This window comes from Argiope bruennichi, chromosome 1 (assembly GCF_947563725.1).
Source record: "Argiope bruennichi chromosome 1, qqArgBrue1.1, whole genome shotgun sequence".
Lineage (NCBI taxonomy): Eukaryota > Metazoa > Arthropoda > Arachnida > Araneae > Araneidae > Argiope > Argiope bruennichi.
In genome coordinates this window covers 12,116,428-12,366,578 of record NC_079151.1, presented here as the reverse complement: position 1 = coordinate 12,366,578, position 250,151 = coordinate 12,116,428, and the positions used below count along the sequence as shown (strand labels likewise).

General features: G+C 29.9%; 2 protein-coding genes across 7 annotated transcripts; both read left to right on the top strand.

The window, feature by feature from the left end:
• The first annotated feature begins 37,769 nt into the window (after positions 1 to 37,769).
• Positions 37,770 to 81,239, top strand: LOC129975916 (fatty-acid amide hydrolase 2-B-like). Its single transcript, XM_056089205.1, has 7 exons — positions 37,770 to 38,130; positions 46,054 to 46,273; positions 50,107 to 50,316; positions 57,406 to 57,525; positions 68,708 to 68,886; positions 73,225 to 73,320; positions 80,612 to 81,239. Exons 1-7 carry the CDS (start codon positions 37,960 to 37,962, stop codon positions 81,203 to 81,205), a joined length of 1,590 nt encoding a protein of 529 aa, XP_055945180.1. The 5' UTR covers positions 37,770 to 37,959; the 3' UTR covers positions 81,206 to 81,239.
• A 9,595-nt stretch (positions 81,240 to 90,834) lies between these two features.
• Positions 90,835 to 240,752, top strand: LOC129979916 (uncharacterized). 6 transcript variants are annotated; one of them, XM_056090758.1, is made up of 5 exons: positions 90,835 to 91,000; positions 147,180 to 147,316; positions 201,831 to 201,922; positions 215,986 to 216,084; positions 238,647 to 240,752. In XM_056090758.1, exons 4-5 carry the CDS (start codon positions 215,995 to 215,997, stop codon positions 240,687 to 240,689), a joined length of 2,133 nt encoding a protein of 710 aa, XP_055946733.1. In that variant the 5' UTR covers positions 90,835 to 91,000; positions 147,180 to 147,316; positions 201,831 to 201,922; positions 215,986 to 215,994; the 3' UTR covers positions 240,690 to 240,752. The 6 variants fall into 6 exon arrangements, with proteins under 6 accessions (XP_055946733.1, XP_055946731.1, XP_055946732.1 ...); XM_056090756.1 differs by having other exon boundaries at positions 201,831 to 201,928; positions 215,990 to 216,084; XM_056090757.1 differs by lacking the exon at positions 90,835 to 91,000 and adding an exon at positions 120,390 to 120,434 and having other exon boundaries at positions 201,831 to 201,928; positions 215,990 to 216,084.
• Positions 240,753 to 250,151: the final 9,399 nt, after the last annotated feature.

The following is a 250,151-nucleotide window of genomic DNA, read 5'->3' as shown; positions in this document are numbered from 1 at the left end:
CTTGAACAACTGAACCGAATTGCTCTGAAAATGGACTTTCATCATCTAAAGTTCTGATCCCTTTACGGTCGAACTTCACTTTCTCTTTTTCATTTTCTTTCTCTTGAGTTAATTTGATTTTTCTACCGTCTCATTTTAATGCAAGACTAAAACTATTTTGAGCTGGACCACGTCATTTTGAACTGCGGCCAGATGATGAGAACGACACCTGAGCCACTTTCCGAATTTCCGCACTACACCAGAGTAAAGGCATTTGTACTAGGGATTTTAATGAGCATCAGATTCGCTTACAAAGAGGTTCTCCATTACAATCGGATCCCGAAACCAGATCTCTCCATTTTGAAGCTTAAACATTACCACCAGGCCATACGGCCTCTTTTTTCTTCATATACTTTGCATTTGGTTCGCAAAGGGCCTTCATATACTTTGCATTAGGGCCAAAGGACTAATGCAGCCTCTCAATTCTTACCCTCCCGTCGTATGTAGATAATTAATTTGTAAGAACAATTTGTTTTAAAACATTTTTTAACTTATCACTTATATTTAGTGTTTTCAAATTTTTACTTTAATCATACTTTTCCAAATGATTTCATGTTAGTAGAAATAATCAAATATTCGAAAGTGAAATTTAGGCATACATAGGGATCACAGTATGCATACAAAAGTTTAATTCATTTCCGCTATCGTAAATATTATCATCAATATAAATCTTCATTTGTAAAAGTCTATATACGCTGATAAAAAAGCACTCATTAGATGAAGCGCTTTTAGCAAACTAATTACACTTATTACGAAGCATTTCATTTCCTAAAATGATATTTTTTTGTCAAAGGGCTGGACTACCGAATTCAAATCTCAGAGAGTTTATTCGAACAGAGGGCGAATGCGAAGATCATTTTGAATGTAGTCAGCGTCAGGGCTTTTCCGTTGCGACATAAAAATATGTTTATAGATGCAATAAGTGGGAGTATTCACCACTCAAATTTCTTATATACTTAGAAAATCAAGTGTCTTTTTACTTTCTAGTACGAAGTATAGAAAAAATTATTATGATCGTTAAAAATATTCGAAGTCGAGATTTTGACGAATCTTCATATTTTAGACATCTCTGTGCTCGAAAAAGACAGTTTTGGAAGATGTCTGTCTGCCCGTTCGCCTGTCTGTGACAGAGAGAATTCAAAGACGCTTTGAGCTAGAAGGATGAACTTTTGTATATGGTCTTTACATTAAACTTGCAGATTCTATCAAATCTGGATCAAGATCCATCCAGAGGAAGTCCGGCTGTCCGAATGTATGTTTATTAGGTGTAGAGCTGGTTGTGTGTATTTAAGCCAAGGAAAAATGCTTTCTTGTCTCCTTTCTTATTTATTTTGCACACACACACATATAACAACACATGGACGATGACTTCACATATATAAGGTAACACATAATACTATATACAATTAAAGTAGAAATTGCCGCTAACAAAGAGCGAACGAATACTTCTTTTTGCCGCTAACAAAAGAGCGAGCGGTGCCTACTTGCACCAGTTACACACCAACTCTCAGGGTCAAGTGTTTACAAAAACAGCTTAAGTGCGCCTCCCCCACATTCCAAACATACATATGGGTTAGCGCATACTGCGCCATCTATGTTCAGTATTAATCTTTACTGTATGAATAAATATACAAGAAACAAAAATACAAATAAAGTAATTAAATAAAAACAAAATATTATAAATAATAAAATCACATAAACATACTCCCACCCATCAAGAAGTCATTCTTGATGCACAGGTAAGAAATACAGTTTAACTATAGGCCTTTTAAAAAGCCCTTTCAAAATTTTTAATGGAACTACTCTTATGGCCCCATCCTTGCCAGGATGTATAGCTACAACCTTACCAAGAGGCCATGTTGCTGGGGTAATATTGTCTTCTTTAATAATTGCAATATCACCGATTTTAATGTTTGGATAACAATTTTTTCCATTTTCTCCTGTTTTGTTTTGACATATTACTTCAAAATCTACAACATACAACACAATTTAATACACATTTTTTAACTATTCTTTTAACATTTAATTTCTAAAATGTTTGGCGTAAAATACCCATTAACAAATTACCACATGCATGCAAATTTAAAATATGAAAATATTGTACAATCAGAATACTTAATTTATGCTGGTTAGGTAATATGATAGGATGTTTTGCATTATATTGCAAAGATGCATTTTGAAGACGCCCTCCCACTCTGAGCAACCCGTCCTTATCAATGAATGGACAAAGTGCTGATAGTGTGCTTTTCTTTGGCATTGGTTGGTTTAACCTTATACAATTGATTTCAGCATCAAAAAATACAGTTTGAACATATTTTACAATAATATTACGAGCAAAAATTCTTTCCTTTGAAGTTATAGGTCCAATTATACCTGTAGAATTATTAACTTTACCAGTTTTACAATTATTTATAAATCTAATACAAAAACATAATACATTAATTAACTTAGTATATGACGAGTATTTTTCAATTAATGAATCTATTAAGTCATTTTTCAAAATTGCAGCAAATACACATGCAGTTTTTTTCTTTTCCTTAAGGACAGAGTCATTGTTTTTTAATACTGGTTGCTTTGGCCAGTCAGCCTCTGATGATGTTAGGAAAGTAGGGCCCTCCCACCATAGACGACAGTCTGGCAGATCCTTAGGAGACAAACCTCTGGATCCTATATCTGCTGGATTTTCCTTTGACGGCACATACCTCCATCTATTTTGAGGGATGAGGTCCAAGATCTCTGAAGTCCTGTTGGCAACAAAGGGCTTCCAATTTCGAGGAGGTGAAGACAACCAGGAAAGAACAACTTGAGAATCTGTCCAAGCATATATATTAATAACATGATCATTAAAAGTTTTAATTAGAACAGATAATAATCGGGCTAACAGGAGAGCTCCATTTAACTCTAGTCGTGGAATGGATACAGGCTTTAGCGGAGCTACCTTGCTTTTAGCTGCTAAAATAGTGACTTTAGTAACACCATTATCAGCTCTTTGAACCGCATAAATTACACAGGCATATGCTGATTCCGATGCATCCGAAAATCCATGAAGAGTAATTTCCTTTTCTGTAGTTAGAAGCCATCTCGGAATAGAAATGTGACATATTTGCTGAAATTCCTTTTTGAATTTACGCCACTTAACTGCAAACTGTTCCGGTAAGGCACTGTCCCAATCAAGTTTCAGCAACCATAACTGCTGATAAAAGATTTTTATTAATATTGTGCAGGGTGAAAGAAAACCCAAAGGATCAAATAGCCTTGCTGATTGTGACAGAAAAGATCTTTTGGTGATTTCATTCTCAAAATTAAAGTCAATTTTAAAAACAAAGCAATCAGTAGAAGAGTTCCAAATAAGTCCCAGAGTTTTAGAACAGTTTTCGGGATGAATTTCCACATTAGATTCATTAGCACTCAGGCATTCAGCTAAATTATTTAAGACATGTGGAGAATTAGAACGCCACTTTCTTAAGTGAAATCCTCGGACATCTAGAATTTCCGACAATTTTTGAATTAACGCGATTGCTTCTTCATTAGATTTTGCTCCAGCCATCAAGTCATCCATATTAAAGGAATTTTGAATTATTTTAGATATTTCAGGATTTATAATTTGAGAATCCAAGCCTATTTGATGTAAACATCTAGTAGCTAAAAATGGAGTGGATGAAGTTCCATAAGTTACAGTAGAAAGTTTGTATTCCTTAATAGTGGAATCAGGTGAATTTCTCCACATTATTTTTTGCAAATTTTGATCTTCTGAATCAATTAAAATTTGTCTATACATTTGCTTTATATCTGAAGTGAAAGCAATTTTATTTAGTCTGAATCTGACAAGAATAGCAAATATATCTGGTTGCAATATTTTTCCTACCCCCAAAACTGAATTCAACGAATTAAAGTTAGGCGGTTTGCAGGATCCATCAAACACAACTCGAAGCTTGGTTGTAATACTGTCTTTCTTTTGCACAGCATGATGAGGAAGAAAGTAATCCGGTTTAGAAGAATCAAAATCTTTATTAGGTGACATATGCCCCAATTCTTCATATTCTCTCATAAAACTCTTGTATTCCATTTCAAATTCTGAGTTAAACTTAAATTTCCTTTCCATAGCTAGAAGCCTAGAAATAGCCATTCCCTTTGTATCTCCTAACTGATTAATGTCCTTATAAACAGGTAATCTTACAACAAATCGACCCTGATCATTTATCCTGCAAGTCGATTTAAAATGATTTTCACAAAATTCTTCTTCATCTGACATAAGAAACTTTTTATCCGGCAACTCTTCCATTTGCCAAAACTTTTGCAAAACAGAATCAATGTTACAATCACTTTCAACGGAAATCAGATGCGATTGTGTGTACGATGATGAAATAGAATCTCTTCGAATCTGACCTACGACAACCCATCCAAATATTGTGCTTTGCGCAATTGGTTGTCCTTCAGACCCACTAATTTTTCCATTACGAAGGATTGAGAAAAAGCAATCAGAACCTAAAATTATATCACATACGGATGGCTTTGAAAAATCTTCATCTGACAGAGGGATGCCCTTCAAATAATCTAATTCTTTAATGTTAATATTCTCAACTGGGATTTGAGAAGTAACCTTATTTAAAATAAAAGCATTAACTGTCACACATTCTTCACTAAATCTTGACCCAATTTTTAAATTAACTGAGCCACGTGTGGTTCCTGCTTGAACCCCACTTATCCCACTTAGAGACACTCTAGCATTCTTTCTTTTTAGTCCTAAAATATTTATTACATTTTCACTGACAAAACTGGACTCCGAACCACTATCTAGTAAAGCTCTGAATAAGAAAGAATCACCCCCACTATTATACAGTAAAACCTTTGCCGTGAGGAGGAAGGTTATAAATTTGGAGTTGTTTAGACATGTGCTAGAACTAACAGGCCTTTGAGGTTCCACTGATTTATTGCGTTGCGTTTCTCCCCCTGGGCGGATGTCGTCTTCGGAGGGGTGTTTTGGGGTTTGATCGTTAGGTTCGGGTTCGGATTCTGAAACACGTGCACTATTTACTACCCTTTTAACATCTTCATGCAAGAGTGAATTATGGTTTCCTTTACATATGGTACACTTTAAATGGCTATTAGTGCAATCCTTAATTTTATGAGAATTCAAACATAAAAAGCAAAGATAGTTTCGCTTTACAAAATTCTTCCGAGCATTCAAATCCATATTTCTAAATTTAATACATTTAAACAATTTATGCATTCCCGAACATTTCAAACAATTTTTATCACTTTTATTTCTTTGAATATTTTCACATGCAACAAAATTAGACTTAGTAGGAATTTTAGCATCAGATTCATTATAAACCATTAATTCAAGAGATGAACATCTGGTATTTAAAAATTTCAAGAATTCTTCCCACGTAGGAAATTCTATTTCTGACGTTTTCACGGACCAAAGTCTTCTTGTTTCAGGATCTAATTTTTGCAATAACAAATGAATTAGCCATGGATCTCTGCTAGATGCCTCTTCTCCTAAAGATTTTAACCCTCTCAAAACCTCATCACTCGTGTCAACTATATTTCGCAAATTCGTTGAATTGGCTTGAGAGATGCCTCTTTGTTCCAAAAATGTTTTGATTAATGCATTAATAATTTTCTTCTTCTTATCATACCTGTCCATTAATTTTCCCCATGCTTCTTCATAGGAATCATTGGATAACGGTATGTGCTTAATTAAAGAAGCGGGTTCATCAGACAACAAACCCTTTAAATACTGAAATTTTTGGCTATTGCTTAGTGAAAGCTGCGAATGAACTGTGGATACAAATAAATCCTTAAAGTTCATCCAATCTTCAAATTTACCAGAAAACACTGGAATAGTAAGTTTTGGTAAACGAAAATTCGAAATAGATTGCACTGAAGAATTTTGTGTTTGAGCAGAAGTAAATTGAGATCTATTAAAGACATCAATTTTATTTTGAAACTTTAATTTCAAGGAAAAATATCTATTTTCGAATTCCTCTATTTCAGAATCCTCAATAGTTAATTCTGAATCTAATTTTTCGAATTCTTTCAAAAGTTCTTCTAACCTCTGCAAACGAATCACTACCTCATTTCTTGATTCCAATTCATCTGCAGAATGTTCTAATCTAGTTAAGGAGGCCTTAACCTTGCCTCTTGCTACTTTAATTTGCGTTATGTGTTCCTTATATCTTTTCGGATCGTCCATGTTGAAAAGAAATTATATAACAAATCGTTTGCGAAACGGAACCGAAACTAAAGCAAATTATGTTCGCTCGCAATTCGAGAACTTCTTATTAACTCTTCAGATGTTCTTCTCTTTAAAAACATCAAATTAATAATCAATAATAATAAGAAACAAATGAAAGAAACTTATCTGTTTCTCATGCTGACATCTCGTCGTTGCCTCCAATTTTATATGTAGAGCTGGTTGTGTGTATTTAAGCCAAGGAAAAATGCTTTCTTGTCTCCTTTCTTATTTATTTTGCACACACACACATATAACAACACATGGACGATGACTTCACATATATAAGGTAACACATAATACTATATACAATTAAAGTAGAAATTGCCGCTAACAAAGAGCGAACGAATACTTCTTTTTGCCGCTAACAAAAGAGCGAGCGGTGCCTACTTGCACCAGTTACACACCAACTCTCAGGGTCAAGTGTTTACAAAAACAGCTTAAGTGCGCCTCCCCCACTTTCCAAACATACATATGGGTTAGCGCATACTGCGCCATCTATGTTCAGTATTAATCTTTACTGTATGAATAAATATACAAGAAACAAAAATACAAATAAAGTAATTAAATAAAAACAAAATATTATAAATAATAAAATCACATAAACATTAGGCAACTATAGAACGAAGTTTATCTATCTATTACCTATCAAATTTTGGGTCAAATACAACAAAGATTTGATTGCCTGACGGTTTATACTTTCTGAAACATATAAATGCGTTCACTCAAAAACGTTAAGACTTAAGTATATCAAAATGGGTGTGAAATTTTGTGACTACAAGTATAGTTTTGTGGCAAATTTTTGTTTCGATTCATTGGGAAGAACTCGTCTAAAACCCAAAATGATTTTTCGGATACTACGAATTGATTGCGACTAATTAATTAACAAAAAAGATTCAGTAAAATTGCTAAATTCACGTCAAAGGTTAATATTTCGTAACTATTTTACGCCAATGCCATGCTAAACATTCTCTGGGCTAACAGTTTTATTAGAAAGCATGAGAAAGATTTGGGAAGACCCCTCCGGCTATTTACTGAATCCACAGTGTGATCCTTTGCTAGTTGTTGGTGATCAATCTCTAGCATGTGGTTAATAGTATCTGAAAATCGAATTTGTAACACAGTGCCAAAAAAGTACAAAAGTACATCTAAATAAAATAAGAATAAACAATACAATAAATCAATTCTAAATTGATTTAATAATAACACATTTGAATATTTTTTAATTTATAGAAATGACCATCCATTTCCATGCTTATTTAATTTTCTTTTATATCCGTTGTCTAAACATCTTGTTTAATAATTAAAATAGCTCTTTTTAAATTACTTAATTAGGATTTTACCATACATCTGCTTAATAATTTAGACAGTTCTTATTGCTTTGACTATAAGTTTAATTGTTGCGATCTAAAAATTCTTTTTATGGTTGAAGAGATTCGATATCTAAGTCATATTTTTATTTCAGAAATTATTGAAGAAGTTTTGACACGAGTATATTAAGGTTACGAATTCAGGTTCAGATCACGAGTAATACAGGTTTTTACAATAAAAATCAACATAGAAAACATTTTTTTATTTGCCTTTTATTAAAAAATTAATTAAAAAAGAATTTTTTATCTTTTCAGATATGAAAAGTTTTGCTTCATATCTTATTCCTTATTATATTATTACAATCATTTTATATTTCACTGAAATATAATTCAATAAATTGATTACATACTTCACGACATACCCAATATTAACTTAAATACAGGTTTTTACTATATTGTAGAATGAAAAATGAAAAATAAGGCAATACCTGTTTTAACTAATATATTGTTTATATTTTATATCTTATCTTATAAAATTAAACGACTGAATATTTATTGTATGAGCAATTTTATCCTATATAATGATAAACATGTAAAAAATTTATTTTAGTTTTGAATAAAGAAAATTCTTTACCCTATATAAAACATGTAAATAAAAAGAATTAAATAAAAGAATTAAACTACAATGTTTATGAAAAATTGTAACTAAATTTGTCATTCTAATTTATTTATGTATTTCATTTTTCATTATAAGTAATAATTTAAATAATTTCTGCATTATTTAGGGCAAAGTCGTAAGAGCATTGAAATACACGAATTATTTAAGAATAAATAAAAAAGAAATCTATTGCTATTTTTGTATAGTGCGTACTTTTAAGCAATTATCTATTTTAGAAAAACATGTTTGAATTTTTTTTGTTAAACAACTTCAAAACTTTTAAAGCTACTAATAAGTATTTTTTATATTTCCAAATCTCTCTCTATATTTTCTAAATTCTAATAAACCCTTGATAAATTGCTTGAAATAGCATAACGAATATTTGCCTGTTTATTATTTCTAGAAGCCTGAATTATTAAATTATTATTCTACATGAAGAGATCACAGAGGCAAGGTCCCCGCTTCGGGGCTGGTTTCCAGGTTCGAAGTTTGCCGTGTAACCAAGTTTGATATAAACAGAACAGGCCGTGGACGAATTTCCTTCCTCTGACAGAGCTTCGGACAGATGGGTGAAGATGTCGCTTTTGTCATTTGGCCAAGTTTTAAATCGGTACCAAATTAGTTCAAATGCTGTTTTAAAATTGGACGTTAATATAACTAAATAACTCACTAATAGCAACTTCTCACTTTCATATATATATATATATATATATGTGTGTGTGTGTGTGTGTGTGTGTGTGTGTGTGTGTGTGTGTGTGTGTGTGTGTGTGTGTGTGTGTTAATCGTTAAATTCAATTTCTTAAAAATGCCGCAATGAATCTACAGACCAAATGTTCCTCCTACATCTAATTATATACAGCCAAATTCTAGAGTAGGAATTTTCTCACACACACACACACACACACACACACACACACACACACACACACACACACACACACACACACACACACACACACACACACACACACACACACACACACACACATATATGTGTGTGTATGTGTGTGAATTGAATGTGAATTTTAACGATTAACAATGTCCGAAAAAGGCTTCAAGGCTTTTTGGCCTCAGATACTTAATGCACCTACTGGATAAGGTCTCTGTTTTGAAAAAAGAAAAAAGGATTGTCTTCACCCAATACCTAAAAATAAAAATTAGTATATGTTAAAAAATTTTAGTGATTAAAGAAGAATTTGAAGATGGTGTTCACTAAAAACAGTTCTTTGAGGAGAAGGGGGAATTGGAAGACTCTATTGATTTCTGATTAAAATCAAATTTATTCTGGAATTATGTTCAGAACTAGTTTGAATGCTAGATAGTTGGACTAGTTAGAAGAGAACTAGAATGTTTTCTGATTCAAGTTTCTTCTATGAGTAAAATATTTAAGAGTGTTAGAGAATATGGCCATGAAGATAAAGCTGGAATAAAAGAAATGAATTCGATAAGCGAAATGTTATAATAACAAGACACTTTAAAATAATTCTAGCAATTAAAAAAAACTTAGATAACCTGCAAGTAAATAATTTTCACGAAATACGGACACCATGGTAGCACTGGAACTGGTATCGTGTATTTTGAAAATATTTTGCCTGTTTATATAGGGTGGAAATAATTTGTTTTTTTTATGCATAATTTATTATCTGCATTCATCTAAGAACCTTCATATTGACATAATTAAGTGCAATTTTTTTTTAATGTATGAGTGAAAATAGGCTAAACGGTTAAAGAAATTGCAACATTTTTATAAGATGATGTTTAAAGGCGAATTTCAGTAACAAATCACGCAACAATGTCAACTAAATAAAACTACATAATAAAAGCAAAAATAAAAATGTCAGAAGGAAAGAACTTCAACATTAACAAAAGCGTGCGAGGCATAGATATAATTAAACAGTAAGATTGACTTAATATTTCAATAGAAAAAACATGTTGTTATAAAATGTATTTAAATTAATATGGAAAAATAGATTAAGATTAGACAGCCTAAAAATTTATATTACTGAAATGCATTTTTTTTCTTACATTTTAAGACGGTGAAAAAATAATTTTTTGTGAGGTGAATTGTTCATAAATTATGGTGGCAAGAGCTTAAATCCTTTCAACTTTTATTTCACACCCTTTATAAAATTATAGAAACTTTTTAATAATGCAATGAAATTTTTTACTTGTATACGTACCGAATTTCGTTCATATCCACCAGAGAGTGAGGAATTATATAAAATTTAAATATGCAAACAAATAGATATTCAATTTTGTATAATACGTTACAGTAAGTTACTGAAAGTGTAATTAAGAACTTTATATTTTTTATATTTTCGATTGAATATTATTATTGTTGAATATATTTCACTGCTAAAAGTATTATTTTACGTATATTTTGAACAATGAATCATGATCAAATTTCAATCTTTGTCTCAAATCCTAAATAATTGGTATCATTTATATGAATTGGAATTTCAGTTCAAACTACTCTATTAGCAAGTAATTCATTGAGAATGCTATTTTACTATTAACAGAAACACATAACTGTGCAAAATTCAAATTTGCAATGCATTAGAATCTGAGTGAAAATCGATTATAAAATTCCAGCTTTACATCTATGATTCAAGTCAAATTATATACATAAAATTAAAAAGTTTTCATTTTATGTCCATAACACTAGGCGTAAACCAATTATGCGTCATTAAACTATGATTTCGTCAAGGTTCCGATGTATTGTCACTTGTACCACCACTTCGGCCTACTACTTTTACATACATGGTTTTGCGTTTTTAATCAAATGTAGGGCGCAGCTTAGCCAGATATAGCTCTTGTATCACTAAAATTCAAATTCAAATTCGGCCTACTACTTCTATTATTACTGATAGTACACACTTTTTTTTTCTTAGAGTTAGAAAACAATGAAATATCAGTAAATGGAAATTTCCAAATCCGAAATTATATCAAAATTTCAATATTTGAGAAACTCAAAATACAAAATTTAAATGAGAAAAACATTTAATGTACTGTGAATTTTAATGCAGAAATATTTCTCACAAACCTTCAAGTATCCAAGCAACTATTTTAAACAGAAAAAAAATTATTTCCTTATTTAAATTTAGATATAAATAGTAGGGTGATATCCATTTCTACTAATGATAAAATTATTCATCTTATTAAATCGCAGTGAAGTTAATTATGTGCCTATTTGGACAATTCACAACTTTAATTATCAGATCTTGAAACTAAAGTCGGCAAATCTATGCAAACTACAATATTTGAGCATTGTAAAGGAATTATTCAATGAATTATGCGCAGAAACTTCTACTAAAGCGGATACCTCCATTCAGTGACAAACATGATCACAGTCACCGTCTCCCTCTCCCCCCCCTCGACTTTTAAGGAATGAAATATAAGACGGGCCAACACTTCCGCACAACTGCATTTATTAAATCCCCAAATTAAGCTCCATCCTCTCTCGAATGGCCGGCCTCCTAATTCATTTTTCGCGCGCTAAGTAATGAACTGATAAATGAAATTGTTGCTAATCTTCCTGCAGCGGGGCGGATTAGACCGTCAGGAGATTATAATTATTCTTGGCGACGTAAGCTCGCCAAATGAGGAGGAAGACCGCTTGTCCGGTAAAGTTAATCCGCAGTCATCGATAGTATTCGCCAAGATCGATTGTTGGTGCTAAAGTGGAGTACGGCTTGATGCAGTTAGAGTCAGGTTAAGGTGATCAAATGAAATTACTGGGGGGCGGTATAGGGCGAGAAAACTATTGGGGCAAAGGTTGCGTCCGTTTCAGAATCTATCTTTTGGAGAAATTTTCAGTTCATTAGTATAAACACAAGACATGCAATGACAAAAATCACATTTTCTAACGCAGACAACTTAATATTTTCGAATTTTAACTCATTTTTAATGATTGTGTATCTGCAATGCGCACATTTAATTATTGCATGTGTAGCAATACATCGTTTTTCTTATAAATGTCTGTTTGAATGTTGTTTTAGAAATTGCATACCCATAAGAAAAGGGGGGGGGGGTCGATGCTCTAGGATACAATCTTGATGGGAAAAGCAAAAAACGAATTATTTTTACTATTATTTCATAAAGGAGGCGAACAAAAGCTACATTGATTATCCGGCTTGATGAATTTTGAAATCTAAGTAGTCGCAATAAACAATAAAGTAAGTATAATTTTCGTTTTGAAGATTTCTCTGTCTTTCAACACTGCATAAGCCATATGAATTACTTAAAAATTGCGAATTCAGCCGCATCTCAATTATTTTTTTAATTCTTGTAAGGAGATATCTTAAATAATCATGCAATTTATTTTGAAATTCAATTTGATGTACTTCTGAAAAATATTATAAATATCTTATTTTCAAACTTCTCTATAAATATCAGATGCAAAAAGCACAATGCACACTAATACAGCTTTTTTTCTTTTAATCTTTGCTTTTATAGGGAAAAGGATTATTGAGTGAATATTTGTATTTTACATTCCAAACTACTGAACATTTTGTATTTCATATTTATTCTATCTTGAAGTGGATTTTATCGTAAGTCCTTCCGGATTTTAAACAAACATATTCATTTTTATGCATCATTTCTCCTTTTTCAGTATTTATTTTCCATTCACTTCTTTGGATATGGAATGCATACGAAGAAAGCGCTATATTCGCTGAAAAATTTAACCTCGGGATATACAAGAATTTCGATTTTTCACACCTCGTGTAGCTTGAAAACTACATTTTGGAATTATACCTGTCTATTCTTGGACGTTTGAATTTATTCCATTATGAAACTGTTACACGAAAGCTACACTGGGACAGACTTCGTAATTTGTTTACGAGATAATCATAATCAAAAGACGAAGGCGGCACAAGACCCAGCATCCCTCTCGAAGCCTGCGTGATATCAACAGAAGAGGATTTGATCTTGTTGGATTTAGTATGCACTGATTCGGTGCATACTAAATAAAATGATTCGGTGCATACTACATTCTTCGGTGAAATCGACCTACGAACCTGGGACTCTCTAGCTTCAAAGCTGAGCTACGTCCGCTACTACCACTCACTGTATTGATCATCATGAAAAAGGATGTGTACAAAATAGCTTTAAAAACCTTACATGAGGACTAAAATCTGATACCATTCTCGATTTGCCTAAAATTCTAGATAGAATCAGCCAAAGAAATAAAGTATTTTTCAAAAATACATATTCGATTTTCTTCGATTTTCTGCGCCATTCTTACGTGAGCGTTCGCACACAAGGAAAAAAAAACATCTCTAGATAGCAAAATTAATTTTAGCATGCATGTAGCAGTTTCGACTAAATGAAAATATTTCAAGCTTTTTTCGCCCCTGCATTTATTTACCTGTCCTTTGCCTTTATATTTAAAGGACACGAAGATTTTCAGTTATTATGTTTTTGTTAATTTTTAATTTTTATTATTAATTTAGAATATATAGTAAAAATAAAAATCTAAATAGAATTTTTAAAAATAAGAACTTATTTTTTCCTTCGTAAAACTTTTTTGATATATAACTAGATGCAATCTCTTGAATTCTGTCGATGCTTTCGTGTAAGCAAGCTTTTCCTGGTTATAATCTAAACTTATTTAGAAACTTGTGGCAATTCCTTTCAGAGGCTTGAGTGTCACAATTTGCCTTACAATTTGTTCATGAGCCTAACATATAAACAAGTAGCGCTTTTTTCAATCGAAATTCGTTGATAATTTAAAAAAAAAATTTTTCATTTTATAATTATATGATTTTAAGATCTATAATTTTTCTATTTTTTTAATTCTATAAAGAATGAGTATAATTATTAGATAATAATCTCAAGTTCAACAAGAAAAAAAAAAGAGAAAGAAGAAAGGAAAATATATGAACTGCTACTCATGAAATAGGACGACAATGGATGTATTAAATAGGTAACTAACCTCGAGGTGCAAGTCATGAGGATCTGGTAGTAAGGTATCCTTATCGGGGGCGAATGTTTTAAGGTTCGAAATCTGACTTCACAAAGAAGCAACATATGAGGGCCTTAAGCAGATTGTATTCCTCACCGTCGTATGTCTAGCTGTTTTGGAGGAGGTAGAGCCAACTTGCAGGCGTTCTCCTCATTATTTAATCCAGTAAAACGTTGAGTGATTCTAAGAGAAACTTTACTGTCGATATATAACAAATGATTTCTTATCAGAAGGAAATGCATATATTTTACAAATTCATTATGTATCCTTTCCTAATCCAAAATATGTATCCATTTTTTCAGGAAGACCCAAAAAATACCATCTGAATTTTTAATTTACCTCTTAATTTTTTCCCTTTAATTTTAATCAGCGATTTTGGTTAAACGACACGATTTGTGGAGGAAGAAGGAGATATAAAAGAATTGGTGAAGTACTTTTTTAAGGGAGGGAGCACAAAGTTTCCTTTTCCTGTAACTTAGGTACTTTTGATTCTAAGCATAGGGAGTATCAAATTTTAAAAAGACGCCACATACACTTAGAACGAAATATTAATTTCCTTATTCTCTTAAAAATTCAGAAAAAATATCTTTTAGCATTAAACGTAATTATCGAAACCGCAAACTATATCTAAGCGTGTTGCACCTCATAAAGTGTTTATGAGAATCTGTAGATTGATAAACGTCAGTTTTGTTATTACAATACATGTTTTTCTATATATTTTTGCTCAGCACTATTTGTATCTTTTGTTTGTATCTAATTCAAGGAATCTTACATTAATAGTTTGACAAATTTTTATTTCCCTATTACAAAGCATTTTCACCCTTGGATAAAATTTTTTATTAATGTTTATTATTATTAATCTATTATTTATTTCTTATTTTTGCCATTATTTCATTTGTGTCCATTTTTTCTGTTTGTCTCTTGAACTACCAGACAAGTGAATGAAGCGTTAATTCGCAGGTTTCGTAAGGAAGAGAGAATGTTCAAAGGGTAGATTACATTCCATTACAAAGTAAGAATAATACATTTAATGGAAAGCATACATGATTTAAATTATGCTAGAATTCTTGACTCCAATAATACAGAGGGACAGTATTTTTTGCTATTTTGTAGTACACGGAACCATATATATAGAGAGAAAGAGAAATGCCCTAAAAACGTACGTTGATTTTAGTTCGAATCAGTGATAATTTCAAGGCCGTCTTCTAAAATATATTCTTCTATCAATAAGACGACAATAAATTTATATCACTAAAGCTATATACGTAGCTATATTTCTGAAATCATTTTTTTAATTCTATCTTTTTTAGAATATTTGAATATTAATTCTCAAAATCTAAAGATATCACATTAATATTGACTCACTATGCTCGGAATAAATAAATGAATACTAATAATTTAATAAAAGAAACATAATTATCAATTGAATTTTATATGTTAAAATAAATTAAAATATTTTGAAGAAATATTAATTGAATTAGAACATTGATGCAGTTCCAAACGCTTCCTTGATTCTATTTTTCCATTATTATTTAATTGATTCCATTTATTATTTAATTGATTTCACCCTACAATCTTGTATTCGCCAATATCGCATGTATGCATTCATTCGCTTTTGTTGATTAATTTTCGTTCTTTTTATCTTTGTCTTCAGGAACAATATATTCCCGTGCTTTTGGTCTCTCAATGCAGGCTTTTTCATGGATAGGCAGCCTACTGGGTGTAAAAGTTCTTTCGCAGTGTACGCACGGTAGAAGTGACTTTCGGTGCTTTCCATAAGCCATTTCAGCATGTTCACTCAATTCTGGTAGGTTCTCCAGAATGTCGGTGGTCTGACCAATTTCTTCAGCATTAATAGGTGGTATTTTAATGTCTGGAAAGAAAACCCATCTTTGAAAATTATATAAATGAATATCAAAATAAATGCATATTTAATATCAAAAATTACTGAATTAATGTAAGATTTAAGTACAGTACATTTCAAATTTAGCGAAACCTCAGTAAATCAAGAATCCATAGACAAACTTAAGTTATTTTTATTCATACATAGGAGAACATTTTTCTAATATGCGGTTGCAAATGAAACGTATGATTCTTAAAACGGTAGTTGTGACAGTACTGTTGTAATAAAAAATGGTACCAAATACCACAAAACACTTTGATGTCCGTGGCGAAGCAATACTGTTTTCGGATGGACGAGGGAGATCTAAATTCCTTATCGCTATCAATATAATAAGGCCGCAAATGCCCGCTTTATGAAGTTACTAGGCCCGCTCAACTCGGCCTGGTTATTACTGCCAAGATTCTTAACCCTTTCATCAAAGGGCCGTGGTGGCTTGCTGGTAAGTATCGTCTTCGGAACCGGATGATTTCAGGTTCGAGACCCGATTTCACCGCCGAACCAAAATGTAAGAAGGTCTGGTGCACATTAAATCCGTCGGAAGCAAACGTCCTCCAGCTGGTATAGTGTAACGTGGAAGTTTGAAGGGGGTGATAGATGCCAGTTCAGGCGTCATCCTCGTTATCTGACTGTTGTTCAAAATTACGAGATCCATCCCCAAATAGCCCTAGGGTTGCTTTATAACGGGACGTTGAAATAATTAAACTAAATTAACCCCCCTTTCGTTAAGGGTGATTGATTGACCACACTTGGAAAAGGCTTTATTCGTTAAAAACGGGTGGATTAGGGTGACAGGGATGTTTTCCTGCACTCAAAGGATATCCGAGCATGCATTTGCTCAATAGTCATCAGCTAAGCTGAAAAGTCCATTGTATATTAATCCCTTAGGAAGTGCATTTCCATCAAATAGGGGGGGGGGAGAAGTCTTATCCATAAAAGAGAAATTTGGACTTTCCAATATTCTGAGGTACCTAAACTAAAATGCTATTAGAATAGATCACAAAAATAGTATCTTTGCTTAAATTGTAGGTTTAAGTGAGACGAGGAAGGAATAATCATAGTCTGACTACTCCGACTGTCACGAAGATACACGGAAAAACTGGAATGACTGGACAGCTGGACAATAACACTGGTGGGAACTATGGTTGAGTCCTAAGAACCACCACCGGCCACAATACAGTCCTCCCCTTAGGAAGTGCATTCCGTTATAGATAGGAGGTAGCATTTAGAACCCACCCTTTTGTATATCCTCAAGGGTATATAACCCTCAACCACCATACCAGAAGCTTCTAATCCTTAATTACGAGGTGCTTCCCTCCTAAGGACTGAGGAAAGAATAAAAAATATTACTTTCCATGTGCCACTTTCGGCTGTGAACCCAACATTTGTGCATCCAAAAGGACAATACAAACTTCGATGTTGAAATGTTTGTAAGCAATGTTGTCTAGTTGTCTGTAATATTCAGGCTTCCTCTAATGATTATTATGACTCGTAAAAATGTTACTGCATATTAAAATAAACTTAGACCGGGAAATCAATTTCTGCTTAAGACTATTTGCTTCATTTTAGCATCGAATCATCTAGCAATTTTGAGATGAATTTGTTACGACAATTTCTTAGATAAAAATGACCCTTTTGTGCATACTTGATCAACTCTTAAATCTTGAGTAAGAAATTTTGATTTAATATGCATAACGTCATGTAAATGTCAATCACAATATTAATAAGTTTGAAATCTGAAAGCAAATTTAGAAACAATTTTCAGAGAAAATCTGCAAAGGTTTTTGCCAGAAGTGATTTTATCATTTAATTTCTTAATGATTTCATAATTTTCCAGAAAACTGTAAAAAAAAGGTGCTTATTTTTTATTTAAGGAAATTATATGAAAAATAAGTCTATGGACAATATATGTATTCATTTTTATTTTTTAAAACTTTTTTTTAGTTTCCAAATTTAGAAGGAAAATTTAATTTTTCAAAAAAATCCCCAATGAGGGGTATTGGGCCTAAATGCTAGTTTTCCAGTAAAAAGGGAGAAAAAAATTTTTTAAGCGTCAAAACCATTAAACTTATGGACAGTAAAAATAAATATCACTAATTTTATTCGTTCAATTTTAGTCCATATTCGTCCAGAAGATAGGAGGTGTCCATCATCAAAATTTTCAGATTCACTATACGAACTTTCATAAAAATCAGTTATTTCAAAATTGCCTTCAAATTAATTTATACTAAAATTGCAATTCTAGTCAATTTCTAACGCTGTCTTCGTAATATACCCAATATTAAAAAATATATTTTATCACAAAACACAAACCATTGGCATTCAAAAGAATAGCTCAGCTTAGATAAAAAATATTACAAAATAAAAAAGAAATTACAAATGTATTTAAGCGTATATATTTGTGTCGTGCTGACATCTTGTTTTAAATAAACCAACTATATATTTAAAATATCCAACGACCAACATTGTACATGGACGTGCTGCCATCTGGTATGTAAAATAAGAAATGGAAATTTTTCTGCTTGTAAGGATCGGAATGTTTTTAATTTTTGGTTGTATTACTTTTGAACACTCCAACCTGTATATATATCAAGCACGCCACAAAAAGAAGGCCAAGCCTCAGTACACAAGCTTGACAGAAGAGAAAAGGTAGAGCTTCAACGTATAGACAATTTATAATCTTCCAGATTTTGGCATTTTGTTTTATGATCAAAATTATGCTGACATTTTTTTTAAATCGCTTATTTCGACAAATTTCTTCTAATCCTAATTTTCCTAAAATCCTAAATTTTTCACTATATTTAGAGTTTTTAATTAAATTATGCGAAGTTTATAAAATATATAGCTATCTATTAAGGGAACATTATATTAAAATTTGAAGTAAAGGTCTTGGGTATTCGAATAGAAATAATAATTTGTAACAAATTCTTTTAAACTTTGCTGGTTCATATACGAAATGTAACGTGTTTCTTCATTTATTATTACGAATTCAGGTATATAAGGTAAATGACATAAGAGTTTTAGTTAAATGCCTTTATGATTCCGAAAGATATCGGCGTTGGAGTGAGATGCTTTTCCGTTGATCTATAAGAGAGATAAATGGATGATGGATATACCACGAATTGATATTTTTTAATATTTTAATCTCTACATAATTGATTTTCATAAAGTTTCAAAACATGTTCATTACTCCTGCATGTTTACAAAGAACATAATTTACATTTCATTAAATTAAACATCATATATATAGCAGAAAAATGAATGTTCGATAATGTTTGATGTTTAATATTTGTTGGATGTTTCGATGTTTGTTTTTATTGTTAAAATAAACATCGAAATTATAATCTGCAGTTACACCATACACTCTGAATAATTAAAAGCGTCCAGTCATTTTCATGCCTATCCCGAAGATGTATTAATTAGCAATATTAAATGGTTGCACTTTTTGCTACATTGACGGTCACCATTCAATGGAGAAAGTAATTCATCAGCTTTTAGAAGGCAAAATTTAAACGTCAATCTTATAAAAGAAAATACTTGAACTCTGCCAACGATATGGGGAGATGTAGGCTATGTCTAATTCATTCTATAAGTGTTGAGGAATCCGACTGGCTGCTTAGAGTTTAGAATTTAAACCCATGGAACATGTATGGAATGAACTGAAATATCGATATCTTTCTGCAATACCGATATCTTTTAACGGTATTCAACTGAACTTTTTATGCAAGTTTCTTTATAGATTCTGCCGAGCTCCATTAATGGGCAGTTAAATATTTTTTTCTACAAGTACTCATATCTTCTATAATATCCAAATTCTTTACTTTAAATATAATTAGCCGTCTTTGGTTGCCAGGTGATATCCTAATCTGACCACCTTTGATCCATAGATATAATGCTAATTATAATTTTTAATTACCTAAATAAAACATTATATGCATTTATGCATATTATTATGTTTGTTTAAATCTTGATTTGATTTTTCTTCGTTATTTGTGATAAGCTTGATTCATGCTGTATTTATTTAAACTGTAAAATGTAATAGATGAAAATTTATCAAAAAAAAAAAAAATGTGGAATGCGGAGTGAGATTCTGTTAGTAAAATAGTTTTTGATGTCTTCACAATTTCTTGGTCAGTTTATTTCATCGATAGCAAAATCCCTTGGGAAAAAAAGCAGTTTAAGAAAGGGATGGAGTCTGACGATTACATTTAAAATTAATTGTGAATAAATTTTGCAATTATGTACTCGCAGTTATTACTTTGGAATATTTATCATTGATTATTTTTTATATTTTGAAAATTTGTTAGCATTTAAAATCTTTTATTATGATTTTCTATTGGTCAATTTTATATAATGAGCTACTATTTATATTTTCCCGTGGCATCTTGAGAAGAAAAAGTGCCCAAATGATTCTTCATTAAGCAAAATTCATAAAATGCGCAAAAACAGAATCATCTCTTAAATACATGGCATCTAATATTAGAAATCAATTGATAAAGAATTTCTTTAAATTTAGTTTGAGATATTATTGAGAAATGGAAACTAATAATTACTTTTTATGGAGTTCTTGTCATAAGGTTTTAACATGCTTTATTTCTTTGCATATGATTAATTAATAATTACTTTCTGAACTGTTTTACTACTTTTATTTTATATGAAGTATACTGTTGGGAAATATATTAAAACTATTTTTTTTTAAAAATTGATTAAAAATATAAAAAAAAATTAGACGACGAAATAATAGTTAATATTAAAAAAACATTCTTTTAAAAAAATTATTATTTTTAAGCCATAATATTTTTAAAAATTACCACAAAAAAACGCTAAAAATGCGCTAAATTAATTAAATTAATTTTCTATTATTTGAAATTTTAAAAAAATACCCAGTAAAATTTTTATGTAGGCGCACATCTTCACTCAACAAATTAAATATGAGCCAAATCTGACAGCTCTAGATCAAACAGTATAACTTGAAAGCGCACGTTCACATATATTTCACCTAACATACACACACGTTCACATATATTATAGACTAGATGCCATGGGCGACCAACTGGTTGGCCAGGAGTAATGATCTCTACAATTCTCGATTAAATTTTTTTTATTTATTTTATTAAATTTTAATATTTTTCAGCTTCAAATTTCGATAGATATATAAGTCATCTATACATAGTATAAAATGAAGTCTCCTGAAAGCGCCCGTATGTTTGAACCACAGAGATTCAAGAAATAGTTAACGGATATTGGAGATATTTATACCATTTTGTGGAGCATTTATGGGGGAAGAGTTTAGAACAATAAAGTTATATCAAAATAAAAAAAGGTGTTTTATAATTGCGATTTTAATTACTCTGCGCATGCACGAAAATCTCAAACTGCGCATGTTCAAATAGCAAGAGCTGTGGTATGCATACGGAATACATTACTTTGTTTACGTCTGTTTTTAAACAACGATTTAAATCTCATTATGCCCAAAAGAAGGAGAACCAATCTTGGCCGGAACACATTAAATGCCAAAAAGCTTCGTTTGTTCACAATAAGGAAAATGAAAAGGAAAGAAACGTTCGGTTAGCAAAGATCAGATAAATAGTAAACAAAGGGAAGGGGCACTTCTGTTGAGCGAAGTAACCGCCTCTCTTTAAAATCTCCCGAGGAGTGCAAATTATCATTATATCAAATTATACGAAGTTGATAAGCAAGTGTAGAACAATGGTTACAATGTCTTATTTGCATATTTTAAATTTTAAAACAGCTTTTCTATTGTATATTTTTAGTGGATTGCTTTGTCTACCGACATATTTTTATCTTTTTAACAGTCTAAATATTTCTGAATGTGTGCTATAAAAATTGTTTTGTAGCTGATTTTTGATAATTTCTAAATATATTTTTTTGTTTGTTTGATGTCATAGCGGGTGGAGGCTAGACTTAAATTAAAAACTAACTTTTCTTCTTGCATGCTATGCCACGGGCAATGCCGTGCGGATACTGCTAGTATTATTATGAAAGTCTTATCGTGTTTTGTTCATTTTACTGTTTATCAGTCTAATTTGTTGTCAGCTGCCTTAAAATTCAAATTTGAATTTGAAATGAAAGTGATAAAACTTCATTTTTTTTTTTTTTTTGCTAAAACCAAAAATAATTTTTTTTTTAAAAATGACAATATAAACTCGAATCTCTCATAATTTTATGTGTGCACAGAATGTTTTGTTCTTATAATTTATGAAATATTTCTAAGAATTATTCATTAAAATTCTTTCTGATTGATCATAAAATTCGGCTTCGCCTTCAAAAAGATTTAAATGCGGTGAATAATATTTTATTTTATTTCAATCAATAAATGCACTTCTGAAAAGAATTATGAAGTCTAAATTTGATACTACCTATAAATATCTATCTTATAAATCATATTCAGTAAAATTATCTTGACAGCCTAACGTTTCAATCTTCTGAGATCAGAATCAACAATTACATTATATTAGACAATCAGCCTAGGAAAAAGTCCAAGCCTTGCATGGCGTATCGTATTTTCTTCTTCAAAACGATAAATGGAGAGGTATAAAATGGAGCGGCTCTATAGAATAGACATTCAAATTTTCATAACTCAAAGAAATTTATCTTTCCTTTAAAATAGTAACGTTTCACAAATATTCACGTAATTTCGTAAGTCATCAGAACATTCATTGATTCAAACAACATAAAATATAATTATTTATTTCATTCAGACCCTTTTTTTTAAATATATGTGATATTTATTGAAACTTTAAAAATTAACAGTTGGGCCTTTATTAGAGTGGATATATATATGTATATATTAAACTGCGTATGCTTTAAGTAAAACTGAATTAATAATACAGTTATTTTACATCGTCACAGAAAACGTTTTCACGAATTCTCTCTCTCTCTCTTTATCTCTTTTCTTTTTCTAAAAAGAAATATCATATTTCATATTTATTTATTTCCTACAAACACGTGCTGAGCATTGCACTTTCCTAGGTTTAGCTTGTAGTAAGAATTAACTTAATCTTTTAATTTGAGATTTTGTCAATGTGAATGCCATGCGCTGAAATAAAGCACAAATAACACTTCACAATACGCATTCATGAGAAAAATGACCCTTTATTAATATATTGCCTTCAAGTTGATAGAAATTCAAATTAAGTTCAATAATTACAAATTAAAACTGGAAAGCTATAATTTTCACCACGTTTGTATGAAAGAAAAAATCTAACAAATGATGTTGTGTAAAGAAACCAGCGGGATTGATCTCTTCGCACTCTTTAATAAAGGTGTTATCGCAGAGAATACCTTGCATGGCACTTGCGTAAAATAGTTACGAAATAGTAACATTTGGCTTAAATATAGTATTTTTACAAAATTTATCGTGTCAAACCTGGCGAGTTATTGGCGATTAATCCCTTATATGCGGTTAATAATTATTGGAAAATCAAATTTGTGTTTTAAAGACGTTTTTCCCAACTGAATTGAAACAAAAATAGGTACGACCGGAGTTTAACCCCCTGCTTGGCGAAATTTTCAAAAATCGCCAACAACGGTCTTGCGCCGTGTTTTGCGAAATGTTCAAAAGCGAGGGAGCAGATGTCCAACCATAGCGCATAATATAGGCGAAAGATAATAGGTTTGCCAGTCTGGAGGTTGCCAGCTTTGACGCGTTATTGCAACTTGGTGAAGAAGGGGGTTAAATACCGGTTCACCCCAAAAATAATTTGGCTCAGAACTACAATTGCAGTCAAAGAAATCCCATATCAAATTTGACATACTTAAGTCATTGTGCCTTTTAGTTGCGTTTACATGATTCTGAAACGATGATTCATGATCAGACCGACAGACGGTCAATCTCTAGCTGTATTTGGTTCAAAATTTGAAAGGTGAATAGACTCACACAATTGGATAAGCCACAAATGAACTTTAAATGGATAAATTCTCAGCCAATTTAAAAGAAAGCGCCAATTTACCTTCTTCACTAGGATATGGGGTCCTCGCCATTGCTTTTTTCTGTTCCTCGTCCGATTTTTGTGGAGACATTTTTTCTTTTTTACTATCGTCTTCGTTTATTTTCGCACGATGTTTTTCATTCGAATGAGACTTTTGATGATATACAGACTTTCCGACACTATTTGGAGACCTTTCCTTACTTTGGGAGGAATTCCTAGATGTTTCATCGATCTTCTCAGTATTAGAATAATTCGCAGTCTTGGTTTGATTACTTTCTTGACTCCTTGAATCACGGTTATCTGTTCTATTCTCGGTCGTCTTGTCATAGGTGGATTTAATTTCAGTTTCATTGCGATCTTCTGTTGGAGAATCACTTGATTCAGGTGTGGTAGTCTTCTCCCGGTGGGTGATTCTTGTTTCAGATGTTTTCTGACTCTCGGTTGGTTTGTCCTGAAATTTTCGCTCTTTCGAGCCTCCCCTATTTGTCAGATTTAAAGGGAAATCATCGGATTCTTCGTTGGACGTTAAATCTTTTGAGGGTTTCTCCGAGGACTTTGTTTCTCGCATGTAATATTCCTCTTTGTTTCGAAGTCCGTTGACTTTGCTCTCTTGAGAGGAGATAGGTGTCGATTCTTCAATTGTGCTTTTTGAAGAACTTCTCGAATTTGGATTCTGATAGCAACATTGCCTCTCATGCTCAACCACTTTATCACTTCTGTACCGAATCCCGCATAAGCGACAATGTAAATATGGGGATTCAGAGGTCATAATTACCCTTGATTTAGAAATGAATAATCTTGTACTGGTTTGTGCTTGAGTGGAATAAGATTTCTTCAAAGATATTTATAAGCATATAAACCGAAATTCCTCGCGTCATGAAATATCAATATCATCAAAACACGAAACCATGAAAAATATTTCACATATTGCCCCACTCTCACGCTCCATCAGTTTCTCTGGATAAAAATGATTCACTTACATATGAATAACGAAGAAAGATGTAATTAATTCTTTTTGCTCAAGCAATTCGCCCCTGAACGTGAAAAAATAAAGAGAAAAACTTTAACATTTAATTTTCTTGTAATAAAGAGTAAAGCCATTTGGCCATTACATTCAAATTTTGAGCTTGCGTTTTCTTTAGCAAATCGAGTCGGCCTTTTTCAAGCGAGAATAAACATACTTCATTTTCCACGTTGGTGTATCAAATAAATGTATTTTTCAATTAATTTGTTGTTGTTGTTGCTAATCTCCATGGCCTGACTTAATCAGACCAAATCCAAAAATCCGTTGACAAGAAGAAAGTCAAAAAAGGAGGAAGGGAGAAGAATAAATTTCTCCCCAAAGAAGTCCTAAACAGTCTAGAATATGTTCCACAGAGGCCCGATGTTGGCAGCCTTTCGGGCAAAGAGGGTAAGATTTTTCACCCTCTTTGCCGAAAGACATTTAAGAAAAACATTTAACATAACATAGCATAAACATAAACAAAGAAAAGACATTTAAGGTGGCCACTGGCAAGGCGCGACAGGCAAGTGTTGGTTTTTCTATCACAGGAATTAAGGATTGGTTCGGCTTATTGGCCCTATACCAGTCATGAATAGGGGGTACCATCCAATTCTTCTTTTTAGGAATTTCGGCTGAGAGAAGAGTTCTAAGTATGTGAGCTCAGCAGAAGATGAAGTCGCTAGGCTGCTTCTTTTCCTTGCAAGCATGAATCAATTAATTTAACCACAGTCAATGAACAGACGAATGTTTCCGCTAACATGTCAAATGTTATCAACAACTTTTGTCAATAATTTTAGCAATGAATGCCACAGTTAATGGAATTTCACGCACATTTAAGCTTGAGGATATGATACCTGCCAACTGTCAAGTGTCCAAATAATCTATATGCATAAAACTCTAAGGTACGTGGTGTGGTGCAACGAAGAAGTAAAATAAACTCACGCGCATCTTGTTTTGTGTGTGTTGGGATTTATGGCACTTTACAAGCCCGCTGACATTTATCTGTCAGCAATTTTAGCCTAGTGAGCGTCTCTTGTTTTTCCACCAGTTCCAACTAGGGCCAAGAGTACGACTTACCTACTCACACGTCATAACCCTTTTTACGAGGTGGACTTCATTCATGTATTTCATTCACTCATCCACAGATCGTGATTTAGACTAGAATAGATGCGCATCTTAAAACATTTTATTATTGAACTTAGAAGTTGTGTGACAACTCAACTCTGTTTTGTTAATTTACTTTTGTTCGAGAGATTTGATATACACATTATCCTTACTTCTATTAATCTTCGATCGTTATATTTAATGCCATGTAAATATTAAATGTTTATGTCGTCTTACTTTGGATTTAATCATTTTAATAAGAACGCGCCTAATGTATGACGGCACGAATACTTCAGTTTCACATCAGTCATTACATACTGGTGAACTTAGACGTGATCTTTTCTTCATTTTGAAATATTTTATTTCGATCAACGAAGGTAAGTGCATATCAATTTAAATGCTATTGATTGATTTATATCTTTTATCAAACATGGTTTATAACATAAGCGATAATATAAGTTTAACTATGCAAAATAATAGTAATCCAGAAGTAAACACAGTGGCTGTAAAACCACCAGTTTCTTAGTGACATAAACCGAAATTATGGTTTTTATAACTTGAGGCACAGTTTTCGAACAGTAATATCACTCAAGATTTAACCAAATATTGTATCGTCATTGCTGCATTAGACAAAAATGTGTTAGATTTAGTCGTAGATATTTTATCAAATCCACCAACGGAGGGTAAATACAACACTTTAAAAATGCATTGTTTAATAGATTAAGTCAACGGGGGAATCCAGGCTGAAAAAAGAACTGACTGATCTTAATCTTGGTGATAAAAGTCCATCCGTTTTATTACGACAAACGGAAAGTTAAGCCGAAAATTCCATCTCTGACGAAGTTTTAAAATCTCTTTGGCTACAGAATTTGCCACAGCAAATTCAAGCCATATTAGCTATAAGCACTGATTTATTAAATAAAATTTCAGAAATGGCTAATAGGATTATCAATATTTATAGTTCGACAGAAATATGTTCTTTTTATAGAGATTCAGAGCCAAATAACACTAAGGATGAAAAAATTAATTTTTGTGAAACTAGCATCGTAGTATTAACACGCAAACAATTCATAGCGACTAGCGAAAACTTGACAATTTCATAGCGAGAGGTAGGCCTCAAAAAAAATCTCGTAATTTTCGAAATCTTACCTGTTCAAGGTCGAATTCTTTTCGTTACAAGCAAATTGATAAACATATAAAATACATTTAAAAAATCAAACTATAGCATAGAGAGAAACAATTTCATTTTTTAAAACTTTTTATCATGAACTTTTACTGAAAATAAAACGTTTGGATATAATTTTCTATCTTACTTAATAAAACTTTGAAATGGGAAGTATATACTTAATTGCAGTATTTGAGAAATGAATAAACTCTTCCAGTTATCAGAGGTATCCTTTATATATATATATATATATATATATATATGGGTCATTTTCAAAAAATGTTACAATTTGCTGTCCCACACGAAAAAAGAAGAAATTGAAAGACAAAATGTAACAAAAAGTTAAATCTGAGTATTGCACTACATTAAAAAACACTGCTATACATTTTCAGCATTAAAAATCAGAAAAATTATAAAAATTGTTGAAATATAACACTTCTTTAAAAGGGAGTGCAGGCAAAAATACCTGCCCCTTTCAAGTTTTGTTATATTCAACTCTTTATTTTGTTAACTTTGGTTGATAATTAAAATGAAAAAAAATCTTTTTATTACACTCTAAGCAATTGATGTAACATTTTATTATATAAAATTAATAAATTTATTTATTTTCTTTAGAAGCTTAACAGATATATTTTGTCCCTAAGACTCTGTCAAGTCCGTTACCAAATAATTATTTCTTAGTTATTTGTTTAAAAATTTGCCAAAAGATGGCAGCAATAATCTAGAAACATAGCAAAACTATTCAAGTTATTTTTTTAGCCATTTTGTTTCCTTCAGTTAAAGATTATAGCAGTTGTGGCAAGAATCAGATAATATCAGGGTGAGTATTTTTATTCATTGTCAAGTCTGTTACCATCATTTTAAATATAAAACAAAAAAAAATTTATAACTTTATTTTTAAATATTGCTTATTAGATAGTTTAAGAAAGTAGTTGTATTGTTATTTAAGTAACAAAATTATAGAGAATATCTCTTTTTTTCAAGTTTTGATGTGATTGTCAAATCCGTTACCATCAAGTCTGTTACCATGTGATTGGTAACGGATTTGACTGAAAGTAACAGACTTGACAAAATTTGAAGGCAGTTGTTAAATTAAGTTACTATGCTTCCAGAATGGCACTAACACCTGCGTCAAGGCTGCAATTATGTTGAAGTAACTAAACAATATTTGAGACCCAGAAGCAATAATAAAAGCTTGGCTTTAAAACAAAAAATAATTTCAAATTTTTTTTCTCGAGACGATATTAGCCGTACAACAGCTGGTAAAAAAGAAACTATCACAAAGAAAAAAGATAAGTGCCAAATACGTTATTTGTCTGATACCATGAAAAATTTATATAAGCAATTTTGTACAGAGAATTCTAAATTTTTAGTATCATATACGACATTTACCAGATTTCGACCTTTTCATATTCTCTCACCTAATGTAGAAAATAGGAACACTTGTGCATGCATTGTTCCTTCAAACTTTAAATTAAAAGTACAAAAGTTAAATAATTTGAAAGCTTTACAAACAAATGATCTTAAGTCACTTTATTCATCAAGAGTTTGTGATGTAAATTCAATACAATGCATGTATAATGAGTGCATAAAGTGTGCAGAGAAAAAAATAGAAATAAACGTTCCTAATAAAAATGACTCCACTTTCTGGTATTCCTGGGAAAAAAGAAAAGAGATAAGAGAAAAAATTATTGGAGATCTGAAGAAAGAAGTATCTGTTCAAAAAATATCTAAAGAGAAAGTAGATGGTTCTATTGCATCGCTAATTGAAAAGTTTAACGAGGACCTTATTAGTTTTAAAAAGCATGTTTTCAATATCAATCAACAATTCAAAGCTTATAATATGTGTAAAAACAATTTAAAACCCAATGAAGCTCTTTTACATATTGACTTTTCGGAGAATTATGCCTGTAAATTTAATGAAGAAGTTCAAGCTTTCCATTTAGGTGCCTCTAGGGCTCAAGCTACTTTACATACAATTGTTTTATATATAGCTAACGAAAAGCCCATATCTTTTTGTACAATCTCGCCAAGTTACGACCATGGCCCAGCAACCATATGGGCCCATCTAAGACCAATATTAAAATTCATAAAGAGTACAGCACCTAATGTTTCAGTTCTTCATTTTTTTCTGATGGACCTTGTACACAGTATCGTCAGAAGAAAATTTTTTATTTGTTTACACATTTGCTTTACGATTATGGGTTTGAAAGTGGCACCTGGTCCTATTTTGAAGCTGTCCATGGAAAAGGGCCGGTAGATGGAGTTGGTGCTGTAATGAAACGTACAGCAGATGATTTAGGTCATTTGGCGAAGACTTATTTCATGCTAGTGAACTATTTTAAAAAATTCAAGGCAAAACAACAATTAAAGTCTTCTTTATCGACGACAGTGATATCAAACAGATTCAAGAACTTCTACCATCAATAACTCCTCCTCTTAAAGGTACATTAAATGTACACCAAATCATCACTAACAGCAGAGGAGTTTTTTTTTTATAGAAATGTAAGCTGCTACTGCGAGCAAAATAGCCTCTGTAATTGTTTTCCTAAAGAGAAATTCTCTTTCTCTGCTGTAACCCAAGCCCTCAAAAAGAATTATCCTTTGGAAAAAATTTATTCCTCAGATAGTGGTTCTGATTCCATCAATGAACCTGACACAGGAGAAAGTGAAGAAATATTCTCGGAGGATGTATCAGCTAATAAAATGTATGAAGGAGTATATGTTCTTGTTGAATTTACTGGAGAAACCAGAAGGAAGTTCAAATACATCTATGCTGCCATTATTCAAAACAAAATGGACGAGGACGGAGAGATTCAAATAATGTGCTTGAAGGCTAAATATTCGAAAAGAAAAATCTTTCAAGTTGACGAAAAAGATGTTTCATATGTCAACTTCGAACAAGTTTTAGCCATTCTACCACAACCAAGGTTAATAATGAAAGGAAACCTAATTTTTTATGAGTTTCCTGCTGCCATCAATACATTTGAAAAGTGAAATGTAATATTGGCATTCAAAAACCCATTTCCTGTGATAAATAAAAGCCATTATTTTATACATCAAAATCTCAGTAACTCTTGTTTTAATCTTGATGATCTATGTAGTGGAATTACTTGACTTGCATTTGTTTATGTTCTAATCTACTGTATTATTCATTTTAAAAACCCAATATTAAATTTATTACTTCATTTATGTTTTTCCTGAAAAATAACAACAATCTATAGATACTTATGTGTAAGTAAACTTAAATATAAGAGTAAGTTCTTCCTATAATAGACATGTTGTTTGATATTGCATTAACGTCAAATCCGTTACCGAATGTCAAGTCTGTTACCGGACAGTTTTTGCTCAATATTATAATATAAATATAATTTTTTCCCCTTGCATTTATAATTTTATTTAAGCTTAAGAATAGGGGTAATAATTTTAGTGAAATTCAAAAATTTTAATGAATGCATACTTAGATTACTAGAAAAAATTCTTGTATAAATTTCTATTTAAGGCAAATTTGTAGACATTAAAGTTCCTTTCTTAAATTTAAATTGAATATTAATGATAAATATGATGTTTTGTACTCAAGCAATCTAAGTAATTTCAAATTAAGTTAGTTTTAGAAACTTTAATAAAATTTATAATAAAGATTTCTCTTAATTTTGTATGGTAACGGACATGACAATTTTCTAACATTTTGATAGTTTAATAGTATTTACTAATTGAAAAATAAACTAAAGTGCATGACCAATTACTTTTCCAAGTACCTTAAACATATTCAAAAGCACCTGTTTTCATTTCAAAAGGTAATTGAAAAAAAAATTTTGAAAAAAAATTTCTGAAATTGTAACAAATTTTGAAAATGACCCATATATATATATATATATATATATATATATATATATATATATATATATATATATATATATATATATATATATATATATATATATATATATATATATATGCATAAAGAACCATTGTCGAAGATAATATTCATTTAGGGAAAAAGACGGAAAACATGTATTCAGTGAGCATAATACGCAAGTAGAAATCACCAGACCAATAAAGTGATTAAAATCAGAAATATTTCCTTGCTTATGCAATCATCGGCATCTGTCAATCTTAGAAACAATGAAAGAATTATGCAAAATGACTAGTATAATAATATTTCTTTCCTCGTTTACGAAATAGAGAACAAGAATATTGTAACAATGAAAAAAATCCGAAATTTAGATTTTGATAAATTTACAATGATTTGAAGAATTTTGATGATCCTTTCTATTTTCGAAAATTACTTTTGTGAATTATCTTGTCTATCAATCTCTGTGAATATGGTAACTGGAAAAAATAATAAATAGATAAAATAAATTTCGGGTGAACCGTAGTTTAACCTCCTTCTTCGCCAAGTTGCGATAACGCTCCAAAGTTTCCCGTTTTATAAACCTATTATCTTTCGCCTTTATTATGCGCTATGATTGGACATCATAGTGCTCCGAAAAACACGGCACAAGACCGTTGTTGGCAAGTTGGCGATTTTTGAAAATTGCGCCAAGCAGGGAGTTAAACTCTGGTCGTACCAAAATTTCAAATGCAACACTAAAGTAGGAAATTCATTTCAAATTTTGGAAGCGCAAATATGTCTGTTCTTTCGCCTAGAGATATGCAAATTCGATATTGAAAAATGCTGTGACCTCGAGAGATGAAATTCACACCAAAAATTATAAATATTTGTCAGAATTTGAATTAAAAATATTGGCATATAGACTATCAATCGATCTTTCAATACCTGTTAAGTGTCTGTTTTTCAATAAGTGTTAAGCATAATAACTAGCTAAGTAAATGAAATTTTCGATGTAATTTTTACATCAAAATTGTCTCAGATTTCAGATTAAATGTGTGCGCGGTAAAATTGTTTGTTTACCTACCAACCAGCTGTCTATCTTCGTGAACGCTAAGGTAACTAACTATAGATACTACTTCTGTCTCAGATTTCACTTTCCTTTAAATAACCCTACTAAATTACAAGGCTAAACTTTAATATACAATCATTTGGCACCTTTCGAGGTTGGCAATTTTTCGATGGCGCTTTTGCTACCGTTACGTTATTGCTGCCATTCGCGTGACATTCAGCCATTTCACTAAAATTTGGCGATAAACTATTTTTTTTTTTTTTTGGCGAAAAGGACTGTGTATCAAAGCTGTTCCGATTACAATAATCTAATAAATAATAAATGCATATGTTACGTTAAATGTGATTCATCTGCCGATTACATATGTTACGTATATGTATATATGTTATTAAATAAATAATAAATGTAACTTGGTAAATACGATAATTTACTGAATATTTATCAAATTTACGGTTAGTTTATAGAATCCCTAACTCGTTATTGGGTTGTAATAAATTCGGATTATTTCGTGGATAACAAAATCTTAATTCAAAAAAAAAAAAAAGAATATTTTTTAATAACACTAAAAGTTTCGTTGATAAGAATTAGAAAAACATCCTAATGGCTATTAAAATTTGCAATAATATTTCAAATTAAAAAATTAAATTCAAGTGGCGCTTTTGTAATTTTCTTTCGTTAGATACCTCTTGGCGCAGCATCGTCATGTTTGGCATTTATGCCATTAATATCCAATTCTAACTAACTTGTTTAGATACCTCAGAACAGATATATTAGATAATCGGATAAGTTATATTATATATGATTGGATTTTGCCGATTATCTTGATTTTTTTCGAGTTAGACTTTAATTGTTTTACAGAATATTTGAGATGAAAGATCAGTAGCGTTAAATGCTTCTGGAACGTGGTACAGAAGGTGAGAGAAGTTAAAGAACCAACTTCTCGTACATATTTTGAACAACAATCGACCTTTTTCTTTTCTCTCCGAATCCAATTCAATGATATAGTAGAGTCTTTCAACAATACAATTTTTTTTTTCGTGTATGTTCTTCAATTTTGTGAAATTGTAAAGAATAAATGCCTTAAAGAGTGGACTAGAAATTCAAAAAGTGATGTAAACTTTCATAACTGCATGAATAGGATTTTAGTTATAATTATTTTGTATACTTTAGTTATAATGATATTGGAAAGACAATCGGGGGAATCTAACTAAAGGATATCTTCCGAAATTCTTGAAAAAGTATGAAGAAAGTCACTAGAAAATCACTATAAAGGAAATGGCTCACTACTCCAAGCAATGATAAAATAATAAAAAAAACTGTGTGAGATGAAAGAAAATCCTCTAGGAGTATACAAAGTGAAACGGCATGATGCATTGTGAAATTCAGTGCGAGGACTAACTATTCGATGCAGACTGCAGGATCTTGTCTAAATGCAAGAATTCTTCCAAAAAAACCCCATTTTTAAATACGAAACAAAGGTTGAAAAGATTAAACCTAACAAATGTTAACATGTTAATTGGGCAGCAGAACAATAGATCAGTGCACTTTGGAACGAAGAGATCAAAATCTCTCAATTTCGTACCGAAGGTATAGTATATGGAAGGAGAAGAATAAGAGATTTCTTTCTGATTTGAATTTCGCCTGCTGTTAAATACTAGTTAGAGCTATTATCTGGGGTTGTTTCAATAACAGAATTTGTTTGGTTCATTCAAATATAATGCCTCGTAATACATTTATTTTTTTTTATTACAAATGCCCAGAAGATTGGCTGTGATGCCATAAGATCTCTAGCCTTCCAATATTTCTGAACTTTACAGATTAAAAACACAAGTGCAGAGCATGAATTAAGATGAGTAGCATCAAAAATTTGATGTCCGCAAAGAGGACATAAGGCAGAGACAGAAAGTCCGAGGTAATACAAGTATGAGGACAAACAGTCATGGCCTGTAGTAAGGCGGAAAAGGTACTTGTTGGAAAGTCTGGGATAAATTGTATATCCTCATTCAGTGAGGTCCATGGCTTACCGACAGAGTCACACAGTGATCTCTTCTTTATCTTGGAGGCATATCTTCTTTTTTATCAGGAGTAAGGCGGAATGGAATGAGAGGCTTTTCAAAGGTCTCTGGAGAAATCTTGCACCCCTTTTGGCCAAAAAGTCGACAGCCTCGTTCCCAGGAATCCCGCAGTGAGTTAGGATCCACTGGATATATAAATACTGGTAGTACATAAATATACTCGATATCAAATGGATCATTTAAACATGTGACCTTTCCCCAAACAGCAAAATATTTATATTTCCTCCGCATTCATTTCCTTTTTATATTGCCTCTGAAAGTAAAACTGATTTCAAGACAGTTTCACTACTCGAATGACCTGGGAATAACCAAGACTTTAAATCAATGGAATATCCAGCAGCTAAAGAAACTCGTTACCATCAATAAAATACAATTAACTGAAGGTTTCCCTATTAACACACGATATTGTACGATATTTCCACAATGTTGTACGATATTCTGAATACCAGTCAATATCGTTAACATATCTAAATAATTTTCTTGAGTATTTGATGCTAATAGGTACAATTCAATCATGGTTTTATGCGATAACCTTTGAGAAAATAAAATTATTTTTGAATTCTATGGGAGGGCGTAACTCATGCTATAGGCCACCCATTTAGTAATAAGTAGATTGAAAAAATTTAATATATTACTAGCTGACTCGGCAAACGTTGTTCTGCATTATAAATTATTTCTATTGAATATTTTGGTTGTTAGCGAATGTATTGTAAGTGTTTGGGGATGGGATATATGACAGAAAGAGAAATGTAGCACTGTAGACGATGATCGCCGATAAAAATAAAAAAATAAAATCATTTTCTCAAAACAATGTATTTCATTAATATAACGAATATATACATTGTTTGATCTCTTAAAAGTTAAACGTAAAGAGAAAAAAGTAATATATTTTTTGTCCTAAAGTATAAAAATGAAATAAAGAAAATCAATATTCATTTCGAAGAGCAATTCAGTGTACAATGTTTTTTCTCAGTCCGTCTTTAGCCAACACAAACAAGCTCGATAGTTTGCCCACGCAAGAACATGCCCCGTGAGAAAAACATGGTGTGCCCAAATCTAAGCCGCAAACAGACATCGTTTGGCTTTGCGACTTATTGATTGTCACTGCGAATGCGAATGTAATAGGAAATTGAACGCGTTTGAATTGATTGACACGCCTGTGAGAATCATTGGAATTCGTGGGAGCAAAACATTTTCGGCTCGGAATTTACGATTCAAAATGGTGGCTTCGATAACGTTTTTCATCAATTTTTTAATGACCAATCGTGTGTCATTTTACAGCCATGGTGGTTTCAAATTCCGAAGTAAAATAACTGGAGATCCAACTTTCAGTCGTAGAAGGTGTGATGACATCCCTGGCAAATCCAGTGAGTTCAAAAACTCTATTGGATCATTTACAGCTTCGTTAGCATCGCAAACTGTATCGATCAATTTATATGATGCCAAGTCGCCTGGCAACAACTGCTGTATGTTGAAGTTTAAATCATCGACGTCCACATTTTTTGCTGCCAAAATGGCTAGTTCTGCCACATTCTTATGTATTATGCGCGTACATCGAGGAATATGCGGTGAATGAGAGCATTTTGCGAATCAACAATAGTGCAGAAATTAGTGAACAATTTTATGCATCCAGTATTTTATTAGACAGCAACTTTTCCATCGCTGATATCTAAAATTGGTCCGAGAATGTGTCAGCAAATGGATCTTGCTGCATTTGGACGTGCGTGTTTATTTTTAGTTGGACTTTTTCAACATTACGTCACCGTGGCGATGATTTCAAGCAGACGTTAATCTCATCAGCGTACGGTGAACGTGGATAGGAACTCCCTAATTACCTAGCGTTATGAAATATACTTTACGACCTATTCTCATACCTACTAAATGCGCATAAAATTTTTTATAAAAATCGGTCGAGCCGTTTCGGAGGAGTACGAACACAAACACCTTGACATGAGATTATATATTAGATTATTATGCCTTATTTTTCTGTTTCCTATTTCTTCTCTATAACTGTTGTTCCATCACAAATATATTATAAAAATTACTTTTTTAACTTCTTGATTACATTATCTTGAAAATGGTTTAAAATTTTATGATTATTTATCTCAATGAAATGGCTACTAGGAGTAGTCAAATCTCAAATATATACTTTTTCCTAAAGGTTTCCAAAATGTTGGCTACTGTTGTATGTCGTGTCATTTTTTAAACACGTTTATATAGCTTGCTCATGTTTGTAAAGAAGGAATTTCGGAATCCATTTTGCATTCATCTTTTGATGTGCCAGAGTTTTGAAATGTGTCACACTTGTTTGTTCTGATAGCAATGTGTCATTTTAATCTTTTAAAAAAGCAGCAGTCATTCTATCAACGCATTCAGTTTGCACTTTTATTTATTTCATGCAATATTCATTATTTGGCGGTGATTTTTAGAAAAAAAAAATTATTTTAGGATTTCTTAACATTTACAATAATGAATTACAAATAAAAGCCTAAAAAGTAAAAAAATAGTTAAAATAGAAATAGTTTCTATTAATAAAACAGATATTGTATTTTAAGAAATATATTTTTCTTTTTTTAATCCTCCTTATGTCCACCTTCATCTATTCCAAACCGCATACGAACCACAGGAATTCTGGGCATGGGAGTGAGGAAAAGAATAACTGGTGAGCTTGGGGAAAACAATGAAGCCAAACCATTTTATTTAGAAGATGGGTGTTCGTTAAATCTGTCACGTGCGAAATAATTTCCAGTTGATAAATAAGAACGGTTTGAGAACTGGATGCTATCTCGGATATCGTCCTCATCATCTGATCATTATTCCAAATTATAAAATCATTCACTAAAAGCCTTCGCATAATTTTTAAAAGGTAACCTTCATATTTAAGTAAAATTACCTACGTAAAATTAAAAAAAAAGACATTCATTCGCCTAAGTCAAATCAAAATGGATCTTTACCATGGGAATGTTATTGAAAACTCTAATATTCCAGAAAAGAAAAATCCTGATTAATAATCAGTTATCACACAAATCTAAATTTTTACTATTATGTCCAGATGTCAGCTATCTTATTCTTAGTTTCTTGTATTTATCTAAAGGAAGTTCTTTACTTTATAACTATTTCCCTCATCTTTCGAGAAAAAGTACTTAAATTTTCCTCTAATTATATATATAACTTCGGAAAAAAATGCTCAAATGTTTTTACCTAATTATATATAACTATTTTCTCTCATTCACAATGCTTAAAAATACGATATTTTCCCCTTTTGCTTCTTCTCTTTCACTAAAAAGAAAAGTTAAAATTTTTAACATTGTCTTTCCCAGCAATTAAGTTGAATTTTCTAAGAGGATTTCTTAATTTTAAAATGAAATAATGATAAAAATAAAAAAGAGAATAAACAACATATATTTTAAGTCGATTACATGTGTGAATCTTCTAATATTTTTGGAATAAGTTCTGTATGCAAATACTCTTTCATAATTTTTCAAAAGTCATTTGCGTTATCAGATGTTGCAACGTTGTCAGTTGTTGCGTTATTAGTTCAAAAGTCGATGCGTTTCTTCGATATGCAGATTTCATACAGACTTGATCAAATTTTTTGGATTGTCGTTCGTTCTATAATTCGTTGGTACCTGGCTTTTTTTATGATATGGAGATTTCGTACAGGTTGGATCAAATTTTTTGGACTGTCGTTCGTTTTATAATTCATTGGTATCTGGCTCTTTTTTATGGGCGCAAAGGAAAAGTCGTCCCCCCAATAAAAAGTCAACTTCTCCAGAAATCCGCGACTCAGTTAGCTAAGGAGATACGTGAAGGCAAAGTAAGTGTTATATTATGAATTCAATTAGAAATAATTATAAAACAAATAGTTTTCAGACCACTTTGTAAACGATTCATATTTCAATGAATATATGGAATCTATTGGTTTGAAATATATATATATATATATATATATATATATATATATATATATATATATATATATATATATATATATATATATATATATATATATATATATATATATATATATATATGAGAAATGCATATCTATAAACACATTTCGGGTAGAAAATCCATTAATATAGGACGTTTTACACACAGATAATAGAAATTTACAATATGATTATGTTTACAATCAATTAGATGAAAGACATTATTTAAATGTATGATGCAATACTTCGATAATTTGACTTTAAGTTCATTAAATTTGTAATTTAATTAAAAAATTTTAATTTTATGAAAATTTTAGAAAAGCAAATAAAATTTTTTTATTTTATTTATTTATTTATTTTCTAATAATTATTATATTGATAGATAGAAATGTTCTTTCTGATTTACGCTGTTGTAGTCATATCTGTGAAAAGCAATTTTTAAAACAAAATCTATTGAAATGTATTGAATTTAATTTCTCCTCTCCATTTAGAACAAGTATTTTCAATATTTCCGGTATCAGATAAACACATCTCAGTTTTATAAATAGAACTAAAATTTAAAAAATGATTTAAAGCTCTAATTTGAATTATCGTGGGGATGATCATTCAAATCATGGGTTTATTGTTTTCGGTTTGATTTGTCTACCTTGAGTTCGCACGACTTGATGACATCAGTCGTTATATTCTGCTCCGAACAATTTTAATGTCACTCAGTTTATAGAAAAGAAGTTTTCCATTATCATATTAAAAAGATATTATTGATGTCCATATTTGTCTGTTTGCCCATATTATTGATTTTTTTTTGGTTTGTAAATCATGAATATAAAATGCTTTTTTTTAAAATTTAATTGATACAACATGCAACTAATTATTGTGGGTGCACATTTTCAAAAAAAAAAAAAAAAAAAGAATCCATATACCACAAAATAGCGAAAGGAAAAATTCTACTTCAGAATTAATATCCTCAAAAGAAATCAATTAATCTTAAGATGTTAAATCTTAATTTCAACATCGGCAAAAGCATGCGATTGAATGTTGCGATAAATTTGAATTTTATCATAACATTAAAAACAATTACATATGGTGGTCACCATTTGTAATTTTGTTCAATTTTTGTTTAAAGGATCACGAGCAAAAGCCTTATTTGCAAAAAGCATGAACTAGTAAATTTTAACCTCAACTGGCCAATTTATCATGTTTAAACATTGATTATAACATTCAAAAATTTTATTAAAAGTAAAAAAAAATGTACGGACGGAACATTGATATTATTAAGAGGATAATTGAGCTTTAAGATGAAGGAAAAGACATTTTTGAGAAATAATAATTTTGGAAGATATGGTCATCACTTTCAATCAGTAATGCATGGCATCCATATGATGACGTTTAAGCATATTTTAGCGCTGAATAAAACTTTTTGTTTGACAACTATTTCTTGATTTCCTTTCCATATCTTTTCCTTTGACTCAATAGAGTTTCTAGTCGCACAGTGAATTCTCTTCAAGACATTTCTAATAATATTTTGCAGCTCCATGAATTAGTGAAGCATTGAATCAGTTCAGCTGTACAGATGTAACTGTTTACATTTCACTATTGCCGGCGATGATAAGTAATTTTTGTGTAACGTGCGTTAGCATTTTATATATACGTATGATATAAGGGTGGAAGCTGTTGGTGGTAAGTTGGGGCAAGAAAGGTTGAAAAAAATTTAAAGCAGAAATCTAACTTCTTGTCCGAAACGTCGCAGATGGTATATTTGTTTGTCTCTAAAATATTTCTAAAGTATTTTTTTAAAATGTATCATCAATTATAGGAATGACAATGTACAGAAAAATATGCATCTTCGTAAGGCTTTCTTATGTTTACATAACAAATAAAGCAATGAAAAGTAATAGAATGGCAACATAATAAAAATATTTTTAAAGGATTTTTTAAAATAGAAAGACAATTTCATGTATGAACATGAAACTGAGATAAATAAAAACATTTTTTTTAACTTTATCCTCAATTTTTCATGAAAAGGTTAACACTTTAATTTATTTATTTATGTGTAATTAAAATTAATTCATTAATAAGTTCTAATTTGAATTTCAAAAGCCTCTTTTGATTTGTACACTGACTACACAAGAAGTAGCTACTTACCATATTTGGGGTCTGTATTTCGTATAGTCTGCTCTATGTCCCCGCCATGTTTGAAATTTACAAAGTAATTTAAATTCTTTTCGCAGGTTGCAAGAATGCTTAAGAGGCGCTAGTATATTGAAAAAGAATCCACATTTTTAGATGAAGTTTTCTGTACTCTTTCATTAATTTTTTACAATAAATGTCGTGGTATCTTGAACCTTGAGGCAAATTACCAAGTAGATCTAATAGATTTGAATTGTGTAACGAATTATTTATACATGAATCATTTAAACAAGTCATTAAAGAATGAATTTGAAGGAACTAAAAGAATCCAAGATTCTCTTGGTATTCAACATAATCAATTTTTCACTGGAACTCAAAAAAAGGATTCTCTGACTCGTTCGAATGCTCATTAAAGAAAAATTTTATAAAAAATAAATCCATTAGCGGATTATCTCTCATGTTTAAGGATGGAATTTCATCAATATTTTGGTACATTAATGATAGTTGGTGTATTACAAGCATTATCTACAGATAGGTGCAATATTAATGGATATTCTGAAATCCGTCCTGATCCGTTCTGTGTCTTTGTTACGACAGAAGAATTTTTTGGCAAGTATCCTACTTTCGCTTAGTTGGAAGAATTATTTAAATCCCAATTAAATATAAAGAGGGACTAATATAAATTATGTGAAACCAGTTTTCATATGCACACATTATACAAAATCCAACGCCATGTGAGCATAGCATATCATCTAAGCAACGCTCAGAAATCCCTTTCAAAGTTTCTGTCCCTTTTATCACTTAATCGACAACATCTTTAAAATTACTGAAGAAAATCTTCAGTCCGGATTATTTTTTTATTTTTTACCTTTGATTCTATTTTTATTCCTTTATATATATATATTAGAGGATCGGAATGTGTACTTCGGAATGATTTTTTTTTCTGAAATTTTAAGTAGAATTTTAATTTATTAAAAACCTTTGGCGACCAGCCAGTTCGCCATCCTTAATGCTCGTTAAAATTTTCAATTCAATATTTTATGTAACTTGTTCGTTAAAATACTTAAACTTCAAATTTTGATAGTCATATAATTCGCTCATACTATTATAAAGATCTTAAGCTATACTGTACTATTTATCTCTCTAATTTGCTATCAGCTCCGTAGAATTTCAACTTAAAATTAAAGTGAAAATGATCTATAATAAGCATACTTAAAAAAATTATGGTCAAAATTTTATACAGTCTTTTGGTCCTAAGGAATCATATTCTGTGAAATATTTTTGACACTTCAACTTTTAGATAAGTAAATGGACGTTTCTATCTTCTGCTGTAAAATCTTATCGATTTATGAAATTTTGAATAGAATAGTTTAGAACAATCAACATTTTCATAATCTTAAGTTAATCAGTCTTGAGAAAGACCGAGCGCTGATTGGGGTATCATCTTTGAGACGGTCGATGAAGTGAGATAAAATCGCCCGTTTCTTTTTTTTAATAGCGATATTAATATTTTCATAAACCAATCAGTTTTAGTGATTGAATTAGTTAATTGGAATGCAACTCTTTTTATTTAAAATAGTACTGTCTAAAAATATTTTGTTAAATATGATTCACGGGACATGTAAAAAATCTATGTAAAATCTTAAAATTCATAATTCATTGGAAGAATTATTGTCTCAAGTTATATTGCCTAAATAATATAAATATTATATTTATATAAACATTTAAATTATTTAGGCAATTATTTTAGCAGACGTATGTCTATGGTTTACAAATTAGCTTTGGGCTCTAATTAGAGTGGCTATTCTGCATATATTAAATCATCTTTCCTTAAATAAAACTGATTTATTGAATTATAGAGATATTATAAGAGATGATAGGAAACTTACTTCTACTTTTTAGAAAATATATTGCATATCATACAGATAGGTGCTGAAAATTACACTTTTATATATTTAAAATGCTTTATCCTCAATAACAGTTAACTTAATTTTTAATTTGAGTTTTAATGTGATGGCAACATAGGGATAAAAGTCAATTTTTTTCCCATGCACGCGTAACGCGATTTTGGAGGTAAAATTGTTGAATATATGGCTAAAAGTTTTCAAAAAAATTCATTAAAAATAGAAACTTAATCATAGTTTAAAACACTGGTATCATTAAAAAGATAACTTTAACTTTTGGAATTTAACATGATGTAAAAATACTTTTTGTGTGTTTATATTTTTAGAAATTATCGCGGAGAAACGTCGAAATTTCGTCTAATTTTTAATTAATTTAGATTATTATTAAAAATTCAAAAAAATTGCTCCGAGTTGCACATTATCGACCTCCAAGGTATACGTGTGCCGAATTTGATACCTGTAGGTCGAACGGTCTGACCTGTAGAGCGCCAACATACACACACACTCACATACATCCAGCTTTATTATAAGCTCAATTTCGGCGTTTATCAGCGATAACATCCGAAAATATTTTCACACGAAAACAATATTAGTACCGTGTCAAAATTTAAACAGTTATCTTTCTAATGACATCAATTTAATAGTACTGAGTCCTTTTGCTGAATTTTGGCAATTTAAAAAAAATTATTATTTCCAACAATAGATTACATTGGTGTTCCTAAATTAAAACCATTTCCATTGTTTTATTAAATATTTAATCACGTGATTTTCTTCCATTATTGAAAGCCAAGGAAAATGAATTCTGGTTAATATCTGCGTAGTTTACAAAACAAATAAAAAATGGCAATATAATATCTGGAAATTTAGAAAATATTTCAAGCAAATATTAATGTCTTTAATATTACTATGATATCATGAGATTGAGCCCATTAGAAAGGTTTGCACTTTGAATTAAAAATGAGCAAACCTTTCAGGTGGCAACAATTGGAATATCAGCTATGATGTTTAAGTGCAGCCCATTTGATTTTTAAATTAACATTTACTCAAAATACAACTCCAATCTGTCGTTTGAAACCAAATACTTTAGAAGCAAAGATGTAGCTGGAGGGACTGTTTCGTATAAAGCATTAACAGCACTGTGACTGTCTTTTCAAAGACTAAAGATTTTTTAGACTTTACAATTGTTCTGAACTATTGGGTGGAAAAATAATCTTATTGGGTGAATCATTCACAATCACTAAACTGTTTCATGTTGCCTAATGAAGCGCATATTTCTGTTTGAATTATATCCTATAAGTTTTACTAAAGTTATTCTAACTCTTGATACAGAGAAAGAATTTGTAAGGGAATGCCGAAGTGAAGGAACAAGTGTTTCTCTCATTTTGCAATCCCACAAAGACATTTGCAACATACATAACACAAACTTGATATATACAACATGCATTTGATTATAACGCATTTAAAGAGACTGATACTTCAAAATTTCCAGAATGAATATGTAATCCACTAGATTTAAATATATGTCAAGTCCCCCCCCCCCTCGAATCTAAATAGTTTTGCAGGAAAAAAAAAAGAAATTAAGGAGTTTTTTAAAAAAAGCAAGCGCAGCAGAGAAAAGGTTAAATCAGAGACTTTAATTGCCAACTCTTTGGCTTTAATAAATGTTAGCACTTCTATAACTGAGTTCACTTTTATAATAATAATAATAATAATTAAATGATAAAATCATATAGCTGACAATAATTCTTTCTCAATTGAATAATAAATACCATTAAAAAATATTTGATCCAAAATAATAAAATGTCCGCAATTTTTTTCGTAATATATATTTTAATGAAAGCAATTGAATTAAGCGTATTTTTTAATTGCGTAATTTTTGCTATGTATCCAATAAATGTCTTTTTTTTGTTAATTATTGTTTTCAAAAAATTTTAACTGGATAATTCAAATAGTTACAAATTCCTTATTTACTATGGAATTTTTTCAAATGAGAATTCATAAATGTTTTCTTTTATTTAAAAATATTAAATTAATAAGAAAATGGCAAGCCACAAAATTAAATTAAAATTTTATTTTTTATTATCAAATACATTCAATTTTGGAAAAAAATTAACACACATAGAAAACTATAGAATGAATACTCTTTAAATCATTAAAAAATGGCCCTGAATAAATTTTTATGATAGCTGAGAAAAACTATATTTTTAATTCTAAAAAAAACGGCGTTTGTTTGTCTGGAGACTTGAAAAATGTGTATAGAAGTTGGCATCTTTAAAACTTCAGCAAAAAGAAAACCTCACAAGAATAAAATACTTTTATGGAAATGTAGACGATAGGAAACAAAAATGCTCAGAAATCTCTACAAAACAATGTCATCTCCTCAGTCTAAGGTCAAGAGTGGGGTCAATGTTACATCCTTTCGTAGGTGCAGGGAATGATGGCATTGACATTTCTTGTAAAAGGGGACTCTTCTTCCCCCTGTATCTTATGTCACTGAGAACTGTTGACTTGCTAGTTGGTTAGCCAACGAAAGGAAAAATGGATCTCACAGATTTGCAAACAAAATTGAAATAAATCCTGAGAGAAATATTCTGAAATTTGACAGAAAGTTCATTTTAATTATAACGCATTTGAGTACCCTATCCTTGTAAATCAAATAAATAAAACGCAGTTGCTCATTTGTTCCCGAAAAAAAAAGAAAGCATTTAGATCGTGCCTCGTCCCGGTATGCCATATATCCCTCAGTTAAAAAGGATATTAAATAATATGATTTTGCCAATCGTATTGCAATTTATTTAGAACAATTGGTTTTAATATTTCAATGTGTTTCCCCCTCCCCCCCAAGATTTTATAATTTTTTATATCTCAGAAATGTCTTGAATGTCACTTCTTTTGATATTATTTATTTTTAGTTTTCCCATTCATAGTTATTCCCCCCTATATTTGGTTTACTCTTTTCCTTTTCATTTTCTTTCTTTCTTTTTTTTCTCTGTGGAAAATTGAAAAAAATTCTCAGCAAATCTGCAATGGAAAAAAATTGCTTCCGATTCAGCACTACGGTATAGGTTTTGAGGCCCCCAGGTTTCAAGTCACGAGGCGATCGCCTCCAACACCCGTGCGGAAATCCGCCACTGGGCATACCACTGAACATTTTCCTTGTTTTGATAGCACGTATATGATAAAACAGAGAGCCTACGTTCTCTGAATCCAGATGTAGTTTCAAACGATTACATGAAACAACACCGTAATAATAATACAATAATTTATCTTTTGACTTGCATCTTTATTTTGAAGAATTGTGCAACCATACAAGTGCAGCCTTATATAATTTGAAATATATTCATGTGCTTTAACCCCTTGCACTCGGAAAAGTAATTCGATGCAAAATTATTCACTTAATACAGAGATTTGTTTATTGCTCTGAAAAATAAATATACATAATTGTTTTAAGTCGCATTTCTTTGAAAAATTAACCTACGTATTTTTATCATTCTTTAGGCGTTTTTAATCATAAAAATTTAAAAAATAAATAAATAAAACGTCAAAATGATGCACCGCCTTGAATGGGGAGTCAGAGGCACCATCCGAGTGCAAAGAATTAACTTTCTACGCGTATACGAAACTTCCTTTTATCAACAAGTTCTAGGGACATTTATCATAGTTCTATTGGTTTCTATTTTGAAAGTGAGATGGGTTGAAAAAAGATTATAAAGGTACATGAATAATTTTTTCGTTTTATTTCATTCTTTTTTCACAAATGCTTCTTACTTCTTGCAGCTCAAGAGCACAGATGTTGTGGAGGCCTACATTGAAAGAATTCAAGAGGTGGATCCTTATATCAACGCAACAGTGGACCGTCGTTTCCAAGATGCCTTGAAGGAGGCACACGAAGCAGATCTGCTGATTGCTTCAAGAAAGTATACCGAAGAACAGCTGATGAATGAAAAGCCTTTATTGGGAGTTCCTTTGACTGTCAAGATGGTACTTTTTGTTAAAGGCAAGATGATAACAAATTGTTACAATATGAAATATATTCGTAGTCACGAAAAGAATACATTCATTTACAATTGAAATGTTGGAGATAAAAAACAATCAACCATATTATATAATAATCAAACCATATTCTAATATAATATTGTATAATTCTAATTCTATAATAATATTATATAATAATTTATTTTATTTATCAAAGCAAATAGAACTACAGAAAAAGTGACACAACATAATATAAAAATGAAACCAAACAGCAAAAAATAAAGTACTTAATCATAATAACGATATGATTATTAAGGGAACTAGGAGTTAGTAACTTCGGATGGCTCCGCTCGCCAATTCCCAGGAACCACGTTGTGACTCTTTTATGATCAATACTTTTTTCCAGCTGGCTTCAACCACTCGCCTTACAGTTAAGCTTTTATTTTGTGATATTTAATTATAAGTATATTAATAATCAAAACATTTTAACCTTTAAATGCATATGGTTACCAATTGTCTACATCCAATTGAATTTAATTTTATTCAAAATCCGTTGATAACCATAGACAATAAATCATATTTGAAAGAAAAGAGTTGACAGTGCTTTTGGTGGGTAAGGTATTTTTTTTTTGAACATTTGAATGTGGTGGATGATGAGGTTAAGTGCATTACGTGACGAGATAGTTTCTATTGTTCAGTTTCCTGTAAAGGAATGATTTATCTAATCTAATTGTTAAAAATCCTCATCTGTTGTCAGGTAAACTATCAATGTTTGATGATGTATTTGAAAATTATATTAGAAACAAGCTAGATTTTTGGGAGATACTGTATGTTGCCACATGTCTGCATACAATGTTTTTCAAAATAAGTATACCATATTATTACCTGGATTTATTTATTTATTTTTACATAACCTATGAAGATTTTCGTGTAATAAACGATTAATTTTAATTCAAAATAATATTCATGACGTAAGGGTTTAATTATTTTAACTTAATATTAAGTTTTCTTCATTTGCTAAAAGCTAAATAATAAAATTTTTAAAAGTAAATTACGTAAACATCGTTTTTGTCATAGGCAAATGAGTCATGAATGTTTGAAAATAACTTCTAATTAATAAAAGCAAAGACAATTATATCTTCATACTATAAGCGAATCATGCGAGTAGTATTTGTTAAATTGTACAGCGCGAAATTTGACAATATCAAAAAGTTCGAAAGATCATATTTATGCTTATCAATCAGTAAAACGAGCCGATTAATATTTTGAAATGCCTATAATAGTAATACTAATCAGCTGAATGAGAAATAATCTTTAATGAATTGCATTATTAATAAAAGTGTCGTATATAGAAATTGTAAGAAAAAATATTTGTGTGATTTTTGTGCAATGGAAATGGTATAGATAAAGAAAAGAGCTATTTCTTGAATATTTTTATTACTTTTTGGGCCAGAATGAATTGATTTCTCTTCACATTTGTATCAGAACAACCAGGAAAGAAATCTTAAAACCTCTCCCATTCATAAAATTAGTATTGCGCTTGAAAGTAATTTTTGAGATGTATTGTTTTTAAAGAAAATGCTTCACATATTCATTTCCATTGAGTTACATTTCAGAAAATAACTCATTATTCGATGGCACAATCATTGAAAATGTAAAAAAATTAATACAAAATACTGATTAAGCTTTTCATTTTTATAGGTTATTACCTGAACTTAAAACTAACAATGAAAAAATCTAGTGATATTAGTTTAAATTTATAAGGATATTAATTTATATTTATATATTTTTTAATCAAGTATTTTCATTTTAAATCATAGAGATAATGATATATTATGTTGCATTTAAAAATAAAACTGAGAATCTGACACTTAGCAATAGGAAACTAGGCACTTAGCTAGGAAGTATTTTGAATTATGAATTCCATTTATCTTCTAGAATTAAATGAGATGAAGAAATTGTACATGGGTTTGGTTAGTTGTTTTATGTGAAATATTATACATTCGTAATTAAAAATATCGCTAAATTTAAAAAGTTATGAAAATATTAAAAATGATTTATGTGCATTTAATGAGCTTGATTAATGCACATTTAATGATTTATGTACTTGTAATGAAAAATCGAATCCTGAAATAAAAATTACCTTATGCTTAAGACAAGAGAGAATCTATTATTCTTAAAATATGAAAATAATACCTACCTTTTCATTACATAAAGCAAATTAAAATTCTTAGCGAAAAAAGTTTACTAGCTGGCGTTACTAGCCATTAAAGTATCCTGTCTTAGGAGTAGAGTGTCTTCCTGTGATCTCATCGTCTCGGATTCGCGTCCTTGTTCGGGCATGGATGTTCTTTACCCTGTGTTCCATCGGTGAAGTGCGTGAAAGCCTCCCCCCTCCGCCTATAAAAAGGGGTTTTGCAAGCGAGTATGTAAGGGTCATCTTCATATATGAGCTAGAAATCAGACTTCTGCCGTTGGGTGCTCAGGCGGCTTTACCCTCAGAAGCCACTGTACACACTCGGCTTAGGATCGTTTGTCCATCGCAAGTGCCATAAATAACAGCATCAGAAGTCAGCTGAGATAGAGAACCTGCTTACAATAGAAGAAACAAAGCTCTTTAAAATTTCCGTGAGGAGAAGAAATAAGTCCGACATAAATTTCATAAAATAAAGCTTCCGTTTTAAATCATGCTTAAAAATTTATATATTTTTTTTCTAAATTGAAGTGAAATTAGACAATATATTATTGAAAAAATTAATTTCTGAATCAGCTTAACATTTTAGAATTTTAAGGTGATTTACTTGGTATCTCTCTTTTTGTGAGATAATATTTTCATAAGTTATCACTATCTCTCGAAACTTCGCTTCCTTTTTGATTCGTGAAAGTCAATTCAAACATTTTAGATGCACGTCCTCATCCTCCAAAGTATGTTTCTTTCTAATTTTGTTACTTTATTTTTGCTTTTATTATTAATAGATATAATTGTATAACGAATGTAAAAAACAAATAGCTCTTTCATTAAAAGTGAAATAAATTTTATTATAATAATAATATAATAATCTAATATAATAATTAATATAATATAATAATAGGGTAATATAAGGTTTGAAGTCAGGATGGTTCGCTGTTTTGATATTTGCCTTGGGCGCTATTTTATGTACGTACGCCTCACTTTTGTAGTGACAAAAATCTACAAAATTTTATCTAACATATTGTTCTAGTTATTAGAGACAAAATTTTATGCATTGACTATTCCCGTATATAAATTACTGGTGCATTTATTTCCCTTAAATATTCTTTAAATATTGTTAAGCAACCAATAAATTTGGTCTTAAAGAGTAAAAAAAAAAAAAAAAAAAAAAAAATAAAGGACAATTAAAAAATAATTTGCTTTTTTAATTGCCCTTTGCTTTTTTTATTTTTTAATTCCATTAAATTCTTAGCACTTTTTCTTACATAAATACCATTTGATTTTCTTCATATTCTTCATAATTTGTTCTTCAGTTCAAGCACAGTAAACGAAGCTATTTTTATTTCATTTGATAAATTTTGAATAGTATAAATATTATATTTACAAGAGTCTTATTTATTTTCTGGTTTGAAAATCAAGGATGTCAGTATCCATTAGCAACCAAATCAACAATTTACTTCACTATTTAATAAGCAATGCACAGGATGCATATCATTTCATAAAGTTAAAAAGGATATTAATAAAAAAAAATTTAAAATTAAGCGTGTGGCTACATCAATTAAGTATTGATATTATAGAACTTTGGAATGTGAAAAAACGATGACACTTAGTTTGCTATCAAAAGTGAATCACTTGATGTTTAGCATTTTTTCTCTTAATTTCAGGTCTTCGGTGCACAGGCGGATCCAAGCTCTTCGAGGATCTCGTACCCACTGAAGACGCACCTACTGTTGCTTTAATGAAAAAAGCCGGAGCCATAATCATAGCCACCACCAATACTCCCGAATTCGGGATGAATATAGAATCCGCAAACTTCGTGCACGGTAGAACTCGCAATCCGTATAATACGAACAGGACTCCTGGTGGAAGCAGCGGTTGGTGATGCCATATTGTGTTCTAGAAATTATATATATTTTCTTTAGATATTATAATTCCTTTCAAAATTATTTGATCTATTATCTTATATGCATTTAAGAAAAAAAAATATTCAAGAATTTATCATTAAGGTATCTGTCTACCTATGGTGACTAATTTTTGAAAAATTCCTTTAAAGAATTATTTTAGTTCCTTTTCTGGATTGAAAATAATGAAGAACATTGATCAGGAAATTCTGTACCAAATGAGATTTTGTAAAATGTGTCAATTTGGGTAAAAAACAGTGAAAATTGCAACAAAAAGGAAAACATTCTACAAACAATTCCATTGCACATATTCCAATTATTTTTGTACACAGCATACTTACAGCTATTATGAAGGGAATGAACTAGAATCTAAGAAATATGTGCATTTTCAAAAGATTATAGCTCATCGAATATTTATATATTGAAAATTTTACAAAATTCGTTGTTGAAAATATCATTAGGCAATTCTAAACAAAAACTACTCAGTTCAAAATTATATCTCTAGTCCATTGCCTTTCGAACACTTAAGGTAACATATATATTCAAAATTTCGCGTTAATATATTAATAAGTTTTTACGATATCATGTTTTACATATGAAAATTTTTATAAAACCCCAGTTTTTCAAAAAAATTCCTTTAAAGTCTTCATTTGCTTGTATTAAAAATGCTCTGTAAACATAAACAATGTTGGAAAGAAGATGTAATTGCCAAACCTTACGGTTTAAAAACAACTCAAAACGTATTCTAATACACGTGGTTTGCTGATAGAACATATTATGAAATAAATTATGATTCAGAGAGGCGTATATTTGATTCAACTTACGTTGGTTCTTACAGTTTCGTTTTCAGCTACAGTGGTTGATAAAAAATCACATATTTCAATTTCTATTCATCATATAATTGAAACAAACAAAGATTTGGAAACCCAAATAAATGTGTTTTAAAATTAAACAATAAAAATTTGTGAATTTTGACCAAAAACTGCCTTTTAAACGTAATGTTCCCTTTAAATTCACATTAGCCGTTAGATGATTAAGGAGTTTAATCTCAAAGAAACCCCTGAAACGGACCCAAGAGGGAGAAATATATACAAATTTCCCCTTACTCCTCTTTTTCACCCCTACTTAACAACGAACCTGACCATGACTCCTGGAATAGCAAAGTAGATCAGGGGAATAAGTTATTTCAAGGATGATTAAGAGACAAACAGATTAGGGGACGTTGAGAATTGTTAATGGTTTAATGATGCAACATTTGTTTCAGCACGTGCAAAGAGAAAGAAAAAAATTCTTTTATGTCTAACCAAAAGGAAAAGGTAAAATTCTCCCTGTTTCATCAATTTTGCATTATCTTTAACTCAATTTAAATTCAATGCATGTTCATTTAAATAGCCACTTTCAAATAAATAGTTACATTGAATTAAGTGGAATTATTTCAACTGACTTCAAACCACGTCCAAGAGATCGGGGAAAGAGGGGTGCAGTAGCTTCTGAGGGCAAAGGAGCCTGAGCATCCGAGGGCAGAAATCTGACTTCTAGCTCATATGAAGATGGCACTTACACAATCGCTTACATAACCCCTTTTTACAGTGGGGCTCTTTCACATGCCTCACAAATAGAACACAGGGGGAAGCACAACTGAACCGGAACACCCAGATCACGGGGAAGACGCGCTATCTCTAAGCCGGACGCCAGCCTAAAAATCTTAATAATTATAATAGAAAGAAAGTTTAAAGAATTTAGTAAAAAAAAAATTTATTAAATAAAGTACTTCAAACACCCCTTACGTTCCAGAGAAAATTGAATATATTTTATATTTCTTATATTTTAGACTTAAAAATTTGCTTATTCCTTGAAAGCAAAATAAAATTTAGAATGTATTTTTTCCTTACTCAAAATTCTTTTGCAGTTCTACAGACAGATTTATTTTTTTTTGGAAAATAAGAAAATTTTATTTGCAAACTTAAGTTCATACTTTCTTAACTTTTCTTGTCTAAGTAAGAATTCATTTTTTTCCGTATTTTGACAGTTGTGACAAATAGATTATACAGCTGTATAATATATATATATATATATATATATATATATATATATATATATATATATATATATATATATATATATATATATATATATATATATATATATATATATATATATATATATATATATATATATATATATATATATATATGCCATCAAAAACATAACTTGTAAAAAAAACCAAGTCTCGCAACTCAGTTCTTCTATCGTAAAAAGTTGTGAGATCCATGTAATACCAAGTCGGTCCCTTTATTCAGTCCCTACTTAAGGGTCCATCTCTCTTACGTTATTACGTAATTAGCTAACCTAAACAACATCTTATAGTGACCATATCAATATTAAAAATCTTTTATGGTTTAAATAAATAGATTGACTTGGCAATCGCACTAAACAATCTAATTTAATATAACATGTTAATGTAATCTAATTTAATGTAAAATTACATTGTGTTTTAATGCAATGGCCAAATCAATCTATTTATTTAAACCATAAAAGATTTTCTATATTGATATGGCCACTATAAGATGTTGTTAGATTAGCTAATTACGTAATAACTTAAGACAGAAGGACCCTTGACCGATAAATTGACCGACTTGGTATTACATGGATCTCACAACGTTTTACGATAGAAGAACTGAGTAGCGAGACTTGGTTTTTTTTACAAGTTATGTTTTTGATGGCATCTCATTTCTTTTTGTAGATAGTCCTTTTCTTATTTTTGTATGTAGTCTTCCTCTTTTCTTTTTCGATACTACTTCTTGAGCTTCAGCTACAGTTTTTCTCAAAGCCCACTCCCTGTCTCTATGGGTTTTCTCGTAAGCTTTGATGTTACAATTTTTGACACGTTTGGACGATAAATGCTTCTTAGTCTGTTGTATTCACAAATTGAGGATTCCTGCGCTTTAATGCTTCCAAAGTCGTCATTAATTCGATGTAAGCCATCCAGACTTATAAGTCTCGAAAGTGCCACATAAGCTTGACCGGATGTGAATACTGCAGAACCGATATCCATCAGTGCATTATTTAGACTGACTTCTGACTTTTGTGTATAGTTATAGCATAGACGATACATATGGGAAACTGTTCGGGATGAACATAAGCTCTATTAATAATTTCAAATTTAGCTTTGACCGGACTAAGCTCATAAACATGTTCTTTACTAAATGTAATGTATATTTTCTTAGTTATTTTTGTATTTTCCGGATCAACCTTTACTCTTTGCATTATACCGATAGAATCATTAACTAAACCAAGACTCACGTCAATAGTTCGCCTTAACATGACTTTTGCTCCTATTTTTATAATTGTGTTCTCTTCCAGGCCTGCAGTCATAGAAGCATCGTCTTCATATTTTTTTATGCATTCACGAGCTCTTTTTTTAGGTATCTGGGGCAATCTATGCTATCTACAGCTGTAAGTTTTATTTCGGGATGTGGAAGAGATTTAAGCATTGCAGTATTTAATTGTTGACACATGTTTTTTGTAGGTAATAAGCAAATGGTATCACCAGGAAGCTTCGAGAATTGTTCAATGATTTCAATTAATCTGTTTTCAATTGAATTGGATTTGAGAGTAATTAATCTAATCGGAAGAAAGTCGCTGTCTTTTTGTGTAGTCACACTTTATCTTATTCTATTTAGCATTTCAACAAAGTCAGAATCATTGAACTGTCGCATGTTAATTGTAAGTTCATCGTATATGAACAGTTCAATCCTCAGATTCGGTATTCTGAGAGAAGCTAGCAACTTGTTAGTTTCAGCAGTTGATAGTTTTTCAAAAGGTGACTTTTCTCTTACCGACGGAAGTTGTAAGAGATCTCCGAAAACTACAAGATGTTTTTTTTTTCAAATCATCCATTCTGATCGTCACTTGTGTCAAATATTTCAGATAAGCGTAAATGAATGTATGTTAAAGTAACATTGGATATCATCGATACTTCGTCTATGATAAACAACACTACTTCTTTCAAATCTGATCTCAGAACTTGGAGCCCTTCATCAGAAAGTGGCTTGTACTTCGGTGTTTGATTGCGTTCTACGGGCAGCTGCAATAGTCTATGTATAGTCAATCCATTCACAGTGAATGCAGCTATTCCTGTTGGAGCACTAACTGCCACTTTTTTGTTTAAATACGTCTTAACCCAAACTTTCAGAGTTTTTATTAAAAAGCTCTTTTCAGTGTCACCAGTTCCACTCACAAAACAGCGTAAAACGTCAGCGTTATTATCAGTTGTGTCCATTTTATTTTTGATCATATCGAAGACTCTTTTTTGATCCGCATTAAGTTTTGCGATCACACTTTGAAGATCAGTTTGCTCTTCTTCTACCAGATTGATTCTCTGAAAGTCACCCATTACATTTTGAGCTTCCACAGCTTCAAATTGAATTATTTCAAATTAGATATTGTTACAAACCTGTAATTTTGCTTCGCAGCGCGAATAGTGTCATCATAAGAAAGACCGTTTAACAGTAATATGTATTGGATGCTGTCGGATGCCGAGCCAGTGATCCCAGAGCTTGGTGACAAGCTTGGCGATGAATTTGCCGACAAAATGGATAATACTCGAAACTTTGAGAAATTTATCGATCCGTCCATTATTACACGCATATTTTAGTTTTTCCTTGATTTATACTCTAAACACTAATTGTATTCTAAATTTGAAGTTTCTATGTCAGCTAGAAGTGCCTTAGAGTTTTGATGATCGGTCAGTCAGTCAGTGACAAAATTCACTGACTTTGACTAGTTATAAGTCTTAAACTACTGGTTCAAATTTAATGAAATTTGAAATATGCCGTGTTTATATAATGTCTGCTTGGTTACTGAAAATTCAGGCTTCTAGTTTTGTCCACAACGAAGTTATAGGGAGTCGAAAATGGCCTGAACTGCTTGAAGAAAAGGATGATATGGCCGTGCCGCTTGTTTTTGCTCGACTTGGCGGGGGCACTGCCGTGCACCCATATGTATATATATAAACCTGGTTTACTCTTCGAAACGAAATGATCCAAATATATATTGCCTATTATTAATTCACTATTCAAAAGAAAACTGTTTAAAGATAATTTTATTTCAATTAAATTTTTTCCTGTAATTGTATGCAATTGCATTTAATTTGTTTATAAATTTCACAAAAGCATTTTTTTAATAGATGCATTCAATAATATTCTAAAAATAAAAAGGTGGTGCTAATCAGATGAAATTATAATTAATCGATTTCTAAAGTCAAAAAAAAGAGAAGCACATAAGCGATAACAAATTAAACATGAAAATATTAAAATAATACACTGTCATTAAAGCATTATTTACATTTGTTCAAAATTTCAAACATTCTAGCGAGTGAGGAAGTATGAGATAAAAAAATGATTACAAAACTGCAATTTCACAAACATGAAATAAATGAACTTAAAAACCAAGAGTCTAAAAAGTAATTTATTCTTCTGGCGACAGAGCAGCCAAACCAGGAGCCTTTTCGCCATCAGCAAATAATCATTATTCAATGACAGAAGAGACATTTATTTTCAATTGTAGAATAACGCTAAAGATATTATAGAATTTGTTTTAGACCAAATGAGATAAATGTATTAACCATTAGTAGGGGATTGCAGGTGGTTATTAAACTAATGGAAACATTTGTGAATATAAATGACATTTTTAAATGCGCTTCGTAAGCACTAAAATATAATAATAACTCCCAGATTTTTTTAAAAATAGCAATGTATATATTCTGGTAGTATGTGGTAGCTTTATTGTAGTTCTGTAACTCTTGACTTTTTCCAAAAGCGTAAAATGTCGGATCTTTCAGATTTTCAAAGAGGCCAAATTGTAGGAGCCCGTCTAGCTGCAGCAAGTGTGACCGAAACATTCAAAATTTTAAGTGTTTTAGAGGTACGGTGTTTAAAGTCATGACAGCATACAGACGGCGCGGCAAGACAAGCTCGGCAAAGCAAAATAGTGGCCGGAAAGAGAAGCTCAGTAAAAGAAACTGACAGGTATTGAAGCGAATTATAATGTCTAAAAAGAGAACAACTTCAGCAAAAGTGACTGCAGAGATCAATACCCATCTGGATTCTCCAGTGTCAGTGATTACAGTTAGAAGACACCTTCATATACAGAATATTTATGGCAGAGCAACAATTCCAAAGCCACTTGTCACACATGTTAATGGTAAACGACGTCTACAGTGGTGTCACATTCACAAAACCTGATCGATTGATAAGTGGAAGAAAGGAATATGGTCTGACGAATCGTGATTCAGAATTTTCCCTACAACAAGACGGGTGCATGTTTGGAAGACACCTGCACAAGCGTGCGATTGTGATTGTTTCCTCCCAGCTGCCAAGCATGGAGGTGGATATGTCATGATATGGGCAGATATGGGCAGCCATGTCGTGGTCTTCTGCTGAACCAATCGTAACCCTGAAGGGAAGGATCACTGGGGAGAAGTATAGAGAAATTTTAGCTGACCAGGTCCATGCTATGATGCAAACTTTGTTTCCTGCAAGAGATAAAATTTTACAGGCTGATAATCCATTCAGCGAGACTTGTCCAATCATGGTTTGATAAACATGAGAATGAAATTAAACATCTGCCTTGGCCCGCACAGTCACCTGACCTCAATATAATTGAACCGTTATGGTCCATTTTAGAGCATTCAATACGGAATCGATATATTCCATCGGCATCTCTCCCAGAACTTTCAAAATATCTCAAGGAAGAATGGTACGATACTTTTCTAAATACTATTCAACACTTGTATGAATCTATTCCTGGGCGAATCCAATCTGTATTACATGCCAAAGGTGGTCCTACACCATACTAATAAAAGATTCTTTATAAATCTAAGGTGCTTCCGTTATTTTGATAACCACCTGTAAATGAAATTGCAATATTTGAACAGCTGTACAACCTTGGTTGTTGTTCTAAAAAATTGTTATATAGATTTATACAACAACCAAAAATTTAAATGTTCGATACAAATAATATAAATACAAAGATCAGAAATTAGCTTCCTTTTCTTCTTAGGAGGTGAGAGTGCTTTAATCGCTTCTGGTGGATCTGTGCTTGGATTAGGAAATGATCTTTTGGGAAGTCTAAGAATTCCGGCTCATTTTTCGGGTATTTTTGCCCACAAACCAACAGCAGGTACGACAATGGTATTTGAAATTATTTTGTTTATTTATATATTTTTCTAATTAGCGCAAGATTTAATCAGTCAAAGTCATTCAATCGTCGAAATTTTGAATATGAGTTTTGTTTTACGATTTTATTTAAAGTTGTGGACCATTTATACTTATACATACATACAGCGTTTATGAACAAAAGCAAATACTTTTATAATGAAACCAATTAAGGTATTAAAATGCATACAGGGTGATTCAAAATTCATAATGCAAACTTAGAGGGGATATATATAGCAAATATACGAAAAATATTCACATAGGATATCAGGTCAAAGTTCAATTATTTAGGCATAAATACAGAATGCTTCAATTCAACAGAAACGAATTTAGTTTTTAACTTCAATACTAGTGAAGAGATTTTAAAGAAATTGTTATCAGTGGCTTAGTGGACCAGTCACTTGGCTAATCCGATCTCCTGATTACTTTCTGATCTGAAGATTTAACACAGATTTATTTAACACATGAGGTTATTTATTTAACATCTGAAGATTTAACACATGAGATTACACTTGAGTCAGTTGTGGCTCTAGTTGCTCTAACATTAATAAGCTGTGTACGTATGCGTGGCATTTTGGCACGTATTTGGCATTTTTGGTAGTGTAAGCCAATCGCTCTACCGACGCTGCCAAACAATAATCGCCGTTGGTGGACGCAAATTTTAACAATTCTTATAAATATTTCTCTTGTCAATGACACTGTCATAAAATTCTTTGTCTTAGTTTCATCTCTAATTTGCACCATTTGTGCCCATATATTTCTACACAATAAGTGATTGTTTTAAATAAATATACTACTGTTGAAAATTTCATTAAGATATCTGCACTATTATAGACATTAGAAACAAAACATCTTGTTTCAGTTCCGTTGAGACACCTTCAACATTTATGTCATTTATGATTACAGAAACGGATTACGACCTGGTTTCCCTGTGCAATTATTGTTCATATGCTTGTTTATGACCTCCTCTCCAAATCAGTACCATGAGTTTGGAGTCATCCTGAAAAATGGCAAATGATATTTCGACGTTCCCAGAGATGGAAAGTAATGCTAAATATTTTGTTACCTTTGTCTTTTACAAAAATAATGGTTCTAACATTGTAAAATTTATTATAAATAAATGAGAAAAATTTGAACAATATTCATTAAAATATTCCAAAAAAAAAAAGAAAGGAAAAAGAAAAATTAATAAATTTATCATGATTAAAAACAATAAGTTAAATTTTAATGAAAATTTATTAGTATCTTTTTATTATATATTTCCTGTTATAACTGCTGTAGAAATCGATCACTAATTAATACAACTTTATATTATAAATAACTAGCCGCCTTTGGCGACCAGCCGGTTCGCCAATCTTAATGTTCGTTAAAATTTTAATAATTAACTATTTTATGCAATTCCTACTTTAATAGCTTCTTCATCAAAATATTTTAAAACTTCAAATTTTGATAGTCATATAATTCTCTCATAATATTATAAACGCCTTCAGTCATAACGTAATATGTATCTCTCTAATTTTCTGTTAGTTCCCATAGAATTTATACTATAAATTAAAATGGAAAGAATTAATCTGCAATTAATATAATAATATTTTTTACTGAAACAAAGTATTTTTTTGTAATATGATCACTGAAAACAGTCACTGAGCGTTTAAACTTTATGGACACTAAAGAAGATCTTTCCTAATTTATGTAATATTTCAAGAATTTGTCAACAAAATATTCTCAGATTCATTATGACCAGAACGATTAATTAACAATGTTTAATTTTAAATGCATCAAACACTAAGAAAATAAAACGAATCGTTTAAAGTAATCGGTTGAAAACAGGTTTAAAAAAAACTAAAAAAACGATGTACTTAAAACTATAAGCGTATACAAAAAATATATAACTAACATAAATACAATTTAATTACAAAAACATGCAACTAACCTAAAAATAAATTAAATCATCCGTTGATAATGGTTGTCATGTCAACAATCAGAACACAATGCGCATGCGTGAATTTTCAACGCCAGTTACTGTAAGGCAAATACGTGAGTTTTTCTACGCCAGTTGGGGTAATGCTATGCAGATTAGAAATTTTTAATTTCCTTTATTCTGTTTTATTTTAATTCAAAAGTACTTAAGAATGAATCTGAAAGATCTATTCATTAACAATGTTTAATTTTAAAGCATCAAACATTAAGAAAATAAATAGAATCGTTTCAAATAATCAGCCGAAAAATCTTAAGCCAAGCCTCGTGACGGTTGGGAAAAAAAACTGAAACCGTACTCATTTGGCGGTGGGGAAAATGAAAAGATTTTTTTGGTGGAAAAGTTAGTTTTAAATTAATAATTAAAATTCTAATTCAAAATTCAAAAAAAGGGCTATCCTATCTTTTAAGTTAGATCAAACTGCACACGGTGTTCAAATTTGAGTAAAATCGGTTAAGTAGTTTAGGAGTCCATCGCGGACAAACAACGTGACACGTAATTTATATATATTAAGATAAGATTGGCGGTGGGGAGAATGAAAAGATTTTTTTGGCGGAAAAGTTAGTTTTAAATTAATAATTAAAATTCTAATTCAAAATTCAAAAAAAGGGCTATCCTATCTTTTAAGTTAGATCAAACTGCACACGGTGTGCAAATTTGATTGAAATCGGTTAAGTAGTTTAGGAGTCCATCGCGGACAAACAACGTGACACGTAATTTATATATATTAAGATTTATATTTATTACACAGAATGATATATTTTCGTTCGAAACACTTAATGACGTTTACTCGAAAGTACTCTGTAAAACGCTAATTTTGAGATATAGTTTTCTCTCTCTCTCTCTCTCTGTCTCTCTCTCTCTTCGCAAAAAAGTATCCCAAATTAACAAATTGGAGCAATCTCTGCATATAAAATGCTAGTGTACGTATTACAGAAATCGAGCTTTTACTAACTGTCGAATGGCAAACAACCAAATATAAGCAAAACATCATACAAAAGAGACATTTATTCATTGAACAGTCTTACAGCTGTACTGATTCAAAAGTTTCGTTTATCTTATTAATGGAGCTGCAAAAGGTTATGAGAAATGTTCTGGACATAATTCAGTCAAAGGAAAGAAAATAAAAAAAATAATCAAGAAATAACTATTTATTTTAGCTATAGCTTTTCTATAACTTTTTGTTTGAAGTCTAGACTTCAAACAAAAAATTTAATCAAGCCTAAAAATATGCCTAACCACTTTCAGATAAGCGATCATGGTAAGAGTGATTCCAGTCGTTCAATTGTCTAAAAGTTAGCAATTCTGGATGTATAGCAGAAATGTTTACAAAAGTTTTTTTTTTTAAATTTGAATAAAAAATTGTCACGATTATTTTTGGTGAGAAATTTTGAGAATTTTTTTTCAATTTTGCCACATTTATATTAAGGTCTAGCCTTAATGAATTGACTTCGGAAATAGATATTCATATCTTACAAGACAATTATAAAAAAGCTTTTTGTTTTATCTTAAAACTAAAAAAATGCCATTTTAATTATATAAATTTCATTTTCCTATAATTTTTCATTTCATTTAATAATATTTTTTATTCAATTTGATACATTATCTGAAACAGTGTTTTTAAATGCTATGATGGGATCCAAATTCGCTTCTAAAATATTCAAGCACACGTTCTTTCACCAATCATTAAACCAATAGTAGGATTTTCGCTTCGTAATTTTTGTAATTTTAAGCCATTTACTTTGTAATGCTGCGGAAGAAATATTTCTGATGTTGGTACGTTACCTGCTTATACTTGTTAATATACTAATACTTCTTAAAGTCATAAAGTAGTTTATTGAAATCAGGGGGAGGGTTATCAGTCTTCCTTGAGGGCTGTGCTGATTTTTGATTTATTGAAAAAAAATCGATTTTTTTATTACATTTTTTGAAAAATATCGATCTATTGAAATCATGATTATGAATCATTGTTCACGATAAATCGCGATATAATAAATTAATTTTTGTTAATATTTCTAAAAATGCTGTCATATACTAATATATAAAAGTACTTGTTTTAAGCGTGTCATTTTGAAACAAACTGTTTTCTGTTTCTAACTGAATGATACCATTATGGAAAAATAATCGCATTTATCAGAAGGTTGTCCTTTGTTTAATCTCTAAATATTTATCTTCAGAAAAAAAATCAAAAAGGATTCATTTAGATTAAATTCACAATTTTATTCGCTACTAGCATTTTCCCTCTTAAGCGAAAAACTCTCACTTAAAGAAAAAAAATTCTTTATATTTCCACTTTCGCCTAGGGGCTAACGATAAATAGCGATACAATAAATCGATATTCACAATTAATTTACGTTTTCGATTTCGTTTTGGTTACCTGTTAGTGTTTATTTTTGTAGCTCTTTATTCTTATTGAGCTTCATAGAGAACTTTTGTTAATACTTCTATAAATACTGCCATATTCTGATATATAAAAATACTTTTTTTAAATGCTATGTTATGAATTGTAACATGCAGATATTGCTTTGGAATTGACACACTTTATTAAAGGGGCTTTAACAAAATTATTTTCTAACTATTTGTATTCAAAAGAAAACAAATATTTTTATTATATAAATTGAGCTTTTATTTGGAATCGTTTCTGATCAGTCAATAAATTGCTATTTATAACTTATAATAGCTATAAATAAATAATGATATCACGATATATCGAAAAATATTGATGTGTTTTGGACGATATATCACGATGATGTTCCGGCACCGTCTAGTCCTACTTCCCTGTATGTTGAGGCATTATGATTTTCTTTAGATTCGGTTACCGCATTATGCTCTGTACCAAATCCTTGTTAATAAGACCACAGATTTTATTCATTTGTCAAAGACGTTGCGTTCGTTTATCGTATTTACATCCACATGCAAATATAGACCCATAGGAGGTCAGCTATCTGAAGGATTGGGTCCGAAAAATCTACATTTCTATTCACGTATTCACATTCTACATTTTTATTCACGTACTTATATTGGCATAGATGGATGAAAAATTAGTATAGGCCTATATACAGATTTCGTATAGGCGAATTTATTCCGAATTTTGATGAAAAGGTCTTATACAAAATGATTCATATTGAATGTCGCAAAAAGAATATGATTCTGTAATTGATTTATTAAGCTGAGATAAATTTATTCTGAAATTTCAATTACAAAAGTTTTATTTGGAAAATTCGCCGCTAGATGAAAGCATTCGTTACCGTCATTATCAAGTGGCCTCATTCGTGCAGGAAGAGAAAACATTCTGTGCTTTGGAATATGACAAAACATCTCAGTTAATCATCGTTCAAAGAGACATTTCCTTTTTTTTTTTTTTTTTTTTTTTTTTTTTTTGCACTTGGTAAGGAAACGCTACATCGTCATAACGTAAACGAAGTAGATAAAGTAGTTTTAAGACACGGGGTGTTTATGAAAGAAAATCAGTTCAAATCGCATGCCAAAACTAGGGCTTAACGGTTTTCAAAACCGGTTTTAAAAAACCGTTTTTTTAACGTAAATTTGTCACATTCGAAAACCGGTTTTTAAATTAAGAAAACCGGTTTTAAAAATTCATATTATTATGTAAAAATTAATTTTGAACTTATTTGATTTGCTATTCATTCTATGCAACGGCCAGCAAACATATTTTTTCAATGTTGCAAGTTGCGTTGGCCAGTGCTTGTGCACTGCACAGTTGCGCCTCGAATTCGTCAGTTTATGTTTTTCATGAACATCCCTTTTAACTTTTTTTCTAGGTGAAACAAAAGTTTGATAAAGTTCACCTCTTGCTTCTCGTCGGATGTTTTGTCTATCGGCAACGGCAACGGCAACGTCGTGATGTTTCGGAGTTCCGCGATGTGACAAAGTGGTCACGAGCACCTTCACATCATAATTTGGAATAGATACTTTAATTTGTTAGTTTAGGGAAAGTTAAAATTAATTGAACTAGTTTAGACGAGCGCAGTAAAGCTCTAACGTCATGAAATTTGGTATTTAATTCATGTTATTAATATTTATGATACAATTAATTAATTTAAAAATAATATTTATATTATTTATGGGGTAAAATAGAACTTTAGTGGAATTACGTTGCACGTGCCATAACTATTGGGACTTTTTAAGGAATAAATTTTCTGAAGAAAAAAATTTCAAGAAATTTTACGCGTGTAGCTCATTGTAGCTATCTGAGGCCAAAACAAATAATTTTGATAAATTTAATCCACCAGATTGGAAATGAGTTAATTAGTTCTCAGTTTTTTGACTGAGGGAAAATTGACATAGACATTGTCTATCGCAGCTCTCGGTCGTTTCCTCGAGCTGGATACTGCAGGATCATATGCAGGTAGATTAAGTAACTTGTTACGAATCTGGGGCAGTTTTTCGAGGAAATTTATTGATGTTCTTCTAATAAATTCCGAAACAGGTTCAATTTTGAGATCGTCATGTAAGATCTTTCTCCTGATATACCAGGGGGCGTCAACAATCTTCATCAGGTGCCTATTTTGAAAAACTTGCAACCTCTTAATGTTAGTGGCAGAAGTCGCCCCCCAAATTGGGGAGCCGTACATTAAAACTGGTCTTAAAATAGCTTTGTAGAGCAGAAGCTTGAGCCTAATCGATAGCTTGCTCCTAGGAGAAATGAAGCTGTTGAGTTTAACGCTCATTCTAGTAGATTTGGTGAGGGCTGCTTTAATATGACTATTAAAGCTTAATTTTGCGTCTAAAATTAACCCTAAGTATTTGTATTCATTTACAAAGGGGACGGGTTGGCCGAAAATTTGGATAGGGGCTAAGTCAGGCATATTCACTTTTTTAGTAAACAGGAGGCGCGCGCATTTACTTGGGTTGACTTTTATTTTCCAGCCGATGAGCCAGCACTTCAAAATGGTCATGTACTGTTGAATGTTTGCTATGACTATGTTTGGATCCCTATGCTGTGTAAGAATGGCGGTATCGTCTGCAAAAATTGCTAAGTGACAATTACTAGCTCTAGGTAGATCGTTAACATAAATGTTAAAAAGAGTTGGAGAGAGTAAACTTCCTTGCGCGCAACCGCTTAGGATTGGTCTGGGGGAAGAAATTACATCATTAACTCGTACCCGAAAATTACGAGAAAGTAGGTACGAGTGTAAAATTTTGACAAATTGCGCCGAAAATTCAAGTCGCATGCACTTGAATAAAAGCCCTTCATGCCAAATTTTATCAAAGGCCTTGGCTACGTCCAGAAAAAGTGCACCTGTGGTTTGGGACTTCACAAAGCCACTGTGAATCAATTCTGTAACACGAATTAGCTGGTGATTCGTCGACAGATTTTTACGAAATCCGAATTGTTCGGAAATTAAAATATTTTTGTCGCTGAGAAATTGATTCAGGCGTTTGAGAAGCACAGATTCGTACACTTTACTCAAGCTACTAAGTAACGAGATTGGAACGAAATTTTGAGGTAAAGTCAAAATCGGTATGAAGTCTGTGCTAATAAAAACGTCAGCAATTTGACTGGCTCGTTTCGAAGGACGTGTGAAAGGAATAAATAATTCCCCGTTTTCTGCTTCATGGTCACAGTATTTAATGATATCATATAAAATTTTCTTCGTACCACTCCTGAAAGCTTTTTCACACCACTTGAACTAGACATATCAATACGAAATATTCAGTTAAAATAAAATGCTGTCAGAAATGACATAACACTCACATACACGTGAAAAAAAATAGAACTAAAAAAGTATCTAATGCGATAAATCAAAGGTCAAATGTGTTCATCGTTCCGCGTCACACCCTTTAAGGAAATGGAATTTCGAAATGTGGTCTCAGAATCCGCTCCGTTTCCAGTGACGACAGGTTTGCTTAATATTGTGAAGGTGAAAACTGGAAACAAAAATATAAAGTTGTTATATTTGGTAAAAATACCGTAAGTATTAAATATGTTTAATTTTTATGTTTGTATTCTCTATTTTACATTTTAAAATTTAAATTTTATTATATTAATTTCTTTTATCAAAAATTAGAGTAAAATGAGTAGTTCTGGCTTCTGTTTAATGGAATTTTAATTAAACCCAGGGTGTTAAAATATTTCATATTTTCTTTCGCAAAGTTTTAACATAAATTATGTCTTTAGCAAGATTCGGAATTAGATAAAGAAGGGTTTTTTTTCAAAATTCCTAGAAAATGTGTAGATTAGATTATTTCAAATTTACATTAATATTAATAGTTAAAATAATAAAATTGTAAAATAAACTTCAAAAATATTTATTCAATAACTTTAAATTCATTTTTAGATAAAAATGAGTAAGTCGGAAGTTTGGGATAGTTTCAAAAAGTTCAGTATAGACAAGGCAATCTGCTATCATTGCAATAAAATGTTGAGCTGCAAAGGATCATCTACGAGCAATCTACATAATCATTTGAAAGCAGTTCATAAAATAATTATCGAAAAGAAATCAGAAACTATCGGCGAAGAAAAAATACCTGGATATTCCTCTTCTTCAAACAAACAAACAAATATTTTGAATTTTATGAAAGTGAAAAGGAGTAGTTTAGAAGAAATCACATCAAAACTTGCCTCAATGAATTGATTTTCTATTAATAGCATTACAAATAGCTCATTCATACGAGAGTCTCTTCAACAACAAGGATATTCATTACCAAGAAACAACTCTAGAAAAATGGATCTCATTCATGCGTTTTACGACAATGCTAAACGTGAAACTATTATTGAATTAGATTCAATAAAAAAGAATGGGAAAAAATTCTCTATAACTTTAGACGAGTGGACTAGCAAAAGAAATCATAGATATTTAAACATTAATGTACACTATTTGGCAGAAGATTTCAATTTGGGATTAGTGCCAATAGTTGGATCCTGTAATGCTCAGAGAACATTAGAACTGGTATCTGAAAAGCTATAAAATTTCAACTTGAATCTAGAAACTGACATAGTTGCAGCAACAAATGATGGTGTCGCTGTTATGAAAAAATTTGGCAAAATATCACCTATAATTAATCAACTATGTTATTCACACGCCATCCATTTAGCAGTTACTGATGTGTTATATAAACATAGAGAAATGGCTGGAATAAATGCTTCAAGTGAGGAATCGTAAGATGAAGACGAATACGAATATAACGATTTTGAAGGTTCTCTTTATTATGCTTGTAACCAAGAACATTCTATTCCTATTTTGTCTGGCAATTACAAACAACCAGTTTCACAAATTAGAGAAATTTGTAAGTTCTTTAGAAAATCTCCAGTAAGAAATACCATTCTTCAAAATTATATCAAAAAGAAAAAGGAAAAGAATTAAATTTAATTCTTGACTGCAAAACAAGAGGAATAGTATGGCGGACATGATTGGAAGATTTCTGTCAGTAAAACAATGTGTTGTTTTAGCATTGAATGATATTGGTTCTTCTTATATGTAGAATGAAGCTGAATATCTTAAACTTTTAGAACTTCATCAAGTCTTGGGACCGATTCGTCTAGCAGCCGAAGGCTTAGGGCGACGAGATGCCAATTTATTAACAAGTTTAGGTATATTTGAGCTAAAAAATTTAAACACTGAAATAACTTTGAAATTATTATATGCTTTAGAAGAACGAATTCAAGAAAAAAGATAAGTAGAATTAGCAACTCTTTTGCTGTATTTGCAAAATCCACAAAACGTTTCTAGTTCATCGAAGAAATCTAGTGCACTTTCTTTAGCTTCAAAAACCGAAATTATTAAATTATCTGGAAAGATATTGTCTAGAATATTTCCAAATTCTTATTTGGAAACCGATTCTGATGAAGAGCAAATCGAAGAAACTACTCATCAGAGTAATGCTGTTTTAAAAGAAGCCATGGAAAAATCAATTCATAAGTTTCTTGAAGACCCTGAAGAAAAACTTACAAATCCAAAGACACTGAAAGCTGAATTTTCATTATTTGAAGCAACGAATAAAAGAACAAAAAACTTAGATTTGTTATTTGATGCCATGAAAACTATAAAACGAAGCTCAGTAACTAGTGAACGAGTATTTTCAATTTCAGGCAATATTGTGTCCAAAATAAGAACGAGACTTAGCCACCTCTCAGTGGATATTTTATATTTTTTAAAATCCTATTTTCTTAGGAGAAATGAAAATTAGTGAAAATAATATAAATATTATTTGGAATTTTTGTTTGAGTTTTAGTTATTTTGTGTAAGTAATATATATATATATATATATGTAATCTTTAATTTTGTTTTTTTATATTTGACTTTCTTATTGATTTCGTTTTTTGTTATTTTATATAAATTAAGTAAAATATTTTCCCCTATTCTATTTTTTTTGACAAAAATTCGAAAACCGGCTAAAACCGGTTTTTTTTGGAAATATCGAATTCGAAAACCGGTTTTTCAAAAAGTCGGTTTTTGTATAAACCCTAGCCAAAACCTTAGTGATGGAAAAAATTCGTGAAACATTTTTACGAAGCCCCAAAAAATAAACGAGTTGTTCGAGTGCAGAGCTGAATGTTCTTGAAACAAAAGTGTGGTGTGAGTTAGAGAGATGTGGAATGTGTTAACTGCCTAGCTGGTTTCATCGACATGAGAAATTCTATTTAGAATGTGACATTAACTGGAATACCGCATTGATATTTGCTGTGTCACCTGAGGGGTACATTTGGAACAGTGGAAGGATATTCTAAATTTGATTGATCTAAATAAATTTATTATAGCTTTCATAAAAATGCTTTATTTTTGTTCCATTCAATACGAATCACCTCGTATTAAATTTAATGCGAAGTGGTACATAAATTAAATTAATTTAATTTTTGATTTGTTAACTGCACAATGCATGAAATTCGATTGTAAGAAAAGTCTGAAACATAGTGATGCGTCAACCTTTTGAGATTGAACTTTTTATTGATTACCGTCCTTCTCTTAGCAGTTTTCATGTACGATAAATACAAAAAAAAAAAAAAAAAAAAAGAAGAAGAAAAAAAAAAAAAAAAAAGAAAGAAAGAAATGAAATTGTAAAATACATTTACGTTTGCGGTAAATAGAATTGAACACGCATCCAATAATTTTACTTTTTAAATTTAATTTTTACTCTCATTTTTGAAATTGTAGATATTTTCTCTTGCTCAACATTGATTCCAATCCTGTCTAAATCTTCTTCACAGGTTTAGTACCAAATGAAGGGTGTTTACCACCCGAGCGATTGGTTGGTGAGAAATTTCCCACGCCAGGAATCAACAAATATATGTTCATGGGCCCCATGTGCAGATACGCCGAAGATTTGGTGACCAGCATGAAAATATTATCGACAAATAAAGAAATAAGAATGAAGTTGGGAAAAGAGGTAATGCTTGATACTTAATTATGGTCAATATTTATTTAATTGTAATGTGGTTTATATATATATATATATATATATATATATATATATATATATATATATATATATATATATATATATATATATATATATATATATATATATATATATATATATATATATATATATATATATATATATATATATATATATATATATTTATATATATATATATATATATATATATATATATATCCTTATATTTGTGTTTTCGAGATGATAATGTACGTATGAGAAGTAAAGAAAATAAATGCTAATAACATTCGAACTTGGAATTATTACGAATCTTCACTTTTTGCACCTCCCTGCGCTCGAAAAAGCGTTTTAGGCATTTTATCTGTCTGTCTATCTGTGATAAAGTTAACTCAAAAACACTTTTATCTAGATAGATGAAATTTGGTATACGTTATTAAACCAAATTTCCTGATTTCTATCAGATTTTTAGTAGAATCCATTCTCAGAAGTCTATTTGTCCGGCTGTTCGAATAAAAAGTAACATAACAACTACATAATGAAAGGAACAAGATGAATAAATTCCAATATACATATTTTACGTCTATAAAGTAGACACCTATCAAATTTTGAGCCAAATCCAACTAGGCGTACTTTCAGAAATGTGTAAACGTGATATATCAAAAACACAATGACTTAAATATATCAAATTTGATACGTGAGTTTTGTGAATACCACTATAGTTCTCTGATAAATTTTGGTTACAATCAGTTGGGAAAAATAGATGGGAAACAAATATTCGATTTTCGGTAAATATTAACTGTATGCCAGCGATGAATAGCCAAAAGATTCTCCAAGCATCACCCAATAGATTCAGCAAATATGCTAGAATCACGCCAAGGGTCAATTATACCTTTATCTTATAACTTTATTAGAGACTAGCGTGAAAGTTCTGGGGAGAAATTTGAGTATTTTAGTTGAATGTTAACCGAATTATTTAATCAAATTTTGATTCCATCTGTATGCAATTAATAGTGATTAAACAAAGAGAATATATATATATATATATATATATATATATATATATATATATATATATATATATATATATATATATCAGCAGAAAGAGACGACGACACTACGACAAAGACAACAAATATATACAGCCGAGACGAACACATGCAACACACAACAGCTTACTACAACAAACAATAGCTCAGAAGTAGTAATCGGTAGCAATAGCAAACACAGCACACAAAGCGGCCAGACAGAATTCAGCAGAAGGAGGGAATTCACGTAGCTTCACTCTACGGCCTCTCCAAACGTCTGCAATTCCCCACTGTCTCTTTGCTTTAGCTATATCTTATTGCCGATTCCCTACTACACGACTCGATGCGGCTTCTACAATAAACTTGGCACACAGCTCAGTTCAGCAATCACTTAAGCTCCACACAAAGGTTGTTTTTCGCTGGATTATTCCGCCTTTGCTTCGTTATCCTCTCGACGACTCGATACATGACTTCGACTCACATCTACGACTGACTGTAGCTTGAGACTACCGGGCTTATAGTTCCTGGGAGGCGGGCTGAGAAGGTTCTGGACCACTCAGGCGTATCTCAGTTCCTATTGGCTGCCTCGCTAAAATTCTTGAAGTTTCAAGTAATATCTATTTTGTCGCCAAGTTGCCAAATGGTCGCCAAGCTCTCAGATCACTGACGCGGCACTCGGTCAGCATCCAACAGAGCTGATCGTAAAACAGTCTTTCCAGTGATTGAACTAACCATGCTTCCCAGCATGGTTAGTTCAATCTAGTAATTCAGAGAGCGTGTAACAATAATATATATATATATATATATATATATATTATTGTTACACGCTCTCTGAATTACTAGATTGAACTAACCATGCTGGGAAGCATGGTTAGTTCAATCACTGGAAAGACTGTTTTACGATGGTTAGTTCCACAATGATATATTATAAATTAAAAACTATAAAGCAGAGAAAAATTCATATTAGAGATGAAAAGTATTTCCTATATTCTTGTCTTTAATCTATAAATTTTGAATAAAGATAGCGTGAAAAATATTTTTCAGGAAAGGAAAAGGAGGAAAATATTTTTTCTTCTTAAATTATGTCCACCTGATGCAATTTATATAGAGTCAAAATTAAATAAACGAATTAATTAACTGATTATGATGTCCCTAAAAGTTAAAATAGTGAATCTTCATCAGTGCCGGATTTCTAATTAGACAGATCAGTCAACTTAGCTGGGCCTCTAAGCTGGGAGGATGTCCAAAGAAATCGATTAAATAACTTTATTTATTTGAGAAGTAAGAACAATAAGTTTATGAAAAATGAAAATTCTATGAATCAAAGGATAATTTTAACACTTTATCTAATTTAACTGTTTAAGTTCCTATATGTTAAATCACGCTCTCTGAATTACTAGATAATTTATAAAATCTAACCTCTTCTGCAAAAATACTGTGCACAAAAATACCAAAGAATTTAGAGTCATAATAGATATATAAAAATAAACACATATTCTCAAAGTTATCAAAATAAAATATATTAATCTATACTTATATATAAAGCTCAATGTGTGTGTGTGTGTTGGCACTCTTCAGAAAAGACCATTTGAGCTACATCTACCAAATTTGGTACGTGTATACCTTGGAGGTCGGGAATGTGCACCTGGGGTCCCTTTTTTTTGAAATCTTAATTAGAATTTTAATTATTAATTAAAAACTAACTTTCCAGCCAAAAAAATCCTTTTATTTTCCCCACCGCCAAATAAGAAAGGTTTCAGTTTTTTTTTTCTCCAACTGCAATGAGGCTAGGGCTAACATTTTTCGGCCGATTATTTCAAACGATTCTGTTTATTTTCTTATTGTTTGATGCATTTAAAATTAAACATTGTTAATTAATCGATCTTTCAGATTCATTCTGAAGTACTTTTCAATTAAAATAAAACAGATTAAAGGAAATTAAAAATTTCTAATCTACATAGCGTTACCCCAACTGGCGTAGAAAAATTCACTCATTTGCGTTACCGTAACTGACTGATTGCAGTTACGGTAACGCGCATTGTATTCTGATTGTTTACATTTGAACGGAAGCGGACTCGATTAAAATTATTTTTAGGTTAGTTGTATGCTTTTGTAACTAAATTGCATTTATGTTAGTTTAAGTTCATCGGTTTTTAAGTAATTTTTTTAAAACTGTTTTCGAACCGATTATTTTAAACGCTTCTGTTTATTTTCTTAGTGTTTGATGCATTTAAAATTAAACATTGTTAATTAATATACCTGCTGAAGATGAATCTGAAAAAATTTTGTTGACAAATTCTTGAGATATTACATAAATTAAGAAAGATATTCTTTAGTGCCCATAAGGTTTAAAGGCTCTGTGACTCTGTTTTCAGTAATCATATTATAAAAAAAGGCTTTGTTTCAGTAAAAAATATTATTATATTAATTGCAGATTAATCATTTCCACTTTAATTTAAAGCATAAATTCTACGGGAGCTAACAAAAAATGGGAGCGATACAGATTACGTTATGACTGAAGGCCTTTATAATATTCTGAGTGAATTGAAATTTGTAAGTTTTAAAAAATTTTAATGAAGAAGCTATTAAAGTAGGAATTACATAAAATAGTTAATTATTAATATTTTAACGAGAATTAAGATTAGCGAACCGGCAGGTCCCCAAAGGCAGCTAGTCTAAAATAAATCATTAGCATGTTAAAAATGAGCATATAATGGGAAATTAAATTAACTATCTTATTAAAATAGGGGTTTCATAATTTACACTCCCTAAAGCCGCAAAGTACTTAAATTTTGCCACAGATTTTCTTCGGACATACGCAAGAATTACATTTGCTACATAACGGCATCTTTCCAAAATGAGGCAAGTTAAATTAAACGAATATATTTAATAAAAAACTTTTTAGCGGAGTTTAATATTTTAAAATTATGCAAAAGGAAATTCTATCTTCTTCATTTCTAGTTTTAAATGTTAAAAGAAAATAAGATTGAGATTCTATGATGTTAGTAATAATTAAATACATGTACAATGACTAATCGGATTTTCGGATTTTTTTTTAAATTCTGTTTGAATCAAAAATTAGATTTTATTTTCCAAAATGAATTACGAAGTTTCTAAAATGTGTATAAATAAAGAATGCAACTAATTTAATGAATCAGTATTTTACAAATGTCAAACAAAATTCTGTTGATATTTAAGAATTCATGTACCAATGATGTTGAATGAAAATATGTTGCAGAATGAAAATTTACAGTTCAGCTGACTAATATTTTGGATGTTTTTTCTTTATTTTTTTATGCAGATTAACTTTCACAACCTGAAAATTTGTTATCTAAAGGAGATACAGAGTTATTTGGTTGCTCCTGTGGATCCAGAAATATCGCGGGCCTTACAAGAAGTAAGTCTCCTTTATGCTTTTTCAATTATAAAGAAAATAAAACGGAAATATATTAATTTAACATAATTATAATATGTTATAAACGTCAAAAATTAACGTAAACTTAATTCCGTTTCAAGATTTGGCCGCAAATCTAATAAAAATGCAAAAATCTAAAACGATTGAATTTAGGTTTTTAGATATCAAGTTTATACAATCGAATCTCTCTCTTAACAAGCATCTCTCATAACAAATAATTCGTGTAGTGAGCAAATTAAATCTAGAGAAGTGACTCGCATAAAGAGCGATGTTTCGCAAAACAAATGACGAGGAGACATTTTGACATTGCATACAGAAGCTTGTTTATCTCAGCTCAATCCATCAGCAAACACTTGTTTGCTGATGGATTTTTTTAAATTAAAAGCAGAAGTGTTAAATATATGGTTAATACAAAACCAGCTGGAGTGATCTCCCAAAACTTTCTCGCATATTCCTTAGTAAATCTGTCATGCCAGAAAATGTCTTTTTGGAATACAATAGTTACGAAATATTAACGTTTGCATGAAGTTAGCATTTTTACTGAATCTATCCATGGTGATTTATTTGGCGATTCATTCCTGGCATGCGTTAATAATATCCAAAAATCAAATTTAAGTTTTAGAAGCGTTTTTCTTGACACAGAAATACACATTTTGTTACAAAATCCCATACCAAATTTGATTTATTTAAGTAATTCCGTTTTTGAATTATTGTCTTACATGTTTCTGAAAGTACAAACCGACATACAGTTAACACATGGTTAGATTTGTCCCAAACTTTGGCAGGCGTCTACACTATAAATGTTAAATCTGTGTACCTAATTTTATCTGCCTAGCTCTCTTTGTTCTGTAATTATCGTGTTGATTTATATTCGAATAGCTGGATAGACGGACTTTTTCTGAACAGATTTTACTCAAAATTTGACAGAAATCTTCATTGGCGCAGTATGACCAAACATGGCTCTTGAGGCATAAAACCCCACATAAAAACAATAAAAAAACAACAACGACAGAAATCTGCAAATGTGGTGTAAAGACTGTATACAAAATATCAACCGTCCAGCTCAAAGCATTTTTGGGTAAACTTTGTCACAGAGAGATAGGCGGATATTTTCTAAAAATGTGTTTTTCGAACTTAGGGAAGTCTAAAACGTGGAGATTCGTCAAAATATCGAGTTCGAATTTTATGATAATTACTGTACTTTCTCTATTCAACGTATACGAAAATGTAAAAGTACGATGCGTTTCACGTAAGCTTCATGGTTTCACGTTGAGAGAAGAAGATTTTAATAAGATGCGAGAACAAATACAAGGACAGCATTCTGTAGCATACCAAGAAGCTGTGAAGGAGATTTCGTCAGGTAAAGAGAAGAAGAAGCATCAGTCTTCTTCTGAATCTTCTACTGAAATAGGAAAGATGCTGAAAACGTGGGAAGATGCTAAATCGGATGTTAAGAGGCATCACTCATATTAGGCAATAGCTATGCGTGCTACAAATTTATTAAACAATGTTGCGTCCCATTTTCGCCATATTTTAAGGCATAAACAAATATCTTTAAATACCTTTTCTGTAAAAATATATGCCATAAATAATAGATTATTATTATTATAAATTAATTTTTTTCCCAATAAAATGAGTTAGCTAGCAGAAAACGGGTTATGCTTGTTAAGCGATATTCTACTGTATATCTTTATATCTAAATTTTAAATTTCTAAAGAGCTTTAAGTATATTTTAACGAGTTTATTAAGTTAAAAATACATCGATCAAAAGCCTTTCCGTAGTTTCTCTGGTTTGCATGTAAAAATGAGAACTCATTTCCTAATGTAACGAGCTGGATGAATGAAGTTTGTCTTCCTCAAATTGCCGATTCATGTCAAAGTTTGAACTCAATCAGTTAAAAGGAGGAGATCCAAAATGCACTGTTACTTTCACTTAACAATGAATTTAGTGATAAAACTTTGCCCTATCGTGGAATTTGATATTTTAATAAATTTCCATATTTCAAACTCCATCGAGTCTGAAACGTATATTTGACATTTTACATATTGTCAAACTTATTATAGTGTCACATAATAAAAGCAATTATGTGACACTCAATAGCCTAATGAATCAGAAAGATGAAATTTAACGTGTTACTTTAGTACAAAAATTTTATAGCTGCATCAAATTTCAAACTCATTTTCTGGCTGAAGTACTTTTTTCAATTCCTACTATTAGCTCACATTCTGTCTGTCTCTCTCTCTCTCTCTCTCTATATATATATATATATATATATCAAGTTCAAATACATTTTTTAAAAATTTGCAGTGGATGACACGATGTTAATACAGCTTTTTTTCAAATATTAATTAATTAATTAATTTTGTCAAATAATTTCTATTTGGTCGCCAAATCCGTCGCCATATCCTGAAATGTTTGCCAAGTTCGTCACCATTTTGTAATTATTTAATAAAAGTAACTAAAATAGAAAAAAAGTGTTGACCTAAGTAGGAATTTACTTTAAAAAAAATTATTTTATATATTACTTGTTATATTTCTGTTAAATTTTCTTTCCTGCGTTATGAAAATAAATAAAAAGGCGAGTCATACTTACTCGAGTGTTTTCTTTTATTGATGCTTACGTCCAAGAGAAATCTAATTTGCTATTGTAATTATCACACTTATCGATAAGCTTTAAATTCCTTTATTACTCTGCAAAAAGGAAACTGAAGACTTTATATCAAATTCCATTCTTCTATCTCAAAATATTTTTGATTGATCGTCTTCACAGAGAGACGTAATAATGCGGCAGATATCAAATCAAAGTACCGCCAAACAACAAATGAATTCATTTGAAAATGCATTCAAATAACGAAATTTATGGTTATTGCACAAAATATACAGAATTCTTATTGTTCTTCATATAATGAATAACGCAAAGTAAAATTCAAAATTTGAAAAGAAACCTATTTTATGTTTTGGCAAGTTAACTGCCATCCAATTAGTAAATCAGTTGATCACTATAAAAGTCCATTTCGTGATAAGTAATTTCTTTGGATAATAAAGTATAAATTAAATCTTTCCATCAGTATTCAATCACATTTAAAGAAGAAATCTACTATTCTACCCAAGAAGCTGTCAAATTTCAAATAAATCCTTAATGAATCAAATCCCTAATCAATAATCAAATGAATTTTTTTTTTTGTTATATGAATTAGTTTAGCGAGATTTGGTATATTTGGCAAACATTTTTGTTTGAGAACCCCGTAATCATTGAGAACGTCAGTGATATTTCGCTTTTATGAATATTGCACAAGGAAAATGCAATTTAAAAAATAATCTGTTTTATTTTAAAAAGAGAAGTGACCATTTGGTATAATCTTAATATATATAAATTACGTGTCACGTTGTTTGTCCGCGATGGACTCCTAAACTACTTAACCGATTTTAATCAAATTTGAACACCGTGTGCAGTTTGATCTAACTTAAAAGATAGGATAGTCCTTTTTTTGAATTTTTAATTAGAATTTTAATTATTAATTAAAAACTAACTCTTCGGCCGAAAAAATCTTCATTTTCTCCATCGCCAAATGAGTACGGCTTCAGTTTTTTTTCCCAACAGTCATGAGGCTAGGCTTAAGATTTTTCGGCTGATTATTTGAAACGATTCTATTTATTTTCTTAATGTTTGATGCATTTAAAATTAAACATTGCTAATGAATCGATCTTTCAGATTCATTATTAAGTACTTTTGAATTAAAATAAAACAGAATAAAGGAAATTAAAAATTTCTAATCTGCATAGCGTTACCCCAACTGGCGTAGAAAAACTCACGCATTTGCGTTACGTTTCGAATCCGAATGTTCGAATTATTTATGATCCTATCCGAAAACGTTTCTCAGGAATAAGATATCATTTTCCACAATTATTTTTTAATGCATACAATAAATTTGATACGTTGCAACGGATAAAGTATCATGATCTTATGTTTGAATTTTGTATTACTGTGCACGGTGGCAATTTTCAGAAATAAGATATTTTATTTGAAAATGATTAATTACAAACGTTTTAACGGATCACTGATTAATATAACATACTAAAATTCTGCTTTTTTTTAAATTATAAACAAGTTTGGAAAAATACTTGGAGGTGCACACGGATAATTATTACTTTTCGTTTTGAATGAATTCCGATTCTTTATCTGACTGTTTACTAAGAAAAATGTTGTACGGCAATAACATTTGTTACCTTCATTGAATTTTCAATTAAATGATTTTATTTCTTTTGTTAAGGATATCGTAAAAAAGGTAAGTGAACGAGCCAATAATAAGTTCCTCTAATCGGATAATAAAAAAATATTAACTCATTTGTATGTTAAATGAAATTTAATCTTTTTTTATATAAATTATTGAAGATATGATAATAAAAAATGGTTACAATAATCGTTTCAGTTTTTCATTTCTTTACTAATAAACTGCATGTACGTATCAAGTTATGTCAGCTATCATCAACTCAGCTATCATTCACTTCAGCTACAATGCTTATCATTATTTAATAAAAGTTTCTGAAACTGATTTCATTTTGTAAATGAATTTTGAATTATTGCAACAGACAAATGTATCAATGACGGAATAAATCTCATGGCAACTTCATGTGTGGAATATAGAACTTTTTTTTAAAAAAAAATCTTTCCTCTAAGCTGAGGAAGCCAGAATCTGTATCACTGAAGTTAGAGGATTTATTATACATCATAAAGGGTTTATACTAAGAAGGAAGGTATTAAGAAGGAACAAATTATTTGTTCATTATTTGACAGTCATAATTATCTGTTATCTCCAAGCGATTCTAACAAATGGCGGTATCTGTTGACTGGATTGAGTAAGTATTCTAGCAGATGGCGCTGTGTTAAAAGTACCAACGTTTCACATAAGCTACAATTTAATGGCATAACCACCACGTGTTGCTGAGGCTAAAGTATAAGTTAAATTTATTTCGTAGTAAACGCAATACAATTAAATTCAATTGTTTTTACTTTTTCAATTTTTGGTATTAGCATAGCCGACCACGTGTTATTTAGACTGAAGTATAAATTGAATTCATATTATAGTAAAAGTAATACAGTGGAATTCTTCTTTCTTTTTAATTATTAGTGCTTCATTGTTCAACAATCTTTAATTAAAATATATACATGTAAGTATTATCACATAGTTATATTATTATATATTTGCTATACATCAAATCACACTGTATGATATATGTATTTTGCTGGTTATGAGGTACTTAAGGCTTCAGGATCAAAAATTAATTAATATATATATATGGAAAAGTGGTACAAAGCTTCTCACACTTTTTCAATAATTGTTTAAACGGCAATGATAAACTTTTCGGTGGTGCTATCTTACTTTTGTCTGATGATTTCCGTCAGACCTTACCGGTTATACCTCGCTCTACTTTCACGGATGAGGTTAATGCATGTTTAAAACAATCATTCTTATGGCGAAGTGTTGAAACACTTCGATTGGCCATAAACATGCGCGTACAATTGCAAAATGATCCATCAGCACAAATATTTTCTGAGCCATTACTAGATATTGGGAACGGTAAAATAGAACTGCAACCAAATACGCAATGCATTAAACTGCCAGACAATTTCTGCACTGTTCTTCAGGGAAAAAATGAATTGATTCAGAGTATTTTTCCGGATATACAGAGTAATTACTTGAATCATAACTGGCTCAGTGATTGGGCTATTTTGGTTTCCAATTGAATTTTTAAATTCACTAGATATACCTGGAATGCCACCACATAACCTTCGATTAAAGATTGGTTCACCTGTTATTCTCCTGCGTAATTTGAATCCACCTCGATTATGCAACTGTACGCGTTTGGTCATCAAAAAGATCACCGGAAATATACTTGAAGCTACCATTTTAACTGGAAAGTTTAAAGGAGAAGTGGTCCTGTTGCCACGTATTCCGATGATACCATCAGAATCTACGATACCCTTCAAAAGGTTACAGTTTCCAATTCGTTTGGCTTTTGCCATGTCTATAAATAAGTCTCAAGGCCAAACAATGTCCATTTGTGGTTTAGATTTGGAAAATCCATGTTTTTCTCATGGGCAACTATATGTTGCATGTTCACGTGTAGGAAAACCGTCAAATCTATTTGTGTTAGCTAAAGACAGGTGAACCAAAAATATTGTGCACCGATTAGTGCTAAATTAAATTGAAATTAAAAGTATTTGTAATTCAAAATAATAAACATTATTGACAAAGATTTAAAACTATCTGCCCTACCTACCTCATTTATAAGTTTAAGTGTTACGTGTTTTTTACTAACAACTTTGTAATGTACTCATTTGTTACAAACTTGAATACAAAAAATTATGAAATTCAAATTTATTTGTTTTTGTATTGATTTTTGCTCAATATCAACGGTAGTAGAAAATCAATCATGGAGGTCCCTATGTTTTTTTACAAATGGCATCTGTGTAAAAAAGCATGGTGGTCCCCATGTTTTTTTACAAATGGCATCTGTGTAAAAAAGCATGGTGGTCCCCATGGCTGGTGTTCTCCTACCGTTTCCCTTGAATAATTTACTATTATGTAATATAACAAAAACCTTAGCCACAGCAACACGTGGCCGGGTCTGCTAGTTGATTATATAAATATTAGAATCCGGTACATGCCAACATATGGTGCCAAGTTGTAATATTTTAACGATAAGTAGCCAAATGCTTCAATATTTTGTCTTGATTTCTTATTATGTTAATTTGGCGAATTTTGATAGATTTGACAAAAATATTGAAAGCTGGTACCTGATTCTTCTGTTTTACTAGATAAATGAAACAAAGGAACTCACACTTTCGATTCTAAAAAACAGATTATAATAAAATTCAAAAGAATTGAGGAAACACGCAGTTTCTGGAAATTTTTAAGCAGATCATTTTACATAATGTTGTCATTAAATATTTCTCTTTCTTTATTTTTATTTAATTTGTTTTATTCAAATTTTTAATTTTTAGTCCACGTGCATTTAAATATTTTCAAAGTATGGAAATGAAATAAAGGTAGAAGTTTTATACCATTTTTTTTTCAAAACTGGCAATATTAATTGATGATGTTAGAAACAGTCAAAATGAGGGTTTGAAAATCACTTTTTAATCCCAATCTTCTAAGAAATTTCAATTATCGAACAACTTTTTCGACTCATTTCTTTTATATATTATACAAGAATAATTTCAATTCGTTTTTTTTTTCTTTCCATTTGACAATTTTATGTTTTTTTCAGGCTGTTTTCTATTTCGAGAAACGGTACAGCGTCAAAGCCAGAGAAGTAAAAATGCCTTTGTTAATGGATGCTACAAGATGTATAATTAATGCATTCCACAACTCAACACCAGATTACATAGATATGCTTACAGGAGGCAAAGGCGTAGACTTCAGCTTAAAAGTAGATTTCCTCAAGTCCTTCTTTGGAAAATCAACTTTAAGTTTTCCTGTTCTTGCAATACTCACTTTTGCTTATTTTCCTTTATTCTACAGAAAATGTCGGAATTCCCACTATGAAAATATGTTAGAAAAGTGGATGAATGAATTCAGCAGTCTGCTGGATGAGAATACTATTCTCCTAATGCCCAGTTTTCCATTCAGCGCCCCTTATCACAGTGAGGGGTTATCCTTATGTTTAAATGTCTGCTACACAGCGCTTTTTAATTTTCTGGGATTACCGTCTACCAACTGTCCAATAGGATTCAATAAACAGAAACTGCCGATTGGAATTCAAATAGTAGCTTGTAAAAACAATGACCCCTTGACTATGGCGTGTGCTGAGGAACTAGAAAAAGCGTTCGGGGGATGGAAAGCACCAGGTGGGAAATGTTAACATGGATGTTTGCCCTGTATTTTTTTGTCACACACACACACACACACACACACACACACACACACACACACACACACACACACACACACACACACACACACACACACACACACACACACATATCGTTTTATAATTACTTATTACGGTATCGGAAAAAGACTTATATCTTCAAAATGAATTAATTTTGAATTTAAGACTGTGTGTGGCGCTCACTCATTGATATGCTCATTAATTACTCATTGATATGCATAACAGAAAATTAATAGATGGTGTTACAAATTTATCCATTCGAAGCCATATTACATGTATAACAAGTGCCAATAGCAACATTGGTGACCCGATGACGGAAATACGCAAACTTCAAGCAACTGTTGTGGCGCCCTCTATCAGAAATAAATGCTCACTATTATGGCTCAAGCCTAATAGGCTCGAACCACCTATCTAATTAGATTGCCATTTATTTTCTATTTCTTAATTATAATAGGATGGGGATGATCTAATTAAATGGATAGTTCGGTACAGTTAGAAAGTAGCTGTAACACACGGGTGATGCTCATGGAAGTGAATGTTTTAAAGGTAAATGCAAAATAAAATTGTCATATGGTTCTTTAGAGCATTTTCAAGAAGATAATGTTTCATTCAGTCTTAATTATTCTGTCCTAATCTATAAGGCGTTCTTTTAAACCATTATATATATATATATATATATATATATATATATATATATATATATATATATATATATATATATATTTTGTTTCATATGAAATTTAGAAATTTATTTCTTATAAAATGCTTTGATTATACTATGCCTATGTATTTCATTTATGATTCCTTTCATAAATGTTTCTTTTTCTCTTCGTAATGCTATGGATCGCTGCTATTGTTTACTTAAATATATAGATATTTGTTTTGATTGTGAAGATTTGCATGGTTTCTACAAATTAATAGGTAATAAAGTTATAACTTTTTATAAGCCATTTTGTTTCTTTTTCTATTAATTGCTACTATCTTCAATTAGTACTGCCCTTTTTATTGAATCGAGTCTTTCAAATCTTGCATATAAATAGAGAAAGGTTGAGATAAATCTAAAGCAACTGCATTTTTTCGTTAGTACAATAGATGCTACATGATTCTTTTTCACTTCATAAAACGAACCATCACTCCATGTCGATATTAGTCTCACGATGCTTTCACTTCTTTAAAAATAACTGATATTGTGATTATTAATATTTATAAAATAAATATTACATTATATTCAATAAAATAAATATTACATTATATTCAATAAAATAAATTATATTATAAAATAAATATACATTATATTCAAAGAATGTCTCTTTTCTTATATTTTTTCCCGTAATATTTGAAGAAGTTCTCTTCTTTCATGAGTTTACTTTTTCTATTCGTCTTTTAAAAAGACGCTTATAAATTTCAGGTACTTATTTAATATTCTATCAAAAATAAAATAATTCACAGTTTTAATACTTTTGTAATGAAATATCTAATTCAGAAGCAAAATTTACCTTATGTTTAAGATGAGAGATAATTTATTATTAGTAAAAGATGCAATTGTTTCCTACCTTTTCATTGCTTAATGGTAAAATAACACTCTTAATTTTAAAAAGTTAGATAAGATACAATAATTATTTTTTTCAGCAGAAGGAAAAATTCTTTGCAATTTTGAAATTGAAACGAGGAAATAAATTTGACTTAAATGTCAATAAATAAAACCACTGTTATAAATAATATGTTGAAAATGTTAATTTTTTTGATTATAGAACATTGCACAATTAAATATAGCATTGAAAATTTAATTTTGTGCCAACGGCTTTAAATTTAACTTGATATATTTGATATCTCTCTTTTTGTGAGATAATATTTTCATAATTTATCACTATCTATCGAAACTTCGCTTCATTTTTGATTCGTTAAAGTTAATTCAAACGTAAAAAAATTGATTTAGATGCATGTTTTCATCCTCCAAAGTAAGTTTCTTTCTAATTTTGTAGCTTTAATTCCAACGGCTAGACTAAAATGTCTCGACAGATAGACAAACAAAACAGACTAAAAAACCGCTTTTAGTAATAATAATAATAAAAAAATGTATAAAGAATATTAAATACAGAAGGCTCTTTCATTAACCCTTATCGTGACAAGATTGCTTTTTTTGAAGAAAAGCAATTTTATTTATTAATATTATTATTATATTTATATATATTATATAATTATTATATATAATATATTTATTATATAATATTATTATTATAATTAATATTAAAATACATTTTTATAAAGTTGTAGGTATGGTATACTATACAAAATGAACAGAAGGATTAAAATTCTTTATAATAAATAATATTTTGTAGCGAATTGTTACGGGCGAGGATAGAACCTAGGACCTTGTGGTTCGCAGCCGAATAACAGGACCACAATACAAAAGCAATTGCTTATGTAGCGTAGTTGTTAACTGGTTTATAAGCTTTCACCACAATATCATTAAAATATTTTTATAAAATTTAAACTGTTTCTTATAATTTTAACGAAATATAGGTATACTTATTTAAGAAATATTTGCTATATTAACAATTGAAACAACTAAAAATGATTTAAATAAGAAATTTGAACATTTGTGTGAAAAATGTAATATATTTAAAATATATATATAATCAATACGCGCTCCGTTGTTCAGGACCGCAATAAGCTTGCTGAGGAACCCTAGCACTAATTTTTTTTTTTTGGGGGGGGGGGGGAGGGAATTTTTTCTGAAATAATCGTATAATGTAATTTTCGATAAGTCAGTCATTACGTTTTAAAATATAGTCTTAAATGCTTTTACAATATTACCTATATTTTTATTAATAATTGTCATTATGTCTGTTATATTAGTTAGTTTTTATATATAGTATAATTTATCTGTTTGAATAATTAAGATTTCTTTCACTAGCTGCTGAGCTAAATTAGTACAAAAATGTCTTACTTAGACTTCACTTGTTTTACGATTTATAACTCGATTAGACAATTTGCTACTGTAATAAAAAATGTTTTGGCAGATAAAAAGCAAAAGTGAATTAAAAAGTGAATAAAGTTAATACTGATGGAAATGATAAATTGCTACCATTTGCGAAGCAAAAGCAGTAAAGCACGATGTTTTAAAAATCTCACTGACAAAATGCGCAACAAATAAAAATACCAGATGACTTATTCCTATTTATAGATTGTTTTTAAATCTATAGATAAGTCTATGAAGATAAAGGGAAAAATTCTGTCTTCTCCCGGATCCTCTCGTTTGCCATTTAAAAACGCCAAAATTATGTTTCTCCCTGCAGACCAACGCGTTTTTGCAAACTATAACAAATAATTTGTCATTCTTAAAATCCAAAAATAAAAAATAAGGATTTTTAAGATGACAATGGTAATTTAAAGTATTTATTAATATTCAAGTTATATTTAAAATTAATTTACTATTTAAAAAATAAATGCTCATTATAATTCACGAATTAGGTAAGTGCGCATTTATTTTTGTATAAAAAAATGGGCAAAATAAATTAAAACTATTTGTCAATCGATAATTTGTTTTCAATAACTATGGAAAAAGTTTTTCAAAAATGAATCGTGAACCGAACCCAAATTTCCCTGACAAGGAGCCAATACCCTCCTAACTGCCTAGATCGGCAGTGCAACAATGACAATAATTTACTAGTATATAAGCGATATTTCCATTATTCTAATACCCTGAACTCAAATTTTGAAACTTCGCACTCCTCTTGTGAGATATGAAGTTCTTCTGCTGCCATCTATTGCAATATATTTAAAGTATTTAATTTCTTTTCAGAGTTTTCAGGCTATACTAAAATATTTTATATGTTTTTGTAAAAGAATTTGCAAAAAATTATTACGATAACAAAACAATACGTTAAATTGTTGCTTTGAACTTCACGACGAACAAATGCGACGTGAGTCTGAAAAGATTCTCATTTCGTTCGATCGCCACAAAAGATTTTTTAAGTGATGAATTACGATCGAGTGAGATCGCATGGACAAGTCCTAGACTCTTCAGATTTTACCAATATTTTAAGTATAAATATTAAGAAAGTCATCTTTCTTTAAGATATCATAGAAGGATTCCTTAAAAGATAACACAGAAAGAAAGGATGAAAAAATCTTAAGTGGTTAGAATTGTTATTGCTTCATTTTATAATATAAATGAAGCAACGAAAATCGCTGATTCATCTTTAATAATGAAGTTCATATTAAAAAATGAAGATGCAGTGTAAGAATAAAGATTTTGAATTTTTTCAAATTGTAACAATATTTCATGTTTATATATATTATGCAATTATGTTATACAGTTTTCAAATATTCGTGTCTGTATCTTAAATTGTATCTTCCTTATTAAAATAAAATTGAAAAATACATTATTTTGTATCTTGGAATCTATTGGAATGAACAGGGCTCAAGATTCATTAATATGTGCATTTTACCCTCTTATTTCCTTATTATTAAACAGTTTGAAGGTTTTCTTTAAATAGAAAGGAGTTGAACAAAAAGTACCCTCTCCCTCTCACCAAACAAATGAAAAATCCATCTGTTGTTATCTTGCAATATATAAGCAGTGTACATTATAGTGGATTAGAAACATTACAAAAAAAGACATTCAAACTCTTTATATTTTTAATTCCACTCCCGCTTGATTCACCGATAGTTTTTTTTTAACTTTTACTACAAGTATACAATTTTTTGAGATTTATAAAAATTTAGAAATCTATTTTTGAATGATTACGAATCAAGCATCTTATTTATATATTTATATCTTATCTTATTTGTGGAGAAGGTGTAAAAATTTCAATTCCATCAGAATCTGCAACCTTTTTATAGAATTAAATACCGCCCATGTCCAAGCACCGATCTTGAATTCGCTTATCAAATCACATATTTAAAAGACAAGAAATAGCATAGTGTATCCATTTTATACGAGTTTTGAGAGAAATGATGAGGAATATGTGAAATTTATAATAAAACTGAGGAAAAACGACGTAATGCTTCTAAATTAGTATAAATTATACACTTATCAAATTTTGGAGATTAAAAATATTTTGCTGAATAAGATATTAAGAACAAGCTACAAAAAATATTTAATTGACAATTTTAACGACCACTAATCCAGGCAACCCAGCTGGTCGCCCAAGGTGGCTAATTAAATACAAAAATATTTAGAGATTATAAGCAATAAAATGCTGATGAATGATAAAACATGATGGTACATTAGTTAATTAATGGTTTGAAGCTTTTATTTACTTCTTGCGGTGAGTAAATTTATTTCTTTACGAATCTCTGAAAGGCCTTCTGAGTATAGCTTATTTTGTTCTGATTTCAGAAGATGGAGTTTGCTAACAATAGAGCTGAAAACGAATTCTTCGGTGAGCAATTGAAAAGAAAAGAAAGCTATTTATTAACTAGTTACGAAGCATCTTTGAAGAAATTCATTAAAACTTTTGGATAGAAATTTTGAATTTAAAATATTATAAAAATAAAAATAATTATTCTACCGGATGTATTAAGTGAGGTTAGTGTGAAAAAAAGAGTGTAAGAGAATTCAGCTCGGAGGAGGCAACGTCCCCAGGAACGATTCCGGGTATTTGCTAAGGAATATCAATAAATTTTGTATTGCTAACTTTCTGATCGATAGTCTTTAATTATGTTATTACTTTAAATTGTTGGATAGATAATATGGGCATAATAGATATTGGTTCAAAAGTCTCATATAATGCACGTAAAGGAACAGAAAGCTGCAACTTGTTAGTAATTTTTTTAAATTCCTAATAATTCATAACATTTTTAAAGCTCTTATTGCTGAATAATGCCATTATAATGCTGACGTAGACTCCTCAGTAAGAATGTGTAAAAATTACTGAAACCCTCCCTTCAACTTTTTAAAAGTTACCTAATTTATAAACAACCTTATATCAGAGGAGCCAACCCCCATCTCCCTCCCTGACCAACTGAAATTCTAAATACACCATTGAAGTCATGCTATATTTAGTAGTCTATGTGCGTTCTATTCTTTGTGCACATGAGCCTTTCTAATAGAAATTCCTCCCATGTCATTACAAAGTTAATAAAAACTTAAATGTGAGGCCAGTACTTTACTTTTTTGTCCATCTTTATAAATTATGTAGATCTTAAACAGGACCTTTCTTCTTTAACTTCCAGTATTATATATATATATATATATATATATATATATATATATATATATATATATATATATATATATATATATATATATATATATATATATATATATATATATATATATATATATATATATATATATATATATATATATATATGTGTGTGTGTGTGTGTGTGTGTGTGTGTGTGTGTGTGTATGTGTGTGTGTGTGTATGTGTGTGTGTGTGTGTGTGTGTGTGTGTGTGTGTGTGTGTGTGAACACATCATTTTTGGGCAATCTCGTGACCGAAGAAAGAGAAAAGACACTTAGAATTTTTAAACTTCGCTTTTATTCCATCCTGGGAGGCATACTTTATGTACAAAAAGCGCGAACAAAACCGGCGTCCGTTCACAAGCAATACAAGAGCAGAAGAAGAGTAAAAGGCGAACGAAATATTTATCCCCATGATTATATACTGCGAGATTCTAGACTCGCAGTATATACAGAAGATAGGGACTTCTTTACACGTGTCGATTTAGGTAAGGGAATTATAGGGATCTTTTAAAAGAATGTGTTTAGATCGACAAATTTTTATCCCTTCTCGGAGTGTGGGAACTTCACGATTCCAACAATTTTACAAATCTTCCGTTGCATTGATTGAATGAATAAAGATGGAATTGGATCAGGAAATAAGAGACTATTTTAGAAGGAAATTAATGTGCGCTGAATTGAGCAAAAAATTAGGAAATTAATTAAGTTTAAATTAGATTTTTAAATATCATTACACACACACACACATACTGAAAATACAAAATGCTGAAAATATAAAATTTTAAAAGAAAATGCTTCTAGCGCACATTTTTATTTTCTAAAGTATAATTAAGAAAGATTTGGTATCGGGTGGTTTACCTTTTGGTCTTAGACCACAATTCATTTTATTATTATTTTTAGAGATAATACAAGAAAACAAATACTTTTTTTATTCATCGCTTGATATTTCTTTTTTTCCCTCTAAATTTTATTAATAATATATTAATTCCATGTGAAGAGTGGTGCGAATGAATAGATGCGAACATATTTTTTACTTATGCATTTATTAATACTTATTGAAGTTAATTGAATAACATTGAAAACAATGCATTTTAACCTTTCTTTGCTCTATCCATTCGGATGAGTCCATTACTTTACTTCTTTCGAAGGGTATTTCAGAATTTTTCTTCTATAAGCGTCGATAATTTTATGGAAAGATGCATTTGACGAGTACGAAGTAAAAACAGAAGAAGAAATTGTTGCCGAATAAAGTGATGAAACCAACGTGCGCCGAAAAATTAAAAACCGTTAATAAAAATAGTGTTCGTCATCGGATTCGAGAGCACTCCGCGCTTCTGCGTATGCGTGAGGATGTTTTTAATGAATCAAAAATAGGGGTAAGAAGGAAGGAGGAGATGTTTACACTGAACAACAGCGCAAGTTCGGAATATGCGAGAGGGAGGCTTAGAAACTGCGGATAACTCGTAATATTATTGGAAATAGAAAATAATTCATAATAATAAATAATTAAGAGCAATGTTTCTTTATTGTAAGGGTCTACTCATTAAATTAGGATGAGTAAATGGAAGATACACTTAAAATGTGTCAATTTATTTTTTTGCAAAATAATCATACGCTTTTTATGTTAAACTTTTATTTTTTTATTTGTTATTAAATTTTTTTGATTAACAATTGATTAAAAATTGAGATTAACAAATATTTTGAGATTAACAACGGTTAATAAATTCGATCACATTTAAAGATATTACGTAAAATATTCTTCGTGGTACTCCCGAAAACTTTTTTTTTTGCCCCTGGAATGAGCCATATAATCAGTCAATACACAAATTTAAATTAAGATAAAATAGTACTGTCAAAAACAATACAATATTCATATACGCTCGGGGAAAAAAAAAAAAAAAAAAACTGAGTGAAAAAGTATCTATTAGGACGAAATCAAAGTCAAAGAATGACGAAGAATGCCGGAAATATGCTAATCCCTCCAACTCACACCCCTTAGCGGAATAGAATCGTCTAAAATTTGTTGTCTTGCGATAATGAAATGAATAGCACAAGCCATACTAAAAAGAAAAATAGGAAATTGAAACATGTTTGAACTTTTATAGTGCTTGGAAGCATACAATAAAATTAATTTAAGATTTGAATTTTTAATTAATATTTCGAGAAGCACCGAAAGTGAAATGAAAGATGCACCCCAAAATTAAAAGATCATTTTATTGATCATATTGTGGTTGAGTGTGTAGATGAAAAGGGGCAGTTTAAGTACTTCGAATCACAATTATATGAGGTCAGTAAAGAAATAGTACTCCTGCCAGAGATAATTTTATTTAAATTAATATATGATAATATGGTGATCAACATTTTCGAAAATAATGATTGCCCTGCAAATGTTCAGATGTCTCTTGATAAGTAATGCTATTTGGTGAGTGCAGATTTCATGAAGTATTGAAAAGCAACCGATCTGGAATGTATATGGCAATGTAGAAAAAGAAATGAATTTCCTTTATATGTAAAAAAAATTTGCAAAAGAAAAGGAAAATTAATAAAAAAATTTCTAAACGAATTTTCCTTGATTAATAATTGTTTTTTGATTGTTTTATACATACTGTTGTTTTACGATTCTTGGAAATCATGTTATTATTTAAACATGTCTGTTTCTTTAATTAAAGAGTACTTAGTTTGTATTAAAGAAGCGTTATATTTTTTTACGTTTTGTTTAAAATTATTATTGAATTTTAATTTAGATTTTTTTTTATACGCGATTCAATTTCTCTTGTAGGAAACAGCAATGAAATGTTTTGCTGTTTCAGATTGTAGTTAATATTTGTATCTTAAAATTGCTTCTATTTTTATGAAATTGGACTCAATAAAATTATCTGCTTTTGGAAGTTGAAAAGGAGAAAGAGACTCGAGAATTTATACTCCAATCCTACGATTGCTTCTTATTCCAAATTTATGGACTGATTTGACTACAATGCTGACCGGGAAAAGTCCAGAGAGTAGGGGAATGCGTTCCTTGTACAACTATTTGAAATGATTTTAAAGATATATTAAGAATAAATGGAGAATAGTATTTTTTTCTTGTTTCTCGATTATAAACATATTAATTAAAAGATATATCTTCTCCGCATTTTCGAAAATGAGTATCCGAAGATTCCATACTGTAGTTTCTTCGCAATAGCCTAAAAATATCGGAGTTTCAAAGACATCTATCAATCTAATATTTGATTTATCAGCAGGCAGCATCGGCATTGACCCCATCGCATGATTTTTTTTTTCCTCCAAAAAGTTGTTTCATTTTGTATCAATAGATGTCGACACAGTCGGATTAGTGCGCTTTTTTTTCTTCTGACACGTCCGCTTGAAGGTGAAGCGGGGAGGGGAGTTCAGCGGTAGACAAACGGTCTGCACGCACAGCTGTTCTGAGTCACGGACTAGATAGCCAGCAGGAAGAGAGGACCTGCTCTCACATATGGGATTCCCTCAGTATGATCTCACGATTTTACCAGTTCGCTCAATGGATTTAACTCGTTCGCTTGGATTTATGATAACAAAGGAAATCTGAAAAGGTAAGATAGAATAACTGACATTTAAAATAGTCGTTTACAAACTTTTAGAATTTAATATAAGCAGAATTATTCTTCCGAAAAAAATTTCACATATTTATTTTGATCGCAATTAAGATTTACGAAAGAGTGAGTAAAAATCAAAATAGAGAGGTGGGATGTATAATTTCTTAAAGGATATTTTCTTTTTCATATGTTAATTTGATAAGTTAAATTAACATTTTTGTAATTTCTGAGTTATGGAAACTTGAACTGGATTAGTAATTTTATTTATTTTTGCTCTTTTAACATTTTAGATCAATTGGTTAAATATTTAAATTTTGCGTCTCCCTATTTTTATAGCTATCAATTGAAAGATTGTTTTAATTAAGATTTTTAAATGGTAAAAATATAAACTTTTTTTTCCGCCTATTAGATAATAAGATTCCATCTGATGTTCGTTACTTTTAGGTTTTCTTTGTTACTATAAGTTAACTGGATATTTCAAATTGTAATTTTTGAATAATTTGTATTCAGATAAGGGCAGTTATCTAACGTATTTAATTATTATTTAAAAAGTTTCTGTGTCATATCTTTTTTTTTTTTTCATTTCAGAAGAAAATGTTGCTATTAAAAAATCTAAATATATTCTGTCTTCTTTGAAGAAGCCTGTTTTTATTTTGTGCCATTTATCTAATTAAATTATATGCTTTTTGTAGAATTATTTTCTGTACTTAATAATGTTAAAAGAAATAAACTTTATAAATTTGGCTAAAATATTAACTAGATACAAAAGAAATAACTTGTAAGTTTAAATAATCAAAATCAATCTATATATGGCATAACACAGCAGGAAATAATAGTTTTATCTTTAAATCAGAGATAAATTTGTCTGTTGTGGTACTAAAGAATTAAAAAAAAAATCAATGGAACCAAAATTAAATTTCTAAAAAATTTTTTGTTAAAGTACTTACGAATATTGACATTTTTGAATTCAGTCTGTATCATATCCGAAAACTAATTATGTGCACTTACAAAAATTAATCAGCAATTATCCCAATATCAATGAACATAGATATTAATTTTTTATTGAATTTAAATTTTATGATAGAATAATGTCTTAATTTTTGAAACTTATTTATCGCCTGTCGGCTTTATCTACGAGCTGATTCGCCGGAGCTATTTGTATTTAATTTCACTTAGATTGTTTTCCTTATATCTTCTAAATTTAGCGGTATTATAGCTTCACTTTTATTTCGTCCTGTTAACCTCACAGATATTAGGCAGAATTCTTCTTTTAAAAAACAATGAAAGAAAATCACGCGATTAAATATTTAATAAAACTATGAAATCGATTTGGGTTTTCATTCATAACAATGAAAATACTGTTGTGAGATAGCTTTAAAAATATTTTTAAAGGTCAAGAATTTTATGGCAACTAAATTGGCATCATTGAAAATATGATATTTTAAACTTCAAAAAGATCTAAAAATAATACACACACATTTATCGCTATTATTTGTAGACACAGAGATTCAATTTTGGGCTTTTAGTTTGTGTGTCGATAGTTATTCTAGTGTCTTTAAAATTTTGAGTGGAAAGATATCACATGATGTTCTGTTTATTTAATTCTGTACTTATTAAATGAGCATGTCATTGTTTTAATTTTGAGTCATAAGTAATTTAAATAATAAAGACAGTTAGTTGTCACTTTGGAACTTATTCAGCTTGAAAATATAAAATATAGATTCCCTTATTATCTCAGAAATTTTTATAACTAGCGATTTTCCCCAGATCTTCAATATAAAGCCGAAAATATAATTCAAAAGGACAAATGAATTTCAAGGGGGGTAGTATTAAATAATGATTTAATATCCTGATTAGTTCTCTTATTTAGTTGTATACTTGATGAACATGAAAATTTTTTATGATCCACGTAGAATATTTCGGATATTGAAAATGACTTGAGACAGAACAAAATGTTTTAAGAGGCTTTGATATATTATTGCAAAATTAACTTGATATTGCAAAATGGTAAGCCTCTACGCAACAGATTTTCATGCTTGATTCTTCGATTGATTCATATTTTCGAACTCGAATTATTTCGATTTTATTACGAAATGTCAGCTGAAAATTAAGTATATCGAATATATTTTGACACCTCTCCGTTTCTTAAAACAACATCATCATAAAAAAAAAACAAAAAAAAACTGCGGTATTAGATGCATGTGATTTGCTGTGTGGAATATAAAAAAATATAATCCAAGATCTCTGTTATAAATTAAAATTTGATTAGGGAATGCTAATTAAGATGCTCTAATTGCACTATTATTTATAATTGCGAAGCATCTCTCCATTAACCTATAGGGTGAATCATGGTATGATAAGAATCTAAACTAATCGAGGAAATTTCTTGTAAAAATTATGATGTGATTTACTGCTTGGATTAGAACGATTCTAATTATTTTTAAAATTCTCATCCATAACTCCATGTTACTAGAATTTTGATTAGTGAATTATCAAAACTCCATGTTATTAGAATCCGAATTAGAATTTTGATTAGTGAATGCCAATTCGGATACTATAATCAGATCATAATTCATAATTAGGAAGTGCATTCCCAGTAACCTGTGGCGTAATCTCAGAATGTGATACTATCTAAAAAAACCGATGAAATTTCTTGTATAAATCATTCCTAAATCCCAAAACAAAATCAATAGTAAGGATATATATATAAAATTATTATGCATTATTTGAAGAAAACGTCCGTTTTTAAACATTTAAATTTGATTTGGAATCTTCAGAAAAACAGCACCTTACATAATTTCTAAGCGATGCATTATTCTAGAAAAATACATCAATCCAATCTGATGGGGCAAATAAAATTTCCGGATCGATACAGGACTATGTTGAATTTTATAATTATTTTATTCTAAAAACATTGAAAAATTATATGGAAATAAATATTAAAAAAAGACTTTAAATTATAAGTAAACTATAACAAAGTTTTTGAAATAATGGTCGTGTTTATATCTCTAGTCGAAGTTGTTTTAATCAAAACCAACGAAATAGAATTTATGATTATAAGAAAACAGTTGCAAAATTGTTTTTTTTTCAGCGTGAGATTTGCATAACTAAACATTAAGTAAATTTACTGCACGTGAACGAATGAGGAATGCAAGCTAAACTTTAATAAAAATATTGATAGTTAGTCACGTTTCAACAGATTGTATCGTTATATATTCGCTATAAAATGTTAAATGGATGGTAGCACGAGAAATTTAAACTTCAAAACGGGCTCTGAGAACATTCCTTTATTTCTTGTAATAAATAATATAATGCAGCGAAGCTGCAATAGAGAGATCACCGATTCAATAAAATGTATCTTCTAGAAATTTTAGTACTGCGTAGGAAATATGTGTAGGCAGAAGCTGACGTCCAGCAGTTAAAAGTTTTAAGAGAAGATATATTTTCTGCAGGTGAAGTAATAAATTCCTTTCTTATAATTATCAATAACTTGTCATGTAATCTAAAAGCTAAATATCATGACTGATTGTTTCTTTTCTATAATCATTCAAAGGCGTTTAAGGTTTCCTAATTTTCTTGCGGAATAATTCAATTTAAATATATTTTGTCAGTACAAATTCAGCATCGTATGAAAAGTAAAAAGTAATTTTATGAATAAATTTCAATTTAAGATTTTATGCCTTAATTAAAATTTTACTACTGTAATTCATTACAGTAAAATTTTCAATAGCTACGAACTTCAGTTAATGAAAAAAAAGTTCTATACAATTTTATAATTTAAAAATATGCATATTGTGAGATCTTTACCTACAAAGCAATGCATTTTTGAAGTATTTACTTTTCTATGTGCCTTCTAAATTAAATAATGCACAATAAGAATTCTTTTGCCCAATTAATTTGTGAGTTGCGTATCAAATCATTCATTTTGAAGAAACTTGGATACATTTCCGACAAGCAGAATCTCATTAGAAGAATTTTCGATATTGTTAGTCATCACTTTTATACTTCTGTCGAACAAATTCAAAATGTTAAGTTTTATTTTGACAGAAATGGAATAGGCGACATTATAGAATATAGTGGGAAATAGTGGAATAGGTGATAAATGAGATTTTTTTTCTCTTTTTGACTACGGTGAAATTTTGGTTAGTTTTATTTTATTATTTGAGCTAAATTTGCGTTTATTAAAAAATAGATACGGATTTTAATTGTAAGACATGCCAATTTTGGCAACCCGTCTCACCCCTGAGAGTAACCCCGCTTGCCTAACGGAAGTGGGGGAGGAGAAAGAAGGAGAGAGGGAACTGGCGGAGGGGCAGCAGAGGAAGGTCGATCTGCTAGATCGTGATGTTGTTTCTTGTAATATTTTCATAATTTTGTGTCGTAATCTGTGCTGCGTCCCTTATGAACCTGTGAATAAAAATTTTGGGACTAAAAAGGTGTGATCACTGTCTCTACGGCTCAGATAAAAGAAATCCCACTCCAAAGAAAGGGTTTTACATTAATCTTTTAAAATTATCAATAGAAAATAATAATTTTTTATTAGTATACAATATATGCATATACCCTTCTTTTAACATGCACATTAACTTTTGGAAAACATTTTCTTTGTGACAAGGAAAGACTGCTGAGATCTTTCAGAAATATAGCCCATGGAACATAATACGAAAACAATCAAAATAAACCAAGAAAAGGTCACCAGGAAAAAGGAGATGGCACTGCATATATAACCATGCTTTATGCAGGTTTCAAACAAAACTTTCAACTTCGTATTTCCTACAAAATTTTGTTTATTCGGAAACAAAAGAAATTGAATAACTGATTGGCCCCAAAATTATAGTCATAATTTAGGTAAATATTATATGAAGAATTAATAACACGTATCATATTTTCATAACACAGATAATTAGGTAGAATCTTGGCAGTCATTGAAAAAATTGGAAATACAAATTATTATTGGTAGTTCGGGCATTATCACTGTGGATTTTTTGATTTTTAAAGTAATTTTCAACAGCTTAATGATTAATGAAACTTATTGTTATATTCTTAATTTGATGGCTCTTATTCTTAATAAAGAAATTTTAACTAGGTTTTGACATTTTCAATTCATTTTATTTAAAGATTTATTTATTTGGTCGTTGTTGAAGTTTTCCTAACTTTCGGTTTTTAGGGATGTAGAAATTTAGAATTAGCTTTCAAAAAAATTAAAGAAGTGTAAAGTTAATGTAACTGTACTTGCAAAGATAAAAATAGTACTTTGACTGCTCGTCGTGATAAAGATAACTTAAAAATGTTTTTAGCTAGAGCAGTAAAATTGGGCCTATGGTCTTTACACCAAATATGTGTATTTCTATCTAATTTTGAATAAATTCTATTCTGAGTAAGTCTATCTGCCTGTCTTTTCGAATATAAGTTTAACACAATAATTACAAAGTGAAAAGAGCTCGATAGATGAAATTTGGTTTACTGATTCTATTTAGCATCTATATTGAAGACACCTATCAAATTTTGAGCCAAATCCAATTAGGGGCTAAACGCATGTCGATTTGCACTTTCAAAAGTATGTAAATGCGATAAAACGAATTCAAATTTGGTATATCTAATTTAATACTATTTAAATTTGGTAACAAATATCTAATTTGGTAACAAATATCAAATTTGGTATATGATATTTTGACTGCAACTATAGTTCCATGTAAAATTTTGGTTTTAATCGGTTGGGAAAAATCGCGTCTAAAAACACAAGTACACCTTTATTAGAGAGAATTAATCTGTTATTTTAATTGCATATCAAGGAATTTTAAACATTTCCCCATGATGTAAATCTGCAACACACATTCTCAGTATAACATGAAATAAATGTACGATGCTATGTAGTGTAGATCCAAAAAAAAATATTTATGCAACATTCTTTGCATATGTCATTTTCCGAATATTTCATATTCGTAGCTGAATGTTAAGAGAAATAGAAAGCAGCATTTGTAAATACTTCATCGATTTTTACAAATTAAATTGTCTATTTTCAGTTAATTGCCCGTTATTCAGCTTTTATTTCCAATCTCTAAAGGAAGAAAAAATGTTTGAAGAGTTATACCGAATAATAAGCAATATAGCATTGATCGAATAAGACATTAAAATTATTCTGAGGGATTCTAAACGATATCTGAATGCTAGGAGGGATTGCGAATCAGCATGTATAACTCTATAATGGGCTTTCTTGAAACTTAAACCAAAATATTTCTCTTTAAAAATGTTTTTATACGAGACATATTTCTGTACTTAAACAAGGGACATTTTGTGTTCCAAAAAAATTAAAAGCCATTACATTTTATTTGTTTCTATGTCCTTTAATTCTTCACAAAACAGCGCTTTTCATATGGCGAACTTTTAAAGGAGATTACCTCAATATTTAGAAGCTATTTAATGGACCAATTATCCTCTGCGTTCCTTCATGCAGCTGGGACAAAGAAACGAACTTAATTACTTTAAAATTGTTAAGCGAGTTTATACTCGCTTTCAGACCAGCATCCTGATGGCTACTACATATTAAGATGCTTCTGTCGCTAAACCTTCTTTTTTAACGAATGTGAAAGAACTCTGGATAATTAAGAGCAGATAAAATCAGTCTTTTATCTTTTTGGAACTTTTGTCCTTTTTTGTGAAACCAGGTTCCTGTGACGCCGTTGTTTACGGTTAAAAATATAATGGTCATACTCCTGTGCTGTGCTCTATTTTTTTTTCTCCCCACTAACGCACTGAGCGTAGCAGGTTCCTTTTCATGTGTGCGTAATAGTTATTGTTAAAATGTATCTGCTTTGACTCGGGATGGAGAAATCCGAGGTATTCTTCTAACACTGAGTCAGAATCACGCTCAACAGGCCAAACATTTTGACGAATCGTATTGTTTTATTTGTTTCATTTGCATTTTGTATCACATTTTTGTTCATTATAAATCCCTGAAACCCTAGTCTATAACGAGAAATTTTGAAAATCTAATGTACAGAACGGATTGTTACCGTGTTGTCAAAGACAATCTTTTTGTGAATTTGTCCTAGTGACTAATAATAAAACACAGTGGAACGAGCATAGTTCGTGCTTTAACTTTACTTGTAATGCGAAACAATTTTTTTTCTATAAAGATCCATATTAAACAGGACAATGCGTTACATTTCTTTAAAAAAGTACTGAAACAAATTTGTAATTATGTTATTTATTATTTATAATGCATGCTTCTTTTTTACAAGAAAATTGTCTAAAGACATTTATCCTCTGCTGCGGTTCAAAATTTTATGAAACTGAGAAGCAGGATTAAGGATTGCCGTTAAAGAAGTATGTAATACGTACCTTAAGTATGTACGCCCAGACCTAGGGGTAGCACGTTTTTCCCCTGATCTGGGCGTCCCGAGTTCGAGTCCCAGTTTGAGTATGGTTGTTTTTTGCCCTGTCTTCTATTTGTGAGCTGTATGAAAATATCCCACCCCACCCCCTGTAGAAAAAAGTTGTGCAAGTGAGTGTCATCTTCATATGAGCTAAAGTCAGACTTCTGCTCTCGGGTGCTCGGGTATTTACTCACATAAGCTACTGCACTCCTCTCTCCCCGATCTCTTGGACTAGGTTTGAATTAGTGTTCAATCTAAGGGGGATAAGCAACAAACAAACCTTATCAAGATTATACTTTTGAACTTCTGATACAATAGTTTCCCATACTTTCAGCATCTGTTTGTTTCAGCAAAAGGTTGTTGCATTTATTATTGACCAAATCACCTCCGCAGTTTTTTGCTGTAACGCACAATACAGCTTCCTAGTTCTTCGGTAGTTCTAGCTGTGTTATTCCATTGATATCGTTACTATCCCCCTCAAATCTCAAAAACTTGTCCAGAGACAAAATCAGCTCAATTAAGGCTCCACAGGTAGTTTCTCAAACCCTTCGGAATCTCGTTCAACAATGCTATCCGGCCAAAATTTCGTCCACATTAGATATAAGGGCTATCTTTAAAAAAGTGCTCTACACAGACTGATCCAGGCCAATCCAACATGGTTTCTTTTCGCCGTTCGTTCTGCGAAACATCGCTCGTTAAGCGAGTAATTTTTTACATTTTATTTTGCTTGTTATGCGAGATTCTTAGTAAGAGAAGTTTAACTAATAAGCTTAGAAGCGAGAGTTCTATAGACTTAAAAAATAGATTAAAAACAGATGAAATCTATGCAAGTTTATTTTAAAGTATATCAATTATTTTGTTGGATTTCATTTTACTTTTAAAACATGATCTAATCTTCTTGAGATGGATTTGACTAATTTGTTTGTGATTTCTGGAGTGATTTTACCCCATTCTTCTTGAAGCACCGATTTTAATTGCTGTTTTGAAGAAATGGTGTGTTTGCGAAAACTTGATTCCAATTCTTGCCAAATATTCTCTATGGGATTTAAGTCTGGAGATTGTTGTGGTGTTTTTATTATTTCAGGACAGTTATACAGCAGCCAGAGTCTAACGTTCAAAGCAGTGTGCTTAGAGTCATTGTACTGGTAGAATTTAAAATCGTTATGAAGGTTCAATTTTCGTGCTGAAGATTTTCTAATTTTGCTTTAAAATGTCAATATACTTGTATTGATCCATTATACTGTCAATTAAAACAAGATTACCAACTCCAGCGGACGACATACACCTCCATACCATAACTCCTCCTCCACCATGTTTTACTGTTGGCATCAAGTTCTGTTTGCGAAATTTTTCCCTGGGTTTTCTCCACACCAAGCTTCTCCCGTCAGAACCAAATATATTAAATTTACTCTCATCAGCAAATATAACTTTATTCCAGTAATCAGAATTCTTATTTATGTTGGATTTTACGAAAGCTAGTCTGAGTTTTCTATTCTTTTCACTTACGAAGAATTTTTCCTGGTTACTCTACCGTGATATCCAGCAGATCGAATTACCATTCTAATAGTCTCAGGATTAACAATTATTCCATATAATGCTTGTAAATCAGCAGCAACTTTAGGAGCACTCTTTCTTGGATTTTTTTTAAATATTTCAAATGATAATTCGCTTAATTCCATTGGATAGCTTTGATGGTCGGCCATCCTGGCCGACCATCAAAGATATTATTCAGGATGGCTTCTTTTATCCTGAATAATATGATTCTTTTTATATCGTTTAATGATATTGAAAACTGTTGAATGACTCAAGTTAACTGTTTCAGCAGTTTTTCTAATAGATTTTCCGCATTTAATATGCAAATTAATAACTAATTTTCGAATTTCAGGCGAAGTTTCTTTTCGTTTAGCATTTATGGTTGCACAGAGCTAAAAAACACAAATTCCAAAACAAACTGGAGAAAAATACTGCAGACGATTTTATAAATTATTGCCAATCGCTTTTGAGTAAAAATAAAACCACCAAAATATTTTTATTGCTTATTTCAGACGATTTTTGTTGCATATCTAATGGTGACCCATCACTTATGTGAGCTATTTTTTGCTCCGTTCCAAACAATTGTATTTTTATTAAATTAATATTTTAATATTTTGACAAAATGTATGTTATGTAATAATTGGTACTAAATTTAAGTATGAAACACACCCACAAAAAATTTGTAAATGTTTTTTTAATTTATTTTATTACAGTTTCTTTTTGTAAAGCACAAGTGTCCCATCACTTTTGTGAGACACTGTATATGCGTATATGTGCGTATATGCGTATATCTTGTGCCATACAACGGGTAGCATCACACTCATGTTGTGTGAGCCGATACTAACAGTTTTTATCACTATTATACACATGCTGTGTAAGCGGCTATTAATGTGTTAAAAACAGCATCACTCACTCGTAATACTGGCGGTTTTGACTTTTTATGTACCGACTTGAGTTGTCTTACGCAGAATGACAGGGACACACAATCTTCGGGAGTAACACGATATTACGATTAACAACTCAGTTGCATCTGAATTTCTAAGGGTTCCTTTCTAAATATTTTCTGAAGGAGGAGGGGAGGGGGGAGCTATTGTCTAGTTATTTATGAATTTACCTAGTTGCTTCATTGAAAAGGCACAAAGCTTCCGCAATTAATAAAATGAATACACAAATTACTGCATGAAGGCATTTAAGGACTTTAGCTACATTTCTTTCCTCATTCGATGTGTCAACATACGGATTATTTCACCGCATGCAAAATCTAGCGTTTTACCGGGCGCAGGTATTTTTTCCAGAGCAGTTGCATGTGAATTGTCCCTCGCATTTTCCTTTTGTCGGCAATCGGTCCATAAAAGCTCAGGCACGAAATGACTTCCTGTTGTTGATTGTGAACTCTGCAGCAGAATGAAAACAAAAACCTACCGTCTGCAGTAGCGAAGCCTAATTGGATTTGAATGATCGCATAAAACCTATATTTCGTATCATTGACGATGGTTGCCCGGCTGTATTTCAATGTCACCCTCGCAAAGCGAAGTGTTGTGTGCGCCAAGGCCTTCGACTTTTCTCTGAATGTAGCTATTTAGTTTGAACGCCGGTTGCGGTGATATTGTACAAAACCTGCGACCTTGGATTTCTGTGATGCAATGTCCATTTTCGTAGTTCATTATTCGGAATTTACATAATGGTCATTTGATGTCATTCTAATACAAAAAAAAAAGGGGGATAAGATTACTCATACTTTCTTTGTTTCGTATTAATGAAAATAAAACTTGCATATTATATTTCATTTAAAATTATCAGTGCCTTCTGATTCTCGACTATATATATATATATATATATATATATAATATTAATTACTCAAAGTATTTATTCTATGGTAAAACGGACATATATACTTTGTTCATGATGAGACTGATTTCATAATAGAATATTTTCAATACATCAGCGACAAAAGAAAACTTGTATAACCCAAAAACTGAAATTAAAAAAAATAGTGATGATTATTACAAGTGAAAAATAGGACGAGTAAGCTATTTTTCTCTTTCAGAACATTATATTAAGATTTATTCAAGTTAAGTAGAAAATATCCATACGCGTTTACTTAAAAGTTTCTAATCATAGGTATATAGTATTTATAATTAGAAACATAATCATGGTTCGCATAAATAATGCAAACAATATTTAACCTTTTGCACTCGGATGGTGCCTCTCACTCACCATTCAAAACGGTGCATCATTTTGACATTTTATGTATTTTTTTTTTTCAATTTTGAGTGATAAAAAGGCTGCCTACAGAATGGTAAAAATAAAAATGTAAATTCATTTTTTCAGGAAAATTCAACTTAAAACAAATGTTTTAATTTTTCAGAGCAATAAACAAATGTTTGAATTAGGTGAAGTGAATAACTATGCATCGAATTACTTTTCCGAGTATAAAGGGTTAAATCTTAAATCCTATGTACTATCATAATAATTTACCTTTAAGTTTTAATATTTATATTATCATAAAATATTTGCCTATTTTATTAATTTTATGCTGAACATTAAGTGATCAAGTTAGAAAATTCTTAATGTTTGTCTTAAAATTCTGTACAACCCGTGGTTTACATGGTTTATATAATTCTGTTTTTATAACTAAAATTGCGTAACATATTATTTAGATAGAAATTAAACAAACTTGAAAAAGGACAATATGCGAATATTGACAAAATGAATCTCATTTTTCTATTCCTTAATAAATCAAATACACTTTTTAATTAAGAGAAGCTTTCAGTATTGTTGAAATAAGACTAAATGAAAATCTGGTTATCGCTTTGAAATGATGCTTGATCTTTTTAACACAAAAGCCGTAATGCTAGACAATTTTTTTTTCATGACAACCACATAGTAATTTAAATTATATTAGTCCGTTTTTCGCGATGAAGAATTTCAAAAGTTAGTCTAAGTTTTATTTCAAATTGATATTTGAATTCCGCCATGAAATCGGATTAAAAGCCCGATCAGCAATTTTTGCAGAATAGGATCTATACGCTAACACTTTCAGAAAAATTCTTTATTAAAATGAAAAACTGAGACTTGGTGGCGGATTATCAGCTTTTCAATTCATGATTTTCTGGGTTCACTATCTATTCAATCCCGTGAAATTCAATTTAGTTAGATAAAAGCCCCACTTTATAGCTAACTATATATAAGGAATGTTTAATCCCTTAAACGTGGCAATAGGGGTTAGATAAACTAAGTTTAATTTTTTTGAATAATATAGCCAATATTGTAATACATTGAAGTATTTGATTCTTAATTTTTAGAATAAATAAGTGAAAAATATCGAAGATTCCCTAGTGAATATTGAAACCGTATTCTCACCCTACAACTCTGTTATCCTTTTTCAAACAGCTAAAGTCTAATGATCATGATATAAGCAAAGAAGCTGGAATTATTTTAGAAGGTATATTGATCCTACAATATTTGGGAATAAAACCAGACCTAGGAAATCGCCCAATCTTTAATTTTCTTCTGTTGAAAAATCGATTAAATGCTCAGAAAAATACTTTGAGATATTCAAATGACTTGTTTAAAATATGATTGAAATAAAGTCCACTGAATAAAAAATGAAGAATTGGAAATATTCTGATGAAATAGTAATCTGCTAAGTTGCTGCTTTTAAATTTTTAAGAAGAACTTCTACTTTTAAGAGTTGTATATCTGTTTCTTTTATGATGCGCCTCTATAAGAAATGGGCTCTTCTAAAAGATCTACATTTAAATTGAGGGAAATTTTCTTTGTTTTATAAATTGGTAATTTTTATAAGAAATATATTACTGATTCTCCAGTAATTAATCTGATAAAATTATATTGCCTCATATATTTTCCTATTCTAATGACTTTCCTATTGTTGATTTGCAAATGTTTTAATTGATTGTTGATATCTATATTTCTGCTCCAGTTAGATTTGTATTATTGCTAACTATCCATCATGAATGCTTCTAAATATATTCGGGGTATCAAGGCAATTTTTATAGGATTATTTTAACAATAACATAACTAGTTAAATTTTTAATTAACGTCATTAAACTAAAATGATACAACACTTATTTTTATACGCTTGTATCTTTAAAAACTGCTTCTGAAGTTTGCATTCATTAAAAAAACTTGAAATGTAAAGAAGTCTTTCTTTGTCTTCTCGGTCTGATTCTATTAACCTATTTGGAAGATAATTTTAATGACTTACTATTTTAATTTTCGATATCTCAGGGGTCCTAAATCATAATCCAAGAAAACTCATTAGTTTATCATTTGGGTTGCTGTAAAGCATTGAATTTGAACCAAACAAATTCTGAATTATCATCCATTTATAAAAGAATAAAATCCACATTGATTTATATTGTACTGTGGGATTAAATTGTGCTAAGAATAAATTTAGCCTTGAAATCTTAGTGACTAGTGAAGAGTTGGCTTTCATTTGACGACACATTCAACGACATCAGGTGAAGATTAAGAATGCCATTTTATTTTCTTGCTGTATGAAGAAATGACATGTACTTTTAAGGAATTGTAACTGATTGTTGTTCCTCTATATTTCAAAAATCCAAAACATCATAATTGTGTTATGTTCTTTTTGGATACTTTGTTTTTAATTTTTGAAAAGGTTTGCTTTCTTATCTCTGTTTTATTTTTGAAAATTAATATTTTTTATTCATTTAAAACTGCTACGAGTTACTTTTTTATGAGGGGAGATATCTGATAAACCCACAAATGAATTCAAAGCTTCATTTAGAATTTCAGTGTTTGCGAAGCAGAATAAGAAGGAATTTCTGTCAAAAGCATTTATATCGAAATCATATAAATTTTTAAGTTAAAAGCGAAAATTTTTTGGAGTTTTTAGTGGATGCATCTTTATTGGATATTTATTAGGGAATTAGATGAATGAATGAAATAATGAAATGCATTCCGTGTTCTGAATGTTACTTTATGTCTGAGGTCGACCTAATCTGGCGAGGATAGTTCATGCGCAGTCGTCTTTCTGATGCTTAGTAAATTCAAAAAATCTTTATGAAAGAATGGCCAAGTTTTTTCATTTCTTGTATCATAGTTCTGTTGACGAGTGTTAATTAGAATCTATTAAGACACTGCATTTCTCACTGACACATTCAATGTGTTTTACAAGCACTCTGTGAAAGTTGGTTCTTTCTAATAAAACTAATGTTAAGAAAGTCTCTGCTGTAAGAAAGAAATGATGAATGAAAAGAGAAAATTCAAGATGGAGATTTAAATGCAACAAAACATTGACTCGATTTTATTGATGAAAACATTTGTGGATAAATGTATTTATGATTCCTAAAAAAAATCCATGGAAACAAACTATGCGAGTATGAATTAAATTTTGCAATAAGGCTACTCAAAAAATGATAACCTGACAATTATGAGAACTAATTAAGCAATCGAATGTCGACTCCAGTGCCTTTGCATGTCAGGAGTAGTAGGAGGAGAAAGGAACACTGGAAAATATCGACTTCGTCTTCCTTCATGTAAAATGACAAAAGATGGGACATTTCAATGCAATGCATTCAAATGCTAGAAGCACCAATTTAACACTTGCTCATTACAATCATTAATAAGAAAATAATCGTGAAGAATGTGTGCAATTTTAAATTTACTTAGTTGAAACAGACATCTGAAATGTTAAATCTCTAAAGTTTATTCAATATATTTTTGAAAATAATTCAGCGGAATATGAATCTAATTCATATGAGAGCGTAAAAAGACAAGAAAAAAAGATAAATAAATCTTTTCGTTAACGTGAAATAATATATTGTTTCTAAAAATAAAAGATCACTTTTTCGAATAAGGGAAAAAAAAAGAATTATTTGAAGATAATGCTCATAAAACTATTTTTCCATAGTAAAACAAAATGTACACATTTTTGAGAAAATGTAAATTTCAGAAAAATGCAAAGGTTAAATCAAAAACAAAAAGCAATCAAAGGGTAATCTATAGGGCAAATCCAAACTCTTCACCGAAATGTTTAGCTGTTTGTTTTACAAATTTTAATGAAAGTAATTTTTGTGCTAGAACAGGGTGTCTCTAACACAAAGGGTAACTTCTACATTAGTGAATTCAGATAGAGAAAAGACCACATCAAATAAAGTGTATAACACAAATATAACGGAGTATAAATTGTTAACAAAAGTACAGCGCGGTTACATCAATATTGAATCCGAACATGTAACAAATCCATACCACAATCCTTTTGAACACTCACTTTAATTATGCCATTGACTTGTTATTAAAAGCCAGTTTTAGTTTTAATGTATTACTTCATTTTCCTTGTTTTCTGTTTACGACAAAGATAAACCAAAGACACTTTGAGCTAGACGGATGAAATTTGGTGCATTTTCTTTACACCAAATTTGTGATTTCTATCAAATTTTAAGTAAAATCTATTCAGAGGAAATTTATCTGTTCAGCTGTTCAAGTACAAGTTAGCATAACTACAAAACGAAGAAAGCTAATCAATAAAATTCGGCACATAGATTTAATATTTATATTGTAGACAGCTGTCAAATTTTGAGCCAAATCCAACCAGGGTTTGAATGTCTGTTAGTGGATACTTTCAGAAGCGCATGATGGCGATAACTGAAATGGCACATTTGGTATATGATTTTGTGTAGTTCAAATGTCAAATTTTGATTTCAATTTCTTGGGAGAAACGCATCTGAAGCACGAATTCGATTCCCGAATACTGTTAACCGCATGGCAGGAATTAACCGTCGAATAACTTATCTCGACTAATATGATTAATTAATCGAAAATGCTATATTGACGTTAATTTAATTATTCTTAACTCTGTTACGCCATTACCCTGAAAGACATTCTCTGCCTTACTTGAGGTCCACGATTATTATTATTATTATTTTGGTGAATGAAAGGATTATACTTAGAGAGTATGAACGACAGGTGTGGTGAGGTCTCTCCAATTGCTTTTAAACTGTTATTTTAGTGTACAATTATGTTCCATTATATACATGAATTAGATGGATAAAATTCGGTACAAAGATTTAACATGCATACTGTAGGCATCAAATTTGGATCCGAATTTATCAAGGGGTTGATCTGTCGGCCTGTACTTACATTTGCATGTTTCTGAATCTTAAATATATCAAATCTCGTATGTGGTTTTGTAACTACAAGTGTAGCTCTGCGTCAAGTTTTGGTTTCAATCGGTTAGTAGAAACGTGTCTAAACTTACTCGATTTTCGGATACTATTATATTACTATTTAAAAAAAACTCGTCAAGAATGGCATGAAAGATTTAGTAAAAATTCCAAATTCATGCCAAAGGGTAATATTTCATAACTGTTGCACTTCAATGTCATGCAAAGCGTTCTCTGAGATAACACTTGTGTTAGAGAGTACGAGAAAAAGATTTGGGAAGATCCCTCCAGCGGTTTTTTTTTTCTTTGTCCAAATAGAAATACTATAGTATTTCAGATTTCTAAATTTTCCTTTAATATTTATAAAATAAATTTTTACAGAATGTTTATAAGCTGCATACTACTTGCATGATGCGACGTTCATGTTCGTTGGTCATAGAATTACCAATTTTGGCACGAATGACCTTTTGAATAATAGTTGCACACTGCGAAAGGGCTTTCAAATTATTTTTAATAAAACTAGCCGCCTTTGATGGCATGCATGCTCGCCTAGATTACTGACTTTTCAGATTGCCATACTATTAACATGGAATGCACTTATTTAATTTTCAACTTATTATTTGATGCCACTGAAAGAAATGATTTTAATTGTACTATAAATGACTGTGTCTACAAATAAAAACGTGTATACGCTACAAAATAAAAGCGGAAGTGAAAAGTTTACTTCGAAATTCTGTAACTGTTGAAAAAAATTGTTCAAACTTGAATGGATCGAAGAAAGCAATTTTTTTAAATATTAATCTTACCATTGGCAAAAGTACTCTATTGAATGATCTGATGAATAAATTTGAATCTCATCATAACATTAAAAATAGAAGATGTGCAAAATTACATTAAAAAAATTATACAGAAATGAAATTGATATTATTAAAGAAGTAGTTTTTTTTTTAATTTTAAGGTAATACAAAAACCATTTTTTTTGTGTTAATAGTTTTATAAAACATAAATATAAATTTCCATAGGCAAATCATAGCGATTGTTCATCCAGTGATGATTAAATCTATTTTAAATTTTTGACACCTATTGCTATAATTCTGATTTCTTCTACATTTTTTTCCTTTCTGATTGGAGTTTTTGGTTAAATCGCAAATCGTCCATTCCTGAGAAATTCTAGTAATATTTTGTAGCTCTATTAAGTGTCTAAGCGTTGAATTAAAAGCAGCTGTAATCATAAAATGAAGCAGCCTGAAACGTTTGTAAGATGCTTTGTTTACATTTGACTGTTGACATTCGTTAATAAGTAATAAAAGCAAATTCTATGCCACATATGTTAGCTATATTTTACTACAATTTTTCGATGTTTTAATTATTGCATTATGTTAAGACGATATTAAATGCATTTATTAAGTGTTCATTGTCATTACTGTAATTAAGAGTAAATAAAAAAAAGTTTTAAAGTCAGGCGAATTATATCTAAAACATTATTATCCTATGATGTTTGGGACTAGTGATTTGTACCTATTTTTTATGATATAAAAACAATTTATAGATTATTTGGTTAATATTCCATTAAATATTGCGTTGAAATTATTGCATTTTTAATTTGAATATAAATTGGCTAAAATCAATTTCAAGATCCACCACTTTAACTCATTATTTTTCACCAAAATCATTATATTCCAAAATGATTTTGGGGAAATCGAATTGAATTACATAAAATGAATGTAATTCGATTCACCTTATTCTAATAACTGAAATATGTGTTTTTGCAATTTTTTTCTTCCAATTTTAAAATGAAATGGGATTGGTTAAGGGAAACCGGAAACGGATCTGCACAAACGGGGAGCGTTTGTGCGTGTTACGGCGGCAGGCGGTCGAGCGTTTCAGAGCACGGTTCGACAGAGTTGGCTTTTCGAAATCTCGAATGCGTGTACAGCAACTCATCTACGTGACGCGAGTGTGCAAGTGGTTGAGAGTTTTTCTTTGCATCTCTTTCGACAGCTAAGAACCTACTGTGTGAATGAGATTCATTTGAAATTGTGTGAGATTTTCAGTCCTGTACTTCCTTTTTTTTTTTTTTTTTTTTTTTCCTATTGCGTCGTTCGACTCGATTTGAATATGTTGTTAGATTTTTCAAAATACCATTACATAATACAAAGGTTTTTTTTCCACAGCTTGATTCGGTTCTGTATTCTGTCACGTTCAATGTGATATCTTATGTCACGTTCTATGCTGATAATAACTAAACTTTTTTTCTTCTTTTTAGTGCGAATGCGATTGTAATTTTTTTAAGAAATGAAGAAAGTCCAGGGCGATATACCTAGAATAATTTCATTTTTATTTTTCAGAAAATTTATTATTGGCATTTATATGCAAACGTAACAGAAGCATATATTTGATCATAATCGGATTCTGAAGCCAGCCGTGCTTTTGTGCATGCGCCAGGAGGCATTTTATTCCGTGGAAAAAAAGAGGGGTGGGGTGAGAGAAAATATGAAAGGATGAGATGTTTACGTTCAGCAATAAGGTGATAATTTATTCGCGGAATTGGGAAGAGCAATTATCTCTCAGCTTTCTAAGTACCACCTTTTAGCGAAGTGCAAGTGTTGAAAACTGCTAGTTTTGAGATCTTGAAACGAACAATAGCTTCTTCATGGAATATATTTTTACAAAAACTGGATAGTATGACAAAAAGGTTTCAGGTTACTTCGAAACTTTATTTATAAAAATAAATATAAATAAATGATATTATGGTTCCGCAATGCCAATTTCTCTGATACTACTTGGGGAGCAAGCACTGATGTTCCCGCAATGTAAGTGGGTATTGCCTGTCTGTAATTGTGTGTTCCATATATTCTCAGAATGTTCGAATCTTAAGACCCAATGTTTATGCTTTTTCAAATCAGATGCAGTTTTACCATCGGAATTACTTGGGAATGGTCCTCATGCTATTTTCTGTAAATTTTTGAAATCCATTGAGTTCTATATTTTAATTGAAAGTGTCATGTTATTCATTACGATGGAATTTTAATATTTGTGTGCCTTGATTTTATCATTTAGTCTGGCGCAGCATAGCCAAAAAATGGCTCTTGAGCTAAAAGAAAACTCTGAAAAACCAAACCATCTCCGAAGCTGCTTTTAATTTTTTTTAAAAGAAACTTTTCTGTACCTCCACTGAAGTCAGTCACGTGGTAAGTCACCGTGCTTCAATTGTACTGTGACGCTGCGTTCTTTTTCTATGGAATGGAATGGAGTTCGAAATTGATTTATCTCATATGGCAGTACTTGTCATCAGATTGAGGTTCAAAATGCTGGATTTCTCTCAGTATAGCTCTCTCATTGCTTCGAAATAGAAGATTAATATTACTAAATCTGACAAAACGCATATTAGAAATTTGAAATTATAATTGCAATAATTCCGTTAGATATGGAGAAATGATTCCTAATGCCATTTGATTTTGATAAAAGTGCAAGAAATAAAATTCTCCAATGTTTGCAAGGCAGAAACAATTTTTCACCGGATTTTAAAGTATTTTCTTTGACACTAGTGACTATGTAGGTCAGAAGTAATAAAAATTTATCAGAAATCACAGCAAAATAATTATATTCAAAACGTTCTTTGAATCTCAAGAAGACAGCTGTGGCGATGGAACTAGTTAGACATGCAGTAACATGTGAGAAAATCGGTCAGTAAAATGCTAGCCATTTACTGACAGAAAAGTCACATACAATATAACTATGCAAATTTATTTAGTTGAATTATCAAAAAAATAAATTTAAGAAAAGAACATTAAAATAAAGGATTTCTTGAATTAGTCTTTTATTTATTATTATTTAATAAAAGAAATAAACATATAAAGTTGAAAACATCGAAATTTAAAAATAGCTTAAACCATTAATGAATGCTTCAATTTATGAGCGTGTTCTATTTTAAAATTTAGAAAAAAATCATAGCCGAAATCGAGAAATTAAGATGCTTTTTAAGCTTTGCATTTTCTAAATTTGAATTAGTTACTCATCCAAAAATGTTTAACTTTGAGTGATTAAATCATACGAAAACATTAAATACTATTAAAATTTAATAACATTTTTTTAGACATTTTTACTAAACTTTTCATGTTTGTAAAGGCTAAATTTTATAATTGATTTTTTTACTTCATTTTGTGTTAACCGCCTTTGGTGAGCAGTTTGTTTACCGGAATTAATGCTCGCTAAAATTTTCAATTAAATATTTTATGTGGCTTGATCTTTTAATAGCTTCATCAACAAAGTATTTTTTAGCTTCGAATTTTGATAATCGCATACTATTGCTAAATAGAAGCACCACGCTATTATGTTCATCATACTATGCATCTCTTTAATTTTCTGCCCTCAAAATTTGAATTTTAAATTGATACTGATACTTAATGCGAAAACTGTTTGTCTGCAACATATGTAAAATAGTATTCATATAGATCAGTTTTCCATTAGATGTATATAATTCATATTGACTGTTTAGAAATTATGTGTTGTGACCTGATTAGTGTGGACATCAGGTATATGTATATAAACTATACTTGCCTTAAATACTACAGAATTATTGAATTGATAATACATATTTTAAAAATTCGCTGAAAGTTTTTTCTTGCGTTTATTTTTCTAGCTAAAGTTTCGTATTTTTTTATTTTTTATTTTTGTGGTCATGTGTTGAAAATTACACTTTTCTAGCTTTAAATGGCAATAAGATAATCTTTGATTTGTTCTTTTATGAACATTTGCTGGTAACATATTTTATGGTAAAATCTATTTTTCCTTCAAACATAAAATGTCCGTGCAGGCTTTTTTTTGCGAAATAAAATGTCGAAAAATATACTTAAAAACTTTTTTAATTGTTTAAAAATAGAAATTTAATTTATAGAAATAGGTATCATTAAAAATATAATTTTTTGAGTTTTAAGATGATGTAAAAATAATTTTTAAGAGAAATATTTTCAGGTTATTATAGTGAGAAAATGTCAAAATTTTGTTTAGTATTTAATCAAAGTTTCAAACACTGGTTCCTATGTCACATTCCCACCCTCCAAATTATATATATATATCAAGTTGATAATTCTAGCTCAAACATTCTAATTCGCAGATCTCCAATACCCACGCACAAACACTCAATTATCTTTATTATGAGTAAAGATAAAAAAATATGTTCTTAAATATATTCTTATGTTCCGGTGATAATAGAATATTTATTAATTTTGGACCCCCTAGCTATGAATTAATGATTTAATATAACTAAAAATTGATTTCTTAAATTAAAAGTATTTCCTAAATTTTATATGAAAAATGTTCATTTTTAAATTCGGTAATATTCGTCTTTCGATATTAAAGACTCAAATATAGAAAATAATGAAAAATGAAAGGATTTTAAACACTTTTGTATTAGCGTAGCAAAAGGGAGGCAGCTTTTTTGTTACCGAAAATCAAGTAATCGCAAAGAATTTAAAATACATTGGAATCATAAGAAATTTTTGGATATTCGTTGAAAGTTTCTGTCAGAATTTCAACGTCTTCATAATTTTGTTTTTATATTTCCAAATTATTAATTTGAACGAATTTTTTTTTTGTACTAAAGTTATTCACTTAAGTTTTTTAATATTATTCTGCATTAATTTTTTGGTGGCTGTGTCAGAGATGAAATACGGTGATTAACGAGAGGCAATGTAGCTCTACTAAAACTGTCGAAACATCTTAATAGGATGAAAAAAAAGTAAATACGGTAGATTTTTTTCGTAATGTGAATTGACGGAATTTTTAAAAATTTTATTGAATAGTTATTATTCTTAATCTATCTTGTTATATGAAATGGAGGAGCAGCGCACCTGCAATAATTGTATTAAATTAATAGTTATATATAATTTTATATATAACACAATTTTGTAGATGCGAAACACAAAGAGGAGACAAATTTGGAAATAACTTTTGGTAAGCACGGGGGAAGCACTGCTCGTATATGGGGGAAACAAGTGAAATGCATCTATTACATCACGATGCAAGAAGAAAATCTGATAAATTTTTTCTTTAAGGTTTTGACTAAGAGATTTGTTTAGGGATTTTTTTGACATGTGTCCATTTATCCCTTCGCTCAGAGTCTTGCGCCAGAATCCCCCACAAAACCAAACCAAACCCTTCGCTCAGAGCATGAGAATTTAAAGTGTTAGCATGTTTTAGAGCATGTTTTAAAAATAATTAAATAAAAAAATGGAATTTGATCATGAAATAAAAGAAAATTTTAGAATAAAGTAGTATGGGCTAATTAAAAAAAATCTATAATAAGAATTTAAATTAAATTTTTATATAGAATAAAGCCTTTTGTCTGGATTGCAAAATCTTATCTACTCTGCGAGTGTGGACCTGGAATATTATTCGCTTTTTTTGAAAGCCAGTTGGTCTGGTGCACATCGAGAATAATTTCAAGTTAAAATTAACTAATGGTAATATATTGTTAAAGTTTGAAATTGTGAAATTCATTCCTCCTCCTCCTCCTCATCCTAAGGAGGCTCACGCTTCTGTATTAGCTTTAGTTTCATTTTCCTCATTCATGAAATTAAAAATTGAAATGGTTTTTTATAAGATTTAGAAAAGTTCAGTGCCGAATATGGAAAGTTGTTTGGTTTATAATACTGAAATATATAAGTAAAACTTTAGAGTTGAATTCTCCGACTCATTAAAATAAGATAATTAAATGGATGTTAAAAATACTTCTCAATTGTGAGTTATAAGAACCTCAATTATAGGAAGTCATATGTATAACTGAGGGGTGCTAGATAGAGATATTTTGAAATGCTTTGAAGACATTAACTTTTACTAGTTACGTGATTACTTCGTCTGTTTGTTGCAGGAATTTCTGTTAGATCTATTGAAATATTTGTTATCCTAAGAAATAGGAATTTATCTTATATAACTAGCTGACTAGTTAAGTGGTATCCGTCTGCCTTTTGAGATGATTATCGCAATTATATAGAAATTTCCATCAATGAATTTGCATTTAAGAAGTTACAATAATTTATCTCCCCCATCCATTCACCTTGTGTGAAGTCTCCCGTGCTGCCGTCTGATTTTATTTTATCGTTTGTATTGAATCCCTGGTTTCCGGGATGGTGGCGTAAATGATTGCTTTTAACCACTCTCTTCTTTGCAAGAGGCAGCAAAGCGAATCGACCTATATATAATGGAAGCATCAAAACTGAAACACCCCTTTTTTATTCCCTTCATTTTCCAGCGGTCATTGATGTGGACTATGGTTAAAAATGCGAGGAAAAAAAATAACCAAAATTACATTGCAGTTTGTACGAAATCGCGTTACTCGAAATTTATTCTACCAGATTCTTCTCATTTTTTGGAATTTCTTATTACTCACGTAATTATTATTAATGATTGCAATTTTGCTGACTTTCTTATCACCGGTGATTCCGTAAAATTTTCAAACAAAACCGTTACATTAGTAAATAACTGGGGATTCTACTCATTCACAGCCAAAAATTTAGATGTGATATTTTGCTTATTCCTGTGGATTTCTGGAAAATGACATAATTTATTCCATTTATCTTTTCATGAATATATAAAAAGTTGCTACAAATGTTTTTCGCTGCTGGCTCTAATCGAATATGCGTTGTGCCTAAGCCTAAATGAAGAAAAAGGTAAAGGAAAAAGACTGTCTAGACAATATCTAATGATCGTTAAAAAATAACTTGTTACAAATTCGAAGAAATTAGCGGCAACACATTCGCAAAATCACGACACGGAAAACCACATTGATTTTGACAAATTAACCCCATTGAGACAAAGCAGGCACTGTGAGGGGAGAGAGAACTCGATAGATTTCGAACGCTTGATCGTGCCTACCAGTGAGAAGAGGAAACATGGGAACGTGATTTCCGTTCCAAAGATGATGGGGGTGAGTCTGCTACCTGTGAGGGCCCCAGCAGAACAATGGGCTATGTGTTCCTTATTTGGTAATGAGTTGCCTGTAATGCCGTAAATATGGATGTTGATGCTGTGTTTCACGACTTCGCCATATGCGGCTATAATTGTGGGTTTCAGTGGCCTATTTATTCTTAACTTAATTTGAACGCTGTTCTTTTGGGTGAGGATGTGATTTTTAATAATAGAGTTTTTAACATCATGGCCAAGGAGTTTGAGCTTTATCTGTTGAGTTTCCATTTATGTAATTGACAATATGGACTATTTTTGAAACAATGGCCATATTCATGTTTCTGCCTCAGAAGGATCACATCGTTTTGAGAGTAATAAAATTGAAATAGTTATAGAATGTTTCTTATGTTTAACGCAGTAAAAAAATTGTAAAGATTCATCTTCGGAAATTTCTGACACTTTTCTTTTAAATTATGATTTTAGAAAATTATAAGCAATTATTTTTGTTATTAAAAGGTTGATTCTCATTCTAAATTATATTGAATCTTAAATTTACTAATCCCTTAATCTAAGAATCGGGTTCCTAATTAGACGATATCCTCTATTTTGTTCATTTATCATTTTGTCTTTTGACAATATAAGGCCATTAGCGATATTGAAGCATTTTTAGTATTTTAAATCATTTAATACTTTCATTTAAATGCGGATTAAAAGTTAGTAATTCGATGTGCATGCTAGACTCGTCACTGTGTACGGAGAGTTTAAATCGTAAGAGGATTGTATGATAAATTTCTACTGTTTTATGGGATGAATTTTAAAAATGCATTTTCTGATTCACATATGAATTCTGAATGAAATTTTCATTTTTGAAGCATTCACTTTTTGCAAGGACTTTTTCTTTATAAGAGTCTAATAATTTTACAGAAATTGTTGATGTTTTCTCTCGATTTCTTTTGGAAGAGAAAATCTTTAATCCATTTATTTTTGTGCAGGGAAATGCTGCAAAAGAAAATTGGCGCATTGTTTAATTTTTTCCATATCTTTTTAATGAAGACATGCGATGGTTTTGAAAAGATTTGATATAATTTTAGTTCTAGAAACGACAAAGAAAATGTGAAAACTTTTACTGATTTTTAAAAATAAATACTGACATTTTACTGCCTTTTACAAATATATGTATTCATATATTCGTTGAATTCATTTAATAGGACTGACATAAGAAAGCATTGATTCTGACGTAATAATCCAAATTCCTCATAGTACAAAATTCAAAATATAATTTTAAAAAATTTGATTTTAAGTTTTCTAATAAAGAATCTTTCATCTATTAATCCAATTTATCGCTTATATTTGTAAAAAGAAAAGCATATCTACCTAATATTTTAAAAAAAAAAGATGTTTTAAAAATAAATGAATCATTTAAAATTTTTTTGATTTACATCTGAAAGCATGAAGATTTTTAAATTGTTATATTTAAGCTGAATTAAGTATTGTCATTTACAAGAATATCCTTATTTCGAACAATTTTAGGGAAAAATTTTGTAAAAAATTATAACGAAAGAATTTTTATTTTATTTTCTTCACAAAATGATAAAATCTGAAAACTATAAGAAATCTATGAATTTGAAAACATGAAACCTGAAACTTTTTTTACAAAAAGGCACAAAATATATTAGCTTGAAAGAAAATAAATCAGTAATGTTTAAAGAGATACTTCTAAGAATACCTCTTTTCTTTCATTTTTTATAAATTCGTTACGTATTAAATCAAATGTAAATATAATTGATATTTGATATAATAAAACTCTTTAGTTCAAGGTCCTAAAATTGTTTTACTTTGTTTTCATTTTCTTCTGAAGCTCTTGTTGCCATAGCAAAATGGTAGTCTTGCTTCGCTTTCTCATAGTAAATATTAAGCATTGATTATTCTATATATAAACATTTGTCAGATAAAATTTCGGAATAAAAAAAAGTTAGTTTTCCAGTTTTTTTCCCCATATATATATATATATATATATATATATATATATATATATATATATATATATATATATATATATATTCCTTTCTCAAACACGTCCGTTATCAGTAGCCTCCATAAAATTTCATAGTGATGACCATTTAACAGAAATACGGCAAATTATTTAACTTTCTTTCTTCACAATAAGTGCGTTTCCTTGGCCTACTTCGGTGTCGAGTCATCAGAAACTTTATGAGCATTGTTTCATTCGCGTTTCTTTTGAAAAGGTCAAAGCACTGTGCGTAGGGGAAAAAAAGAACGATTACAATCTTGTATTTTGACGAAATCTTGAATCTTGTATTTTGACTGCCTTTTTAAGCTCTAAAATATTACATTCTCGTTGATTCTTCGGAAGTGTTCTAATTTGAAGATAAAAAGCTTTTGTTTAAAACGTCAAGTTTTATAGAATTTCAGGGTGTTTGCATTTTACTGTCAAGAAACTAATGTTTATAGCATATTAGCTATTTTTAAACCTCAGGAAAGAGGATTAGTAGATTGTATCAACAGAGAAAATGTACCTTTCCTTTGAGTTTGTGTATTTTGTTAAACACGTTTGATAGCTGATTCTAGCTGTTAGATAAATCGTGTTAAACGTGCCTCGTTTTGAATCTGTTAGGAAATACCAGTGGGAAAAGGTGCGTCATCATAGATGAGTATAATGCTGAGCTGTCTTTTTTCTTACCTCATTTTCGCATTCATTGATTAAATTAGGAATAAATATTGGGCTTATTTTTATTATCAAATACATGGTAAAATTTTCCTGAGAAGTACATTTGTATGCATCCTGAGTAGTCTGATTTTGCAGATTGCTTGCAAAGTAAAATAAATTCTCAAATAAAGAGAATACACAGTTATGATTCATTCGAGAAATCTGTAAAAAGCGATTTTTTTTTTTGTTGGTGTTGTAGTAGTTGAATTGAATTTTTAAAGTGTCGAAGTGAATATTTATAAATATGAATATATATTTTCTTTGAACATAATCGGCAACATAAAAAATCTTCAAATAGTTGCACACCTTGGAACTAAGTCTTATTATAATAATCTCCCGAGTTAAATTTTTAGTGAACAAAATTCATAAAAAATAAACGATAACTTTTTTTAAAAAATTGTAATGTATTTATTATCAATTTTATAGTTAGTCTGAGAAAGCAATTCTTTTCCTAATGCCTGTATTGAGGTGTTTCTAAAAATAGGCATGATTTAATGACTTTTTTACGGTGATAAATATCTTAAAGTGATTTTCATTAATACTAAACCTAATATTTTTTTTTAAATACGTAAAATGGTTAGAATCAAGATGAGGTTTAAATCAGTTATTTAGAATTTAAAATAATGATAAACAGATTTTCGTCCATACAATATTTGAAATATAATTTTGAAATTCCAACGATATTTGGACATGCGCAAATTCAACTATTTATCCTATCAAGAACAATATGATACTGCCGTAAATGTGTCAACAATTTCACATATATGCAAATGAAGTACATGTAACATAAAAATTTATAAACTTTGAGCAAGTAAAAATAGTTGACATTCTTTTGAAATGATTCACTATTATTCCGAAAATTTAAATGTCTCTATTTTCTGCCATTAATGCAAGAAACGAAGAAATAAATCCCTCCCCTTACAAATAAATATTAATGTATTTAAATTGATAGTTTTGAATTTTTAACCTGTTTAAGATTTGAGAAGTAATCATAATTTCTTGTTTTGATAAAAAGTAATACATCATTTTAGTAATAATTGCTCTTGGAAAAAGTGAGCATTTTGGTAATAGTCATTAAATGTTACCCTATTATTTTATAGAATCATGATGTCATATTTTCTATTATTTTAATTTTTAAGAAGAATTTTTCGAGGAATGTGATCTTCAGTGACAGTTATGTCTCTTAATGCATGTGAAAAAATATTATAATTGGTTGCAATTTTATTTCCAGAAGTTAATGCTCAAAATTTCATCATCATTTTTTTATTATTTCATTCTCCATCCGCTTCAAGTGGAAGTACTTTGTTTCGTCCAGCTTTCTCTTCCACGCAATTACTCTACAGCTTTCTGATGCTGGCGAGTTACAAGTTCTGGTGTAATTTTGCATGTCTGTCCATTCCTTTGTCCTGGTTCAGACAACCGTGACTATTTGATGAGTTCCAGCCTGTGCTTGAGATGCCCGATTGTGGGAATGGCGAGGCTGCTACCGAATAGCATGCGACAGTATTGTGTTGCTGAATTTTCGTCGTGTTCTTTTCGAAGAACACGTGGGAAAACTGTAGTGATTAACTGCGAATATTATTTGAAGCTTCTGTCTTAAATTTTAGATACTTAAGAAAATGTACCTTCATTTAAATGAAACGTTACAGCTAAATAAAACATTTTTGCATGACTATATTATGTTAAACGTTTTGATGGATTTCTGTTCACCGAAAATAAGTAGAGAATAGTTGTGCATGGAGCTGCACAGATGCATAAAATTTGTTTTTAAATGTATTTTTGTATAAAAATTATTGCTTACATTTCAAATTTGAAAATGAAAACTTTATGGGTTTTTATCCTTTCAGAATAAAAAAATAACAAAGTAAGCAACTGGATTTTAAAAATTACAAGCTTATTGAATAAAATATAATCATACCAGTTAGCATATTTAGCAAGTACTAAACCAAATAAATGGATGCTTATAATTCTAATAAAAATCGAAATCATTTTATCATATTGATTTTCTGAGTTTGCTCCCCCCACCCCGCCTTTTTTTTTTTTTTTTTGCTATTTGATTTAATTGCCTTTTTCCCCTAATTTCTTCATATTAGAAATTTACATGTACTAACTGGATCATAATTGCAGAAAATTTACCGAAACTCTGCATTCCTGACTGCATTAAACGCATTAACCGTTTTACCCAAGTGTCATTCGTGCATCGATTTATCGAATTTCGATAGTTGTAAGCAAAAAATAAACCATTCATAACGATTAAAATTCAATATTAAAATTTCTTCGAATACATAGATAAGTCAAGTATTCAATGGATTTCCATTTGAATCAAAATAAGAAAATATTCCCAAAACAGAAGGTGTCATCTTATTAGATAGTCAAGAAAATAAAATATTTTAAGCGGTTAAGCTGAGTAACATGCACGTAGAAAAACAAATCAGATATATTTGATACGTCTATAGTATGTTTCAAAGTAAATTTCGCCAACTGAGAGAATTGTGGTATGCGTCTTATTAATCCGAATAATACAAGATTTGAAATTCAGATGATTTCAGATACCATTTACTAAATAAAAATAAGTAAATAGAAATAAAGTGAAAAAAAACCCAGCGTGGTATTCTTAAAACTGTCTCGCATACTCTTCCAATGATCTCTTTGCTCTGTATAAAATTGTGGACTTCGTAAAGCCGTGAATGCCTGGCATGGCATTGGTGAACGATACTTACGAAATATAGATATTCGAGGTGAGTCTAGCATTTTTATTTAATCTATCACAAGAATATGTATTTTGGACCTCTTTTGTCTGGCCGATTAACTCAATTTGATTCGAAACTACAATCGTAATCAAAAGATCCTATACCAAATTATTATTTAAGCCATTGCATTTATAAATAATTGTTTTTACATGCTTGTGAAAATACAGAACAATAAACTATTAACTGCTTAAGGAATTTGGCTCAAAATTTGATATAGATCTACATTTTATATGCTGAATTTGTGCACCCAATCTTATTTACATAGTATTTTCATTTTGCAATTATTGAATTCATTTGTACTCGAACAGCCAACCAGGCTTCTTGTGAATGGATTTCATTGAATATTTAATAAAAATCTACAAACTTGATTGCAATTCCGTACATTAAATACTATCCAACTCAAAGAAGCTTTGAATTATTTCTGTTCACAAACAGATGCAATGGCAAAAATGTCCTTTTTGAGCACGAAGAGATCTGAAACGTGACGATTCGTCAAAATCTCAGTTCGAATTTTTTTGAAGGTTACAATACTTCCTCTATACTTCGCACTCTACCACGTAACGAATGATGACTCGAAGGTCTGTGAAAGTTTGCTGTCACACTGTGGAAGCTGCTTTGTATGATTATTATGACCTATTGCAACGACGCTGTTGAAGTTTTGGGATCACAAAACTTGTCAATATGTCTAAATATCGTTGTCCAGTGACAGAAGAGATTTAAATCTTTGTATAAATTACCTCTTACATTTTTCTCAAACATTCTTAGTGCCTGCTATCGCTTTTATCTCGGATCATTTGAAATTTTTGTGCCCTTTTAATCTATTTTTTTATATATATATTTCCATTTAATAATTGATGAACACATCATCATGCAACGGTATACACGCAATTTGAACTTCATATTATTTGGACAAAAAGAATACTTTCTTTAGACTTCCCCGTCACTCGAGTTGAAATTTGATTTTAACAACATTGCACCTGCTTTCCTTTAGACTGAGCATTGGTTTTGAGATGAAGTTTTAGTTACGAGACATAAAGGTGCTTGATTAATGATCAGTTTCTACTCTGAGTGACCTTGATGCACGTTCAATGGAGCATTATGGAAAATCTAAAGAGGAGCATGGCTTTTCAGTCTTCGTTCGTATCACTTAACTATGGCTGCAAACTACGAAAGCCATTCCTAAACAATCCCCTTCTAAATAGGGTTTCATATAACTTAACAAAACTTTAAATTAAAGCCTCAGCGTCAATAAATGCAGTGATATTACTTATATATTGACGAAAATTTGAAGATCTTTGATATATAGGAACTAAAAGGCTTTCTTTACATTCCTTCCAAAATTAAATTGTTTCAGGCAGATATAAAATAATGCTGGCGTGGAAATTATTAATTTTGTCATTTTTTCGGCATCCGAATATCGTTTCTTTAACCGCTAATGGTATTAAGCTAAAAAATTTCCAATAAATCTTTTCAATCCTTTCAAGCCATGCTCTTAAATTCCTTTCAAACTATATACTTATATTTGATAATTTAAATTCTACCTACCTTTAAAAGTAGAACATCAATGATATGAAATAATAACATGATCAACTTGTTAAAAATTATGCGTTTTTAGTAAAAATAGGTACTAAATTTTCGGTAACAATAAAAAAAAAAATTATTCGTAAATAGAATGCCCAAGTTTGGAAATCATAGTTAATATAGTTATAACGAACGCTTTTCATAAAAAAAAAAAAAAGTTGATTAGTAACAACTAATTTTATGGAATGTATCCAAAAAAATTGAAAATTAAAATGACTCGTGGAAAAAATTCAGTTTTTCACGAAGCATTGTAGAAATTTGTTTTTTAACCCGTGTTTCATTTTATATACAGTGGCTCCCAAAATTGAGTATACATTATACTCTTTCTTTTTTAATTTTATTCTTTTTTAACTTAACATTCCTATTTATGGCTAATATTTATAAGAACAAAAAAATATAAATTAACAAAAGTATTAGGCTAAAAAACAAAACGGAGGAATCAATAATATTTTTATTACAGTAATTTTTATGTCAAACTTATAAATTCCAAAGTCCAAAAATTGAGTATACACCTTATATAATATGCGACTTGACTACTATTATTTATTTTAAAATGAATAAGTCAAATAGTTTTGTTACTTTAATTGGCAATCATTGATTTTCAAGTGAAAACAAACGTTTTGGTTATCATAATGAGCTCCAGAAATAAAACAAATGTTGAAATTCAGAAACGTGTTATTCGATTATCTGAAGATGGTAAATCTCTACGAGAAATCGCAAGGAAAATTCAACGCAGTCACGAATGTGTTGAAAAAATTATCTAGAAGTATAAAATGTATAGCCGAATTGTTAATAAACCTGGAAGGTGGAAGAAAAGAAATCCTCTTCTCTTGTCACGACCAAGAGAAGAAGTAGCAAACAATCTTAAGGTGAATGCTACAAAAATTGCTACATTTACTTCAAGAACAATTGTAAAGTGTGTTTCTGCAGAAATAATTCAAAGAGTAATCTGAAAAGCAAATTATAATGGTTGCGTAGCCAGAACAAAACCAATCATTTCCAAAGTAAATGGAGAGAAAAGAATTTCATTTGCTAAAAGTCATATTTCAAAACCTCTGGAATTAAGTAATATTCAGTGACGATAGTAAGTTCAATGTTTTTGGTAGTGATGGTCGATGTTATGTTTGGAGAAAGTCCAATTTTGAACTTCTTCCCCAAAACACCAATGCTTCTGTCAAGCATGGAGGTGGTTCACTTTTTGTATGGGGCTGTGTGTCTGCAAAAGGAATGGGAAATTTAGTTTTCATTGATGAAATCATGGACAAAATCAAATATTTGGATATATTGAAGAACAATTTTAAAACAAAGTGCCCAGAATTTGGGTTTAGGGTCAAGTTTTTTGTTTGAACAAGATAATGATCCGAAGCATACAGCTAAAATAGTTAAGTGATGATTGTTGTATAATTGTAAATTGCAATTGCACACCCCTCCTCAATTTCCAGATCTCAATGTGATTGAAAATTTGTGGGCACAATTAAGACAATCAGTTCAAAAACACAATATTAGGGGCAAGGAACACTTAAAAAGAGTATTACAAGAAGAATGGTCGAAAATATCCGGCGAAACAACTCAAATTCTTGTCAACTCAATGCCACATCGTTTACAAGCTGTTCTAAATTCAAAAGGATATGGAACAAAATATTAATTTATCTTTTTCTCTTTTTGTTGACAGATTTTGCTAGATGTATACTCAATTTTGTGACTTTGACATTTGTAACTTTGACATAAAAATTACTGTAATAAAAATATTATTGATTCCTCCGTTTTGTTTTTTAACCTAATATTTTTGTTAATGTATATTTTGTCGTTCTTATAAATATTAGTCATAAATAGGAATGTTAAGATCAAAAAGAATAAAATTGAAGAAGAAAGAGTATAGTGTATACTCCATTTCGGGAGCCACTGTATATCTAGAAATCTATGAACAGTATTTTAGGGCATTTTTTTTCTTTTATTTATTGTAATTTCGAATTTCATATAATTACAAGCAGATAATTTTCAAAGATTTTCAAAACTGTTTCGTATCAATGAGGCAAGAGCATGTGCTTCAGTTTCCATAAAACTATGAAATAAAAATATTTCGATGCAACCACAAAGGGAATCTGTTTTCGATAATCGTTTTTTAACATGCTGACTCTCACTAACGCCATTTGGTTGAAGACTCGCACTTACCTGATTAGCTTATCTTTTTTGTACTAATGATATAGTAAGGAAGTACTCTAATTAGATAGAAAATGTGAATTAGATCAGCTATTGTGTTAATTAAAGTTTAGTTTTTAAAAATAGAATGTGAAGCCGAATCTGTCATTATTTACAATGATGGAATGCATCACTTTTTTAGAAAATATTCAAATTAAAATTCTATAAATCCTTTTCCACTTAAATTACTGTATATAATATGTATATAGATCCTATCCCTGAATATTAAAGTGAAAGAAATGATTGTTAAACAGCACGCTATAATTTTTATCCGGAAATGCTAATGTCAGTATGCTCCAATCCTTCCATTCAACCATTTTTCCCTTGAAAACCGTAAATAGGGTATTGAATTTCAAGACAAAAAAAAATCCTGCAGCTGGTTTCAGATAACAGAAAAACGCGGTACATCTGGCGACTGAGTTATTTATCAGAATGGAAATAATCGTTTTTCTTTTTCATCTACTCTCGTATACGGATTTGTTCAAAAATGACAAAATATTAAAGATTCATTCGAAAAATTATACTAAATTAAAAGAATTGACTCTTAAATTCGAAATATAACACGACAAAAAAATAGCGTCTTTTACTTAACTTTTTACTTTTACGAGGTATTCCATTGCATTTTGAACAACATATATTCGGATGAAGTCTATCGGTCCAGCTGTTCGGATATAAGTTAACACGATAGTTACAAACTGAAATATCTAGATGGATAAAATTTGGTACACAGATTTAACATTTATACTGTAAACACTACCAAATTTTCAGCCAAATCCAACAAAGGATTGAACCCCTGTGAATTTGTGCAATTTTGTATGGGATTTTGGGATGCAATTGTAGTCAAATTTTGATTTCAATCGGTTGGGGAAAAAATGTATCTAAAACACAAATTTATCTTTATTTATAGAGTATGGGGAAACGCTTTGGGAAGATCACACCCACATTCAATTAGAATAAAGTATATCGTTTGCACGAGTTTTATTTCTGACATGTAACCGATTTTTCAACTTCGCATTGCAAGTAGTTCGTGGTGCCATTCTCAAGCCTATGGCGGAGTTTAAGGTCAGAAGTCATTAAGGTCCAGATTCATATCCACTGAGCCTGACCCCGACCTTGTAATTCGATACCACGTGAAGCTACGCCGACACCTGCGCCCGCCTTTCTTTTCAGGTCATTTTTTTTCAAGGTAAGGGGATTGTAGTACACTCTTGGGAACTCGAAATGAGTCTCAAATATATCTTTCGTGATATACAAAAGAACGCTGTATCATTCGATTCGATTTAGAGCGCATTTGACAGCACAATGGCCGATAAAATTTTACACAGTAAATATTTACTATCCGTTTTTCCAAACTGCGATAAAGTATAATGGGAATTTTGAATATATATTGAATGTTCTTAAATTCCTTTTATATGACCCATTTCTTAGAAGCTAAATTCCGATTGATGACGGCAACTTTGTTTCACCTGCGCTTTGTAGATACGGTTAACAATTATAATTATTCTGATATTATAAATTGCTCTGATTAATTTTTAAAATAAAAAAAAAATTAAAGGTGTACTGTAATGCCAGTTATCAAAGTAAATTAATAAGTGATTTAGCATTATTTATTATTCTTTTGCCGAGTTGTTTTTGAGGATAAACTTAGCTAAAATTATTATTGGCCTTGAAGTATGCAATCGTCTAAATAAAGCTATATGGAATTTCCACTGAAGTTTTTTTTTTCCTTATTATAACTATTGTTTAATATAAATACTGTAGATATACATTTGAGTGTTAATAATAGTTTTGTTTATTGATCATCATCAAATTACATCTTATTTCCTGACGAACTTCTGCATTAAAAAGCATTTTTTCCTCTCTTTACATTATATAAAGTTGTTAAATACGTTACAATTTTAAAGTTGCAATATTTAATTATGTCAAATTCCTTCAATAATAATAAATACCATAAAATTATTTTAAATTTTTACTGTCACTCTAATGACTTAATTATTTGAAAGTAGAATTTAAACATAATTTACATTCTTATAAGATAGGAATCATTTTTTAATAGTTTTGATAGTTTTTTGATAGTTTTTTTTAAATAGATGTTACAGTTTTTAAATAGATGTTACAGTTTTTAAATAGATGTTACAGTTTTTAAATAGATGTTACAGTTTTTAAATAGATGTTACATTTTTTGATAGTTTTTTTTAAAGATGGTCGTATGAATTTGAGTAGAGAATTTTAAATTAATAAGAAGTAATATTCTATCAAAAATATATTCGTATATATCTATTGAATCAATATTCACTTAGAATCTAGAATAATTATCTTTGAGTTAATGCAATTAGATGAATTTCATCGAACAGCACACATTATGTGGAAAGAAAAGCATAGAATTTACTTGCTTAAAAGCATTTCATGTTATTATAATTGTTCATTCAACTCGTACCAAATCTTTCATTTGGAGCAAGCATATTGTAAAAGAAATACGAAAATATCGCGAGTGCTGTCTGGACTTTTTCTTATACTTTCACTTCTTGTGTACACACGATCATGCCGCCACCATTAAACGTAGCAGTATCAACAAGTATATTTTCACTGTATGGTATACTTGGTATAACACTCTTTAGTTAACTAGTTCATTTTTTATCGCCTTTCACATACACAAAGATAGGCAGTCCAGGAAATGATTTATATTTTCCGAAATTCGATGAGAAATATACATGCTCATGAAACAGTATCCGACAATTCATCTATCTATAAACCTTGCGTTTAACCACACTTAGAAATTAGTTTCAGATCTACTATTCTAGAAATAAATCAAAATCCATCATTCCTGTAATGTTCGACCCACTCAGTCGGATAGACACATTTCTCGTCAATGGATGTCCTTCAAAATTTATAAAAACTCAGGATATTGGTAGATAGAACTGCTTATAAAATGTCATCCATCTTGTTGTGGTTGTTTTGAATTATCGTATTTTCAGACGGATCAGCAAATAATCTATTAATAGTTTTTCAGAAGCTAAGGCATATAAAACATGAAAACTCGTGAAAAACTTTAAAAAAAAATATTTTGACGATTGTAATATTTTTTACTTACAAATATCAAGTACGATTAAATAAAAAAGGATTAAAAAAATAATTGAAGTGAATAAAGGAATTCCTTCAGATTTCCGAAACTTCATTAACATTAAAAGAATTGTAAAGCCTCGAATGAGAATCGCATTCGTTCATTCTCGAAATACGTCAAAACATCCGAAATACTCACGTTCAGAAAATGATCCATATTTTTATTGGGGATTCTCATTTTTCTTCTTTATTGATTTCCAGCCTCATCACATCATTTATTTGGCGGTTATTTATTTCCTTCTCGTTTCTTATATCATGACAGTAATGGATGGTGAGATCTATTCAGAAAACAGACAAAATCAATATTTCATACACTTGACGCTGTTGATGGAGTCCTCGTCATTCAGCAAAAGTTTACGCATTTTTTTCTTTTCATGGAAATTTTGTTCTCTGGGCATATTCGGACGTTATGTTACTAACGACAAGTGCAAGGTTCTGAAATGTATAAATTTCTCTTTCAAGAATTTGATTAAAATTTTCAAGAAGATTCAAATAAACATCGCAATTTTAAAAATAATCTCTTACACCATTTTTTAACTGTAACATATTTTTCCGATTATTTCTTTACCTTTAATAACAGACGAGAAAAAAGGAATAACTTTTATCATGAAGTAACTAAATAAATTTTGTTTTTTATAGCTTCATTCTAATTAAAAACTAATGCTTTAAAATGCAGTTATATATATTACCGGCAAACTATGAAACCTCGGCATTCCATGGAATGCGGACGATTTTAGGCAAAGTATGGAATATGAGAATTATTACATATTTTCCCTAGGCATTCTATAGAATGATAAAGGCTATTTGGGCAAAGTATGAAAACAGTTCCTGATAAATGACGTATATATAAATGACGTGCATTCCCCAAAAATCCAAATGCTATCCTGAAAAGTTAGTGAGAGCGCTATTTAAAAAAATGTATTCAATATGTGGTGAAAGCTTATAAGCCAGTTAACAACTACGCTGCATGAGCAATTGCTTTTGTATCATGGCCATGCTACTGGACTGCGAATCACAAGGTCCCAGGTTCTATTCTCGCTCATCCCAATTCACCACAAATATATATAGAGAAAATCAGAAGTTGTGCAGAACAAAATTTATGCCTATGTTAAAAAGGGAAATAAAATGTTCATATAAAAAATAAGGAATTAAAATTAATGTAATTGTTGAAATATGGTAAGCTTGAATTGCATTTTGAATTACATTTCTAATAATGCAAAAAACATTTCATATTTTGGCGCTTTATTTTACACATTCGTTTAACAAATCATTTCACTGGGCTAAGGCAATTGCAACTGACCGGAGAGGAATTTCATGGTAAGGAATATCTTCAATTCAATTCAAAGTAAGTTCTTAGGGCATAAAGGGAATTGTGATCTCGCATATGTTTGTTTTAAAATTCCTTTAGAAATTCCAAGTTGTACCTATCCTCTGTCACATTCATTGCAATTTCCAATATACTTCGCGAATCATCTCAAGCCTCGTTGATGTCAGGAATGAGAATTCGCACAGTAGTTCCCAAAAAAGCAATGGGATTTTTTTTTCTTCAGAATCCATTTTGATTTTTTGGCTTGTGTTTTCAGATTGATTTTAGAATTTATTTTACCTTCAATAGCATTTTCAGTATCGGAACAAAGGGTGCAAAAAATATCCATTATCATCTCTACTAGCATGACCACACAAGGTATGAACTTTTTGATCGAAATGAATCGGAGATGTATTTCATACTTTGCCGGTTTCTCATTTGGTATTCTATAGAATTTCTAGAAAATGTGTGAAATGTGAATCGTTTCATACTTAGATGGTTAGTTTTAGGCATTATATACAATGCCGGATTTCATACTTTGCCGGTAACATTTATAAATCTGAGCAACTGGATTTATTTATTGAAAAGTAACAACAAAATGCTTTTGAATATATAATTCTAAAGTCCGGATCACAAAGAGCATAAAAAATTAACCGCGGTTGGAGGAAAAGTGAAATAAAATAATTCTAGATTGCTAAAACATTACAATAGCGATATTTTACTGTGCTTTGAAATCTAAAACGATTGGAAAATGTTCAATTGTTTTCGCAACGAGGTTAAAATGGTCACTTTGGTTTAATCATGTTAAAATGAAAAAATAAAATTACCATCTGTATGTCAGTATAGATTATGGCCACCATAGAGGGCAATACAAAATTCCACATGCCATGCATGATTTTTACAACATTATCCAATTGCTGTTGAAATAATTTATTCTATTCCTCTGTCTGTGTACGGATGAGGGCGCACTTATTTATTGGAGGGCATTGTCGATCAGCAAGATTCCTCCGCAAAATGGGATTCAGATCTGAAGACCATGCTGGCTATTCGAGGCATTGAATATCCTTAATCTCTAGACAGCTCTGCATAGCGACTTTCCGATGACTTGTTGCGTTGTCGTCTATGATAAGAAATTTATCAGAACCAAGGAACATGCAAACACGATTCAGCAAACAATCATTAATGCATCATTTGTCGATCATAGTTGCAGTTAGAAGCACATAGAGGGGCTTACGGCCATTGAGCAAGATACAAACCTATATTATGACGCTTCATGTAGAATACCGGTGCCTTTGCTGTATGTTTACTGAACTACATGCAGTACATCTCTCATACCAGATTAGGTGTCGAGAATCAGACAAGAGACTGTTTTTCATCTGAGAAAAGTATGTAAATCCAGTCCTCTTCCTTACAATTTCGATGCTGAAGACACTATTGCAAACGGGAGGTACGGTATTTGGACAATGGAATGCATACAACGGGATGGAGGGCTTTTAGTCATCTTGTTGCAAACGTCTGGCGACAGTTTTTTTTCAGATGCACTTGCCAGAACATGAAGAAACTGATTAACTACCTGACTGGCTGTGCTACGCCTGTTCCTTTTTATCGACAGCACTGTGTACTATCTTCTGCCAAGAACACGACCTCCCGCGTGATGTTCGCTACACATTGCATTTGTTTGAGATGATTTCCAAAGTCTTGAAACAACGCTGTGGCGGATGTGGAATTCCCTGTCATCATCTGTTATTTTTCGCCCTTCTTCAATCTTGCCAATAATACGGCCATGCATTAAATTATGTCAGGGAGACATAACAAAAATTGTATGTTTATCAATTGATTGTTTTCCATTAAATTTGGTGTTTTAGCAACAACACTTTGGTTATCAACACTTTAAAGTTCAGCAATCCCAAATTTTCATTCTTACCACATATCTTACTGTATCCTGCACTTATTCTAGCTTCCACATTTGCCTACCTTCCATTTTTGTGGTTGCTATCGTAACTGCTATCATCCATCCTTAACGATTATCCACCATGACCTCATATAGATCATACAGTAGTTTACTTACGTAAAATTGGCTCATACTCCTGAGCTTGTAACTTGGCTTCCATACTTTTCTGGCCTCGACTCACTGGATTCCTTGATTTTAGGATTTTGTTCCCCCCCCCCTCCTCCTTCTGTAGTAAAAAATGTGCATGAATGAGTAACATCTCCTTTTTCTTCAGTACGCATGGTTAATGACCTGATAATATAGAATACTCTTACACAGGCAGGGGGGGGGGGTTACAGTATTCCAACTATTAACTTGGAGGTTCTACCTACAGTATCCCAACCGTCAGGGTCCGACTTAGCCTAATTGGGGCCCGCGGCAAAAACTACTTTGGGGGGCTTCCTTCTACTTCACTACTTCAGTAATAAAGAACGTTCATTAAAGAAGGAAAAGTAAAATAAACTTTCTATTCGATTTGGGGGCTCCCACTGATGTGGGGGCCAAGGGCAGCTGCCCCGTATGCCCCTGCCTTAGTCAGGGCCTGCCAACTGCTTTGGAGGTTGGTGTGTTCCGTTCACTAACCTCCAAGAATCGCGTTGTGATTCTTTTCAGATCATTACGTGATCTCAGTTCGCTTCCTTCGATCATCTTATAGTTAAGCATTTCTGAAAGTAATAAAAAAATTATAAGCATAATCTTTAATAAAAATATATCTTTTTTTTAAAAAATTACATAAACTCATAACAGAAATTTTTATCAAATATTAAATACCAAATCTTAAATTTTTGAAATTGAATTAAATTAAATCAGAATTTTAATATTTTCTGGTAAAAGAGAGATATGTGTAAATGTTAAAAAACAAACATATAATGCTGAGATGTTTAAAATTCAAAATTGAATTTACTTTTCCACTGTGTTTTAATAATGTGTATTTCATCAAAAGTAATCAACTTAACCCTTATGTTCATTTTGTATAGTATACTATACATACAACTTTATAAAAATATACTACCACTGTAAAATTTATTTTTAACTTAATTTTATTAAACACATGGCATTTCTAGACGTTTATTTATACTTAAAAAATAAAAATAGTAGTTTATCTGTCATAATTTTAAATCGGTTGTGAAAAATAACCGTCAAGATGCGCCGCTCAGGTTTATCTAAGGTAAGTTTTATTTTATTTTTATGTTTGTACCCCTAAATATGTATGTTTATTATAAAATACACATGCATGTTTGTTCTTACATGCACCTAATTAATACACCTAATAATACACCTATAATACACCTAAATGTTTGTTCTTACACATTTTTATATATACATACTTATAGGGATTGCAATGCCGGTATACCGGGATACCGAATGCCGGTATACCGGGATACCGAATACCGGTATTTTGAGCCATTTGTACAATTTTGTAATACCGATATTCACAAGTTTAAATACCGGTTTTTCGGTATTTACTAGAAATTTTTAAAATTGTCTCCACTATGTGTTCAGGGATCGCCAACATAGCAAAATAGTATAAGTTTTTGTTTTTATGTCTCCCTGACGGGCGAAATTAATTAACAAATTAATGGCTTAATTAATTGCTTAAATCTAAATTAGCGAAACATGGATTATCTCTGAAAGAAGAAATCGTATCCATAATGACTGATGGAGCTACAGTTATGAAAAAAAAAAGTTGGAAAGTTGATTGGTGCAAATCAGCAATTGCGCTATGCTCATGGAATTCAGTTAGGAATAATAGATGTATTATACCAAAAAAATAAAGAACAGAAGAATCCAAATACTGTGGATATAGAAACTTCGGATTCCAACTTTCAAGAGAGTGAGAGTGATATTGACAATGAAGATAATAACAATGTAATTGTTGAAGAAGTCATTGCTAATAACGATGAAATATTAACCCATCAAGAATTGCTTCCTATAATTTATAAAGTTCGAAAATTGTTAAGATATTTAAACGTTCCTCTATAAAAGATGGCATATTATTAAAATACATACTAACTGAAAATAAAACAGAATATATGTTAATATTAGATTTTAAAACACGTTGGCACCGTTTACTCCTAACAGCATACATCACACTAGAAAGCACACATCACTATCTGAAGATTATATATTACATTGAAAAATCGCACAGAAGAAAGGCATATCGAAATAGAAAATGTCTTATGGTATTTACATAATTATAATGATTTTAAAAATGAAGAAGAAAAGAAAATAACCAATTTAAATCTGATTAAGTTTATAGTAAATTTTCTTAAAATTTTTTACCCACAAACCTATCCAGATTCAAAAGAATTCTGTTCAGTTATCGAAGATTATGATGACACTAATGTCGATAGTGAAAAGGAATTTCTCTTGAACAAAAATTAGAATTAGTGATAAATAAGAAAATTTCAACGAACCAAAATATAATACAGAAATCAGCTATATCCAAAACCATCCGATAAGAAATCGATTTATTTGAAGATGAGGGATTTAGAGGTAAATACTTGGAAAAAGTATATCGCGCATTGCTAACAATACCACCAACTAGCGTTAGATGCCGAAAGAGCGTTTTTGACATCTGGTAATTTTTGAACAAAATTGCATTTCAGGCTTAATGACAGTACAGTTGATGCATTATGTTTTTTATGATCACATTTCAAAAATTTGTATTAGTACCACAGACTGAATAGTGATATTTACACTTTTTTTGTGATTTAAATAAATAAGTTGTTCCTTTACTTTTTTGCGATTCTTTATATACTCTTATAATTTATTAGTTACAAATTATTTTTTGTAATATTTACCTTGTCTAATAAAACTGGCAAATAAAACAAAGAAACACCTGTGTTTTCTTTCTTTTTCTAAAATTTCTAATACCGGTATTAAAACGGGTATCCCGGTATTAAGATCTAAAAAATACCGAATACCGGTATTGTAATCCCTACATACTTATATACATTTTTTTTTTTTTTTTTTTTGCTTTTCTTCAGAAAAGCAATCTTGCCACGATAAGGGTTAATCGATAATTGAAATAATCGCTGAAGCCGGAGAGTAATAATAAGAATAATTATTCATATCAATTAGCTTTGATGAATATATATTATCGCAAACAGACACTAGTTTATTTTTATCACATTATTTTAAATTGCACTTGAAAAATAATGATAGAATTTTCAGTAGTTAATTGTATAAGTGGTTGAAAAAAGAAGCTTGTCCTGCTTATTTCCTCTGAGGCAAGCACGTAAAAAAACCCAACGCGCCAATTGGTACGAAATGATTACTAAGAAATTCGGTCTGATTCCGCGTTTTTATATACATAGTTAGTGTTTTGAATTCGACAAATAATTATAGTGTAAATTCTTGCCAATTTGTCAGTAAATCCAATAAAAATCTGTTTATTCAAAAAAATAAATAAATAAACTGATGTTTTAATGATTAACTAAGAAGAATGAACCCATCTTGATTATATAAATGTTTATTTTATAGACTCTTGAACTTAATAATACAAGGAATTTAATTACTTTTTTATATAGCGAACATTTTTCTTAAGCCAATGATTGCACAGTTATTTACATTTCTATTTATTTAATGACAATAAGACTGGATTCCCTTTATTTAAATTTAGAGCAACATTGTGAACAGCGATTTTAAAATTCTCATTTTGAAACAGAAACCTACAAACCTACTCTTAAGTTTCAAAATGCATCTGTAATTATAGCTTTAAGGAAAGTTCATTTCAAATCTAACGAGATTTTTTTATTGAATAATCAATCGTTTCGTTGCACTCGAATTAAGGTGCCTCGTTATTATTTTCAGGCATTAGATGTTCGGGAGCAAGAGCGAGTGTTTGCCATATTTGCTGTTCCTTCTTGAACTTCTGAGTTCGCATTCTCTACGCTTTGCAGCCTATAAAATATTCAGAAAGATAGACTCGTATCCTAAAAATACCTCCGGCCACACCCAACATGAGGATCGTTTGTTGAAGGAATTGTTTGGGGTGGGGCTCCTTTTCGTTCACAACGGTGCCGTCCATTCATAACATCAGGGGACTTATAATTTATCGATGAAAACGTACGAATACCGTAAGACGAATTCAAGGGCACTCTATATATGTCAAATGATGTAGATGTGTTGATAATTTCAAAACAGTTATTGATATTTTTTACAGAAAATTCATGGAGATGTATCTTTGTTTCCAACCAAATAATATATAGAAATTGCTTTATAAATTGAATGACATTGCACGTATTCTTTTTCCGATTCTGCCCGCAAATTATCTACGAACAGCAATATTAATAGCAATGGGCAGAACGTATCTTTTGTAACAGAAGTGCAATTAAGCATTGAAAAGCTCATTAATGATATTTACTATTTTAATTTTTATTATTTATCGATACCAGCTTCTTCCTTTTTTCAATGGCTTAGAATAGGTATTGTAAATTTAATAAATGAATTTCTAGTCGAGTTTTTCGAAATAAATATTTTGAATTATATTTAAAGAAAATTTTAATGTATTTGCGTTTGACTGCGGACCGAATTACTATAAATTTCATTTTCCTTGCTGCTTAATGCTTTAAGTTAACTCACTTAACTTAAAGCATTAAGCTTAACTAACTTAAAATATTTTCCATGTATAAAATTATATTAATTTATATAAAATATCAAATGCTATACTTCTACAAAATTAAGGTATGGATTTCAGTTTCAATTCGATAAACACTCTTCATGGTCGTTAAATTGTTCGAGGATCCACTAGTTGATGCTGAAATTTTGGAAAGTGTGAGTTCAAGTGCTGTCTTTTTCGTCAGACTATGGTTCAAATAAATAAGAAAATTAATATATCACTTTTTAAAGGAAATCTAAAATATACAAAATATTTTCTCCTCGCCCCATATAGATTTATTACATTATACAGATTATCTAGAAAATTTTTTATGGAGTTAAGAATCTGTATGGACTAGTAGAAATTATTTTATGCTTTTTAGGTCATTTTAAAAACGTAATGAAGCATGAACATTTTAAGTTTTAAAAATGCGATATGTTAATTGTTTTTATTTAAATTATTATTTTCTTCCTTTTAGTCTTGTGAATGGTAAACTTTCTAGTCGATATTAAACTAATCCTGATGACAAAATTTTTACAGAATTGAGAAAAAAGTGAGATAATATTGCATCGTCATCCAGTTCTGAGCTATGGTTAAAGTTTTAAGCATTCAGCTCATCAAGAAATTAATGTCTATTACAAAATTTTACTAAAAAGAAGATAAGAAAGGGAATAGATAAAAACGTGTTAAAACACATGGTCTGTCTAAAATTAACCGTCGAACAACTGCACAACGGAATTTTAACTAAACAAATATAGACATAATTAATGCAAAATTATAAAGAGGGAAGAATGAGCAAAACAATGGTTTAATAGTTTTGCTGTTAATTTATTCATCTTATCTTCCCTTATGTGAAACATTACATTTAAATCAGCCTTCCAAATTAGCCGATTGAAAACAATTAAAAGATTGTTCTTTAATTTTTGAGGAAATTTGTTTATTAATTGTAACTTAGGTAATTCAAATTTAATTAATTAGGTAATTCAAACATATGCAAATGCTACATAAGGAAATTTCAATTTAAAGAATACTTATAGAAGAATTTTAAGGATATTTTTCTGGTTTGATATAGCAAATGACATAGAAAAAATGATTACGTTACAATAAAACGCATTTTTTTGTAAATCTTTCAATAGTTAAATAAAATCTGCGATGAAGTATACCTATATAAATCTTTTATATGATTAAATACTAAAAGTCTTATCTTATTTCCACGGTAAACCGCCTAATCAAAGGATACTCATGTTATAAATGTTTTATTTATAATATGAATATATAATATTTCGTTTAAGTATATACCTACTGAAAACAAAAATTCGAATTCAAGTAACATACTTGCTACACAAGACTGATATAAAGTGATTGAAGAATTTCATATTACACACAAAAAAACAACTACAACAAAGTATTTGAAATATGTTGTATTGTATGATTTTTCTCGCAAAAGCTTTTGTATTAAAATGACTTCTAAGACCAAAAAATATAATTGTTTTATATTAACATACGAACATTTGAAATATCATATGTTACGTGCTTAATGGATCTGTTTTCTCCGAGACACTTAAAAAAATTAATTCGTCATCCACTTAGTGACATTTCCGATTCTGTCTGCGGTACTGACGCACGAGCCTGTCACTCAACCCCAACGCGAAACCTTATATTTTTCATTTGATATTCGTACATAAAATCTGATCAGTCCGTTTGAATTAAGGTCTTGCAGCTTGTACGGATTCTTCAGCTGCTGTTCACGTTAACGGTTCGAGGCAGAGGTCGAAAAAGGAGTCCGAGTAAGGGGAAAAAAGAACTTCCTCTGTTATTACGCAGATGTCTATTCAAATGTCATTGTGTTTAAACTGTTTACCGCTACTCTAAATCTTTGTTATTTTTAAGCACAAATAACATCTGCAACGGTATATGTGGCATTATATATAGTTCAAATTCGCCTAAGTGGCACCTTTGATTCGATGTTTTTAAAATGAGTATTATATGTTTGTTATTCTATTCTGATTTTGGGTCACTTAAAATAGGGAATTGTCAAAAAATAATGGAGTCAAATATGAAGGCGAATTTTGAATTCAGTTTTACGTAACTTATAATTCTTATACTGTGTTGTGGAATATTTATAATACATTCTAGTTTCGAAATATAAGATCTTTAACCTGGGCAAATAAATTTATGAACTAATTAAAGGCAGATTGCATATTATAAATTTTTATTACTCTAGTACAACGATCAACGTTGTTAGTGTTGATATAATTTGATTGTACCAATGAGAGCGGTCGAAACATTGAAAAGTTCGAAAGAATTATTAGATTCTGAGTGTTCTACACATCACGCTTCTGTTTTATTTTTATTACTAGAGAAGTAATAGGAAATATTTCATTCCTTTATGATTTAATACTTATGAAGCTAGGTTATTTTTTCTACTTTTCAGTTGCTGCTGATTTGCATCATTTTTGTTTCTCTTTTCAAAAAGTTATTTTTCCTTTTTTCTTCATTATACCAGAATCTCAAAATTGAATCATTCATACTTAATTATTTAAAGTGACATAATTAATTCAATTGTATAAAAATATTCTAGTTCCATTTATCTGGATTAATTGGGACTAAATCTAATTAGTATAATCGAATTGTTGTTTAATTGAAAAAAAAATGTTATAACATAGGCAACACAAATATTGCTGTTTACGTTTTATTTCTGTATTTAAATCTGACGAAACAGAAATCAAAGTTAAATTCTAACAAAAATTTCCGGAAAGGCGCTTATCCTAATACGCATCTACTCTTTTGCAGAGTGCAATTGTCCCCAAGTGCTGGTTTCAGGTGAGTGACACGAACACTAATATATTAAAATATCAGTACTTGATTATATAAGAAAGGCAGTTGACAGATGCCTTTACTCGTTTCCGCATAGGAAAGCTTTATTTACGATTTCTTTTTGTCTCTACAAAGTGATTCAGACAATAATTATATATACAGTAATGGGAGTCCTATGGTATGTATAGTTGTTTTAATAGTGTGTTCATGAATAGTTGGGCATGTTAAAGGCTGATGCTCTTATGAATCAAAAATAAAATTTGATGCAAGAATGAGAGGAAAATGAAAAACTTTGACAAAGTGCTGATCAGAAGTTCCATTGATCGCATTATTTATCAAAACTTTTTCGAATAAAATAAAACTACATTTTTAGACAAGATTTTCGAATAAATGGCAGGCTTATTGCATTCAAATAGATTGATTTATTGACTAATGAATATCATGCTGCCTCGAGAGTATGACTAAAAAAATCAGACAGCTGTAGAAATCATTGCTGCTAATATTGTAAGCTTAGTAATCATCGAGAAGTGCTAAAAAATTGAAATGGTATTTTTTTATGTTGGAGTGTTAAATGAGCATTGTTTAATGTACACAATTCACATTTACTGTTTTTTAACTTTTAGAGATATTCAAGAATGTGAACATTCCCTCATCTAATATAACCAGTATTTTTTTAATTATTTCTTGGCGTTTCCACTTTGTGCTTCTTTTACCACTTTGTCTTTTATTTTTATTTGGGCTATTTTTATTGTAAAGAAACTAGAAGCAGATGTAAACGAATATATGAGTGATTCATATATGATTTAAATAGTTAACATTTTTATAGGTATTTTTTATTTCTTAACAATGATTCTTTATTTATTCTTGATACGACAGCTCGCTTTGATGTTGCGATAACCGCGTTCCGGCTTCTTAAGAGTTTTATTTAAGAATTTTTCTGAAGACCCGCTGTAAAGCAAAATTCGTAAATATAATATTAATTTTAGCCAAACATTCTACGTTTTTCGAAAAGGAATACTGGTTGGATTTTTTGCCCTTGATTGATTGGATTTTAGTATTTAATAAGCTTTTTTACTATTTCATGAATAGTTTCATAACGAATCACTGATTGAAATCTGTCATAATGTGTATTGATTTTGTGATAAAAATTCTCTGAAGAAGAAAAAGTAAAAAAGAAGTCAAGAAGAAGAAAAATTTGCAAAAGAAAAAAATAAAATAAATAAAGCATTTCGTGAAACAAAAAATAATATTTTACTGTTAATTAAATGAAAATCGATTCTTCTGATAGTTTGCTACTATTAAATAGCAATAATCTTCTTGAGGCAGGTAAAAGTAGGAAGAGGAAGGCAAATCTGCCATGGTCCTCTCTAAGCAACACATGCAATTAGTCATGGGGTTATGGAAATTCCGTCGGCGAATTGTAACAAATTACTTCAACCACGAAAGATGCTGAAGTCAGTTGATTTGTTATGTTTTTAAGCAAGGGTTTTGGAATTACTGAAATGACCGAAAAGGTTTATGGATTTCAAGATGGCATGTTGTTTTGATGAACTGAAAAAATTATTGTATAGTTGAGAAGAGAACGCGAAGCACTCAGATTTTCGATTAAAAGTGATAATGAAATCTTTCTGCCATTATTTTGCATGTATTATCGTGTATATAAATATTCTTTATAGAAATATTAAAACTATTTATTTATATGCGAATAAATTCGCATTTTTCAAAATTGCTGACATTGATGCAAGAATATTTTGTTTTATAGTTTTGAAAACTCTAATTCAGGTATTTATTTCAAAATTCGAGGAAACTCTTACATATAGGTTTGTAAAAGAACAATAGCAAATTAAAGCCTGTTTCTGATGGCTAACCTTTAAACTATCGTAAATTCAACAACAACAAAAAAATTATTAATATACGAGTGTCAACTCCAATCGCGGTCTAGTAACTTACCTGTAAAATCTTAAGTGATATGCATATATTTCTAATTGAAAAATGTATTAATGAATAAGTAACTTTTAATTAAGAACTTAATTTGAGTCCGTAACTGTACTTCTGGACAAATGATGAGGCCTATGTTCTTATACAGGCCTCTAGACTTATTAGACATGTTTAGCAAATCAATTTTGACTCTTTAATTTCCTAAATGAAAAACGTTAGATGAATGGATGTCACTTCCTCGAATTGACTAGGCCTGAAATAAGGCAATTGAAGGTTTCGTAAATCAATCACATTTAGATGCAAAAGACCAGTTAAAGCGCCTAAACAGTGAAGGAGTTAAAGAACGAAAAACTAAATCCGAGAAAATATGTTCACACATATAAGTGGTTGAAAAATTCATCAAGTGTCTGAGTGCAAGTGCAATCGCCGAACATATACAAAACGGGCGCCGGTACATTTATGTAGAATGATATTGATCTAGAAACCAATTTTAGAATCTGGTCAGCTAATAGCTCAACTAACAGGTCGTTTTTCCTTATGTAAACGTTTCCAAAATAATTTTTTGCTTTAGTTTTTGGAAAATAGTATCTAAAGTAAATATGAAAAGACCAATCCACTAGCCTTAAATTGTCAACTGCTGCTTCAAGGCATTTCTTGAACTGTAAATTATGCCTTTTCTACAGTTTAGAAGTGAGTTTCTGGACCACATTAGAGTATACTTTCCTTTATATTTGCTTTGAAAAACTATAAGAAATCTTTATCATAATTAAATCTTGACTACTGTCTATAAAAACTGCATTTTTTCAAATACGTAGATATAATCCTCATAATTTTTTTAAAATTCATGAGGATTGTAATCTCGGAATGTAAAATGTAACACTCGGGAAAAAATTTCTATTTTTCGCCAATATAATCAGTAAAGAGCATTTTCTTTTTTCATGTTTAAAATAATGATTTCAAAAATAATCGAAAGAAGCAAACCGACATGACTATGTGTATTTATTTTACAATAAGATATTTAAACAAGTGAGTTGCGTTGCATTCAATTGCAACAGGCGTAGCATCGATACTACAAGGTACAAATGTTCCTCTGATCATATTTGCGTTCAATGTTCCTGTGATCATATTTCCGCTTACTGAAATTTTTATGAGCATTGCTTCTTTTATTGTGATATTTTTTTTCTTTTTTTAGTTTGCACAAATTTATCACTCATTCTTTAATCCTTCCCATTTTTGCGTATTTAAAAGAAAAGTATTTCAGTTATTACATTTTAAGCAATTGTCAAGTTATAACTGTATTAGAGTAAGACTTCTTATACGCACGTTGTAAAAAAACTATGACAGAAAGATATATTGTTTATCAATTTTATTTCATAAAATTTATTCCTAGAAATTTCAATTACTTTATAAAAGTAATAAAATAATAATAAAATAATAAATAAAAGTAATAAAATAATAAATAATAATCCCCTAAAGGTAGAACCGAGATTATATATAGAATGGTTGATTCATTGAATCTTTCGATGACATTTTTTTTTATGAGATAAAAGGAAAAAAAGTTTAAGAAGTTTTAAGTAAAAAAAAAAGTATTGAAATTGATTTGTTGCTTAGTCATAAACTCGAAACAATTTCTGCAGTAACAAAAGAGAATGAAGCATCGTAGTATGAAAATATTTTAAACTTGATTCAGATATTTATATTTTAAAATTTACTCTCAGTTTTGTAACAGAGATAAAGTCTTTACAAACATGTATTTAATATCTTATCAACACGTGGATGTAAACTTAAACAACTAAATAATGTTGTTACTAAAACAATTGAAATTAATTTAAAAAATTATTTAAAATATTTATGAAACTTTTCAAAATTAGATTAAAATGATATAAAAATTAAAAAAAAATATCACAAAAAACTTTTATTGAAAAGTGGTATGAAAATGTTTTTTGTATTAGAATATGCTCTGAAAATATTTAGAAAAGCGTTAAAACTTCGATTAGTTTAATTTAAGACATCTTATTAAAATTTTTAAAAACACTTTCTTTATCGGCACCGCAAAAATAACTATGTGCTAAATTAGATTCAACTCTAGATTCAACAATTTACATTGTAAAGCGATTTTTATCATGCAATTCGTTATTTATAGACAATATAGCCACCATAAATATAATCATGTTAAAAAATTCTAATTTTTAATTATGCTTGAGTGGTATTAATCTTCATCATAATTTAACTGATGTGATAATTGCAGAATTTAAATATATTTCATTTTATCTGAAAATTTTGACTTCTAAATTCTATCGCACATAAAACTCAAATGATGTCAAGTAAAGAAAGTTAGTCAACAGCCTGAGCACCTTTAGAATATTGAACATTTAATATTAACAATTCCAATCATGCTTCGAAAAGTTATTTATAAAAACATAATAATCTAATATAATCCAATTGGATTCATCGCTATCCCACGTTTCAAAATTAAGCTATTTTACAACTGATTCCCTGCAGGACTTCTTTGTTTACTATGGTACGTGGGTCTTTGTTGAGTCCTTAGGTACTCTCTCGTTGTGGGTGTTACTCCCACACTTGCTGCATATAAAAGCGTCGCGATTCTGATCTCTAAGGAGCCCCTCTGCCTACATTTGGGTGAAGAAATAAAATTTGTGAGCGAAAAGTCGTATCCTGTTGCTCCTTTCTGGCATCCGAAAGCTGTGACTGATGCCAAGCGTGGGTTGGTTCCGATAATTTTTTTGCGAGCGTGATCTGGCAGAATAAAACGATGGGATCAATATCCGAAATTTCGGTCGACCATTGTCAGATGACGCCGGTCAAATTATTTATTCCACCAAATGGCGTTGCTCTTTCAATTCCCTGCTGTCTGCCATGCTAATTATTAATAACGTATTTCGTGTTGGAAGCAGGTTTTCATGGTAATTTGGTATTGGCAAATAGTAAATTGTTATGATGGAGATGGATTGCCTTCGATCGAAAAAAATGTAAGAATTGAGTAGTAATATGATGAGTAGTGTTTGAATGACGAGGCTGTTTTTTTAATCGAAATTATAAAGCGAATTGTTGAGATGTTTAATCGAATGCCTAGCAAATCAAATTTTTAGATTTAATTTAATTTGTTATATATCTAGTACTGTTGTTGTTGTTTTTAATGGCACTTGCTCGCTGACGAAGTCAGCGATTTTAAGCCAAGGGCGCGCCTCTTGTTTTAATAGCGCCAACTAAGGCCAAGAGTACGTCTTAGCTACTCACGCATCACATTCGCTTGCACAACCATGCCCGAATCGGGACTCGAACCCAGGACGCCCAGGTCACGGGGAAGGTCGCGCTACCCCTATGCCTGCACACCGGCATATCTAGTACTTGTTAATTGAATAAGTTTCATTAGGAAGGTTAACACGGTTTAGTATGTTAAAAATGCGTGATGTAACTAATTGATTGTTAATTTAAGACGGAGTTCATAAATTTGAGCTTGGATTGGAGGGCGAATCTGATACTTGTGGAATATCCACAATATACCACTGTCAAGGCGTCGAAACATTAGTTGTCAAACAGAAAGTCGAAAAGAGATCAACAAAAGAGAAGTTAAATTTATGCCACCCACAAAGAAAACTTTTGCAGACAAGCAGATTTTGAAATAGAAAAAAACACTTATAATGGATATTAATGTTTTTTTTTTGGTATATAATTTTTTTCCTCTGTTAATTTTCTTTCAGGAAATTTCTTAGTGGTAACTCACAGGAGTATTTATAATTAATTGTAAATTAAATAATATTAATTAAAAATACTTTTCAGAAATGTAAGTATTTTAGTTTACTTATTTTAAATGGAAATTTAAAAATTAAGCTAAGAAATATTTATCGATTTTTTTTGTTGCGATGCAAAATCATCATTTACAATTAGCAATTATTCAAATTTCGTATAAGAAAATTAATTTTTGAAATAAAGTCAGAATAAGATTATGAATATCACAGTCTATTAAACAGTAATAAATGAATACAATGTGTTTTTTACCTCTATTCTAAGAAAAATTTTAAATATCGTAATAATTCTTAAGTTTATGTGTATTTTAACTAATTTTGTTTGTATAAATACTTTGATAATCATATTTCCCTTAGTCAAATCAATTTTTAAAAAATGCCTTTATTTATAAGTAGTTTAATGAATTGCTTGAAGACCCAAAAAACTGTAATCACTTTCCGCGCTAATTGCGAATTATTTCATTCGTTCTACTCTTCATATCTAAGCTCCTGGCATTGGAATACATTATGTAGTAATGAATGTAGAGATAACTTCTTGAGCTCGAATATGTTTGATTTGTTTGCATTAAGAATGCCAATGCATATGTAATGAAGACAGACTGGGAAAGAAATTCCCAATAGTTTGACCCCCCCCCCATATAAAGGAAATGTTCAACTGTAAGCGCTGAATGCTGTTTTTTATTTGAAATGTTTGACATAATATATTAATTTTATAAAAAACATTTATTTTAAAGTAAGTTTATTTTACATTTTTTTCAATAGGAGATTGGAAGAGAGAAACAAAAAACAAAAAAAAATCATTCAAATTAATCAACATTCATGATTCTGTTAAGAAAAAATAATTTAAAAACACAATAATAGATGTATATGATTTTCTTTAGTAATGTTGCAATGCTTTTAACAGCAGGAAGTTTAGAAAACGATGCATCTTAATGACTGATTTAGCAGCAAGGTAATCTTCTGTAAAAATTTAGTAAAGAACAAAATAAAAACTTTAAGTAACATCAAAAGGAGGATTTTAACAAATATGGCGAATTTTGATCGAAAAGGCTTTAGCTTCAAATTGTACCAACTTAAAGAATATCTTAAATGTTCATGTATTTTGCATAAGAATATATTTTTATGAATATTCTCGCAGTGCATACACATTGAACACAAAATAATTGCATACACATTTTTTTGTTTTTAATTCACCCAATTCTTTTTAGTTTCTTCCCATATTCTAAAAAAATCGAAACTGTATGTGCGTTATATTCATGATGTCTGTCATGTTACCATACAACTAACGTATACTTTGTGGAAAAATCTGTCATACTACGATATTTGCATTACGAGAAAAAAAAGTATATTAATAAAGTAAAAGAATTAAGAAGAAAGGTAAAAATAATAAGATTGAATTATTCTGTTATCATTCCATTCTGATGAAGGCTAATAAACTGCAATTATCGCGTGCACATTCCTTTTTTATCATTTACTTTCTTCGATTTCCCCAAATCAGAATGAGATCGATTTGGTTGAGAAAGAAACGCGATTCCTACGCTTCAAAAAGTTCGCGATGAAAACTTCTTTTCATTTCTGAATTTCAAAGCCAACAGTGAAATTAGCGTTAATTGAACCTATAAACAGAATGTTCATTCATGTGGAAATGATTGATCGTTAATTTATCAAGACAATTAAATGAAAGTTTTAATAAAGCCATTAAACATACATGTAACAAAGATAATTGAAACTTTATAATTGACGTACATAAATAAACCATTATTCGCTTCCATTATTTTTACATTGTTTTTCTTTATACATGAGAACAATTTCCGTAAACATTTCGAACAATATACTGTTCATTCTCTGATTCTGAAACTTTTGCGCATGTGTCATGAGACGTATATTGCATCAAAAAGGGGGGAGGGTGAGAGGAAAGATGAAAGAAGGAGATATTACATTTAGTAATAGGTTGAACTCAGATTACTCTGTTGAACTCATTTTTTTCATTTTTGACATTAATGCAAAAGAAAATGGAAATATTGTTTCATTCGAAATTTTACATTCCAAATTGACTTTTACAATTCTATAATACACATAAAAGGTCGAAGTTATATATGGCAGAAACCCAATCCCGAACTACTGCCCCTCCCCCACCCCTCCAAAAAAATCCGCATTGAAGTATAGGGGCGCTTAGTCCTTTAATGGGATTGCATGTCTGCAAATATTGTGAGAAATTAGTTTTTATCACTGACAGAATAGACAAAATGTAATATTTGATTGTGCTAAAGAAAAATTCAAAACAAATTTTTCATAAACTGCATTTAGAGTCGAATTCTTTTCTTTTTTAATTTGAACAACGATCCTAAACACTCAGTTCAAAATTTGAAGTTACGCTTATCACAAAATTATAAAATGCAAGAGCATATTGGGCCTGAGTTATCGGAACTTCATTCTATAGAAAATTGTTTATATGAATGGAAAAAGATATTTTCAGATACACAACATAAGGAATAAAAAAGGCTATAATAATAAGCAAAAATAATTATTCAGATCAAAGTAATTCTTATTTACTCATTACCCGCCTTTTAAAACCCGATTTGGGAAAAAAAGTCAAAATATTTGTTATTCTTTCTTTTTAATAATTAAACTAGCTATATACACTGTTTTGTGATTAATAAATTAATAAATTTGACATCATGTTTGAGTTTTTTAAAATGCTATCAATTTTTTGTTCTTGTTTACATGTCCCTGAATGTGACTTTCAGTATTCTTTCAGCTTTTTAAACTTGCCTCTTTGTATTCGGATGATTCCTCTAAGGCACCATTTATGATGCATTATTTTGACGTTTTATTTATTTAAAAAAAATGTAGTATTAAAAATAACTGTAGAGTGGTAAGAAGATGTAGATTAATTCTTCAAGGAAATTCAACTTTAAACAAATCTATACATTTATTTTAGGAGCTATAAACAAATACTTATGTTGATTGAATATGTGTCGAATTATTATTTTTCACTTCAAAGGGTTAAGTGCGAATTTAATATTACAGTTTTATACTTTTAATTAAGAGATAGTGCTGCATATTCAATTTTTTGTTACTAAAATTGAACCTCAAAACTCATCCATTTTTTTTCGTGCCAATTAAAAACAAATGCTATTCGACTCTGTTATTATTTCAAATAAAAATACAATAATTATTTTTGTTCTTTTAACAAAATTCCTTTTGAATTTTTGAAATCGCAATAAAAGATGTCATATTTTCATCATGTTGTATCTTAGCACACTTCTCATAAGCTTACTATAGAGAAATTTTTGTGATCTAATGTTTCCTTTGTATGAAGTAGTTTAGTTTCTGTAGACGATTATGTGTCATTTATTATGTCACTTATCAAGTGTTGTTTCATCTTATGACATCCTCTTTTTCATTTCAGGTGAAAAGTTTGCCAGCTTTTCGGGAAATACAATTATAAATAGATATAAGCCAGCCAAGTTTTCTTTTTCTTTCCTTCATCTGCAAAGGATATCGGGCAATGATTGGATAATATATTGCTAGAAATAATGGATAGCAGTAAGTAGCATTTTCCCAATATTTCCGTGCATATATAAAATTTGTAGGGGTATTGATTTATTGAAAGATGGAATTTAATGCTAGACGATTCGAGCTACCGAATTAATTTTTTGAACTGATTACACCTGCAGAACTAGCTCTCGTTTCCATGCAAAAAATTATTCTTAATATTTAGCGCATTGATACTCTTTTTTTTAAATAATTTCGGATTATTTATCTTTTGTTTCATATTTATTCTTTGTTTATAAGAGTTACTAAATGCTCTCAGATGATATTTTATGACTTAAAAGTTTTTCTCATATGTATTCCTGTCGAAGATGAATGAGTGAAATGCCAACCTGACCAATATCGTCAAATCAACATTTTTTAAATTTTATTTTATACATTTGATCGGATATTGAGATAAATGCGTAAATGTGATTAATCTTCCAAGTTTTTTTTATAAAATAGAAAATTTCTCTTGTTTTATAAGCATAAATTTAAAATTATTTCATATTGATTATTAATTACGACACAAAAGTTGTTCTAATTAAGAATCTGAAACATTCATTTCTTAAACTTGTATTCTATTTTACTAAAAACTTTGTTCACAGAAAGGATATTATTCCCAAAGATTTGCTTCTGGTAAAAGTTAAAATAATGATTAAAATATTATAAATGCCATTTAAAATGCTGTTTTGTTCAAAGCGAATATCTGCCTTTGTTTAGAACACAGTAGAAAACATTAGAGATTAAGATTATTGTTTGTACTTATAAAAATTGGAAAAGTAGAGGCAATATAAATATATGAGTTTATTTAACCCCTTAATTTGATTATATGTTTTATTGCATATTTATTATTTCAATCCTTGTAAAACTTTTTTTTTAAATTAAAACTATCTGCTTATTTTTTGTCTTTTAAACTGATTGTTATTTCGTTGTATGTAATAACAGATTCAAACATATAATATTTTAGAATTTTCTGCACCATTTAGACAGGTTGTGAGATGCGATGTTATGAAAATACATTTCAATAGTGACAATTTTTTTGCCAGAGTTTTTTTTTATTAATATGTATTAAATTGTAAGTTGAATAAATATGACATTTATAATTAACTGTTTCATTTTTCATCTCATCACCGTAGCGATATACAGTCGATAATAAATTTCAAAACATTTATCTAAAAAGTTACTATTTTAATTCATAAATGGATAATAACAAAAGTTTTGTTGTGTTCGAAATTTTTTTATATTTTCTGTATTTTATTTTATATTTAAAGAAAAATAAATAAAATAATTTAATTATATTACACAATAGTTAATATAAAATTTCGAACAAGTAGTTTCTTTTATAACAATTACTTTAAACCTGTATACAAGTTTCAAAACTTAAAAATAGGTTTACTTGTTCCCTTCAGGATAAATAAATTTCAAGTTTTTAAAAACATTTCGATGAAAGTGAGCGATTGCTAACTTAAAAACCTAGCTAAGTGCTCTAGTTATTTTCGGTGAATGATTACTAGAGTGAACTTCCCGTTAAAGTAAGTAAAAGCTAACAGTAAAATGTTTTCCATACATTAATTTCCAAACTAAAAAAGTCCCCTATCCTATATGTACATTCAAAAGTTGTCAATTCTCTATGCACATATTCATTAGTTTCCTTTAAATGCATTGTTGCCTCTGTTTTAGGGACAGATTGTTGTTCATCGTAACAATTGATTGAGGTCAATGTACGGTGGCAATTATTTGTCTCATTTGTGGAAGTACAAGATTCCTCCTTGCAGTAATTGAAAGTCCGTTTGAACCTAATATGCAAGGCATATAATTTAGTTAATGGAATTTGAAAGCAATTGACTTACTCTGTCAAAATGCCTGAAATCAATTTAAACTGTTGTCACAGCTGTTTGGAATTCAGCACAAATGTAAAAGATTTTCTCAGTTACTTCCTTTTGTTCAGGAGGATGTTTATTCATCTTGCTACAGTTTTTCTTACTGAAGATGGAACATACTCGGCGATATGTTAAATAAACATTAACTGAAATAATGAAACTGTCGAACTAAACTGCATTTAAAAATGGCTGATGATTGCAATTCTCCTCATTGTAAAGGTGGTGAAAATTAAAATAGATTTTTTAACTGTAAAGGAAAAGAAAAACCTTTGATTATAATGGCAATTACATTTCATGATACAAATAATAATAATAAAAACGTTTGTAAAATAGGGTTTTTATTAAATGAATTTAAAAGCAGATTTTTAGTTTTTAATTATTTTCGATTTTTAACTCATTCGAATTTATTAGTATAAGTCTTATAAAACTTTGAAATCAATTTTCAAATTAAATACTAGATAAAGAAAACGTGCGTATCGAAAGTTAATTAATTTCTCGTTTAGTTAAAACAATATTTATTTAATGTTATAATATTATTCTGTTATAGAGAATGCATTTTCACAAAAATTGAAAAACTTTAGTGCAAATTGAATTACAAACTCATTCAATCCAATATAACCCAATATATATCCAATATATTAAATTTAAACTCTTTTATAATTATTTGGAACTTTTTTCCAATATACTGAAATATATACCACCAAGACTTCAATTTCGTACCTTTGTTGTTTCCTCCACAACTCATTAATAGGAGTAACAATTCTAATCACTTTCTATATCAAACTGCTATAATGGTTTTGATTATTCATGTGTAAAAATCTTTAAGTGTTTTCAGCTTGATTACTCGACCCATGCATATTTTATCTTTCTTATATAGGAATTCCTTTATGAAAGTAGTAAAAGCAAAAAATGCTAACACCCGGGAAGATTGAAACATAGCGGGGGTCTCTGATTAACCCATTTGCTTCCAGGTCGATATTACATGCTTTCTCTTTCGAGTATCTTCGGTTCGAATTCTGTTAAATTATTATGAAACGCAATGACATTATTCATACGCAAAGTACTTGTTGCTTCAGCAAACAAGTTGACAGAAATGCTTTTGAATTGCTTGTTCAAACTTTCCCTCCTCCAAGTGTATCAAAACGGCGTAGAAAACTGCCAGTTAGTTTTATTGAAATTGAATTGCAAGAGGAATGTCGGAATAGTTATGACCATATAGCTAAATAAACTTGTAACTCGTAGTTGGTTATGAAGTCGTCGCTTGACTTAAGTTGAAAAAATAACGACTGAAACTGATTACCCGAAGTAATATAAAAACTATCTCTTAAACATATTTACTAGTCGCAAGGCTGAAAATAATTCCTTTTGAGGTAAATATCTCGTCATTCGTATTTACCATCTATTGGATGTGTTTTTTGCGCTGTAAGTGTGTCATTCGATGTATGGAATAATACCAATTACTAGTTGCTATGGAAACCATTTGTTTCTAGAAAACAACCATATTCTCTTCTAAAGAACTTTCTTAGCGCATTTATTATTTTTTCCACGTTTCATAACGAAACGTGATGCTTGTACAATAGCGAAGTATGAAATAATTTTTACTGCTTTTAAAAAGAAACTGACACATTGCAATTCTTTTCTTCGTTTTTATTTCTTACAAAAGAGTGTATTAATTTTTATTGTAGATAGTTAATGTCCGGAAGCAACTTCATAAGAGGGGAGGGCGCATAAAAATTAATGAAGCTGGAACTATCCAAAGAAAATTTAAGATTAATGTTAAAAATGATTTGCTTATATTATCGTAATTCTACAACAAGAGACAAATTCAAGATAAAATCGATTTGTAAAAGTCCATGAAAAATTCAATGATAGTAACCTTAGAAATATAAAATATAAAATGTGTTTTATTACTCCAGTCAGCTAATCAAGGTGACATTTTTCGCACTTGCTTCCACGTTATTTTGTTTATGAAATATTTACTTAAATATTATATTTGTATATAATATTTAATAACTTCAGTATCTGACTCTTATCCGTAAATTTTTCAGTGTTTTTTTTATGTGTGTACGTTTACGATCTTTTCTGCGGTTACTAAATGCTATCTCCGAGAAATTAATTGCCATCTTACCATAGTTTTAATTTTTTCCTCGGAAATATAACAAGATTTAGCAATGCAAGTAAGGATTCAATTTAGTGCAATGAATCTTATATATTGCTAATATATGGTTTTCATCATCTTTATTTAACAAGAATATAAAAACAACATACAGATTTGTAAGTCAGACTCGGTAGATCAAGTGCAAAGGGTTAATAATCGAGACTAATTTTCGCTGTTTACTTCAATTCCTTCCCTACACATGAATTTTTGTAACACCAATTTCATGTAATCGTCTCCGAGCCCTATTTGTAGCTTGATTGAGAGATTCTGATTCGGCACCGCATACTCATTGAATGGAATTTCGACCAGGAATCATAATTACGCTCCCAACATATCCCAAACCACCGTACCCAACGATCCTTCCCAAAATAGCTGTGATGATTCAATTGAGAACATAATTTACCCCTTCGCATTCAAACAATTTGCACATTGAATAACTACTGAATCTCAACTTAAGCAATCATTTTAAACTGCAAGAATCATTTATTAATGTTTAAGTATATTAGATAATCTATACTTAAGTGAAATAAAATTAAAAAAAATAAAAGTACAAAAGAAAGTGTTATCTTATTAAGAGGTTGAATTCATCTGTACGTATGCCAAGAGATTAAATGTATTAAATCTTTTCAAATATTTCGATGTAAAAACTTGTTCTCTAATTGATTCTTAAGTAAAATTACTTATTGCAGAGATTTTATTCTAAGCGAATGGCAATAAAATTTTATAATCTGTATTATCGATAACATCATTGATTTGCCTTTTAGCTACTTAATATATTTCTCGCAACAATATTTATATTAGCTCGACATCTTGCATATTTATGTAATGCATTATGTTTAAAATTCAAATATGTAACACCAGCTAAAATCATTTAGTGCTAGAGCCACAATGAGTTTGTTTAGACAACATCTCCAACTACATTTGCTTCTTAAATAATCATTTAAATTTTAAATTCTATTTGAATAATGAAGAAGGAGAATATCTACAGCTTTCTAGAACTCAAAGGAAGAAAAAGTCTGCCTTATTGCTGAATTCCTGTTCACTGCCTTCCGCCTCCTTGAAGTACTTTGTATTTCTATGTCATTTCCAGGATCTCTTAGTATCAGCATCAGAAACGGTAATCATTGTGATACGTTCGCGGACAAGGCCTTAATGGGAATAAATTAAGAAATTTAAATATAAAAAGAACAGAATTTTAAAAAAAATACGAATTAGGATAGAGTAATCACTCAAATATCTGAGCATTTAGAATGCTTGTTGTACATTGAACAAATGATTAAACATCGTCTCGAAGAAAATAAATTGAACTACAACGTTAATGTCTACATAAGCCCTAATATGTTATTCGGGCTTATTAGATACCTGTACTGTAAATTGTGCGAATATAAATTATTAACTTGACGGTTGAAAGAAATCAAACTAAACCTTTAAGGAATGGAGAACGTGGATCTAATTAGATGGTAGCCAACTATTTTTTGCTTTTAATTATAGCTACTTTCTCTGGTATTTAATGTAATGAAGTTTATTTTAATGTCTTTATATAAATGAAAATAGCAATACATGTTTCTATTAGAATTGCTTTATCTTATTACTGAATTCTGTGTTATTACATTTGTAATGCATTAATTGGATGATTATTAGACAAAAATGAAACTTGGAGAATGAGGTAAATAATTTTTGAATTCAAGCAAATATAAATCAAACACAAATTAAACAAATTTTTCTAGCAAAGAAGAATCACCTTTGAAGAAATTCAGAAACATTTTTACCACACTAAAGAACGTTCCAAAGATGTATCGTCCACAAAATGGTTCCATTTCACCCTGACTGACCACTGCAACACGCGTTTTCCCTCAATGACCGCTCAGTGAAAGGTGAAGTACAAAAGTTCAGGATGGATATACAATTATAACTATCTCTGCCTTCCGCCGAAACAAAAGTTCTGCGGCGGAAGTTTTTAGGAGGCATTGATTACCAGTTATGCATGAAGGCGCGAGAGATCTCTGGCGTTTCAAAGCGTCCGTGCGGCTTTGTTTGCTTTTAGATTCTTGCTGTGCTACCTTTTGTGCGCCTTACGGACGCGAGACTGGACGTTTGCCCCGAAATTCATTTAGGGATTGTTCAGAATCACATTATAATTCTCACGTATGTGAGAACAATCGATTCAGCTAAAAGGTTATCGCCAAAAAGTTTACAGGTTCCGTTTATTATTCTGTTAGAAAGTAACTTTTATCACGCTGTGGGGATTTTAATGACCAGTGAAGAATCTGACGCATAGGAGTGAATTGTTAGATAATGATATCTCGTATTGATCTCATCATTTTTTATGGGTGCGATAAGAAATCTTCGAGATGCTTTGTTTTCTGGTTCCGTGATCATCAGATATAATTTTTTTGCATTAGTCGATGTATGTGTTTATCAACATTGCATTTTAGTTGTGCAAAATTTAGATCTATATCATTGAATTTTATCTTTAATAATTGACTACTGTACTCTACAAAGGTAAGCAAAGAATTTGATAGTTCAGTCTTTGCTCATTTTAAAATTGAAAGAGCATAGAACCTCGGAAGTTTGACCATTGGCCAGGTACTGATAACGAAAATATTACCTCTTTCTCCGAATGAGGCTTCAGTGGTTTGAACACTCCTTCCCTGACGTTCTCCATGTGTGTGGACATTGTGCACTTTGTGTTCATCGAAGTCCTGTGCAAGTTGATATAGAACTTTGGTATGTGAAAGGTCGATTCGAATATCTCATCATCTGACCGTGATTCAGTTGCGAGATTGCAAAATTGTCAGAAAACTGCTCTCTCGTAGCTTTAAAAGTGTGGATTAATCTAACTTAAATCTGTTAACATTAATTAACAAAGCACTGTCCAAACTTTCTTATTATATCACCATTGGATCTCTATATGTAAAATTTGCATAATCTCTAATGTAATAATGACTCTCTATATAATTGATGGTGAGTTTCACCGGTCTTCTGATTGAGAGGATAAGTTAAATTCTGAACTGATTTACGCCCATTCATTAAGTTTAATTTTTCATTTTAGCTGAATTTAATGGGCTTTATTTCATGAGACATAAAAATTATGTATCTAATTTGAGCACATTTTCCAAATAACAAGAGCTTTTATTATTCCCTTTTTGATGTATTCTTAAACTTTTTTTCTGGAAAAAGAATGATTAGAAAATCTAGTAAAACTTCGTTAATCTTTTTTTTATCTTGTTATTAGAAAAGAGAAACTAAAACTCTAATAAAAAGCATTTCATGCAATAAAATTTGCATATTTTGCGAATTTGCAAACTGAAAACCTAGACTTAAAATTAAAAGATAAAATTATGCCTGGCTTATAAGGTGGAAAGATTACAAATACTGAAATCTCGAAAACTCTGACAAATTTGATTAAGTGTTAATTAGAAATATTTCGGTGCTGTTGATTTAGTATTAAATAGTTCTCCATATCCATAAATAGTCTATACTGAAAAGTGCAAATATGTGCTTTTCTCTCGGATACTATTGCAATAGCATTCAGAAGTTATGCAATAAGTTGTTTCGTCAAAATATGCGCAAGTCAAGTTCTCATTAGTTGGAATTCTAATTTTGCATATGTGCGAATTATAGTCAGAGGTAATAGCATGAGAAGTTATTGTTTAGATGAATGTAATGAAATAAATGTGATCTACATGCTATTATTACTCAATGTTACTCAATACAAAAGAGCACATATTAAAAGGGTGATACAAAACGGAGTTATTTTGATGATAGAGGCTTCATAAGATTAATTCTTTTGATGACACAATGTTTATTTTTTCTCACCTATAATGTATTCATAGTTATCCGTATTTTCATTCTTTGTCTTATTGCTAGAATACATTCCTTATTTTTGTATATTTTCTGCGAAATCTTTTGCTAAAGTGATTCAGTGGTTCAAGAACTGTCTGGATTGTATTGAACTTTTCTGACGGATCTAGGTTTAAAATGTCGGCTTCCATATTTGAACAGAAATATTACGATTTATGTTCCACTCAACAAACAAAAAGTTTTAGCTCATATATCCTATTAAATTTTATATAATCTTCAGTTACCAGATTGACTTTAGAAAATACAGATTTCGAATTGTGTTTTTAAAAAATATCTATTTCTAAATCGATATTTAACGTAATTCTAATAACGGATTTTGCACCTTTTTTAGATCTGAGAGCAGTGGAATGCGGAATTGAATTCATTCTACGGAAATTAGAGCCATTTAAATAAAACAATTTTATCTTCAATATCTATTTTTAAATTAGGTTAACATAACAACATATTTTAATCATTTTGAAATCATCTATTTATTCCGATTTCAAACACTGATTTTACATTTAGTACCTGGCAATTCCTCACCAGCGTCTGATATGCGTTTATAGTTGATCAGTTTTGGGGGAAAAAATGGAGTTTCTCAAGAATGGGAAATATGAAATTTCTTCCTTAATTTATTTTTCTTTTTGGCTCAAATTTTTTAAAGTCCTTTTAACGGTTTATGCGTTTGTAAAAACTAGAAAAACTTCTGTTTTTATTTAAAATATCATGAGGCACTATTATTTTATTATTAATTATAGAATATTGTACTCGCCAAAAATTCTACTAAAATTTTGATGAATTCTACGTTTTAGGTCTCTGAGTCATATAAAATCATTTTTGAATTTATGTCTATCTGTCCATCGTCTGATAATACAATAACTTTATAAAAATGAAAATTTCCTAATTTTTTTTTCTTCGACTGGTTTGTCCTATATTATTTTTGATTTCATAATGTGATGATTTTTTCGGCAATAATTTTGGAAATGCTATTATTAATCTTGGAACATTATTATTATAAATAATAATTATAATATTATTATTATAAATATTATACAAAGATGAAAAATTTATATGGTCTAAAATAGCTGTCTGTTCAATGATTACATGTTTCCTTGCTCTTTTCTTTCATTCCATTCCAAAATTTATTAAAATCATTTTTATTGCAGTCATAACTAGCTATGGAATTTATGTATCATATTTCTACTAAATAGAGTAGCCATGTTCGGCAAAATGGTTTAAAATAACTTATGATGCACATAATATCGAATTCTTTGAAGGTTACAGTAGCTTTTTTAAATGTATATTTGAAAGTAAAAAGTATAGTTTTATTAACAATTTGTATAAAATTTCTTCTAAAATATGATATTGAAATTTTATATCTGACAAATATATATTTACCCTTCGAATAAACACTTATACTGAATTTTCGAATTTCCTGCAAACTGAGCAGTGGAGAAACAGTGAAGAAGACTATTACAGACCAACTTTAAAGAAACTCCTTGAAAATAATTTTTTTAAATAATTCCAATTAATCTCCAAATGAAGTTGCTTGGCCTTCTTCACTTTCTCTTTTAATGTTTTAAACTTTCTGATTCGATGGCAGTTTATTTATTTTCATTTAGAGATGGAGTGGTGAACCGGTAGGTGTGGTAACAGAGTGGGGATCCACTCGAGTATGGAACTCTCAGTGTGAAAAGGCTGATCAAGGAAGCGACACGGGAGTCGTAGGTGAATGATCCGTTCTGAAATGCATGATTTCGTGCCAACTGTTGTTCACTTGTGGGAATCTTTCACACCCATCGCAAACCGCTTTCGTTGTGCACTTAAACGAAAGTAAATGCAGCTTTCTAAGGGTTATTAATTATCATCTTTTGAACCAGGAAGACATTCGGAGGGCATTGCTGGAACGACACATTTGAATGTCACTCCAGGATGCTTTCGATGAGTTTTCTTGCTTGTATGGGTCTTTGTTTCCAGTGCATTTCCCATATTGTGGTTTTAGGGTACTTATATGAGAAATTCTCGTGCTGCAGTCATGGGAAATGACTTTTAATGAATGAATTTTGATAGTAGGTTGTTAATTGAATTAAACTTTTCATGGATCTGGAAATGCTTTCAGTTTCTTTTATTGGGTTTATTCCGGGTCATTGGTGTGTACAAGCTTTATGACACTGATTGCCTAAATCTTCTCACTCGATATTTTTATTTGTACACTATCTGTTGTACGTAGCCTTGTCTAATGTGTTGCGTGATTGATTTCGGAATATTAGTTGAGGAATTCGAGCATTTTTATTCATGGATTCGATTTTTTTCAAGTCCTTTAAATTTAAAAAAAAAATTCCACGACTGTGGTGTTTATTTATATTTATTATGGCCTGTTTTTATTTCTTTTTATACTTAGTGCCAGTTCAATTACTTCACAATTTTGTATATGTTAATTGTACGCCAGCATGCCATAATTCCTATTTTTTTTTTAAAATCTTACACGTAAGTTATAATCTTATAAGTGTAGAAAATTCATTTTCAGATTTTGATGAATCTTCATATTTTTTTACCATTTGAGCTTGAAAAATCATTCTTTTGATGTTATGTATTTTATTCTGTTAATGCAATCCAATCATCTGTGCAATCACTGCAGTGTTGACAGGAATAGAAGTATGGTGCGATGTACTGTACAAATGAGTTAAACTGAAGAAAGACTGGAAAAAGTTTGATAAGTGAAATTTTGTATTAAAATTGGAATTATAAATCTGACATGAAATTTGGAATCCATCAGTAACGAGAAAAAGAACTGTTCAAAAATGCATAATCTAGTCTTTTCACTAAAAGACATCTAAACTCCGAACGCACAATAATATACAAGTTACGTAAAGAAGACCCCCAATTGTTTTCAGTTTGAAGACGATTGGAATCGTTTATGTCAGAATAGTATGATTGAAGTTTTGTTATTTAAAGCATTGAAGGAAAACAGCTTCGAAAGGGCACCGAATCATGTTGTAGTAGGTAAAATCGCTTTTGCAAAAAAAAAAAAAAAAAAAAAAAAAAATTATTTAATGTTCTTAATGTTTGAGAGTTTTTTTATAAAACCGTTTAACTTTCGTTTCTAAGTTCCTTTTTCGGAAGTTATACTGATTCTTATATTTGCATTAATGTGCATTTTAACACTATTTTACTTCTTTAAACCTATTTTACTAACACTATTTTACTTCTAAACCTTTTTTAGAATTTCCTTACAAAAATCCTCATGTTCTAAAATCTAATGCATATATTTTTTTCAAAATTGGTATAATAATTTCTGCATTTTCTGAACTATAGAATAAATATTCTATTTATTGAGTAATATTCTCTAGTTGGTTTAATGCTTCACAATGTGAAAAAAAAAATTACAAATTTCATGTTTTAGTTGAACATCAATATTTAAAAAGTGGATAGATACAGCTTATTTTTTAGTTCAGGAACTAAGTAATATATTTCTTAAGCTCTCTGCGAATCACTTAGTAAATTTTTAAACTTAAAGATTGTTGCTTTATATTTAAAAAAAATAAACTTATTTTTTTCAATTTTTGAAAACACTTTACCATTTAAATGGTATATTTTGGTTTACTAAATGTTTTTTTCTCTTTCATTGCAAAATTTAAAAATAACTATGTTAGAGTACTTTTCAAAAAAATCCTTCTGAACGGAATCACAAATCGTTATTCATTCCAGATCAAGAAAAGAGAAACGCGAAAACGAGAGGAGAAATAACAAAGGAAAAAGAAATTTAATAAATAACACGATGCTTTATTTTACTTTGTGAATTTATTAAACTGATATTTGGGTACTTATGAAGACTGTTTACAAACGCCCTATTAATTTCCCTCCTTTGTCGCTTAGAATTGAGACAATTATAATTTGATTATAGAGTCCAAAAGCAAAATGACGTGTTGGTATTTCTAGTATTGGAAAGCAAAACCTCTTATGCCCTACTTTGGATTTGAAAATAAACATGATTTCTAGTTTGGTACCTAGTTTTATTCAGAGAATATTACGAATTATTCATTCAACTTTTTAGCATCTCATTTGATAATTGACCATTTGACCTACAAATTTACTTTATTTACTAATTAGATGACACATACTGTGTGAGACATTTATTATTTTAATTCATATATTAATATAAAGGGCATTTGATATATCGAAGCGCTTCTAAGTGATTTTTGAATTTTAAATTACTTACTTCATTCACCTAATTGCAAATTAATTAAAAATTAAATACTCCGACTCGGCACTGTGTGTGAAGTAGTTAATATATATCATGACTATGATTAAAATGATTATTCACTAAGATTATTGGATTATGTTTACACTAAGAATTCTCTCCTATCTTGGCATACTTATTCAATTTTTGAGCTTTGAAATGCCATTCTTTTCATAATGTTCCAAAATACATGCCATAGAAGTTTTATGATTACAATGTTTTTTTCCTACAGAGTCCTCAAATAGAAAGTTAATATCTGGATAAAGACGACAGTTTAATGAAAGAAATCATTTTGTTCTAATTGCCCTGCATTATTTCGTGTTCTATTTTAATAAAAGAATGAATGCCCCAATTAGTTTATTCTGACACATAATATAAAGAACAATTTCTTTAACCTAATGCAATATTAAAGTATCTCCACTTCATTAGGTAAGAAATTACAGAGCACAACATTATTAATGTTCTGTCAGATCTCTCGATTGAGTTTTTATTTGATAAATTAAATTCCACAAAAGCTGTTTTTTAATGGTGAAATAGAAAATAATTGTAATGATTACAGCAGTTTTCACTGAACTGAGCAGAAAAAAAAGGACAGAAATTAACAGAAGAATAGAGCAGAAGATTTTTTTTTATCCACGTGAATTTTATGCATCATTAGGTTTATACATTTTAAAATCCAATTTGATACAATAATAATCTGAAACCTGAAACCTCTCACTAAATTTAATTTCGGAGAAAAATGAAATGAAAAACTGGGAAATAATTCCCTTAAATTATTCAAAGCTGTTTCTTTTGACGTAGATCAATATGCACTATTACTTTGGGCGGTGACCTAGATAATAGTCACGGTTGGCGATTCTATTTCAGGGCCACTCGTCTCTCGAATTCGTGCATAATTGCAGATTTCATGGGAGTTGTACAAATACTTTTTATCTGTTGGGTGGTTAGATGCTTATTTCTGTGTATATTCCCCAAATCTAATTAACTAGTTTAGTTGAAAAGAATAAGTCTATTGTTAAAGCTGTTTATATGGGTTGATGAAGAGTTTTAATTTACAATAACAATTTCTTTCTTCTTTGTATTTATTTATCATGAGAATAACATAATGCTGCACTTTTCATTTTTAAATCTTGTAACTATGCATGTGTACAACTGTGGTTGTAGACATGCATATAATAATAATTTTTGATGGAAAAAAACATTGTTTTATTTATTTTTGCACTGGATAACCATGAGCTAATTAGCATGTTAAGTGAAAATGGTATTTCTGAATTCCTTCCATTAGAACTCCAGGGTAAATCAGAATTATATCATTTTTTATCATGAAGCAATTCAGATTACTTCACCAATTATTACTTTTTTTCATTTTAATCAATGTTAGGACTTTATTTTATCTTGCCTTAACCATACTTGATGTTGGCAAATTGGGTGCACAATGTTTAATCTAATTAAAATGGGATAACAGATTTTATTTCGGGTTCAGCAGCGTTGCATAAGATCCAACGCTTAATTCACAGTGTTTCAACCTTGAACTTGCAAAGTTTCAAGTTTCTAGATTGTTTCAATTTTGTTCATTTATTACTTTGGAGAGTTACTAAAAAGGAATGAATTAATCTTTTGTACTCGGAAAAGTAATTCGATGCAAAATTATTCACCTAATATAAGGGCGTGTTTATTGTTCCAAAAAATAAATACATATATAATTGATTTAAGTTGAATTTCTCCGAAAGAAATTATTTACATCTTTTCACCATTCTGTAGGTATTTTTAACAATCAAAATTAATAAATAAATAAAACGTCAAAATGATGCACTTTCTTGAATGGGTGCAAAGAGTTAAGTGTTAAAACATTCTCTAATTTAAACGGAAAAGGGAAAGTAAATTTAATAAAAATATTTTTTTAAACTCAATTTTTTTAATATGCTGAAAAGTAGAATTTCTGCTTTCTACTTGACTTCATTTTTAATTCAATTTTAAATACATAATTAAAATTTAATTAATTTAATTTATTAACAGATGGTAAGTTTTGAAATATATATTTGGAAATTTTTTTATCTCTAGTATGTATATGAGGAAATGCAGGAAAAATTTATTATATATTTATTATTATTATTATCTTTACAAATATGGAACGAATCCGATTAAATAAAAGTATAATTGCACATCGTGAAATGTTTTTACATACTTAATTTTGATTATCTTATTTCTTCTTATCACTCAGCTAAATTCAGTCCTCAAATAATGTGAACAGGCCTATAGTTGTTTATATTTGAATTTTTTTATACATATATTTTTTTTTATCTGTAACAGTTTTATTTCAAAATAATCTTCCTTTATCACTTCCAGCTGCACTTGATTGATTGTTTACCTCTGTTAAACTTTTTAAATTGTTGCGCGAGTTTTAGATTCTAACTGTGTTTATAAACTGAAATGTTTCAAATGGCGCAAGAACATCTCTCACATAAGCCGTTGTTCAACTACTTTTTTGCGTTCCTAATTCTTTTTAACATTGAATAAATAGTTTCTGTCTGATTTTATTCTTGAAATACTATGAGCATGCGATTGTTATCAAGGATATATGGGCACATTTATTTGAAATTAAGGAATTTCGGATTAAAACACTCTTAACTAAATCTTAAGTTTTCTAACACGATTTTTTTTTCATCAGCTGCGCTTTTATGTAGGCCAAGACGGGCATTTTGAGTAATGATACAATTAGAGGTTTACAAACATTTCAACATGAAAAAACAGTAAAAAAAAGATGAAATGGCAGTTTTTTTAATTTCCGAATTTAAATATTTTGATTGTTTAATAACGTGCGTAACCAGAATGGGTATGATCTTAAAAATTTCTTTGAAAAATGCTGCTCAAAAGCTAAACTCGAACTGTTTTCAAAGAAATTTTATGAATAAATGAAAATAGGTTGTGTTTTTTTTTCTCGTCAAAAAGAAAAATTTGATTCCGAATTTAACAAAAGAATATAGAAAGATTGCATCTATTTAGGTTGTGATATAATTATTATATTTAAACTTCGATCCGTTTGATTCTTGTATTGAATGAATTTGTAATTAAATTCACTTGGCTAGTTTTAGAAATTTTTTTCAATATAACAAATAATTTAAGAGACAAAAATAACATGACAATGCATAAGTAGTCGAGACATATTTTATACTAATTAAAATACCAACAAAAAACAATGTGGCGACAAATTAGGAAGTTTAGTAAACCTACTTATCTAAAGTCTTATTTGCACGCTATTATTGTAAAACACAATTTAAGTCACTTAAATATTCTGAAATTATTAAAAATCTCGATTAATGAAAACGTTTCATTTACAAAACAATCGTTATTTATATTCTCTTAGTGAAATTATATTCGACAGATTTTATTTACTTTTCAAATAATTTTCCTATTTAGGGTTTTTTTTTAAAGAAAGAATAATTATTTATATTCAAAATAGACTACTAATAATTACTATATTTAGGTTTTTTTTAAAGAAAGAATAATTATTTCTATTCAAAATAGAATTGAAATATGTTATTAGAAATAACGGAAAGATGTGATCATTACTACGCTTTTTAAAAATAGCAGCCTTTTGTTTTTATTGCCTTATATGCTGAGTATGTAGTTTCTATTTTCGTTATGTGCTATTTTTAGTTTCATATTTTCTGCCTCATGCTTGGATATTTAATTAAAATAAATCCAATTTTCGTCCGCACATATTAAACTTTATTTAGTTTTACCTGTCTGTTTATGGTAAAATACGATTTTCGTTTTTAAAAGTGGTGAATTCGACACTGTTGTGTTTAAATGGTTCTCAAATTAGGCAATTTCGTTCGTTCAAACTCTTTGCTTTGGTGGCCTTTTCGTGAGTTCACATTATAAAAGTTCGAGAAACGTCTTTTATTTTTACCTAAAGACCGTTATGATAATTCCTTTTTGTGCACACCAGTATTTCCTCAAAAAAGTCCCCATTGACAAAGCAGGCACACCAGCTCTTGACCTCTCCTGACACTTCACTCTCTGCCCGTGAGTTTGGCGGAGGGTGACGCTACGAGGTTCACGCTCTAATTCACGAAACGCTCACATCACAAAACACGTAAAATCGTAATACCTCTTTTTTTGTATATTTTGCTTCCTTATGTGTGGCAGAATTGTGAATGTCTTTTACACGAACGACTTTTCAGAAAAAATATAAATAAATGCGAAACAAAAATACGGCCGTGTTCCTGCTATTCGTGTTTCATTCTCGAAATACAAGGCGTGGATTATAGCGGGGAGCCGGGCTTCGTTTCACAATTGCGGGAGCTTGGGGAAAAAAATTGTTGTCTGTCCTTGCTTTGTATTATAAGTTTATTTTTGGATCTAAGCCTTGTCTTTTTATAAGCTTTCAAGGCATTATTGTAATTCTACAAATATGAAAAAAAAAAAAAAAGTGTATTCACAGTGCAATTTCGAGACTAAAACTCGATCAGATTATCAAAGACAATTATGGATCCCCTTGAGCTTTTATGGATAAGACTAGAGCAGGATAAAATAGATGATTTAGATAAATGGTTTCGTTCTGAGTATCTGCATTGTCTAAAGTGTTGTAGATGGTTACACAATGGTGAAATAAAGAATCTTAAAACACTTCTGACTTGTAAATAAACTGAATTTAGATTTTCACTTAAATTCAAGATGCTATTAAATAAAAAATAAGCAAGGATGACACAGTCTACTCCATGTTGTTTATAAACGACTAACCGCCTTTGGCGACCAGTTTGTTCACTTAGATTGACTTTTTAAGTTGTTAAATGATTAATATGGTATGAATTCTTTTTAACATGCCTTTCACCTTATTTGTTACAATTGAGAGAAATCAATTGATTTAAATCAGCAAATTAAAATTTGTATGTATTATTAAATAAAAACGGAAGTGAGAATCAAACTATAATATAAATCATACTAAACAATGATTGATAAAAACATACATTTGAAAGTTTTGATAGGTGAATTTGAATTCCATCATAGCATTTAAAAACATCGTTGCGGATTAGTATATCAAATTTGATTTAAAATATTTTTTAAATAAGAGAAGAATTGTATGAAAATAAGATTGATAGTATTAAAATAATTTTTTGTGTTCTAAGATAATATAAAGACTATATTTAAAAAAATTATTATTATGGAAGATGTGATCAGTAGTTTCCGTATGCAAGGCATATCAATTACTTGTCTGTCGTTAAACTAGTTTTGCACTCTACTGCATTTTCTGTTTAAACCCTATTTATTGATTTTTTTTTAACTATCTTCTTTCTTCTGACTGAATGAATGCACTTTTTGTCGACACGACGAAGCCATCCCCAGAAAATTTTTAATAATATTTTGCAATTCCATTAATTATCTAAGCTAAGCAATGGATTCAATACGGCTGTAAAAACAATTAATGAAACAGTCTGAACTGCGTATGATGTTTATTTACAATTGATTGTGCCATACGACAATTTCAGGGTGGCTACAAAACCGGGAAATCAGAGAAAAGTCAAGAAAATTCGTAAAAATATCTAAAAAGAATTCAAAATTGCTGCCGAGAGTATTTCACACTAAGAATGCGAGCAAACTCGTAATAATATTTTTTATTGAAGTTTATTGTACATATACAGTGATTCTGAATACAGAGACATACAGGAAAAAAATATGATTAGTAACCATAAGCCAAGAAAGTGTGGCTAGTTCAGTCAGAGAAAAGTTAGAGAAATTTTGTTCACAGCATCTGTAGCCACCTTGAATCATTGGTGAAATACGATTTCTGAGCTCGTACATTAACATTTTATATATTAAGATCAGATTTGAATTATAACATAAACCTTTTAATGGCCCTTAAAATCCCCTGTGTATCAAAATATCATTTTTTAAGTTTGACAGAATTGATATTCATAGGCAGTTATACAAAAATTATAATCAATAATTTTAGCAGTAGCAGCTATTATCTCTTTTATAGATTTTCTGTTATCAAATAAGAACCTATTCCTAGAATAGATTTTCTCTATAATTAGATAGTTGAGAAAATAGAACGGTGAAGAGATAGCGTTCCTATTCAAGACGCTTTCCTTTTTCTGGAGGTGGGAAGGGGGTAATTGAAATAATTTTCAAATTCCAATTTTCCTTTTGAAAAATTCATATCTTCACAATCTTTAAGTTGGGAAAAGTTAAAAAAATATAACTGATTGACAACAAAAAAAAATTAAGAAAAAATTAAGTTAAAATTTAAAAAATTAATTAAATTTCATTTTAAGAAAATTTAAATGAAATATTTTATGACTATTTTGTACTTTTCAATAATTTTGCTTGTTGATATTAAAGAATCTGAAGAAAGCTTTGACTTAAATTTCAGTAGCACATTGTTGAACTACTGGCATAGAATGTTCAAAAGCTTCTATTGTCTATGTTTGCATGAAACAGTTGAAGAAAACCGTTGTTACAAAAAAAAAAAAAAGCTATTCAACTTTAGAGAGAAGATAAACTCCAGGACTTCTAGAATTATTTACAAATAAATAAGTGTTAGTCGTCTTCAAAACCTTCGATTTTATATGCAAGCTGATGTAAAATTTGTATCCAGGAGTAAACAAATAAATCTAAGGATTCTTTTGAAGTAGAATGGTATATTTTTTATTAGTACAATTAATTTTCATCTTCTGCAATAAGGAAAGGTAACAAATGAATAGATGTAAAAAAAAAGTAACATATTCCCATTAGTTTTTGTTTCAAATTATGATGCCTAGTATGCTTTAATAGATTCAAGGAGGATTATCTTTTATAATCTTATTTGTGCGAAGAACTACCAAAAAAAAAATCAGCGCTTAATGCAACTCTTTAACTAAATGAACCTTACAAGATTTAGAGTGGCTTCTCTCGTCTTTTTGGATGAGGAAACTCTACTCTTGCTATTGGGCATTTTCTGCCAGGCCTACACATCAACATTTCGAGAGAGAAAATGTTTGTGAGAGTCGAGGAAATACATAAAGCATGCATCATTTAGGGTTCACGCCTACTCCAAGAATTTCCCTGTTCATCCAAAACGCTTTGTTAAGGAGATAGCAATAAAACATGTAACAGAGCAAAAAAAAAAAAAAAAACGCTGAGAAGGAGGAAAAGTGTTTTGGATTTTAGCAGGTTATTTTATTCATGTTCTTAGTATCGCACGAATAGCTGTTTTACAGATGTTTTGTGGTGGTTGCCAACGAGCCAATTGTGTTGCTGCTAAGTGTGTGAAGCACAAGGAAAACTTATGTTAATAAAGGGTTGTTGAAATCGGCGAATCTATTTTTTTATTCTCGCGCTGAAAAAAAATTTCAACGGAAAAGGGAAAAATTTCAACGGAATCTATTTTTTTATTTATCTATGTGCTAACGACTTTTGACCTTCTAGTTATATATTTATTAGATGCTATTGAAGTTGATGGCATTATTATAACTATCTGAGCGCGCACAAAAAATATATTAAATATTTTATGGCATGTAAAATACTTTCTTGGATACAATTTTTTTTGAAAGTACGATTGTTTGTTCTTTCTATGATTTGTATTTATGCCGAGACATCGTGAATCTCATCAGATAAGTTACATCTCCGCGAATTATTATTTCTATTTCTACCAATAATAAATAGAAATGTGTCTTTGTGTGTTAATGCTGTACAGGACAGACTATTAGAATTTCAATTAATTGAAAATTAAACAAAAATTTTGATTTTATCCCTTATTAGAATATTGATTTTTATACCCAATAAAACTTTAAAGAAAATTTCTATAACAATTTAGTGACCGTATAACGTTTTCTGATTTTTAATAAATTCTTATAAATATATCTAACATTTTACAATGTAGTAAAGAAATTCGAATCTTTCTTAGTTTTACAATAAATATTTTATTTTGTGTTTTTCTTTTACTATCAACGGCTAAATTATAAAGATTTGACATGTTTTGCACATTCAATATTTCTTTTTAAAAGCATGTTTTTTTTAAATTATTGATAGAATTCAATTTCAAAAAAGGGCAGTAACTTATTTTTCATTGTAGGTTTCTAAACACATCTCTTCTCAGCAGCTTAATTGAATGTATAATGTTCTTCTTCTTCTTGACATGTTGCTACCTTATTGCAGTGCACAACATTTTATATTGAGTAGGTGAACAAAATTCCTGCAAGATCGAGTATCTGATATTACTCAAATTCCGATGATGAATACTTTCACTCAATAACCTTATATATATTTCACCATTTCTAGTAAATGGATTCTAAAATGACGCAGTGCATTTTTATTAATATATTAATTTTTGTAATGAGATTGTATATCAGAGAAGCACATTCGATACAGCTGTACAAAGTCTTTAAAAAAGTATAAATTAGATATTGCTTAATATGTAAAATTTAATAATACTGAGGGTGTTTTTAAGGCTATGGTGCTTGTAAAAATTTTAATTAAAATTTTCTCTAGACAATAATTCTAGCAGTTCACTAGTCATTGAAGATGGTAAGTAAAAAATAATAAATTTTTCTTTAAGAAATTAAACAAATATTCTCTACCGTTTCGTTTATTTTTTTTATCATAAAATTGGGGAATGTTGACCACATTTGTCATATTATTTGAATCAATCAAACTTTTCAATTTTTATACAAAACTTCTTTGTAAATTTGCGTGACATTTCAACTCTTAAGATATGGAAACTATGCAGGAAAAATGGTATTTTTAGTTATGATTTCTTTCGTCATCCAATGGACATTTTTCGGTACGAATTTATAAAAACTAAAAAAAAAAAAAAAAAAAAAAACTACATACATTTTTATAAAAAAAACTTTTATTTAAAAATTCAGGATTGAATTTTTTTTAATTAATTAGTTATATATCTTATCATGAATTAATGTTATATCCTATTTTCATTAATTATTCATTTTATTTAAAAATGAGAAGATTATTATGAAATATTAGCTTTTTCTCACGAATTGAAAGCTTTAAAGTTATCGTGGAATACAATATGGGAATACCGTGAGGTTCTTAGAAAATTTGACAAAAGGCCGAATGGGACCGAATAATTCATTTATTTGTCAGTAAAGTAAAGTGGTAACGAATCACGAGAAGGCTCCACATCCATTATATTTTCCCCCTAAGTTTACGTTTACGTTAGTTATTACCAAATTGCGTTTTAACCCGTGAGTCAACTTACTTTCTAATTATGTCGAACCATCTAATTAGATGCCTTCTTTACTATGATTAAGATAACATAAAAGGGATAATCTAATTAGACGGTAAAAATATCAGTCTTGAATTATAAGACCATACTAATATCTGATTGTTATTTCATCAGACGTGGAGGAACAAAAATGTTAGAAGTCCCATTTTCATAATATTTACCTTAATAAGTATGATTATGTTTATATTATTGATTATTCTGCATAAGAAAATCTCTTTGTAGGAGAGTGATGGAATATGTAGAGGATTTAAATAATGGGAGACATTTTCAGAAATTTTAAATCCTGTTTAGAAACAATTAGGTTTTATTTTCTAGCAATTGACTAGATTTTATTTGGCGGCAACTAGATTTATTTGCAAGCCTAATAGATGGAGACTATAAAATTATTAATTTGGATGAAGTTATTTAAATTTTAAAGAAACTATTTTTTTTAAATCTTCAATTTAATATATCGTGGTGAAAGTTTTGTATTTAATATGGTAGTAATATTAAAGATTACTACTACTAATATATTAATAATACAAATTACGCAAACTTAATTATTTAAAAAGGGTTGTAGTGAAGGTTTGTTGTTCCAATGAAACAATTTTAACATTCGTCCAACACTATAATATCAGAACGAAAGAACAAAATAGTTAATTATATGAAAAGAGCTCTTGTGTTTTATTTTACTACTTTTATAAAACAGCTGTACAAAAAAGTTATTTTCTGTCATTTTCAAATTTTCGGTGAGTTCCTTTTCAAATGATATGTCAATATCTGTGAAGAGTGTCATTATGCTTTACAACAACTGTTCGAAATTTGCAATGAATTGAGACTGGAGAGTACGTCTAAAGTTTATTTTATCTTTCCTGTCCGCCAATATTTGTAAACATTTTGTAATATATTTGTGCTATATAAATTTCTACCACCATTTTTTGTTAAAATAAATCGTTAACTTTCATTCAGTTGCATATTTGACTAAGGAATGCAATTTAAGGTAGTTCTGTCAGGAAATTATTATTGGATGATTCAGAAACTTCTTGATGTATGTCACATTGATCATTGCAATTTTGTAACAAATTTATCAGTAATGGAATGAGTGAATATGAACATTTTTAGTGATGTATATGTTGATATTGATCACTGTGGTTCTATTAAATATTTTTGGATTCCAAAAAAAATAACTGTTATAAAAATTTAAAAATAAAATAAAAAAATAATTGTTGAAACAAGAATAAACGAACTTAAATGTGTTAGTGTTTACAAAAAATGAAGTAGTACACTACAACAGTGGCAACCTTTCGCATATTGCAGAAATTAGAAGGAAAAATACTTCAAAAAGAAGTTAAAATCACTAGTTTACTGAATATTTTTTCTGAAAAATAAATTTAAGAAGTTCAGTTTTTAAAATACGCATGTATAGAGCAGTGTAAATTACAGAAAAAGAATCCGATTTACGCCTGGAATTATCTCTGCAGATAAATATTGGATTATATAGAATTAGAACAAAACATTTTTTACATGAACGCATGAAAGATCAGTTTCTATCACCGTGTTACAAGTTAAAGAGGATAAAGCAGCTCTTTTATGTTGATACATAAAAGCATTCTGATAAGTTCCTTTTTATGTAAAAATGAATTGCTACATTTGAGTAACATATCTTTGAACTTAAAATGTTCTATTTATACCATTGAACAGCTTTGTGTTGTTCAAACACTATATCTCGGTTCTTCACAAATGTATTTCTATCCACAGTCAAAAGGTGTGATCTCCAAAAACTTTCTGGCACAAAAGTGTTACTCTCTGCAAAAAAAAAAAAAAAAAAAAAAATTTGCACCTTGGGAAAGGCAGAGAACGACTTGCACGGTATTGGCGTTCAATAGTTAGGAAATATTAACTTTTGGCATTTTTACTGAAGTTACAGTTCAGCATTTTTACTGAATCTATCATGTGATAATTGATGAATGTTTTGGCGATTAATCGCTGTCATGCGGTAAATAGGATCCAAAAATCGAATTTGTGTTATAGAAGAATTTTTTTCCAATTGACTTAAAGCAGGATCTGCCATTGAACTACAATTGTAGTCACAAAATCGCATACTAAATTTATCATTGCATTTTTAATTTTCGCATTTCCATGCTTTTGAAACTGAAGGCTGATACTCAACTCCATGTTCTATTCGGTTCGGAATTTAATAGTTGTCTGCACTAGAGATATTAAATCTGTATATCGAGTTCTGGCCATCTAGCTCTCTTCGTTTAATAGTTAACGTATTTACTTATATTTGAACAACCGGACAGATACACGTTCTCTGAACAGGTTTGGCTCAAAATTGAACCCTTTGCCAAACTGTAACTCTCACTCATCATTCAAGACAGTGCATCATTATGTCAGTTTATTTATTTTTCAATTTTGATTGTCAAAAACGCCTACAGAATGGTAAAAAGATGTAGATTAATTTCTCAGAGAAATTCAACTTAAAACAATTATTTTTCTTAACAATAAACAAACCCTTGTATTAGGTGAATAATTACGAGTGCAAACAGTGAAAAGAAATCTAAAAGCTCAGTGTAAAAACTGTATATGAAATTTCCACCGTGTAGCTCAAAGTGGTTTTGTGTTATCTTTGTGACAGAGACATAAAGCTAAAAATACTCTTTGAACTCGGAGAAGTCTGAAACATGAAAATTCATCAAAGTCTCGAGTTCTAATTTTTTTTTCTGATGATTACAATACTTTATCTATATTCCATACACGAGAACGTAAAAATGGATTTTGTAATGGGTCTGAATCCGATGATTGCTATGCTCGAGAAATTTTATGGATCCAAAGCACTACCCGTTTTACCGTTTAAGTAATGCTTCTGAATGTTATTTTGAAACTCAGCTTAAGAAAAATCGCATACATCCGTAGGAAACCACTGTCAGCAAACTCTTATCATCTTAAAAGAAATTTTTAAGAACTAGAATGATTGAGCTGGGAAAGCAAGTTATAGATCCTTGCAAGTACAGAAATGAATGTTAAATGCGCTCCAAGGATGACTCCTGCAATGCTATGTGAACAGGAACAATGCAATTCTAGGATTACTTTTGTCCCTGGCTGATGAAAAAGACAACTCAATGTGAACTCCTACGATTTCATGGTCGTAAAATCGTAGCGTTATCCTTTTGTTTCAAATCGAAAGAAAAGAAAATCTGGGAAAACTACTATAATTGCAGAATTTTGTCATGGATCCAAAACTATCTAATGGTGATTCTGAAAATGTAGACCATAATTAGTATGGCTGTTTCCCATCACATGGACGTGAGCAAGAGAAGCCTTTCGAAAATGATGCAACCTTAAACTCTTTACATTTGATTCGTTTGATATGCCTCATTATCGGATGAGCTTTGTTTAATAATTTCATGTAATTTGAGAACGCGTTTTATCTCTAATAATTCGGGTCTTCTTGTTGTTTACAGTCGACCATCCAGCCCCCACTGAATAAAGCAGTATCAACAACAATAAAAAAAAATCTGATTGATGAGCGTTTAAATGTTTTAGCATTTACACCCCTTTAAAGAAAAAAAGTAGTGAATGATGTACTGATTATGAAACAATTGGTGGGATATGCGATAGATGGCTTGTAGAAGCAATAAATGTAGAAAAAATATATTTTTTTTAAAAATTGCCAATTAAAATCATTTAAATTTTATGACAATGAAAATCAGTTTGTAAACACTATTATGTATTTTCTAATGCAAGGTAACCACAGCAGCGTTTTCAAAGAAATATAATATCCGCATTTCAAACTTCTCCAATCAAACTGATTTCAACTTTGAAGGAATTCAAAATTTTATTCCTTCTTAGAAATGCATTTTAAATATGTGGAAATTTACGCAACGAACGTTTTTGAAAAACCCTACAAGAATTGTTTGTATGGTATTCGTTTTTTTAATTCGTAGGTATAATCTTTTTTTACCAGTCATTTTTCCACAGCTTTCTGTATTAATATTTTTAGACCGTGTCAGTGTTTAGCACTGATGACCGACATTTCTCGATTTTTTTATCTTGTTTTGAGTGATGTATCTTGTTAAACCAAGGGTAATGAAACTGATTTATATAATTTTAATAATGCGTGTAAAAATTTATATCATGAAAAATACATTTAAAATTAAATTATATAATATAAAATATACGCAATTCCATTTGTGAATTTGGTGGTACTGCAAACATACATATGATCACTCTTTTTATTTACTACTAAATGTTACGACTTTCTTTGAAATCCAGGCTGTATTTTCAGTTGGAAGATTTTGGCATCACTATACCTTCCATTATTCTAATCCAACTAATAGTCTCTTAGTATTGGGAAAAAAACAGCGGGAAGAGTCTTCCCTAAAGCTTTCCCGCTTACTGTCTAATAAAGGAGTTATCTCAGAGAATACTTTGCATGGTACTGGTGTTTAATAGTTTACAAATATTGACCTTTGGCTTGGTTTTTTTTTTTGCATGTTTACTAAATCTATTGAATGATCTTTCGCGAATTCATTGGTGGCTAATCCCTGGCATGAAATGAATAGTTGGCTGTTTAGACGCATTTTTAAAAACCGATTGAGATCGAAATTTAAGGCAGAACTACGCTTACAATCACTAAAATCACATACCAAATTTGATATATTTAATTCATCGTGTTTACATGCTTCCAAAGCACAGACCGATAGACAGACTTCCTCTAGAGGGATTTTGCTCAGAATCTGATAGAAATCTATTAATTTAGTGCAAATACCACCTACAAAACTTTATCTGGCTACCCCAAAGCGTTTCTCAGTTATCTCTGTAACAAATATTTTTTCGAACTCGGGAATTTGTAAAATCTGGAGATACGTCAAAATCTCGAGTTCAAATTTTTTGGCGATTACAATACTTTCTCAGTACTTCGGTTACTAGAAAATAAATAAATGAATGAAGAAACTTCAAGTAATTAAAGATAAAATTGAAACACTACTAAAGAGAAGGAGCGCATCGTTTCTGCAACCTAACCCTACCCACATATATATCAAACGTACACGTATTTCTGCCGCATGTATATCATATGTTAACTACTCTATTAAGTTGAAATATTTTTAGTTAAAATGCCTACGAAATAATAATCATCCTTAATTATTATGGATGTGTTTTCTTATTAGCGTTTCTTACTAATAGATCTGAGATCAGAATAGCGCTCGCATCCTTCCGATTCTGTTCACGTATTTGTGCATCGGACTGAAAATAGTGAATGATTATATTTCTTCTTTGGGAATAAGGCATTTTTCAATTTCTCTGAGCAACTTCCATTTATTTCTCAATAAAATAGAAGCAGATGCATGTAAGATGAAAAGAAATATAATTTTTAGAGGGCAGTTCAATTTTGCATATGTTTTTAAGGTTTTTAATAAGAATTTTAAAACTATCCAATAATTATTAAAATGTATGCAAAATGCTTGTTTCTACTGATAAGTTTCGTTCCTTTGAACGTACGGTGACATTTAAGAATGGATTGGCTTGAAGTTCAAGGTCAAGCTTTAAAATGAACATTGAATCATTAAGGTCTGGGTACTAATTATAGTTTAACGTTAGGGAGTAACCAAATTCCTCTCACGTCACTGGAAATGTAATCACGAAGAAAGTGTAGCTACTAATGAAGCATTTGCTTAGAAAATGATGTGAAGCATGCATATTTACTTCTGGTTAATACCAAAAGCAGCCAGAAACTTTAAATTCATTTTTATTAAATGCCGCTGGCACCCTCATACTTAGGTACTTTGTTGGAACACGAATGATGCATATTAACATTTCCAATTTGTTAAAGAGGATTTTCTTTTATTATGAAGAATCTATTATTCATCGTCAATATGTCTTGAATTTTTATTTTTTAAGAGAATGTAATTTTAAAAATTAAAAAAGACATTTCATTCGGGAAAATAAAATGCTAATACTTACTAAAATCTGAGCCATCATTTTTAAAAAAAATATCAATTCTTATTGGCCTTGTAGCAGTTAGGGTCTTGGAACAGGAATCTGATAATTGCGAGATCTAATGAATAAGAGATGCGCCGTATTTGAGTCCAGAATGCATGAATCGCTTTTTAAGTAAAAAATATTCCCGTTGATTTCCTGTGAATTATGAATACTAACTCAAATATCACGTCTCTTTATTTGAGTTCAGCTCAAAATAACGAAGCCCATTCCTGAATAATGCTCATGCAGCTTGCAAAAAAAGTCGTTAATTTAGTTAAATTAACATTATTTACAACCTAAAAAAATAAAGATTTTAAAACTTTCAAAATTATTATCTTTGATGATACTTATCTTAAAATCCTAAGAATGAAAATTATCTTCTAAAATATGTTATAATAAATTCACTTAAGTTTTCGGAAATATAATCGATTTTATCTGGGAAAAAAATTCACAGTCGATCAAAAACCAACAAGCATAAAATAATACACGTTGTCGTTTTTATCGGGAACATTCTTAATATCGTAACATAACTTATCGATTCAATGTGACAAATCGAAGCACTGGTAGCTGTCACACACGCCTTTCGTAACGGATTAAGTTTCTTTATAGAAAAAAAAAATAATAATAATGTTTCCCGTATTCTGAATGCATGCGAAATTCTGTTATTAGCAACTGCATTATTAGCGACTGTAAATCCGCCAAGCATGACTTTCTTTTACAGTCTGGTTGTTATTCTGCGCCATTCTGGCGAGAAAAGTAACGTACTTAAAATGGATGCTGTTTCTTGGAATGTTTGATAATGATAGCCTTTGACAAAACTGATTTCTGTCCCGATACTACTAATCCGATAGAATAGTAGGTATTAGAACAGTTCAAGCAGCACGACTGGAGGCTCTAATGAAGTTATAGTAAAGATTACAGTAATGGAGTGCTGTGGAAACAGCAGCAATGATTCCTGGGAGATATGGGGGATTGGTGTTTGGGGATGTTTGTTTGCGTAAGACTGGAAATTATAGTAATTCGTAAGATATTTATCACGGTTTTCAGCATTTATTTTTAAAAATTTCTGTTTCTTCCAGTTTTTTCAGTTACAAATTTGGGTTTCGATATTAGATATTCTTTTGAATCTTTGTTTCGCACGTGAAGTATACAAAATGAAAATTTTGTTATCGTCAGAACAATTTAACTTCTAGATTTCAATGAATCGCCTCGTTTTTACAATTCTCCGAGTAAAAGATTTTACAATTCAGTAAAAGTATTTTTTTAAAAAGTAAAGATTTTTTTTTTGATATTGTGTTGGTTTGCTTCTTCACAATGAGCTAGCATGGAAGGAATATGGCATGCATTTTTAATGCCAAAATTTTAAATTTCCTTCAAATTTTAGGCGAAATTGTTCGATAGAAAGTCTGCCTCTCTATCCATGTACATGCGATTTCAGTAATCAAAAGAACTAAAACTTCTTAGGTAAAATTTAGTATATATCTCCAACATAGACATTGTATTTTTGTATCAAATTTTGGACCAAATTCGTCTATATAATCTTCAAAAAATTGAAATTTTTTCAATATAATACGAGAGTGGGAACTTACTAGCTAAAAACACAACGACTGAGATTAATGAAAGCAATATAGACTCAGTATTCTCTGAGCACGAAATATGAAGATTTGTTGTAAATTTTGGATTAGATGGAACTCTTTCACTTCTACTCCTGCCCAATCATTCTATACTGGCTTGACAGTTTCTGTTTCAAAGCAGAGGCACAAAATGTATAGCGAGGAAATAGTAATGGTAACTCGTTTTAAATCCTACACCACCACCACCCATTTTAAACAGAAATCGACCCAACAGTATAAAATTTGCACGACTGTTTGGGATGATTCAATAGTGAGACGGTTAAAAAAAAAGGATGACATCCAAAATACGTATTCCGTTTTCATTACTATACAACGATCCAGCAAACTTGTCATCATTTCCAAGAATATATGAAATTCGAAGGGTGAATACACCTGCTAGATTTGTTCAAATGTGAATTGTTTAGTTAAAAACAGATTTTCCTCTCATCTTTTTGCATTATATAACATCAGTTTCTTCTCAAACATTTCGTAAATACCTTTTAAAGTATGTACTTATTGAATACTATCACAATAATAATGACTACGATATAACCAGTTCATTTTGAATTAAGTCTGAAAATATTTTGAAACATTTCTCTTTTTCATGAACATTACACATTTATTATTTTTACTAAGTTAACGCTATTATTTTTGCTAAGTTAATGCACAAAATTTTTATTTTCTTGAGAATTTTTTTCTGTGTTTCATTTTTTAATTGCAAACTATTTTGTGCAATTCACATTCATTGTCCAGAACGTTGACTATATTGGAAGTGTGCCTTGTAGTTAATAAAAGCTTACAAAAGCGGGGAAATTCTGTAGCTTTAAGAAAACTGGAGACATTTGAACTTCAAACTTGATTTTTTCAATTTTAGTCTAATAAAATAGAAAACATTTCACTGATTACAAAAATGTATATTTGTATAAATTTGAAAAATTAAAAGCTTTTAAATTATCCTTTAGCAATGAATCTAACAATCTTCTATGATAAAAAGGTAGTTCTCAGGGTTTTTTTCTCAAAAGATGTTTACTTCAAATTTTGCTACGTGTTATTAATTTAAAAAAATTGTTATTAGCATATTTAAATGAAAATAAGCTAATTCTAGTTATTAAACCTATAATATCATGCTAATGTTGAATTTACTTTACTCAGAATTATTTTTTGTGAACGTTCCGATTTGTGATTATGGATTTCAAAATTATCGCATCGCAACACATACTCGATTTATCGCTAATAAACAAATACTTTAAGAAGTAAATATTTTTTTACTGTTTTATAACCAAAAAAAAATCATTCGTTCTATATGTTCTAAATTTTCCCATCAGGTATTAAATTTTAATTGCAAAAAAAATCCCAGTTTCTTTAATTCATTAAGCTTATTTACTTATAAATTAGAATTTAAAAAGAACGTTCTCTTCTTTATGAAAACGTTCTCTTCTTATGCATTCGCAAACCAAAAAGGGCCTTTTTTATACAAAGGATCTTCATTCACCAGAAGATTATAATTTTTATTTTGACAAGTCGGTTCAAGTTCATGCAAGTCACTTCATTAAAATACCTCGTCGTAACGCAAGGTTTTGTGCCTCTCTTTAAACCATGCGTATTGTTTTCTGGCGAGCTGATTCCGCTCAAGATAACTCCCGCAGTTCAATGACAGGAAATTTCGGAAGAGGTTCATCCTGCGAGGTTGTAGCATTGATTTTCTTTTTTTCACTTGATTGTTTCTTAACATCATTGCATTGCGTAGAGCACTGAAGTGAAATGAAGGTGTAGGTAAAAACACAGTGTAAATGATGACGAAAATGGATTCTAGAACTCTCTAAATTGCATTAAAATAACCTGTCAGTGTATTTCAATGCGTTTTTAGTGCAGTAGCCAAATTTAATTGCAACTATTTATTTATATAATAAATTATTATTAACCACTTAACTGTTTTGCCCGCATGCAGTGCTTGCATCGATTTATTGAATTTTAATAGTTACTAGAAAAAAACCCCATTCATAACAATTATAATTCAATTTTAAAATTATTTCGAATACATAGAGAAGTCCAGCATTCAATGGATTTCTATTTGAATCAAAATAAGAAAGTATTCCTAAAATAGAAAGAGTCATCTTATTAGATGGTAAAGAAAATAAAACAGTTAAGTGGTTAATGTTATTATATAAAATTAATTGCCTTTGACAATCAGTTTGTTTTCCCAGATTGACTTTCCACGCTATTAAATTATTTATGGAATTAATTAAAAACATTTAACTTTTCATTTGATACGACTGAAAAACATGAATGTTATTAAATCAGCCTCCTGGAAATTAAAAAGCGTATATATTTCGAAATAAAGGTGGAAAAATTCCTACTATGGATGGAGTTAATGATTGATGAAAACAGGCGATTGAGTATTTTGATGGATGAGTTTCAATTCCTTCATTTAAAAACATTTTTATTTGGTGTATCAAATTGAATTTAAAATATTATTAAAACGAAAGGAAAAATTGTACGGAAAATAAACTGATATTATTAAAAAGGTATTTTTCTTGGTCTTAAGATAGTAGATTACTTTTGTAACATAACTGTTTTAAAATTGTTTAAACTTGCATACCGAAATTATTATTATTTTTTACTATTACTCATCTGACGGCAATATAAACCTCCTTTTGCGCTCAATTAATTTGAAGCGTATTTCCTCTGATTGGATTTACTTTTTGGTGACACGGCAAACGATTTCTTATAATATTTTGCAGATCTATTATCGAAGCTAAGCGCTGGATCCAATGCAGCTATTAAAACGCTCAATGAAGCAATCTGAAATGTATAAGATGGTTTATTTACATTTAACTGCTGCCATTCGACAATAAGTAATATGATCTGTTTATGTCCCACGTACGTTAGCGTTTTGTATATACATTCTTATAGGTAATTTTCAAAATTACAGTTTTACGCGAATTGCCATTTCGTACACTCGATTAGTTTAGCTTAGTTATATTAACGTCCCGTTTTAAAGCAACTCTAGATCTATTTTGGGACGGACGTCTCAATTTTGTACCTCGGTCAGATGACGAGGATGACACCTGGGCTGGCACCACCCCCTCTCTCCACACCACATATCACCAGAGGGAGGATTCTAACATTCGAATTCTCATTGTTTGATTTTTCAGTTCTTAAATCCTTGTAAAATTTTCGCTTTATTCATTTTGAAGAGTAGACCAATAAATTTGAAAAAGTAGAATTCCAACACCAGTGTTTTCTTTCCAAACAAATAATTTGTGAATTCCTTTTTATTTAATAAAGTATTTGTTTAAACAAGTACAGCTTGGAATAATCTCGCACGTTGTCACATGACATTGTACATTACCACTCACTATGATGGTTATTTTTTCTTCCCTGAAATTTGTGCAATATTGGCACCGTTTTTTGCTATGTTGAATTTCTGGCAGCAGTGGTTGGTGGTAAGGTCTCGGCTTGGTTTGAGATCCGATTCCATAGAATAATCGTCATGTAAGCGGGTCTGTTGCACGTTAAATCCATCAGAGCCAAACGTCCACTCGCTGGTGTGGTGTGGAAGCTTGCAGGGGCTTGTACCAACCCAGGTGTCGTCCTCGTCAGCGGTTCAAAATTGCGAGTCCGTCCCGAAATAGCCTGGTGTTGCTTTAAAACGGCACGTTGATGTTGAATTGACGGAAACTACATAATTTCTCCAACTCATTTTTTTTTTTAAAATTTTCTGCAACTTTGAGAGCTTTTCTTTTTTTACATATTTTTCCCGATTTTTAGAAATTGTAACTGCTTTTTAGGGATCAGAATTTGGAGAGGATAAAAATTTAAAAAAGACTACATCATTTAAGATATGATAAATACAGTAAGGTCTGACCTAGTTGGTTGCAAACAGTTGTTGAAATTAAAAAAAAAAAAAAAAAAAAAAAGGCTGGCGTATGGTTCATTTGAATAGCAAGCAGCATTCTTAGAACTATTAACACAAGGCAGACGTCATGCCCATTTGCATCAGTGAATCATAAAAGTGCTTCGTTCAAACATATTTTTAACCATCTGTTTTACACAGCATAGTTGAAATTTGCTATTAATCTAATAAATCTGAACAATCAACCAAATTTTTCTGAGCATTTTATATTTTTGAATTTTTTTGATATTACCTGATTTACTTATCACTACGATCGAATGTTGTAACACTCTGAAAGTTAGCAGAGATTTAAATCCGTGATTTATCTCTTGTTCCTGGTTGATCCGTCGCAACAAGCTTCATTTTCTAATTTTCTGTAATTCTATTTTATTGCAGTGGAGAAGTATCCTTCCTTCCGGTCAGAAATCGAACTCTCTTGAAGTCAGCCTTAAAAACGAGATTAATCATATGAAGTTACGCATAAGAAAGAAGAAAAAACAGTCATTGTTCTCGGCAGTGTTTATCCTTTTAATCTAAACTGGATGCAAAGGGGTCAAGTCGCTCGTTTTTTTTCTTCTCTGTTCAAACAAAATTTCGGATATTCACTGTCATGCAGATTGTGTGCAAACAATGGAGCGAAAGTCTTTGTTGTGCTTGGATGAGAATCCGATCTGCTGCTGATAGGTGTAACCACAAAGAGCTGTCGAAAGCAAAAGTGCGTTGATCAGTTTTCAGTGGAAACTGGAGGTACTAATCGCACATCCGGAAGTCATGAATCGGTTCATAAAACTACCATGAATGAAATTCACTTTTAATTAAAATGGGTGTATTTTTTATGTTTTAATCATACTTTGTTCTCAATTCTGAATTGGATAATATAGATGTTCTACGTTGTTTTCTCAAAAAGTATGTGGGAGGGGGGAAAGGGAGTATTGAATATCTCTCACATGAAAACACTCTCTACATCATTTGAAAATCGCCGGAATGAAAATGGCTTTAGATGATAAGGAATCCATTCCTAAAGTACAAATCGGATAATATTGACAAAAGGCATTATCAATATTATCCGAAATTCTGTATATTACTGAATTATACTGTTAGAATCTCTTATTATAAGATGTGTGTGCTAGGGTTTTAGTGCTGTACGGGTTTGACTATTTGATCTAGAACTATCAAACTTGGTATACTCAGGGTGCGTCATAAATTCGTTCAAACTTCAGAAATTAATAATCAGAAAAATTTCGCATTGCGCAAATTTGATCAAATGGACTTTAGATTTCTTAACTAAAATAACTGATAGAGGACATTCACACATCATATTGAGACGTTTCGTACAAAACGAACGAACACAGATATGATAAAAAATATCATAAGATGAATGCTGCGAATTTATATTATAGTAAAATGTGATCAATATGAACGCTACTAAAATGTATTATAGAAATAATTGGTAGTAAAGTAGAAGTAGCAAGACATTAGACAGGTTTTTAGACATTTGTTAATCATTTACGTTTGAAATGAAAGCTCAAATTACAAGATATAACAAAAAATTAAAAATAAATAGAACAGTATACATGAAAAAGAACAGTGCAATGGTTCTAAAATAGTACGAGTTACGTGAAATTTGAGGCTAAAAATATTTTCCTAAGGGAGCCATTAAGATCTAGTTACTTAAAATATTTAATTAAAAATTTTAGCAAAAAAGTAATTACGACGAAACAGCTGGTCAACTATAAATGGCTGGTATAGACTAACATTGTGCAATATCGGGCACGATAGTGCATTAAAAGGATTTAAGGAAAAAAATGTTTATTAAATCTCCAAGAATTTGATGAACATTTCATTTCTGAGACGTCTCATAATTTCAACTTAAACGTGTTTCTGATTGTGGAGTTGAGAATGATACGAGTAAATTGCACATTTTTTTACAAGCTGTAAATTGCAGTTGGGGTTTTTGGAGTTATTTCTTTATATTGTTTCTCCAAAAATAATAGAAAAACGGTAAAATACAACAGATCCTTGATTTTTCGTTTACAGTATCCATAATCCATACTTCTCATTGGTATAATTTTCGAGTTAAGTTCACGCCAGAATTTTTGCGATGACTTCCGACTTTTTGTTTCTTGTGGAAGAATTGATACTATTTTTGTTTGTAATAGTTAAGTTACTTTATGTTGGTTGATGTTTTGTAATAAAGCTACAGCACCTAATTTAATTTCGTAATAATTGTTAAAAAAACAACAAACAGCACTTAATTAGTATACTTAAAAGCAGAATGTTTAATTTTCTTCATTTTTTAGTCTTTCATTTTTATGTCTCATTTTAGAAAGTATGAAATCTTAAAATAAATTATCTTTCAAATTCACTATTATCCGGAAATGTGACTCGCACGTAATTTAAATTTAATGAAATTCATTAAAAAAATTAGATTATGAAAAGGCATATATCTATGACTGTGTCGGAGAGCACAAATATACAATATCTAGTACATCAGTGGAAAAATAACCGTAAAATTTCATGTATATAAACACAATATAATTGAAGTTAAATAAAAACGTATAAGAAGTAATTATTTTGTACTGGAACTCTTTTTACATCGCGAATATAGTTTAAAATTTTTTCTTTTCTCTGATTTTATAGAAATTTTTTATACCGAATCCTCAGATCACTATTTTTTTCTATCAGTTTTTAGTTGCAATTTATCATTTTTCTCAATGATAAATTTATTGAAAGCGAATAGAACTAAACCATTTGAAAATATTTTGCTTCGATTTTGAAGTTAATGCACGAAAAATAATGTATAATTTGTGAATCTTTAAATAGGTTAGCATTTCACAATCAATATTTTCATATTTCGTACTATTTAGTGGTATATGGGGAAATTTAAAATATTTTTAAAAAGCATACAAAAATAAGTAATTAAAAACAGTCCACATATTTTCCAAATTAAACAATATAAGAAAAAGAAAATTTATTTAGCACATACATTTTTTATCAATGTGTGACTGTTAATGAAAGAATGTATCGAGAACGATAGTTTTGATTAATAATTCTTTTTAAATTCTTATTCCCGGAAAACTTTGTATCCAACAATCCTAGGAAAAAATTGCGTTGTTAATTTGAATATTGACATAAAAAAGAAAAGGTCGCATTGAGTGAGAAGTTTAAAATATTTTAATGCAAAGGTCATTTCATAAGATTAATTGATGAATGTTGACAAAATTTTGTTTTTCTATTAAAATAGAATTTTTATGAAAAGAGTTATTAGGAACAAAGTTGTAAACTATTTTGAAATTGCTTAGAAATTTATATTACCTTCAATCATTCGTTATTGAAACCACTACAATTCAAATAACAAAGTTTAATACATTAAACTTTTTTTCTCCAATAAACAAGAGGAAAAATAAGACAGTCGCATTTGCTTGCTCGCAAAGCTGTTTTCATTTTTTTTCTGTCTCCTTATTAAAACTGAATACGTTAAAAATTTAAAATAGTTTTTCTTTTGCTTGAAACAAAATACAAAGAAGACATTATAGGAGAATCAAATCTATTTAAATCATTTCTTAGAAAATAATGAGCAACAGTGAGTTTCAAAAAAGCATTCTGAAAACTCAAAGAAAAACTACCCAATGAGTTAATTTTGAGCTTAAATATAAATATTTTCAAAACTGCTCTTCAAAGCAGAGGCATCATTTGCTATCATTTCTTGTGCCAGGCTATGTTGCTTATTGTGTGAAAGATGTATGGGCTAAAGATATAATTCAGTTGATCAAATAACTTTAAGATTAGCGAATAAAATTAATAAACCATGAAACGAGTCTTACTCTTTTATATATGTGTTGCTTCTAAAGTTTTAGAAATTATTTAGAAGCGACATATGTGTCCGATTCTTGTAAATAAATCTATATTCTTAAAGAATTATATTTCCTCTTTATATTTATACTAAACTTGATAAAATGTTCTGCTCTCCAATAATTTGTTTTGAAAACTCAAATATAAATTGTTTTATTAAAATGATATCCAGAGTTTCAAAATAAAATGAAACATTCTGTAATATTAGCAGCGCGACTTCGATAGGAAATTTAGTATCACTTTTTATTACATTTACAACTAGATATTGTAAATAGCTTTAAAATTACAGAAACATAATTTCAAATTTATCAGCACATTATTAGAAAAGTTCTGGATAAATCCCCAGAATTCCGATGTATGTTTTCATTACCAAATTAATTTACAGCTTATTGTAAGAAAACTTATGAAATTCACTTACTGTAATGGGTTTAATTAAATAACTTGTATGCAATTTAAAATTGTACCGTAGTCTCCAAATTGTCTTGTACTAAGAGAATTCTAATAAACAGCGTTATTTATTGTTTTGTGAACAAGGAATGAAACTTAAAATTAATCATTATTTCTACAATCGTTGAGTGTTTATCTTATTACATAATCAAATTTCACAACTGCTGAAGTGATAAAATTGCACCCAAGAGACCAGTTAAGCTCAGAAATTTTAATTATTAACGAATATCATTATTACTATTATTATTTGTTGTGCTCTTGGTTGCGGGAAGGTGATAGCTCTAATTTTAAATATATTTTATAGAATTCCATGAAATTATTTTGCTTTATGGAACTAATTTACACATTCAGACTCCATAGATTAAATCCCAGCTAGAAATATTGATTTTTAAGAATAGATCTTTTTTAGCATTCCAGTCGGCGTGACCTCTATAGAAACATGTAAAATTGCTTTCATTTCCTAGATAAGCTATTATAAAATGTAAATTTTAATTAGATTGGAAATAATGCAATCATTAAGCACAAACAATGTAAAATTACCAAAGAATTAAAAAATGCAAATGCCAATATTTCAATGGTAGTATTTACATTTGCAATACAACACTGTGGAAGCATTATAGAAATAAAAGAAAGGCAATTGATATTTAGATATAAAAAGCGAGAATTCATTTTCATATTTATTTCAAAACATAGTTACAGTTATGGGCCGCGGTGGGCTGGTGGTAACATCTCGGCTTCGGAACCGGACGGCTTCAGGTTCGAGACCCGATTCCACCGAACAGCCGTCATGCAAACGGGTCAGATGAACGTTAAATCCGTCGAGGCCAAACGTCATTCCGCTGGTGTGGAAGTTCGGAGAGGGGGTGTCGTCTTCGTCATCTGATAGAGGTTCAAACTTACGAGATCCGTCCCAAAATAGTCTTAGTGTTGCTTTGAAACAGGGCGTTAATATAAATAAACTAAACTAAACTAAATTAAACAAAAGCGCAGCTATGTTTAGAATGCTACAAAATACAAATTTCTGGCAAATTTCACAGCTAAGTCCCATGCTTGTTATTTCAACAAGTTTACATTTTTTTCGCCCAATGACAAGTCATTCACTTCTTCAGTTCTTTCCTTTTCAACACTTTTGTTCGCTTGTAAAGAGGCCGGCGCTCACCGCTCAGATTAATTTTCTAGATGTTGTGTATCTTTTCTTGTAATCCGCTTTCTTGTATTGCTTGTCGAATGAATAATGCAGGTTGTTGTTTAATTGTTTAAAACAAAATCGAAAGGAGATTCATCAAAATTTTTTGTCAATAGTAGCATATATCTAAGTAATGCAAATTCGCAGAATTCTAATGATTCTTTGAATTGCAAATGTTGACTAATAATTCTTAAAAAGAAGCTGCAAGATTAGTCAAAGTCACGCTTCCGTAGTGCCCTGAGGTAAAAAGTTTTAAAACGAAATTTTCTAACGTAACTCACACATACGCGTGCGCTTGTGGGAAGTTCTTTTACTTTCTCGTATTTGAAGTTTAGAGAATATACTGTAATCGCCAAAAAAATTCGAACTCGAGATTCGAATGAATTTCCACATTTTAGACCTTAATCCATTCGAAAAAGAACATTGTTAGAAAATTTCTGTCAGTTTGTGACAAATACAATTCCAAACAGCTTTAGTTGGACTGATAAAATCTGATAAACAGTTTTTACACCAAATTTCAAATTCTGAACAAAATTCTTTCAGAAGAAATGTCTGTCCGAATTTAACACGATAACTACAAAATGAAGAAAGCTAGATGGATGAAATTGGATGCACAGATTTAACATGTTTATTTTATACATCCGCCATACTTTGCGCGAAATCCAACAAGATATTAAACGTCTGTCGGTCTGTGCTTTCAGAAGCATGTAAACACGATCGTTCAAATATGCAGTGTTTGAAATATATTAAATTGGTATGTAATTTTGCGATTGCAGTTGTAATTCTTAGTCAAATTTTGGTTTTAACGTTTTGAAATAATTGGTTTAAAACACCAATTCACCTGTATTAGAAAATATGTGAGTAAGTTCAGGGGAAGCCGCCCCTGCTGGCTTTACGATCCATATTCACTTGCCCGAAATGGGAGCAATGATTAAATATTTCGCCCAAAAACTACGGAATAGGGAATCTTTTTTTTTTTTTTCAACCAATGCTTTAGATGTTGACCTCTTGTTTCATACGTATATCATATAAGTTATTTGTATTTACGTCATTCGGTGTGTCAAATTTTTGCGTGCCTTTTTTTTTTTAATATTTGTATGAGAAAAAAGGTTTCGTTGCATATGTAACCTATTAAACAGAGAATGATTTTTTTGACAACTTATTGTTCATTGTATTTGCCGTCTGTTCCGAAATCTGTTTCCTGTGTGTTTAAAATCCGCGGAAAGTGTGAATGTGTCCGGCAGTAAAATATTTAGCCTTTGATGTTCTATTCTATTCGAAATATGGGTCGAGCATCGGAAATGTGTGGAGTTTTGAAAAGGTGGCGTTTCAAAACCGATGATGGCATCCGCGGTTGTTGTGCGGGTTAATAGCCTTGAGAACTGTAACTCTAATTCTCAAAAAGGCTTTCTAGAATAAAATTAAGTTCCCTATTGTATATTCTTTACTACTACTAATTTTTTATATATAATAAAGCTTAGCTTGAGCAATATAAATGGCGGTGTCAAAATGAATTTTCATCTGCAAAATGTTAGGTAATATATCTTGAATATATCAGAGAAATTACATTATCAAACCAAAATTACATGATTAAAGTTTTATTAATCATATTAGGAAGTATTCATAAAATTTAAGGATTCAATTTTCTATAGTCATATTTAAAAAAAAAAGTATGTTTAGTTACAGCAAAAAAAGAATATATTAAATGAAATTTAATCACGTCCGCTTCAATTTCAATTTCAAACTGAATGGGGGAGCTGACAGAAAACTAGAGACACATATTGTAATGAACATAACGGTTTGGTTTGATGGAGTTTATTGGCGCAAGACCCATATTTGATCAAAATGCTCCAAGCATATGATAAGAATTAATCTTATTTGAAAGTTTGTTTCTAAATTGCGCCACTTTCTAAAACCTATCAACCTGTAAAATCTGCTAAATGTAGTCGCATGGTAAAACACAATCTAAAAGTTATTTAAGAATCATATCAAAAAGTAAAAGCCAATCATTTTGAAAAAGGTAAAAAGATGAGGTTGGGGTACGTTATGAAGAATCCCTTTTAATTTGGTTTGGGAAGAATGAAAGTAACGGATGCGTTGATTATTAAATTGTGCACATTCTATTAAAATGTGAAGAACCGTCATAGGACACTGGCATACTGTACACCGGGGTGCGGGTTCCCCCAACAGCAAGTGTTTATGTGTGAGCTGTGTGTGGCCAATTCTTAATCTGGGAAGAATTGTGTCAAATTTTCTACTTGGCAAACAAGGCCAACAACAGGCTTCTGTAATAGATCGAGTAATATGACTATGAAAATTTGAAGCTTAAAAATAGTTTTCAGAAGCTATTAACTCTTTTCACTCGGAAAAGTAATTCAATACATAATTATACACTCATTACGAGGATATTGACCAAAAAATAAATTTACATGATTGTTTTAATTTACATTTCCCGAAAAATTTATTTGCATTTTCTTTGTACTCTGTAGGTATTTTGAACTATCAAAATTTAAAAAAATAAAATATCAAAATGATGCACCATCCTGAATGATGCCTGAAAGAAGACATCCGACTGCAGACGGTTAAGAGACCAAGTTACAGAAAATATTGAATTGAAAATTTTAGAGCGGCATTAATCCTGGCGAATCAGCTGATCGCGAAAGGCGACTAACAATGTAATAAAAATGAAACCTCAAGAACAGCTTTTCATCAAATTTTATTTCCATATACTCTCAAGCACCAATTAAATAATATAACATCAATATAAATTAGCTATCTGCGATTTTTTTAAATCTTCTGTTTCAATTGTTACTCTTATTTTATTTAAAAGATGTTTTCAGATGATAAAATGATTTTGTGTTTTATAATAGTTTTTACATTAAAATTATTAGACAGAAAATAATTTTAATATTGAACAATGCTATTCGTATCAGTTAGATGAAAATAAAATTATTCAAATGCATTTTCAATTTTGTTCCTTAGCTTTACTTTTGTGGGTTTCAGCGACTGCTGCTCCCACCCAATTCCGCAGGTATTCTTAAGCTCGCTGTGCTGGAAAATCATTGATCACACATGAAGTTAAAATGATTGGATGAAGGACTTCACTTATTGTGTGGTAGAATCTGTTTTAAAATTTAACTGACTTCATTCAACCCAGTATATAATTGTAACCAGCTGAAATGGTCTCCTCAAACTTTTCTCGCCTACTCTATAATAAATATGTTTCTCCAGAGAAGGCTTGGCATGGTAGTGGCGTACAATAGTTACGAAATGATTCACTTTGGCATAAATTTAACCTTTTTCTTGGCAATTATTGTTTCGGTGATTAATTCCTAGCATGTAATTAATATTATCGGAAAACTGAATTTGTATTTTCGACACGTTTTTTCCAACCAATTAAAAACAAAAATTTTATTCTGTCTACAAGTTTCTGGAAGTATACACCGAAACACTTAATCCCTAGTTGAATTTGGTAGGAACTATAAACATTAAATTTACGTATCGAATTTTATCTTGTTCTCTTTGTTTTATAATTATTGTATTAACTTATATTTGAAGAGTTTACTCGAAATGAGATAGAAATCAACAAATTTTGTGTAAAGATAATATATTAAGCTCGAAGCGTTTTTGAGCTACGTTTGTCACAGAGAGACAGGCGTAATGCCGAAAATGTGTTTTTCGAGATCAGAAACTTGAAGATTTGTCAAGATGTTGAGTTTGAATCTTTTCACCATCCCAATACATTTCCAATATTTCATTTATGAGAAAATAAAAATATTTCTGTATTGGAAACTGGCCTCTTTTTATTTCTACTTTTTTCATTTAAATTTAATGAAATTTCAATATTTAAATTATGCATTTAAACATTCGGCTGGATAACGGCGACTTTCGTGCTATCTTTTAAGCTTCTTTTTCTTTCTATACCTTCAGAGTAAAGTGATCTTATTCTTCTCTATTCATTGATCGGCTGGATTATTTCGTTCCTCCATAACCTTGGGCTAAAAAGTACCCGTAATGCGATCGGACAGCGGAGATTCGATTGCATTTCCCCCCACATCCTGCTTCCTCTAGGATGAAAGCCAAATCCTAACAAACAGATGAGCAGCAGCACGTTATCAATGAGAGGAAATTTATGACTTTGAAAAGAAGTAAAGTTCATTTCCGTAGATATATCATGCGAAAGTAATTTCAGGATTTAAAACAATGAATTGCAATGATCGAAAAATGTGGCCTAGTTCTTACTTTCTCCCAACCAAACATCTGAACAAAATACAATGTTGAGGATAAAACATTTTTTTGTATTATTAAAGTGCATAACACCGGGGGGCGCACCTCGATGTGAATCTTCCAGTATTATGGTTTGATATAAATGGTCAGATATAAGTTTTAATCTGATGTGATAATGTATAGAGTAATTAATTACCAATGTGGATATATAAAATTAATAATTATGGAAAATCATAGTTGTAATTAGATGTACAGATAAGCAAAATGCAACTGTTTTATGGTTTAACGTTTTCGACTTTTCATGGAGGAGTAAGAAGCTCCCTGTCTCTCAGAAGAGGGAACTTTTGGTTTTCTGTTCATGAAGGTCAAAGAAATATTTAGCTAAAAAATAAAATTATAATTTTTTTTTCTGTTTTACTTAATTGCAATGAACTATAAGAACTACATTCATTCTCTTAACAATATCGTTTAAATCAAATGTGTTTGCAATTTCGTTTAGTGAACGGTCACTGACTTTTAAACATCACCTTTCACAATTTTTATCACTTTATTAATATTTTTTTGGTCACGTACGAGCACTTTTGAGATAATCGCGCATTTACATGCCTGTTGGTCTTTTTTTTGATAATCCGTATTCTGATCACGAGTAACTGCAGAAGTTAATTTCATTGATAGGAATCTTGACTTTCATCCAAGTATTATTTCTCACGTTATTAAAATTTTACTCGCTGCAAGTATCATCTTTAAAAAAATGTCTGATGCCTATAAACACTTTCTAATCTATTTAAATGATAGTTTATCCCTTCTTTATTCTTCATTGTATGGGTTTTTTTTAAACAAAAATGTTGGTGATATTTTGTTTTCTACTCGAGTTTCACTTCCTATTCTTTGTCATTTCTGCTAACTAAACATATTCAGTAATATTTAGTATGTTGTAGATATATTACAGCATAATGAATGAAAAATAAAAGGCTCTTTTGCATAAAATATTCATTGTTACGTGAGGACATTGAAAAGTGTTTTGGACTCAATTTACTATTTGGAAATTCTATTTTATATTCATTTTGGTATTATAATGTATATAGTTTCTAATTAGATATATTGTGCTTATAAGCTTGGTGTAGCTTATCGATAATCATTTTTTCATGCAAATTGCGTGATCTACGCTTTTTGATTGAATGTCGTTTAAGATTTCACTGGATCACTTGACTACCCCAAAGAGTCGGAATTGGGCCCTTTTTCCTAAAGGTTTTGTTTAACTTAAAATCTGAATAAATCGGCAAGTTTCGATTATCGGATTAAGACTGACTGGATATGAAGCAGGTGAAAACGATCCGCATAGATACAATTTAAAAAGAAATAAAAGTCATAAAATTAGGGCTCACGTAAAAAGAAGCAAAATTTTTTTCGTAAGGCAGACTTAATTATTGTTGTTACGAAGACTTAACTAATCCAATTCTCAATTCAAGATTCTGTTCGATATTTGCAATAAATAGAATGAAAATTAGTTACCCGTTCCCATAACCTTTAAAACTGTATTATTGGTGCTTTGTGTTTGTTCATTTAATTTTAGCTTCTCTTTAACTATAAGTAAAAAATATCGCGGTATATTTAAATACTTCAATTTCTGAATTTTATTTCTTACTCGTCTCCTTTGGCGACCAGCTGGTTTGCGGGAATTAATGGTCGCTAAAGTTTCCAACTAAATATTTTGTGTCATTTTGTCTTAATGGATTAAAAAAATAATTTAAAGCTTCTGAATTTAATAGTCATATAACTTATACTATTTTAGGAACCTTAAACTGTTCTGTTCAGTCTATTTTGCATTTCTCTAATTTTCGGTCAATTTCCCTAAAACATTTTAACTTTAATTTGAAATGGAAATGATTAAACTTTTACTAATAAAAATAGTTCCTTTTTCTTTTTTTTTACTGAAATCAAACTTGTTTTAAAAAAAATACGAACTTTGAATAGTTCAGCATTTGTGTATACAATCGAATATATATACTATATATATTATAATTTACGCATTATCTGTGAAAAATATTCAATAGAAACTTCTCTAATTCAACATTATATTAAATTTTTAGTTTTTTTTTTGAAAAAGATTTTAATTAATATTACATTATTAATATATTGTTAATTAGTGAGACATTAGTTGACATTATTAATATTTTGTTTCAGTCAATAAATATACTTCCGAAAAAAATATGAAATTATATTTAGCCCTTTCGTCCTATGGTCGGTAAATATTCTTGATACTGTAAAAAGAGTTTCAATTTTATGCAGTAAAATCAGATCGAGTTATATTTTCAATGACATTATTTTTAGGCAATGTACAGTTTCATTATCTTAGGCCAGCCGTGCACTGATTGATGCATTTTCCTCGAGACAATTGATGAAATGGTCTAAAATCGCATGTTTTATAAAATAATGCTATTCAAACTGCTATGACTCAGTCACAATTAGTCGCAAAAGTGTGGAACTATTTTATTTAAAATGTTAGTTTTAAGAATATTTTGTTAAATATGATTTGTAGAACGGAGGGTCTGCATAAAAACGTAAAATTCATAATTCGCCAGAACTTTTATTAACTCAAGCTACATAAAATATAATTCTTTATTTCATTCAAACCATATTTCTTGTTAAATGTATATACCTGTTACTAACGGTTCAGAAATTAACAACTGAGCCGTAGTTAGAGTATATATCCTGTATTATAAATGATTCCTTTAAATAATAAAGAGTTATTGAATTAACAATATAAATAATTTAAAACATCACAAAACTTTTTATATCCTAAAAATTATGTTTCATATTTATTTCATTTCATGCAAACTTGCCCTGAAGAATTATAGTTTTCTAAGTATAGTTTGTAATGAGAGTTAACTTAATCTTTTAATTTTAAGTTGTAATTTTATTTTATATGAAATATACTGTCGAATTTATGCTTTAAATATTTTTAAATTGATTATAAATAGAAAGACTTCATGTTCAAAATTAATAGATATCATTAGAAAGATCTTTTTTTGAATTTTAAGGTGATGTAAAAATTATTTTTTACTCTAATATTATTTTAAATTATTGTGGGAAAACTCCAAATTTTGGTATAATTTTTATTAATTGAAATTCTAATTAAACATTTCAAAACAAAAACACTCGAGATCTCACTCTCTGAACGCTCTCATCCTCTAAAACATGTATGAACCAAATTTGGTAGCTCTAAATCTAACTATCTGGTCTGTAGAGCGCCAACAAAACACAAACACACATAAACGAACATACACGTAAATATTTATTGTAAGTAGAAATTACCTAAAAAATACACGTAATTCAAAATAGTTATGAATTAGTATTTTATCTGATGCCTTTAAAAATTTAAGATAGTAGTTTTTCTTTCTCGCTTTTTTAAAATATTCTGCAACTTTTTTTCGTAAATTCCGTTTCTTTTTACTTCTAACTTTTAAAATATTTTTTTATGCATCCAGTTTCTATTTAGATACCAAGCATGTGAATTTCTATGCGGGGATTTAAAAATTAATCATTTTATTTACAAACGAAGGGAAATCTTATTTGAAAATTTTGCTCAAAGACATACCGTCAGTACGGAAAATAGATGGTAGCATGTACATGAGAGAGAGAGAGAGAGGAAGTCTCAGTAAAATACTTTTCAAAATGTTATGCTCAGATGATTGTCCGTAATCTGCTCAGTTAATTTCAGTATTAAATATGTAGATATAAATAGAGATAGTATTTTTCTCCTTCCAAGTTTTGTGTACATGTTTATTTTCGTAGAATGTGTAATTTACTCACCTTAAATATTTCTGCGAACTTCAAAAATCGACTCTTATATTTCAGTCATTTGTGACGACGTCACTTCTGGAATTTCAACGAGCAATTTTAGGCTTAAAAAAACTTCCGGACGCTCCAAGGATGAAATAAATATTATTGTTCATAATACGGAATTCGTGACTAGATTAAGTTCTCATGGAATGAAATTTTAGTACAATAAATGAAGTGATGAAACTTGTATTTTATGAAAGGATTTCTTCATAAATGATTTATGGATTTTTGCTGAAAACAGAAATACATTTTTTTCTGTTTTTCTAGCAAACTAGTTATGCAATTAATTATCAGTTTCGTTTTAAATCGTTTCGGAAATTTTTGCTACTTTTTATATGAATTATAATGAAATATTTTTCCTAACAATTAAGAATTTTCACTTATTTTTATAAAAACTTTCATTGTTTTCATTCATTTTCATGTCTTTCCTAAAAAACAAAAATTACTGTCAAACAATAATAGTAGCTCCAATCCATTTTAAATACAAATTACATTTTTCTTTTGCTTTATGTCAATAAAATCCAGATTTAAAATTTGTTTAGTTACGTATTTTAAACCAAAGTCAAAAACCTTCCATTTCCTAAAAAAGACAAAATTTACTCCCTATATACTCTAAAAAACAGATTTTAGATAAAATAAACTTTAAATTACAAATGGATGATAAAATTAATTTTAATGTACTTGCATGTAGTTCAATTTTTACTAAACTAAAAATTAATGTTTTAATACTTTGGATGAATTACCTACGTATTTAAAGTAGTTTTTACCATATTTAATCATCGTAATAGAAAATTTCTATGGTGATGCAATTTTTGAAACATTGCTATGAAACCTATTAATTTCTGATTTGTTTTGCAAACTGAAGAAAAGAGGGAATCGTATATTTTGAAACTTGAGATTTTTAACAATATCATTATGCATAAACTCATTATTAAAATATCATAATTGTTTCATAATTGCATGTCTGTTGAAATCAACTACACATAAATTCAATATTACTTTGAAGTACTCATAATTTTGAAGCAATTGATTGGATTTCAAATTAATATTAAATGATGAATTAGCCGTTATGAATTTTTATAGAAGGGTGTGCTATAAATTGCATGAATTATACTCAAGCTGATTTGCAGAATGCTTTTCGTTATTGGAAGAGGTCGAACTGCTTCTCGTTATTAATAAATGCGAGCTGTAGAATTTCAAATTTAAATATATCAATTGGTATTTATTTTTCTTCTCTTTCAGTGCCTCCTCTCTATACGTCGACTGTTGCTGATAATGAGCTATAACAATTATTAATTTAAAAAAATCAGTGAACTTCTAGTAGTATTTTTATGCGTAGATGGCAAATTTTTAATTATGAAAAACCAAAATAAAAATCTTAAATACGTAAGGCGCCGAAATTTTAATCAAGTAATTTTAAATTTGATGATATAAAATATATGCAAAATAATTTTGCAGATGAGTGCCTGACAAGAAGCCAAATTAGGAATCTGATTTCAATTTATTTTTTCACTGCAGGGCATGCTTTGTACACGGGGAGGATAGACGAAACGCGTTTGTTTACTTTGAGACACCTTGAGAAAAGTGTGAGAAATTTTTTCATCGGTGTCTTTTTAAGATTCTCATAGTGACTTCGTTGATACGTGTCGATTTAGGAAAAAGAAATTTAGTATCGTTGGAATTGCAATATTTATCGACTTTTGAAGAGCGAATATTAGAAATAATGAAATAAAAATGTGAGATTTGAATTGTGAAATAAGAGAACATTTTAAAATAAAGTAATATAAGCTAATTTAAAATTTAAAAGGAAATTAATTAGGATTTAAATTAGATTTATATAATCACACACACATATATATAGCCTGATTTTAAAAAAAAATATTAGAATTTTTCTTTGATAATTAATCGTGAATTAATTTTCTTATTATATTCAATTAAGACATCAATCTTTTCTCGTTTTTGTTCAAATCCTTCTCTGTCTGCTGAAGCTTGAACGCTCATCTTTCAGATGAAAGCCAGCACTTTTATACATCAGAATGTATCGATAATTCTGAAAGACCAAAATTAATTCCTCGATCATCTCTCTTTAAAAAAAAAAAGGTATCATTCTACTTCACCATTATAAATTTACGACTTCACGCATCGCTACTAACCCATGAAAAAAGCATCCATCTTCCACGAACGGTATACGCTATGTCGTGTCTCTGGTCAATAATGTTCTGACTTTAAAATTCCCGAGGGAAAAAAAGACTGTTAATTTTTATTTCCTTATGTCTTTTCTCCCCCTCCCCCTCCGTAATGATAAACTCTCGCGACGCTAAAATTTGTTGTTGAACTGTCACTCGTTTAACCTCACTATGTAAGAATTGTTTTATAAAATTTGTTGATGTATTGGTCGATGTTTTAGGTCGAATGGATTGTTAGTTTATCCATTCTCCAAAAGAAAGCAAGGAGTTTGGACGCATTTTTTATGAAGACAAATTTAGGGTGAGGAATAGATGAAGGTTTAAAGTGCCAATTTATGTCTTCAACTGATAAATAAATATTGATTTCTTCATGATTTTTATCTTTATATAAAGTTATAAGAATTTCTCTTTATTCTCTATGAATGTCATCAAGCCTTCTGCTGAAGATATTCATAGGGAATAAATACTGAATATCTGAAATATGTATTCACTGAAAATATGATAGTTTGCCTTGACTAGCAATAGAACGTTTATGTGCTGCACTTGTTAAATCATTTATAATCTCAAACTACAGGGTCTTCGTTGTTAAACAGACAAAAATACAGACAAATACAATTTTTTTCATCTATTTCTACTTATGATTTTTTTGTATTACAAAGGAACCACAGAAATCAAGTCCTATCCTAGCAAAGATACCGAACACAGTCACTCTCGTAACTGGCAAATCAGTTATTTGTTACTGCTCAGACTTGGAATTCTGTTTTTAACAAATTATACAATTTCCTTAATTATATTTCCTGCTGAAGATATTCAAAATTTATCCGTTTCAATTTATATTGATGTTTTAGTGTCTACATAGAAATAAAGAGCATGAAAATAATTAATCATATTTACAGTAACAAGGTGTTTAGTTCGGTTAAACCATAGGAAGATTTTGCATTGCTGTCGAATTACTGCTTTTCAATCTGTCATCCACTCTGAATTTCCACCATGATCCAGAAATTGATACAAATTCAATAGTTTACAACAATCAGCAGGAGGAACATCATAATAATATATAGGAAAATCTCACTCTAGAATCAAAGGCAAATTATTTTATTTCTGATGCAGTAATGTTAATCTTTCCTCTTTTCAATTAAATCTTGTTAATTAATTTTTTTTTCTCTTAAAATCTGAATCTGGACTGACTTCTTACAAACCTCTACATTCATACCACTTACACATTTCATCGTTCAACAAGCAAATAAAAGAGCTGAGCAAGGCAATTTTTAATCGATTAGTGAGATTACACACTGCTGGAAGTAAATTATTCTTGTGCAAAGTTTAGAAACGCTGTGGCTGAAAGGTCCAAGGTCGATCGGATACTTTCATATTTCCTGAGAAATAATCATTTTATTTTTATTTATTTTTTATTTATTGAATTGGAAACGAAAACTTACGCGATACGGTATCTTACAAATGCCGCAAGGGAATTTATTTCCAAAATCAATTACTTTGATTGCGCAAATGCTTCGCGCTAAGCTTCATCACTCGCTGGCATGCTTTTATAAATAGGGTATTTACACAAAGCATGAATTTCATTGCATGGTAAAATGCATTTAATTCGCCAATCAGAAACGCTTTTGACACATTTATATAATAAACTGTTTGTATTCATTGGCCTAGAATTCTTAACCACGGATTCTCCCTTTGATGCATACTACATTTCATTAACCAAATCTAATGGCTAAAACCAAGAATTTAGGGCCTCGTTGACCTGGTGATAAGGTATCGGCTTCGGAACCATAGAGTATCAGCTCAAAACCCCGATTTCACTGAAGAAGCGTCGTGTCAGCGGGTCTGGTGCTCGATAAATCCGTCAGGGCCAAACATCCTCCCGCTGGTGTGATGTGGAAGTTTGAGCAGGGGGAGCCCAAAATAGCCTTAGTGTTATTTTAAAACGAGACGTTAATATAACTAAACTAAACGAAACCAAGAATTTGCTTTTTTTTCATTTATGAAACACGTAACAAGTTTTTCAAGTTCTTTACATTTTATCAGATACCTTATATTATACCTTCAAGTAATATAATAAAGGTACTAAGTTTCGAAGTCTGTCGCATTTCTCAGTTTGAAATAATAATCATGAAGCCCAATCAAAATATGAATTGGGATTATTATTTGAAATGCGGAATGCTACATACGAATTGTCCATGTTTCATTCGTTTGACGTTGTTTGAAATTTGAAGAATTTGGAAGGAACGAATTCTTTTAAAATGATGGCTTTAACTTTTGAACAATCTTCCAGTTAATAATCTTTAATGCATGCATTAATATTTTTTTTTCTTTTTCCTCTACCAATTTAGAAAAAATTCCAATTTAAATTTATCTGGAACACTTTAAGAAACAGAAATCTTTTCTAAAGGTTTAAAAAATTATAACAAAAACCCTAACCTTCCAGTCTGAGTGGAATTTTAATTGTTTTAAGTTTGTGTGCTTTTAATGGGAAAGCTTAAAGATGTTCTTTTATGTCATGTTATCGGATTTTCACTTTTTGATTCTAGGTATAATAATCTTGGCGAGATTTAGTTCCGTTTTCACTCATTCTGTTTTATTTAAATCACGAGAGGGTAATCTTATCTCATCAATTTTCCTTTCGTTTCGTTTTCGTACCTTCAAGTAATATAACTTTTATAATTACCTTTATTATTAATTATAATAGTTAAATTTAATACTTTTTTTTGCTTCTCAATGATCTAAACGTTTAACAGAAATAATATAACTTTCTCTTTCAGCACTTTAAAAAAATTTGAAAGTACCTGCATAAAAATCACAATTAAATTTATTAACATTCAAATGAAAATAACTCACAATTTCAAAAACATTTTTCATGCCACTCGTCCCTTGAATTTAATACTCTAGTATTTTATTGCTCCAATAATTCCGGCGATACAAGGACTAAAAATGGGCCAGTTAATAGCTCAGTTTAACATAATCTCTTTACACGAAAAGAGTCCCTTGAACGAATCTCATACAATAATGAACTATGCTTTTATTTTGTCATTACGAACGTAACATACGCACATCGGCTTTTCGTTCAATGCTAAAAGTATACATAAATCCACGCAAATATCGCCTCTGACGTCAACGGCGTGTTGTTATTTGATATATCTATCTATTTAAATAAAATTATAATAAAGAGAGTTGGGAAATTTTATATCTACATTTTTTTTGGAGTTTTTAAAATCTGAGTTTCCCAGCCCTGGTGGGAAATTCGTGGTGTAATACGAAAATTTGAGGAAGGGGGCCCTGATCAGATGTCTGCTCATTATCTTATCGTGGTTCAAAATTATGAGCTCTGTCGCAAAGTCAGCTTAGTTTAAATAAAAAACGAAGTACCTGTCATCTAACCGCTGTTCAAAATTACGAGGTCCATCCCAAAATATCCCTAGGGTTGCTTTAAAATAGGGCGTAACTAAACTAAACTAAACTTGGAGTTGAAAAACTTTTATTATATAAAGTAGTCGCAAGTAGAGAAAGTTTACGATGTGATTTAAATATATCTTCAAATGCTAATTTCATAATTAAATAATGTCCACTCAGAAACAATTGCATAAATCTTAATCTAAATCTCAAAATTATTTACATTCAATTTACCTACCATGAAATAATTTTAAACGGTCTCTAATAAAAAATTTAAATGCTTTTTCCATTAGATTTTACTCTATATATATTTAATAAAAATTGGATAATAAACCATTAAAAATAAAAGATTGGAAAGGTGCTGTTTCAAAAGTTGATGCATTTTGGACTTGAATTTGTATTAAATACATTTAAAAAAGATTAACATAATAGCTTTATTTGTCAAATTTTATGAGAACAGATATAGACTGCCACGGCAATTTGCTTCTAAAAATGCTCTTTAAGAAAGCAGTAAAACTTAACTGTCTCTTTGGCTTGGTGTGATTTCTTAGTTTCCTTAATAGATAATTCTGCGCGTATATTTATGCTTGAAATTAAAAATATTCAGCACATTTTTATCAATTTATGATAATTAGTTCATAGTCAAATAAATTTTTGAAATGTACCGCCAGAAATATGCTCGAAATTTCAAAAAATGTGATGGGAAAATATTATTTTTGTTGGGTTGAAGCAAGCGAATTATTTTTCGGCAATAGCTTTGTGCGGAGGAAAATCAATATGATTAATCCCCTCTCTATCCTTCATTCCAATCATTCTCACACTCCCTCTCCCTTCCAGCCCTTGAAGTCATGATAAAAGATGGTTAAATTGTAAAAATTCGATTCTAACTTAATTAGTTTTATAACTTTTTATTACTTCAACACAAAAACAGTTGTTACAAATTTTATGAATAATTATGCAACTCATTATTTCCTAAAATATAAAATCAAAATTACTTTTATGTATTCATACAAGGGAAATAATTTAATTTTTATTGATATATCTTTATCTAAATTTAACTTTTAGCTTAATTTAAGCTTTATCTTTTATTTTAGCTTAAGCTTTTGATTGATTAAGCTCTCTGATGAGTATTTATTATTATTCATCGTATTATATTAAATTCTAATTGAATTGTCATCATAATTTATTGATTATTTTATATATAATATATATTAGAATCAAAATGTCGCGTAGTTTTAACTTAACTACGAATTTAAATTTGTAAAATTGCGAATGAATCATTATTAAAAGCAAATATTTTTCAAAAGGGCCATTTATTTTTACTTCTTACATTCATGAATAAATCCCTTATTACATGCGAAGTTTTTTATTATTAAAGTTGTTTTCATTTCCTTATTTTCTAAGCCTTTTGCCTTCTGTAATGACGCATGATATTTTTATTCTCAAGCGGTGAATTTAAAGATATACATAATGCGGGTCACTTCGTATATCTTTCTGTCCTTCGTTATCTTCACCTTAACGATTGTATCATCACATATTTTTACTATTTTAGAGAATGAGACATATTTTTATGCAAATGAATCATTGTTATTATTCTGCGCAAAATAAAAATAGTTGTATATAAAACGTATGAATTTGGCGAAATGTTCCGCAATGTTTGTACTCTAGTGCGATAACTACGCTAGATTTTAATGTATTTATAAACCATGCAATTTGAATAGTTTATAAAACATTTGAATTCAGATGCCTTTTTTATTTAACGAGCACGTTAAATTGGCTGAAAACAATTGAACCTATTTACTCACAAATTTCAAAGTCGTTCCGTTTAATGATTGTTTAGACATAAAAGAAAAATATTATTTTTCATGAGTGTTTTATTTATGATTAATCCTTCTATTATATAATATAAATTTTTTATTCCTCGTTGGTCAAACAAAATAGAAATAACTAAGAAGGAAATACTTTATCAGATTTGTTTGAAATGTAAACGATTAAAAACGTTTGAAATCCACAATAGTTTTAATCTCGTATCTCTTAAATTTGCTTCAACTTCATCCCAAACAAATATAAAAGGAAGTGTTTTCAATTAAATTAAGTAATAAACGTAAATATAAATTTGACAATTAGGGCATAATTATTGCTGATGATTGGCGTTAAAGAAATCTGAACAAGTTTATAAACGTATCATATGATTAGGATTTGAATATTTTGAATTGAACTGTTTTTTCTTCATTTCCGTTTCTACCATATCTATAACTAGAATGAATTGGTTTGAAATTAGAAAGAAATGCGAGCATTTCTCCTTGAAGTATATTATTAAAAAAATATGTATATGTATTAAAAAAGGAAATTGGTTGTTATTTCTACCCACATAAACTGTGGGCCGTTATAAAAAATATTTCGATCATTCAATTTGTTTTATAAAGCATTTGCATTTATTTATTGTGTACAAAATTTTAAAAAAACACATCTTAAATAGATTGTTCTACTTTCATTTAATATTTCATTTCGTATTAATTGTAAAATTGACTACTGTAATTCCTCATTACTTTTCTTTCACTTTTCAGGCTGTTTCGTTATTTTTGAATACAATTCTGTCTGAAGCAAAAATAGAAATGTCTGATGCTAAAGAAAACGATTATTTCAAGCAATAAAAAAAAATCAGGTAATTATGTTTATTATTTTAAAGTTCGCAATTTTTTTTAAATGTCTCACATTTAATGCTTTTTATTGCATTTGTATAAAAAGGTATAAATTCGTATAAATAAGTTGTAATAAACAATAAACTCGCATAAAAATTATGTTAAATAAGCAAAGGGACAAACTTTCTAACTAAATATTTAATTTACAAACTAAATATCACCTACTGAAAACAAACTAGCTAACTTTTCTTCAGTAATTGCAGTACGAATTGTAGCTACGTTTGAATAAAAAAACCCAATTAATTAAAAGTTTACTCTTTCATTAAAACAACCTTGTAAAGATATTGTCCTTGTCCAGCACTTGTAAAGATATTTTTATATACTTTTACTGAATTCCTCTTATTTCATGTTTGCAAAAAGGAAAACTTTTTCACTTATTTACTAATGTGCTAGAATTCAGAAATTGTATATGTTTTTGTCTCTATTGATAATATACTATTTTAATATTGTTAAAACTTTATTATTGATAAATGTTTGATTTTAATTTTATTTCGATTACATTCAATGATAGACATCCGATTTTAAAATAGAAAATTATTTATTACATATAAAAGACAAAGGGTAAGTCCAATATTAAATAAACTGCTTTAAAAAACATGCTTTAAATTGAATGCTATAAAGCAAAAAATATTTGTCTATATTTTACCAAAATTTTGTATAATATTTTACCAAAAATATGTTGGTCAAAACTATATTTAAAAGCTCAATGCGCTTAAAATAAGCTTAATTGAGAATTAATTTACCAGAAATATGATTAGAAAATTTTAAAACTAAAAGTCTAAAATTTATTATAAATATGGCTAAAAGTATTCACATTTTTATTGTTTGATTTTGGCATCCTTTTTTGATAATGAAAAAATTCTCTTTATAATATTCTAATAAATGTGCATTGTTAAATATTTCTTATGAAATTGGGAATGACTTTTGGAAATGATTTGGAGAATGTTGACTGTACATTAGTTGTGTATTTTTGCTTTGTTGTTATGAGAAGAGTGGAATTCTTTTTAAAATGATGCTTTCTTCTTGTGTGGTACATCCATTTCATTCATCACACAACTTGCATGAGAAAAGAAATGATGGGACATCGCAAGGCACTGTCATGATTGCATAGCTGCGATTCTCGACAGTGCATGCGTGCCAATATCAACTCATTTGCTTTCAAATAGTCAACGAATCCTTTATGCGTGAGACATTGCCCTCAATGTGAAAAAAAAAAGTGAATTTAACATCAGAATCATCACATTAAATATATAATATTACCAGAAAAAATTAATTTGGAATTAATTTTTACAATAAAAGAACGATTCTTTAGTATTTCACCTTTTAAAAGGCCTTTCAGTTACGAAATTATTACTTTATTTGCGAAATTAAATATTTATAAATTACAATTTTTTCTCTTATTCTTTTAAAAATATACATAATGCTGATAAATGGTACTGTATTTTTGTCAATTAGATGCAATCAATTTTATTTTCAGTATATTAGTAATGCCATACATTCCCGAGTATCCGGTTCACTATTATCCAGCCTAGTTTTCTTTTATTTTAATTACGTACGTACATTATTCGTAAATTTTTCTTGGGGTGTACTTAATGTTTTTTAGTGTACTACAGTGAAGATTTCAAAATGGGTGATAAAAGAAAAAAAAAAGCTGTAGAGACTATGGAAGAGAAATTGCGCACTATACAGCGATTAGACTCTGGTGAAACAGCAAAAACCAGTAACTGATTCTATAATTCATCGGGGTGCGTTCACATTCTACTTGGCTTGACATCAATGGAGGCTTAGTATTCAATAAGTGAGAAAATACTTATTATAACAATGAGTTTTGGTATAAAAAACTTTGTTTTCTGGTATTGATGGGCAAAGAAATGAGTTCATAGGAATCCGACTTACCCTTCCGACACATTAGGCCGGATACTGTACAACATTGTTTTTTTTTTCCTTGTGATAATACGCAATATTTTTTTAAGTTATACCAACTGCATTTCTTTTGTTTGATAAAATAAAAGATAATTTAAATGACTGTTTCTTACAATAACATGTAACAAAATAAATTTATATTTCTGACGAAACTGCTTAACTTTTTCTCCTTATTTTTCCATCTATGCCAAGTTTCGTAGACATTTCAGTTTAATTTATATGCTTTCAAGTACATCTGAAAAAAATATTTCATCGGTGTAAAAAATACATTGTGTGAATGTCAACAGAATTGAATCCAAATGAATCTGATGTGCGCAAGATTGTGAAAAGTTATGGCAGGATCTTGTGTCACCAAGGGAAACTGAATAACCTTGATTTACAATGAATGGATTTAAATAAGGCAGATATATTGAATGTGAAGCAAGTCACATTACAATTCCGCTGTCTGTCACCATTATGTAAAAAATGGTACTGATTATTTTTTTATACATTCATCTTTATCCTTGTTGTGTACAAGGTTACGCAGAAAATGAAAATAAATCTCCTAAACGATTGAGAATCCTGATTATTATAGTAATATCTAATCCTATGAAATGAGAAAATATCATTTCTTTATATCACTGCATTTTGTTACAAAAAGGGGGACATAAGTTTTAGAAAATCGAGCTTTATGTTAGTAATCAGTCATTGTTTTTTGTATGTTTTCTCATTTCAAAGAAATTTTTAAAGATTTCCTTTATCAAAAAAAAAAACTGATTCCTTTTCTTTGTTAGAATACCATATTCTTGGCTGTAAATAAATTCGTTTTCAAAAAACTGAAGAATTAACATTTAAAATTGGGTCGAATACTTTTTCCATTAAAAAAATTCTACCTTCAAATATTTTGAAGAAGTTTATTTATTCTAAAGTCTTTAATCCCCTTTAATAAATCTTAAGTTAAAAGTCGCTTGAAAATTGTACTTTTATTTCATAGTATAGAAGTCCTCAGATTTCTAGAACTATATAAATAAACTTTTGAAATATTATATTTTTTCTCTAATGATTTTTAACCTATAAAAAATTATGAATTTCTGAGAATAGTTCCTATTCCTTTATCCGCTTCTAATATTAAAATTGCTTTAAACCAAGTTTTTTAACTATTTCTATATCAAATAATTTTTCTCTGGTAACGTATTAAACTAGCACGTGAGAAGATTCCTTTTTTTATAAATTTATACTTTTTTTTCTACTAAAATAAAAATACCTTAATAATTTCGCACTGACTCTTAGTGCATTTATATTTAATTGTAGTAGGAGTTCCATTATTAAGGATAAAGTGAAATTCTCCATTCGCCAAGTTGAAATATTTCATCTCCTGTTCAAAACGTGCAATGGGAAAAAAAAGTCATGCAGGTTAAAAGTGCGTTACCACTCCACTGTGAGATATATCATTTGTTATTGATGTTGATCACAATTGTAACCATGGCAACTGGCTAGCGCGGGAGAAAATGTTCTGTTCAGCTAGCTATTTCTGCGTTTCAGTTTGAAAAATACGCAAAATAAAACATTTTTGTATTTGTCCTTCTGTTGCTTTTTATAGTCGTGTCATTTTCTAAAGTTGTTGTTGTTTTGTATTCTCATTCATATTTTATTGATTCCTGGTGAACTGATACAATGTTTTCTTTATTGTTGCATCAGAAAAAAATCCTAAAATGTAACACGCAAAACAGTTATGATTATGAACTCACAATTTTCATAAATCTTTCATCATTTCTCTCAAATCCTCTAAGCTTTACAGTTGCAACGAGCATAAACATACATGGGAAAAATATTGAAAATATTCTGTAAGAATGATTCAAAAAGAATTTAGCTTATCTACATTATCTACTCCAAAGCAGCTTCTAGTGGAACTCTTTCTTTCAAGTAAGGTGAAAGTAAAAGCTAAGGTGATTGGACAGCAATGGAGGCATACATTTCCACTCATTAGCTAATAATGCAGTAATATGTAAGGGAGTTTGTAAAAAATATAGAAATCCCACTTATTCTGATTTGTTTTACGAATAAGTTTATAAGCATAACTGTAGGTTATATTAATTCTATAATTGATGGTATAATTCCATTTCTGTTCCTTATTAAAGTACCAGACTTCTATTTCGATAAATATATGCTTTCTGATTAATAGTTAAGCACGTTTGTACTACATAATTCTTACAGGCCTCTAGGTACATCTAAAATGGGTAGCAATGCAATGATATTGATAGTCATATCTAGAATGTGTAGCAACGGAATGATATTGATAGTCATATCTAGAATGTGTAGCAACGGAATGATATTGATAGTCATATCTAGAATGTGTAGCAATGCAATGATATTGATAGTCATATCTAGAATGTGTAGCAATGCAATGATATTGACAACTATATCTAGAATAAGGGGCAATACAATGTTATTGACAGCTATATTTAAAATTTGTGGCAGTATAATGATATTGACAGCTATATTTGGAAGTGTGACAATGCAGTGATACAATAGTTGTATCTAGAAATGTGCAGCATGACGATGATACTGATTGACAAATATTTTTCTGAATTTGTGCACGCAATACATTTGAATGGCAAAAATTCTGTACTTCTTTTTTCGATCTCACCTCTGTACACTCTCCTTTATATGCAAGTTAAAAACCCTGTCGCTAGTTAATGAGTAACATTTACCTAGATCTCTAATGATCAATTCTCTGTGATATGCAAATGCAATTGACATTTTGGGGATAACTTATCTCCAACTCTATGAAATTCCCTTGTGAAAGTGTTTAAAATAATTGTGATAATTTGCAAGAAACCTTGTAAAACATATTTGAATTACAACAGTTAGTTCATAAAATTTCACTTATGGGGGGGAGTAATTATAAAATGAATAAGGTTCTATATAATTGAGAAATCTGCAGAATGTCTAATTATAATTCATTCATGTATATTTTTACTAAGTTGAGTACTTAGATTCAGCGTTCACATTTTTCTACCCTTCAATTTCAATTAATTATTTTTAGAAAATAACTAGACTATTAATCTAATATTCATAATGAATTTAGATTTATTAACCCTTTTATCAGCATGCAGTAAAAAGTATCGTGATCATGTATCCAGATAACATAACTGAGGCATAAAAAAATGAATTTTTTTATCCATTTTGAAAATTTGTTTATACTTTTGTAATAAAAGTGTAGAATAAAAGTATTAAAATGCTTGACTTATTTTGAAAAAAATTTCTTTCAACCTTCTTTTTCAATAACAATCTTTAAATTGGAATTTCATATTTCTAAGTGTAGTGACTTCGAATTTCCGATTGGACTTTATCAAGTGTATTTAAATAATGTCCTTTTATGGCCTTCTGACCTTCACCCATGAAACATCTATTTAGACAAGATGAATGGTACAATGACATATCCAGAAAAGCAATTACTGATTTGAAAAAACGACACATTTGGCTTGTTTTAAAGTATCAGTATCCGTACATGAAATGTGAGCCACGAAATACTGATAAAAATCGGTTTGTTTAATTCAAAAGAAATTGGCCACTTAGACGCTCAAATAATGACAATGCTGCAAGACTCATTCAACGAAGTTGCGCAAGCGAATTTCGCAACAAGGCGATCGCATCGTGACTAATGACTTGCGATGTTTTCTTTCTCTTTTTTTGTATTAAAACACACTTTAGCACAAACATGGAATTCTCTTAATGCCATGACTCACCCCCTTCCCATGAAATTCCATTTTTATAATACACGCTATTAAACGCAATGAGTAGGTCAAGTTTCTGCGATGATTGTTACTAGTTTTTGCGCAAGCCATTCACAATGGTCAGCCGCAGTAAGTAGAAAAAAGAAAGCGGCGAGAACCGGAGGATTAGCGGTGGTAAGAAAGTAATGGTGATATTTTTTTCTTTTGGCTTCGGAAGAAAGTGACATCGGGCTTGTTTTCTTAACAGGTTGTCGAAGGGTGTGTTGTTGTCTGCGGCAGGTTGGTTCAATAAATGATTGCTGATCAATGTCATTAGATATAATATCCTTTCAATGTAGGATTAAGACTTTTTATTTAGTGCCAAATCGTCCTGAATAAGGGAACGTTACAACACTGATTTCGTATAATAGTTCGGTAGTTATATATGAACACGATGCGATACTTCGAAGTAAAATACTGCCTCGCTGATTTAAAAGAAGAGTAAGTATAAGTATGATTGAGATATTTGAGCTATATAATTCAAATTAATCTTAAAGATCATAGGTTTAATTTGTCCTTGGGAAAATTTAGAAAAAATTTCATGTTGGGAAGGGATAATTGATAATGACTTTGTGTTTAGATTCTGAAGTGTAATTGCCATGTTTCAAATTTTAAATTCCTCAAAAATTCTACCGTTTATTATCTAACGAATTGTTTAAAACCTACACTGCATTTGGAAATTTGGAGAATGGCTACAGGTTCAAATGCCATCATTATCCTCCAAATGTGATTCACAATTATGAAATTCGTCTGCGAAAGACCTTGATGGAATCTTACTTTTTTCCTTGCTACGTTCGGGTAATTATTTTTCAATATAATAATGGAAATGGAGATTTTTCATTAAAGAAATTAATGATAAGTTATATAACGTAAAGGAAATACCAAGTCAATTATTTATTTAGATGCTTTGGTGTGATATATTCGGATGAATCTAATTTCCGTTCGATCATATTTTATATCAAAAAGATAGAATAAGATTATAAATTTAAAATCAAATCATACTTTTTTCTGAGTCAGGATCGTTTTTCATTTGATAATTGAATGTGGTGTGATTTCGCAGTTACAAATTGGCAACAAAAATACTCATTATATTTCATTCGACTAAAAATTCCTTTGAAAACTTCTTTGCTTTTAATTTTACTTGTGTATACTTGGCTGCACCAACATTAAGATACATGAATTAGTGAAATATAGCATTAAACATATTTTGAAGTTTTTTAATTAATGTGGCGTTCGCCAGATGGTTATAAAATAGCCATTGATCTAGTGACTGAGTGAAACGCAGCTGTCATACAGAAAGCATATTGTCGACTATAATAATGAAATGAAACAGTTTTAAGAGATCATAAGTTATTCTAAAATCAAATTGAATTTCTTCCATAATAATTTAAAATAAGATAAGTTGTACCCGATATTGAAGACATGTCATTGTAAACTTTCATATTCTTACAAAATTATATATAAATATCGTTTGTTAAAAAGTAATATTGGCTTATAAAATTGAATGATATACTCACATTTTTCTCGAATTTCAGATACAATGAGTGTACTTTCTGCTCATTAATCTTGTTTGTATTGTTTAAATAAAAAGTTACTTGAGACGAAAATATTCAGTTTTCTGAAATCATAAATATGCGTACAAAGATTAGTATCCATTAGTCATCTTTGGAAACAAGTTGCTTCGTCGTGATTATTAGGTGCTAAGCATTTAAATTAAATATTTTATGAAACTTGGTTTTATTGGCTTCCTCAGTAAAACATTTTCTTTCTTTTATTTATTATATATAATTCTTTAAATTTGGATATTATTTGAAGCCTTACACCGTTCTGTTCATTATAATATGAATTCCCCTAAGTTTCTTTCGTCTCCCATTAAATTTGAACCTTAACTTGAAAAAAATTATTAAACTTCTATTATTGCAAAGGATATTCTGCTGAGATTACACAGGTTTTTTTAAACAACAGCGCAGAAAAATGAATCATTCAGCATTCTAAAAAAATTATTTTAATTTATAAAATGTGTCAAATGAATCAATAAAAATTCTTCTAATTTCTCATAAAATTCTGTTTTTAATTTTACTTTTGAAGGGATTTAAATGAAGTAAATAATATTTTATTTTGTTTCAGTCTATAAATATATTCTTGTCCATCTAATGTATTGTAAAATTTTATACATCATTCGATCCTGTGAATCATATTTAGAAAAACATTCTTAATACTCCAACTTTTAAATTAAAAAAAAATAAAAAACGTTTAAATTTTTGAGATCAAATATGACAGAATAATGAAGCTTTGAAGATAATCAAAAATTTCATTATTTTAGACTAATCAGTTTTAGGCAAATTCCCAGCTCTGATCGCGTAGTTTTCTTGAGAGGTCAGTGAAATAGATTTTTTTTAAATAATAACATTCAAATTTACATAACTCGTATCAGTTTTTGTCGCAAAATAATGAAATTTTTTATTAGTGTCTCAAGAACATTTTAATAAATAGGATATAGCGTCCGTGTAAAGAATTTAAAATTCAGTAATTCATCAGAATATTTATTGATTCAAATTACATAAAATATGATTATTTACTTCATTTAGGTTATTTTTCTTTTGAATGTATAGGCCTATTACTAATAATTTAGAAATTAACTGTTTGGCTACAATTAAAATTCTGTATGTACTAATCAATATTTACCTTAAATAACGCAGAATTATTGAATTAATAATATTAATTTTTATAATATCACAGAAAACGTTTTATTGCATTTACTTTTCAACAAAAAATCTTGTTTCATATTTATTTCATTTGATACAAGCATGTGCAGTAACGAATTTGTCATCTTTTGATGTCATTTGTTATGAGAGTTTACTTGATCTTTTGAATTTTTGCCAGCGTGATGCCAAAGCGATGATAAAATTGTTAGTTTTCATACTTGTGTAATGTGTTCGCTCAGGTGAAATTTTATTTTCTGTAAAATAATTTGTTGGAAATTATGCTCCAAATATTTTTAACTGAAAAAATCATAATGCAGATTAATAGGTATTATTGAAAAGAAAATTTTGCATTTTGAAATTATGCAAAAATCATTTTGGTGATGGAATATTTTCGGAAATTATTTCTGAAAAACACCACCATTTTGCCTGATTTTTCTAATAATAATTCTAATTAAATTTTCAAAAAATCCTTAGAAATGCATATTCTCAACCTTTCAAATAACAGTTTTACAAACGGGTTTGTCTGTAAAGTCCGACACGCATGCAGATATTATTATAAATAAATAATTGTATAAATAATTGTATTCATTGTATAATCACGTTATAGTTTTTACTAATTTTCAGTCAAAATAAAGCTATATTTAGTATTATTTCAGAACTTCTTGTTAGTTAATTATTGTTATTATTATTATTATCTGTTTATCGTTTGAATACGAAGATGAAATAGAAGAATTATTTGAAAGAATAAACATTATAAAAAATAGAAAGGAAAAAAAATCGCAATTACATTTTTTGAAAGCTCGTTAAAACTAAAAAAAAAAAATTCTATGTAAACAACTGTTTTATCTATCAAATATCACTTTGAAATCAAATTTTTTGAATGAAAGCACCATTCGAAGATTGTTTTGATTCACTTTATCTGCATTAATTTAAAATGTATAAAATTTTCTACGCCATTATATTGAAATTTAATAGCAATTCAAATTATTAGTGCGTATTATCCTCCTTAGAGTTAATGATCAAAATTCGTGTATTAAAATAATATCTTAAATGTTTTTCGAGATTTCTTCAAAGCAATTTTAGATTGTTAAATATTAATAATATTAATATGGAAGGCATATTTTTTGTTAAAAAAAATTTACCTTGTTATTTGATAAAACTGACCTACATGAATTGAATCGAATACGTCAAAACCAATTATAACACTTGCGGACTAAAAATGCCGCTTATACTACAAAATAAAAGCGTGAGTACTACAAAATTAATGTAAAAAAAGAAAACCTTTTTATTTTCTCGTGTACTTAATACAGAGAAAGTACTCCAGATTTTTAAGAATCTCAATGTTTCGGACCACTCTGAGTTCGAAAAACTCATTTTTAGAAACAATCCGCCTATCTGTCTGTGACAAAGATTACTCAAAAACGGTTTGAGTTAGGCAGTTCAAATTTTTTATGTGGTATTTACACCAAATTTGCATATTTTTCTATCATAATTGGTGAAAAATTTTGAATAAAATCGGTTCAGAGGAAGTAGAGTGTAAGTTAATATGGTAATTGCAAAACGAGGCGAGCTAGATAGTTAAAATTCAATACAAACATCTAACGTCCATAGTGTAGAAACTGTCAAATTTTGAGCCAAATCCAACTATCGGTCTATACTGTCAGAAACATGTAAACACGACAATTCAAAAATGCAGTGATTTAAATATATCAAATTTAGCATGCTATTTTGTGACTACAATTTCAGTTTTGTATCAAATTTTTGTTTCAATCAGTTGAGAAAAACGTGTCTGAAACAATAAATCCGGTTTTTGGATACTATCAACTCGTGCTAGGGATTGAATGCCAAATAACTCACTAAGGATGACACGATAGATTCAGTAAAAATGCTAAATTACGCCAAAAATATTTCATAACCATTCTAGGCCAATGCCATGTAAGTCTATCTCTGGCATGACAAGTTTAACAGATAGAATGCGATAAATTGTGGGGAGACGTCTCCAGCTGGTTTAATCTTAATTTGAACATTCACAATAAGACGCGTTTGAATGTCTTGATGGATGAGTTTGAAGTTCGTTAACACTGAAAATTAATTGTTGCAAATAGTGTATTTAAAAAAGTTGTTAAAAACATTCGGCAGAAAAAAAATAATATAAGTAGTAACGTAATCTTTTAAGAAAAAAAAATAATGCAAAAAACATTTTTTTAAATTATAGCTTTGAAAGGTATAATCGATAATTTCTATAAATAACCATTGGCCATTTAGCAATGTTTAATCCTATTTTCGCACTTGATTAAATTGTTATTTGACGCCTATTTCTTGATTCCTTTGGCATTTTCTTTCCTCTGATTGAATAAATGTTTTGATAAGAGTTATCCAGAGCATTTCTATTAAATAACATTGAGCCATTTCATTGATTAGCAAAGCGTTGAATTGAGTGTTGAGTGTTGAATTGAGTGAAATGGAATAAAAAAAAATTATAAATATCGTGATCCTTCACGAGAAAGACGAGCCCATATATTGGGAACCTCTGGTTTAGAGAGTAATCTCTGGAGAAAAAAAATCAATTTTCAGTTTATCGGAGAAAAGTATCATATCACATTTTCTGAACCCCTCAGCATTTGCTTCTCATTTTAAAATATGATTTTATGTTAAAATTCTACATTTGCATAAAAAATATAAAGAAAACTCTACATTAGCATAATGTAATAATGCTAAAAGTTTTTAGTTTTCTCGTACTTGCTCTTTTGTTAGCTCGCATACCTTTGATATCTTGCTCTAAATATTATAGGCATATTTAATCTCACTTATGTCACTTATTTTAATTTCTTTTCCCCCATTTCCTTTAATCAGTCCATGTAGTGACCTGAAACGAAAACGTGCCGTTTCTTATTAATTTCGAGTAAATTTAAATTTAACGAGATTTTAATGCAAGCAGTAGAATATTATTTATTTTTACTGTTCAAAAGACAAATATATAAAAAATTAAAATATTTCTTCAAAAGTTTAATAAAGCTTGATTCTCAAACAATCCATTTTTATGTAAAATTGTGTCTTTTTTTTAATTCTAAATGCGCGCAAAGAATATTTCGATTTCTTATGTTTAAGAATTAAATTATAAAAAAATATCTAATACCTTTTGCGGTTTAAATAATATTAGGACATTATTATTGTTTTTTTTTTCATCTTTCCAATATTTAGAATGGGTCTAGCTTCGATTTAATTTTTCGATTTCACACTAATCATAGCATTTACTAGCTTACTTTTTTCAGTTTGATTCCATCAATAAAAAATCATATATATTAATATCTAATCATAAATTTCTATTGTGTGCATTTACCTGAGATTTAATTAAGAAATATATAAGTAAATATTATAAATTGGTAACTTTTTTAAATTTGCAAAGTCTACTGAAACCTTGTTTGTAATTTCAGTTTCAGCTTTTCTTTAGATGAGAGCTGGAACAAATCTTAAATATTCTCTTTGAATCGATGTTTTGAAGAGAAAACAAGAAGAGAGCTACCTTTCTCCTCTTTTAAAGATTACTGTATGGAAATTCCACTCTTCTGAGCGTGAAACTGTTATTCTTCTGTTCATTCGATGCAATCAATCTGTCTATCAGATCTAGAGTAACAGAGTAGAACTAGAGGAATATAGCTATTTTTTTAAGATTATTTGAAGCGATATACGTTTGCTTAAGGAGGGGGGGGGGAGATTTGATACTGATTCATACTTTAATGCTATAAGTGTTGTATGAATTAGTAAGAAAAAAAGTAGTATGACTATAAGAGAAACTAGAAAAGAAGCGTGCAATTTTAGTTTATTTTTATTGCGTTAGTAATTATTCTATGTAATATATTTATATATATAAGTTAGACAAAGGACCTATTTTATTTTTATTCTCTTTTCAAAGATTAAATTATTTAGTTTCTCTTTGTTCGGTAGGGAAATTGAGATTTCCAAGTGACCATCTTAAATAGGACCATTTAGTTAGGCATTATTTCTGTAAGTTCCATAAAATAAAAATCGTTACTCACGGAATGCAGCGACTATCGCAATCAAGTTAAATGATGACAAACAAATCAAATTTAAAATTGTAACTTTAACATATTACAAAATAATGATTCAGATTCATTTATATATATATATATATTCTAAAATTAAACTTTTAAAAGAAACCTACAATAACAATAGAAAAAAATCTATCAATGCATCAAAAAATGAATATAAAAGGTGTCCCAATATTACGCAAGGTTTGAATTGACCACCATTTATGCAGTAAAGTGTTGGCAACGCTATTAAAAAAATCATTCGATAGTTCATTGTTTAGGGTTAGTGAAAATGGAGTGTTACACTATAGAACAACGTGTTTTCATTGCTGAACAAAATTTTAAAAATAATGATTGACCCCCTGGATCGTGTTATTTAACATCATTGGATTTCTTTTTATGAGGTTATTGGAAATCAAAGGTCTATGACAACAAATACACAAGCCCGCGTGCATTGAAGGAGGAAATTCAAGGCTGCATCAACAAAATTCAGCGACATTTATACACAAGGGTCATTTATACAATGGGAAACTTCCATAAAAGGCAGTGTATGTGCCAGCAAAGTCGAGGAAGCCATTTACCTTTAACTGTTAGTCCATATATAACCCTCTCCTGTGTACTTTACGATTCAATAAAAATATACTAATTTAAAGGAAAAAAACCTGTGTCATTATAATACTTTTAAGACTATTTTATTTAATTCTAATCTTGCATTAACTCTTTGTTCTGTAGTGTAACGCTTCATTTTTACTAACCCTAAACTGTCAGCTGTCAAATTGTTTTTAATTGGGTTTCCACACTTTACTGCACAAATGGTAGAAAATTCAAAATCTGCATTAATTTTTGGACATCCTTTACTTTGATATTTTTGTAATCATCTTAATATAATCGCAACTTCTATATTAGTAACCGAAAGCAGAAACAGAATGGAATATTAGAAAAACAGTTATATTTACCAGGTACAGGTAATTTTAGTAGAGAAGCTATTGTACAATATTATAAATATTGTTCACTACTGAATAATTTAATAAAGTACATTGTTGTGCGACAATTTGCTCTGCCAGCGAAACAAATTATTTTCAATCGGGGGCGATATTCAAAAAATAATAACAATCTTGCCTTTGTATCAAATGGAAATCACCTTTCACAGAAACCATTTTTAAATTATTTATAAAGATTACCATTTGTTTATTATTATTCGTCAGTGTGTGTAATATCCTATCCAAATGAAATCGGAATTCAATAAATATTGTTATTTGGAACACTTTGTTATAGAAGACATTCGTTTATACTAACTCTTGCACACATGATGAATTTGAATTTCTGGTAAATAAAATATATTTGGAAAATTAAGTACATCGAAAAAAACAACATGCACCACTATAACCATAGCCATAAACAGTTTGAGTAGGTGTGTTATATTCAAAAGGGAATTGATGGGCCATCTGCCTGACTTCAGATCTCCATTGGCAGAAGTGCCATCGTCTGCACGATTGTCTAATGAGAAGACCTAATGCATGTCGTGCGAGTTTCAGTCGCTTATTGATAGATCCCTAAATCAAGGCTAATGTGGCTTTTTCATGTCGTTTCAGACGAAATGGCGGAAACCAAAGAAGCCAAGATGGCGGTGAACGGACCCATTTTCTTCCTCATTCAGGAGCAAGCCAAGTCTGTTGTTGCCATACAGGTCAGTACAATAGTTATATTCTTCTCCATTGAGAAAAACATTTAATATTTTATTAAATATATATTCAATTTATTAATTAAATCATTGGTTAACGAAACCTACTGGTTTTGAATGAGAATGTTATGAGCTTGACTTGCATATTTTTGTAAAACAAAATTATTAAAATATTATAGTTATTCTTAAATAATATTTTGATTCACAAATTTATGTGCTGATAGGATGATGCAAAGTTTTTATATTCTTTATATTACATAGTTTGTTAATATAGTTTTTATATTCTTTATATTATATAGTTGAATATATATATATATATATATATATATATATATATATATATATATATATATATATATATATAATATTATAGTTGATATAACATTATATCAACTATAATGTCTTTGAATTCTGTTTTTTTATTCCAGTTTTTTCTATCCTTCACAAAATATCTAACAATTTTTAATTGTTCAGAAATTTATAGTAATTATTGAAATTAAATAACCATATATTGGACACATGTAAATGAAATTTAATGGAAATTTTTTTGCTTTCGCATTGAAAAAAGTCCTTATCGTCGTCATTAAAATTATGAATTCACTGATTAAAATTGAAATTGTTGTTATTTATTTTCTATATATTTCCTCTTTTGATTTCGCAGGGCCGCGGTGGCCTGGTTGTAAGGTCTCGGTTTCGGAAACGAAAGCTCTCAGATTCCGAAGTGCGATTTCACCGAAGAACCGTCGTGTAAGCGGGTCTAGTGCATGTTAAATCCGTCGGGGCTAAACGTCCTCCCTCTGGTGTGGTGTGGGAGTCTGTAGAAGGGGGGGGGTGCGAACTCAGATGTCGTCTTCATCATCTCACTGCGGTTCAAAATTATGATGTCCGTCCCAAAATAGTCCTAGTGTTGCTTTAAAAATAGGATGTTAATATAACTAAACTAAACTAAACTGTTTTGATTTCGCAAAGTTATGTGACTGGAAATTTCAAACAGACACTCTTTCACTCCCTTATAATTTCAGCTAATGTTATCGGGTCATATTTATTTTTGAATAAAGAGAGCACTCTCGCCTTTTTGGTCTGGGATAGAGAAGTTGTATAGAATGCTGGGAAAAAATTAGATTTAACAAAGATTATTTAGTAACATTACAAAGGTTGTATAATTTTCAAATGAAGCTTGGATTCATTTAAATTACAAATTGCATATCTAAACAAATTATAACGCACAATTGTAAAACAAATTCCTGCTGATGTTTTTATCCTATAACTAAACAAAATATTACCTTATGAAATGTATGAATGAATTGCTGAAATTAATTAAAAAATATTTACCATAGGACCTATTTTAACAATTCATTTTCTTAAAAAAAAACAGGTGTTTAGTGTGACATAACTAAAACTCTGATGGGCTGAGTGAAATCGAATTTTATTTACCGATTGCGGAAGTCTGAAGAAACTAATTTCTCATAAAAATAAATTGATAACTAAAAAGAAAAAAAGCAGAAGTTACCGATACTATATCTTGCTCAGCGCAGTAACGATGTGGCATGGGAACTCTAATGTTGATTAATGAAGGATTATTTTCTGAAAGTTTCGTAATGCATGTCATTCGATTCTGTATGCGCATTTTTTATTATCCGAATATGAATAAAATTTTGCATAATCCGCTGGCAGTGCGGCCATTGTAAATATTGACCTATTTTCGGTTCTGATAGCTTTAAGTCTTCGCTTTTCGCTCTCTGTATTTTCTGAAATTATCCGCCTTTTTCTTCGGCTGTCTGTATGCGAAATTTGTTTTCGTTCCGTTTATTAGTTTGTAAGCCATAGGAATTTAGAATAATACTTTCATTCATTTTAACTTTATTTTTTAATATTTGCTTTTTATCTCTGTTGCACTATTTATTTTAATTATTTGTTAAATTAATTTTGTCCATAAAATTAGGATGCACTCAATTCAATAACTTTAAATTTATTGTAATAATACTTTCTTAAGTCATGCAAAATATTAACTTACAGAATCAATTACAATCAATTGTGCTTATTTACAGTAAAAGAATGTATTAATTTGACATTATTTATCCCAATTTAATATCAATTTTTAATGTATAGTAATCAATGCTGGAAAAATAAATATTAAACTATGCCTTATATATGAATTACAAAAATAAATATGAAATTCATAGTTAAAAAATATTTTAATATTATGACACATTTTTGGTGGAATTTCACCGATAAGTTTTTCAATTCAGTATCCCAAACTAAATCTGAAATAAAAATATTTTTGCCATAAACCATATTTCTGAAAATCTTTTCACTAAAACAGGAAAGATAACTGTTTGATTTTAATTTTAAAAATAGAGATATATGAAATGAAAAACATAGAAAGTTAGTTAAGAACATACTTTTTGAACAATTAACAGTACTTTTTAAAAATCAAATTAGTATCAGTAGGTGGTAATATAGTAATCAAACTAATTATAGACTTTGAATTCTTTTTATTTTGAAATTGTATTGAAGATACTGACTGGTTTAAACTTCTACTGGGATTTATGAGGTATTTAGCAAAATAAACGTCAAGATATGGGCACATTTTTTTATTATTAAATTAAGGTTACGAAATGTTCAATGATCGATGTCTCAATCATTGCATTTTTTATGGTGAATAATAAAATAACTTAAATCCAAAGTGTTATTTAAATAATTGATTAAAATTAAAGTTTTTTTTAAAGTAAATTGTAATAGAATGTTACATTTAAAAAAAACTAAAACTGAAAACGGAATACTTCAGTATATGAATTTCATTTAGATATACTAATAATAAAAATTAAAAAAAAAGGAACTTGAACATCTATTATATGCTATTTTTCAGGAAAAATAACCTCTAAAGAATTATACTATTGCTCAGAAATAAATAAAAATAAGTTTGACATATGCATAATGTTTCTAAATATTATTGTACAAAATTTTATGCAAATGTAATAAATGTATTCTGTACGTGCCGAAATTTGTAGAAAACATGTTTAGCGGTAAAGTTAAAAAAACTTTATCTTTCTACAACAGGAGCTCCTGTTAAATTCATTGTTAAAGGATAATTTATAAACTTTCAATTTTTAAAACCTATATTAATTATACATTTCTGTAATCTAAAAAACGATCCCTATTTTATTAGACTAACATTGAAAAATTATTTCTTTGAAGGAACAATCGTTCCTTCCCTTAAAATAATGACTCTATTTGGAAATTCCGATATTAATCGATTATGTAGCGATTGTAAATTTTTAAGTTGATGGTCCTCTTTCTGCCGGCATTCCTGGCGCTTATCTAGAAATTGAGTCTCTTGTCGATTGCGTAATTTTCAGGTAAATTAGATAAACCAAAACTTTAACCTCTAATAAGATTCTTAAATAAGAAAAATTCAAGCAATTTCTAGAGAAAATGCATTTATAAAAAAATTTGATAAAATAGAAAAACAAATGTGCATCCAGTATTGTATTCTATTCCTTCTTATATAAAATAAAATGCTTATAAAATCACTTAATCGCCGGAAAAGAATTCTTTAGTACAAATAATAATGAATTATATATACAATATATATATACAGAATTTATCAATAAAAATTCTAGTTATTTATCATTTGGAATAAATTGCATTTATACTTTAATTCAACAAGGGGAAATATTTTCCCCCACTACGTTTCTCTATTTTTTGAAAATATGAATAACACTTGCTCCGAAAAAAAAATCCGGTATCCAATCACTATGAACATAGATACTATAATATATTTTTTTTTTTTTTACTCATAATGTAAGAAATTCTAAAATACACCTTGGAGTCAATGGAATAATAATTTGGATCATCCGTAAGTTCTTGGATCTTACGGATTGCCCTATCGAAGCTCAAATCTTTAAAACTGGTCTTAAAGAACTTTCCTTTCACAGATGGGGTTTTTGTCTTCAGATCTTTTTTTTTAAAAAAATTGTTTTCAGAAACCTAGCTTGATTTGTTTTCAAATTGAAAATGGTCAACGCTCCAGGTTTTGGTTGACAGGTTTGGTTCTTCCAGGTTTGATTGAAAGTATTTTAACTTTTAAGAATTACTGGAATAATAGTTTTAAAAAATGTAATTTTTATTTTATAACCTGATATAATTCACCTCAGTTGTGCTCGCCTCTATTACCAGCGCCAGGGCACCTGCCCCTCCAAAGATATGCGATTGTATGCATCGAACTATGTACGAATTAGGGAAGAAAATTTGATTTTTTTTCTATATTCGGAATTTGTTCGAAGTATATAAACTCGATTAATAAAAATGTTATGTATATATTGAGAAATAATTTTTACAATTTCTGATTTCATCTACACATACAGGGTAGCTATTCTGTTCTTTCTTTCTTAATTTTACAGGACTGTATCGATTCCTATTTTTATGTCACTTTCGCGTGCTTCACATCACTTCACTTCTTTTTCTGCTTTCCTACCAGTCACACGAATGAGCGCGCAAACTGATGCTATATTTACTTTTTAGATTGATAGGAAGCGTTGTCAAATAAAAATATGAAAAGCTCAATATAATTCCACTTTCTCACGTAATGCAAGTGTCAATCATCCTAGCTTATTTCCTCCAAACCCTTCCGGTGCATTAGCCGTCTTGTTTGATAGGTACGGGTCCTGCACCATTAAAGAAATGCTAGGTTTTCGATCTTTTTTATGATTATTTCTTTCACTTGCTAGGACGCATTATCTGAATCGGCTACTTGTATATTTGTATGGACTGTTTTTATTATCGACTGGAAATTTGGTATGATTTGCATGTATAGAGTCTAAAATAGCACCTTCTAATGATGAGCTATTATTAAATCTATATTTAGACGCAGTGCTTGTCGAATAGCTTCGGATAATTACTAATATCTCAATAATTCTCTGGTTTGTCGATGTTATAATACTATAACTTGTTTCGATAGGACTGCTCTTTTCAAATAGAGATAATGCCAGAATGTTACTTATAAAGTACTGGAACTTATTGAAAACAAAGTCAGGTAGAGATTTATTTTTAAATAATTTTCAGTGTGAAATTTTTTTTTCATATTTTTAAATTAGTTTGTTGATTTACTTTTGTCCTTTTTTATAGCCTTCAGTTTTACAAAAATGAAAGTAAAAAAAAAAAAAAAAATCAATTTTTAATTCTAATTTTTTTTTGTAACGCTGTCATTGTGCATACATTTATTAAGAAGATTTTAAATTATTCATTGGGGTTTAGTCAATAAAATTTTCTAGAGTTATCTTCTTTACATTATAAATCAGCATGAACAGGAATTAATCCTTTTTCTCATCTTTCTGTTTTACAACACTACATTTTCTTTGAATCCGATTAGGTGGAAATCAGTTTGAAATTATGTCGAAATAATTTTCCTCGTGCTATTTTATGTAGTTGCAATTGGAATTATCTTTCTAAACTCTTGTAAAGCTGATTATTGATATCTAGAACTTATAATCTTTGGTAATTTTCTGTTCTTAGATAATATTAGTTTCTACTGTTTCTAGACGTTTTGAATGAGTTTTTCATTTTTATCTATTTTTTAATCCAAATCCTTTCACTATATAGTAGCATAAAATGTGAATAAGAATAAAGCCAAGATGTGACGTCACGAAACAGAATATTTTAGTAGATAACAGTTAACACTAGATGGCACCACTAAACCTTAATAGAATATTTTGAATTTATAGGATTTTATATAATAAAACGAATAATTTGTATTGTTATATTTAATAATCTAAACGCAATGTTATTTTTATAATATATTTCTTGTTGAGATTTCGAGGTGGTAAATTATGATGATTTTAAAAAGATGAATTTAAGTACCTTAAGTATAGCAAGATGATTTTAAAAAGAAATCTTATATCCTTAATCTTAAAAGAAATTTTATTTACTAAATGGTGATTTCTGCTATTTAAAGTTATTTGAATGCCGTAATTTCTTAAAACTGATTAAAAATTTTAAAATTGTAATTTTCCGTATTGTTTGCCGGATGTTTAAAAAGTACGATTATCTGTAAGATAATCGTATAAGTAAGACATTCTTATTATTAAACTGAATTTAGAGTCTTCGTATTTATGTCTTCCTTCACAATAAATGCTAATATCCGGCTATATTAAATTGCAATTTTTAACACACATAATTCATTTAACTGATTTAAACATACAATAATAACGAACTTAGTTCTTTGCAATAGATATTTCCTTAGTGAGCATAAGCCTGGAATACTCTCTCTATATTCAGAAAGTTTGCCTGGTATAAAGCATTCATTTTTCAGAGAACATTTTGTAAAATTTGCTATTATAATGCAATTATGAATAGTATACTTTTCAGCGCTGCTATATTATTAATATTTCATCAATATTTTATAATAATTATTGTAATTGCAAGTTAACGTTATTTAATCTATTTAAAAGGTATTTTTAAACAGATAAATTAGTTTTTGATTTTCCATCTCCAGAGTACAGATTTAACATGCAAATTTATGTTCTAGTAAAATCCCGGTTGTAGATAGTATTGAACTGCATATACATTAAATGCGCACATATCTTTTATTTATATCTCTTATTAATGTCAATATTTTAATGATTTTTAATATGTATGTTAAACTGTGATTATTTTATCTAACAATCAAAAGAGCAAAATCAAAGTGCAACACAAATCGAATGAAAAATTAATACAGTTCATATTACAGATATCAAACAAATATCTTTTACTGGTTTCAGATAAGCTTCTTCCTATTTTAAACTGAGACTCTATCATTGCTCTATACATTTTTAGCTGTCAATAAGCAATTTTGAAAAAGAAATGCTTATAAAATTGTTAAATTTGTAAATGACGGAATTTTGTATTTTATATTACGATAACTTAATGGCAAATAACAGCACTATGTATAAAGCACATTTTCCCCGAGAGATGGCGCCATGATAAGAATGCCACTCTCTAGCAAAAGAAAGGACTGAACTCACATTGTGTAATGTTGTTATTAAAGCACGGGAGATTTACAAAGTCGTTTTCAGCGAATTATCGAATTAGTTCTAAAGCTGTGGCCAGTTTGTGTTAAAGTAATTTTTTACGCGAATTTAGCAATAAAAATAATAATCGTCCACTATATGGTGACATTTTGATGTCAAAACGTACGCGTAAGATGTGTTTTAATTTTCAGTTAAGTATGGTCTGGTTGGGCAAAGTATGGTCTAAAACAAAAGAAATAAATATCTGCTTGTGCAATAGTAGGAAATCGAATAATTTAATACAAGTTACATTTTAGAGAAATGTGTATTCTGTTTGTCGCTGAACGTTGCATGCAAAAATGACGATAATGAGTGTTTTCTCTTGACATTCTTGAAGATTTTAACCAGAATTTCAACCCTAATTTATTATTTATGTTTCATGAAACAAAATTATCATACTTGGCATCATTAAAAATCCCCTAAACGTCCAAAAGTGCATTCTCCATCGATAAAAATTTGACAGACAACCATTCAAAGTTGCTATTTGTGTTGTCATAAAGGTGTAGAAGTTTGGAGAGGAGGGCTCCCAACTCAGGTGTCTTTCGTCCTCTTCATCTGACTGCGGTTCAAAATCATGAGGTCCATCCCAAAATAACCTAGTGTTGCTTTTAAATGGGACGTTAACATAAGCAAAGTAAACTAATAGGGTTCTCATATTGTTTTTTAGTTTAAAAAATTAAAATATTTTAAATTCCTGGTTTTGACATTTACAAAGAAATAAATGCAGTTGCGCAAAACTCATTGGCAACGAATGTACAAACGCAATAATTAAAAAAAGCTCCTTTTGGTTTAGCTTGAAAAGGAGTGGTTATGTGGCAGAGCTAGCTAGAAAAGAAATTATTTATTAATTGTCAACGGTAAAGTTCACATTAAAAAAAAACATTTGTTATAAACATGTTGCTTTTTGCGTACCTCTTAAATCTGAAAATTCATAAATCATGCTCTTTGTTTTTTAAATTTAGTCTGCTTGCATTCACACTGACCGATACATTTTTTTTTTTTTTTTTTTTTTTTTTTTGGAAAAGAAGGATCTTTGGAGCTACTAAGACAATTTCATCTAAATCTCGTATCAATTTCGAAGCATTTTTGTACTTTATATATTTTTATTTATTAAGAAAAAAATCGTTCTTCGAATACAAAAAACAAAACAGAAATTTACTTTTATTAAATAAAAAATACCCATGTTGGTATTCATTTTGCTCTTATCATGAAATTTTTAAAATTGCTTATCATTTAACTTTCAAGATTTAAGACCATAAAGCTCATCTGCCTGACCGCTGATTATTTTACTCCTTTTTTTAAATCATATCACTCCGCTTATAATAATGAAATGTAACGACCCTGCTCGTAAAAAGAAATTTCATGAAAAAGTAATCCCTTCGTTGGTCACAGAATATGTAGCGAAATGTATATAAAATGAATAAAGTGCTCAAATGCTTCTGACGAATATACCTATTTCGAAAGATTTGTTTTGCCCATTCCTTATAGGTTAATAATACTATATTGAAGTTTTAAAAAAAATTGTCTTTAAAATAATTATATATTTAAAACTTCATGATCTTAAAGCAAAATTTTTATTTATGGAGAACCTCTATATTTAAATTTAAAATATACTTTATTGTATGTTATATTCCTTCATTTAAATAATTAATCAATTATAAAAATGTATAAACGTTATTTATATTTGAATAGATAGAAGTCTGTGCAGCATTTAAAATCTAATAGAAATAAATAGCTCGTGCAGAGATAACGCTTAAAGATACTGAAAAATTTGTAGACAACTGTCTTAAAGTCTTAAGGAAAATTTCCAGCTTTGTCAAGTCCTTCGTAAAAAGAATAATTTTAAATGAAATCGTCAATTTGAGAAAAAAAATATTTAATCATTAAAGTTGTAATATTTGAAGTTTACTAAATTAATTAATTTTGGAAAAGCAACAATACTGAGAAGAAAATAAACATCTTTATGGTTAGTTGATTTGTTGGCTTTTATTGGCTAAACTGCGATAGATAAATGGTTAAAATCATTTCAATAGCACTTTAAAAACCAAATAGAAAACAGGCTGATTTTCCAATGTTTTTAAAATTCAACATGTAAAATTGATAATTAAAAAAAAAGAAACTGAAGTCGAGACGATTTAAAAAGGCAATAAAATTTAAAACATCTTTGAGTTAAAACAGTATATTACCCTTCCAATTTCGTAGACACACTGGAATAAAACATTTCTCTTATAATTCTATTCAAATTTAAGTTTTTATTTCGTATGTCGGCTCAAAGCAGCGATAACAATATATCGTAAAAAATATGCATAGATAAAGTACAATATATATCCGAGATAGTATTTTTCATTATTTATCAAGTTAAAAAAAACAGTTTCACTCATCAAAAGATTAAATATGCGAAAACACTTTTATTCTTGGCCTATTGTTGCCCTTCTGGTTGCAACTTTTAACTCGTTTATCAAAATAAAAAAACAATAAACAAGCCCGAACTTTCTAAAGAAACAGCCAAAGCAAGTCCAAACATTTTTCTACACCTACTTCGTTCAACTTCACGGTTATATATCATCAATGAGGACATTGGTAATTGGTGGTGTACGTCGAAGAAAGTATAGCTGCTTGCGACTTTTTTCTTGTTCTACTTTTTGTGTTTTAATCGCTTTCTCTGGAGTTTTTATCGAAAATGCGGAATCTTGTACATTTTAAATTGCTCGCCTTCCAAGCGGAACCTGTGGCACCAATTTACCTGTTGTCGATGCAGTCCCGACGAGCAGTCTGCTCAGTGTGTGTGGAATTCGATTTTTTGCGTTGTGCCGTTTGCGTTGCAGAATCTGGATTTAATTTTGACCAAGGGAATTTCTCTTCAAAAACTGTTATGAGGTAATTTATTTCATCAATAAATTAATTAAAATTACAGTTTGATTATCATTGAAGCATTTATAGTGCTAGTTTTAAATAGCGAAATCATGTCAAATATGAATCACTCGTAACTAATAATGTTCATATTTTGGAATTGTTGCGTGTGTCTAATTACAAAAGAAGGAATTTATGAAGTTTTTGACATTTATTTTGGACCAGAATGTGATTTATACTATTTTTCAGTCGCCTTCTTTCGATTTTTAGTAGTTTTCTTTGCTATTTGCTTCTCTTTCAAAAATATATTGCCATTTTAATTTACCTATTTAATTTTTATAGACTTTTATTTAATTTTTGTATCAAATTTTAATATCGACCAATGAATGTTAGCTTGTAAGTTGAAAATACTATTACCCAATTCATGTATGACGCAAAAACACAAGCATTAAAGGATTAAGACTGTTATAATGCAGGTTTTACGCGATAGAAGCAATACCAATCTGGCTTGTAGATAATGAGTCAAAAAAAAATTACTATTTTTTCATATTTTAGAATTTGTAATATCATATTTTCTTTCTAGAATTTTACCATGATGAGTGCTTATTATATAATTCTTGCTTTATGATTGAAACAACATGTAACTAAATTGTTAAAAACTTTGTTGCTTTAGATATTCGTTTTCAATTTACTTCATATTACTGTTTTCAATATTTGTTAGGAAGAATGTTGCATAAGTTAGTGCTCGTTTATTATTAAGCCTTTTTCGGTAGTTGTATAAATAGTTAAATGGCCTTGGATTAGAATATCGCCTACTAGTATTGATTGCATTTTTGTTTTAGTAATCATTTTGTTCGTTCATTTTAAATATGTATTTGAAGGTCTACACGTTTCTATTTTGTTTATGATATATATAATGTATTTTTCGATCGCAACTCATTGTGTATTTTATTGCATGAACCAGTATCTTTTATTTAATTCACAATGTCCCTTGTGATTGTGCAATTTGTTATAAAAGTGAGGAATTCTAACATAGCTCCCAAGATAGCTGTAAAAAGAAGGGGAAAGTAGTCTTTATTTTAAGCTTGATAAAAAAATAATTCAGCTTAGAATTTTAAATCTAGTTTCCCCTTTTAAAATATTGACTGTTTACAAATTAATGATATTAATTTATAAAACCACTGTATATCTGAAGCACATTTAATATAATAAATCAATGAAATTATCCCATGGCCTGCAGGGGTTTTTGCAGAATTTATTGGTGCTTCTCTGTTGTGCCATCTTGCTGATATGTTTTATCACACATTTTTCCTTAGCAGAAACCTGATATGGTTTCCTTTTTAAAATTTAAGAGCAGTCCAAAGGCAGAAATGCGAAAGGATATCATATTCATATCATATAGTATCATTACTACAATAGCGCAATTAAACATAAATTTCAATAGAACGTCTCTACTCATGATCTGCAATTTGGATAATATTTCTTTATTGCTGTTATGTATGGTGTATAATGCACTTACATGTTCACTGCCTCAGCTCAAGACCTATTACACCGACCACTTATCTAATTAGATTAATCTTTGCTATCTCTTAATTATACCAGAGAAGGGGGTCATCTAATTAGATAGAACGGTACAATTAGAAAGTAACATATGCAGTGCTACTTTCTAATTGTACCGTGAATGTGCTAACTATCACAAGCAATAAAGCACATCGCAAGTCTGCAATCATTAATACATATTTGATGCCTCTTAACAAAAATGCGAGTGCAATTTTTAAAAGTATTTATTTGTAGAAAGATATTAAAGAGGTAATTTGATATGAAAGGTGCAGCCAAATAGAGAGTCAGAATTTTTTATTAAAGAAATATTTAATGTCTTCAAGAGCCATAATAGAATAATAAATAAAATTAATATAAATAAAGCCAACAGATAACCTTCTGTTGTATTGAACAGCAAAATTTTGTAGCGTTTTTAATGACAGTGCATTTTCTCTATGTGAGCAATTCTCAAAGTGGTATCTATCTGACCTTGAAAATATAGAGCAAAAACTATGAAATTCGTTGAACTCAACATCACCTGATTCTGGAATTATTACTGAGTGAGGAAGGTTGCACGCTCTATGTGTGGCCATTTCTATCCTCGTTATACTGAAATGGTTCTGGGGCGAGGTGGACTTTTAACACTTTCCAATCTTTGAGACTGGAATCCTTATTGATAAATCATCAGGTTTAGATCTGCCGAAAGAAATGTTTATGCCAAGAACAAAGATTGCTCGAAACTTATAGATTTTTTTAAATTTATAAGTGTTGATCCTCGCTCTGATAATTTCCTAGTATTTTTTGTGTCATTTTCTTATAACTTCTAGCTTCTTAACGCATTTTACAACCGACATTAAACTACCGGAATGTATTGGATAATTTTTTTTTTAATATTTCGCTAACGGAACTATTAATTCACTTAAAAGTAATGTTTTAGAGATGCTATAAATAGAGTATATTGCTTTAATATTGAAGTTATAAAGTGGGTATAAAGTTTTTACTTTCACGCTATTAAGTACAGAGAAAATACAGCAATCGTCAAAAAATTAGAACTCCAGATTTTGACGAATCTCCACTTTTAGATCTTCCTGAATTCGAAAAAATAAAATTTTGTCATTTTGGTTGCCTGTATGTGACAATGATACAAAGTCCTCGAGCTAGACGGATGAAATTTAGTATATGGCTTTTACATCAAATTTGCAGATTTCTATGAAATTTTGAGCAAACCCCGTTTAGAAGTTTATTTATCCGGCCGTTTGAATACAAGTTAAAACGATAATTACAAAACAAAGAGAGCTATAAAATTCATCTCGCAGATTTAACATTTACCAAATTTTGAGCAAAATCCAAAAAGGATTGCCCGTCTTTCGGCCTGTATTTTCTGAAGTATGTAAACCCGATAACTCAAAAATCGCTACGATTTAGATATATCAAATTTGGCATGTAATTTTCTGACTGCAATTATAGTTATGTGCCAAATTTTAGGTTCAATCGGTTGAGAGAAATGGGTCTAAAACATAAATCGATGTTCAAATACATATTATGCCAGGATTTTTTTTTTGACGAGTGACTATTTAAGCCAAATATTTGCGCAATAGCTTCTGAGAGTAAAGACCCCTGAGCATCCGGGGGCAGAAGTCTGACTTTTAGCTCAAATGAAGATAGCACACATACACTCGCTTGCACAACCCCTTTTTACAGAGAGACTCATTCACGCACCTCACAGAGAAAACACAAGGAAGAGAACAACCATGCCCGAACCAGGACTCGAACCCGGAACGCCTAGATCACGAGGAAGACGATCTACTCCTAGGCCAGGAAGCCGGCTATGCCAGGAATCAATTACCTAGAAACTTGCAAAGAATCACACGATAGATTCAGTGAAAAGGTTTCGTGATTATGTACGCCAATGCCATGAAAGACACACTTTTATTAGATTATATGTGAGATTTTGGGGTGACCACGCCCGCTGGTTTAAACTTTGTAAATAGATAATCTACCAATTGAGTTAATAAGTACATTTCTTAAAGATAATGGAGAAATCATGATAGTTAAAAACGTCGAAGTTTCCATAAATTATGAGCAATATACTCAATACGAGTGTTTCAAAATTGGAAAAATTTTAATTTATATATGATGGTTTTCAGATACATAATAGAAACAAATATCGCTCTGTTGGCTAAATGGCTAGTCCAGGAATCTAACAGAAGAAATAGCGCGTTGTTTGAGTGAGATGAAAATCAATAATGATTAGATAAAATTAATCTCATAATTATTGAATATTCATTTAAAACAATTTAACGCAAATCTGAGGGAAAGAAACTATTTTTCGTAACTGAAGTGCACTAAAAAAATGAAAAGTTAACAGAAAAAAAAGGGGCACTTAAAAAGCCCTTATCAGTAAGATTTGCTAAAGAAAGCTTATCAACTCAATTATGAATTACATAACTATTAAAATGTGTTCAACATTCTTTTCATAAAATGATACGAAATTTTATATCTAAAAAACTTGGAACGAGTTATCTAGAGAGAAGTTATTAATTCTCAAATTCATAAACATTGAAAAATACTTATGACATATAAAAATGTTTTGTCTGAAAACTTTGTTGTGTGCTAACTTTTTCCTTAGGCTACTTCACCGAATGGAATCTTATTTGTAAAATAATTTTTTCAGGTTTGTGATTCAGTTCTTGCGTATTTAAAAGTTATTGGTTTCTTTCTTTCTAACAAGGTCGTTTCTTATCTTATAAGAATATCTCGCATTTCTTCTTATCACACAAGGACCGTCTGGATTTGCATTTAGATTGATAGTGCAGAAATTCCATTTAAGAGTATTTGCTACTTAAGAGGAATTAAGTCGTTTAACTGTTTAAAGACTTCAAGGAAATAATATAGGACGTGTTCTTTAAAAATATACTAAACTATGATAACAGATTTGTTTCAATCAAACAACTGCCCATTTGTTTCAGAATACTAATTATTTGTTTCATTAACATCTCAAATTTAATTAATAATTTATATATTCACCAATTAGGCTGAATTTCCAGTAAAATGCATATATTTGTTACATATATCGTAAAAAACATTTTATTGAAATCGTGATATGCTAGAAATTTTTTATATCTATTCAACGAATTTTTGATTCCAAGATTTTATTCCTTCTTCAGTCAATTTTTTACTGCAAAAAAAATATGTGGTATAAGAATAACATTATTAATTGTAACTCGAAACTTATTAAAATTTTGCTTTGTGAATTGGACTCAGCATTGTACACCTACTCAATTCTAAAGAAACCACCACTTTTGAAATGATGCACGTGTCCTTGTAAATGTACGTAATATTCATAATTTAAAAACAATCCTTGAAATCGATTGAACAAACTCGGCATACAGTCCTTGCATGAGAATCTCGAATCCTTTTCAAGTTTCGGATCAATTTCTTCATCATCCAAAGACACAAGTCGACAATAATATCATGAATATATTTTTAAAGTTTATTTTTACAGTTCTGTTACCATTCATTTTGAATTATTTCTCTATTTTGTGCGTCTTGAATTATTATCTTTATTTATCTATGTTCACTATTGAAGAATGATATAATAAGGGTGTTTGTACTACATTTTTATACTAAAAGTTGTCATTCAATCAAAAAAGATATTCAGTATATTTTCTCCAAGAAAATATGTTGCTGGCTATAACGAATAAAATTTTTAAAAATTGTGGATTGACTTATCGATAGAATAAAATTCTTTTTTCCTATTAAGTTTTTAAATAATATTTTTAGAAATTATTACTTAAACTTTAAATCTATGAATCATGTTAAACCATGAATCGGGAAGATAATTGGAAACATTTTCTGAGAATTTTTAGAGTTGCCAGATAGAGGAGTTAAATTCCATGTAAGCTTTCGTTGCTATTGCTACAAAGTGGAATAAGTTTCATTTTGCTATAGTACGCCTTATTTAGTTTTCCACTTATTGGGAGTAGTTTAGAAGAAAAACTTATCTTAAATAAAATTTCGAAATGACATTAACAATTTCTGTGGTAGTGTTTGGTGCTTGATATGCTAAAATGACTGAATTATTTTAAAACGCTTCCATAAATATACAAAAATAATTTTGCTTTTTTCGTAATTTATATAAAGTTAATAACAATCATTGATCAATGGCTGTTTAGATATCTTTGCGACAAATAATAAGCTGTCAGAGAAAGCGTGTCATTAGATTTCAAATGACTTCTTTTTACTTCAATATGATAAATTTAAAAAACAATCTATATATTCGCTTGCCAGTCTAATGAAACAAGTACAGGTTGACACACAAGGATAGAGCTGATTGTAATTGAATGAAAAGTCAAAACTTAAAAGTAACTTTTCTGGAAGCTTTTAATTCTGAAAACAGGTTCTGTATTCAGTGAGGCGTAGAGCATTTTTAAAATCAACTGTTAAGCTGTAGAAATGATTTAATGGAAGCTAGCTAACTTTACAGTTACTTTTACAAGAAAAAAAAGGAATGAAAAATGACAAAATATGTGTTATTTTTGTAATGGAATTCAAATCTTAATCTAAATCTAAATCTGCAGTTGGAAGACTTTTGGTATCTGATTGAGATGTCACTCAAGAATTAAAAGAAAATAACTTCAAATATTTTACAATGAAATCGTTCATTTTTTTAAGGAGGTGTGTTTCCGTAATTTTTCGAATTTTATGGTTTCTCCTTGCTTTTGTGACGCTTTTAATGAACGAATTTTTGCTTTAATTTATCAATAGTAAATGAATTCCGATACAGTAAAATTTATATTTCTGAAATATATTATGGAACATATTTATGCCATTAACTCTGCAACTCAGCTGTGTTGATTATATAAATCAGAATTCATCATGGTATATAAAATTGGTTATGAATATAGCTTTTTTTCCCCCATTGAACACTCGATTTTATTTTCTATTTCTTTCTTACTTGTTTCTACTACACTACGTTCATTTTCTTCTTTTACGAAGTGATTTAGTGTACATAGTTTATTGGAATAAATTATATTTATTAGCTTTATATACAAGTAGGAGCTCATGCCATTGCAAATATAATTTGTATTTGTGTTGCATCTAAATTGCAACAAATAATCAGACTTGAAAGGATAAGATTACAATGCACAAAGGCAGAAGCAAATACATCGTAAGAATGTACATTCTAAGGGATTTTTCTCAAATTTTGATCAAAATACTCTGAAACCTTAAGCAAAAATATCATGAAATTATTGATAAAAAAATGCATTAAGTGTAATCTTAATGATCTTATATCTATAATTTGTAAAAGTATAAAATTAATTAAATTTTGCAAAGCTTTAAACTTATTTAAATACATGAAACAAAATACATTTTCAATGAAAATGTATTTCAATACTTTATTTTGCTTATTTGCTATCTTTGAGATTAAAACTGCTGTTTAAGGTAAAAGGAATTATGTCTAAAAAGCTTAAAGAATATTTTCTTTTACAAATATAAACTCTATGTATAAAAGTAAATTTTAACAAATTATAAAATTTAACTAATGTTTATCTATATCTATACTTATAATAAAGCTCAATGTGTGTGTGTGTGTGTTGGCGCTCTACAGGCCAGACCGTTTGACATACAGCTACCAAATTTGGTACATGTATACCTTGGAGGTTGGGAATGTGCACCTGGGGTTTCTTTTTTCGAATTTTTAATTAGAATTTTAATTATTAATTAAGAACTAACTTTCCCGCCAAAAAAATCTTCCATTTTCCCCACCGCCAACTTTTCCGCCAAAAAAATCTTCCATTATCCCCAGCGCCAAACGAGAAAGGCTTCAGTTTTTTTTTTTCTCCCAACAGTAATGAGGCTACGGTTTAAATTTTTTGACGGATTTTTTCAATCGGTTCTGTTTATTTTATTAATGTTTGATGCATTTATAATTAAACATTGTTAATGAATCAATCTTTCAGATTCATTCTGAAGTACTTTTGAATTAAAATAAAACAGAATAAAGGAAATTAAAAATTTCTAATCCGCATAGCGTTACCCCAACTGGCGTAGAAAAAATCACGTATTTGCGTTACGTAACCGGCGAAGGAAATTCACGCATGCGCATTCTGTTCTGATTGTTGCCATGACAACGTTATCAATGGATGATTTAAATTATTTTTGGGTTAGTTGCATGCTTTTGTAAGTAAATTGTATTTATGTTATTTATATATTTTTTGTATATGCTTATAGTTTTAAGTACATCGTTTTTTAAGTAGTTTTTTTTAAACCTGTTTTCAACCGTTTATTTTAAACGATTCGTTTTATTTTCTTAGTGTTTGATGCATTTAAATTTAAACATTGTTAATGAATCGATCTGCTCATAATGAATCTAAGAAAATTTTGTTGACCAACTCTTGAGATATTACATAAATTAAGAAAGATATTCTTTAGTGCCCATAAAGTTTAAACGCTGAGTGACTCTATTTTCAGTAATCAGATTATAAAAAAAATGCTTTGTTTCAGTAAAAAATATTATTATATTAATTTAAGATAAATTCTTTCCACTTTAATTTAAAGCATAAATTCTACGGGTGCTAACAGAAAATGAGAGATATACATATTACGTTATGACTGAAGGCCTTTATAATATTATGAATAAATTATATGATAATCAAAATTTGAAGTTTTAAAATATTTTGATGAAGAAGCTATTAAAGTAGAAATTGCATAAAATATTTAATTATTAAAATTTTAACGAACATTAAGATTGGCAAACCGGCTGGTCGCCAAAGGCGGCTAGTAAAATAATAATTCTAATTTTGCATAGCTTTTGATCTATGAATTGCTATGATTTTTCATTAAAAATGAAAAAAAAAAACTTATTTTAGGAGGAAATTAGAATTATAAATAATATCTTCCTAGAAATGATTGTGTATATTACATGTATAATGATGCAAATTAACTTTCGATCAATTTTTCATACTTCCTATATCTATTATATCATTGAAGAGGTTATTTATTAGTTCTTTCTAAACTGAAATTTCATATATAAACCTCTCTATTAATCAATGATTGCATCATTTATTGCTTTTACAAATATAAAAGGAACATCAGTCTCATGATATCATGTACTAGTAGGATTGGAAGTTGGTTAGCTGCTGGTTGGTACATTGTATACATTTATGTAATAAGTTGAAAAAAATTTTCATTATGCAAAACACTTTGATTTAAATGTGGTCATCAAAATCGTATATTTTAGCAAGCTGTACTAGTTCTGATAAATCTTCTTAGACAATGGACAAATTTAATAGTCCATCATTTTAATATTATTTAATTTTTAATTACTGTGCTTTAATAATGTCAAGTTAAGCCAGTTAGAAACACAAATGGTGCAAACGAGAAATTCGATTTAAAAAAAAAAAAGAAAAGAGGAAAGCCTTTTGTAATTTTTTTTTTATCTCGAGTATCCTCTTCGCAGCCATTGTGAAGCGGTGATGAAGAGCTTTAACGGAGCAAGCCATGTTAGAATACAATAACCTTCTCGAGATTTAAATAATTCTTACAAGTTAAAGAAAATTTTTATTTGTGAAATTTAAAACGTTGAAGAAAAGAGTTTTTTTTTTTTTTTTTTGGTAGAAGTAGAGTTTTACGATTTCTACTTCCTCGCTTTTTCCTTCCTGTTGCAGATTTGATAACGTCACGCGTCTCTGTTTCTAAGCAGCGTATGAGCATTGAAGACGCACATTATGCTTGTATAAATCATTAGTGTCACCTATAAGTAAAATTCAATGAATTACCAAAATACCTTAATGATGAATGCTTATGTATGCAATTTTATTATTACTAAAAGACTGGTGAATATGTAAGTGATGTTTTTATTCCAAGTCAATCCTCGAAATAATTTCTTGAAATTTTATTGCTTTTAAAATATCAAAGAAGTTAAGTTAATTGTAACTTAAAAATTTTCTGATTGATGAAACAATTATTATTACTAAAATATAAACAAATGTTTAATAGGATATAAAAATTATAATTTTCTGATTATTCCTATTTCGATGATTGTATTACTTTCATTTTAGATTAATTTTTTCATGAAATATGCCATTATATTTTGTTTTTTCTTTCGAAATGTATTTCCGTTTAATTTCTTCCTCTTTGGCTACTTTGGCTTTCTTTATTCTCTAAATCACTTTAGAAAATTTACTGCCTTAGAATATTTTATTAATATATTTAGATGCAGATTTACTGCCTTTTGGTATAAATATAAGTTTCTATTTTAATTGTTTTTTTATTCATTAGTAAGTATTGTGTTTCAATCGATTTTTCGCTCCTTTAAATCTGCCTACAGCTTTTGACTCAGATTCCTTAATAAAATAAAATTATTCAAATTCGGTATAATAAAGATTCAGGATTTTGACATTCTAATTAATTGGATGGATATTTATTGTTCATTTGTTTGATCGTTAAAATTTTGATTAGTTTTTCAATAGTAATATAACTGAAATTTTATAGCTTTTGTTCGAATGTCTATCCCGCCGAGTGTTTTATAAATCCAACTTATAGATGACACGCAAATAAGATAATAAGAGAAATGTAGAATATGTTTTGAAGGATTACTTTTGAACAAACCTCAGTTTTGAATCGTGAGAAGATGAAGATGACACCATATCCGTTTTGTGTAGATGGCGAATCTTCGAAATAGAACGATCTTCAGTGGAAGTCACTATATCTATAATACACTGTTTCAATTTAATGAACATAAATTCACATTTTCTTAAACGCATCGGACGTAATAATATGCACTTCGATGCATTTTTTAAAAGTTGGATATTTTTTTTCTGTAGATATCAACAAAGATCATTTTTTGCAATATCATTGTGATCGTCAATTTACTTATAGAATCCTAAATAAACATTCCTCTAGCAGAGTGTTTTTTGTCATAATTGTGCGAACAAACCAGTCGATATTCACAGGAAGCACTAAATATTCCTCAATAAGCCAAACAAACTATTATTCTTGTATTTTCAAAAACTGACGTTATCGTGCATAAATTTTATTTAAGCATCATAAGTATTCTTACAATGCTTTAAAATGGTTCGTTAATTCCATTTTTAACGTCATCCTTAAAAAAGAAAATTAAGCGATTCCTCAAATTACATCCGTTTGTGTTAAGTTGCATCCCTCGTTCTCAACTTTCCCAGCTTACTCTTAAAAATCTGGGGTATTCCCTGCTTTTATTCCAGATTAAATCCCCTCATGTTTATTTGTGCGAGGTGAGATTAAAATGTGCAGAAACGTAGTAAATGAGCCAGCTTGCCGCTGGCATCGGAATTGGCTCATTTTCTGTCATTTGTTTGTTGCAACTTCTCTCCAAAAGCACGCCAGCTCCTTTTTCACACGCGAAACGAACCGTGACACGGAATATAGCCAGGCTTTAATGACCAAAAGCAACTCGAAGTCTTTAGAAATGCTCTCAATAAGTCTTATTATCATCAAATTCGCCTCTGCTGCTTGCTGACATGCTTTAGGAAATTCGGAAACTCTTAGTTTTCATTGCTTCCTTCATATTCTTAAAATGACATCCAACATTTTAGTTGTAATAACTTGTAATTATCATAAAAAAATGCATTTTTTAGAGATTTCCCTGAGGGTCTTAAGGTGCAGTCAGACGCCTTTTTATTATTTTGAAAACTTTAAAATGTTTGTAGTGCAATTACTACAAATGCAGGGAGAAAATTTTCAAATGCCTATAGCTTTTTTTTTTTTAAATTTGCTAACATAAAATTCTTGTTAGTAACTCTCAGTCCATATTAAATAGTTATAAATGCAATTGAGCTGCACATATTTTAAAAAGCATCAAAAATGAAAAAAGAATGAAAGTATTTAAATTTTAAAAACGTACAGAATTTGAAAGGCTGGTAGCACTATTTATCATTTGACCAATTATGGGAGGCATAAGTATTTCAGAGAAATATATAGTTCAGTGAATAACGTAACATTTTGGGAAAAGAAGGAGATAAGGATTTTATATAAAAAAATACGCTATTCATTTCTTATTTAATATGATTATATATTACCCTGACATTCAAATAGTACATTATATTTGTGGATTCCACAAAGTTATAAACAGGATCCTGCTATGATAGTAGGAGCACAGTAGGCATTATTTGGTTTTAATTTATCTGGTCATGTCGAATCATAGTTTTAATTGATTATCTACCACAGTCTTCTTAATCGGATCCTACTTTGTTAGCACAAAAATATTCTTATATATATATATATATATATATATATATATATATAGTAATGATATAGAAGACGAATTGTTTCAATAAATAATTTTATCCAGTTTATTTTTAAATAATATTTTCTGATGCTGATTAAAATAATTTTTTAATAATCAGTTTTAGAAAATATTATGTAAAGTGTATTCTGTGTGCTGAGAAATATATATATTTCTCATATATAAATATATATGAGAATACTTCCTTACAAAATAGAAATAATTTATCACTTATTTTATATGCTTCATTTCTTTTTGAAAGCCAAAGAAATTTGTTTCAGTTTTCACCGCAATGGTAAATTTTTAATTAGACTAGCTAGGCAATGGCGTAGGATAGCTGAAAAGGGTCGCAGACAGGTCGATTTAAAAAATGTCATCCTAGCAATTAAATTTATAAAATATTTGGATAACAAATTATGCTTGAAAACCTGTTGATTTTAAATTCCTATATGTTTCATTATATGCTTATATTTATTACAGTACTTAAAAACACCAAAAATCTCTTTAAATACGAAAGTGGATGCCACACTGTCATGAGTTATAATAAATAAATACGTGTACGTTTTCACTAAGTTATCCTAAATTAAATCCTGACCAAATTGATGATTTAAAAAAAGGACTTATAATGAGCATTGCCTAAAGCCGCAAATTTCCTAAATTCGCTATTATTTCAGCGATATTATTTTCGAAAAGTTTCCACTTTTTTCAAGAAATTTGTAATTTTCTACTTTAATCTGACGTTTCTTAAGTTTGTGGAGATGTATTCACACTTATTATTAATAGAATTTATTTTATCCATTATTTTCTATAATAAATTTTAATATCCGAAAATTGTTTCATCCTATTAAAAATGAATTCTTTTATAGGCTCTGCAGACTCGAATGGCAGTCCTTGAAAGCCTTCAAGAACGGTTAATGCAAGCTATTGATGACGTCCATTTACACCTTGCGTCCAAAGAGACCAAGACCCATTCGAATTCTTCGAAGTCTTCAGCATGTTGCGAGCCTTCGAAATCTCCTACAATCAGCGTTCCAAACAGTGAAAAAAAGCTGAGATTCGTCGAAACTGGACACAACATTGCTGGAACTGAAACTGTTCATAAAAGCGAACTATCCAAGAGTGATAGTCTGAACAAAGACAGTGGTATCGGTGGTAGTGAGTGCAGCCTAGCGCCTACGGAGGCAGCCAACATTCCCGATGAGGAGGACGAACTTTTGCAACTTCTGGATTTGATAGACCAGAAGAGTTTAGAGCTTCTTAAGCAGATTGAAGGTCGTGGAGTGCAAGACACCGACAAACCTGTATTGAAAATGGAAGAAGGATCGAAGGCTCTGTTGCTTGACAATCTTTTACATGAAAAGGTTAACACTCAACGACAACTATCCGAAGTGAAAGCCGAGCGAGACGAGCTGAGGCGCCGATTGGCTAAGCTGGAACTTGCCACTGAAGCTGTGAATAAACAGAAACTTAAAGTGCAAGAGCAGTTGGATGCTACTCTCATGGAAAACAAAAGCCTTCAGGAAAAAATACACAAAACCAGTGAATTCAGTCGGAAAACTGAGTCATTAAGCTATCTTGCTGACATTGAACGCGCTAGCATTAAACGAAAGTACATGGAGTACAGCGAAAGAAGTCGGATGAAAGTATCTGCTATCCTAAAAGAAGGAAATGTGTTGGAACTACAAAAGCAGTTACTTTCATATGTCATGGAAAATGACATTTTGAGAGCCAAACTTCATCAAGACGAGCCATCAAAAATTGGTAAGTGGTTGAAAATAGAGACGCAGCTAAGGAAAGAGTTGAAAGAAACTATTGAAGAAAATCAGCACCTTAAAGAAGTCTTACAATCAAAGGACTTGGAAATAGCTTCCCTTAAAGACAAAATTAGAGTTTTGGAAGAAGGTGAAGACGATTCTTGTGTCAAAAACTTCGGAATGGGTAGCACAGAAGATTGGAGAGAGCCTGGAGTTTACAACAAGCGCTCCAATCTAAATACGAACTCACCATTTTCGCCTTTGGGATATGGTGATTTCTCTAAAACTCAAAGTCTTCCTGCTATCCTTCTCTTAGGCGCCCAAGCAAAGCTTAAGGAACAGGATAGCATGCGCGGCAACTATGATCACATTTATGATACAGGTAGCTTTACAGAAATACCGTTGAACCACAGCTACCAATCTGGACAACCAGCTGATAATTCGAGCCATCAAAGTGCTTATTCAAAGGACCTTGTAGATCTGAACTCCCCACCTGAGCCTAGTTTCTCATCTACTTCCACACTAGTGAATTCCAACTGTTCAAACCGGCCAATTTTACATTCCGGAGTATCTGCTCCCAACTTGAGTGGTACGTGCAACCACGAAACGATTCAGAACTGGGTTTTCGCCCCTCGCAAGTCTGCTGCTGTAGTTTCGAGTGAAACCGATATTGTGAGTGGTGCCAAGCTGGTAAATGGCCATCTTTGTTGGAAAGGAACGACTAAATTATCGAATTCCAATTTATCCGTATCGGAGGACATATCTAGTATCTGCACGGAATTTGATCCGTTAAGTGAAGATAATCCTTCCTGTGAAAATTTTGTGGATTCTTTAAATCTGTCCATACCCTTAAAGCCCACCCAAGTAGCTATATCTCAACTGTCATCCATTGGAGACAGTTTGCATAGCAATAGCCTCGACATGGGCTGTAGTTCCTCGCCTGTTTTGTATCAGGATACGCGGAAAGTACACAATGCGAGGTCCGTTGATGGTATTCGTGAACTTTTACTTGAAAATGGTTATTGTAGAAAGATTCCCACATCCCAATATGGACATTCCACTATTGCACCAATAATCCTTGGGAAATCTGGTCGGCACTTACCTGTTAACATAATTAAATGCATGCATGAAAATTCTGATTACTCTCTGTTGTGATAACTATTTAGTAGATGGTGAAGAAGGAATTGTTTAAAGTTTTATTTATGCCTATGTTGGACCAAATTAGCATGAAAAATTAGAATATTAAAGAATATTTTATATTATATTTTGCTTTATTCTTACCTTCACAATATTTGTTATGTTTCATTTGTTTTTATATTTTAATCAATGTTTTCCATATGACTGAAGTATAATTTTAAATCACAAGTGTGTCTTTTATATTTAGCGTCATACCTAACGATTAAGTCTGATTGAAAAAACATTTCTTTCGAAATTCGATTCGCCTCACCGCTCGAAAGCTGCCATTCAGTGCTTGCAATTCGCTGAATTTTTTCAATCAATACTTCGAAATGACGAAAGCAGATTGAAATTTTCTCCTTGAAATAATCGGCAACAAGTAATACACGGAAATTAAGAGAAATTCTCTAAACTAGTTTACAGACTTTTCTGTCTACGACTTTACTGGACAAAACTATGGTGAATGTGTTATAAGGGTAGCTTTTAAAAACTGTTTTATTTGGAATTATCCCACCGATGATTTCAGCCATTATACGCAACACTCACCCACAGTGGCATTTTCAGATTGATCTCTATCACTGATTCAGAGTTTTGAAGTAGGATCAATGGAAACCGAGTCTCATCAAATAGCTGACTGTATACAAAAATTAGGAATCATGATTTTAGAAACTATTTTGTCGAATGATTTTAAGAAACAGTAAATAGTATGCTTTCGCATTTGAAGCTTTTAATCATACTAATATTGATGGAAATAAATTTTTAAACCACACATTCCTTTACAAGCTGGCTGAATAGCCTGCAATCAAATCATTTGAAACATTAATAAATACTTCACTGCATTAAAGGCGAATAGATTAGAATAAACTAAATTCTTACAAATCTAATATTCATTAGGTGATATTTGATATTTTAGACAAATACATTTCTGAAATATCACAAGTATTTATTGGTGAAATTATTATCAGTTTTACTTCAATGATTTTGATGAAAAATTGTTCACGTAGCTGCAGATTTCCAATGCAATGAAATATTTATTTATTAAGATGTTTCTAGAATTGGCTTGTGAACTAGTCAATCCACGCAAAATAGGTATTTTGATTTGAAAAATGCACTCTAATTTAATGTTCGTTAGATTTCCCTTTGCACTCGAATGGTACCGCTTACTCACCATTCAGGACGGGGCATCATTTTGACGTTTTATTTATTTATTTTTCAGGGAAATACAATTTAAAACAAATGTATTTATTTATTTTTAGTGTAATAAATAAGTCCATGTATTAAGTGAATAATTACGCATCGAATTACTTTACAGAGTGCAAAGCGTCAACTCTGATTAGAAGGAAGTTGCCTTAAAATTAACTAATTAAATAACCGAATTTCTATTTATTATTTTTACTCATTAGGCCGAAAAAATGGCTATAGACATGTTTGTGCGAGTAACAACATGGGGAGGAAGTGTCGCATCGAACAGCAAGTTCTTTTAGCACTTAATTTAATTCTTTGACTTAGTAATTTATTTAACTGACTCGATGGCAAATCCTATTCGGGGCATTCATTATTATTTTTATTCCTATAATTTATATATTTATCCGGAGATTTGAGATGTTGAAGCGTATTTAAGTGATTTTTGCATTTCAATTACTTGATATTTTCACTTAATTTGAGATTTAAATTTAAAGATTCATTAATTCGATGCCCACGTCAGACTCGTCATTGTATGTGAAGGGGTTAACTATGCCATTACGTCCTATTTGACATTGTATCTATTAGCCTGCTTAGGCGTGTTATGTTGTTACTCGCATAAATATGTTATTGATGTTTTCATTCGATTTAACCTCTGTTGTACACTTCACCTGGTGTATCAAGAAATCATAGGGAATGATTTTGTAAGAAAATGACGAAGAAATTTCCTTCCTAAAATGCTTAATACTCTAAGTAAGATCAGAAAACACAAGAGCGCATTGTAAACAAGTATAGAAACACTCATTTGGAAAGATCCATCAATTTTAATGTTATCAAAATAATAACAATACAGTAAATATTTTAAAAATATTATATATATATATATATATATATATATATATATATATATATATAAATTCCGCATTTATAAAATCATATTAAGCAACTAATGCATCACAGTTATGAAATAACGGAAAGTCAATTTTTTTTCCTTCCTCCAGAAATTTTATTGACGATTAAAATGACGTTTTAAATCCTACCAAATATAGAAAATGTTTCCTAAGATATCCAATCTAGCATAATATAATGATAGAATTTACAAAGTCAGTCTTTTTAATATCAATTAAATCACACATAAAATAGAAAAATAACAAAACCTGCTCCATCTACGTGATTACGCAAACTAACACAGTTTCATTAGATTTTAAACCATTGAAGATTATAAGGAAACGAAATATGTTTAGCAAGAAAATAAACCTTTATTGGAGATTATATTTTCTAACCCATTGGCTTACCACTTCCGTTATTGCCGAAATTATCTATTTCCAGGAAAATTTCTGCAGACATATTAGTTACGACACGTAAAATGTATTACGTTTTTATAGTTTGTTCCTTATATATATATTGCTTAATCACTGTCTTTGTAAGCCAGTGTATTTATGATGGCTCTATACACTATAATTTCACCTACATTTTGAAAAAAAATCCAATACTTTCTCAGTTTACGAATATTTAATTTTAATATCACTCTTTGATTAAAAAAAAAAAAGGTTCAGGAATATGAAGCTCTTTACATCATTGAGAAACACCTTTAATGAAATTAATACATTACTTAGAATTCCAACAAGATCATTATTATAGAACAAAATAAAAAAGAAATTTAAGGATTTAAAAATTTTATTTTTAACAATTGAAATACATATGAATGTTCCTTGTAGAATAATTTCAGAGAATAAATATTAACATTCATCACTCTTTTTCCCACCTCCTATTGAGCCACAAAATAAATTACAAGCCCGATCTAAAATCCATAAAAGATAAGATTCGATCAAGAATAATAATTTTTTAATATAAAATTTTACTTTTTGGAGAGATTATATAAAGAAATCAACGTTAGTATTAGAATTGATTTATCTGTATCCATCTCAGTTTAATTATATTAACATATTAACATCCCATTTTAAAGTAACATGAGGACTATTTGGGGGGGGGGAATTTTGTAATTTTGTGCTGCGGTCAGATGACGAGGACGACATTTGAGCTCACATTCGCTCGCCAAACTTTCTCACTGCAACGCACCAACGAGAAAACATTTGACCCTGACAGATTTGGCTTGCTTCAGGTACGCTTACACGGCGTTTTTTCGGGGGCATCGGGTCTCCTACGTAGAACTCTGCGATCCCGAAGCAAAGATCTTACCACAAGGCCACCGCACCCTCTCTCTGTACGCATCTCAAAATCAGTATAATGTTTTACTCCAGTTAAATTATGATAACATTCACATATTTCTCAGAATTCGGAATTCATATCACTAGATTCTTAATAACTAATTAATTTAGCTTTTTATATTACATTTTGTATATGTTTCTTCTCATTCATTAAGTAATCATTCGCAGGTTTGCAACACAACAATAGTAATGATTTTTAAACCTATTATTTCCAAAAATTCTCACAAAAACTTCTGCACCTATTTAAAATGACTATTATCTGTGAAATGTTTACATTCATAAAGATTCTACAAAAATCTTAATTAATAACGATTTTGTCAATTGAATCAAGCTCTTATTGCTGACGATGACTAGATCACTTTCCTGTTGACCCTTTCACCGTGGTTTATTTACAGAATCATATCAAATAGGCTGTAAAATTTCGCTCAAAATTGTTTATTGTGCAATGCGAGAATCTTGATGAAAATCAAAGAATGTACAGTAAGTTTGAAAACAGATCAAAATATCATACGGTGGCATTTAACAATGAATAAAGGTAGAATTTATACTTTTAGATGACTGGGCTTTCTACTAATTACAAAAGGGATTTCGAATCATTTTATTTAAATGAAGACTCACGAATGCTTTTACTTATGCAAAAAATAAACAGGGTAACTGGGTGGGTAGTGTTATGAAAATGCTGAAATTTGAAAACCGTTTGCAAGCATCTTGAGAGTGCTTAATTTTGAAGAAAAAAAAAAAAAAAAAAAGGACTCAAAAAGTGCTTCATTTTCTCGAAAAGTGCAAATAAAACTTGTTGTTTGTTTGTTTCCCCAGACGTTGTATACGATAAATCGAAAGTATTGTCGTAAAATTTGTTTACCGGATGTTTCAAGGGAAAAAAAAAAAAAAACCGAACGGAAAATTGGTGAAAATTTTCGTTGTCGTTTTTTAAACACTTGATTTCCTGTCCTGAAGGGGCAGAGTGAAGTACGCTCTTTCTGCGACTCAAAGAACATCCGAATTTTATTTTTATCGGTTTAGATGGTAAAGAACCTATTTTTGTTATGACTGGTAAATGTATGTTTATCCCCTCTTGTGTTATTAAAGAAAAGTGCGCAGATTGGTCCGATAAACGGAAAATGAGAATACAGTGAGATAAATTTGGTGCAAGGAGATATATCGAACATGGGAGAAGCTGCCCAAAACCTTTACAGTGACGCCTCTTACGTACGTTACACCTTCGATCATCGTTTTCGTTAATATATCTTTTCGACAATCCCTTGAAGGACCTGTTAAACAGAATTCACTGTACCCTATCGAACTGCACTTCATCGAGATGTGTCATTATGGTAGTCAATTGCATGATATCTATTAGGATGAAAGCCGTACATTTTCAATGATCGTGATTTTTTGGAATGTTTTTTAATGGCCCTATCGATTTAAATATAAATATTTGCTTTACCTGTCTCCCCAAATTTAAATTTTTATATATAAAATAAAATTTTGCCAGATCTAAAACTTAAAATTTTTCAAAAAAAAAATGTTTCTCAAAACTTTTATCTTTTAGGATTCAGATTCTATCAGTTTATAAATATTTTTAATTTTTATCTTTTTGTAACTCAATTTATAACAATGATTTTTATGTAATGAAATTCAAAGCAATGTTCTAGCTTCATTGAATCGTCTAATCACATTAAAACGTGTTAATGTTGCAATTTTTTTAAAAAATGCATTATTTACTTAAAAACTTTAATGCAGTTCATTGAGTAAGATTCTACACTGGATGAGCATTGCGAAATTTTAACATAATGCGATATATAGTCTCTCGTTATCTTCTTAAAATACTTTTCAAAAAAAAATGCACCAACTGGCCTATTTTATTTTCATGTTGCTTCTGACTACAGAGCTGGCGTCTTTTTTAATGGCATGAATTTTCTTCCGTTGTTTATGAAAACTGCAATGATTAAATCATTTTCATTTCTTCATGAAACATATAATCACATTTTTTTTGTAATTTTTTTAAAGCTAAAGTAAAAAAATTTCTTATTTATTTTTGCATATTGATTAAAAAGTGTAAACTGAGAATTTTTATTAAATTTTCGAATTTTTTAAAAATTTTTAATGTTAAAGAAAATTTTTATTAAACTTCAGAATTAAGAAGTGATAAATTATTATTTTTTATTTCCCTGCGATTTCTAAACTATTATTTTTAATACCACTATTATTTTCTATTAAAAATTGATATAAAAAACTTAATTAGATCATGGTATTGTTTTATCGTCAATCTCTGGCACCTTTACCAATATTATGATAGTAACCATCCTGTAATGTTTCAGTTCTTGGATGTTTAAGGCCGCAGATAAAATGCAGTAGATTTCTAAATTTTGTAGCTATTTTTAATAAATTTTTAATTTATAATAATAAATTGTTTTTACAGCATATATAAAAGTCAATACGAAATGCTTGGTCATACTATGCTTTTACAACAATGTCGACATTTTCGGAAATGATGTATACATCCAAGGTAACTGTTAATTTTAAGAAATATTGAATAGAATCAACTAATTTTATTGTTTATCTTATAAAAGTTGACTTAATTTTTTAATCATTTAATTGATTTTCTTTCTGATAATTTTTTTTTGTTTCTATCAAAACCAAAAACACATAATTGTTTTTAATACAAAACATTGTGTTTCTGCAGTTTTACAGAAATAAATATTCAAATTAAAAAAAACATTTAAAATTAATTTAAAAATTCAACTAAAGCAAAGCATTACAACAAAATGAGAAACATCCTATACTTAAAAAAAAATCCGCAAGTTTATGTATGCCTAAATGTAAAAAGGTGCTTATTTTTTTTTTTTGGGGGGGGGGGGTCTAAAATGCTTCAAACGTTTTTAAAGATGCTAAATTTTTACAGCAATTTTTCATTACGATAGCATCTCTAATTCAGACCTAATAATGAATTTTTAAACCATCAAAGTGAGGTATATACTTCCTGGAGGGAAAACGCTTTAAATAACGTAAACAATTGCATTTTATGTTGCTTGAATCAATAAACACAATGCTGAAAAATAAAATGTGGAATTTAAATTTTAAATTATATATAAGAAATGCGTTTTTGCACAATTTGATGTCAGAGAAAAAAGTTCAACTATTCTGTGACTAAAACTGATCGATTTTGAAGCTTTAAATTTCAATATTTTATACTATTTTTATAGTTCCATTCAATGGTCTCAAGAATTCTCTTAAGGGATTACATGCAAATTTAAATTATACAAGAATGTATTATTTAGATTTCTTTCGGTTATTCGCTATGAAATATCACAGGAAGATGTTTCAGCCGGATGAAGTCATTTTGAGCAAATATTACTGAAAGGGGACTTTTATTCCAAAGTTTATAAAATTATTTAATGCAATTGTATTTTAAACTATCATTTTGTAACGAAATGTTTTGACTATTTTTCATCAGTTTTTATTTTTAGAGCACATACTGTTTTAGTATTTTCCTATTTCTTGTGAGCAAATAAATCTGTACTTTAATTATCTATCTTGCGGAAAATAACTTAAATTGCTTTTAAAAACTTAAACTCAAAAAAGCATATTAGTAACATTTTTTATTCCTAATTTTTTTTTTCCGCATTAAACCAGTTTTAGTTAAAAAAAAAAACAATAAATATTAAAGTACTTTTTTCTTAAAATTTTTATTCTGATTTGGTATTAAGAAAAATTAGATTTAAAAATATTATTGAAATCTTAAAAACACACACACACACACACACACACATGGATTATTTTAAAAATAATGTAAATCACGGAATGAAAGAAACACTTTCTTCAAAAAAGATTTATATGAAACAAAGCGCAAATTAGTCACACATTGATTCACAAACGAACAACAAATTCTTATCATTCTTTTGGAGTTGCCCAAAATTTCCAAAATACCACTAACTGCGCTCAGAACGAAGGAAATTCCCTATTTTTAATGAAAGGGGGAAAAGAATGCTTAAGAGAAATAATGAGACAGAAAATAAGTGAAATTTTCTGCCACTGTCAGCAGGTCAAATAAAATTTTTCGTGCTGCCATCTATGAGTGCAAAAGAGAATTCAGTTTTTATTTCGTTCAGTTTCTTTCTCCAGCATTCTATATTAGCAGAAATGCAAATTATTTTTCAAATTATCTGACCAAAGTACTGCTTTCATAACTTTTTTAAAATTAAAATATTCATTGTAAAGAAGATATCAAGACGGATATTTACATCTTACTATTTTATATATGATAGATTTTTTTTTCTAAAATTGTTTAAAAAGCGAAGTTGAAATTTTGCTACAAAATAATGCTTAGGTTAAAACCTATAAATTTATGCCTTCTGCATATTAAGAAAACACAAACGGAAAAAGCTTGTATTTTTATAACATACATTCTGAATGATTTAGATGGCGGTCACATAGCAGTCTCAAGTGCATGGATTTACGATTAGGACTGCCATCTCTTGTACAAATATGGAACTAATTTGCTTGTTTTATCTTTCCCTTTTATCCCATGCCACTTAATGTTTTTGAAAACTCGTCAAGCAAAACTAATTTTAAAATTACTGTCAGCATCCTTTATCTTTTTGTAATACTTTAGCATGCACCAAAAGAGCATTGGAAAAGCAATAATTAGAGAGAATTAGTTTTAGATTTCTAGTAAGGATAGAAAACTATTCGATTTCAAATGGCTTGCGTTTACCGCAGAAGTATTCCACTTACAAAGCAAATGCTATAAATATATATATATATATATATTTTTTGCTTTACTATCAGTATCATTTGTTAACAAAAGCAGAATTGGGCTTTTAAATCAATATATATTCCTTAAATCTTAAAATCATTCATCATTCTTAGACCTCTCATCAGATATTGATAAAGTCATTTTAAACAGTTGTAAAATCTGTTATGAATTTAAAATTCTTGTTGAATCTGAATATACTGTTTCATCGTTATCATTGTAAAATAATGAAAGTTATTTAAAGATTAAATTGTAAAAAATTAAATTAAAAAATAAGATTGATAAGATTTATAAAATAAGATAAGTGATAAGATTTAAAATTAATTTATGATTTTGATAAGATTGAAATTGATAAGATTTAAAATTAAATTATGATATTATTTAATATTATAATGATGATATATTCAATATCATTATTATTATATTGAATATATTGGGTTAGCAACTAAGTAATTGCGGATTTTTTTTAGAAAATCAAAGACAGTTTTTCATGGAACTAAATAACTTTATTCTGTAATGTATTTCCCATTTTTATCAATGACCTTTTGCCATCTTTCAGGCAGAATCATAATCCCACATTCATAAAACTTCTGGTTTTTATTAGCAAAAAACTGAATCAGGTACGATTTGACATCATCATCATTATTGAAATTTTTACCATTCAAGGAGTTTTGTAAAGATCGAAACAAAAAGTAATCAGATGGTGCAAGGTCAGGACTATATGATGGATGTTGCAAAACATCCCAACCAAGCTATAATAATTTTTGCCTAGTGACCAAAGATGTGTGTAGCCTTGCATCGTCATGATGGAATACATCTTTTCGATTTGTCAATTCGGGCCGCTTTTCTTCAACTACATTGTTTAATTTCGTTAGTTGTTCAATGTAGACATCAGGATTGATCGTTCGGTTGGGTGGTAAGAGTTCAAAGTAGACAATTCCTTTGTAATCCCACCAAACTGATAACAAAACCTTCTTTTGATGTTGTTTGAGTTGGTTCACCTGGCCTGCTCCACGATCTTTTCCGCTTGATATTGTTGTAAACGACCCATTTTCATTACTAGTTATCAGTCTTTTTAAAAATGGATCATTTTCATTACGTTTCTTTAGCAAATAGCAGCTGTTAATGCGTTGCGTTAAATGCGTTTCTTTCAGTTCGTGAGGAACCCATGTATCGAGTTTTTGAACATAGCCAAGTGGTTTTAAGTGATTTTCAGTGCATGTATGTGATACATGAAGCCTCTCTGCAATCTCACGTGTTGTACTGTGACGATCCGAA

Excerpts from the sequence above, each read along its gene's own strand:
- LOC129975916 (XM_056089205.1), top strand. The coding sequence starts at position 37,960 with ATGGAGATTTCGTACAGGTTGGATCAAATTTTTTGGACTGTCGTTCGT. Across the intron at positions 46,274-50,106 it reads GATGGTACTTTTTGTTAAAG|GTCTTCGGTGCACAGGCGGA; the intron begins GCAAGATGATAA and ends TCTTAATTTCAG. Across the intron at positions 68,887-73,224 it reads GAATGAAGTTGGGAAAAGAG|ATTAACTTTCACAACCTGAA; the intron begins GTAATGCTTGAT and ends TTTTTTATGCAG.
- LOC129979916 (XM_056090756.1), top strand. The coding sequence starts at position 201,886 with ATGCTAAAGAAAACGATTATTTCAAGCAATAAAAAAAAATCAG. Across the intron at positions 201,929-215,989 it reads AAGCAATAAAAAAAAATCAG|ACGAAATGGCGGAAACCAAA; the intron begins GTAATTATGTTT and ends ATGTCGTTTCAG. Across the intron at positions 216,085-238,646 it reads AGTCTGTTGTTGCCATACAG|GCTCTGCAGACTCGAATGGC; the intron begins GTCAGTACAATA and ends ATTCTTTTATAG.